The following is a 288,358-nucleotide window of genomic DNA, read 5'->3' as shown; positions in this document are numbered from 1 at the left end:
TTCTTCTTGATTCAATTTTGGTGGGCTATATGTTTCTAGAAACTTGTCCATTTCTTCTAGGTTGTCGAATTTGTTGGCAAATAATTAGTCATAGTATTCCCTTATGGTTTTTTGTATTTCTGCATATCAGTTGTTTTGTCTCCTTTTTCATTTCTTATTTTGTTTGTGTTCTCTCTCTTTTCTTCTTGGTGAGCTTGGCCACAGGTTTGTCAATCTTGTTTATCCTTTCGAACAAACAGCTCTTGGTTTTATTGACTTTTTCTATTGTTTTTTTAATCTCTATATTATTTATTTCCTTTCTGATCTTTATTATATCCTTCCTTCTACTGACTTTAGGTTTTGTTTATTCTTCTTTTTCTAATTAGGTTAGGTTGTTTGTTTGAGATTTTTCTTGTGTTTTTGAGGAAGGCCTAAGAGAGCCCCACTTTTATTTGGTTAAAACACATGTTTAAAAATAACTGCAAGGGGTCTGGGGTTGCTGCGTTCCAGCCAAGGTTATAAGTAGAGGTCTCTTCGTAGGACAGACTGAGTTGCCCTGCCTTTTGCCCTTCTTTTCTGCCTGAAATAAGATCAAATTCCCTGGAAGTGAAGCAGTGTCCAAAATTATATGCTAAGGACGGTAGATCAGGAAGCCAGGATGAGTGTTGGTCCTTGATGATTTCATTAAGCAGCTGCACTGACCTCAATTGCCTATTTCCTGACTTGTTACTTGAAAAGAAATAATTCCTTTTTGTTTTAGCCACTGTGAATAGGTCTGATACATAAACAAACAAAATCCTAAATGCTACCAGCACTAATGTAATATCAAAACAATAGAGGCAATCATTGCAAAGCACTGAGTTTGGTGAAAAATAAAGGAACATCATTTTATATCAACATATGTATGTGGAATAAGAGTAGATAATCTAATTTTACATATTTTCCTTTGGTGCACTTAATTATTCATAATTTAATCACTATTTATTTTATTTTCATTATCTCCTTTGTAGGACTTACGTTTTATAGTGCAAAAATGGTAAGTGTCTGATCATTTCTATTTGTCTATGAACATTTTCAATGACTTACAATAAAATGTAATTTTAATATTCTTGTCTAATATGATAATTTCCATTGGTATGATGTCATTCCAAACCACAGAAAGCAAATTATATTATTAAAAATAAAGAGAAGCTTACAAAGAAGGAAACCAACTTTCGGAAAAATTTAAAAGACTGTGTAAAAAAATAGTCATAAATTATGAAGCTGATAAAAGACTAATTGTAGCACAATGTGGCAGGAGAAAATGTCGCAGCTTCTGATATAATCTCTAGAATTATTAACAGCCTAGGTAATTTAATTTATTAAAGACTTCTGAATAAAATGCTATATAGAGAAGCTAAAAAATAATCAGTGTAGAACACTGGGTTGAAATCCAATAAACTTATTTTTCAGAATTTCTTCACAATGTTTTTTGTATTGAAAAGATATTCTCTTTAATTTTCCTGATACAATTTAAAGTGAACAGAGCTGCTGAGAGGGCTGCTGAAGGAACTTAAAAGAAAAAAAAAAAAAAAGGATAAATACCTCCAACATAGTGGGATGGACCCACCCAAAGCTCTAGGTAGGAAGAGATCTGTGCCAGCAAAAACACTACCTGGGGGCCTCAATCAAAAATTCAGAACCAAAAACCATAATTACAGGATAGGGAGTAGACTTAACCTTCTTTCTGGTGAGAGGAGATTTGGCAGATGTAAATACAAACCACCTAACTATACCCTGGAAGTTTGGAAGGACAGGAAATCCCCAGCCCAGTTCCCTCCGAGGCTGGCCCTCATTTATCTGCTTATACCCCACTTTCCCCTCTCTTGAGTTGAGGAAAAGTTATCAGTTTTTTTCAGATTTTATGCTTGAAAAGTAATGAAGAAAAGGGAAAAATCCTATTCTACTATCAGAATGAAACAACTATAAGATGAGCAATTCTCTTACTAATGCTAACCTCTTCTTTGGCATACTCTAGTGAATTATTAGGGCAGGGTAGCAAGATGTAGCCTCTTACTCATCAAAATCTTAACTGCCTTGGTCTGTTCTTAGCCCTAATGTGGAAGATGGCAAGCACCCTAAGCTGCCTGGCACAAGGCCCAGAAAGGGAGGAATCTTTGTTCTATTACAGAGAGGAGAGGGAGGAGCGGGAGAGAGAAAGCTTTTAAAAAAGGAACCTAGAGTGGGATTCCCTGGTGGCGCAGTGGTTGAGAGTCCGCCTGCCGATACAGAGGACACGGGTTCGTACCCCGGTCTGGGAAGATTCTACATGCCGCGGAGCGGCTGGGCCCATGAGCCATGGTCGCTGAGCCTGCGCATCTGGAGCCTGTGCTCCGCAACGGGAGAGGCCACAGCAGTGAGAGGCCCGTGTACCGCAAAAAAAAAAAAAAAAAAAGGAACCCAGAGAAATGAGCACTTTCTCATTATCTTTAGCAGTAACTCCTGGAAGAAGGGGTAGAGAGACTACAAACCTTAAGTGTTCTGTTAGGGGAGGTTACTTTATCCTCAATTCTCATGTTTCAATGTGGAGGGACTTCCCTGGAGTTGCACTCTTTGCCTTTCAATCCTACTCCGTGGAAGAAGAGTGATAATTTGATTGGAGAACCTGAAAGGAGCTGAGCCTGAGACCCTACACCCGATTTTTGGGTGAGCCTGCCTGGCCTGCTCTTTTCCCTTTGGCGGGGGGTGGGGGGGGTGGGGGGCTGTGTTTGAGTGAATAAACCTGGTTTCCCACCTCCATAGACGTCAGCTGAAATGACTTTATTTGCCTCTACTTTTAAGAGCCCCAACCTAGACACAAGGGAAAATATTGAGAATGTACAGTGGTTTTATAGGCACTCCTGCTGGATTCTTACTTTGCATTTGCACTAGAGTTTCTTATTAACTAATCCCTGTACATGAACTTGTTTTCCTGATAACTATTTTCATAGTCCTTATTGCCTAAGCCTATTTTTGACTGAGTTTTCTATCTCCTACCCAAGTCCATTCATTAGTTGGAATTCTTGAATCCTGAATTCAAAAATTTTCATAGCTAGGCAGTTAGCAATTGTGGAAGATAAACTTGATGGTTCCCATGGTCCATCAGAATGTTTGTGAATCACTTCTCCTACATTCCTGGATAGAAACCTTGAGTCTCAGACTCTGTTCACAAACTATAAATCATGCGTATATACCCTTTTTTCTTTTATTCATGGATTACATGTGTTATTTTGTGCCCTCCTTTAGGCTTATGCCTACTAATCTGGCCTTAAAATAACTGACCACTAGTTTCACAGTCAGATTCCTGAGCTAGTCATTGTTTTCCTTACCTTCCTCCCTCCCTCTCTCTCTCTCTCCCTTCCTTCTTTCCTTCCTTTCTCTTTCTTCTTTTTTAGCATTCTCCCAATGGATTTCATCCAATCCAGTCACTTCAAATAACTAGGTCTTACCAAACCTATTTCATCACCCTGTTGCTACACTTATATTTCCTACTACCTATTAATCATTACCACCTGACAGTAATGCAGGCACCTGAAGCTTATCAAGCCAAATCTACTCTCATTATTTGCACCTGCACATCTATTATTCCTCCTATGGGTGTTTCTCCCAAATCACCTACTTTTGCCCCTTCCCAGTCTCTAAACATAAGGGACTCAATTACCAAAGCTGAAAACTACAGTCATGCTTGACTCATCTTTCTGTTATTGCTAATTCCATGTTTGTGGCCCAGGGTCTTATCAAATATAAAAATCACATTAAAATCTATTTTTTCGTACAAATTTATAAGTATTTTGTTACTGAAGGAGGCTGTAGCAGATCTCAACCAGGTATCAATATTGGACCTAGATTTATATAAAAAAGAAATATAAGATGATGTCAAATCAGTTAATCTACTTTGAGAAACAGTACATGAAATAAAAAATACTTAAGGAATGTTAAGCATTATACAATAAAGGACATGGAGAGTAAAATAGTTAAACAGTAGAGAGTAGTTGGAGAGGAGTTAATAGTATGAACCTGTGAATAAAGTTAAACAGCTCTATTCAGAAGCCCATAAGTGAAATTTTCTGGACAAAGGATGCTTCCTCAAAGGAACTAGTACATTTTTTCTATGATAAAAATGGTTATAATGTACTATTATTTCTGGTATACAGAGTACTTACATTTTTTTTGGATAAAAGGATTATTTGCTTATTTTTGCCTCCTTTCTATAAATGTTGGGTATCAATTTGATTCACTCTATTAACTGAAAACTTCCCATAAATTTTAATTTTTAATGAATTTCTGCTATATGTGGTTTTTTTCATTTTTTACAAAACAGCCACTTTTCATTAAGGGTATGGTAATTAGGACACGAAGTATCTGATACATGTTAGTGTAGCTTTACAAAGCATTGTACTTTCAAAAAAATGTCCTCTTCCATATGGGCACAAAATGATGTTTTAATTTCATAATAATTTCCATCGATTTGGAAATGGGACTACAAAAATCATTAGAAATAACAATTTATCTGATCTGAAAAATAAAATGGTTAATATGAGAAAGGGATAACATTCTGGGTATTAAATTAATGTGACAGAGAACACAGGCAGGTGTAAAAGGGGTAGTTGGGCAACATGTTGAAACAAGGCAATAATAAAATGAGTGAGTGGTAATGACAGCAGAAATATAGGGTGGAGTGAAGTAACAGGGTATAAGGCATCCTTCAATTCTTTGAACAAGTGTGAGAGGCACATAGGTCATATTAGGATACAATTTTTATTTTGCCAATAGGACAAATTAAACAGAGACCACAGAATTTGCTTCATTTTGTCTGAAATAGCTTGTAAATTTAAGCATAAATCACAAAGTAAAAAACAAACTGAGAGTATAACAAGAGAATTTTAAACTTAAGAAAATAATACAAATAAGTGAAAGAGTAGGTAAAAACGAAAGTAATTCAGAATAAACAATTTGTTAGACTGTAATCAAATCAATTAAATTTCTATTATGAATGATTTGTATACACTAGGTTTTTTTTGTTTGTTTGTTTTTTGCGATACGCGGGCCTCTCACTGTTGTGGCCTCTCCTGTTGCGGAGAACAGGCTCCGGACACGCAGGCTCAGCGGCCATGGCTCACGGGCCCAGCCGCCCCACGGCATGTGGGATCTTCCCGGGCCGGGGCATGAACCTGTGTCCCCTGCATCGGCAGGCGGACTCTCAACCACTGCGCCAGCAGGGAAGCCCTCAAATACTATTCTTAATGAAGAAGGAAGGTTTACTATTTCTTAATGAAGTCTGTGAATGCAAGTCTATGATGATCAAAATTCCAATCTCTAGGCACAGAGGAAAGATGACTCTCTACTATTTCTCTCCTTGATTAGCCAAAACAGGGAAATCATCTAGTCACAGTTAGTGCATCTACAAATTCTACAAATACATGTAGCCTGAAAAATGTTATTTTACACATATGCAACATGCATGTTGTAAAAGTTCTACCAAGGCAAGGCCCATGTCTTCTTTCACCTTTGTATCATCGGCATGTAGCATAGTACCTAATGTTAAACATATAATTGTGGAAAGAATGAATAAGTTAAATGATTTACAAGATTCTCCCTCTTTTTTTTTAACATCTTTATTAGAATATAATTGCTTTACAGTGGTGTGTTAGTTTCTGCTTTATAACAAAGTGAATCAGTTATACATATACATATGTCCCCTTATCTCTTCCCTCTTGTGTCTCCCTCCCTGCCACCCTCCCTATCCCACCCCTCTAGGTGGTCACAAAGCACAGAGCTGATCTCCCTGTGCTATGCGGCTGCTTCCCACTAGCTATCTATTTGACGTTTGGTAGTGTATATATGTCCATTGCCACTCTCTCACTTCGTCCCAGCTTACCGTTCCCCCTCCCTGTGTCCTCAAGTCCATTCTCTATGTCTGCCTCTTTATTCCTGTCCTGCCCCTACGTTCTTCAGAACCTTTTTTTTTTTTTTTTAGATTCCATATATATGTATTAGCATACGGTATTTGTTTTTCTCTTTCTGACTTACTTAACTCTGTATGACAGACTCTAGGTCCATCCACCTCACTACAAATCTCAATTTCGTTTCTTTTTATGGCTGAGTAATATTCCATTGTATATATGTGCCACATCTTCTTTACCCATTCATCTGTCAATGGATACTTAGGTTGCTTCCATGTCCTGGCATTGTATATAGAGCTGCAATGAACATTGTGGTACATGACTCTTTTTGAATTATGGTTTTCTCAGGGTATATGCCCAGTAGTGGGATTGCTGGGTCATATGGTAGTTCTATTTTTAGTTTTTTAAGGAACCTCCATACTGTTCTCCATAGTGGCTGTATCAATTTACATTCCCACCAACAGTGCAAGAGGGTTCCCTTTTCTCCACATCCTCTCCAGCATTTATTGTTTGTAGATTTTTTGATGATGGCCATTCTGACCGGTTCCCTCTCTTCTTGTTTGCCCTTAACCTATGATTAACAAGTTTCCATGGGACTGCCCTGGTGGCCCAGTGGTTAAGAATCCGCCTTCCAATGCAGGGGACGTGGTTTTGATCCTGGTTGGGGAACTAAGATCCCACATGCTGCGGGGCAACTAAGCCCATGTGCCTTTCTCACCTCTCCTTCCTGTACCTCAACACCTATCAGCTGAAGGGTGATGTTAAAATATTTAAATTGACATGTGCCAATGTTGACCTAGAGAAAAAAAGGTGTTGGTACACAGTAACAGTATATATCTTCATAAACAAAAGTCCCACTTTTTCATGTTAATAATTTTGTGGTTCCATGTTAAAAAGACAAAAATAAATGGGAGGAATGTGGCAAATCTTACATGCTCCTTGATCATAAAGCGAAAGAAATGTAGTTCTGAAGAGATTTTCTTCTCTTAAGCTAGCAAGAAGAGACTTTTTAAAAATGTCTTTTTTTTTTGTATGTGGTAAGTAGAATGGAGGATATTAAGACATAAGGAAGAAAAATCTAGAAAAAATACAGAATATCAAAGTCAATTTGCTTATATGAATTGATTAATTAGAGAAAAGTTGATGCAAAAAAATCTTAAGATTCCAGAGGGTAAAAGCAATAATGCAATGTAGATTGCCTGGCATCAATCATTCTGCACAAGTATTTGATCATTAAATAGGCAACTATTTGCTTCTCTGTAGCTCTGGATAATTCTTTATGCACACAACTGGAAATGCAGGAGTTGAAATTGCTTGGCAGAATTTTGTTATACACTGTCGTCCTAATGAAACATAATACAACCGCACTAATTTTTAAGTCATTATCGGAATGAAAAGACAAAATTTAAAAATTCTTAAGAACTTGAAGCACCTGAGAGGAATCTTTAAAAAACTATTTTACATCCCAATTAAGGAACAAAACCAAAATTATTTAACCAGACACTGCATCAAAGAAGACAACTTTAAAAAATAACTGTATGAAAAAATGCTCAACATCATTAATCATCAGGAAAATGCAAATTAAAATAACAGTGAGATACTATTACACACTCATGAGAATAGCTAAACTGAAACACATGTACACAATTGACCATATTGTCAAGGATGCAAAGGAATTAAAACTCCCACACACTGCTGGTAGGATACAAAATGGAAAACGGTTTGACAGTTTCCTAAAAAAGTTAAACATTCGCCTGCCATGTGGTCCAGACTTTGCACTCCTAGGTATTTACGCAAAAGAGGTGAAAGCTTATGACTATACAAAAACTTGTGTATGAATGTTCATAGCAGCTTTATTTGTAAAGGCCCAGAATGAAGAACAATCTAAATGTTGATCAACAGGTGAATGGATAAATGATTGTATCTCTCTACAAAGAAGCAGTACTCAGCAATAAAAAGGAATGAACTACTGATACATACTATATAACTTAAGAGTATTACAATAATTATACTGAGTGAAAGAAGCCAGGCCAAAATATTGTTCCAAAATCAACAAGCAATCCTCTGATTCACCTGATAACAACTGAGTGTTTAACAATTCAATTCAATTCTAGCTCCGCTTAAGGGCTCAGTCCCACATATGGCTCCCCACTTCAGATGCTAGTCCAAAGTCCTGGCCCCCATACTTCTGACTGAAGTACTGTTTTAAATCCACTATAAGTCGGGGGTTCCCACAACTCCATCCTTAGGTTCAATAATTTGCTGGAGCAGCTCACAGAAATCAGAGGGGCACTTTACGACATTTCCTGATTTATTTTTAAAGGATACAGATAAACAGCCAGATGAAGAGGTACATAGGGCAGGGTCTGAAGGGTTCCCAGCACAGGAGCAAGCATGTGAAAATGTTCATCAATTTGGAAGCTCATCAAATGCTGTTATTCAAGAGCTTTTATAGAGCTTAATCTCCAGCCCCTTTTACCTCCTTTCCTGGAGGCTGGTGGGTGGAGCTGAAAGTTCCAGCCCTCAGATTACTTACTCTGGTGATCAGTGCCACCCCGAGGCTATCTAGGGACACCCCCTTAGTCACCTCATTAACATAAACTCAAGTGTGATCAAATGGGGTTCCTTAAGAATAACAAAAGACATTCCCATCACGCAGGGAATCTCAAGGTTTTTAGGAGTGCCTGTGTCAGGAACCAGTGATGAAGACCAAGTATATTTCATACTACAGCTATTAACGGTTATATTTTATTTGGTAATTTTATTAAATATTTATGGCTTGATTTGATTAAATAATTCAAGTGTAATAAACAGCATTTAAAATTTATTTATACAGTTATTCACTATAAAACCAGTAGTGTGATTGGAGATCAAATAAAGAAAGTATTCCCTGCAGTAATGAGAATCTTCCAGGTGGCAAGGTCTACTGGGTTCTCTTTTAATTATTTCAGATTTTATATACTACATCTGTGTTGTACTCAAATGCTACTTATATCCTGTGCTCTACTGCTTGGATTTCTTATTTATTTGCTTATAGTATGACCTTGAGTCGTGCTTTCACATAGTTTGCTTTGGTAGTAAATTGTGTATGCATATTTCAAAACATGCTTACTTTTGTTTTTCTTACATTTTATTGATCATTCAATTGTGTGTAAAATCTATGATCACTTGTTTTTTTCTTTAGAACTGTGACCTTATCTTTCAATTATATACAACTATCTAGTTATTAATATTTTTCTTAAAGGCAATCATTCTCATTCATTTATCCATTCACTCTGCAAACATCTATTGAGTTCCTACTGTGTTAGGAACTGTTCTAGATGCTGGGGATTCACCAGTGACCAAACTGTAAAAAATTTCTACCTGGGAAATTTATCAAAAATACTGACTTCTGGGTCCTGCAAAAACCAATAGACTCAGACTATCTGGAGAGGGCAAGCTAAGAATTAGTACTTTGTAAAGGCTCCGCATCTAATCCTAACAATGCCACCATGGTTTAGAACCACTGTGAAGGAGATGGAACCACATTGCTCTTTCATCTATCCCTCGTCAATAGCGCTTCTATTTTCATGGCAGTGAGAAGGAAGACAACAATTGTTCAGAATAGAGTTTAATGAACACTTTAATGATTGCTGTTTCTGCAGCTGGTACTAGTTGATACTGAACTTGGAGCTTACCCGGAACTCCACTGGGTGAAATCCCTCACTTACTCTTGGTGGCTTCAGCTGCAGGTTCCTCTGCTCTGATTTAAGAATTTATCCAATCTCATTAGCTGTTTTTTGGAATTTTTCAAAATTTTTGTTCTGTTGATGGTACCCTTTCTGTTCTCCAGTATTATAATGGCCTCAAATTTTGTTGAATAAAACTTTTCCATTGATTATTCTGCAGCTAGTTCACTATCATAACATATTCAATAAATATGTGATGAGTCAATTTAATTAGTAATCCTCCACCCAGAGTTAAAAGAAAACTTTGAAATGTATAGAAATAATTTTAATCAAAGCTCTTCAAAATAAATCTTCCATGCTATCCTTTTGACTCTTAAGAGATTCATATGAGGCAAACCTTCCCCGCAAAACAACTTACTTATACTCAGAGAATACCAGAGTATCTAACTCTTCTCGGGTCTTTATTTCTTTCTTTATTTTTTCGGTACGTGGGCCTCTCACTGCCGTGGCCCCTCCAGTCGCGGAGCACAGGCTCCGGACGCGCAGGCTCAGCGGCCATGGCCCATGAGCCCAGCCGCTCCGCGGCACGCGGGATCCTCCCGGATCGGGGCACGAACCTGCGTCCCCTGCATCAGCAGGCGGACTCCCAACCACTACGCCACCGGGGAAGACCGGGTCTTTATTTTTTAAAAATTTTCTGTGAGAATGATTAAGAACTGTTAAGTCGCCAAAATCCTTGCATATCCTGAGATTTAGCATGGGATGCAAAGAATAAAGTATCCTGCGTGCTTCATTGTCAGAGTAATGGTACATTGCATCTGAGTTAAATGCTTCCTTTTCCCCCTCTTATGAATAGGCATTTCTACTGTCAGATTTTCCACATTCACAGAAAACATTATGTTCATCCTTTTCATTTGACTTTAATATAATAGAGATTCAAATGGTCTGTCAGTGACTGATCTGCTGATTATTTCTACTAGCTGCCTTTCAATTTGTTATGCTCATTCAAAATTTTGAATCTGTTTTTCATCCATTTCAGTGTTAATATGCACCCCTGTGGCTCTTACTTTGAAGTCAATGGGAAAACCTTTGTGAGGAAGAGATGGCTTTGGGGCATAAAATAATTCAAGTCCTTTCTCAACTGAACAAAAAAATTGGGCACAGCCCAGAAATTTGTGATGTAGTCTGTCCTCTCTCCTCTTTCATAAGGAGAAAACAACTTCAAATACATCTTTTAACATTTTTAAAAGTCAGTGCTGTGAACATGGTGTGGATGTCTTGGTATTATACTTTAAAATGAAAATTAGCATTGTTTTGCTATACCAAATGCCAATTTGAAACCATTATCTATCTACTTTTTTTCCCCATTTCTTCCCTCAATTATCATCATTAGTATTTTGGTTAAGTAGTTAGACACATTTCAACAGGAAACATTAATAGGAGAAAGTAGACACTATTTTATTCTGCTGCAGGTTTAATTCACTACAATTATCAGAAATACTAAGCTATCACCACAGCAAGTTTAAGGTTAGTTTATTCAATGACTAATACAAATGAATGTAATAGTCATATCACTATAACAAAAATTGGAAATAAAAGATATAATAGATATATATGTAATTTATACATAATACTAATGTTAATTACCATTTACACTTACGCCATGTAGCATCATTCTTTTGAGGTTGATTTGGAATTACAATCACTTTTATATCTATCATTAATATTTAGTATATTATCATTTTCATACTGGCTCAGAATACTCCCTTTGCAAAGAGGCATTAAGTGAGAAAGAAATCTGGAATATTTAAAGCCAAAAGAATCCTAACTGAAAAGAAAATCTGTGCTTTCTGCTAAGTGCTTTCCCCTAAGCATTTTTAGTATGCCAAGCACACCATCTGTGCTCAATTACGTGTTATTTTCTAATGTCAACATCTGCTTGTAAGAAAATATATGCTTGCATATATTAAAGACTTGCTTTCCATACAAGAATGTGGAAGTTCTTTATGTCAGTCCACATGTAACTCATTCTTCTTTTTGTTCTCTCCTGAACAATGCAAGTTAAAATATTAGAACATCAGAAAAGCAGACACTTACAAATCTATGCAACACACATGAAGCAAGGATACAAGGAATTAAATTTATGTAGTTTTTATGCATTTCATTATATATAGATATAAATTTTATGTAAATAGTCTGGAAATGTCAGAGATAATTAAATACAGAATTATATTCACAACTCAGTTATATCCATAACTCAGTAAACTTATTTGAATGGTAGAGACCAGCTCACATGATATTTTCTATACTGAAAAACCTTTACTTCTCTTCTTCCATCAAGAAAACGCTGAATCTCAAAAGGTACCAAATCAAATATTACCTCAACTAAGAATAATTTCCCAACTTCAGCCACCTGTATTAATCCTGTTTCTACCACACACACACGCTGTGCAGTTACATATTTGTCCATTTTTTGGAAATTATTTTGTAATTGTGTCAATATTATAAATACACATAGTTGAGAAATCAAATAAAACTGAGACTTTTAATGAAAACGAAGAACACATTCTTCAGTTCTCACTCAACCCAGATCTTCTTCCCCTAAGAGAAATTTTCAAATGTTTCATTCATTTTTTTACAGACATTAAAAAAAAATATTTTTAAAAAGTAATGTTAAGGTTTTATTTCCTAGTCTATCATATTTTGACATCATTTACTAACTTCCTATTATACGATGGTTTTAGCCCTCTTATTTCAACACATTTCCCCAGCATCCAATAGCTCAGTATAGTTACATCATAAGCATGCATTAAATCAATCAAATAAGTCATTATTTAATTATGATATATAAATATGCCTTAGTATCAATCCAAGCATTGTATTACATTTATTTTTATCTTCTTATAAAATAGTGTTTTTTCCCTGGCATTAATAATTGCATTTTTTCATTTGCTTAGTTTCTGGGTATCTACTGCTTTTTTTTTCCTTCTCTAAATACAGTAAGCGATCTGTCAAAGTATGGGAATAATTTCCTCTGGAGATCCCATATATACATAATATATAATTGCACTTAATGTTTTTTTCACATTGCTCTTAATGATTGGTTTCCTGCTGTGACTGATGCTCGGCTATCATCTTGGAGCTTCTCTGCTCTCCTGCAGCAATGGAGCAATGGAGCTGGAAGAATTACCTATCCTCCAGAAACTTCATGTTATTTTTTTTCTTGGATCATTCTTTGTCTTGTTGAAGATTATCTTTCACTGGCTTCATAAATGCTTAAGAATTTAAAATTGAGAGTTTTCTTTCATGTCAGGAAAACATGTCACAGAATTGGAAAAGGACAAAAAGGTTACTGAATGTCCCTTCCGTGGAGTTCTGGGCATCCTCTAGCAAACTCTTCAGGAATTGCCTGACCTATACAAGTGTATTTCTTGGATAATCTTCCCATTGACTAAACTGTTTGATAATTGTGTAGGGGTGTAAGTCAAGGTGTAGAAAACTGATAGTCATTCAAATCATCTTTTTCGTAATAATCCAAATGAGTTTTGTCTAGCATATAGAGATAATTGATTTTGCCTTAAAGAAAAGATGATTTCAATCATTACCTCATATTGCTCTATACGAATTAATAATTTTTATAACTTCAAATTAATTTTAGCATTTCTAAATATATATTCAAATTCTCATTTGAATTGGTTTTAACATCAATTAATGGGTGAAATAAAATCATTGATTTATTTTATATATTCATAAAAGTCATTTTTATCTTTAAAAAAAATGAACACATTTGCAAATGTCTTTGTTATAGTCTCCTACTCAATTGATAGCTAGACTGGGTAGAGAATTTTAGGTTGCAAATCATTTTCTTTTGGTATTTAGAAGGCATCATTTCACTGATCTGGCAGATCAGAAACCTTATATCTTTCCCATTCATTCACCTTTGTATATTACCTTTTTTCATTCTGTTTCTCTCTCTTGAGTTTTTAGAGTCCTCTCTTTTTCCCCAGGATAAAATTTCAGAATCTACTGAGTATTCAGTAGTTCCTTTTAGTCTGGCAATTCAGGTTTTTCTGGACAATGTTCCTTTGTTTCCTCGATGCAACATGGAGTATCAGTTATCAGCGTAAGCATTAACATTAGACTGTTTCTTTTTATTTCTGTGAGTATATTATTAATTTACAAAAATGCGTTCCTTTAATCTGATTTTCTCTATTCATGGCATAGCCCTTTTATGATAGGAATAACTATCTACAATTATGACTAGGATGGTACTGGATACAAAAGAACAAGTAAAAGGACAGTGTCTAGAGAGTTTGTAATTGCAGGACATGTAAAAATGCTCATTTTGACTAGACTATCTGGAAGAGAAGTGGTAAGAAATAGGGATGAAGAGATAAGATGTGGCCAGATATTGAATGAGTTATCTTCTCTCTTATGTTATCTTCTCTCTATTTCCTATGGTTTCCCATTTGACTTATCCTATATAATGTTTTGTTTCTTTACACTAACTTACTCCTTGTCTATTTTTCCTTTCTTAAAATTTAATATGAAACATTTATTTTTTTGCTTCTTCTAACTCAGATTTATTCCTGGGATATTTATTCTATTTTTCCAAAAAATGTTTTCTATTTGATAAAAAACTTCACCCCTCCCTGCCTCAGGCTACCCCATTACTCTATCCTCTCACATTTAGTGAATACTCCAGGAACTTACACCAGTTTTGTGCACCACTAAGTAGTTTGCATTAGGCAAACTACTCTAACTTCCTGGATTCATTTTCAACAATTTTGAAGTAAGGATAGTAATTCCCACCTTACAAGACTGTAGGTAGTATTACATGTGATAATGGGCATTGCATTAACACATGATCAGAATCACCACGGATTCTACACACTGTACAGCAAAAGATGGGTATAATCAATCAGATTTCCATGTTACTTTAATGAAAATATTATAGAAAGAAGTTCCACTTTGAAACAGATTCAGAAAATTATGGTTTCATTAACATGGGATGCTCAAACTACATAAGTCATTTCTGTCCCTTAAAATACCTGTACACCAATGTCAGGAGCCCAACATTTAAGGACTGTCAAGCCCGTTAGAAATTATCCTGCCTAACTTCTCCTTTTATTACAATTACATTCTATACCATCCAATTTAGCAACTAATTATATATTGTTTGCATTTTTCTCTAGGTGTGATTACATGTTACTCTCAAGTTTTCGATACTTAAAAGACAGGACCCTAACTTTTATTTTTCTATCTCTCAAAGCTCTTGGCAGAATATTAGCTGAACACATTCAGGTAAAATAGTATTAATTAGTAGGTGATAAATACTTACTTGAAGTTAATAAAAAGCCACTATCTTTCTCTCTTTAAGGGCAGGTAAAAGTTTTTTCTGGATTCTATAGTATGAAGACTTGAATATTTTGGTTGGTAAAAGAAGACCAGCTTGATTTTAGAATGAGAAGCAGTTGTAAGTCATTCAGTTGAAATCAAGGTCTGGTTTTCTTCTTGGAACAGAAGAAAAAAGGTGATTATTGTCTCCTTGGAGACCAGAATGGTGGTAGCAGTGGCAGTCACCAGCTGCGTTTAGTTGTGTCCCACAGAGAGATGACTATATAAGCTTTATTTGCAATACCGTTAGCGGGAGGGTACCAAGGAGGCTTGGAGGAAGAAAGTGAGAGACCTGTTTTAAGCATTCCTCACCCTGAGAAACCCTCAGAAAATGTTGGACGTCATTTGGGGAGGATAGTAATTTTTTTTATTCATAAACATTCAATTCACTGAAGAATCATTTTGTCAAGTTTGCTTCATATTAAACTTAAAGTGTGATTTATGTAGAATTGACATCAGCTTTTAAATATTGTCTTCCTATCAAGAAATGGAATATATAACTTAATATATTTGTCTTGGTGCATATATATTAGTAATGTATGAAACTGCCTATTCTTTAGTGTGAAAGTTATTTTTGACTTATTTTCTAAATGTTTTCTGTGGTATACATGAAAATATTCAATTTGTGTATATTTATCTTATGTCCAAGATCCACTCAACATCATTATGAATTCAAACAGTTCTTTAGTTAATTGTTTTAACATTCTAACAGAATAATTTTTTTGCAAATATCAATATCCTTTCATTCCTAGATTTTAAGAGTTCCTTTTTGGCCTTTTCTTTGGTTTTGTTTTTATAATCAGGAATGGATCTTAAATTTGATCAAATAATTATTAGGTCTATTGAGATAGTCATTTTAAAATGTGGTCTATCAATCTTTTAGGATATTTCTGAATATAAAAGGAAGCATTCTTAATCGATCATTTTTATGGGTTGAAATATGCCCTCTGAAAAGGTATGTCAAAGTCCTAACCCCCAGTACTTCAGAATGTGACCTTATTTGAAAATAGGTTATTTGCAGATATAATTAGTTAAGATGAGGTCATAATGGAGTAGGCTGAGACCTTAATCAGATATTACTGGTGTCATTATAAGAAGATGATGATATAAAAAAAGAATGACATTTGACTACAGAGGCAGAGACTGGAGTGAGATGATTGCAAACCAAAGAATGCCAATGATTACTGGTGACACCAGAGCTAAGAGAAGGTATGGGACAGATTCTCCCCTATAGCCTTGAAAGAGTATGGGCATCTTGATTTTGGACATCTGGGCTCCAAAACTGTGAGACAATAAATTTCACTTGTTTAAAACCATTCAGTTTGTGACAGTTTGTTAAGGGAACCTTAGAAAACTAATATATCATGTTTAGATAACTTAAAAAATTTTGCATTATAAAAGATGTGATGTTATAGAATATTTCCTCCTGTGCTTCTAGAATATTGAAATAGCTTTCTGTAAAAAATGTGTTTAAATATTGATAAAACCCACCTGTAACATCATAAATATTGATAAAACCCACCTGTGATATTATACAGAATGATTTAATTGTTTATTACCTCATAGTCTAACGTAAGCATATATAATTGTGTAATTTCAAACATTTCACACATCATAGTATAGGCCTGCTATACATTTGATTCTTCACCAACTCTTTTTTTCTCATAATCTCTCTAATTATTCTACCACAAAGTAGAAGAGCTGAACCCCAGTTGAAACTCAGTGTCCCTCTGTTGGCAACATGGGGAAATAGAAAATAATAAGAATTATGAGTAGATATGAAACAGTGAAAGATACTGCTTTTGAGATACTCCACAGATAAACTTGATGAAAATTTAGTAACAAAACTTATATAAGCACACAAATGATATGTCTGTTTATGATAAGAACTACATGCCACAAATGCTACAAATTACTAGAGACTTTGAAACAGAAAGGTATAGTAATTGCTTCCGGGGAATAATCAAAGGAACCCTTATGAAAGGGATGGCATTTGATCTGTATCTTACCAAATGGGTGGAATTTTTCTAAATAGAGGTAGGGAAATAATATATTCCAGGTGAGTAAACATTGGGGAAAGGATGTTTTGAAGCATGTCAAAGAAAAGAGGAAAGCAGTTTGGGAGGAAACATGAGTGTGATGGTTAATTTAATGTGTCAACTTGACCACAGTGCCAGATATTTGCTCAAAAATTATTACAGATGTTTCTGTGAGAGCATATTTGGATAAAGCTAACCTTTATATTAGTAGACTTTGAGTAAAGCATATTCCCTCCATAATGTGGATGGGCTCATCCAACCCGTTGAAGACCTGAATAGACCAAAAGATTGGTTTCCACTGAGCAAGAAGGAATTCCATCAGCAGAAGCCTTCAGAGTTCAACTGCAACATCACCTCTTCCCAGGTTCTATGGACTGAAATGTATCCCTTCAAAATTTATATTTTGAATCCCTAAACCACAATGTGATTGTATTTGTAAATAGAGGTAACTAAGGTAATTTTAGGAGGTAATTAAAGTATTTGGAGATAGTGCTTTTAGGATGTAATAAAGTCATAAGGGTGGGGTGATAACTCGATAGGATTGGTGGCCTTATAGAAGAAGAAGGAGAGAGAGAGAAAGAAAGAGAAGGGAAGGGAAGGGAAGGGGAGAGGAGAGGAGAGGAGAGGAGAGGAGAGGAGAGGAGAGGAGAGGAGAGGAGAGGATATCTCCAGTTTATAAGGACATATTAAGAAGGTGGCCATCTGCCAGCAAAGAAGAGAACCCTCACTAGAAAATGATCACTGCCATACCTTGATCTTGGACTTTTCAGCCTCCAGAACTATGGGAAAATAAAGTTCTGTTGTTTAAGCTACTCAGTCTATGGTAATTTGTCATTGCAGCCAGGGTTGACTAATACACCAGGTCTACAGCTTTATGGCCTTCATACTTGAACTACAACACCAATTCTTCCATGGGTCTCCATCCTGCTGGCTGACCCTACAGATTTTAGATTTGTCACACTCCATAATGATGTGAGCCAATTCCTTAAAATCTCTCTCTATATATATACAAACACACACACACACACACAGACATATACATGCACATCTTATTGATTCTATTTCTCTGGAAAAACCCTGAGTAATACAATGGGTTATATAAAGAAGTAGAAAGAGATAACTAAAAGGTCACTGAAACCATCACAAATACCTTTGATTTCAACTTAAGAAGTTCAGCATTCACTCTAGAGTTTACTAGGAGCTCTGAAAATTGTCCCCAATGATTCAGATTTGCACATAATATTTCCTAGTGTAAGCAGGTCACTCATCATTCCCAAGATATATATTAACTTATATATAAGATATTTATGGTTGCGTGATTTTCTACAAGATTTTGGCTCTGTCTGGATTTTATTTTTCTTATTTCCTCTTCTTTTTTTTTTTTTATACTCAAACATCGAATCCCTTCAAATGGCAACTCCTTTCTGTGACTTTTGCTAAACTCTCTGGAACAAACTGTCCCTTCTTATTTTGCTTCATGGTACAGTCCTCTGTTCTGTATCTTTATCTATCTATCTATCTATCTATCTATCATCTATCAATCATCTATCTATCATTTATCTATCTATCATCTATGTCTATCTAGCTATCTCTCTTCAGGTTACATTAGAAAGATACAAACTTTTATTTTTCTTGTCTCTTTTACTTTAGGGAATGACTCAAACATCCATTCTTGAATTGGAATAGTGACAAGCTCTAATTCTAACTTTAAGACCAAATTCAGTTCATGTTTCTAACATAATTACAGTTATCTGAAATTGGTGTGTAGGATGAGTTGGAATCAGAAGAGACGAAATGCAGGGAGATCAGTTAAGAATTTAAGAGATAAATCCACATAAGATTTAATGATAGTTCAAGTGGTAGCAAAGGAAATGTAGAGAGTGAGAGGAATGTCCTGAAGTCAGAGTAGAAGACTCTGTGACAAACTGATTATGGGAGGAAAGGCAAGAGTAGGAGTTAGGTTAAGAATGTTTCATGCTCAAGTGACTTCATGTCTTCATAATTGCTATTCCTTCTGACAGGGAAGCTCTTTCTTTTCCCATACTCTTTTTGCTGACAAACTAACAAACTTCAAAACAAAATTCAGTGGTCCTCTTTTCTGAGATCATACAGGTTGAGATTAGAGGCATCTTCTGACCTTCAGTTTAGTTTTCAGTTAGACATTTATGTACGTCCTTTGTATGCTTTTCATACCCATAACTAGAGAATTTATCATTTAGTGTTACACATCTGGTTAATCGTCAAGTTCACCCCTTAAGACAAGGCTCAAAGTTCATTTGTTTTTTGTGTCTTCCATAATAGCTCAGCTCCAGGCATAAAATAATGGAATAAAATAAAACAAACTAACATGTGAAAAGGATTGAATTCATGAGAGAACACTAGTATCGTTAACATAAAAATGTAATTTAGTAGTAAGAGCCAAGTTGATAAAAAATGACTTTTGTGGGTTTTTTTTTGTGGAATTTGCCATGATGGCAAGATATACAGTGTAAATATTTGGTCACAAAATTGAGCTTAACAAAAATCCACATTCACATAGTAATTTTAAAAGGTCTGGAATTTCAGATGGATAGAATTAATGGAGACAAAATTTTAAGAACTATTTATATTGAAATGATGATTGAAACAGAGTAGAGAATATGATTGCTACAGATAAATAGGGAGAGAATAATGAATGGTCAAGGACACAGCCTTAATCAGTACCTACACTGAGAGTGTCAGGGATAGAAATGTGCTAGCTAGGAGAGGGGGATAAAGATGGCAGAGTAGGAGGACCCTGAGCTCACCTCCCCTACGAATACATCAAAAATACAAATACATAGAAAAACTCTCACTTAAAATGACATAAAGACTAGCAGAATGGCTCTTCTACAACTGAGGCTATAAAGAAAGAACCACAAAATGTCTGGTAGGAGGGCAGGAGGAGCAATCTAGTTGGGACCCACACTCCTTATGGGTGACCCAAAAAAACAGGAGGATATCACAGGCTTGGGGAACCTTCCCTAGGGAGTGAGAGGCACAAGCCCCATATTAGGCACCTAGCCTTGGGGTTCACCCCTGGGAAGACAAACCCCCTTAGCTGGTTTGAAAACAAGTGGGGCTTACCTGAGGGCAGTAAGAAACTGAGACTGCTCTTGAAGAGTGAATGCACAGGCTTGCTTGCTCTCAGTCCCAGGACAGAGGCAGAAGACTGAACTGCCTGGTACTCTGCTTGGCCTTCCAAGACTACCCCAGTGCATCCCAATGCCCACAGAGGACTCCTGCTCCAGTCTCTTCTGCTCCAGCACTGCTCCCTGATAAGGTGAAGACTGGCTTTGTGTGCACTGGGGAAAAGTGGAGCCAGCTCAGAAGTGGGGCTTCAGCTCCTTGGGCCCTGCCCCTGCCCCATGACAAGGCAGTGACTGCAACTGAGCCTGGGAAAACCCCTGGCTCACACCTGGCACTAACTCTAGCCCCTCCAACTCTGGAATTACCTCCTATCAAGGTGGCATGTGCCAGTGGACCCCAGGAGAAGACAGCCCATGCTTACTTCATATCTGGCTCTCTCACTGAGGCCACTGGCTACAATGGAGATGCTCCCACATAAGGACACATCTTCAGGACCAGATAGGTAACTGTTTTGCATAATTTCAGAGACAGCGAAAGTCAAACAAAATGAGAAGACAGAGGAATATGTTCCAAATGAGAGAATAAAATAAAGCTCCCCAAAAATTCAAGGGAAAGGAATGCTTCCAAACTCCTCCTATGAGATCAGCATTACTCTGATACCAAAACCAAAGACACTACAAAAAAGAGAAAGTTGACCAGAGGGCAGACAGCAGAAGCAAGAACTACAATCCTGCAGCCTGTGGAACAAAAACCACATTCACAGAAAGATAGACAAGATGAAAAGGCAGAGGGCTATGTACCAGATGAAGGAAAAAGACAAAACCCCAGAAAAACAACTAAATGAAGTGGAGATAGGAAACCTTCCAGAAAAAGAATTAAGAATAATGATAGTGAAGATGATCCAGGACCTTGGAAAAAGAATGGAGGCAAAGATCGAGAAGATGCAAGAAATGTTTAACAAAGACTTAGAATAATTAAAGAACAAACAAGCAGAGATGAACAATACAATAACGGAAATGAAAAATACACTAGAAGGAATCAATAGCAGAATAACTGAGTCAGAAGAAAGGATAAGTGACCTGGAAGACAGAATGGTGGAATTCACTGCCACGGAACAGAATAAAGAAAAAAGAATGAAAAGAAATGAAGACAGCCTAAGAGACATCTGGGACATTAAATGCAACAACATTCGCATTATAGGGGTCCCAGAAGGAGAAGAGAGAGAGAAAGGACCTGAGAAAATATTTGAAGAGATTAGAGTCAAAAACTTCCCACTTGGGTGGGAAAGGAAATAGCCACCCAAGTCAAGGAAGCACAGCGAGTCCCATACAGGATAAACCCAAGGAAAAACATGCTGAGACACACAGTAATCAAATTGGCAAAAATTAGAGACAAAGAAAAATTATTGAAAGCAACAAGGGAAAAACGACAAATAACACATAAGGGAACTCCCATAAGGTTAACAGCTGATTTCTCAGCAGAAACTCTACAAGCCAGAAGGGAGTGGCATGACATACTTAAAGTGATGAAAGGGAAGAACCTACAACCAAGATTACTCCACCTGGAAAGGATCTCATTCAGATTCGATGGAGAAATCAAAAGGTTTACAGACAAGCTAAGAGAATTCAGCACCACCAAACCAGCTCTACAACAAATGCTAAAGGAACTTCTCTAGGCAGGAAACATAAGAGAAGGAAAAGACCTACAATAACGAACCCAAAACAATTAAGAAAATGGGAATAGGAACATACATATCGATAATTACCTTAAACAAGAATGGATTAAATGCTCCAACCAAAAGACACAGGCTCGCTGAATGGATACAAAAACAAGACCCATCTATATGCTGTCTACAAGAGACCCACTTCAGACGTAGAGACACATACAGACTGAAAGTGAGGGGATGGAAAAAGATATTCCATGCAAATGGAAATCAAAAGAAGGCTGGAGTAGCAATACTCATGTCAGATAAAATAGACTTTAAAATAAAGACTATTACAAGAAACAAGGAAGGAAACTACATAATGATCAAGGGATCAATCCAAAAAGAAGCTATAACAATTATAAATATATATGCACCCAACATAGGAGCACCTCAATACATAAGGCAACTGCTAACAGCTCTAAAAGAGGATATCAACAGTAACACAATAATAGTGCAGGACTTTAACACCTCACTTACACCAATGGACAGATCATCCAAACAGAAAATTAATAAGGACACACAAGCTTTAAATGACACAAGAGATCAGATAGATTTAATTAATTTTTATAGGAGATTCCATCCAAAAACAGCAGATTACACTTTTTTCTCAAGTGTGCATGGAACATTCTCCAGGATAGATAACATCTTGGGTCACAAATCAAGCCTCAGTAAATTTAAGAAAATTGAAATCATATCAAGCATCTTTTCTGACCACAACGCTATAGGATTAGAAATGAATTACAGGGAAAAAAATGTAAAAAAAACAAACACGTGGAGGCCAAACAATACGTTACTAAATAACCAAGATATCACTGAAGAAATCAAAGAGGAAATCAAAAAATACCTAGAGACAAATGACAATGAAAACACGACGATACAAAACTTATGGGATGCAGCAAAAGCAGTTCTAAGAGGGAAGTTTATAGCTATACAAGTCTACCTCAAGAAACAAGAAGAACCTCAAATAAACAATCTAACCTTATACCTAAAGGAACTAGAGAAAGAAGAACAAACAAAACCCAGAGTTAGCAGAAGGAAAGAAATCATAAAGATCAGAGCAGAAATAAATGAAATAGAAACAAAGAAAACAATAGCAAAGATCAATAAAACTAAAAGCTGGTTCTTTGAGAAGATAAACAAAATTGATAAACCATTAGCCAGACTCATCAAGAAAAAGAGGGAGAGGACTCAAATCAATAAAATTGGAACTGAAAAAGGAGAAGTTAAAACAGACACTGCAGAAATGCAAAGCATCCTAAGAGACTACTACAAGCAACTCTATGCCAATAAAATGGACAACCTGGAAGAAATGGACAAATTCTTGGAAAGGTATAACCTTCCAAGACTGAACCAGAAAGAAATAGAAAATACGAACAAACCAATCACAGGTAATGAAATTGAAACTGTGATTAAAAATCTTCCAACAAACAAAAGTCCAGGACCAGATGGCTTCACAGGTGAATTCTATTAAACATTCAGAGAAGAGCTAACACCCATCCTTCTCAAACTCTTCCAAAAAATTGCAGAGGAAGGAACACACCCAAACTCATTCTATGAGGCCACCATCACCCTGATACCAAAACTGGACCAAGATACTACAAAAAAAGAAAATTACAGACCAAATATCACTGATGAATATAGATGCAAAAATCCTCAACAAAATACTGGCAAACAGAATCCACCAACACATTAAAAGGATCATACATCATGATCAAGTGGTATTTATCCCAGGGATGCAAGGATTCTTCAACATATGCAAACCAATCAATGTGATACACCATATTAACAAATTGAAGAAGAAAAACCATATGATCATTTCAATAGATGCAGAAAAAGCTTTTGACAAAATTCAACATCCATTTAGGATAAAAAGTCAACAGAAAGTGGGCATAGACGGAACCTACCTCAACATAATAAAGGCCACATATGACAAACCCACAGCAAACATCATTATAGACCTAACACTATAAAATTCTTATAGGAAAACATAGGAAGAACACTCTTTGACATAAATCACAGCAAGACCTTTTTTGATCCACCTCATAGAGTAATGGAAATAAAAACAAAAATAAACAAATGGGACCTAATGAAACTTAAAACTTTTGCACGGTAAAGGAAACCATAAACAAGACGAAAAGACAACCCTCAGAATGGGAGAAAATTATTTGCAAGCGAAGAAACTGACAAAGGATTAATCTCCTAAAATATATAAACCGCTCATGCAGCTCAATATCAAAAAAACAAACAACCCAATCCAAAAATAAGCAGAAGACCTAAATAGACATTTCTCCAAAGAAGACATACAGATGGCCAAGAAGCACATGAAAAGCTGCTCAACATCACTAATTATTAGAGAAATGCAAATCAAAACTACAGTGAGGTATCACCTCACACCAGTTAGAATGGGCATCACCAGAAAATCTACAAACAACAAATGCTGGAGATGGTGTGGAGAAAAGGGAACCCTCTTGCACTGTTGGTGGGAATGTAAATTGATACAGTCACTATGGAGAACAGTATGGAGGTTCCTTAAAAAACTAAAAATAGAACTACCATATGACCCAGCAATCCCACTACTGGGCATATACCCTGAGAAAACTATATTCAAAAAGAGTCATGTACCACAATGTTCATTGCAGCACTATTTACAATAGCCAGGTCATGGAAGCAACCTAAATGCCCATCAACAGATGAATGGATAAAAAAGATGTGGTACATATATAGAATGGAATATTACTCAGCCATAAAAAGGAACGAAATTGGGTCATTTCTAGAGACATGGATGGATCTAGAGACTGTCATACATAGTGAAGTAAGTCAGAAAGGGAAAAACAAATATCGTATATTAATGCAAATATGTGGAACCTAGAAAAATGGTACAGATGAACCGGTTTGCAGGGCAGAAATTGAGACACAGATGTAGAGAACAAACATAAGGGAACCAAGGGGGGGAAAGCAGAGGTGGGTGCGGGTGGTGGTGGGATGAATTGGGAGATTGGGATTGACATGTATACACTGATGTGTATAAAATGGATGACTAATAAGGACCTGCTGTATAACAAAGTAAAAATAAATAAGTAAAAGAGAAAATTACAGGCCAACATCCCTGATAAACATAGATACAAAAGTCCTCAACAAAAATATTAGCAAATATCAGACAAGAAAAATAAATAAAAGCCATACAAATTGGAAAGGAAGAAGGAAAATTATCACTGTTTGCAGATGGCATGATACTCTATATTGAAAACCCTAAAGACTCAGTCAAAAAACTATTAGAACCAGTAAGTGGCAGTCTATATTTTTTACTGTGTATATTTACTTTTAATGCATTTTTTTGAAAGCTATGACAAAAATCTTGACTATCCTTACAAATGTACTGTTGAATTTTCAACATTAACAGTTAATATTTTCTAAATCAATTTAAAGCACTTTTAGTTGCCTTCCTTATTAAAATTTAATAATGTTATTAACTGTTTTTACAAACAATGGAGTCATTACATTCATTATAACAGAGGCAATACTGTGTGTTTATTATTTTCTTCCTGGAAACATATTCATGTGACTAAGCTTTAGCTAATAGAACATGGTTAGAATTAATGTACAACATCTGTAGACATAACTCCTTAAATATTTCACACTATCTTTACCCTCTCTCTTCTCTCCTCTGCCAACCAGATACAGAGTATCTTAATGTAATCCAATGGAGGATTCGATAATTATATAAATGGTGGAATAATGAAAAGAAAGGAGCCTGTGTCCCTGAATACATATGTGAAGCAGAGCTCCAATAATCATGAGTAATTTATAAACTATTTTTATTAAGGCATTGGGAATTGCAATTGCTTTTATAGCAGGTAGGCTAAACTGCCTAGTAAGTTCACATTGGGAATTTTGGAAATATATATTACAGATGGATATAGAGATGATAGATTGATTACATATAATATATTATAGTCTAGTGGGTATACCTCTGGTTGATACCCTAGAATCATCGTTAATTTTCCCCATACTGTTATTTAAAATAGAATTTCCTAAACATAATGGAGTTGTCCATGTTAGAAATCATTTTACAAGAGAAAAAGTATTTTCTTTTTTTCTTTTTTAGAAAAAGTATTTTCTGAGAAAAACTTTGTTTATAATCTTGTCTTTTGCTGGATCAGTACAGGTTAGCCTTAGTGAAATTCACTGTGTCCACCATCTTTTCTATTGTTCTTTCTGCTTTGCCACCCTCATAAGAATGCCCTCATGCTGTAGGTTGTCAATTCCAAACTTTTAAGAGGGATATCCTACCTTATTATATTGACTGAGACATTACACCAACTTTGGAAGTTTCATGATTCTCTTGCTCAAATCTAGGCTCTTCTGCCCTGGATTGTAACCACTTTAACGAGTTTAACTATTTTTACCCATTGATCTTTCAATTATTGATGACTACTAAGCAAAATAAATCTAATGTAAGAACTTATGGGTAACAATTATTTTTCTATTATTATTTGCTGATAATTATGTTCACATTTTAACAGATGTTTTACTTCCTTAAACTAAAGGGATGACTAAATTACAATTATGACAGGAATTCAGATGTTTTCTTAAGTTCAGGAGGTAAGGTATTTTGAGGAACATTTCCTCAGATCCTGCATAGATAATTTTCTACATTATAAGTTACATGTCTTGCCTTGGTGTCAATGAGCCATTGTCTCAGTGTGTAACATGTAGAGAAGGATGTTGAACTAGAAATATTGGGTGATGCACTAAGTTATAAGACATCCCATATATCAGATTATAAGTCAGAACACAAAGCACATTTCTAAAGGGAAGGCAAAGATTTGCTTCACTAGTCTCGATCTTTCACCCACATCAAAGGTACAAATCACAGGCCAATGCAATGGAAACTGGGAGAGGATCTGTGATGGAAATTCTTTGGAGATATCTGTGCTTCTCCTTCTACTGAGAGATTGATAGCATAAGTGCTTACCTCTTTACATCAGGTCAAGGTAGCAGAGCTTCAATATTAGAGTGCTTGACCCATATCTCTTGCAATAGGAAGACACAGTGGACTTCTCTCTAGCTCATGTATGAAAAAATCCAAAGGCAGAAATGGGCTGAAGCAATTTGGTAGGGCTTACTCACAGAGTGGTGGGAGAAAAGAAAGCATGAGTGTTTTCTAAATATGAGCCATGTGAGAGAGCTGGCTCATAATCATTTTTAATTTGGCCCAAGACCATTTGGAGGAGTGAGTGATGGGATCCTGGCAGTAAGACTCTTTGTGATTTTCGTTTGTTTGTTTTAAGTTAAAAATTTTTTAATTTTATATTGGAGTGTAGTTGATTAACAATGATGTGTTAGTTGCAGGTGTACAGAAAAGTGATTCCGTTATACAAGTATCCATTCTTTTCAAATTCTTTTCCCATTTAGGTTATTACAGAATATTTAGCCAAGTTCCCTGTGCTATACAGTAGGTCCTTGTTGGTTACCTATTTTTTTTTACATCTTTATTGGAGTATAATTGCTTTACAATGTTCTGTTAGTTTCTGCTGTATAACAACGTGAATCAGCTGTATGTATAGATATATCCCCATATCCCCTCCCTCTTGAATCTCTCACCCACCCTCCCTATCCCACCCCTCTAGGTGGTCAAAAAGCACAGAGCTGATCTCCCTGTGCTATGCAGCTGCTTCCCATTAGCTATATATTTTACAGTTGGTAGTGTATATATATGTCAATGCTACTCTCTCACTTCGTCCAGCTTACACTTCCCCCTCGCTGTGTCCTCATGTCCATTCTCTATGTCTGTGTCTTTATTCCTGTCCTGCCCCTAGGTTCTTCAGAACGACTTTTTTTTTTTTTTAGATTCCATATAAATGTGTTAACATATGGCATTTGTTTTTCTCTTTCTGACTGACTTCACTCTGTATGACAAACTCTAGGTCCATCCACCTCACTACAAATAACTCAATTTCATTTCTTTTTATGGCTGAGTAAGAGTCCATTGTATATATGTGCCACATCTTCTTTATCCATTCATCTGTTGATGGACACTTAGGTTGCTTCCATGTCCTGGCTATTGTAAATAGTGCTGCAATGAACACCGTGGTACGTGACTTTTTTTTTTTTTTTGTGGTACGTGGGCCTCTCACTGTTGTGGACTCTCCCGCTGCGGAGCACAGGCTCCAGACGTGTAGGCCCAGTGGCCATTGCTCACGGGCCTAGCCGCTCCGCGGCATGTGGGATCTTCCTGGACTGGGGCACGAACCCATGTCCCCTGCATTGGCAGGCGGACTCTCAACCACTGCGCCACCAGGGAAGCCCATGACTCTTTTTGAACTATGGTTTACTCAGGGTATATGCCCAGTAGTGGGATTGCTCAGTCATATGGTAGTTCTATTTTTAGTTTATTAAGGAACCTCCATACTGTTCTCCATAGTGGCTGTATCAATTTACATTCCCACCAACATTGAAAGAGGGTTCCCTTTCTCCACCCCCTCTCCAGCATTTATTCTTTGTAGATTTTTTGATGATGGCTATTCTCACTGGTGTGAGGTGATATCTCATTGTAGTTTTGATTTGCATTTCTCTGATGATTAGTGACGTTAACCATCCTTTCATATGTTTGTTGGCAATCTGTATGTCTTCTTTGGAGAAATGTCTACTTAGGTCTTCTGCCCATTTTTGGATTGGGTTGTTTGTTTTTTGGATATTGAGCTGCATGAGCTGCTTGTATATTTTGGAGATTAATCCTTTGTCAGTTGCTTCGTTTACAAATATTTTCTCCCATTCTGAGGGTTGTCTTTTCATCCTGTTTATGGTTTCCTTTGCTGTGCAAAAGCTTTTAAGTTTCATTAGCTCCCATTTGTTTATTTTCGTTTGTATTTCCATTTCTCTAGGAGGTTGGTCAAAAAGGATCTTGCTGTGATTTACCTCATAGAGTGTTCTGCCTATGTTTTCCTCTCAGAGTTTTATAGTGTCTGGCCTTCCATTTAGGTTTTAAATCCATTTTGAGTTTATTTTTGTGTATGGTGTAAGGGAGTGTTCTAATTTCATTCTTTTACATATAGCTGTCCAGTTTTCCCAGCACCACTTATTGAAGAGGCTGTCTTTTCTCCATTGCATATTTTTGCCTCCTTTATCAAAGATAAGGTGACCATATGTGCATGGGTTTATCTCTGGGCTTTCTATCTTGTTCCATTGATCTATATTTCTGTTTTTGTGCCAGTACCATAGTGTCTTGATTACTATAGCTTTGTAGTATAGTGTGAAGTCAGGGAGCCTGATTCCTCCACCTCCGTTTTTCTCTCTCAACATTGCTTTGCCTATTCGGGATCTTTTGTGTTTCCATACAAATTGTGAAATTTTTTGTTCTAGTTCTGTGAAAAATGCCATTGGTACTTTGATAGGGATTGCATTGAAGCTGGAGATTGATGTAGGTCATATAGTCATTTTCACAATGTTGATTCTTCCAATCTAGGAACATGGTATATCTCTCCATCTGTTTGTATCATCTTTAATTTCTTTGATCAGTGTCTTATAGTTTTCTGCATACAGGTCTTTTGTCTCATTAAGTAGGTTTATTCCTAGGTATTTTATTCTTTTTGTTGCAGTGGTAAATGGGAGTGTTTCCTTAATTTCTCTTTCAGATTTTTCATTGTTAGTGTATAGGAATGCAAGAAATTTCTGTGCATTAATTTTGTATCCTGGTACTTTACCAAATTCATTTATTAGCTCTAGTAGTGTTCTAGTAGCATCTTTAGGATTCTCTATGTATAATATCATGTCATCTGCAAACAGTGACAGTTTTACTTCTTCTTTTCCAATTTGGATTTCCTTTATTTCTTTTTCTTCTCTGATTGCTGTGGCTAAAACTTCCAAAACTTTGTTGAATAACAGTGGTGAGAGTGGGCACCTTGTCTTGTTCCTGATCTTAGTGGAAATGGTTTCAGTTTTTCACCATTGAGAATGATGTTGGCTGTGGGTTTGTCCTATATGGCCTTCATTATGTTGAGGTAAGTTCCCTCTATGCCTACTTTTTTTTTGGAGGGATTTTATTATAAATGGGTGTTGAATTTTGTTGAAAGCTTTTTCTGCATCTATTGAAAAGATCATATGGTTTTTATCCTTCAGTTTGTTTATATGGTGTATCACATTGATTGATTTGCGTATATTGAAGAATCCTTGCATTCCTGGGATAAACCACACTTGATCATGGTGTATGATCCTTTTAATGTGCTTTTGGATTCTGTTTGCTAGTATTTTGTTGAGGATTTTTGCATCTATGTTCATCAGTGATATTGGCCTGTACTTTTCTTTCTTTGTGACATCTTTGTCTGGTTTTGGTATCAGGGTGATGGTGGCCTCGTAGAATAAGTTTGGGAGTGTTCCTCCCTCTGTTATGTTTTGGTACAGTTTGAGAAGGATAGGTGTTAGCTCTTCTCTAAATACTTGATAGAATTCGTCTGTGAAGCCTCTTTGTGATGTTTATATAGGGCATCCATTAGGAAGAAAATTCAGCACTACTCCACAGAAAACACTAATACATTTCCAGTGACAGGAACAACAAAGGTTTCAAGACAATTAATCATAACCCGGAACAATTGTTGAGTCACTCATACAAAGTACTTAGGGCTGATGAAGTAAAAGTTAAAATTTTTTGTTGTCTAATTTACACTTTTCTAAGTATGGGAAGAAGGATGAAAAAATAGGAGTGAATTTCAAGCACTTCTAAGTTAGTAAAAGATGAATGTGCTTGAACAAAAAGTAAGAGGTAGAAAAAGTACTAACGGTAAAGCAAGGAGTTATGCTTGGACTATCTATTAAGTAATATATGAAATTACATTCATTTGTTATTTTAAATAAAATAAAGAATAAGTGAGAGGGGAAAAGCCTTCTATGAAATCTATCAGTTTACAACATCTACCAGATGCAGAGAACATTATTAAGCTGTCTTACAAACACTTTAAGTGTTGTAAGAACTTTTACTTTCTTGCTTTTTAGCTGTCCTCTTGCTTTATTTCCAGAAAGTCAGAAATTGAAGTGTATCAGACAGAAGAGAAACGATGGAAAGTTAAACTAAGGAAAATATAAAAGAAGTACCTTGTCTTCCTTCTCCTGTTTCCATTAGCAGAAGCCCCCTTTAGGTGAGAGAGAAGTTTTAACTTTAAAGCAAATTCAACGTTTTCATTGTGATATGAGACTGGGCACTTTTAATTATGGAACTGAGGTCATATTAATGAGTTAAAATAACAGTAGGACTTTTTGTTATTTAAGATTAAACTGAATATTAGGGAAATGTCCTACTTTTTATCCAGGGAAAAAGCTCCCCGATAGGTAGACTCAAAGGGACTGTGAGATCTAAAAATAAACTGTTTTTTAAATAATTCATACATGAGTACTGGGAGTTTATTATATATGTGTGTGTGTCTGTCTATACTACAGCTACATACATTGATTTTATATTAGATTTTCCATAGTATTAATTCACAAACTGCACGATTACATTATGTAAAGTTCAGCTATAAATATGGAATTAGCAAATCTCCTTTAATTTAAAATAATGTTTCTTTGCTTCTGATTGAAAGCAAACTCATTATCCTACTGATATCTTCATTGTGTTAGATCACCAAATGTAGGTATTATTTTAAAACATGTGTCAGTTCTTTTCATAAACTCTTATCAAATTAGTGAAAGAGACCAATGGAAGAAAAAATATCTGAAGGATGTTGGATTAAATTGAACTTTTGTAGAAGAATTTGAAATTTCAACTAAACTATTAAAAGTAAATTTTGAGAGGTATGAAATAAGGAGCAGTAAGTTATGGTCATAAATTCAGATCTGATTGGTTATGTTAGTACAAAGGAAGTTAGAAATTAATGTGATAGAGGAAATACATGACAGCTCCTCCTACCAAAAAAACAGAATTGAGAGGATTGTATTTGTCAGTAGCAACTGTGTTATATAAAGTCTTACAGTTCAAAGACTGATTTTGAAGCACTTTTCCCCAACATTACAGTGCTTTGTTCTACTTCATAATTTCACTAAAATTATACAGCTGTCACAAAGCCATGGTCTGTGAACTGTAGTAATATATGTTGAGAATATTGTCATCTTCTTGCCATTTACAATCATATGATGGTTGGTATTTTTTCCACAAGTAACATTCATTTATTTAAGACCTTAAAAATTCCTAGGGCCATCTGAGAAGACTTACATGATACTAATAATTCCAGTGTCTGAGGATTTGATTTTTGCATATACACGTGTGTGTTTACGTATGTATAGAAGCTAAGGCATTAAGATGGACCATAAAAAAATAAATACATATACATACATTATATTGGATATATATACATATATATATAATTGGTTATATATGTGTGTATATATATGTGTGTGTGTGTATATATGTATGTGCATATATATATATATTTATATATATTTATATATATGTCCAAAGGTTTAGCTTTGGCTAAAAACTAAGTTCTAGATATTATGTAGGTCTAATCTAACTCTGTACTAGATATTTGAGCCTGGATTTTCCACTTAATTCTCAGACTTAGCTTGTTCCAAACTGAATACCTCATCATTTTCCACTATTCTTTACTCTTATAATTCCTTAATCAAATATGTTATAGATGTCCCACAAACCGTCAGTTACTTCAGATGCCACAATCTTGTCCATCAACAACATTCAATCAGATTTTATCTACATATTTCTTATAGCCATCTCTTCTTCATTGCAATCTCATTATTCTTATAGATTACTGAAATAGTCTCCTAATAGTTTTCCCTGCTTCCATTCTTTCCAGGCCACCTAGGTCAGACCATGCCACCAAAGGTTGGCTAATATTTAAGACTGGTGAGAATAAGAATTTGATAGGCTTAAGTTATATTGACCAATAAGAGTTAAGATACAACCAAATAGATACTACTCCCAGTATCTAACTAGTCCCCTATTAAAGCAGGAAGAAATGTTAGTGGCCAGTGCGTGAAGAGAAATATACCTGGTTGAAAGCAATGAGTAGTAGTTGGGATGGATAATAAAAGCATAAACTAACAGGCATAATTGAGTATAATTACGGTAGGTGTGAGGTTTGACTCAAGAATTCTACTTAATTACATGAGGAATTAAAACTAATAAGGTGGCCAAATGTTCTGTATCTCTACAAAGTATCAGGTCTAAAGAAGTGCATGAAAAGAACAACAGGTAGGAGAAAAAAATATGCTGATAATGACTTTATAAGATATACCAAATAATTTTCAAAATTATTATTAAATTCAGCTCAATAGCTAAAATAATAATAAATATATACTTTTTAATATGACCCCTCTTCCTTTTGTCTTTAAATGCTTTTAAATCTTCTTTATAGTAAAAGGTATAAATTGTCATTCTAAAACATATATTATCCATCTAATTCTAATAATTCTATAAGAAATGTATTATTTATATAAACATGAGGCCCAAGATCACACAAACTATAAGTAATGGATAAATTCAGGTTTTGAATCATAGTTCCACATGTGAACTTCATCAAGGCCTTAAGCATTGCAATAGATCAGCGATTCTCAGCCAGAGGGATTTTGCTCTCCAGAGAACACTTGGCAATGTTTGGAGATACTTTAGCTTGTCACAACTGGGAGAAGGGGAGTTTGCCACTGACATCTGGTGGGTAGAGGCCAGAGACGCTGCTAAATATCTTACAATGCAAAGGACAACCTCCCACAGCAGAGGATTATCTGACTCATAATGTCATTGGTGCTGAGGTCGAGAAGTCCTGGAAGAGTTATAATGTTGCCCAGTTACTACAATAAGAAATATAGAGTAATGGAGAATAATATAGGCCTTATAACTTGCAGGATGCATAGAAAGAAGTAGAAAAAGAAAATATATTACAGTAAATCCCCTACATAGGAACGAGTTCCATTCCAAGAGTGTGTTCGTTAAGTCCAATTTGTTAGTAAGTCCAACAAAGTTAGCCTAGGTACCCAACTAACACAATCAGCTATACAGTACTGTACTGTAATAGGTTTATAATACTTTTCACACAAATAATACATAAGAAACAGACACAAAAAATAAAGAAAATATTTTTAATCTTAAAGTACCGTACCTTGAAAAGCACAGTAGTACAGTACAACAGCTGGCATACAGGGGCTGGCATCGAGTGAACAGGCAAGAAGAGTTACTGACTGGAGGAGGGAGAGGAGGTGGTAGATGGTAGAGCTGAAGGATCATCACAATAGGAGACAGAAGGCAAACTGCAATTTCACTCACACCTGACATTGACGAACGCACATTCTCATCTTTGAAAGTTCGCAACTTGAAGGTTTTTAAGTAGGGGACTTACTGTACTGAATTAGTAATAATAAGATAAAGTAAAGATGAAGTTCAATAAAAGTTTACCCATGCCTTGTCTATGATAGAAGTTTTGCTACACAAATGAATAGATCACAAGAGTCATATGAAAAACGTCTGCCTTCTCAAGGTAGCAAATGTGATATCAATCATTTTAGAAAAAGCATTTACAAATAAAGTGTAATTTGGGCTGGGATTTTGCTTTGTGAAGTATAAGGACCATATTTCCTCAGTTCATAGACACTATTAATTGCAAGACACATCATCATCCATTTTCTGGAAGCTCGGTGAAAAGAATAAAGTATTACCTTAAATATAGACATTTAAAAAGACAACTACAGCACAGCATATGTTTCCATATAACTACAGACCATTTTAATCTGTAATATCATAAAATTTAAATGTCTTTGTTATTTAGTCTAAATGGTCTCCCGAATAATTGCTACAAGTACACACATCAGGTGACTCCTGCTTTGATAGTACATGCTCATGATCTTGAATTTATTTGCAGCTTGGAAAACAGTATATCAAAGAATTCTAGAATTTTATGTGTATTTCCTCTTTAGTAAACCCCACCCCATTCTTTTTTCTCAATGCTAGAAATTAAACAGTTTCTCTTGAAAAATCATTTGGAAGCTTTTGACGGATGCCTATTCAATGCTTGAGTGATTGCTTTTTGTGACACATCAATGAATCTTCAATCTTTCCAAGCTTTGTAAATTCTCTGACATCTGAAGGGACTCAGTTATTTCTACTTCCTAAACTGACTTGCTGGGTTTGTGACAGAGACTAATTGGTATACACAATAATTTGTGTTTTAAGAATGTACCATAGTATAATCTTTGAAACAAATTTTAAGGGACAATCAGGGATTCAAACATAATTTAAATTAAATTTTGCTGCCTTTTCAAATAATTCAGCTGAGGACAATTAGATAAATATATGTCTTCAGTACTGTTCTCTTCTAATTCATCTGTGCATAATCTCTCTCACACACACAAATTAAAAATTCTTTTTTTAAATTTGATATGTTATATTTTGAAAGTTTAAGGTATATAGCATGTTACTATGATTCCTTTATATATAGTAATATGATTGCCTTTGAAGCAGTATTTATCACATTATATCATCATAGTACAATATTATTGTCTATATTCATTATACTGTGCGTCAGATCTCCATGGCTTATTTACTACTTGTTATAAGTTTGCACCCTTAAACACCAACACTCTTATACCCCCACGCCCCATCCCCTGTTACCATCATTTTACTCTGTTTTCTTGCAGGTATAACTTTTTTAGATTCCACATATAAATGATATCATACAGTACTTGTCTTTCTCTGCCTGACTTATCTCACTTAGCATAATTGCTCAAGGTCGTACCTGATTTCAGTATCAAAAATATTTAAAAATTTAAAAAGTTTTAGTGGAACTAGAAATTGAATAAATGAGGTTCCTTATCTTTTCACTAAATGAAAACCATTTTAAAAGCAAAATTTTGTTAATTGAAATAATTTCTTATATGGTCTTCAAAATAAACTGTGTGGTTTAAATCAAATATATAATTAATATTCAGCATTAATTTACTTGTTTTATTCCAAAGTGACACGTATTTCTACTGTAAGAGAAGCACAAATCATTTAAAAAAATAAACCATCAAAAGTTATACAATTTTGCTTCAAATGATATAAGTAATGTAAATAATGCATCAACAACTACATTCAGATAAAAATTAAAACTATTAAAGTAATTCTGGCTGAAACAGTTTTCTCTAGGAAAAGTAAACTAGTCTTAGAACCATGTCAACAAATTGACACAAGACTTGAACATTTCCAAAGTGTTCTCTCTGCTATTTTTCATAATATTGTTAGAAGTAAACTGATAAAATTTTTTTCCAATTGTTTTCTTATGTCTTTTTATTGCTGAACCTCAAGATTGCTTTTCTTGGTTGCCACTAGTAACACTGACAGTTACCATAGCATCAACCTGAGAGTTAGATATTTTTAAGAAATACTGTCAAATGGAAGAGAGACTAATTATTTAAAGTTATTTAAATTATACCTTTATAAAGTTACTAATGTTTATGCCTTTGGTATATGTGTTAGTGACACAGTCAGCATATGGAAAGAGATGTAAAACTATCAAAGGAGTCATAAAATCTATATATACATGTTTTGAAGATAAATGTATACATACCTTTAATTCTAGACCAAATAAATTTAGAAAATTACATTCATATAAATATCTCAAAATGAAAAGCTTCTGGCTTATCTTTTTTATAAACACGATTATTTAAACTTTAAGTCAAATTATCACTACAAATTTTCTATTAGTCACAATTTACCATCTTGCCTTATTTTACTTTTTGTAGTTCTTTATGGGCAGAATATACAGAAGTCAGAATTATAATATTTGGGGACAGAAAACATAGTTAGAAAACACCTTCCACACTGTTAAAGAAGTGCTTCTGCACTAACCTTAGTGATCTGATGACTGACAATTTCAGTTTTCTTTAGCTCATCCATATGTTTTTAATGAATTAAGCACTCTTTATATCAGACCCACCCCAAAAATGTGAACTTGGAGAGAGATCGTCTATGTATTTGTGTGGAAGCAAATAAGAAGGCTATGTTAATGGGTTACCCCTATCTTCTTTCATCATTAATTATAGGGAAGAAGACCAAATTATTTGAACATTATTTCACTCTTAATTGATAAGGCTGATGGTAAATTGTGTGGTGATGCCTTTTCCTGAACTGTGACAAGGGTGAACTGGCCCCAGAGTATATCTGTATGTCAGGTGCCATCCAGATATGAGAGCTGTAATGCCAATTAAAGTAGTCTACATTTGTGTCCAAGACTCTGACTGGTTAGGGTAATTTTTAGAAATATATAATGTATTTCTGTCTGGTGATATTAAATCTTGTCCAAAATTATCCTCCCCCCTCCCTCCTACTTTCATGGACACAGCTATGAGACTTGCTACGTCCAGGAGAATTTTAGTAAAAGTGATACAAGCAGAGATTTGAAAAGTGCTTGTATCATTGATGTCCCTCTCTTGCAAATATACTATTACAATGAGGAGAATATGCCCAGCAAGTCAACTTGCAGAAGGAAGAAAGATAAACAGAGCAAGGCCCAAAGTACATCAGGCTATCTCTAGATGCATGAATTCAAACAGCTGGGATAACCACAGCTTCCAACCTGAGTCCAGTCAAATCTGCTTACCTTCAGTTGATCCCCAGACTGTGAGAAATTAAAACATTATTTAACCCACTGAGTTTTTGGATAGTTTGCTCAGTAGCATTTTGTGTATGTATGTATGTGGTGGGCATATATGTCTGTAAATGTGTGTGTGTGTGTGTGTGTGTGTGTGTGTGTGTGTGTGTGTGTGTGTGTGTGTGTGTGTGACTGACCATACTAACTGACATAGGGTTGGAAGTGATTTGATAGCTTATGGAACAAAAAACATGAGAGGGGAATATATTTATATGTTTAATAATTTATATGTAAATTACCATAAAATAATTAAATATATTTAACCTCAGATGCTGTCGGTAAGGGTCTATGGTAGGAAGGACAAGATATGCTTGAGAAGAGGAAGCAAGAATTGATCAATGAGAATAGAGTTCTGACTAATACAGGATAATCTTAGAGACAATATTTAATTTGAAAACTATTTATTTTTACATTTAAAAGCAACATATAATGTCACTTCAACATCAATGTAGAAAATTTTTGTAGCAGTCATGATTGCAAGGAAAATCTTTTTGGTTGGAGTGGTTATATGGTAAGATAGAAAGAATATGTATTTGGAAATAGAAAAATTCAAGTTAAAGCTGTCCAATTTTATTCCTGTGTAGCTTTCTGAGTATCAGTATTCTCATCTATAAAGTAAGAATAATAATTCCTTAATAGATTTGTTGCAAAGATTGAGATATACATGAAATTTTTCTCAATGAACAGTAGACATTGGTATTATTATTCCTGGGACTGTGGTTAGTCCATAGAGAATCTTCAATGAATAGTAGTGATGATGATGATTATTACTGTTACTATAGAAGAGACAATGTAGTATTTAGTGAATCTATGAAATAGAAATTAAGAAAAAATAGCTATAGCAATAGCAATCCTGCAGATATAAATTATGCATTTGAGTTTGAGAGACAAATGATGCAGAAGTCAAATTGAATGATAGCAAGATTTTTCTACAGTAGTATACTGATCTAATACCAAACTAAAATGGGCATGATAGAAAAAGAAGAAAAAAATTATGCTGCATTAAGAAACAATTCAGACTTATCACAGAGAAATGAAACAAGAGCAATGAAACAACAAGATAATGAACAAAATTATTCAGCCTCTCATTTTAAACAGCTCTGGATTATTTTCCCCAATAACACAGGGGAGTAGGAGTGATAGAATCATACTTTCTTAATGCTTACTTATTAATTGTGTTGTACACATTAACTTTTTTTTTTTTTTTTTTTTGCCGTACGTGGGCCTCTCACTGTTGTGGCCTCTCCCGTTGCGGAGCACAGGCTCCAGATGTGCAGGCTCAGCGGCCATGGCTCACGGGCCCAGCCGCTCCGCGGCATGTGGGATCTTCCCGGACCGGGACACGAACCCACATCCCCTGCATCGACAGGTGGACTCTCAACCACTGCGCCACCAGGGAAGCCCCACATTAACTACTGATCAAGTTGTATGTGGTTTATATTCACATGTGGACTAGACCTTATTTAAAATTATGTTATTATGAAAAGTGCAGAATTAGGAGAACTCCTGTTTATATGCACAGATATTTAATACAGACAATACACTTATCATAGCTGCCATTTATTTAGCATTCATTACAAGCTAGGAACCAAGCTAAGAGCTTTACATACATTATTTAGTTTATTTCTCATAAACTCTACATTTTACATAGGGAGAAAATGATGTTTCTAAATAGTAACTCTTTTAATGTCACAGGACTATTAAGAAGATGAAGTAGGAATTGAAATTAGATTTGTATCTTTCTAAAGTCTGTGCTCTAAAGTACCTGCATTTGTAATGTTTACCCAAGTGAAGAAATCTGAACATAAAAAGTGCCTATTCCATTCTTTATCCTCATACCTCCTGGATCTAGTTATTGTACAAATTCACTTAAAAACCTATAAATGAGAATAATGCATGTATGTCTAGAGAAAGTTGAATAGGTAAAGGATCTCACATAATAATGTGTCCTTGGACAATTGTGAACTCTAATTATGCCTAGCAGCAGTATCCTGACGCCATTTATCATCTGTCCTTTGTTGGAACACTTTGCCCTTTTTAAAATATACTTTTCTTTTTTAAAATTTCTTTCTGGGGGGTGGTAGTGTGATGAATTGGGAGATTGGGATTGACATATATACACTAATATGTATAAAATGGATAACTAATGAGAACCTGCTGTATAAAAAAATTAAATAAAAAAAATAAAGTTGAGCACTGAGTGATATGAAAAAAAATTCTTTCAATTAATGTATATTCTCTATTTCACTGGGGCCAATTTACTCTGATTACAGAGACATGTTTTTCTCTTTTGGACCTCTTCATAGGCCTTATACTTATTCTCTTTTTGTTCAAACATGTTAATGATAGTTTAATGTGTCTGAGATGGACCACGTCAAAACTTTTATAATTTGCTGCACAGTTCTTTCTGTTCAAAACAGAAGGAGATAAAAAACTGAATGTACTGTAATTTCTTTGAGTTAAGACGGGACTCAAAATTAGCCTATTCACTTAATGAAAGCACTGGCAAAAATCAGCTTTTGGGGAACTCTGGAAGTTAGCTGAAAGCTTGCAAGATTCTGGGAGCATTTATTCAAGATAAATGGCTAAATCTAAACAAGTGCAGTAAATTATGTGGTTGTTTTTTTTTTAACATCTTTATTGGAGTATAATTGCTTTACAGTGGTGTGTTAGTTTCTGCTTTATAACAAAGTGAATCAGTTATACATATACATATGTCCCCATATCTCTTCCCTCTTGCATCTCCCTCCCTCCCACCCTCCCTATCCCACCCGGCTAGGTGGTCATAAAGCACTGAGCTGTTTTTAACTTGCCCTATTCCCATTCTACTCTCCCCAGCTTTGTAGTAGCTGACATCAGATCTGTACAATCACAGTGAATACAGCAGCCTAGCATCAATTAGAGGGGACAGAATAGGACTGGAGTTCCACTAAAGCTCAATTTCCAAAGAATCGTCATTATTTGACCTGTTTCCAGTTTCCTAAAAAACTGCATTTATGGGCCCTATCTCTATTTAACTTGATTCAGACCTCACTCAGGGTGAACAGCCTTTCCCTTTGGGCATTCATGGAAAACAATTAGCAGCAACTGTTTAATGTTGCAGTTGCCTGTGGCAGCAATAACAGATGGGGCAAACAAGCTGACCAACAAACTTAAAAGGAAAATCTGATGGGTGAACTGTCCATAGGGGGTTTGAAAAGTGAAAATATATTTTTGGGAATCTAAAAGGCATATATATGCTTGGGGCTGTGTAGATGCCCATGAAGGATCTGAGAAGGCTCTAAGCTCTCATGTCCGGATGACTATGAGGCACCGGGAAAACAGGAAGTGAAGATTAAGTTACAGTTGTAAATTGTTTGAACATTGAACGCGTACCCCAACATACACTCAGCCCCTTGAGAAAGCCTAGGAGACATATTGGTAGAAGGCAATCAAGGAAATCTCTATCTAATCATTAGCTAGTAACTAAACTAACCAAGCAAAGACTTCCATGGCTACACATGACAATAAATACTGACTTTATGAAATCAGTTCAGAAAAGTCACTAAGCAAAAAAATAGTAGCAACGACAACAATAAGAAGAAATAGGAATAAAAATAAACTTTAGGAAAAGAAATCTGATTTCTAGAGTTGCAACACTATATTATTCAAAATGTTCAGTTTTCTACAAAATGTGTGACATGCAGAGAAACATGAAAGTTAGGCACATATACATGAACAGAAAAGCAATTAATAGAAACTGTCCCTAGGATCCTGAGAAAGCACATTTGTTGTACTCACTAGACAAGGACTTTAAATCGGCTATTTTAAATATAGTCAAAGAACTAAAAGAAATCATGTGCAAAGAACTAAAAGAAAGTTGGGGAACAATGTCTCACCAAATAGAGACTATCAATAAGGAGACAGATAGAAATTCAGGAGTTGAAAAGTACAACAACCAAATTAAAAGTGCACTATAGGGGCTCAATAGCAGATATGAGTTGGAAGAAGAAAATATCAGTGAAGTTGAAAATGGGTCAATTGAGTTTATCCAGCTTGAGGAACAGAAGAAAAAAAATGGAGAAAAATAAAGAGGCTTGGAGACCTGTGGATAGCAATGTATGCATATTGGGAGTCCCAGAAGGAAAGAAGAGAGAGAAAAGCGGAAAGAGCATATGAAGAATTAATGGCCCAAAACATCTCACATTTGGTTAAAAAAAAAAAAAATCCCAAGAAGCTTACATACCTGAGAAGTTTAAACAGCATTGAGGATAAACACAGAGATCAACATACAGACATATCAAAATCCAACTGTTGAAAGACAAAGAAAAAGAGAAGGTCTTGTAAGTAACAAGGGAAAAGTGACTCATCACATAAAAGAGATGCTCAGTAAGATTAATAGATGGTTTTTCAACATAAATCTGGAATGCAGGAGGCATTCAAAGGGCTGCAAGGAAGAAACTGTCAACCAATAATTCTACATCTAGCAAAATCACCCTCAAGAATGAAGGAGAAATTAAGACATTCCCAGGTTAAGAAATAACAGTTAATTTGTCACTAGTAGACCTGACCTGTAAGAAATGTTAAAAGATTTGTTCAGGCTGAAATGAAAGGAAACAATACAGTACTTCAAACTGACATGAAGAAATAAAGAGCATCAGTGAAGAAGTAGCTAGCTACATAGGAAAATGTAAAAGACAGAGTAAATGTGCTTTTTGTGTGTAATATTTTTTTCTCCTAAGTTTAAAAAACAACTGCATTAAGTAATAATTATAAGTCTATATTCATGGGCACATAATATATAAAGATGTCATTTGTATGACAATCAGATCACAAAGGAATGGGGAGGGAATGGTGTAAAGCTTTTGTATACTATTGAAATTAGTTAGTATTAATCCAAACTAGGTTGCTATAAATTGCAATTTTAATGGTAGTACCCAGGTCAACCACTAAGAAAATAACTCAAAAAAATCTAGTACAAGAAACACTAAGGGGGGCTTCCCTGGTGGCGCAGTGGTTGAGAATCTGCCTGCCGATGCAGGGGACATGGGTTCGAGCCCTGGTCTGGGAAGATCTCACATGCCGCGGAGCAACTAGGCCCGTGAGCCACAACTACTGAGCCTGCCCATCTGGAGCCTGTGCTCCACAACAAGAGAGGCCACAATAGTGAGAGGCCCGTGCACCGCAATGAAGAGTGGCCCCCGCTTGCTGCAACTGGAGAAAACCCTCGCACAGAAACAAAGACCCAACACAGCCAAAAATAAATAAATAAATAAATAATAATTAAAAAACACTAAGGGAATTAAAGTTGTATACTTGAAAATATTTCTTTAGCAAAAAAATTAAAAGCAGTAAGGAGAAATAGAGAACAACAATAAAAAGATGTAACACAAATGGAAAACAAACAGCAAAATGGAAGATGTAAATTCTATCTTATCAGTAACTACATTAAATAAGAAAGGATTAAACATTCCAACCAAAAAGCAGAGATTGACACAATGGATTATAAAAAATGATCCCACTTCAAAGACATATATCAGATTGAAAGTAAAAGGATGGAAAAGACATACCACATAAGCAGTAACCAAAAGAGCTGCAGAAACTATACTAATATCAGACAAAGTAGTATCAGAGAAAGTAGACTTTAAGACAAAAATTGTTACTAACAATTACTAACAAAGAGCCCCAAATATGTAAAGCAAAAACTTACAAAATTAAAAGGATAAATAGAAAATTTAAGAATAATAACTTGATATTTCAATACCCCAGTTTCAGTAGTAAATAGAACTATAAAGACGATCCACAAGGAAAAATAAGACTTGAACAACATTATAAACTAGTAGACTTAATAGACATCTATAGAATATTCCGTCCTACAAAGTAGAATGTGCATTCTTTATAATTGCATTTAAAACAGGTCTCAATAAATGTAAAAGGATTGAAATTATACGAAGTATGCTATATAACCATAAAATAATGATGTTAGAAATCAATAACAGAAGGAAATCTGGGAAAATCACAACTATGTGGAAAGTAGGTGACACACTTCTAAATAACTGATGAGTCAAAGAAAAAAATCACAAGGAAAATCAGAAACCATTTTAAGATGATTGAAAGTGAAAACAAAACATATCAAAACTTACGGGATGCAGCTAAAGCAGTGCTTAGAGGCAAAAAATTACAGCTGAAAAGCCTGTATTAAAAAAGAAGAAAATCAATGGCATTCTTAAGAAAAGTAAGACCATGGTGGCAGAGAGAAAAAATGGAAGAGTGAAAGAAGACATTAAGAGATGGGTGAGGTCACAGATTGTGGGATGTTGTAAGGAGTTTAAATGTTATTCTAATTGGGATAGAAGCCACTGGAGTATTTAAAGCAGGACTTGAGGTGGGAGAGGATATGACATATGATGTAGGATCAAATTTTGTGGGATATGAGTGCCTTACATAATTTAAAAGTTATTCTAGTGGCTGAGTGGACATAGGAGTGAGAGTGGAAAGAAAGATCAGTTGTGAAGTTACTGTTTTAGCCAAGGTGAGAAAGGATAATGTTTGGATAAGGTAAATGACAGAAATGATAAGTGGTTACAACTGGCATACTTGCCGATGTACTGGATTAGGGGTGTCAAGGAAGGGATAAAGGATGATTTCTAGCTTTGGGGTCTAATCACACTGTTGAATTGAATGGAAAAATCTTGGGGAGGAGAAGGTTTTGGAGAGAACATAAACTTTAATATGCCTAGAATTATTCCAGTGGAGATTAGGAGGTTATTTTAGTATTCTGTGCTATATGTGTTGATGGCTCAGTTCAGGGCTCGGATTGTTGCCAAAACTCTGGAAGCCACAGAATCAGAGGAAGAAAAAACTATTTTTATGCTGGCTGAATTCCTGGCGAAGGAAATCCCATTTTTATAATTTATATTCATAAAAGGGAAGTGGACAGGTTAATAGTTTCCCTGGATGGTTAAATCCTTGAGGGAAGGCACTGTGAGTTTTTCATTTTTGTGACTTTTGTGTCTAGTAGAGAACATATGAAATAGTAAGTTTCAATAAGATAATGTTGAATAATTTAAATGAACATAAGGGTATAAATCCATATTCTACCACAATTACCAAAAGAAGCTTTCTTTGCATAATTTTTTATATCGTTTCAGGTGCAATTCAATACAGGCAAAATGCTTTCTGATAACCTTCAAAATTTTTTTCTGCATTGAAATTTACTTTAATCTGGATTTGTAAAGAGAAAAAAAAACGTGCAGTCTGCAAGTAGAAGACCAGAATATCCATATTCAAAAGCCAGAAGCATCATAGCTGATACTTAAACATTTTGCTTCCTACTTGTTAGCGTCTAATAAGAGCAACTGACCCCATAAACTTTGAAATGTAATGATTATGTGAATATTTCCCTTACATGCTCTTTAGGAGATACAGTACACAAAAAATTCACATGATTGATTCATAGCTATAGAAATAACAGTAAAATAGTGTTTTCTGCTATAACGCCATGTCTAATCAATCCTAATAATAAAAACAATGTTTGAGTATATAAAATCTACTTTTAAAAGAGAAAAACTTAAAGAAATTAGAATATGTATTAAGAACAAGGAAGTTCACTTGAGGTTGTTGCTTCCTTTGGGGGCATAACAGTGTGCCTGAAAGATTCTTTTTAATTTGGTATTCAATACATTGTTTTGATTTGTAAATAAAATCTGAGAAGGAAACCTCAAGTCAAATCTGATATTCCCAGAATAATCAGATACCATTCATTGCCTGAAAAATAATACCCATGTAAAACATCCATAAAGCCAAAGCTGACGTAACCATTATTTTTGTTACCTTTTAAAGTGCATGCCAGGCAAATGTAGTATATTATCAAAACAGGACCCGTGAGTCCCTTAGAACCCCTGAGAAAGGAAAACTTGGAACAAATAGGTATTTCTTATCTCAAGATTTAGGTAATAGAGATCAACATTTTGATTTTTTTTAAAGGTACATAACACCGAGCTGAATATTGCCATTCTGAACTATGCAATCACACTGCAGCTGGATTCTTTTCACCCCTCAGATGGGTTAACAGCTCACATTTCTTACTTAGTATGTGCCAGGAAACCCTATACGTTGTTGCATTTAATCCACAAATATTTGATTGATGAGTCTTATCCCCATTTCACAGATAGAAAATGAGGCCAGAGAAATTAAATGTCCTGCATGTGGTTACACAGTAAGGTAAGGCCAGAATCCCTATGCAGGGATTGAAAAAAAAACGCTCTTTTCATTACTTAATGGTATCTTAAAATATTTTTAACTTTGATTGATGGCTTATCATGTTATCTGCAGCAGCTATTCTAGAATTCATCTACTTTTCTCAGAACCTCAACATCTCTCTTCACCTCACTCTAGGCTGAGAAGCAAGGCTCAAGCCCACTCTTGGCTCAGACCAGGATCTAATCCCCTCAACTTCCCTCTACATCAAATTACCTGGCATCTCCAAGCATTCTCTCATTCTCAGTTTTCTTCCATGCAATTTGTCTTCCACTCATCTGTGAGGGCTGTTCCTGAAGTCAGGAATGGCTTCTCTGTCCCTGAGACTAATATCCTTTACCATTTTTCATGTTCTGTTCTCACGTGGGTTCTTCCAGAAGATCTTGAGGTAGATTTGAGTTTGGGAACACATTCTTAAATGATTCTAGGAAACACTACCAGGGCAATGATAAAAGAGAAGACAGTCAATAAAGTTTTGTCACCAGGTGAGTTTCTCCTGAGAATAACTTAAAGTTAAGCATGTTGGGGAACTGGCGTAGCCAGTGTGGGAGATGTGCCTCAGAGGTATCCTCTCAAGGCTTAAGGGAGCTGGAGTGCTTATACACCAAGTCCCGTTAATTGGTTGAGGGCTGCTCGGGTTGGGAGGGAATTCTCTGACACTCTTAGCCTGTGGCGTGAGCACAGATGACAGGTGCTTGTGACCAGAGAAAGCTCGCAGACAGAGTAGTGCAGTTGCTGGGAGCGGCAATTCCAGCAGCCAGACACACACCTGGTTAGTGTGAGGGCCTATGGGCACGACACTGATGGTGTAGGTTATATGTTATTTAAAAATATTTACATTGTTTGCAACAGATGATTATTCTCTTTTTATAAAAACTCTTTGTTTCCCTTTTTACTTCTCTACACACTCCTTTATTTTCACATCTACAGTCTTGTCCTATTTTCACCACTTAAATGCAGACATTTTCCAAGCATCTGCCCATGATTCTTCTCATTTCACCTCATAACTTTGGCAATCTCATGGTTTCTGTTGTATCAATGCAGATGATTCCCACATGTATAACTCAATTTCAACCTTTTTTTCCTGTCCCAAGATGCAATCCCACAGTTTACACCATCACGTAGGACTTTCCCTCTCCATTTGGCGCTCCAGGATATCCAAAATTAACCTTATAATCTTCCTTAGAAAAATTTCATATTTGAAAAAGTACTCATATATTCAAGTTAAATTGTTGGAAAATTTCTAATCATCTTTAGCACACCTATTTTCTTTCCCCAACACTCAGTCAGTTACCCTGTCCTGCCAACCCTCTCTCTACAATATCTCTTCTCTATTTCTTCCTCTGTAATTTCCAGCCACTACTTGCATTCAGACACAGGGATTTCATTATCCTTGACTCGGTCTACTTCAATAGCCTCCAGAATGTCCTTTTCTAACAAAATTTTCCCATGTCAACTATTTTTAAAATGATTTTCTTACAGCCCAGTTCTGACCATGTCATTTTCCACTCAAAAGTCCAGGAGCCTCCCTACTGCTTATAGAATATCGCTGTAATAGAAAGAACATGAGCTTTAGGTCAAACAGAACCATCTAAATTTCTGCCTTACCACTTACGAACTAGGTGTTATTGATCAAACTATTACACTTTGTGGACTTGGATTTTTTATCTGTAAACCAAGCATAATGATACCATGTTAACAGTGGTGTAACATTTATGACCAGTCTGTAAACGAACCAGCACTGTGTCAGGCTTGCTATAGGCACTCAGTAAACTTTAGATTGGTTTACTGACAATATAACAATTCGGTTAGACTGTTTTCCCCTCTTTTTCCAAGATTCCTTAGCCTGCCATTAAAAGTCCTTCAGAATTTACAGATATAATATAAAAATTAATGCACAAATTAAAAACAGATTCAAGAAATATACAGATGGGTGTTTATTTTTCTAATTATGGGAAAGAGCTTTACTAGACACAAAAACAAATGAAGAAACAACAGCAACAAATAAATGGTTTGAAGTACACAATTATTTTTAGGAGAGCTCTGTATCAAAAATACCAAAACTGAAATGAATGGCTTTAAAAATATAGTAATAATATGTGTGCTACACATAGCAGGTAAAGGTAATGGCCTTCCTGTACAAAAGGCTCTTACAAGTTAAAAAGAAAATACAAATACCACAATAGTAAAATTTACAAAGAACATAAACTGGTAATTCACAACGTAAGATAATATATGATCAATAGATACTAAAAATGTGTAGCTTCAGTAACAACTGAAGCAAAAACGATTAAGATACTATGTTAGCAAGGCACTACTTAAATTATTCTACTCAGTTACAGTATTTCTTCCTGTAACTCCTACCAGTTCTCTCACAGAACATAGGTGGCTCCTGTGTGTTCTGCCCTCCTACTAGGCTCACTTTTATGAGCTTTTTTATTCTATTTTCCACCATCGGTCACAGTAGTTACGGTAAGTAGACTTCACTTAATGTGAGCCATTGACTTTTCATTTTTTCTAAGAGTCATATGAGGTATTGCAACAGCCAAGGACAATTCCTTGGATGTGTATCTCATCCCAGTTTGTCCTCAGTAAAATTTTTAGCAATTGCACCACTATAGCATGCTAGGAGCTGTCAGCTACCATCAGTGATGGAGTCTTTGCTTCCAGCTGGTGTCCCATCTACAAAATCCCATTTTTGTGCCTGCCTTTAGGAGCATTCCTGATACAACATCTCTTATATCAGGTTTCCCAGGAATCAGACCTACGATGGATATTTGTGTGCCAGGAAGTGTTATAAGCATTACAAACCTTTTATTAACATGGCTATAAACATTAACAGTATAATACAAATCTGACAACTCAAAAGGCCTGAGGTTTGGCACCAGTTAAATCTATGGTGATTCTAGCATTTATATCAATATAATCTTTGATCCATGATTAATTAGCTGTGCAAAAGTTATTTAACCATTCAGGCACTGTGGCAAAATCACCTTTTAAGATCAGAGAGATTTGATTTTGAAGAGAAGGTTGTTAATTTCTATATTTTTGCTTGAAAAATGATTGCCTCTGTTAAATTTTGTAATCGGTATCAATGTCATCTGGTTCCATTAACCTACCAATATTATAGACTAGGGACTAGATTATTGACATGTTGTAAGTAAAATTAATGATCTGTCATCTATAAAGGTGAACACACATTCCTTTGGTTCAAAGATTTGGTTCAAAGATTTATAATCCTCACTGTTGCATCACCTATGATAGAAATGCCCTTCAAATGGCCTCATTTCTGTGTGCTTCTGTGTCTTATAGACCATGAAGAACCATTCAAAGCAAGCTTTGTCCACTAGTTAACCCCACCACTAACAAAACAAAGCAAAACAAAAACTATATAAGCTAAAATATCAAAGCCAAAATTTTGCTCATTATTATTTACACATTAAAGATAATTTTTTTTACTCAACTGTGGTTTATATTATGGTCAGCAATTGAACATTTGATTAAAAACTTGCCTTCTTTGACTTTAGATTTTTTTTAACATCTTTATTGGAGTATAATTGCTTTACAATGTTGTGTTAGTTTCTGCTTTATAACAAAGTGAATCAGCTATACATATACATATGTTCCCATATCTCCTCCCTCTTGCATCTCCCTCCCACCCTCCCTATCCCACCCCACTAGGTGGTCACAAAGGACAGAGCTGATCTCCCTGTGCTATGTGGCTGCTTCCCACTAGCTATCTATTTTACATTTGGTAGTGTATATATGTGACTTTAGAACTGTTAGCTCCACTGCTAGCTAATTTGTAATAGCAAACCTATATTCAAGCTATAAACATTTTTTAAAATTAATTAATTAATTTTTGGCTGCGTTGGGTCTTCGTTGCCGCATGCGGGCTTCCTCTAGTTGCAGCAAGCGGGGTCTGCTCTTCGTTGTGGAGCACTGGCTTCTCATTGCGGTGGCTTCTCTTGTTGTGGAGCATGGGCTCTAGGCACATGGGTTTCAGTAGTTGTGGCTTGTGGGCTCTAGACCACAGGCTCAGTAGTTGTGGTGCACAGGCTTAGTTGCTCCACGGCATGTGGGATCTTCCCGGACCAGGGCTCAAACTCACGTCCCCTGCATTGGCAGGTGGATTCTTAACCACTGCGCCACCAGGGAAGCCCCTATAAACATTTCTTCTGCTTATTCCAATTTATAACTTGGAACTAATGGTAGTTATATTTGAGTATTTACATACTTTACATAGTTACTATGCAATAGGCCGTTTCAGTATATGGTATATGGTATATATGATATATGATATGATGTGGCATAGTATATACCATATTGTATATTAACTATATATAATAATAATCAGTAATAGATTATATATATTTATATATGATTATATATATTAAATTCACAAAGTTAGAGCTGGTTATCCCTGTTTTACAAAATTATAAGCTAGTTCTCAGAGAAGCTTTCTAAATTGCCTAAAAAAGTGACAGGACATAGATATGAATCAACGTGTCCAATTTGAAAGCTCTTTTTCCTTACGGTGTATGATTCACAAGTGAGATCTGCTTCCTTGGTATTTGAGTCCTGTCATCTTTTCTTGGATATTAATCTTTCTAGTAATCTACAGTGTGCTTAGGATTTCTGATGGATATGGTATAGTATTTATTATTAGGTAGAACTTTTGGGAAAACAGTTTGTTGGAGGAAAAAGAGAAGTCTGACAACTTTGATCCTCCCATCAAATGCTCTGGGGCAGTGGTCATATGTAAAACTCCATTTCATCCAAAAAGGATAGCTAGGGAAGGATGATAAATAGCAAAATTATATACACAGTGACAGATTCTTATGTATATATACAAAATTAAGAACGTATGTGATGTGAGATATCAAGAAATCTTTTCTGAAGCTAAGTAAAGTAAATGCTAGTAACTGGATAGAAGGTAAGTCGAATGATCACTGACTCCATCAGAATAAAATTTCCAAAGCATCCTCCCCGAAGTGTGAGCTATCAAGTTGATGATTATTTGACTGACAAGCATCCAGTTGAGTTTTGTGTGTACACCACCCCAGTTATTATCAAGAGAAATATAATGTATATTTCTGTTATTATAAACCCCATACAAAACAATTTCCACACTCAAGAAAATAATGCATTACTTGCCCAGGAAAAACAACCTGAGAATTTTAAAGCAAAAATGCAGTTTGCTTTCCATTTACTCTATCTCAATATTTTGGCTATAAACATTTATTAATATAGTGCTAACTTTCAAAGACGAAATCTCCCTACTGTTTATGAAGAGCGAATAAATATATTTGATGAGATAGAAAAAAATGAGTGAATATAAATATCCTCAGAACAGTTATATCAATATAAACATTCCATATAAAGTCATTTTACCCTTGGTAAAAATTCATAATACTATTTTTTTTTTTTTTTTTTTTTGCGGTACGTGGGCCTCTCACTGTTGTGGCCTCTCCCGTTGCAGAGCACAGGCTCCAGACGCGCAGGCTCAGCGGCCATGGCTCACAGGCCCAGCCGCTCCGCGGCATGTGGGATCTTCCCAGACTGGGGCACGAACCCGTGTCCCCTGCATCGGCAGGCGGACTCTCAACCACTGCGCCACCAGGGAAGCCCATAATACTTTTAATTAAGGACAGAATTGATATAATTTATAAGAAAGTTTGCTTCCCCATAATTCAATAAATGAAACAAACATGTCTTTAAAGATCCACCAAAATGAAATGTATTCATACATGTTTTTAAAGACCTTCCAAGTGACTTTTATTCACTCAATTAACAGTTATTGAGCATTATTACACACTTCATCATGGCTGTGAGAGTGGGCTCAACCTGAGCTTCACTGCTTATTAGCATTGGCAACTTGGCCAAATGACTCATTGTCTTGGAGTATTTTACATTTATTTTCATAAAATTTAGACAATATATTTAGCTTATGGCAATGTTGTGAGGGTTAAAGAGAACACATGGAAAGACCTTAGAACAGCAAAAGCTATTATTTACTAAAGTAAGGGTAAAGAGAAAATTTTTCAGAAATGTTAACTACCATATGCCAGCCATTGTACTAAATGCTAGGCTGCACACATGTGGGGCATAGAAAGGAATAATGTGCTGTTTTCCCCCAAGGAGTCTGTGGGATAGTAGAGTGTTCAGAAAATGAATAGAGTGACAAGTACTCTGACAGATGCCCAGAAAGTAGTTGAAAGGCTATATGACTCTGTACTGAGGAGAAATATCTGAGTTAGACACATAGATTCAAGAATTGTGCTAGTGTCATTTCTGAAATAGCACAGCATACTGGGAAGGAGTCAATCTTACCATTGTCACCAATTAAATGAGGATAAGTCATTTAAAGTTTCCAGATTTTTTAAACTTTGCCTCTACCCTAACATTTTCCATGAACTGAGAAATTCTGTTTTTGAAGTTCCAACGCTCTGTTCCTCTTTACACTCTGAGGGTTTGTGTTTAGGTAATGGCATTGCATCTGAAAATGTTTGCTATTTAATTGCATTTCTTCTTGAATATTTGATTGTTCAGTATGTTGGCGATATCAACCTAGTTATTACAGTTGTAAGCTTCTTATATTTATATTGCCTTACATTTATTCTGAGTTTCCAAAGCACTTTGCCTATTAGTTCTCAAAATGCGGTTCTCAGAACCCTGTGGGTTCCAGAGACATTTTCAGAGCATCCACAAAGTCAAAGCTATTTTTTAACACTATTAAGACACTGTTTGTCTTTTTCATTGTATTGACACTTGCACTGATATACAAAAGCAATGGTATGCTGGTACCTTAGCAGGAATCAAGGCAGTGTGGTAGCCACTGCCAGTGTCACTTAAAAATATCCTTGATTGAAGTATGATAATTATTAATTTCATTAAAGCTTTACCTTTGATGTCTTTTTAACATTCTGTGTGATGATTTTTAAAAATGTATAAAGTATACAATGTGTTCACTGTGGACAAGCCTTAAGGGGAAAACCAAAGCAGGAAAGGAGTACAGTGAGTGCCAGAAGGTGACAGAGGATGGGACTGTCTGGCTGGGTTCCAGAGGAGGTTCACTGAGAAGACAGCAGTTGAATACAGACCTGAAAGAGGCGAGAGAATGAGCCACACGGGTATAGTTGTTTCATTTGAGGAAAAAGCAGGTTTCTGCTGGGACAGAATGTCCAAAACGTTCAAGGAACAGCAAAGGGGAGGAGGAGAGGGAACCAGGTGCAGAGACACAGAAGAAAAGGTCAAAGTCAAGTTGGGCCCGTCCACCTTATAGGAACTTAGACTTTCACTCTTGAGTTGGGATGCCAATGGAAGAATTTCAGCAGAGGATCTAACTGTGTTTTTCAAAGATAACTCCCATTTCTGTGTGGAAAAACAGACTGGTGTGGTAAAGGCAGAAGTATGGACACAATTAGGAAACCTGCACAATGCAGGTGGTTGGGAGTGAAAGAAGGAGGGTCATGAAGAGTGGTGAATTTATGGCTATATTTTGAGGCAAACAAGATACTCTGTGGAATGTGTGATAAAGCCCATCACACAAGGAATGGAATGGGACAACTATGGGTAGAGCAGGTTGACAGTGGTGGGGGAGTGAGGATGGGGGGGGTGGAATGGAGGGGTAATGTTGTTGGGGGGATGGGAATGGGAACAGGTACAGGGAGAAAAAGACTAGGAACTAACTTTTAAACCTGTTAAGTTTGAAATGCAGTTGTAGGGTAAGCAATTGAATGCATATGTTTGTAGTTCAGAGGAGAGGTATGGGTTTGAAATAAAATTTAGGAATAATCTGTATAGATATTAGTAGGCTGTGAGACTAGATGAGAGCACATAGGGAGTAAATATGAATAGAAAAATAAAAATATAAGGAGAAGAGGTCCAAGAACTGAGTCCTGGGACATTCCACTGATTAAAGGTTGGAGGAGATGTGAAGGGACCAGAAAAATAGACTAAAACAAAGCTGCCTGAAAGTTAAGCGGGAAACCAAGTGAGGTTGGTGTCCTGAAAGAAAAAGTGAAAAAATAAAGTATTTTAAGTTTTAAAAACTGCTGATGAGTCAAAAAGTATGATGGCTAAGAATTAATTTCTGGATTGAACAATGATCAACGATGACACTGGCTTACTGCACTTTTGATATAGCACTGGGGGTAAATACCTGTAGTGGTCCAAGAAGAAATGGAAGAAGATAAATTGGTGATAATAAATATAGAAAAACGCCTTATAGGAGTTTTACTGTGAAGACCAGTAGGAAAATGGGGAAGTATTTCCAAAGAGAAATGGGAGTAATATAAATTTTGTTCTTTTTGAGAAGAGATATAATAACACATTTATAAGTTGATGTAAAAGATCAAGTAGGGAAGGAAAAACTGCTCTGCAAGGGATCGGTTACAATTCACCATGGAATTTAAGCCTACTACAAAGGAGATGAGAACATGAGAATGTGTGAAACTCTCGCCTCACCTCCGCATACAGTAGCAAGGCCAAGAGTGCAGGAGCCAGACCACCTGGTTTGGAATTCCACTCCTGCCACTTACCAGCACTGTGACTTAGGCAAGCTATTAACTTCTCTGTATCTCACTTTCCTCACCCTAAAATGGTGATAATAATTAAACCTTCCTCAGAAAGTTGGTATGAGAACTGAATTAGTTAATGCTTGTAAAGAGGTTACAAGAGCAAGTATAATATCCTGGCATATATATATATATATCACATATGCAAAAATAAATAAGTAAATTCCTAGTGATAGTCCTCTTACCTGAACTCATTTTTTTTCCCTTTTAGTCCAAATAACACTACTAACGATCTGCTCTCCTAAAGCAGTAACACTTCTGTAACAAGAATGTAAACTAGGCTTCTGAACTAGAAAGCAGCAGTTAGGACATGGCCCTGATACTGACCTGCTTCATGTTCAGTTTTATTGTAACTCAAACTCCTTAGCTATAAAACGAGAAGAATAAACCTATTTCCTAGTGGTTTTTGAATAATAAATGAATAAGGCGCATAAACCACTTTGTCCAGTACATGTAACCTGGTATACACTCAATTAAGAATGGCTATTAATATTGTTATGCTACTCTTACATTTTGGCAACTTGGCTGACATGGATACACTATGGGAAAGAGAGTGAAATCCACTGAGATTAAATTTCTTTCCTTTGCCAACCTCTCCCATTCTTCTTATCTATATTTCATGTAGAAAGATAAAACTTAAAAAGCGTGATATTCACCAGAGAATGAAAGCATTTGGATCACAATGAGAGCAACAGACTTCTTAGTCCAAAAACGATCATTATCAGTGATGGATGCTATAATATTTCTGGTTTGGGCAAGTGGATTGGCATGTAGTCAAAACGATTTTTTAAAAAAAATATTTATTTATTTATTTTTGGCTGCATTGGGTCTTTGTTGCTGCATGCGGGCTTTCTCTAGTTGTGGTGAGTAGGGGCTACCCTTCATTACGGTAGGCAGGCTTCTCATTGTCATGGCTTCTCTTGTTGCAGAGCACAGGCTCTAGGTGAGCAGGCTTCAGTAGTTGTGGCACATGGGCTCAGTAGTTGTGGCTCATGGGCTCTAGAGTTCAGGCTCAGTAGTTGTGGCACACGGGCTTAGTTGCTCCGCAGCATGTGGGATCTTCCCGGACCAGGGATCGAACCTGTGTCCCCTGTGTTGGCAGGCAGATTCTTAACTCCTGCACCACCAGAGAAGTCCCCAAAACATTTATTGATAACAAAAATGTATTAAATGTTTATTGATTTTTGCATGTTTGTTTGGTACAGTTTATATTTGTTGAAGCCAAACATCTATAAATGACCTAATAATAAATGCACAGATGTGGAGAAGATAAAATACAAAGGAAAATAAATGCAAAGGACTGAATCTTTATGTTGAATGTTCATATGTTGAAATCCTAATCCTAATGTGATGGTATTAGGGGAGTGGGTGGTGACTGGGTCATGAGGGTGAGCCCTCATGAATGATATTAGTGCCCTTTATAAAAGAGACCCCAGAGAACTCCCTTCCCCCTTCCACCATGTGAGGACACAGGAGAAGAAGACCATCTATGAACCAGGAAGCAGGCTATCACCAGACAATGAATCTGCCAGTCTTGATCTTGGTCTTCCTAGGCTCCAGAAATATGAGAAATAAATGCTGTTGTTTAAGCCACACAGTCTATGGTGTGTTTGTTATAGTAGCCTAAACAGAATAAGACAATAAGGTATTTACAGAGATTACCAAGTAGCCAAAAAATACATGGTCAACAAAGAGCCATTTAATAATGTTTATACGATAAATACTGCTAAACTGAGTCATCATAGCCCAAAATACATGGGCCAGTTGGACAGTGCCCTCAAGATACTTTAGTTGTACAGCCAGCAAGCTTCCATACTGGGACTTACTCAATTTGACAGATTTTGAGCTAGGTTGCTAGTTTCAAGGAGAAATCATGAGTTTGCAAGTTTATACAGAATTAGGATGTAAAAATGAACTCTCTACTCCAGTAAAGACATTAAAAAAAAAAAAAAAAAGAACTCTCAGGAAAGAGGAAACCTAGAATTGACATTTTTTCTTCAGATGTCATCTGAAAAGGATTTTTCAGAACTGAAATTCTTTCTTGTATACATGACACTGAAACAGCTTAGACTTGAGTGACAGTAGACGAATTTGGAATGAAAAAAATGGGCAATGTTCTTTGTTCATTGAATAGAGACATAAGTCAAAAACAATCCCGCAAAAATTCACTACTGTAAACACCATGTGGAAACATTCCCACAATGAAGAAATTATAGTTCAATATAATCAAAAACCATTTGCTCTAAGTAATAAACAAAATGAAAAGATAGCAACTTGGGTGAATTTGACCTGATAGAAGATAATGGACATCTGCATCAGACAAACTTGGTTTTTCATCTGTGTGGTGTTGGGCAAAATATGTAGTCTTAAAGCACCGCTTTGTGCATCAGTTAAATAATTCTAACAATATTTGCCTTAAAGTGTTGTTGTAAAGATCATAAACCACTGTAAATGGTCTAGCATAATTTTGGCACAGAAGGGACTCCATGGGTATTTGTTGTTTTTGTGGAGCAGTATTTTAACACAATTCATATATAACAGTGGGAACCAAGTGTCCCCAACAAGGAAAATTAAATTGGAGCAATATTCCTTTTACCTGGTAATTAGAGGCTGGTCGTGTGACCCAGGTATAACTAAGTGGATGCCCCTGTTCTATATTTGAATTTTGCAAGAGGGAAGCAAAGGTGTAAGTCAGAGATATTTGCAAAGCACAGTGGTTCTCAACTGGGGCCCTTTTTGTCTGGAGAAATTTTGACGTCAAGATTTGGGAAGGGCTACTGGCATCTAGTGGGCAGAAGCCAGAGACGCTGCTAAGCATCCTACAATTCACCAGAAAGCCCCACAAATCAAAGTCTGATCCAAAATGTCAATCATGCTGAGGTTGAGCAGCCCTGGAATAGCACCAGTGGCAGAGTGGACAATGCAGTATCATAGCAGTCAGTGTCAGGAGGCGATAAGGAATGTCTAGCTGTCTGGCCAAGATTCAGTGTCCTGAGCTGATGTCTTCTGTGACAACCTTTTGGCATCTTGACTATGCCGTGTCTCCTGGACTGCCTGCTTGATCTCAGCACCTTTGTTTCCTATATAATTTTGTAAGCTACATGACACACTCTTCCAATAAATTCCCTTAGTGCTTAAGTTAATTAAATTTCATGTTAGCCATCAAGAAAACCTGATGAGTAGAGACAGTCTGTCAACAGCATTTAGCATTATTATTATCATGAGTAATTTCATTATTAATAATAAAGTCATTAGAAGGAGGGAGGATCTAAGCTACTTTTTAACAGTACCAATAGCTACCATTAGTAAATACTTAAACTTGGCTAGGGAGTATACACATAATATTCAGTTTATTCCCTAAAGCCACTATAAGCATTAATGTCTCTCTTTAAAAAATGATGACACCGAGGCAACACAAAATCATCCAGCTAATAAGTATCAGACCCAAGTTACAAATTCACATCTTTTCAACTATAAAGCAGTTTTTCATTTCACAGTTCGACTTTTCACACACACACACACACACACACACACACACACATTATATAACATGCCATCACACTCTCTTCACAAATTACCAGTGGCTTTCCAGGTGTCAATACAGCCATTTTGACTACTTCCTCCTTCTGTTTGGTCTCCTCCTCTATCTACCTCTTCTCTGTCTAATTAGCAGCCCCTTCTATCCAATTCTTGAAATTCAGTGTTCAGGTGGTCTTCATCTTTGTCCCTTCTCCTCTCATGCCACGCACTCTCTGGATAATCTCATCTATGCTCTATGTCATGTCATGATGCTTTACAAGTTTAATTTATATTAGTATTCATTATTTAATCAAGAGTTATATAGAAATATTTTAACTATCACAATTAAATATAAAAACATTCAGATATCCATCTGGCTACTAATCAGGTAATTTAAAGAAGAATTCCACCAAATTTTAGAAACAAAATTATCTGAAAAAACACTTGCCTCTAGGGTTCTATCTTATCAATAGAAACTCTATCATTCATTTCCTCCAAGGTTGGGCTTAGAGTTTGTTATAAAATGTTCTATGCATCTCCAGCAATAGAAGAGCACAATAGGAGACCATTCAAATTAAGTCATCCCAGGCTCCAGTTTACAGGTGGAGAGAATGGTTTTATTTCCTGGCCGGCATTCTTTTTTCCTGCCATGAAACCAAAATTAGTTATTATTACTGAAGGATGGAAAACTAGAAAGCCTGCTCAAGTTGTCAGAGAATCCTGATCTCTTGTACTGTGATTATAGCTACACAGTGAGAACTAGCAAACCTGTAGAGAATTAGATATTCTTTTTATTTGCTGGTCTGCAGCAGTAGCAGTTTCTCAGAGAGTGGACAGCGGTAGGGTAGAAAAATTCTCTCTCCCTTCATACTATGATTAGCAATAGTCACTCCATGATAAAAGAAGAGCTAGGTTTCTAAAACAGCAGTTCTGTATCACATGGCTTTATAAGTTTAAGTTTACACATTGCCATTTTCCCGAAGGCAAGCTATAATAGTACCAGCAAGGCCAGGTCAGAAGCGGAATCTGGTCTCAACCACACAGCTCTAGAAATTGGTTTTGAGCCCAGATCACTAATCCATATTTTTTATCCTTTCAGTAAATTCCTCTTTTTGAGTACCTGCTGTCCACATTTGCAAGACGACCTCAGTCAGGCCTTCTCATTTCATCAAAGATATTTTAATAATGTTGAACTTCAAAAGGAAAGGGGCCAGGCTCTATACTGCTTTGCTTTGAATAAAAAGTATCTGTTCAAATTAATTCTGATATACCCCCTACCAGAAACTGAAATGGCTCACAATTTTTGAGTCAGTTTATCTCACTTGGCAATCAATCATAATACAAAACATCCGTTTACAGAAAATAGTTCTGTTGAGGGTTTAATAAATAATAGTGGATAGAATTATGATCCTTGATTGATATTTTCCATGAGCTTTGGTTATATGAAAGAGATAGGCCTGTGAATAATATACTCAAAAATAAACTCTATCTTCATAAATATTTAAATTCATTTTCACCGAGTTATTAAAAATAGGTTGAAATATGTTATTTTACATGGATTTCATCTGGATTCTGATACTATTTAGGGATAAAAAAAGAATGACATTTGTGTTTAATATCTAGGGTACCACATGATGTGAAAAGATGTCATGTTGTAACATTTATAATTTCATACTTTATCTGAATACAAATTGGATTTTTCAGATTCAGCTGGCATTGTGAGATATAGGGCCAGATATAATCACAATATGAACATTTCTTATATGCTCAGTACTATAATTATAAATGCACCATCTTTTTTCCATTTTTTATGGAATTACACAAAATACATTTAATCAGAATTCCTGTATTTGTAAGGCAAACATATAGCACTGCTACAAATGGTGAATTCATCTGTGTGAACTCACAATTTTTTATGTATTACAATTATATCTTAGTATATCTGATGTATAATATGCTTATAATTTCATACATCTTATTACTTTGACCTTGCCTTGATCACACTTCCCTTTTGATAGTTGACTTTGGAGTGGTCACAGGCACTATTTTGGATCTGGATAAAGGGAAATGAGTTGAATTGACAGTTAATTGAGTTTGGTAGGATATTATTATTTGATTTATAGTCATTTCTATGTATAATTAAGTTCTTGCCAGCCACAGTTAGAATGACCTTCAAAAAGACTTCCTTCACTTGCCACATTGACTTACCAGGTGCAAATCATGGACTTATAAAGGTGCCTGCCAGAGGCAATATTAGAGTATGACTATGTCCTTTACCTCCTAACACCAGATACATGTGGATGGTAAAGGAGAAACAAAATTTGAAATATACAGAACCAGAACCATAACTAGTTTGTGGAAAATTCTTCTAGTCATTATATGTGCAAATATTAAGCAGTAGATTTTAGTTGCTTCAATGCCTAGCAAAAACAGAAGTCCTCTTTTGTCAGGAGTACATTCACTCAAGCAGCAAATTATATGTGCACCTTCTTTTTTTTTTTTTTTTGCTGTACGCGGGCCTCTCACTGTTGTGGCCTCTCCCATTGCGGAGCACAGGCTCCCGACGCGCAGGCTCAGCGGCCATGGCTCACAGGCCTAGCTGCTCCACAGCATGTGGGATCTTCCCGGACTGGGGCACAAACCTGTGTCCCCTGCATCGGCAGGTGGACTCTCAACCACTGCGCCACCAGGGGAGCCCTGCACCCTCTTTTTTTAATGAGTATTGTACAAAATGGAAATTATCAGAGTTATTGTGTTTTTGGGGTGGGTGCAGACTGACAGCAGCACTATAAATCTTAAGTACATCTGGATGTGAACCTTTATGTTTTATGTATAGGGATCATGTCTTAACCTATCTAACACATTTTGTCTTGATAAAGTCTAGCAGTTTCAGATAAAATGATGTTGAAAACTGACACGAATGCAGCAAACAGCCTGAAGAAACAAGTGTTCCAGTGATGAGACTCCTACACATTTGTCAATAATTCAAAATATGTAGTATAAACAAATGTTTACAAAACTGAGTAGCTCAATACCACACAGAGACAATTAGACCATGCATTTGAAGTGTTCGTGGGTAGGCCTTAATTTCAGATTAATTTTTTACATTTTTTTCAGAATTATTAATCTTGCCAAAATTTAAGTATGACAGAAGCTATTCTAGTGAAAGCCAGACATGTACACTGAAAGAAAAAAAAAAAGGACCAGCAGAGTTTCAAAATGTCATAACTATTTTATTACATTATAATGCATCTTAAAACTCTGATGGTTAAAATTACAAAAAAATTTTTCTAAATTCTCTATCATGAAAAATGAAATTTGGTTAACTAACTAGGAGAAAGACTAAATTATCTTTATAATGACCCTATAGAAAAAGATGTTTCAAAATATGGCTATATGAAGAGATAATAAAAGTCTATGCTAGAAAAATAAAAAAAGTAGATACAGATAAATATTCCATAATATTATATAATAATACACAATATTAACAAAATATATTGCACTATTTTTGTATTTAAAACTTCTGTAATATTTTTGCATGTGCATAAATGAATGTAGTCTCCTGAGAATCTAATAATAATTATTACTAATAACATTTCTGTCCATAGCCTAAGCAACAAAGTCCAGATAAGTGATCTGTTTATTATGTCACAGTTAAAACAGGGAAAGTTCATTTAGTGTTATAAGTATCATATTCTCCATCCAGATCTCATTACTTTTCTTTGCCAATAATATTCTCCACAGATTCTCAGTAATACTATTTAATAGGTGTAGCTTAATAATTCCAGCACAGTTTTTAGAAATGCTTTGCTGGACTATTGCATTACAAAGGATATATATTTATCATGGGCTGAATGATGGCCTCCAGCTCCTGTCCTCCAATTGCTTAGTCCAAAATCCTTGGCAAAATTCTTTACCCATCTCTTATTCTCATGCCTTTATCTGGTCCATCTGCAAGTCCTACTACCTCTACCTTCAAAATATATTCAGAATCTAGCCATTTCTTACCACCTCACTGCTATCTTCCTGATCTAATCCACCATCATCCCTCATCTGGATTATTCTGTAGCTTCCTAATTGATGAGGCTTCTTCTACCTTTGTCCTCCTTTCCTCCCCTCAGTCTATTATCAATACAATAGCTAGAGTAATTCTGTTAAAAGTCAGATCATGCCATTCTTATGTTCAAATGATTCCAATGCTTTTCCCTCTTATTCTGAATAAAAACCTAAATCCTGACACAATTTACAAGGCCCTGTGTGATCTGATCCCTGCAAACCCTGTATTTCTCTCACCTCATCTTCTACTATTCTCACCTCCTTTCCTCTTCTCCAGTCATGCTGACATCTCAGAGAACACCACTTTCTTGCCTCAAAGATATTTCCTTTGCCAGAAATTCTCTTTGCCTTATACTTGCTTGGCTCTAGTTCCTTCAGGACTTTACTCTCGAATCCACTTTCTCAGTGAGCTCTTCTTGGGGAACATCTACATTTTCAGCTCTCAGATACTGTACCTCTAACCCCCCTCCTTGTTTTATTATTCCCTATAGTATTTATCAGTATCAAATGTAGTATACTTTGAACTTATTACTATCATTTGTTTTCTTCACATGCCCACCTAGAATGTGAGCCTCATAAAAGCAGGGATTTTTAGTGTTTTGTCTGTACTAAATCAGCAGTGTCCATAAAACTGCCCTGCATGAAGTCACTGAACAATAAATATTTAATTTCTTATTAACGTAAAGTCAACTTCTCTCAGTGATTTTTAGAAAGTGGTCTGCCTATGAGACTTTTGTTGTATCTTATCAATCCACTTTCAAACATGTATTACCACTGCTGCTGTTTCTGGTCTTGGCTTTCTCATCTCTCTGCAGAATTACTGCATGCAGCAGCCTGTAAGTTGTCTCCCTGTTTTTCACAATGTAGCCAGTGTGCTCTTTAGTGAAAGCAAATCTGGTCATGTCCATCCTACTAAATATTCTTCAGTGGTTCTAATCCTGTGTTCTCACTATAAGGTCACTAGTTTCCCTCCCATTCAAGGAGGAATATTGAAAAGATGTAAATAGGAATAATGTAATATGGTATGGGATGAACTTGGATCTACATAAAATTACTGAAAAAGGAATTACTTACAAACTTTATTACTGTAGTTCTTGTTAGTACAAAACGTTTATGACATATGTCATAATTCATGGCAAGTTACAAATGTGTAGAGAAAATAACATTGAGAACTGGGGTCTTAATAACTCAAAGGAAAGAACATGCTTTCTATTGCTTTTCTTTTTGTGGAGTTGAATGACTTGAATCATTTCTGTTTTCCATGCATGATGTTTTGACCAGCTGCAGGAGTTAGGGGTGTAACCTGTGGTCTTGGATCAACTTAAAAGTAATTAACTTTTTAAAATACCTGCAATCTTAATTTTATTTCATTTTGAAATACCTGCAAGCTAAGCAACACAGGTGATTCATATTTTTGACTGATTACGTGGTTTATACCTAATCCCTTCTAAATTTGTCAAACTGCAAACTTAATGTATGGGAATGCTATATAATTTTTTAATTTTATATAGTAAAGATCCCAGAGCTAGAACCTAAGCTGTGTCTATACTGAATATTTAGGTGATTCTGGGTAGATATAAGTAGCCCTGGGTAGTTTCATTGGCAGGGATTTTATTTGCCTGTGAACACTGTGAGATAGGTAAAAACTGGGATCATATGTCCCAATTTTGTCCAGTAACACTTAGCCACAGAATATTATGTTTGAATTGCTGGAAGAAGATAATTGTGTCCTCCTTAACGCTCCCCCACCCCCATCACACACATACACACAAAATGTATTTGTCTGGGAAGCTACTGTCTTTTCATTAAATCTTTGACAGAAGCCAACAAGAAAGAGAGCAGAATTAAGACGTTTTCTTACAGTGGGTCCTAGTAATATAATTTGGAACTCTGGTACTAGTATAACCATGGATATTTAACTTTTGTGAGCCAACAAATTCCCTTTTTTATTTATTTTTAAATTTGCTTAAACTTATATGTTGAAATAATTATAAATTCACATAAAATTGTACAGAGAGATTCCTTGTACCCATCACCCAGCTTCTCTCAATGGTGACATCTTACATAATTATAGTGCATTATCAAAACCAGGAAATTGATTGGTATAGTAGAATTAACCAAACTATAGACCTTGCTCAAATTTTACTGTATTTTGCATGCACTCATTATTTTATGCTGTTGTGTGTAAGTCTATGATATTTTTCCATATGTATAGATTTATATAACCATCATTATAATCAACATAAAGAACCATCATTACATCATTACATCCCTACAAAGCGAATCTCTCATGCTGCCTCCTTTCTAATCATGCTCTTAACCCATGGCAACCACTTGTGCATTCTCTTTCTCTATAATTTTATCATTCTGAGAACATTATATAAATGGAATCAGACAGTATGTAACTTTTTGAGATCGGTTCCCCTTTTATTAAAGCCTTTTGAGATCAGATCCCTTTTGCATTAAATATTTATTATTTATTTAGGTCTTGTGTCACTTCCATCTATGTTCCAGTTGCATTAATTCTCAAGGCAGAATTTCTTTTTTAAACCTCTATTGTGTTTGCTCATTCAGTGTAACTGAAATTCCTGCTCTGCTTCTTTAGTTAGCTTCAGTCTCCCCACCGGAAATAAAATCTTACCCCGAAATCCAGCTGTGTGTCTGAGATCTCAACTGGCTTGGCTCTTCCCCGCTCCTGTCTCCCCCTTAGGAACTGCAGCTCTCAAACATCCAACCAGTGTATGGAATCCTAGAAAGTCGTAGGCCAGTTGTCAGGTTAACACTGTCACTTTTCAAAGTTCAATTTTGGCAACTCTTAGTAAAGTATGATTTCTGAATTTTTGAATAGATTCTTTTCACAAGAAGAAATAGGAAAACTTAATTGAATAGCCCTATATCTGTTAATGAAAAATGAATTCAAACATAAAAGAAAATCCCAGGGTCATATCCCATCCCCAGTAAATATTATTAAACATATAAGAAAGAGATAGGAGGAGAGAACATTTTCCAACTTGTCTATAACATCAACACAAACTTGATAATGAATTTTAAAAATGACATGATAAAAAATATTACGGAGTCATATTCCTTGTGAATATAGATGCAAAAATATTTAACAAAATAGCAAATTGAATCCAGCAATATTTATATACATACACAAAAATATATCATGAACAGGTTGGATATGTTCCATCAATATAAAGTTGGTTTAATATTTGAAAATCAATCAAACAAACTCACTACGTTAATATAACAAAAAGTAAAATACATGAGCATCTTGATAGATACAGAAAAAGTATTGAAAAAACATTCAACTGCCTTTCATGATAAATGTACTCAGTATACAAGGAAGAGAAAGATTTTCAATCTCATAAGGGACATTTATGAAAAACCTATAGTTAACATACTTAATGGTAAAAAATGGAACATTTCCACTTCAAGATTGAGAAATGTGGTGAATATGTTTACTTTTGCTACCTCTATTCAACACTGAGCTGGAAATACTAGTGTGAGGTAAGGAAAAGAAATAAAAGACCATTCAGATTAAAACAAAAGAAGTAAAATTGTCATTATACACAGATGACATTATGTTTATGTAGAAAACCCTAAAGGAATCTTAAAAGAAAACCTACTAGAACAGTGAACTTAGCACAGAATACAAAGTTAATACACAAAAATTAATTGTATTTCTATGTATTAGCAACAGAAAACAAGGAAATCAAATTTAAAACACAGCATTCAAGGACAGGAAATACTTAACAAAACATATGCAAATCCTTCTACTACAAACTACAAAATATTGATGAGAAAAGAGGGAAGACCAGAATAAATGAAGAGATACATAATGTTTGTGCATGTTCGTGCATTATAAGACAAACTGTTAAGAAACCAATTCTTCAAAATGTCTGTATAGGTTCTATGTAATTCTCTTCAAAAGCCAATTAGTATTTTTTATATAAATCAGAGCCTGGCTTTAGAATTTATAGGAAATACAAATATTCTAGAATTGACAAAACAATCTTGAAGAAGAACAAAGTTGTTAGACCTTCACTTCCTGATTTCAAGACTTAAAATTATAGGAGTCAGGACAGTATGGTATTAAAATAAGGATAGACAAGGTGATCAATGAAACAGAATAGAAAGGCTAGAAATATAAAGATGTATTAACAGTCAGTTTTTGTTTTTTGTTTTTTTCCCCAGGAGAAACAGCTTTATTTGGACTGAGAGTTGGAGAGTGAGAGCAGGACCTGAGATAGCATACTGAGCTAAGGGGTAGATATCAGTTTCCAAAATGGCAGTCAGAGCTCATCAGCCAAATGGACTCCACTTCCCAGCAGCCCTGCAGTGAGTGCAATCAATAAAAGGCCTGCTGGGACATGTTTATTTGCCACTAAATCACCCAAGCATGCCACAATTACAAGAAAGGTACAGGTCGTTTCTTTCTTTCCATAATTAAATTTCCACAGCATCTCCCCAATCATGAGTATTACAAAAGAAAGTAAAAAAAAATCACATTTTACAGATCTTAGACTTGTCTTCAGCATTTAGCTCAAATCTCACCATCTTCAAAATATAGCTCTGAAAAATTCACCAGCTAAAAGTTTTATCTAAGCAGTGGGAAGACGGCCTTTGCTAGCCCATGGCAATTCTTCTCCCATTTTCCCTAGCCAGTTAGGGTTGGACAGCAGAGAAAGGCTTAGATTGCAGGGATGGCGGGGGGAGGGACACAAGGGCTAATTTCCCCCAGTACAAGATGGCATCTGAAACTTGATGGGAGAGCAGAACTGGAGAGACTTGAGGGAAGGGTTCAGGCCCTGTATTCAGTCAGAGTCACTGCTGGAAGAGGAAGAGCAGGAGGAGGAAAGCTTGCCATGTTTGTGGTGTTTCTGCTTCTTTTTATGAGCTTTTTAAATTTTCTTTTGCATCTTCTTGTCAATCACCATTCCTGCTCCTACCTTGCCAGGAGTCAATGGATTCACAGGACACATGTCAGGGGCAGGTGGTGGGTATTGAGGGGGGTAGGGACCTGAGGGTTGGCATCCTGATACCCTTGTTGTGGCACAGGATGACAGGGCCCACCAGGGGGAAAGGCTGGATTCCCCTGGGGTGCTCCTGGGGGAGTGGGAAAGGGGTTTGGAGGAAAGGTAGAGGTGGCAGGTGGTAGATGGGCAGGATTGCAACCTCCAGGGTACCCGACATTAGGGGAGTGTGGATATGGCCCTGGCTGCCCGGCATTGGGGTTCCATATGTTCAGGTATTTCCTCCAGCCCAGGAATGGAAAAAGAAGGAAACTGAGGAATCCAGGTGTCCCGTCACCTTAACACCACTGCTTCAACAGTCAGTTTTGAACAAAGGTAACAATATAATTCAATGGGGGAGAGAAAAGTTCCTGACCAAGTGGATATCCATATGGAAAAAACAAAAACAAACCCCAAAATTTTGATTCCCCTTGCACTTCACTCACATACATATTTTATTCAAGAAGGATCATAGACATAAATATAAAGCTAAAACTATATCTCTTATAGACAAAATACATGAGAAATTTTTCAAGAACTTTGGGTAGGCAAAGATTTCTCAGGTAAGACATAGAAGGCAAAAACCATACAAGAAAATATTTATAAATTATATTTCATCAACTTAAAAATTTTGTTATCAAAAGAAATAGTTAACATAAATGAAAAGGTAAGCCAAAAAATGGGAGAAAATATTATAGTATATATGTATCTAATAAAAGACATATCTAGTATATATAAAGAATATGGAAGGGTATAATATAAGAATATATATAACATATAAATAATATAGAAAGAACTCCTATAACTCAATACCAAACAGACAAACAACCCAATTAAAAAATGAGCAGAGCTTTAAACAACAAGACAAATATGCAAGTAGCCAATAAGCACAAGAAAAAGTGCTCAATTTTATTAGTTCTCAGGGAAATTCTAATTAAAACTGCCATGAGATACCGTTTCCCACCTTTAGAATGGCTAAGATTAAGTGTTTTTAGGGATGTAATGTACAGCATATTGACTATAATTAATAATGCTCTATTGCAGGGCTTCCCTGGTGGTGCAGTGGTTAAGAATCTGCCTGCTAATGCAGGGGACATGGGTTCGAGCCCTGGTCCGGGAAGATCCCACATGCCACGGAGCAACTAAGCCCTGTGCCCACATGCCACGGAGCAACTAAGCCTGCACTCTACAGCCCGTGACCCACAACTACTGAGCCCGCGTGCCACAACTACTGAAATCCGTGCACCTAGGGCCCGTGCTCCACAACAAGAGAAGCCACCACCGTAAGAAGCCCGCACACCACAACCAAGAGTAGCCCCTGCTCGCCACAACTAGAGAAACCCCGTGCGCAGCAACAAAGACCCAATTCAGGCAAAAATAAAAATAAATAAAATAAAATAAATTAAAAAAAAATACTCTATTGTATATTTGAATATTGCTAAGAATAGAACTTAAAAGTTCTCATCACAAGAAAAAAATATGTTAACTATGTTTGGTGATGGATGTTAACTAGACTTACTGTGATGCTCATTTCACAACATATACAGATATCAAATCATTATATTATATACCTGAAACCAATATAATGTTATACGTCAATTATATCTCAATTTTTAAAAAAGTGTTTGTAAGGGTATGGAACAATTAGAACCCTCAGAGATTGATAACTGGGAGTACAAAATGGTGCAACTGCTTTAGAAAAGAGTTGTCTAGTTTCTTGAAAAGCTAAAAAAAAATCCTAGCAATTCTACTTCTAGAAATAAATGAAAATTTGAAAAAGACTTGTATAGAATGCTCATAAGCACCTCTTTTGTAATAAATAAAAACTGAAAGCATCCCAAATATTCATCAGCTGGGAAATGGACAAATTGTGACATAGTCACAGAGTGGAACACAACTGAGCAATAAAGATAACTGAACTGCTGATACATGCAACAAAATGGGTAAATCACATGAACATGATTTTGAATGAAAATAAAACAGACTCAAAAGAGTATATACTCTGTAATTGTATGTAGATACTGTTCAAGGACAAGGAAGACCCTTCTGTGGTGAAAGAAACCATGGTAGGCTCAGTGCTAGGATTAGGAAGACCTGACTGGAAACCAGCAGGAGGGAACTCTTATCTTGATTGAGGCACTCAATACTTGGGTATATATGTATTCATCAAAATTCATTACACATAAGATATGTGGTATTACTGTCATTTAAATTACATATCAATAAAAAATTGAAACCTAAGAAAAAGTTTTCTCAAATACTGACAACTTCCTAAATCAGTACATATTCAATGTATATCTTTAGACACATTGTCATTTGAATTTTTGCCTGTCTATTTTGAATACCATTCTTCTTTATACCAACGTCAGTTCCCCAAGGTTTAGTACCTCCCAATTCCAACCTTTCTCCATTTCTAACTGGTCATCTGTTGAGGTCTCAGACTATTTCAACAATAATTCTGCCCAAGTAATAGAAATAAGGACTCATTAGCTATAACTAAGTGTATAGAAACTTACTTGCAAGTGTGATGAGTTCCCCATTACACTGGATATTCAATAAGGTCAGATAGTCATTTTATTCAGTAGATGTTTTGTAATACCTGTTATATGCCTGTTACTGTCCTAGGCATTTAGTTGTATAGCTTCAATAAATCAGGAGTTAATAACTTGCAGCTGTACTTTTAAAATTTAGTCTTTTTCTTGCATTTCTTAGCTGCAATGATGACTGTACTTACATATACAATGGGAATAAAACCATAGGGCAGGGTTTTCATCCTAGTCATTTTTATGATCAGCAGTTCCTTCAAAGTGACCAATTTACTGGTAATTTACATCATTTTTGGGAACAAGACAAATGAATCAATCTCATTATATTCTTTGTCACATACTGGCATGATCTATGATTGTGAAAAATTTTTGTATAAAATACTTCACTGAAACCAGAAAAAAAATCACTATCTGCAATGTAAACTCTTCACATTAGGTCATGTGTTATTCATTTGATAAAATGAATCAGTATATTTTCATTCATAAATGCAATATAGCTAAAATAAACATAAAGTTGTCAAAATCTACAATAAAATATGTAGGGTCTCCCCTCTATTTTGTTAATTCAGAACTATTTTATATTTCTTTGGATGTATACATACTATATTTATCTAATCTATTCTTGTCTTGAAATCAAAGATATAAAATATAGGCTTTTATTATTGCTACAACTATTAAATTAATCTACGAATAAGTTCTGTGATAAAATTCATTACGTAACATTCAAATAATCAGAGCTGTCAAAATTATCAACTTAGTAAGCAAAACCTTTGTTTGCCAACTTATTACTTAAATTAGATGAGATTAATATAAAATTTTAGTTATATTTTTCAACAGCTCTCAACACATGCATTTTCTTTCACCGAATTTTGTTTTTATAATGTTAATATGCTCTATATTATATCAAATGCCTTCTTATAAGACTTAAAGCAAATACTAGCTAAAGAATTCTGTGTTTGCCAAATTCTGAATAGGAAATTAGATTAGAGTTATTTAGAAGTATTTAATTTTATAAACTTCAAAGTAATTTATAGTCAATGGAAATAGTGTCAACTTTTTATCTATTGTGAAACTATCTAATTTCATAACAGGTTTGCTAGTACATTGTGATTCAACACAGTTTAAGAGAAAATTTGTAAATATATTTTTATAAATTCCCAGCTAATTATTAAAGATATAATGTCATAAAAACTATTTATAAATGTAAATTCATGTTTTATTCTGTTTGCCTAAATTATTCTCATGGGAAAAAATGTCTTCCATACCTTAAACAAAATATTTAAGCTTCCATTTTAAGATCTGCTTGTCAGTGGTGAAATTAAGCATGATTATTTTAGTTCCATTAAAAAGGCATTTTGACAAAAATGCTGAAGGGATCCATGGGATAACAGGCTGAACTCTAACAGCATCTGCTACAGAGCTTATCTAAACCCTCATGATTAAAACTGGGGCAACAGTTCCAAAATCGATAGAGCAAGCAGGATCAGAGAGTGAGACATGAGATGCACTGTGGCTTCATCCGGGCCACTCTGGATGTCTGTGGGAGGCAAGCCAAGCTGTACACTTCCCTGGGGCACTGTGACCTGGAGCTGAGAGAAACCCTTTGCCTTCAGCTGTGGAGTTGTGATAAGCAGTGTGGCTGACAGGGTCTTGGTGCTCCAGCCGGATGTCAGACCTGAGCCTCTGAGGTGGGAGAGCCAAGTTCAGGACATTGGTCCACCAGGGACCTCCTGGCCCCAAATAATATCAATTGGCGAGAGCTCTCCCAGAGATCTCTGTCTCAACGTTAAGATGCAGCTCCACTCAATGACCAGCAAGTGCCAGTATGGACACCCCATGCTAAACAAAGAGAAAGACAGGAACACAACCCCACCCATCAGCAGAGAGGCTGCCTAAAATCATAAAAAGTTCAAAGACACCCCAAAAAAACCCCACCGGACATGGTCCTGCCCACCAGAAAGACAAGATGCATCCTCTTCCACCAGAACACAGGCACCAGTCCCCTCCACCAGGAAGCCTACACAAACCACTGAACCAACCTTACTCACTGGGGGCAGACACCAAAAACAACGGGAACTACGAACCTGCAGCCTGTGAAAAGGAGACCCCAAACACAGTAAGTTAAGCAAAAGGAGAAGACAGAGAAATACACAGCAGATGAAGGAGCAAGGTAAAAACTCGCCAGATGAAACAAATGAAGAGGAAATAGGCAGTCAACCTGAAAAAGAATTCAGAGTAATGACAGTAAAGATGATCCAAAATCTTGAACCAGAATGGAGAAAACACAAGAAACGTTTAACAAGGAACTAGAACTAAACAGCAAACAAACAGTGATGAACAACACAATAAATGAAATTAAAAATTATCTAGAAGGAATCAGTAGCAGAATAACTGAGGCATAAGAACACGTAAGTGACCTGGAAGATAAAATAGTGGAAATAACTGCCACAGAGCAGAATAAAGAAAAAAAATTGAAGACAGTCTCAGAGACCTCAGGGATAACATTAAATGCACCAACATTTGAATTATAGGGGTCCTAGAAGAAGAAGAGAAAGAGAAAGGGACTGAGAAAATATTTGAAGAGCTTATAGTTGAAAATCTCCCTAATGTGGAAAAGGAAATAGTCAAACAAGTCCAGGAAGCACAGAGAGTCCCATACAGGATAAATCCAAGGAGAAACACACCAAGACACATGTTAAAAAAACTATCAAAATTAAATACAAAGAAAAAATATTAAAAGCATCAAGGGAAAAGCAACAAATAACACACAAGGGAATCCCCATAACATTAACAGCTGATCTTGCAGTAGAAACTCAGCAAGCCAGAAGGGAGTGGCAGGACATATTTAAGGTGATGAAAGGGAAAAACCTACAACCAAGATTACTCTACCCAGCAAGGATCTCATTCAGATTTGATGGAGAAATCAAAAGCTTTACAGACAAGCAAAAGCTAAGAGAATTCAGCACCACCAAACAAGCTTTACAACAAATGCTAAAGGAACTTCTCTAGGCAGGGAACACCAGAGAAGGAAAAGACCTACAAAAACAAATCCAAAACAATTAAGAAAATGGTAACAGAAACATACATATCAATAATTACCTTAAATGTAAATGGATTAAATGCTTCAACCTAAAGACATACACTGGCTGAATGGGTACAAAAACAAGACCCATCTATATGCTGTCTACAAGAGACCAACTTTAGACCTAGGGACACATAAAGACTGAAAGTGAGGGCATGGAAAAAGATATTCCATGCAAATGGAAATCAAAAGAAAGCTAGAGTAGCAATTCTCATACCAGACAAAATAGACTTTAAAATAAAGAATGTTACAAGAGACAAAGAAGGACACTACATAATGATCAAGGGAACAATCCAAGAAGAAGATATAACAATTGTAAATATTTATGCACCCAACGTAGGAGCACATCAATACATAAGGCAAATGCTAACAGCCATAAAACAGGAAATCGTCAGTAACACAATAGTAGAGGACTTTAACACCCCACTTTCACCAATTGACAGATCATCCAAAATTAAAATAAATAAGGAAACACAAGCTTTAAATGATACATTAAACAAGATGGACGTAATTGATATTTATAGGACATTCTATACAAAAAAAACAGAATACACTTTCTTCTCAAGTGCTCATGGAATATTCTCCAGGATAGATCATATATTGGTTCACAAATCAAGCCTTGGTAAATTTTAAAAAATTGAAATAATATCAAGTATCTTTTCCAACCACAGCACTCTGAGACCAGATATCAATTACAGAAAAAAAAAAAAACTGTAAAAAATACAAACACATGGAGGCTAAACAATACACTATGAAATAACCAAGAGAACAATGAAGAAATCAAAGAGGAAATCAAAAAATACCTAGAAACAAATGACAATGAAAATATGATGACCAAAAACCTATGGGATGCACCAAAAGCAGTTCTAAGAGGGAAGTTTATAGCAATACAGTCCTACCTCAAGAAACAAGAAAAATCTCAAATAAACAACCTAACCATACACCTAAAGCAATTAGAGAAAAAAGAACAAAAAAAACCCAAGGTTAGTAGAAAGAGAGAAATCAAAAAGATCAGATCAGAAATAAATGAAAAAGAAATGAAGGAAACGAGAGCAAAGATCAATAAAACTAAAAGCTGGTTCTTTGAGAAGATAAACAAAATTGATAAACCATTAGCCAGACTCATCAAGAAAAAAGGGAAAAGACTCAAATCAATAGAATTAGAAATGAAAAAGGAGAAGTAACAACTGACACTTCAGAAATACAAAGGATCATGAGAGACTACTACAAGCAACTATACGCCAAAAAAATGGACATCCTGGAAGAAATGGACAAATTCTTAGAAAAGCACAACCTTCCGAGACTGAACCAGGAAGAAACAGAAAATATAAAGAGACCAATCACAAGCACTGAAATTGAAACTGTGATTAAATATCTTCCAACAAACAAAAGCACAGGTCCAGATGGCTTCATAGGCGAATTCTATCAAACATTTAGAGAAAAGCTAACACCTATCACTCTCAAACTCTTCCAAAATATAGCAGAGGGAGGAACACTCCCAAACTCAATCTACGAGGCCACCATCACCCTGATACCAAAACCAGACAAAGATGTCACAAAGAAAGAAAATTACAGGCCAATATCACTGATGAACATAGATGCAAAAATCCTCAACAAAATACTAGCAAACAGAATCCAACAGCCATTAAATGGATCATACACCATGATCAAGTGGGGTTTATCCCAGGAATGCAAGGATTCTTCAATATACAAAAATCAATCAATGTGATTAACCATATTAACAAATTGAAGGAGAAGAACCATATGATCATCTCAATAGATGCAGAAAAAGCTTTCAACAAAATTCAACATCCATTTATGATAAAAACCCTCCAGAAAGTGGACATAGAGGGAACTTACCTCAACATAATAAAGGCCATATATGACAAACTCACAGCCAACATCGCTCTTGAATGGTGAAAAACAGAAACCATTTCCACTAAATTCAGGAACAAGACAAGGTTGCCCACTCTCACCACTCTTATTCAAAATAGCTTTGCAATTTTTAGCCACAGCAATCAGAGAAGAAAAAGAAGAGGAATTCAAATTGGAAAAGAAGAAGTAAAACTGTCACTGTTTGCAGATGACATGATACTATACATACAGAATCCTAAAGATGCTACCAGAACACTACTAGGCTAATCAATGAATTTGGTAAAGTAGCAGGATACAAAATTAATGCAGAGAAATCTCTTGCATTCCTATACATTAATGATGAAAAATCTGAAAGAGAAATTAAGGAAACACTCCCATTTACCATTGTAACAAAAACAATAAAATACCTAGGAATAAACCTACCTAATGAGACAAAAGACCTGTATGCAGAAAACTATAAGACACTGATGAAAAAATTAAAGATGATACAAACAGATGGAGAAATATACCATGTTCTTGGACTGGAAGAATCAACATTGTGATAATGACTCTACTACCCAAAGCAATCTACAGATTCAATGCAATCCCTATCAAACTACCAATGGCATTTTTCACAGAACTAGAACAAAAAATTTCACAATTTGTATGGAAATACAAAAGACCCTGAATAGGCAAAGCAATCTTGAGAAAGAAAAGCAGAGCTGGAGGAGTCAGGCTCCCTGACTTCAGACTATACGACAAAGCTACAGTAATCAAGACACTATGGTACTGGCACAAAAACAGAAATATAGATCAATGGAACAGCATAGAAAGCCCAGAGATAAACCCACACACATATAGTCACCTTATCTTTGATAAAGGAGGCAAGAATATACACTGGAGAAAAGACAGCTCCTTGAATAAGTGGTGCTCAGAAAACTGGACAGCTACATGGAAAAGAATGAAATTAGAACACTCCCTAACACCATTCACAAAAATACACTCAAAATGGATTAAAGACCTAAATGGAAGGCCAGACACTATCAAACTCTTAGAGGAAAACACAGGCAGAACACTCTATGACATAAATAACAGCAAGATCCTTTTTGACCCACCTCCTAGAGAAATGGAAATAAAAATAAACAAATGGGACCTAATGAAACTTAAAAGCTTTTGCACAGCAAAGGAAACCATAAACAAGACGAAAAGATAACCCTTAGTATGGGAGAAAATATTTGCAAATGAAGCAACTGACAAAGGATTAATCTCCAAAGTATACAAGCAGCTCATGCAGCTCAATATCAAAAAAACCAACAATCCTATCCAAAAATGGGCAGAAGACCTAAATAGATATTTCTCCAAAGAAGATATTCAGATAGCCAACAAACACATGAAAGGATGCTCAACATCACTGGTCATTAGAGAAATGGAAATGAAAACTACCATGAGATATCACCTCACACCAGTCAGAATGGCCATCATCAAACAATCTATGAAGAATAAAGGCTGGAGAGGGTGTGGAGAAAGGGAACCCTCTTGCACTGTTGGTGGGAATGTAAATTGATACAGTCACTATGGAGAATAGTATGGAGGTTCCTTAAAAAACTAAAAATAGAACTACCATATGACCTAGCAATCCCACTACTGGGCATAACCCTGAGAAAACCATAATTCAAAAAGAGTCATGTACCACAACTTTCATTGCAGCACTATTTACGATAGCCAGGACATGGAAGCAACCTAAGTGTCCATTGACAGATGAATGGATAAAGAAGATGTGGCACATATATACAATGGAATATTACTCAGCCATAAAAAGAATGAAATTGAGTTATTTGTAGTGAGGTGGATGGACCTAGAGAGTGTCATACAGAGTGAAGTAAGTCAGAATGAGAAAAACAAATACCATACGCTAACACATATATATGGAATCTAAAAAAAAAAAAAGTTTCTGAAGAACCTAGGGACAGGACAGGAATAAAGATGCAGATGTAGAGAATGGCCTCGAGGACATGGGGAGGGGGAAGGGGAAGCTGGGACGAAGTGAGAGAGTGACATGAACATGTATACAGTACCAAATGTAAAATAGATAGCTAGTGGGAAGTAGCTGCATAGCACAGGGAGATCAGCTCTGTGCATTGTGACCAGCTAGAGGGGTGTGACAGGGAGAGCTGGAGGGAGACACGAGAGGGAGGGGATATGGGGATATATGTATATGTAGAGCTGAGTCACTTTGTTATGCAGCAGAAACTAACACAGCATTGTAAAGAAATTACACTCCAATAAAGATGTTAAAAAAAAAAAAAACTCATGGGGGACTTGCCTGACAGCACAGTGGTTAAGAATCTATCTGCGTATGCAGGGGACACGGGTTCCAGCCTGGTCTGGGAAGATCCCACATGCCGCAGAGCAACTAAGTTTGTGTGCCAGAACTACCGAGCCTGTGCTCTAGAGCCCATGAGCCACAAGTACTGAAGCCCCTGAGCTTAGAGCCCGTGCTCTGCAACAAGAGAAGCCACCGCAATGAGAAGCCCGTGCACCGCAATGAAGAGTAGCCCGCCGCTCGCCACAACTAGAGAAAGTCCGTGCAGCAATGAAGACCCAATGCAGCCATAAATAAATAAATATTTCTTTTTAAAAAAAGGTGTTTTAATTTACTTCCTGCCATTAAATGCTAATTCGTTACATAAGGTCTTGATCCTAAGGGCATAAAATGTAGCCAAGCATTTACCTGTTCAGCTCGTTCAATTTTGTCAAGCAAAAGTACCCTCTGAAGTTTCTATCTAAACTGTGTAATGTGTCAAAGCTACAATTATGATAAATGTGCCAAAAAAGCATACAAAATTACTGGCTGAAATGATTTACAATCTGGGTAAAAGTTAAACTGAAAATAGACTTTATTGATTTTAATTTTAATAAAGAGCATTTTTTTTGTTGTATCCAAGATACTATTACAAAAGTGAATTAAAAATAAAGACATTCCATACAACCATTAAGCCACATCTCATTAAAATTCAGTCTTCTTTTTTATTATAAAAGAATACTAACTCAATATTTTTTGTATGTGGAGAGAAGACATAAATTAGACGTAAACAGTATTTCTTTTCATTACACTTTTCAAAGTTCCAACTATTAATAATGAGACTGCCAAGTGTCAGAATGTTCTCTTAAACTGGAAAGCCTGGCATCAAGCATTCTGTCTCTGGGAAACGAAGTAAGAAAATACTTGACTTATATATGCCAAGTTTTCTTTTTTGTCCTCCTAATTGAGTGAGGTATATTACAATCATGTTGTGGCATGATTCTTTCTATCTGGGCTTTGCCTTACATTATCATTTGGAAACTACAATTAGCAGAGCATTTCTCTTCAGCACAGTTCAGAGAGCCTTTCTCAGAAACGATTTTAATGTGGTTTAATAATCAGGCTATACTCAGATATGTAAATCATGAAATGATTTACTTCTAAAATTATTTGATTCATGATTGTGTTGTTTTTCTAATTTTATGCAGAAACATTAAGGTAATCTTGACATATGACCAATCATGTAGAAAGATATGCCAATGGATATGAACCAGTGATTACAACAAATGGACAAATCAGTTAGTACAAAGTGAACAGAGCATATTTTGAGGTACAGTCCTCTTGAGTGATGAAAAACTTTTTAATTTAAATATTAAAAATAAAATATGTAAATAATCCAAAGTCTAATGTAAAGTGTAAGGCATATATATATTTTTGTTAATAACTGGGTAAGAGTAAGAGTGAATTGATTTGCATACAATTTTTCTGACATGAAAAATATTTACCAGGTGATTCACTTTTGTTGAAATGATTTGGAATCATTACCAATAAACTTAATTAATTTGGCCTACTTCTCTGTATTTTATGATGACTCCCTCAAGAGATATCTTTCTCTTCGCACATTGGAAAGTGGGTTTCTTACTTAGCCTCTTCATTCAAGTATGAATATATCTTTACAAACCAATAAACACAGGCATTGAATAAAAATGTACATACACTTTGCAAGAAAATTATTCTCTTACAGAGATTACAGAGAATACTGGGATTTGGTTTTGTTTTTCAGCTCCAACTCTAAGTCCATGTTCTCTTCCCTGGATTTCAAATTCCTGAACTGTTCCTCACTGCAGGTAATGTGAAGATACTCTGGCTGTAACATCTGTCCTACACTGCTTGCCATTGCCTGTCTGATTGATGGGCAGACGGCCTCTTATTCCCCCATGAATACTCCCTTAGAAGATGACTTTCCCCTTCCCTATAGTGTCTTTTTTACTGAATGTACTCCTTTCCTCCTTCCCTTCCTCTTTTCCTACCTTCTGTATGTTTTTCTTTCCTTCTCTCATTCTTTTATCCTTTCTTTGATTTTGTACTTACTGAATGCCAGCTATGTGCTAAGTGGTAGATAAAGGAATGTGATCATGAAAAAGAGATTGTGGGGAGCCCAACAAGTAAGCACAAAATTCCCATATTGTGATAAAAGCAGGCAGAGTGTGCTCTGAGAGCAGCTCAAAGGAGTGGTACATAAACAAGTCTTTGTGAGTCGGAAAAGACATCACCAAAGTGTTTTATACCCTGAAACCAGAAGATGCGCAGGAGTTATTCCATCAACTGTTACAACATATTTCTTGTCCAAATGTCTTTCATAAATCAGCCCAGTCAAGACGATTTCTCTAATGCTGTCTTAAATACTGAGCTAGAAATCTCATTTCAATTAGGGACTGGGGAAACTAGAATTCCATTCCAAAAAACCACCTAAGTCTCCAATACCTCTTATGTTTATAAAATTGTGAGTTTTGTCTCTTTCTTCATAATATTTGATGTTCTAATCTTCTCTTAATGTCCTCTCAGTTCACCCTTGAGTTTCTTTATCAGTATCATGATCAACAGTATCATCCCTAATATTATTACTGTACTGGATTTACATCTCCAAATTTTGAAGGCTTTATTTAAATATATATTTCCCTAGGAAACTGTCTGGACATTAATTGATTGATAGATCAAATGCACATTTTTCTTTTCCTACCTGATGGTAATTTCTTATCTGGCAGGTACATTATATTGTTCAAGAGGGGAGGGAGAAGAAAATAAAGTTACAGAAAACATAACAGAGTTTGAAACACTTAGCTTATTTAGATGAAAACAATGATGAGACCTATTCAGCAGAGACTTTTTAATGTCAACTACATTCATCTCTTATTTGTTCAGCTCTCAAAATACTATCAGTATTTTAACTCAGCCATTTAGTGAGGACTACAATCATATTTTAATCCTCTGAAGGCCTGATTTTAAACTGTTTCTACCTTTTTATCTGTGTTATTAAGTTCGAGAGAATTTCAGAAACAAATTAGACAGCTAAACATGTTTAAATTAACATATTTTAGAGTCTTGTATCTTGTGTTTATTGCTGAACTTGCAGAAACAATTTTTCAACGATGAATTAACTATTTGATCACTAAAAATGGGGGGGGGCAGCTTGTAGTTTATGTAAATAGAACACAAATAGAAATTTCAACTCAGTGTGAATACTTTAAATACAAGCACTATTTTTCAGAGGCCAGGAAACATGAGGAGACAAGGAATGCTGGCTGACTGAAGAATTCATTGTACAATACCTTTTGGATGGCCTTCAATAGCTTTTTTGGAAGAGTAGAAGAAGTCAAACTGAGGTCTTTATTAGTTTTTATCAGTAAGTCTTTGTTAGCAATTGGCATAGCATTTCAAGTGATTCTACTAGAAATGGTATCAGTAGAGACTGAATAAATACCAGCTCCATACTAGCAGAATTCTATTATAATAATGACACACTCTTTTTCTTCCAAAAGTATTTCCTGACTCAAATATATTTAATATAAATAGTTGAAGTGATTGCTTTGGAGAAGTTAGGAAAACATATTTAAAATAAGATCTTAAGTGAAGAAAGCAAAATTTACATAAAACAGATATTAATATTTTATGACAATTAGGTTATTCAATTCATATTGTATATTCAGATACAATAACTAGAGTACAATAAAATTCCCTCTAGTTTTCATTTTAATTCCAATTAAAAGACTGCAGGGGCTTCCCTGGTGGCGCAGTGGTTGAGAGTCCACCTGCCGATGCAGGGGACACGGGTTCGTGTCCCGGTCCGGGAAAATCCCACATGCCGCAGAGCGGCTGGGCCTGTGAGCCATGGCCGCTGAGCCTGTGCGTCCGGAGCCTGTGCTCCGCCACGAGAGAGGCCACAACAGTTAGAGGCCCGCGTACCGCAAAAAAAAAAAAAAAAAAAAAAAGACTGCAAAACTTTTCAATAATCTGATTATTTTATTTGAGATAATTACTAGTCGACATAATTGAGCTCTGACCTGGATTATTCAATCAAAATTATTCAGTATTTCTACATAATCTAAAACCTACATATCTTGTCCTTTAATATGACTGCTGTTTAATATAATTATCATCTAGATCAAAGATATATAACACAATTACATGAACTCATATGAAATTTCTCTGAGAATAAAGACATTCACATTTAATGTACTGATACATGTAATGTCTTAAGGAGCACCTAAAATGGGGTGCCACTTTGTGTGAGACAGTCGTCATATCTGGATTTCCTACGAAAATGGATGTCACACTGAGTTATTTGGAATACATGCATATATCCCCTGTATTAATACAATCACTTTGCTTTACTGGATTTAAGTACCACAAACTGTTCAAAAATCAGTATATCATTCCATTTTTCATCTAATTCAAAAATGTTTGGTGGTAAATCATGAACTTAAGCTGCACTGTGTTTTACATTAAGATAAAAGTATAAACTGTCCTGAAAATACAATATCCAGGAGAACATTTATATCAGAAGCAAATACCTAAAACCCTAAAACACTTTGATTACCATCTCTCATGATAAATACATAGGAAATCACTTCCCAATGTTTTTGTGCAATACTCATGTATAAACAAAACATAAATGAATCTTTACAAAATAAAACTGTTAACACTTATTATGAACGGATTGTTCACTGGGGAAGGAAATGAGATAATTAGAGGGATATTTGGACGGAAGTTATGGGGAAGACAAATAAAAGTTTTATTCATCACTCAGAAGAATTCCTTGGTGTGAGAACTCAGCAAGTAGAAAGGATTTGGCAAGACTAGTAAACTGAAAATGTAATGACTTTAATTTAGACTGGTTTCTGTCATGAATTTCCCACCTTCAAGAGCAAAGGGACTGAAACAACACGATAACTTAACCCCCTTCTGAAACCATGTTGATAAGCTTCTTCCAAAGTACACTTCAGTGAAAGACCTGTCCAGGACACTGAGCAACTGATGTAACTGCCACAAGTTCAGCTGCACATAGCATTAGAGAAATACAAAAGAGAGTTTGCCTTTTTGTGAGGCTACCACAAAAGAAAGTGATATGCCTCAGAAACAAGTTTATCTGAAAGTGAATAGATAATATTCTTCAAATATTTGAATGGTGGTAATCTTAGTGAATTTATTTCAAAAGCATAAATTAACTTTGGATTTCAGTAACTATAGAAAGCATTTTAAACATCCATAACCTTGATTATTAATATCCTCATTTAAAAAAATATTTGCATTGATTATATGTGTAAATGTGTATTTTCAAAAGGATTGGCTCACTGCCAGTTGAGTAAAGATGCAGGGGAAAGAAAATGTGTAAGGCATCAAAACAGACAGTTTCCTATAAGAACATAAACACAGAGGTTAATATAGTTCAATTAAATCTTTCCATAATGAAAAGGAAAATGGAAGTACATTATTATCAATTTGACTTCACTACATATGCCCTCTGTATTTCTTGGGAGGTTATTGAAGCAAACAAATGAAATAACTTAAAAAGACTTTGTGGTACTTTTAAGTTACTAAAAGATAATCCCTATTGTTCAATAGATGTAGATAAACTTTAAGAGTAATATCTTTGATTAATATAGCCAATATTTATAACAATCACCTTTCCTTGTTATCTACATAGCATACAAGAACCCTCATTAAGGAAGATGTTCATTTTTGTACATATAACCAAGGATATAATTGAGATTATTGATTTTATTTGGATGTTTCTTAGATAATATGTTGCACTGGATTTTATATCTAAGTTAATATTTTATTTTAACAGTTAATGAAATCCATATTTTATTTCGCTTTGTTTTATTCTGTTTTGCAAGAAGGTGATTAGTAATTTTGGTGATTATATTATATATATAATATTGGTGATTATATATGATTCAAAGAAATTTTTAATCAAGTTCCCTTTGTAGTTATAATTCCCACTGACCTAATGATTTCTTTTCTTTCTCTGAGGGAAAAGGATATAAGAAATTGTGAAGGAGGGTCAACCAAGATGATGACATAGAGGTTCCTGAACTCCCCTCATCTTACGAACACATCAACTATACAGCTACGCAAGGAGCAATTGTTTCTGAAAGAAATTCTGAAACTAGCTGAGTGACTCCTACACATTGAGCAAATGAGAAAATACATTGGAAGGCATAGGAAACGCTGAGACACATTCTCACCATAAACCCCATAGCTCCACACAGTGCCATACAATCAGGAAGGAACTCCCGACTCTCAGCTTTTCCCTGAGGAGTGAGGGGCTTGCAGCCCACATTTAGTACCCCAACATTTAAGACTCCTACCCATGGTACAGGTCCTCAAAACATCTAGCTCTGAAAGCCATGAGAGCTATAAGACTATAGCAAATAACGCTGCAATTGTTAAAAGGTACAAAAGCACTTGCTACAACTATCCCCTCAGGGCTCAACACAGAGAGAACAGCCAAAAATACACATGTCCCAGTCTTTCCCTGAAAGAGGTCCAGCCACATACTTTAAAATCTGCTGCCTGAGGGTCAGGCTTCTAGTTTAGCACATATTTAGGGGCTGGCTATGCTCCTTCATAGAGACTGGGTAAACCAGTGGACATCTTACCCGCTGTCTCCCATTAGCCTGCTCCCAGTTACCAGTATATCCCTAAAAGGAGTTCATACACATGTTTGCATTCCAGTATATGAACTGCTGCCTGAGGGACAGATCCCAAGATCACATGGCTCTGATAGCCAGTGGTGCTTGCTTTCATGAGTCCCACATGACTGTAGCAAACAAAGAAGCAGTTCTTAATGGCTACAGGAGCATTCGTTTCACCCTTCCCCTCCAGCTATATACGCAGGCCCAGTACAGAGGGAACAAGCAGAAACCCTCATCTCCCAGTTTCTCCTTGGAAGGTGCCAGATGCTGCTTGAGGGTCCAGCTTCCAAGCAGCCTATATCTAGGTGCTGAATGTGATCCTCTGCTTTGGGACACTGATAGATCTTGGCACAAATTCATATACCATGATCAAGTGGGTTTATTCTAAAGATGCAAGGATGGTTCAATGTCCACAAATAAATAAATAAATGTGATACATCACATTAACAAAATGAAGAAATATCTCAATTGATTCAAAAAAAGAATTTGACAAAACTATGATAAAAATTCTGAACAGTATGGGTATAGAGTGAATGTACCTCAACATAATAAAGCCTGTATTTGAAAAGCCCTCAGCTAACATCATACTCAATGGTGAAAAGCTGACAGTTTTTCCTCTAAGATCAGAAATAAGACAAGGACGCCCACTCTCACCCCTTTTATTTAACATAGTACTGAAAGTCATAGCCAGAGCAATTAATCAAGAAAAAGAAATAAAACACATCCAAATCAGAAAAGAAGAAAAAATATTTTTTCCTATTTGCAGATATCATGATATTTATATGTAGAAAACCCTAAATACTCCACCAAAAATTTGTTGCAACTAAAAAACAAATTTAGTAAAGTTACAAAAGACCCCAAATAGCCAAACAATGTTGAGAAAGAAGACCAGAGCTAGAGGAATCATGCTCCCTGACTTTAGATTTTACTACAAAGCTACAATAATCAAAACAGTATGGTACTAGCACAAAAACAGACATATAGATCAATGGCACAGAACAGAGAGCCCAGAGATAAACCCACACATTTATGGTCAATTAATCTATGAAAAAGGAGGCAAGGGGCTTCCCTGGTGGCACAGTGGTTGAGAGTCCACCTGCCGATGCAGGGGACACGGGTTCGTGCCCTGGTCCAGGAAGATCCCACATGCTGCGGAGCGGCTGGGCCCATGAGCCATGGCCGCTGAGACTGCATGTCCGGAGCCTGTGCTCCACAACAGGAGAGGCCACAACAGTGAGAGGCCCATGTACCGCAAAAAAAAAAAAAAAAAGAAAAGAAAAGGAGGCAAGAATATACAGTGGAGAAAAGACAGTCTCTTCAATAAGTGGTGCTGGGAAAACAGGAGAGCTACATGTAAAAGAATGAAATTAGAACATTCCCTAACACCATATATAAAAATAAACTCAAAATGGATTAAAGATCTAAACGTAAGAGTGGAAAACCATAAAACTCCTGGAGGGAAACATAAGCAGAACACTTCTGACATAAATTATAGCAATTTTTTTTCTGTCTTGTAAAAAAAAGGAAATAAAAGTAACAATAAATATGCAGAACCTAAATTAAACTTAAAAGCTTTTGCACAGCAAAGAAAACCATAGACAAAACAAAAAGACAACCTACTGAATGGAAGAAAATATTTGTAAATGGTATGACTGGTAAGGGATTAATATCCAACATATGTAAACAGCTCATATAAGTCAACATCCAAAAAAAAAACCTGTTTAAAAAGTAGCCAGAAGAACTGAATAGACATTTTTCCAAAGGAGATACACAGATGGTCAACAGGAACATGACAAGATGCTCAGCATCCCTACATCAGTGAAATGCAAGTCAAACATCACAGTGAGATATCACCTCACACCTGTCAGAATGACTATCATCAAAAAGGACACAAATAACAAATGCTGGAGAGGATGTAGAGAAAAAAAGGAACCCTCATACACTATTGGTGGGAATGTAAATTGGTGCAGCCACTGTGGAAAACAGTATGGAGGTTTCTCAAAAAACTAAAAATAGAACTACCAGATGACCCAGCAAATTCATGCCTGGGTATATATCTGAAGAAAAACAAAAACACCGATTTGGAAAGATAAAATCACCCCAATGTTCGTTGCAGCATTATTACAACAGCCAAGATATGGAAGCAAACTAAGTGTCCATCAACAGGTGAATGGATAAAGAATATGTGGTATATATGTAATGGAGTACTACTCAGCCAAAAAAAGAATGAAATTTTACCATGTACAACAATATGGATAGACTTAGAGGGTATCATGTTAAGTGAAATAAATCAGACAGAGAAAGACAAACACTGTATGGTATCACTTATGTGGAATCTAAAAAATACAACAAACTAGTGAATATAACAATAAAGAAACAATCTCACAGATATAGAGAACAAACTAGTGGTTACAAGTGGAGAGAGGGAAGGGGAAAGGGGCAATATAAGGGTATGGAACTAAGAGGTACAAACTATTATGTATAAAATAAACTACAAGAATATATTGTACAACATAGAGAATATAGCTAATAGTTTATAATAATTATAAATGGAGTATAACCTTTAAAAATTGTGAACCACTATATTGTACACCTGTAACTTATGTAATACTGTACATCAACTGTACTTCAATAAAAAAAAATTCTGTAAAGTTGCAGGATACAAAAATCAATATTCAAAAACCAGTTGTATTTCTATACACTAATAGCAAACTATCAGAAAGATAAATTAAGAAAACAATCCCATTTATAATAGTATCAAAAAGAATAAAATATTTAGGAGTAAATTTAACGAAGGAAGTGAAAGATTTATTCACTAGAAACTGTAAGACGTTGATAAAGGAAATTGAAAGAGAGGCAAATAAATGAAAAGATATTCCATGCACATGGATTGGAAGAATTAATATTGTTGAAATGTCCATACTACCCAAAGCAATCTACAGATTCAGCATAATCTCTATCAAAATTTGAATGGAATTTTTCACAAAATAGAACAAAAAAATCCTAAAATTTGTGTGGGACCACAAAAGACCTTGAATAGCCAAAAAAATCTTGGGAAAAAAAAAGAAAGTTGGAGGCATCAAATTTCTTGTTTATAAACTATATTACAAAGCTATAGTAATCAAAATAATATGGAATTGACATAAAGACAGATATATAGATCAATGAAACAAAATAGAGTGTCCATATATAAACCCATATATAAATGGTCAATTAATTTTTGACAAAGATGCCAAGAATACACAATGGGGAAAGGATAGTCTAATAAATGGTGCTGGGAAAACTGGACAGCCACATGCAAATGAATGAAATTAGACCCCTATCTTAAACCACACACAAAAAATCAACTCAAAATGTATTTAAAAATTGAACATAGGATCTGAGACCATAAAACTCCTAGAAGAAAACACAGGGTTCAGCTCCTTGACATTGGTCTTGACAATGATTTTTTGAATATGATACCTTGCAAAGGCAACAAAAGCTAAAATAAGCAAGTGGGACTTCCTAACTAAAAAGCTTCTGTACAACAAAGGAAACTGTCAACAAGATGTAAAGGTAACCTATGGGATGGGAGAAAATATTTGCAAACCACATGTCCAGAAAGGGGTTAATATCTAAAATATAAAAGCACATCAAACAACTCAGTAGCAAAATACCAAATAACCCAATTAAAAAGTGGGCAAAGTACCTGAATAGACATTTTTTTTCCAAAAAAAGACATACAAATGACCAATAGGTACATGAAAAGTGAAGGGAAATGTAAATTAAAACCACAATGAGGTATCACCTCATGTTTGTTAGAATGGCTGTTATCAAAAAGCTAAGAAATAACAAATGTTAGCAAGGATGTGGAGAAAAGGGAACTCTTGCTCACTATTGGTGGTAATGTAGATTGGTATAGCCACTATGGAAATAGTATGAAGTCTCCTCAAGAAATTGAAAATAGAACTACCTTATGATCCAGCAATCCCACTTCTGGTATATAACCAAAGGAAATGAAATCATTATCTCAAAGAGATATCTTAGTCCTGTGTTCCTTGCAGCATTATTCACAACAGCCAAAGTATGGAAACAACATGTGTTCATCAATGGATGAATGGATCAAGGAAATGTGATATATATATAAAATGGAATATTATTTAGACTAAAAAAGGAAATCCTGCCATTTAGGAAAACATGGATGATACTCAGTGGAATAAGCCAGACAGAGAAGACAAATGCTGCACAGTATCACGTACAAGTGAGATCTAAAAAAAAAAAAAAAAGTCAAACTCATAGAAACAGAGAGTGGAAAAGTCGTTGCCATGGGCTGTGGGGTGGGAGAAATAGGGAGAGGATGGTAGAAGTATACAGACTTTCAAATATAAGATGCGTGAGGATGAAATGTATACCATGGTAACTGTAGTTGATAAGACTGTTGGGTATCTGAAATTTGCTAAGGCAGTAGAACTTAAGTGTTCTCATCTCCCACCCACCCCATCCCTGGCAACAAAGTTAATATGTGAAGTAATGGATGTGTCAATTAACCAAATGGGGAAAAATGCTTTCACAATATATATGTATATAAAATCACATTACTCACTTTAAATATCTTAAGATTTTATTTGTCAATTATACCTCAATAAAGCTAAAAAAAAAAATTTTGAGTCTTAAAAATTGTTCTTAATACATTTCAAGTAAGCGGTTTTTATTTTTATCTCCTGAAGATAAATATCACATTAGTACAAGTGGAATATGTAATAGAAAATTCCTGTGAGACAATTATGTACAAAAGTTGTGCCAACTTACCATTTAAAGTTGCTACTAATGAACAGAGGGTCCTGCTTTTTGAATCCTCATTAAGTGAAGTCATGGAATTATGATTAAACGCCTCTACATCCAGTCATTTCCACACTAAGAGAAGCTACAAAAGCAGCAGTCTCTTTGAAATTCATGTCCAACTACAAACAAAATTGCCTCTGAAAGAATGGGTGTGGGAGGAGTTACAGATGTACTTGGACTTATAAAAATAAGGTACTCTAGTAATCAATATACAATTAGACATTATTGCATTGGAGCTAGAGTCCAAGTGATACTTTCTAATGTTGTATGATATTTTAAATAAAAAATAAAGGGGCCTTCCTGACTGTTTTAGGTTCCTTGGGAACCTGAAATTTCTTCCTTTTGGCTTATCTTAAAAGAATCAAAATTATGCTGTTCCTAGGAAAGGGATCACTCCCAAGTCTGGTAAATGTCAAGAATAATAACGGAAGAAAATAATTATGAACTATTAGTTTTATATGGAACAAACCAAGGGTAATCATTTGGGTGCCTTTCTGACTAATTAAATATAAAGCTTAAAATTATTAGGGCTGTCAGGGCAACAGATACAACTTATGGGTTGCTCGTATAAATTTTAAAAGATGCACCCCTTTGAAAGAAGTAATTAGGAAAAGGCACCCTTCTCTGGAAGAGCAATTAGGAAAAGGTGACTCCTCTGAGCAGGAAAAAAATTCTGCTTTTCCCTCCCAGTTGCCTGAGCTCTGTGTGAGCACCAGAGTCTCCATAGGAGCGCATGGCATTATGAGCTGAACTTGGGCTGCCTTTAGCCACCATCCTCCCTTCAGCCAGGCACCTTTGCAAGGGACATAAACTGCACAACTATTCTCATGGCCCTGACTGGCATCTATTCTTTGACTCCTAAATCAAACAAATCTTTCAGCTCACTGGGGAGAAATACGGTACATTTACTTTTAATTTTGATAACAAATGAAAGTTTTATTTATTCCTTAAAAATAACTCCTGAAGAAAGAGCTAAATCCTTGGGATATACATCTCACCTCAGAGAAGCCTTCCTATGCTCCATTTCTCAGTTACTTTCTATTACTTTACACTGTTTCTTATATTCATAATTCTAATTAACGTCTCAAATGATCTGGCTTATTTGCTTTTTTCTGATTTCTCCTTCATCTTCAACATAAGCTCTATGAAGGCAGGGGTGTTCTCTGTCCTTTCATCACTTTATTTCCAATGCCCATTGCAGTGATCAGAAAATTGGGCTACGTAATGGAGAACTGAGCAACCATTAAGTGTCCATCAAATGTTATGGTTCTTGAACTCATATTTTAATTCATATGTTGTAGAAAGGAAGGAGGGAAGGAAGGAAGGAAAGAAGAAAAATGTTAATAAAACAAAGGGTTTATCTTCTCTATAGTCAGCAAGATAGTTAAGGAAACTGATGTTAACCATCCTGGTGGAAGGCCTAAGACAGAAAAACATAGCTGTTGTCTTGGGAGAAGTATGGGTGACACTTAAAGCCCTAAAAGCCCCCATTTTCAAACTGAGGTTGGTTAATTACATAGAGATTTCTGATAGAGATCATGCCTGAGATAAGATTCAAAGGACAAAGAGAAGTTAGTTGGAAAAGGTATTTAATGAATAAATTGCAAAAGGAGTTCTCTGACAGCTGTTACTATTCTAGTATTATTGTTATAATAATAACTATTATTATTAATATTAAATGCCTTTATAAAAACAGGCTTAACAATTATTAAATAAAAATATTCTAGCTAAAAGTCCTGAAAAACTGGTAAATAGACTAAAACACAATACCATTAAGTTGAGTTAAGGTAACAGTGCTGAAAAAAGTAATTATAGTCCAGCTTACTCACCCAGCTATTATGAATGATTTTATACAATATCAGGGTATATACACACAATTTATTGACATTAGTACACAAGAACAAGTCTCTCTAACTTCATCATGAAAGAATGACTTTGTATACAGATGGCAAGGGATAAGTATGAAATCTGTTAGTTCATGAAAATCAAATAATTGCTCTATTCTTCTTCCTATTACAGGGAAAATTCCCTGGGTAGAGAAAATATTCCCACTTAATTTTTATTCCCTTAATTTTTTTCCTGACCTGGTACATTCACAGGGCCAAGGGTTCTAAAAAATCACTTTGGCTCCATATCACCATTCTCTTTCAGGGAAGCAAGTAAGTGGTATATATAGTACTTGTCTAAGCCTACCAAAGGGTACTATGGAAAAAGATTTGGAATCAGCTACCAGAAAACCAGCTTCCCATTTGGGCAGCCACATCAGCGCTGAGGGTAAGTACATTAGACCCTGCCTGAGGATATGTAATTTTTCCATTCCACAAATCTTACTGAAAATTTCAATGTGGTCATCATTAACCTAAATAATATTTCTTACAAAAAAAAGCTAAAGCAAATTATAGTGTCAAAAATCTGGAAACTAAATGACATTCTGAAACTTTCATGATGGACTCATTGGTATGGAAGAGTAAGTAGTAATACAGCTCTAATCATTCAGATAAAAAAGTGAAGATGGGAGGCTGAAGGAGATTCAGTGACTAAGAAGGCAGCGATAAGTAGGAAGATGGTGGCAGCCAAAAAGCAAAGTCATCTATCAAACTTTGGCTTTGTAAGTAAGTAATCCACTTTTCTACACTGGGAAGGTAGTTGGCATTAGAGCAGTGGCAGAAGCTCTTCTTTAAAATGAGAAAAAATGAGAAAAATATTATCTGCACAGTATTGATTTACGAAGTAAATGAAATAACTTCTCTGAAGGGATTAGGAGCTTTTTTTTTCTTCCTTTTTGTTTGTGAGTTTTAAACTTATTTGTTATGGGTCAGTGATTTTAATCTTCTCTTAGGGTCCAGTTATTTAATATCCAATGAAATATTGTCTATTTATAGAAGTTTTAGACATTTTTAAACTTCTTAGAGAATCAATAGATTCTAAGCTATAGTATCTCTTCATTTTTCCCTCTGAACTATTCGTGTTCTTCCCTCTTCCATCTCCCCCAGGACTCCCTGAAGTAAAATTTTACTATCCTTACTCATTATCAGTTTCAAATTCTTTTTTAATTTAGAGGTAACAGGATATGTACAAATGTCAAACGGTATCATTTGCCTTGTGGGGACACATATCTTTTCACTGTAGTTACTATGGTTTAGGCATCCCTCACGATAGGTTTTTGGTGGTTTGCCTATATTCTACCTCATGGGAACCACACATGTAATAAAACAACCATATAATTTATTGTGGCAAATGTTACTTAACTAGATTACAACATGCTATACTGAGATTTTAAAACATAGTTAAATTAAGGTTGAGCATTATGTTACTTGCCTAAGGTCAAGAATTCTTGCCAGAATTCTAAGACACTTGTTTTGAATGAGTTTCTTTTCTTTAGACATGTGATTAGTTCACTGTTTCAACAGAGTAAAAATGGGCCTTTTTCTTCAGGATCATAGACTTCTGCTTATTCTCTGAACCCTTTTTCTAAAAATACCACACAAGTAAAGCCAACAGAGCAGTACTGTACCTATTACAACTTTTATTAAATTTTATTGTTAAATCTTAAAGTACTGAAATCCTAAGATAGAATTATTTTACTTTTTTGAATTCGCTATCATTGTTGGAATAAAATATTGAGAGGAAATAATTTGCTAAACTAAATGCCTTGATTTTTAATTATCAGTGATTATTTTGTTGCTTGTTCCAAATTAAATACTTATTTTTTAAGTATCAGTGATAATTTTGTTGCCTGTCCACAACTTTTAAAGCATTGTACTTTATATTAGAGTTAGGAATATGTAATCTTCATAAAAATATATTTTTACAACTTTAAAATAAACTTTAAAGTACCAACTAAATGGTTTATGATTTTCAAGAATGTAGACCCAAGTATACTGCTACGGTAGCAGTAAATTATCGTAATTTTAGAACAATTTCTATAACATACTTGTTTTGTTAATTATTTGTAATTATTACAACCTATCGAACGAAATCATTACGGTTGTTAGATACTAAACATAAGGTTTCCTATAAGTTGATTAGTTCCTATTTAGAAGAAACCATCTTCTTAACCTCAACATGCATAACTCATTTTAATTATGGTCCTTATTTATTATCTAACATATCAAACATTAAATGAATTATTGATAACAATATTGGGCAGGCAGATAATTTAACTATAAACTCAATTGGTTTTTCTGTGGGCCCTTCTGCTCCCATGGCTTTAGCACATAAACTTCATTTACCATTTCCCCATTGGACTTTTCCCTCTTTCTTCAGGTCATTTCCACATCTCATTCTTCTTACAGGGCATCTTGTCTCAAACTGGCTATTTGATTCTTCCATCTCTTTACTCTCTGAGCTGGAAATTTCATCATCATCTCCTCACAGCCTTTCCTTCAGTCAGACTCTGCTTTTATTTTCTTTTTAGTAAGCTTAGTCATCTTTATAATTTGATGCAGGAAAATATCAATAATGGTGTTTCTTACTGTAGAACTTGCATTAGACAGGAAGTTCATAGGTCTGATTTCTACATCTTCCATTAAACTCTGGCTGGAAGATTATATTCTTGTTCAGGGACTTAGCACTGTCTTTGTCAAATGAAGGATCCAAAATAGGTTATCTTTAAAATCTTTGCAACTTTAAATATGCTCAGTCTACAAATTCTAATAGGTTTCAATATATTCCTGCTTCCTCAAAGTCAATGTAATAGGATGAAAATAATTTATTCTGTGGATCATCTTGACTCTATCTTACATGAGTCCTTTAGGAAAATTCTCTAAATAGGGCTTGAGAACTGCTCCCCAGTGCCCACTGTGTACCTACATTTTCTTTCTACCAGGTGTAGATTTGGGTAATTTTTTTTTTTTTACTAAAGAAAACTAGTGTATTTTTTTCTTTTCTTTTTTTCCTGTCCTTTTTCAAATTCTTTTCCCATTTAGGTTACTACAGAGTATAGAGCAGAGTTCCCTGTGCTATACAGTAGGTCCTTGCTGGCTCTCTGTTTTAATTATAGCAGTGTGTACATGTCAATACCAAACTCCCCCCACCCTTCACCCTGTTAACTATATGTTCATTCTCTAAGTTTGTGAGTCTGCTTCTGTTTTGTAAATAAGTTCGTTTGTATCATTTTATTTTAGATTTTGTTTTAGATTTTTTTAGATACAAGCGATATCATGATATTTGTCTTTAATATTTTTGAATAATATTCTTTCCAAAGTGTGCCAATGTCACTGAGCCATAGGGGAAGACTACCGAAAATTGGCAAATCCATTGTGTAAAGTTCCTTTGTTTAGAATATGTATGTTCCCAAAGATACCTTAGGAAGAAATTTATCCTTTGTATCTCAGACTAAGCAAAAGGAAATGTACCTACATTTCATCAAGAGTCATAACTTCTACCACAGTGCAGTTAATCACAATCATCAAAATACTCAGTCTCTTTGCAGAAATAGTCAACTGGTATTTCTTACCCTGACTTTTTTTAATAAGTTGTGGTGAACCCTCTGACTTATGCCCCAAAGCTAAATAATGCCAGCTTTGCATTTAAAACTATTTAAATGATTATAGTAAGGAGTTTCTTCTTTTTGGGGGGAAGAGAACAACTATCAAAACAGGTAAAATCTAGATCTGACTATTTTATTTGATGGGGAGAATAAAGGCTGTTGGAATGCCTTGATTGTTCTCTGACCTTTGGTGTCCATTGTCTCAAGAAGAGAACAAGATTGAAAACTACAATCCATCTTAGGGAAGGAAAACATTCCTGATTACGGAATACCTACAACACTCTATGAAAATATCTAACAAACTGATTTTCCTCTATCTCACTGATGATAATAGAAAACAAAAAATAAAAAGACAACATAAAAAATATGCCTAGTGTTTAGTATTGTACCAAGGTACCAGGAAAGAATTTCCTGATAATATTCGAGGTTATTAAGAAAATTTATGGAATACTATGATGAATAATTAACATATGCCTCAATATTTTAATAAGAATTATGTAAGATAGGATATAAAAAATACCAGGCAGAATGGCTGACACATATAAGATCAATTTTTCTCCCTGAATTAATACTAGAATACACATATTTCTGTGTATTTCCATCTTATGAACAGCTTTTTCATGTGGGTATTTAGATTCATCTTACCAAAACTCTGTCTTTTTCCATGGTTTATTTAAATCTAGATGCTAAATTGTGTTTAAATGTTCTTTAAAAATACTTCTTCAATAAAGATACTGAGTTATTATCAAATAGAGTTACTGTCCTGACTGTCCTGGGAAATGTTAAACAAAACTCTTCAGATAATCATCTGATTTCATGAACTACAACTTCTTTCACAGCCTACCAAATAATATAAAAAATTGTTCCCCACTAAATTGTGAAAAATCACCTTTCCTCGTTTCAGTAATTTCCTGGAATTTCTTCTTTTACATAATGCTGCATTCAATGTAACATTCACTCTTCACTGAACTCAGACCTTTACATTTCTCAGTTTCAATGTATAAAACCTGTTCATTTCATATATAAAATATGTAACAGAAAAGTTTTAGCTTTTACTTATTCCTAACTGCCTTCTAAACGGATCAGAATAACTGGATGGATGTTACAAAGACGGACTTTTAAGTACTTTAGCATTAAAAAGTGAGTATAGTATGTGAGTTAGTTAAAGTCACAACCTGATGCAGTTAGCATTCTCATCAAATTTGCTCCCAGGGGTGACGGGTTAGCATTACGCCAGAAAGATCTTAATCCATACTAAATAATCCATATCTTGATGTAAACCAGATGCTTTGATAAGTAGCATAATAAATGATATTAATAGTTTGATCAATGAGCATGATGAATGTTAGAAATGGGTTCCCATGGGTAAAATTAAGGCCATTCAAGATCTGTGGTTTTGCTAAAATTCTTTAGAGATAGTTCTTCCCTTGGCATGAATAGTGTATAAGACTCCAGCCAGGTCTGTAGCCTTTATTTAGGAATGGAGCCCAAGATATGATTTCCCAAATTGTTCTATGTCCTGCCATCATTCGTATGACTTCTGGTTGCCTGATGACAACTAGGTTAAAAGATTTCTCCTTCTGGCATGATTTCAAGTGAGCTTTATGGAATGACGTGAAGTGAACATGCCCTGAAAGCCAGTAATATATCATGAATCTTGCCAAACGATCTGTATGAAAAGGTTTTAGGTCTACACATGAATGAATGATTGTTTAGTTAATGTCTATGTGTGTGGCAGATATGATCTGAGGATTTGTTTACTTTCATTATAAGCTGGTAGTGACCAGTTACATGGTAGAGTAAACTCTGACTACCACAAACTTTTTTTTTTTTTTTTTTGTGGTACACGGGCCTCTCACTGTTGTGGCCTCTCCCGTCGCGGAGCACAGGCTCCGGACGCGCAGGCTCAGCGGCCATGGTTCACAGGCCTAGCCGCTCCGCAGCATGTGGGATCCTCCCAGACCGGGGCACGAACCCACGTCCCCTGCATCGGCAGGCGGACTCTCAACCACTGCGCCACCAGGGAAGCCCTATCACAAACTTTTTAGAGGACTACTAATAAAAGATCTTTGAGTTGTTGATGACTTTTTTGGGTTAGGTCAGTTTGCAACAGAACTTCTGTTGGTGATCACCTTGGAAGTTGTGAATGCAAGTTTGGAAGCAGAAACAAGAAACATTAACTCTTAGGTAGCTAATGTCCTGTTTGGGTCTCTGTGTTTATATTTGATTATCCCTTGAGTATACTAAATAATTTCTCTTTCCACATGGATATAGGTTAATAATAAATGTGTTGTGTTGGATGAGACTGAGAGTGAGGAAACCTGAATTCTTCTCTTCATTCTCTTACAAACTATGTCAGAAACTTACTTCTTCTCTGAAGGCTTTTGTCTCAACATCTGCAGAAAATAAGATGTTTGAACTAGCTGATCCCTGAGTTTCTTCGGCTCTATCCACCACACTCCCATTATATGTCTATATCAATAAACAAAATTCAGTGGTTCAGGTAGTAGAAAGTTCTATATAAAAAAAAATCCAAAGTAAAAAAAAAAGTAGAATTTGTGACCCTGCATTGGAGGCGCATATAGTGCATGTAGAAAATAAAGCAGCAAATAACTCATTTTCTCAAGTTAAATAATATGTATACAAAACCACAATAAGATAATATGTTAAATATGGCAATTAAAATTTGACAAGATTAAGAAAGAGAAGCTTTCAAAAAAACCTATACATACGAGTGGATTTTCAACCTTGTTCATACATAAAGATATACAAATAAAACATGAGATTCTATGTTTTTTCCATCAGGTAGACAAATATGAAAAGTTGTATAATATCTAGTGTTGGTGAGAGAGTAAGGAAACTGTCACAAGTTTTCGGGGAGGATGTAAAAGGATGCAAGTGTTCTGAGGGGAATTTGGCCATCAAAATGCATAATGCATAATGCATGTTCTCTCTGCTCCAGTATTTCACATCTATTAATGTGATCTTGGATTGACTCACAAGAATGCATCAACACATATATTCAAAGTTATTCATTGCAATATTATAATTAAAACAAATTAGAAAGAATTAATGACCAATAAATAGGAAAGTGGTTAAATGATTTATAATGTCAATATAATGAAACATTATATAGCTTTTATGCAGATGAAAGATCACTATCTGTATTGTTGATATAGACAGAGATATCATATAAAAATTATAACTGAATCACTGCAAAGGTATCTGCATACATCTTTTAAAATATTAATTAAATTATTCTAGAAGAATACAGAAGAAACTTGATAGTGGTTAATTTTTGAGACAAGTTAGCATGGTGCCAGAGGGACAAAGTACTGTCTTTCCATTAATAAGAACCATTTGAATGATATATGTTACTTTTATTTTAAAATAGTAATGAACCTGGGGCTTTATAAGTGTATCAATAATAGATATTGTGAAGACGTTGGACATGAGAACACATTTGGTGAGTTTGAGAAATAACAGTATTATAGGTAAATGTTTTAGGAAATTTTAGAGCCTACTATGATACAGGCATTAGTTATCTGAGATGTCAGATTACTTATTATTTGAATATTATTCCTAATTTTTACAGTATTAAATATAAAAACTTATGAACTCTGGCCCTAAAGTATAAAAACTATCGTTATATGATGGTTTGGGTGATTGGAAGAGATTCTAAGACTCTGTAAGAATAAAATAAGTTCAAATACGATCATATTTATAAAACTGAAAATCTTCTTTATGGCTTTTATATTACACAAAACTAAAACATTGTTTATGATAAATATCCATGAGAGTTTTTTCTAGGTGCATATTAGGGATAATTCAGATTAAGTAGTATTTAGAAGAGTATCAGCAATTTTCTTTCATAGGGACTATTGGATTTCTGGGACAGAGAGGCCATTTTTAAATGTATGACTAATGAACACATCTGGATTGGGTTCTGTAATCTGATTTATCAGGAAGGAGAGAGATTCATAGATATATTTTAATCTGATTTGAATTGTAACAGGAATAATTATTATCACATATTTAGAAAATAAAAGACACAATAAATATTTGTGGAAGGAATTAATAAAATTTTTTTGGCATTATTTCCTTCTTTTTTACAGCTGAGTAATATTCCATTGTAGATATATACCACAGTTCCTTTGTTTTTAACATCTTTATTGAAGTATAATTGCTTTACAATGGTGTGTTAGCTTCTGCTTTATAAAAAAGTGAATGGACACATATACACTACCAAATGTAAAATAGATAGCTAGTGGGAAGCAGCCACATAGCACAGGGAGATCATCTCAGGGCTTTGAGATGCAAGAGGGAGGAGATATGGGAATTAATAAATTGGTGGATGAATAGATGATTCGTATTTAGTACAAAACAGCAACTTCAATTTTCTTATTATGAATTACAAAAATGATTTTATTCTAAATAAAATATTAGCACTTATCAGTCTCCAGGTAGGCATAACATGCCAAAAAAAGGGTAAGGAAAAACAGGTTCAGAAACTTTCATATCATTATTTAGAATAGAATTAACACATGCAAAGTGAGTTGATGGCCAAGTCTAGGATATACTAAAGGCCTAAAATATTTGATAATTAAGAAGTAAACAAACAATAAAATATAACTTATTGATCTAGGTATAGTCTGTCTCTATTTTAAAAATTAATTGAAGACTCAGCAATAATCATTGTTACATGGTCAATCTAGATAATAAAATTAAAAAAATAAAACCCATAGAGCCAACATTTTTTTCAATCTGAATGTTCCCATATTGATTTTTCTCATGGATCAGATAAACTAAATTATTGCTATATAACCAACCACGCTGTGTAGAAAAACCTACAAGTCATATATTTAGTGTTCTCAACCATACTTTTTATAAAGGTGGGCATATTTGGACAGAACTCATAATGCCTCATTATATATAAAGAGGACCAATGTGAATAAAATCACATATTTGTATTCAGAATTCTTATTTAATTCTACATATATTTATTTCTAGATTGAATTAGACATATGTAACTCGATGAGTGGGTTTGTTTGGGTTTTTTTTTGGTTTATATTTGTTTTTTGTTTTCATTCCCTAAAGGTGGTGTACCCTTATTAATATTTACTTTTGGAACATCCTGATCTCTGTTTAGAAAGCCATAAACTTCACACTGTAACAGGAGAAGAACCAGTGTCCAGCTGAATAAATGTTTTCAAGGATTAATGATATTTTTACAAGCATATGTTCTCTAACACAGGGAAGAAAACAAGTCTGAAGCAAACACCTCCTGCTTCCAAGTGGTAATAACCTGTAACCCAATTCAGCTTGTTAACTGGCTGCCCTGGAATAAAGATCTCCATAAAACACCTATATAATCTCAGAAGATAATAACACTGTCAGCCTGAATTAAAATGCCATCAGCAGATTCAGCGTGTTAAAAATAAGAAGAGAAAGTACATATAAGGATCAGGTCCAGCTGGTGGAATACTGAAATTTCACCGTCTGGGCCATTTCCTCATATTTGCTAGCCTTCTTAGTAGTAGGAAACAACTTTTAAATCTAAGGTGTATATGAGCATACACATTCAGGGTTACATTGTAGGGGAGCAAAATTTGCCACCCCCAATGTCTCTTTGGCATGTGGATTATTCAGAGCTAAAAACAATCAAGGCCCAAAAAACTCAGGAAGAAACTTTGACCTTCCCCCCTAATTGCCTAGAAAAAATTTAGGTGGAGGGCATGTCCTGAAATAGAGCTATCACCAGAGTTAGCTGCAAAGAATAGGAGCTACTTGTGGTAGGGAGCAGAAACAGGGTTCACTAGAGATCAGAGCTCACTCTGTGTCCCATTGTCTCTGCATAGCCCAGCAAATACTTATTTACCAAACATTTGCTTTTCTAACTCCATGTCCATTGCCTTCCTCTTCTTTAAGTCCCAAACCCCTACCCGCAACATCCTCTTTTGTCTTTAGCTGAAGATGATATTTTTTTAATTTTTAGGTTTTTTTTTTGTGGTACGAGGGCCTCACTGTTGTGGCCTCTCCCGTTGCGGAGCACAGGCTCCGGACGCACAGGCTCAGTGGCCATGGCTCACAGGCCCAGCCGCTCCGCGGCATGTGGGATCTTCCCAGACCGGGGCACGAACCCATGTCCCCTGCATTGGCAGGCGGACTCTCAACCACTGCGCCACCAGGGAAGCCCCTGAAGATGATATTTAAGTGAGGGTTTCAGCCATTTTGGCAAGTTATTCAGTTTTCCTGGGTCTCTCCCAAGATACATGTTATTAACCTTGTTTGATTTTCTTCTGTTAATCTGCCTCATGTTAATTTAATTCTTAGACCAGCCAGAAGAACTTAAAGGGGTAGAGAAAAAAAATTTTTGCCCTAACAGTGTCATGACCTTTTCTTAATCGAAATACTTTTCTGTTCAAGCTCAGTTCTTAAAAACTATAATTTAGGAATTCAATCATAACAATTTAGATTTCAGGTTACTTGTGTGTTTAGCACATATCTGGATTCAGGAAGAAACGTTTATTTGTGAAAATATTATATGTCCAATAAGATATAGTTGAAAATAGATTAACAAACCATTCTATTTTTACTTATAGTTATATTCCATTAAAAAAGTACTGTCAGCTCGTTCTAAAGTTTCCATAATTTAGTTAGTATATAACTACCTATAGGCATATAAAACAACATAATAAACTGTGAAACACAGTTGTTTATAATAAAATACAATTCAGTTATTTATTCAAATATCCAGGTTACAAATCTAATTTGTATCAGATTGTAATTAGACAATGATTATTGGCATCAAAAAGATTAAGTATGATAAAAGAGTGTAATAATGAAGGCTAAAAAAACAAATATACTATTGCTGGGCAAGAGAAATTGCATTTAAATATTTTAGGAAAAATCAGAATGGTAACATTTGAGTTTCGTGTTAAAGCAGTAAATTCTACTTAACTTTCAAAAACTGTTTTAAGCGTAATTGTCTAGAGAGGCTTGTACCATTTCAGATATGCTTATTATAGTCTTTATTATGAAAAGAAACTTTTAACATGACATGCCTATAAATAGCTAAACCTTTCAAGAGGGCACCATCTAGTTTCTTCTAAACAGCATCACCCCTAAAAAAAAAAATGATTCTCAAGATTCAACAACATATTCATGAAGCAGCATGTGTTTATTTCAAGGTCCGTCATTCCTGAGAGATACAGGCCCAAGCCGGCTTTGTTTGTGACAGCTAATAATACCCCAGAATTGAAAAGAACTATTATTTTTATATTAGTTATGCTCTGTCTCTGGTGACTTAAGGCTCAAGCTTTGAAAGCTTCATGCGCAAGCTCAACTTTTGGTCGGTCATCAAAGGCAATTTAGCTGCAGAGCAACGGAAGTAGCAGTGGCTGTGCGTAAATCTGTTGATGCCTGAGGAAAGGATGAGACAGTTTCTAATCTGAATGGGACATGGGTAGCGGGCACCCATGCTAGTGTAAAAGGATGGGGCTTAGCAGGGCTCTTGTGAAAATTTCATGTACACAACAGGAGCCTTAGAAAGAGATTTATTTGATAGGGTGGAGACTTAACATGAAGGAGGGCCCAAATCATCCTTGTAGTAGTAAGCCCATCTGCTGGTAGTAATTCTTCTTCATGAGAAAGGCATATAAGAGAACTGATTTTCAAGGAAAGTGCAGTTGGGCAAGCTTCCTGGGAACAGCGTTGGCGATGGTTGAAGTATGTAGGCAACCAGGTTGGGGAGCCCTGCCTGAATCAGTGAGATAGTTTCAATTGAATAGAAACACAAAGAAACTGATGATCTAGTCCCAGGTGGCTGCCTAGGCAATACCATTTGTTCAAAAGCTTTTTAAAGTTCATTGGCATTATAAAATACCAAAGGCAAATTCACTTAGTTCATCTTAAACTTGAAAAGGAAGATGGTTGGGGGGATAATTTGAGCACCTTCATGTCAATGGGGAGTTGTAAATCAGTCTGATGCTTAAACATGAAAGGAACTTATTTCACTGCAGCATGTCTCTTAAGTTTGTAGTTCTAAGGATGAAAGGCCTTTCATAGAAACCAAAAAGAATATTGTAATAGGGCCGCTAGCATCAAAACATATAAATTTAATTCTTTCATATGGCTTTTTTAATGTACTAACAAAATTGGGTAGTTTCGACTACCTCGTAAGCAGGAATTGCAGAGTAATTCAAAAGTTTCCAGCCTTCCCTGGTGGCTCAGTGGTTGAGAGTCCGCCTGCCGATGCAGGGGACACGGGTTCGTGCCCCGGTCCGGGAGGATCCCACATGCCGCAGAGTGGCTGGGCCCGTGAGCCGTGGCCGCTGGGCCTGCGCATCCGGAGCCTGTGCTCCACAACGGGAGAGGCCACAACAGTGAGAGGCCCGCGTACCGCAAAAAAAAAAAAAAAAGTTTTCATTATCCAGTCCTTATGATCCTTAAAGGTAAAAAAGGAGTAGGATATAGTGGGGAAAAAAAAAAATCTTATTAGACCAGGCTTGAAAATTACAATAAACATGATAGGACTGCATGGACGGCAAAGAATTCCTAGCAAGATGTAACAGGGTAGAATTAGTGTTGGAGCAATTATTTTAGCAGTCTGCTCATTTTCTTTATGTAATTTATGGCCTTAATCTCTTGTAGGCAGATTCAATCATGAGGCGATGCCCTCAATACTTAGACTTAGTAACACTGGCAGTGCATGGTGGATGAAAATTTTTCACACATGGTTTCTTCCTCCACAAAGGAAGTTTCCTATAGCTTTTTATTTGTTTTTGATTTTTTCAAATCAACAAAAGGATAGAGATCTGGCTTTTGAAAGTACGTGCTTGGAAGGAAGCCACAGACAATTGTCAACAAGCCTAGGCCTGCTTTCTCATCCACAAAGCAATTAATTTATTTTCTTTTCCTTTGTGAACAATATATGTGGAGAAACAGACCTTAGGTTCATGTGAAATAGAGACCAAACTGGATTGCTAATTAGTATTCTGAGTTATGCCCAGGAATGCTCTGACTGTATTATACTGAGCCCAAGTAGACAACTGCAACAAAAAAGTACATAAGATAACTGGTTGATGAATATATGTATGGGTGGCAGTTTCATGTCGGTGGGCCAATACTGGTCTGACGAAATGCTTCCTTGAAGTGTTTGCCTCAAAACAGAATGTTCTATGTAATGAGGAAAGTTTCAGACAAAACTCTATATAACTATTACTAATTTGAGAACACTATGACATTTTTTAGACTTAGGTTCCAGCTGGCACGTGCTTCAGGTCTTACCTATTCTCATTTTATTTACACCTGTTACCATGCAGTATCTATTTAAATATCTATTTCTGTCATTAGACTGTGAGCTCCTTAAGGATGAAAACTAAATTGTATTCACCTTTGGATTTCCAATATCTGCTCAGTGCTTGGTATATAAAATATTCAACAAAAAGTAACCTCAATAGAAATAGGACAGAGTAAGTCCTCTGTTGAATAAATGACTTTAATGAGTTTTGATGGACAGAAAGATATTTATCATCTTAGGCTATTTATAAGTCAGGCACTAGCTTCTATTATTTTCCAAGATCTTCCACAGTCTCTGCAGTCAGAAACAACTCTAGAAACCTTGTATTAAAATCTTTAGTTAAAATACTTGTCCAAAGAAAACTGACCAAAGATTTAGAGTTGTGAGAGGTGTCAAGGAGAATTGGGGGAATAGGGAAACAAGAGCAAGAACTTTCAAAGGATGGATTTAACAAAATAGTTTCATTACACCATAGAAATTCTAGGAAGTGCAAATTTATGGGATTTTTGGACTCAAGTAAAGAGACTGCATAGCACTAATTAAGCTGCCTGCAAAGTTTTTCATGGTACACTTATAGATAATACATAAATCTGGGAAAGATGATAACGGTTTATGGTTAAGTGGTTTTTAAGTGAACAAAGCACTACACATAATGGATGTCGACTTGAAAAGAGATCTTTAATATCATGCCACAGGCTGTATCTTTGACTATGCCTTATTTCACATTTATAATTAACATTGGTGATTCCAAGTTATCAAAACTTTCAAAACACAACATTGGGAAGGAAAATCAGTACATTGAAATCATAATGCCAAATAATAATTACAGTCTGATCAAATCTAAAATACATATATATCATATTGAAAAAGAAAAGTATTGGGCTCTATAGGGAGTTACTTTGGTCTAAGTCAATAGCACAATGTGTCAAGGGAGCTAACACAGCATTCCCCTGCACAGATACTCATATGTTCATTGGGGGGTATCTTAGCCCTCTTCTGTGTTTAGGTCAGAACATAACTATGTATGCTATTTCTGGGTACCACATTACGAACACTGAGAAAGCCAGAGCTTGCTCAAAAGAGGATCTGGGATAAAAGAGAAAATCACACTATATGACGATGGTTAGTGGTAAAAAGGGGAACATCTGAACACTGTTCATAAAGGCCAACACTATGCTCTAGACCCAAACTCCAACAACTCTCACCCCAAAAGCCTTAGCTTCCATGTGAGCCTCCCTTACTGATACACAAGGAAGCTGTGCCCAAGTTGACATTACAGTTCCAAACTTTATGACCGTATCATTGCAAAATGCTTTATAACCTTGGTCCTTACATCTTGACCATCATGCACTACGGAAACCTCTCTTTTATATATTATCTACCCAATCTCCTCTCACATAGAACTGTTCTTCTTACCCTCCTTCCCACACCTTTCAAATATGCCTAATGAATTACTAGTCTAATATTTTAAAAGATTCATAAAACAAAAAGCCAACTCTTTCTCAACAATATTCTTAATACTTGCTTTCTACCTGCCTTACTAGAAGAACACTTTTCTCTTAAATCTTTCCCCAAAAGTAAATATTTGTTTTCCCACATACCATAAGGCCTGTAAGGGTGATTATCACTACTGATTTCCAAACTTTTACTCTCTACTCTCACGCAATATTATCTTTGTATTTGAAGTTCATAACCTCTGAATACATCATTCTCTATTTTTCCTTTTTACAATAATCTAAAAATCTTTTAGTCATTATCTCATATTGATGAAAGGTTTTGGTATCTGAATCAGTATTTTTCCCTATCCCATGTTTTATAATTTATTGTGGTGATTTCAAAGTCCAGAAGAAGGACCTACCAATAGGCCTAATTTCACAGATTCTTATTGCTTTAAACCCAGTCAAATTCAGTTCAATTTCACGTCTTTAATAATAAACCTCAAATTTCCCATCTCCTAACATCCCTGTTATCTCATACCCTCACTCTTCCCCGGTATATTATTCTCATTTTGAACTTTCTTCTCTGATGTACCTAGATGTTTGGTTAATCACTGAGCCTCATTCTAACAAGTATTCTCAACCTCTTAATACACATATCTGCCACTACTGGAGAAAATCATGGAATTGCCTAGATTTAAGCCACTGTAAATGAATGGAATCCCATTTCAGTGGGACTACAGAAACACTCAACCATTCTTCTATTTTTCTTGGTCAGTTACTTTTTCCTCTCTTTTTAGTACCTTTCATACACTTATCTTTCTCTTCAAACTTTTACACAAAGCCTACCCTCAACATATTTAACAAGCTTACCTGCATTTTCTAAATAAGATTGAGGTCATCAGGCACAAACTAACTCAACTACTTGCCCACTCTGTATAAAATGATTTATATTTGCATAAGCTTTAAATTTTCTTCTTCCAGGAGTTTTTACCTACAAGTTTATCTTCTTTTCCTATATATTTAACTTTTCCCAATTTCTATTGGTTCTTTGCCTTCAGGACAGATAGATATATAGATATAGACATAGACATTATATATATAATGTCAATGTATGTATGTATATATGTATATATATGTTCAAGGCTCTCAACTCTAAACACTATTTCCAATGATCCAATTGACACCGACTTACCTCTCCACAGTTTCTCAATAACTCTTGACTCATCTTTCCTAGTTTCCTTTTTGGCTCTATATCAAGTATCATTCCCTTAACGATCAGTCTTTTCTTTCCATGCACACACCCTCTTTGGCAATACCATCACTCATGGTTTTAACTAAAGCCTATAAGCTCAACAGCCTCAAATGTATATTTCCAGGTTAGACTCTGAACCTACCTTCGAGAACAGTTAATAGTGTTTCAAACTCAACATGATCAAGGTCAAATTTTACATCATCTTTTGTTTCCTATACCTATTATTCAGGTACAAAACCTCAATTAATTAAAGCTCTGTCTAGAGAGATGTTGATGCCTAACATTGGTTATGGGAACAAGATGAAAACAACGCACATGCTGCTCAGTGACTTTCAGAAGTTTCTGGTCCTTGAAGTGCTACTGATGTGCCACAAATCTTACTCTGGTGAGATTGCTCCTTAGTTATGTCTCCTCCAAGGACCACGAAGCCATTATGGAAAGAGCAGCCCAGATGGCCATCAGAGTCTCCAACTCCAATGCCAGGATATACAGCAAAGAAAGTGAATAGACAGCTCATGTGCACATTGTATTTGTGTTAATAAAGCCATAAACCTCTGGAAGGAAAAACTTTCAGTTGACTTACACCCAACATTTTCCTTCACACTTAATTCACCAAATTCTGATCATTATGCTTTCGAACTGTCTCTCCTTTCCTATAGCAACTGCCCTAGTTTCAGGCTGTCATTAAATCTTACTTGAACCATTGAAATAGCCATTTAATTGGGCTCCTTGCCTTCATTCTTACCTGTCATTAATTCATCTTTGATAGCACTGCTAAGTAACAGAACATGAAAGTATATTTGATTTATACAAACAAAGTGTGATTTGACTATTTGAAAATAGTTTCAAGGAGCGACTAACCATGTTTCTATACTTGGCAAATGATCTGGCCATGTCATTCTTCAGGTCACCAAGTATAGAATATGATTAGTCTCTAAAATAATAAGTTTATCACCTGCATAGCTATACTCCCGCATGTTGATTCCTTGGAAATCTAGCTCTGTACAAATGCTCCCTCTGATTTGAAGTGGAAAGGTGCTTTCTGAAGTGTTTTTTTAAAGTGTTGTCGTTCTATTTGGTTAAGATGTGGTTCTAAAGGCATATATCGACCCCTCACCACCACCCCAACAAGTAGAACTACTCCTGTCTTTCATCAGGGAATAAGTGATCCATTGACATACACTGCTAGAGAAAATCTATTTGAACTCCCTTCCACTCCACTCTTAGCTCCATTTGACAGCAAGGATATTTACCCTGGGCTGAGAACAATAAGACTAAAAGAACTTCTGGATATGGAAGTTAAGAAAGAAATAGAATGAGTTTCTGATCTTGGGAACTGGAAAAAGCTTTTAATTTTAAATTTGGACCTGTAGTTTAAACCAGATCACAAACCCTTAGTAGCTAGAGAAGCAGAAAAAAATAAGGTAAAACATTAATTTAAAAGGACTCAGTTGAGAAAAGTCATAGAATGAGAAATTCCTGAGTCTCCTCCTAAATTGAATGATTCTGGTATCAAGCTAAATCCTGAACCAGTGTGTTGCCCATCAAAAGTTTATATCCCTTTAATCTCCAAAATTTACAAGCAGCTCATGCAGCTCAATATCAAAAAAACAAACAACCCAATCCAAAAATGGGCAGAAGACCTAAATAGACATTTCTCCAAAGAAGATATACAGATTTCCAGCAAACATATCAAAGGATGCTCAATATCACTAATCATTAGAGAAAAGCAAATCAAAACTACAATGAGATATCATCTCACACTGGTCAGAATGGCCATCATCAAAAAATCTACAAACAATAAATGCTGGAGAGGGTGTGGAGAAAAGGGAACCCTCTTGCATTGTTGTGGGAATGTAAATTCATACAGCCACTATGGAGAAGAGTATGGAGGTTCCTTAAAAAACTAAAAATAGAACTACCATATGACCCAGCAATCCTACTACTGGGCATTTACCCTGCGAAAACCATAATTCAAAAAGAGTCATGTACCACAATGTTCATTGCAACTCTATTTACAATAGCCAGGACATGGAAGCAACCTAAGTGTCCATCAATGGATGAATGGATAAAGAAGATGTGGCACATATATACAATGGAATATTACTCAGCCATAAAAAGAAACAAAATTGAGTTATTTGTAGTTAGGTGGATGGACCTAGAGTCTGTCATACAGAGTGAAGTAAGTCAGAAAGAGAAAAACAAATACTGTATGCTAACACATATATATGGAATCTAAAAAACAAACAAAAAAATGGTCATGAAGAACCTAGGGGCAAGACAGGAATAAAGACGCAGACCTACTAGAGAATGGACTTGAGGATACAGGGAGGGGGAAGGGTAAGCTGGGACAAAGTGAGAGAGTGGCATGGACATATATACACTACCAAACGTAAAATAAATAGCTAGTGGGAAGCAGCCGCATAGCACAGGGAGATCACCTCTGTGCTTTGTGACCACCTAGAGGGGTGGGATAGGGAGGGTGGGAGGGAGAGAGACGCAAGAGGGAAGAGATATGGGGATATATGTATATGTATAACTGATTCACTTTGTTATAAAGCAGAGACTAACGCACCATTGTAAAGCAATTATACTCCAATAAAGATGTTAAAAAAAAGTTTATATCCTTAAAAAATTAATCATACTGTTGAATAACATTAAAACAAACTGCAATAGGCTCCACTACTGAGAAAAAATCCCAGAAAAGATTAAATATCAAGATCACATTCCAAAATTAGATACCCTTTCATGAAAAACACACCCAAAGTGACAAAGGAGAGTATTAGATACACTTTTAGTATACCCTCTGGGTTTTAACTGATTTTATAAAGGTGTAGCTTTAACTGGTTTTCTGTTGATTAGGCCATTTTATATCTCTGTTAGAGCAGAAGATAACTTATAAAAAATGATAGTAGTGCAAATCAATATGGCCCAGCAAGGAAAGAAACTTGATTTTTGCCCCATGGAAAAGATAACATCAAATACGACCTAATATTGTGTGGAAGATTAAGGAGTTTTAAATCTACTAGCAAATTAATTTCAGCATTTCTGAAGGCCCAATTGCCAAATTCTCCTTTGAATCGATTATAACATCTTACGGGTTCCCTCATTAATTAATGAATTAAATAAAACTTTGGCCCATGTTTATTTTATATAATTTTACCTTTATGAAAATTATAATTTAGTAGCTTTACAGTCAGAAGGAGGCCCTAGGAAGACCAATCAATACATTTGTGAACCCTCTAATAGAAGGGTACAAACGTTTTGTCACAGAGCCAATGAATGGTGATTGACTGACTTATTTCACACATGTATCTAGACACCAAGAAGTTGAAGTGGGAAAATCTTGCCGAACAAAATGATTTTTCACTTTTGCTATCTAGACATGTAGTATTTCTAAATATAGAAAACTTTAGAGTTTGCCTAAAGGCAGCAGGTGCTTGATATGTTTTATCATTTGATTTCTACGTGAATGCCTCATTTCTTAACAGCAATGAGACTTGACATTTTTGATGAGAGAGGTGGAATTTTGGTAGTGGAATTTTTGTGATAAAGATTAATGTTGATTGCAGTACACATTTCTAAATTTAAATTGCTCGAACCTTTTGTTGAATGTTATAGTGTATAGTCACAAAACAACAAAATAAATAAACTTCCCCTCTCCTCAAAACAACTATCCAGTCATTAGATTTAATCAAATGCAATTTGATTCAACATTTTTAATGTACTTACTCTTATTAATAAGGAAAAGTATTTGGTTCTTCCAGTGCTAAATGAAATAGAGAAGGCAGGCATTTTATCTACAGGAGCTCCAAATCAAGTAGGAGAGAATGAAATGCATAACTATAAGTAGAATGCAAGGTAGAGTATAATAATCCTAATATACCTTCCTCTCATTTACGGATGATTCATTGATATGCTTTTTGAAATACTGCTTTTTGAAATACTGTAGTGATGATATTTCTTTCTTTCTTTAAAATGTGCATTCAGATTAATAAGAGAAATTCAGAAAATAAGAGAAATTCAGAAAATAGGAGACTCCCTCCTACCATTTCCTCCACCTAGTGAATTAAACATCAGTACTTTTCAGGAACTCATTCCAGTGCCCCTGTGAATGAAGAGAACAAGATAACTACTCAGAGCCAGAGGACAGGTACTTTCCTAAGTGGAACTGACCTTGTCAGATGACATTGTTTTGTTTGGTAATATAGTCTTTGAATTTAGAGTTATCCCAAGTGATCTTTTTCTTTTAATTTTTATTTTAAGTCAAAACTAAAAAATAATTAAAATACATGCATTTAAAAGGAAGACCTCTGATGATAACTGTTAGAAGGTTATCACCATGAAGGAAAAGTAGGGTTCGTCAGACACAAAGCAAACAAGAATGTATTGTGGCTATCAACTTGCTTCACCATACTGAAAATGCAATGAGAGTAATACATGACAATGCCAGTGCAAACTGAGAAAGAGCTAAATCTGCAAAATCTTTCAGCATGACAGATACTTGGATGCAAGAAATTCTATAATGGAGAAGCAGAATAATAAATTCATGATTACAGACTAGTCATCTGAAGTTTCACTTTTCTCTATAAATATTTATGTGTTATTCAGTTTCATGTGATATGGGAAAAATAATACAAATGTTTTCTCTCATTTTTCTACCATTTTTTGAGAAAATTCAACTTGATTTAATTTTAATCACCTTTCAATTTTCAAGAATGTCTTTCATATACAAATTAAGTGGCGATTATAAGAGATATACAAATTAAATATGATGGGAAGAAAAAGTAGGGTGTGCATAACGCTACATAGAATGACTTCATAGCCTTGCCTAAAATTCAAAGGGCAGGGATGAGGGTGAAGGACATTCTAGAAAGAACTTAGAGGATACACAATATGGGTTGTATCAGAAAATGCCAAGTCAATAGTTTTTGTTTTTATTTTTCCTTTGAAGGATATGCTGAGAGAAGTACACTAAATGGGGCTTGGGGCCTGATTGTAAAGACCGTTGAATGTCAGACTCATATTGTTGAAATTTTACTCTGAGGGCCACAGAGAATACTTTAAATTATTGAGTGGAGATGAGATATGATCAGGACTATGCTTTAGGTTAATTATATTGGCCAAATTTTCAAAGGAGTCATTCTGGTAGGTCAAGATTGAAGCTGGGAAGAATCATTAGGAGGCTATTCAACATATAAACAAAAGACAAGAAGATCTGCTCTATAATAAATACATTTTATGTAAATAATTAGACTTGTTTGTGAACTTATAAATGCTGGTATTTTTGCCTTTCAAAATGCAATATAATTGGTTAGCTTTTACCTATAGACATTATCCAGAGTGACCTAGTATTTTGGGATGTTATTTTTAACTTGAGTCTGGTTCAATTATAACACAACAAAACAGCTTGCATATCTCATTCTCAACAACTTTATTGATTTTTATTATGGCCTTTTGGAATTCCAACTGCCATGTGTTTTTATTAAGGAACTTGTCATATATGCATAATAATGATTCCCTCCTACCATTTCCTATATCTGAAAATTAATGTAAGAGTGAGTACCTGAAAAAAGGCTTTTGGTCTCATTAGAAGTCTAAAAATACTCTTAATTGAAATATTTATCTCGAATACTAACTTTCTCACTCTTCTGCCTATAAATTCTACTCATTTCTCAAGTATCACTCATGTATCAATGTATGGAAAGCCTAGTAAAAATCTCGGGGTCATTTTATAAGTCAGGCCTAAAGTCAAGCACTAAATCTAAAAAGGATTTAAACAATCTGCTTCTTGCTTCCTCTTTAATCTCATCCTCAGGGAATATTTTGCTTCCTTGTGATAGAGGTATTCACTTCAGTCATTCAGTAAATGTTTACTGAGCACTTATAAGCATTAGACCCTTGATTCCAAAAATGACCTGGTCTCAAGGACCTTATGGTCCAAAGAGCTGTCATTTATTAGGCTCAGTCTGTGCCTGCATTACTACAAAGCACTCTTCACATGTATCACTCATTTGATCCTTACAACTACCCTATGAAGGAGAAGTTGTACCCACTGACACATGAGGACACTGAGGTTTAAGATCAGACGTCACACAACTTGAAAGTTATAAAGCTGGATTCACACTAGGTCTATGTGACTGTGAAGCTTGTGCTCTGTGACTCTTGCCTATAGAATGTCATGGTTGGTGGAAAAGACAGTTGAATGGAAAAGTGGAACACTTCTTATGGTTATGGACACAGGATGGATTTCATCAAGAAAGTATACTTGGGCTGAACCTGATATTTAAAGATGAAGACATGTTCTTCCAAAAGGGGCAGAGATTTCAGTAGTTCCAGGAAGCAGCAGGAGCACACTAGGTGTAGAATAGTGGTACAGCAGTTTCTGGGAACTTTATGGAGCAACTCAGGAGACTTGGATATGAGGAACTGTGTATCAACTGTTGAGCCTAGAAGATGGAGAGCAGTCAGAAGTTTCATATCTTATTCAAAGAAGTTTTAGCTTTATTGCAAAGGCCCTGGAAGCGCTCTGAGCAGGGAGTTATATGATTAAACTGACAACATCCATACCCAGGCAGAGGGTGTTATGTAAGTGGGGAGGCATGCAACAAAGATGGAAAAATAATGAGTGTTAATATATCAACGACATATTAATAAGTATGATTTAGTGCTTCACATTGCGTACATCAGTGCTTGAGAGAATGCATAGAAAGGGTTGATGAAGGTCAGGCATGGTTGGCTTCCTAGAAAAGCTTTGCTTAGAGCCCAGGTTTGATATGAGACATGAATAGATAAAATAAGGACAGAGAGAAGCATCACAAGTGGAAGCAATAAAACCAAGAAGCAAGAAGGACCAAGTTGTATGTGAGAAGAGGAGTGGGGTTGTTAAAATATCAGTTAGAATATGAAAATTAGAGATGAAGTTATTTTCTGATATCTAATTTATTTGGGAATGATGGAGAAAACTTTGTTGTTGCTGTTATTATTTCAATAAAGAAACAGCAACGTTTTCAGAGAGATTTCAATCAATCTTATAATCATTACTATATTACTTAGTCCCTTGAGAAAATTCTCACTTAAGGTATATACGCAAGCATATTAACAAAACTTGTTAAGCAATTTCAGTTCCTTGTGAGATAAAATAATGAAAACAGATCTTGATTTTAAGAAGTGACTTAAGGAGATAAGCTTACCACACACATCGAAGTATATGACAACACAGGCTGATACAACTATATATTCACATTGATGTGTGCAAAATAAATAGAACGTGCAAATGAGCACAGAGAGAGTGGTATTGTTTCCTGGAGAAAAGATGTACAATAAGCACTAGTGATTTTCTCTTGAAGTATACAGAGTTAGTTATACAAACATTCCCCACAGCTAACTGGGAAGGGTGTTATCTTCCAAGAAATTCTTATCTGGGTTAAGGAGCAATCTGACAAAACCTATTAAAAAAAAAAAAAATCCCAAGCTGCTTCCCTCCCCTGCTGAGTCATGAGAAAATAAGTGATATCTCAGAAAGGAACATGAATTATATCTTTAGTTACTTTGAAGTCTTAGGTTGAAGTCTGAAATTTTGGGGGTAGGGGATTTGGATTGTACAGGTGGAGTTGTCAGCCCTTTATCTAATTGAACAATGCATTTTGGAGACAGACAAGTATTTGGAATTAAGTCCATGCAGATGATGCAAAAAATCTGATTGTGGGGTTTCTCTGGTGGCGCAGTGGTTGAGAGTCCGCCTGCCAATGCAGGGGACACGGGTTCATGCCCCAGTCCGGGAAGATCCCACATGCCGTGGAGCGGCTAGGCCCATGAGCCGTGGCCGCTGGGCCTGCGTGTCTGGAGCTTGTGCTCTGCAACGGGAGAGGCCACAACAGTGAGAGGCCCGCGTACCGCAAAAAAAAAAAAAAAAATCTGATTGTGTTTTCTGGGATACAGCTCCTCATTTCAGAATGATGGATGTCAGAGAAGGAAAAGAGAACATCTCAGGAGAAAATGAAAACATCTAAAGCACAGGCTTTTCCCATATGCTGCTTCCCACAGGAAGGCTCTCCATTCATTCCTGTGATCTTTACAATTTAGATTATTTTGTATTTGGATGAAAACAGAGAAAGCATACTTTTATATCTGAAAATATCACAAACATAAAGATAGGAGAGGTTGATAGACTATGAATTCAATAGTATTGTTATTTGAAAAGAAAAGCTTAATTAATAGGATGAAATGCAAGAAATAGTAATATAAATTCCTACACCTGGTTCAGAAATTAGCTGGACAAGTACAGGATGATTTTTTTTTAAAAAACTGGCTTAATTGCATTTTAGGTAAAAAAAAAACACTTGGGTGGATAAAGCTGGTTTTATAATTCTGTGATACGGGAGCCAAAAATATCTATTGAATCTTCAAACTGCATTAGCAAAATTATAGTGGTCAGGGAAAGCAAAGTAATAATTCTCTACCCCTTTGCTTTGCCTAGACCACATCTGGAGCTATGTGTTAATTTCTAGACCCCATTGACAGTTAATTATAGTACACCCCAGGAATATAATTGGTTGTTAAGGACTATGGAAACCATGGGATGACGAACAGTTGGAAAAAAAGTCATGGTTAACCTGTGAAAGAAGACATTAAAAGAAGTAGAAGCTGCCTTAAAGTCTTTGAATGACCTTCATATGGCAAAAAGTTTCTATTTACATTCTGCAGCTTTTGAATTGTGATTAATGCCAATTCAGAGGTAAATTTCAGGGAAAAAGATGTTCAGTCTATATAAGGGAGATCTTTTAAAACTTGAAGCCCATCAGGACATAAGCTTCTTCATGAAGTAGTTGCAGGTCACTAAAAATATTCTAAATAGAGAGAGTTGGATACCTGCAACATACTTGAGCGAGCTCCTATCACCTTATGAAAGCCAAATGTTAAATATTTAGGAATTTTGTCAGCTGGTTTGGTAACTTAAAATCAGTAAACTGTGGGAATACTTGCACTAGAGAAATTGGCAAACACTATAAATCAGGATTTTTTTTTTCTTTTGAGAGCCAATTTACCAGCATACCACTGGATTTTTATAGATGATGTCAGTGCAATAATAAAAAGTTTTTGTGCTTCCAAATCTAAAGCCCTATGGATATATTAATATGTAGGAGAATATAAACTGAGTTAGAAAAAAAAACAGAAAGAAGTACTATGGGTAGTAAAATCAGGGAAATTTGTGAAGGAAGTTAGAAGTCAAATGGTAAGAATAAAAGAAGAATAAGTACTAGGGGAGTGTATTATATTCTGTGGGAATAGGAAAAAGTAGAATTAGGGAGAATTATCTGAATATTTTGAATTTGTGAGATTTGCCTTTGCTGAGAGAAAAGCATAATATCTTAGGAAAGTCTTTCTCTTCCCTTTTAGAGATGCCTACGTTAAGGAGAAAATGAATAAAATTTATACCCAGAAATTGCCAAGTGGAATAACTACAAATTTTAAGTTTAAGAAATTAGACTATCTTTCAAAAATGCAAATATATTTTCACTGTGTTCTTCACAATTAAAAGTAAATATGCTACATGAGATTGCTGCTTCTGGAACATGAATTTATATTCTTCATTCTATAACTTAGGAATGGGCTAATTATTCCTACATAAACACAAATTACCTTAACTCCAGGGGTATTTAAGATTCTTCTATATGGGTGGCCCTTTTTACTTAATTAGTGCCTAACTTGGATGTTTTTGCCGAAACAGCCATATTGCAATGTTCAACAAAAACAAAGCTCTTGTAGTCTTTCATGTTATAAAAATTTAACCATCCCACATTTCAAAGTGCAACAGTTTTGATATTTAAAAAGAAAGATAAAGATAATGCTTTCAAAATGTCTTTCATTGCTGCAAGAAATTTTAATAAACTTTTATAGATATTTCATTTCAAAGAGGAAGGGAAGCTTTTCCAACTTGAAAAGTTTCCTTGCTGCTCTCCATCACAACAGCACAATAAGGAAATACAAACACAAAACTTCATATTTAGCCCTTCTTTCTTTGAGTGGCTATAACACTATGTATATGCTCCTGGCATGGTAATAATTACATTATGATTCACATGCTATAATTATTATAACATTACATAAACTCTCTACTTATTAGATCTCTAAGAGCAATACCCATGTCTCATTCACTTTTGTGCATAAAAAACTGTTTACAATAACATACATGCAGTATACATTAAAGAAACATTTTTGAGTGAGAGGTCAGTCATTTTTCTGTTAAATAAGACAAACAACATGCTGATTTTGTAGATATATCCATAAGTGACATAAGCCCATTCCTCTAATGGTTTTTCTCTATAGTCTGAGGTGCTCCAGTCTTCATTCAAAGTGTGGATTTAAATTTTATAGATACAAGTTAAGTCAATTTTTTTTGGAGAGTGGAATTTTGAAAAACAAATATGTTTAGGAAGATCCAAAGTAAATATATTTGCAGTCATTCCACCAGAAAAATAAATTTCTATACAAATAACATACACAGATACATATGTGTGTATACACAAATATGTGTGTGTAAAAAATATATATAGATATGTACATATACACACACGTACATGTAAAAATGTAGACCATTATCCAAATATATCTGTTATGCCAAGCACTCATTCATTCAACAAATATTTAAGGAGTGCCTACTGCATGCCAGGTACTGTTTTAAGTGTCTCTGATTCATCAGTGAACACAAAACAGAGAAAGATGCTTGCCCTAGTGGAGCTCACATTGTAATAGAGGATATAACCATTAAATAATTAAAAGTGGCTAATATTTTTTGTAAGAAAGTAATGTTCACTATAAGAGGAAAAAAGTGAAGGGACAAAGTAGAAACAGGAATACCAGTTTGTGAATATTTAAGATGATAGTTTGGACCAACAAAAAGGGTCAAATTCCATATATATTTTTTGAGGTTAAGTTAGCAGGATTCCTGACAGAATAAGTGTGATGTATGAGAAAAAGAAAAGTGTCATAGATGATGCCAAGGTTTTTGACTATAGAACAATAAGCTGATAGTGTTACTGTCAAACAAACTATGGAAAGCTGTGCATGTAGCAAGTTTGAGACGAAAATGCATCAAGAGAACAAATTAGGAAATTCCAAAATAGATGTGATTGAGGATAAGCCCATTACACAGGTGAAATGATTCATAGATTTCGGACCACAGGAAGAACGTGCGCAAGAGCTAACAGGTTTTTGTTCTAAGCATTAGAAAAGGATGGTGTTCTTCTCCTTAGTTACCACAAAATAGTAATTAACATATACTTTGTTAATTTACATAAATTATAGGATGTCTGACAACATTTCTCTTTCTTAACAATAATATTGCACATGTAATTAAGAAGTTATCCTTTTTATGGCACAAAATTCCAAGGGAAAGGTACTCTTCAAAAGGGTTAAATACTTTTATGGTGTTGGTGTTAAGGACACAGTGTGTCCAACCATTTAACTGTGCTCTTTCCAATTTCTGCTGGTTCGTCAGGTTTGTATGAGCTGTGAATCTTCCCCACTGGATAATAAGATACCATTATTTTTTATTTTAGTTGAGTAGAATATATGATTTTATTGACTGAAATTGGGATTAAACTGACCTTTACATTTCCAGTAAAAAAATGACTTGTTGAGCAAATTACTTCCATACAAAGAATATTTTTAATCTACTAAAGGAAACACGTTTCCCAAGTACATGATGGTACACAATTACATACAGGTGAAAAACTGTACCTTGTTCTAAGCAGTGCAGAAGTACAAAAAATCAACACACCATAGTTCCAACCCCCAAGTGCTCAGAGTCAGAGAACATTAGGTAGTCAAGAGAAAACCCAGGGAAGACTGTGCTAAGAGCTTTACAGGAAGAATAACCTTCACTGGGTGTCAAAGAGAGTGATTAATTTTAACAATGTGTTTGTAATAGCAGAGGCTGGCCCAGGTAAGGCTAGGCTTCACTGTGACCATTATGCTTCTTTACTAAAAGTATATCTTTACTAGGCATTCATTCTTGATTGACTTCTATTTTCCTTACAGAGCCAATTTATTGAACCAGTTAGACTAGGTTGGGCATAGGAAGAATGCAACTCTTTTTTTCACCTCTACCTTTTGGATTTTATCTGAAGACTTGTTGTTATTGTTGCTATTTCCTTTTCCTAGATGAAGTTCAGTAGATTCCATAGTTTTTAGAAAACTTTAAAATAACAACAATAACAAAATCTAGGCCTTTCACATAAAAATACAGACCATTATGCAATGTAAAACTTCTTTCCAACATGTGCTCAAACCTGCCACAGGTTGTCCTGGGGAAGAATGTCATAGTTGACTTCCCTTTTATTTTCTTGATACACTTCTTACCTCATGTTCTGTCACTTCTTACCTCACATTTCTGTTCTCTACAGTATCAGGCCAACAGACCTGAAACAAATAGACTGCCAGATATTTCTCCAGCAAATATGGGTTGATTCAGGATCAGGTGAGAATTGCAATTTGGGGTCTGCAACCATGGTGAGCCATGTACAAGTCCTCCGGCACAGCAAGAGAAGGGGCACGCTTTTATAGAGGGGAAAAGGAAGCTGGGAGGGCTTAGTAAATAAGGAGTCCATGGCTTTTCATTGGTTGACCCTACCAGGAAAGAAGAAGAAGAGTCTTTCTTCTCTGCTGGGCTCTGTTATTGTCACAGGGTGTAAGAGCTCCCTCTTCAGGTCTCTCAGTTTAATTGAGGTTTCTGTTTATTAAACATTTTCAGAGTGTAAGGGAATAGAGAAGTGGTAAAGGGGTAAAAAAGCTTTACGAGATGGGTTCAGTTGTAACTTAATGTTGGGTCTTTGTATTGGATGCTGGCTTCTTTTCTTCTTGGGGGATGCTTTTGTGGTTTCTTCTGATACCCTCCCCTGCTGAAACTTCAACTGTTAAAGGTAATGCTTGCTGTAGGAATGCAGCTTGCTCCTAGGGCCCATGAAAGCTGATAGCATCAATTCCCAATTCTGTGTTCAGTAACTTCATGGTGGTAACTTGAAATCCACCATGGTGGGAATATTTACATGATGGAAATTGGCAAGTCCTCCAAACCAGGGCTTTAAAAATATTTTTTTTTCCCCTGCTGGAGGGTCTGGCAATTGTTAAACATGTACTAGCACACCACTTCATATATTGCTTCCTCAGGCTTCTTCAGCTGGCCTTGTTTGAAAATGCTTTGCGGAAGTGATTTTATGTACCCATCATTATTCCCTTACGTTCAGGAACATAATGTAAGCCTTTAGAATTCTTCTCTTAAAGAGTCCCTTACTTTGGGGGAGTGGGAAGGGAAATAGAATACAAACATAATGGCAAATCTTTCCACAAAATTCCTTACAATCAGCATCCACTGTCATTTTCTTAGGTGTTTCTTATAAGAATAGAGTCCTATCTCCTGACATCCCTCTAGTGCCCCCACAGCACCTTGCCTGAAATTGCATAAGACTAGTCTGTAAATGGCTTATTTAAAAGCCAGATATTGGAAAATATAATAGCTGTTATTTGTTTTAGTTGCGATTAATAATACTGTTTCTGGGGGCAAATAATATTACAATAACAATGATTATTATTGTGGTATTATTATTATCACACTTAAATAGCTCCCATTAATGCTAGGACTGCTTTAAGGACTTTCTACACACTACAAATTTTCACTCAGTTAATCCTCACAAAACTCATTATTATAATAATGAGATAGTATTATTATCCTCACTTTACAGATAAGAAAACAGAGGCACAGAGAGACTAAGTTACTTGCTCCAGATCAGTCTAGAATATATATATTCTTAATCAGTCTGTTGAGTCCTCATAGGAAATAAAAATAATTAGTACTCTCTGAATACATCCTGCCTCTGTAGGCTGCGTATTATACATGTAAGATTCATTTAGATGATACAACAAATTCTGAGGTAGGTGTTACTATTCTGTTTCACAAACTGAAAGCGCTATATGTGGAATAACATCAGTAAGATCTCACTTTAGTAAAAGACGAGTCCAGTATTTGAACTAGTTCTGCATGACTTCAAAATGCACATTTTTACAATTCACCACAGTGCTTTGGTAGGAACTGACCATAAGTCTTTTTATCTTCTTCATAGAGTGTCATACATAATAGATTCTCAGTGCATATTCCATGAAAAATTATTACTTAATATTAAAAATTGAGAATGCTTGAGAAATTTATATATAAAACATAAAAATAATGTTAAAATAAAGGATCCTAATATTTGAGAAACAATACCTAACATGTATTGAGTGTTAAGGTATGCTGGGTACTGTCCTAAGCTCATCCTATTTCATATTTATAAAGTACTCTAATACAGAGTTTCAAGTATTATTCTTATACTGTTAGTTTCTGATTTATGCATCTTAGAGTTACCTATTTGCTTATTAACTGTTCAGATTTCTTACTCGTCCCTCCCCATCCCCTGTGTTTAGCTCCTCTCCATCATACACTATACAATGATAGCATCAACAATGGTTAGTTTTATGTGTCAACTTGACTGGGCCTTGGGGTGCCCAGATATCTGGTGAAACATTATTCTGGGTATTTCTACAAGGGTGTTTTGGGGTGAGAGTAACATTTAACTTGGTAGACTCAGTAAAGCAGATTGTTCTCCCTAATGTGGGTGAGCCTCGTCTAATCGGTTGAGGGCCTGTATAGAACAAAAAAGCTGAACTCCTCGAGTAGGATGAAATTCCTTCTCTTTGATGGCTTTCAAACTGGGACATTGGATTTCTCCTGCTTTCAGATTTGAACTGAAAAACTGACTCTCCCTGGGTCTTTAACCAGGCAGCTTTTGCACTAGAACTACACCACTGGCTTTCTTAGATCTCCAGCTTGACAACTCATTCTGCAAATCTTGAGTCTCCATAATTGTGTGAGCTCCTTGGATGAAGTGAAGCCAGTTTGCAACCAACCTGGGACCAGGATGTAGGGAGGAGGCTGCAGCCAGAGCTGAAGGGGGTCTGCCCCGGTTTAAACTCTGCTCCGGCCTAACAAAAAAAACCCAGCTGGTTTCGGGTCTCTGCCTCTGCCTTTAAGTCCTGATGTCCTTTTCCCCCACAAGGTTGCTAATTAAAGAATTAAAAAAAAAAAATCAGTCTCCATAATTGTGTGAGCTTATTTATTACAAAAACATCTCTTTATGGAAATATATAGATATAACCATCTATATTTATCTATCTATATCTACATCTACATCTGTATCTATAACTATATATAGATAGAAATCTAGCCTATCGATTCTGTTTCTCTAGAGAATCCTGACTAATACAGAATCCAATGTAGTTCTAGCACAACTGTGTTTAAATCAACATTCAGAATTTGCATTATTATGAGTATGTAACTATTATTTCCTGCTAAACACCCAGCTGCTATAATAGAACTTGGTGGAAGGAGGGGATATTGTGTACTATGTTTCCCCCACCCCCTTGCCATTTTTAGTTCAATTTCCGGGATTCTTTTCCTGGAATACCACATCATTCTTAAATGAAACATGGGGATAGGAAGCAAGAGAGACTGCAAATACTCCCTTATGCTTTTTCAACCCACCATGAATTTATGCATTCATTCAACAAACAATTATTGAGAGCTTATTCTATATCAGACGCTATGCTGCTAGTGTTGTGAGAGATACAAAGATGCTCTTAAAAAGGTGAGCCTACAACCCTGTCAGGAAATGACATTGCATGAATGCCAGTTCAATCAAAATATGTCCTTTCATAGATGCTGAGGTTTCTCTTTAAACAATACTCCGTATCAAAACATGACTATTTTTAAACTAGCAATTACCTGCAAAGTCCATAGATAATTATCATAGTTTAATGACAACCTGTTCTACTAGTTCTTAAATGTCAATCACTTTAAGAAATGGAGGGTCACAGACATTATTATGCTAATTATCTACTTCTTTTGCAAGGATTTTTTGGTAAGATTGTTAGAGTTTGGGGTGACGAAACAATGCTAAGGAAATGTCAAAAGAACGAACAAAAAATAAATAAATCCTCAAATATAGAGAAATGAATAGTTATTCCAAAGATACTGGTAAGATTTATGTAAAAGAATGAGCCATTAGAATTCTAAGTAAGCAAGAGTAGCTTCTGAAGAGCTAATAAATAGAAGTAAAACAAAGAACACTGATTTTCTTTTTTTTATTTAACAGTTCTTTTTATTTTCAGTGTACTTGAAATGTTAAAAATAACTTTAAAGAAGGGTAAACTGAGGCTCAGAGTTAAATGGTTTATCCAATAACGTATTCTCAGTGTTTAATAGAGTTGAGAACAAGAATCCACATCCTCAAAGTTCTTTTTTTTTTTTAACATCTTAATTGGAGTATAATTGCTTTACAGTGGTGTGTTAGTTTCTGCTTTATAACAAAGTGAATCAGTTATACGTGTACATATGTTACCATATCTCTTCCCTCTTGCGTCTCCCTCCCTCCCACCCTCCCTATCCCACCCCTCTAGGTGGTCACAAAGCACCGAGCTGATCTGATTTTTTAAGCAAGTCTTTTATACTATTTGCCCCAGTGTTTACCCTAATTCACTCATTGTCTGGAATAACCGCTTCTGTGGGCTTTATTTCCAAAGGGCCCTTCCCACCTCCACTTAGAGGTGAATCAAGGGAAATCTTTAGATTTCCAGAGTAACTTCCAGAGAGCAGTTCCAGGGCAATGGTGGGAGTAGACAAGGAAGGAGCACATAGAATGTGGTTACTTCGTGAAGTTCAATATGGACTAAAAAGGGAGAAATCTGAATATTCCTATACATAATGATATGAATCTAAGAGTTGTGTTTATTTATTTTAAAGAAAATGGAAAGCTGGTTGTCTGGAAAGCAACTGAAAAAATGAAACGGAAGAGACTGAAAACACTTGAAAGGAAGACAAAACTACCAGTTAATTACTGGGCAAGAGATGGAAGTAATCAAGTCAAAGAACAGGTGAGAAGCTCAGCTGAGTTAGCGCTTTCATAAGTGCTGAGACACAGAGGTAGGATAATGTGAGAATAAAAGTAGACAGCCATGGAGGGAAGTGGTCAAGGATGTGGACCCTGGAGCCAGATAGCATGAGTCTGAAGCTGAGCTCTGCCAGTTTTTAACCATGTTGCCCTAGGAACAATAGGTTTTCACTTCTCTGTGCCTCCATTTCCTTATATATAAAATAGGGATAGTATTAGTATCTTCATCATAGCACCACTGTGACCATTAAATGTGTTAATACATATAAAGCACTCAGAATAGTGCCTAGTACAAGATAAACACTAAATGTTAGCTCTAATTATTTGGAAAATCATCTGCTGTACTGGAGGAAAACTGGAATTCTTACAGAGAGAAAAGTCTGCAGTAACAGCTCAGCAGTGTTATCCACACACGCAAATCATATTAACATGATAACACTAAAAATACCACTGAGCAGCCAACAGAGTGCTTGCTCTTCTAGTGCTTTATGTTTACTCATTAAATCCTCACGGCAAACCTGTGAGACAGGTACTATAAGTCTCCCCTTTTGCAGATGAAGAAATACATAGGTTAAATAACAAAACGGGCCTCAGGTATCAAATGAGCTATAGAAGCTTTTCTGCACTGCCCTGAAATCCAAGGAACTCTACAGCCAATGTGTTCCAATGTGTTCCAAGTCTCATTCATATACCAGAATGTTCTGCTAAAGCTGTGAGCAAACTATAGCATTAACCATACACTACAGAGGTGATATATTTATTAGTAAGTTTGTATATTGATATAGATTAATGATGAAATGAGAAAAAAAACCCCACTAGGATCAACAGATAAGAAAGGAAAGCTAGGCTAGGAGTATGAGCTTGACTGTGTGTGCAGAGGGAGTCATGCAGTGTGAAGATATTCTTGGTGATGAACACATGATGAGTCTCTACCTGCCTCATTACAGAACTTTGTGTCTGTGCTGCACTCTTCCGATGGTGTACGAATTATGCAGCAATGAAATTATCAAATGCACCTGGTCTCTCCTCAGGGAAGAGTAACAGGCCCATGCCACCTGCCACATTAACCTTTCCCTTTTTATCTGTTAAAGTTTTTTCCTCCTGTTCACTTTTCCTTTCCTTATTGCTCATAAACATTCAATCTCCGTAGGCTTTGCTGAATTTTGCAACTTTTCCCAGAGCTGCAATCCCAGTTGGTGTATCACTTGCTTTTTTCCCTCCTTTTCTATGATATGCAAGTAACCATCTGCTGTTTGAAATTGCATTGTTGCCAGCATAAACTGTTAGAGGTATGCTAGAACGATTTAAATCTGTTATTACCCTACGGAGGAGAAAACCTGTTTTAAAAATTCCTAAAGGTGGCTTTATATCAAATGCTTGATTTATTTTCATTTGAGGAATTTTAAAAGGACTAGGATTGAAAAACACTGATAATAATACCTATAGGCATCCAGCCTAGAGATTTGTACCTCATTGGAAAATGTGTTGCTATTGTTTGTATAAGGCTCTCCTGTTATACAATAGAAGGAACTCTGTAAGTTTAGTTTTGTTATTTTTTTGTGTTCATAATTCTAATCAAAGCAGTTCTTGATTGTTTGATGTAACATCCTATTGTTAGGTTCATTACTGTTTCCACAGAGCAGCTTCCACTTATGTTCTTTGTTAATCACTAGAGACAACCAGTTGACCTAATAAGTGCTTTGAATCTGTAAAAAAGAGGATGCTCTTCAGACAAAGCTTGAGGTGTCTGGATAGAAGGGCTATTTTTGCCAACTTGACTACTGACTGCAATACAAGAGGATGCCTTTCTAAAGAACCTGGAACATATTAGATGACACTTCTGTCAGTGGAACTGCAGAGCATTTATCGCTTGAGGTTAGAGTATGAAAGTAGTCATTATAGTTTATTATTTATAGCATTATTTGAAATTTAGGACTCAAATTACTTGTCAGCAAAGATTAAATAGGTGATTTCCATTTTTTAAAATATATCTGGGAGAAAACTACCTTTTGAGAAGGAGAAAGGAAAAAAGTGCCCCTCTATCTTGCACCTTATAAATTCCTTGGCAAACTCAGTCTTCGATAAAGTAGGTAAGTATCTTCCTAGAGCAGTATCCCAGTGTCCAAAGCCAATTACCAAATCACTTCTTTTCTCTACACTAGCCACTGAAGGTTTTTTATACGCATTTTCGAGAAAAGGAATAAAATTTTAAAAGAGAAGCCAAAATCGTCAGGGAATCTTCTGGAGTCTATATGGTGAAGGCGCTTGAAAGTAGAAATGAAAAAGAAAAGTTACATAACATAAAACACTAAGTGTCTAGAAGCCATCTAGCATTTAAGTGTGCTGTCTTAGAGGCCAGGACAGTGATGAAGAGAAAGCCGATTGAAAGGAATCTGTGCATTGACGTTCCTTGCATATTTGAATCTGTGTAGAGACTCAGAGTGTGACTGTCGGAGCCACGCCCAGGGCAGTACAGCACAACTGAATGTACTCACTGGTCAAGATGTCCTTGGTCTGTTTTGGGGTGGCTGTGCATCCCATCTCCTCAGACAAACAGGAAATTGAGGTGCACAGGATTTGCTCAACTGCACAATTTTGCTGAAAGTAAACCAAGATCTATCCAGCTATGCTCCCCTTGGAGAGTTTAAAACTTTACTCCGAGGGCAGAAGGAAATAAAAATATCATTCTGAGGTTCTCCACTCATTACCTCTGAAGAGATGTGGCACATAATGTGCTCACAATTTTTGTTGAATGAATGATAAATATGCCAGATGGTGTAAAGAGCTGTTATAAAGGAGTGATGGGGATGAAGACCTGATTACAGTGAGTTAGAGGAAGAATACAAAGAATGGTAGGGGAGACAGCATGCGAGGCAACACTGCTGAGGAGTTTTGCTGTGAAAGGGGTAAGACAGATGGAATAGAAGCTCAAGAGAAAAGTAAGGTGAATTGGGATTTTATTCAAATATATTACTTATTTTTCAAGTGGATATACTATGGTGTGTTTGTGTTTTGATAGGAATGATTCATTAGAGGGAAGTAAAGTTGATTGTGGAAGAGAAAGAGAGGGAGAAAGTACTAGAGCAACACCCTAAAGTGGGTGAGAAGTGCTGGCCATGAAGAGAGAGGCTATCTTTAGGTAGGAGCACTAGCTCTTCCATGTCCATTGGTTCAGGGAACTAAAGAATATCTGGGATTTTTTTTTTTTTCATCAACACGTTCATCAAATTTTACATCTGAGTTGAAACAGGGTATGTTATAAAATCAATCACCTCTAATAATTTAAGATGGTCTGTTGTTTGTTTGGACTTCCCTGTTCCTCCCCCAAAGAGCTAAAATGTTAAATCTATTTAAAAGGATATAAAAGCTTTAGATATAGAAGCACCTGGTTCTCTGAATAAAGGAATGTATAGACATTTGGATGGAAACAAAGCACTAGAATGAGTTTCCTCTTATAGGTATTAAAAGTAGCACTTTTAGGAAACTGATTATTGTAAATGTTTGATTTTGCCTCATATATAGTTGGCATTGGAAGTTTAGCCTTTCCTTGAATGTATACTGTAGATTTTTAACAAAGCAAGTTATATATTTATTATGTTTAGTGTGATTTGAAATACCCTCTTTCATGTGTTTTACATAAAGTGAAATTTATGTAAAAAAAAAAAGAATGTCTGGAAGCAGATGGATGCAGGCTAGCAGATGCTGGAGCGTAAATTAGCTGTCTTCTGATCTCTTCCATGTTTCAAATGGAAAAGGAACGGGTATCATCTGCACAGAATAAGAGGCAAGAAGTATTTCAGGTTTAAGGAAAGAAAAAAGGGTATGAAATTGTCTAGGAGGGTGGGAGATTGAATGGACCACAGAAATATACTAAAATTGCCAGATGACTCTAACAAAATTATTGCAGTTTTCCTTAAAACATATTTTCTTATCTCCTCTACCCCCTGGATTTATTTAGAAATTGAAACCAGATTTACAAAGGAAAAATTTTATTCTCTGAGAAAAAATCGTATTTTCTCCGGTAGTGTTTAAAAGTTATACGTTCTTGCAAAACAATGTCACTATAGCTTTTCTCAATCACATTAATCTTTTATAAATATAACTGAATTGGTATATACAGTTAAACTTAATGTTAGTGTTCCTAACAAAGAGTGGCTTTATACCCTGACTTCAGGTTACATAAATCTGTGAAACAGTATGCACACTGAAATTCAATTCAATTGTATCACCTTTGAAGTAACATGGCACTACAATGTGTTATCAATTTGCAATTTTGGACACTTAGCATATTACAGCTTTTGATTTTAATATATTTTTGTGAATATGAAAGGTATTTATGTTATATTTCAAAAAATCACAGTAAGAAAAAAAGTCTGGAAACAGTGAATATTTGGGTGTCTTGGGCTTCTAGGGGTGAATGAACTACATTTCCTGCAGATGTTTTCTTCAAGGTCTTATTGGCCTGCTATTCTTATCACCTGAGAAGCCTGAATGGGAAGAAAAAAGTGGAGAATATTGCCAAAGAATGTTTATAGAGGTAAATTTTTCTGTCCAGTAAATTATTTTATGTATTGTTACATAAAATATCACCTATACAAATGTTCCTATCTGCTCAAAATTATTTTATGAAAATTTTGGGAACTATAAAAACCAATTTCAGAGATAAAGAGACTGACTGTTAAAAAAGAACGCATTTCAGCCCCGGAGTCCTGGCTTAATTGACGAATCATTCTTTAGACTGAAATTGCCTCCTACAGTTTTTGGCTATAGGAACTGAAATTCTCTTGGAGATTCTGTATGGTAGGAACCTTAATAGAGAATGTAATGATTATTTTCACTAGTGTGTGGAAAGCATACAGGACTTATAATAAACCTTCATATGTTCAAGGTCATTACCATCATTGGTTATATATGATATACTCTTTCAGGAACGTTAATACCTCATTTGAGGAAACTGAGGCATAAAACTTGTTCAGACAGTGAGTGGCTAAGAAAAAAGTGAGCAACAGCTTAGTCTTGCAATCTTGATCCCAGAGAAAAATAATTTATGGGAGTTATTTTTATCTCTCCTAATATTTTATCTTCTATTCGTGCTTTTTTCTACAGCATTGAGTTATTTTAGAATATAGTCTTGGGACACATGCTGAGATTGTCCTATAAACACCTCTGAGAATTCCAGCCTCAGTACAGCTTGACATATGTCAGTCAGGCAAATGATAGGCTGACATGTGCTGAGCATGAAATGAGTCAGAGTATATCTTAGCTCACAGTTTCAGGGAGAGAGACTGAACGTCTCTCTGTACAATGTACATTGTACAATGTACAATGTGGCATTGTACCCCAGCAGTTGCTAAATTTTCTCACTGGCAGAAATGGCAGTGGCCTAGTAAGGAATCGTCCACTTCTTACCCTCTTATATGTAGGAGGGTATTATCTCCCTTGAGGGGAAGAGTGGGAATCAGAGGGCAACAGGGAAACTCTGCAAAGAAAACTCTAAAAGGTAAGTTCAAAGGAATTGCATATTGCAAAAGAGAAGGTCATAAAGCTAAGAGGGTAGATAATGTCTTGCCTGCACACGAAGCAGAATAAGGCAAAAGCACAGGCAGTGGGGAATATGTATACAGTGCTTAAGTATTTGAGTGAGGAGGCATATTAGAAGAGGAAATTCTCTGTAGGGATATTTTATTTGATCAGGTTGATAATTTGTTATGCTGGGAAAACATAAAGGTAAGCATTTATAATTTAGTTCCATCAAATGACTTTGACATGTGGAATGGAGTGTGGTTTATAAGATATACCCGTTCAGGCATTTCAACTTGACATATGATTATTGATGACAACTTGATTATCTAATTCTGAAGTAAACATGCCTGGCATCATTAGAAGTTCAAGATATTTATTGCACGCTGTATACGTTAACAGTTGAGCATCATTCTCTCAGAGCTTTCACTTTATAAGAGAAGAATAAGGAGCAGAAAACATGGATTATAGGCTAAACTGTCTCCCTCCAAAATTCATACATTGAAGCCATAATCCCTAAAACCTCAGAATATGACTGTGTTTGGAGATAACGCCTTTAAGGAGGTAATTAAATTAAAATGGGGTTCTTAGGGTGGGCCCTAATTCAATATGACTGGAGTCCTTATAAGAAGCAGAAATTAGAACACAGACAGCACAGACAGAAGGACGACTGTGCAAGGACACAGTGAGAAGGTGGCCATCCACACACCAAGGAAAGAGGCCTCAGAAGAAACCAAACACGCTGACACTTTCATCTTGGACTTCTAGCCCCCAGAACCGAGAGAAAATACATTTCTGTTGTTTGAGTTATAGCAGCCCCAGCAAGCTAACATAATCTTCCAGTGTACATTTAAATGGATCCTTATATTGCTAAATAACTAAGCCTTTAGGAAAAAAACAGAGTCTGAGGAGAAGTAAGGGAAATAAATATCACTATCAAGGGAAATTACATTCTCTTGAGAGGAGAAGGAAAGGTAGAAAGGATAAAGGCTTCATGGGAGAAGTGGCATTTGCACTTTGGGGAGATTCTTCTATTTTTGCAAGGCAAAACTGCCAACTGCTGTTATGTAGGCATTACTGTATACTGAGACCCCGTCTATTAAAATCTAAACCTTCTTAGACACAAGTCCTCTTGTTCTGGACAAAAGGAGATTCAGATCACGGGACTCATCTCAAAATCCAGTAGCAAATATTGGTCAGAACCTACTGGGGAATAAACAAATCTCCAAGGATAATCAAGACCCTTGACAGAACTATTGATTTGGGCCAAATGTTTTCAATTAGTAAACGATAAGCTGCCATATGACACACTAATCACTGAAAAAGTTAAGTTTTAGACTAGGTTTATCATATTCAATTTTATTTATCTGTACTAGAACCGACTGACAGGCCAAACTTCTGTTTCAGCTAGGGTTCTCTCTGTTACAAGCAACAAAATACCGGTCCCAAATGGCTAAGGCGAAAGAGGGCAATTTCTTGACTCATATGACTAAGATCCAGGCAGGGGGTGAGAGGGGCACGATGCCTCTCCAAGTGCATCTTGAGTTCAATGTGAAATGAAGTCGCAGGAGTTCACCTCTTTCCTCTGCTCCCTCTGGGCTGCTCTCTTTTCAGGTTTAGAGACAACACTTGTAATGATTACATTTTTTAAGGACTTACTGAGGTTTCCTTCGCATACAATAAAATGTACTTATTAAAGGGTACCATTTGATGAGCTTTGACACATGTACATATGTATGTATATTTAAAACCATCATCAAAGTCAGAAGAACAAACATGTTTATCACCCAAAAAAGTACCCTCATGCCCCTTGGTAATTCATTCCTCACTTTACCCTGGTCCCTTTTTGTCACTGTGATAGTCAATCATTGATCCGCTTTTTGTCATTACAGATTACTTTGCAATTTCTAGAATTTTATGTAAATGGATAATAGAGTATGAGCCTTTGTATTGCCTGACTTTTTCACCAAACATCATCCTGACATTCATCCATATTTTGGGTGCACCAATAGTTTGTTTCTTTTTTATTGCTGAGAGGATTCCTTTGTGTGGATATATCTTACCACATGTTGTTTGTCTATTTACCTTTTGATAGAGATTTTGTGTTTTCTTTTCCTAGTTTGAGACTATTATAAATAAACCTGTATTTTTAAAAATTATTTTTTCATATTCACCATATTTTGATTTCTGCAATAGACATTACAGCTTGGTAGTTAAAATCTTGTCTCCATAAATTGATTTTTGTATACTTTGGGCAAGTTTCTTTTAAGTGCTTGTCATGTTCTTGTGTATATGTGTGTGTCTGTGTGTGTTGCTTTTTGTTTTGTTTCTGTCAACACCAGAGGAATAATTAATCAGCAATTAGAAGTGCACTGCTTCGGTGGAATGGATAGTTTTCAAGACATGTTGACTGTGTAGAAGTGTTATATAAGGTCACATGAATGTAGCATGTCTAAAAATCTATACCCATCAGAATGATGTCCCAGGTTCAGAAGACTTCTGATGGTACTAGGTTAAGATACTTACTGGAGGATTTTCTCATTTGGCTTCAAATAGGTTAGCCAATTTCTGCTACTCTGCCTGTAATAATGCTGCTTTTGCCTAGTATGAATCCTTCATGATATGTGCTGTCAGAGTACTTAAAATAATAGAGAACTGGAATTTCATCAACCCTACAGAACAGGTGGTATGGCTATTTTTGTACCTTCTTGCTGTTAAGTATGAGACAAATTCACTTGGAGACTTGAGTTCATTATAATTCATGCCACCTGCAGCAAAGTTGATTCTCCAATATCTAATGTAGCTACCTAAAACGATCCAATGATTGTGAACAATCAAATTGATTTAGTTTAGTTCACAACACTCGTTTACCTCCTATAAGAAGATGGAGTAATAATAGTACTAAACAGATAGAGGCTTTGTGAAAATTAAATGAAATTATATGTATATACTTAGAACAGTGCCTGCCATTTGGTAAGTGTAATATAGAATGACACTGGTATCTATGTTTCTTAGGGCTTTACCAGGCTGAAAATTTTATAACTGCCAGAAAGTTGATCATGATGAGAACTTTAAGCTAAAAAGATAAAACTATTTAGGAAATCTAATAAGAGCCATGCTAAGACTTTGGGCAATGTTGTTGAACTGTGTTCTCCGAAAAAGATACGTTGAAGTCTTAACTCCCTGTATCTGTAAATATGACCTTATTTGAAAATACGGTTTTTGCAGATGAATTCATACTGGATTAGGACAGGCCCTAATTCAATGACTGGTGTCCTTATAAGAGGGAATTGTGGACACAGAGACATATAGAGAAACAGGGAAGAGGGTCATGTACAGACAAAGGAAAAGACTGGGACTATGGTGACACAAGAAATGCCAAGGATTGCAGGCAACCACCAGAAGCTAGAAGAGGCAAGGAAATATTTTTCTATAGATCATTCAGAGGGAACAGGCCCTGTTCCCTAGCCTCCTAGCCTCCAGAACTGTAAGAAAACACATTTCTGTTATTTTAAGCCACCCAGCTTGTGGTACTTAATATTCATTTACTTCAAATATTTTTGTAAAAAAAAAAAAAAAAGTAAGTAAATAAAATGAATAAAATCTCTAGTCTTAGAAGTCTACAATTCTCAATTGAAATAGTCCAGAAATATACAAGCTGTCTCTTTAACTGACTAAATTATTGTATATGTTTCATTTTCTAGGTCATCTCCTCTCTTTGCTTAAGCATATTTAGATAACAAAAATGGAAGATCATGGTTTACTTAAATTTCAAACGTTTCACGTAATTTTTTAGGCCTGAGGGCTTACACCATCGAAATAATCAAATTTCTAAAAAGAAGGAAAATTTTATCACAGTATTTCCTAATTTGTGACAAAAAAGAAAGTAAGAAACTAAATTTTGAAAATATCACTTTTAATTTTTTTGTTTGCACTTCTATTTAAGCAGATTTAGTCCTACTTTCAAATTCCTTTCTTGGTCTTAAATATCAATATAAAACTCAAAGAAGTGTCTGATTATGATTGATGATTTTAGAAAATGACATTCAAGCAGGCATTTTGTTCTTCTCTCTCTCGTAAAACACCTAACACGGATTGAGCAGTTCATACAGCCTCAGAGCGACAGGATTACAAACCAAAAGCAAGATAAATGCAAATTTAATTACTGTAAGAAGAAAAGCAATGTCATTAATTAAAAAAAACCTCCCAGTTGATTGATGTTAAAAGTGTCACAGTGAATCACTATTATTCAGAGACTTAAAGACTGAATATACAAATGAATAATAGCCAGACTATACAAAAATAGAATTCTGACCCACAACCTGCAGCAAAAAGCCCGGGAAACCAAAACATTCTCTACAGTAACCAGCTCAGGAAGCTATCTGTAAGTCAAATTTCTAGGAAGTCAGACCACTATCTCTAGTAACAATCTAGGAAGCTAAACAATAACCCCTGTATCAATTGGTCATTTTAGGCCAGGACTTGATTAATAACTGACAGCTTCCCTAATTTTTATCTCCACTTCCAAGACCAACCAAAGAAAGCCAAATATGCACCCCTAACCAATCACATAATACCCTGTTTCTAGGTAGCCCGTCTGCAGCTTCCCCTGCCAAAGACTATTCCAATCGAAACATACCTGAAGCCTTCTCTTTTCTCTTCTACAAAACTTTCCCACTCTTCTCTCTGCCTTTGAGTCTCTGCCAGAACACCAATGATGGTGGCTGACTCTCTGCCCTGAATAAATAAACTTTGCTTGTTCTTACATAAACCTTTTGGGTAAAAGAGCCAAGTAGAGGATACATTCCTAAAAATCTAGTGACTATTTCTATGAGTTTACTCCCAATAGCTGGGTCTATGCAACAGTAAGTACTTAATATATGTAATCGTTGAATAATTTATCTACAATTCAAAACTTAAATAGCCTTTATTAATTTGTCTGTAGAGGTAATGTAGACAGCATAGGGCATATTCAATGATGAACAACAATTGAGGTGTGTGAACATGTTCATTTTGGCACAGATTGAAAACACACCAATGATTATTCTCTAAAGACAAAAAACAGCTGCAACATTTTATTCTAGTACATTCAAAGTATGGAGGTAATTGATGAGTAATTACAAGTGTGTCACATATGCATTCAATCCACAGAGACAAGTCAAACAGGCAAACTACATCCTTCCCTTACCTTGGTTCAGGAGATGGCAGTGGATTCACGAGTTTATCAGATAAAGCGTTTTAAATTGAGTTCTCTTACATATAATTTTTTTTGTGTGTGTGGTACGTGGGCCTCTCACTGTTGTGGCCTCTCCCGTTGCGCAGCACAGGCTCCAGACGCTCAGGCTCAGCAGCCATGGCTCACGGGCCTAGCCGCTCCGCGGCATGTGGGATCTTCCCAGACCAGGGCACGAACCCGTGTCCCCCGCATCGGCAGGCGGACTCTCAACCACTGCGCCACCAGGGAAGCCCTACGTATAATTTATATGATGCTTGGTTTGTTAGGTTCAAGACTAAAGTTTTAATTCCAAATTGTATTTTTCTCATTGTTACTAAAATAATTTATATTCTTTTTTTTCCATTTAATTTTTAAGTCTTTTACCCAGCAGAATTGATTTTTTGTTTACACTCATGAAACCATCACCATAATCTAAGCCAAAATCATATCCATCACCTCCAAAAGTTTCCTCCTGCCCTCTTTATTTGTTACTCTTATTTTTGTTGATAAAAACACTTAACATCACATCTACCCTCTTAGCATCACTAGAGTTCATACTGTATAAAGTACCATCAAATATTCATATAAAGAGTAGTTCAGTTGTTTAAAAACTGGATTATGTCTAAGGTAAATGGATTAAAATTGTATTAGCAGATTATTCTTTAATATTAATATTATATTAGACTCCTATTTGATACAATAGAAAACACAGGGGGCAGAGTCAAGATGGTGTACTAGGAGGACACAGAATTTGCACCTCTTCACAACTAGGGCACCTACCAGGCACTGGTCGAGGACCATGGACAACTAAGGGGAGGGGAGGAACCCCCAGCGACTGGGTAGGACGTGGGGTGTGGGGGGAGTGAAGAGGGAGGAGAAGTGGAGGCGGGATGGTACTGGCACCCCTGAGGGGTGGCTGGGGGAGGGGAAGGGATCCCACTCCCGAAGAGGGAAATTGAGGAACCATTGGGAGGGCAGAGAATCAAAAGGGAGTGTGGCCAGGTTTCCCCTGCCCACTTGGGCCCCCAGGAACCTGCTGAGATCCCGGGCCTGATCCTCTGCCCACTGAGGCCCCCTCCAGCCGTGCAGGTCCTGAGGGAGTGGGAGGGAGGGAAGGGGGAGCAAAAGTAAAGGCCAGACCTCCAGGACGGCACCCCTGAGGGGCGGCTGGGGTGGGGGGAAGAGTTCCTACACCCAGCGGGACCCACCCACGGTTAGGGGTCCAGCGGCAACGGAGGAGATAGTGGGGGATACAGGGGGAAAGGAACGCAGAGGAACAGAAGGGAACGTAGCTAGCGCTTTCCCTGTCCACTTAGGCACAGGGAAGCCTGTTGGGCTCCGGGCCTAAACCTCTGCCCTTGGAGCCTCCTTCCTGATAAGCAGTGCCCAAGCCCAGCCCCTTCACCCCCACCCAGGGCCCCACCTCTATACTCGGAGACCCCCTCCAACATGCTGGGCCCAAACCCCACCCACACACCCTCACCCAGGGCCCTACCTCCAAACTCCAAAACTCCACACTCCAGAGGCCCTGCTTTCCACATGCTGCATCTCCCCTTCCGTGAAGGTCCTAAGCAGAGGCCCCACCCCGCGTTTGAATGTCGCCGAAACTAGGCCCTGCCCCCCAAGACCTTTTCAGGCTGCAGTGGGCTCAGAGCCTAGGTCCTGCCCCATGCTCAAACACCACCCCCACACCTGCCTAGGTCCCACCCCACCCTAAACCCAGCCCCTGCCTAAGTTCCACCCCCACCTAAACTCCGCCCCCATAGCCAGGGATTTTTTTTTTTTTCCTTTTACATTGGGGTTCTGTTTTACCTTGTTGATTCATTTATATTTTTATTTTTCCTAATAAATCTTTTATTTTTCTAATTTTATTTTATTCTTTATACTTTGTTACTGTTCTCTCCTTTTGGCTTGTTCCCTCCCCATGTTTTTTTTTTCTTTTTTCTGTTGTGGTTTTATTTTACCTTGTTGCAGTTGTTTCAGTTACAGTTTTATTTTTCCTGATATACTTTTTATCTTTCTAATTTTATACTGCTTTTATTCTTTGATATTGAACTGCTCCTTGTTTTCTTTCTTTCTTCGTTTTTTTTTTTTTTTTTTTTTAACTGCACCACAAAGCTTGTGGGATCTTGGTTCCTAGGCTGGAAGTAGGGCCCAAGCTCCTGTGGTCAGAGCTCTGAGTCCAAACAGCTGGACTAACAGAAAACCTCAGACCTCAGGGAATATCATTTGGAGTGAGGCCTCCTGGAGGCCCTCATCTCAGCACCAAGACCCAGTTCTACCCAACTGCCTGCAAACTCCAGTGCTGGACGTCTCAGGCCAAACAACCAGTAAGACAGAAATACAGAACCATCCATAAAAAAAAAAAAAAAAAGGGCTTCCCTGGTGGCGCAGTGGTTGAGAGTCCACCTGCCGATGCAGGGGACACGGGTCCGTGCCCCGGTCCGGGAAGACCCCACATGCCATGGAACAACTAAGCCCGTGCACCACAACTACTGAGCCCACATGCCACAACTCTTGAGCCCGTGTGCCTAGAGCCCATATTCCGCAAAAACAAAAGCTACCGCAGTGAGAAGCCCGCGCACCACAACAAAGAGTAGCCCCCACTCGCAGCAACTAGAGAAAATCCCGCACACAGCAACAAAGACCCAATGCAGCCAAAAATAAAATAAATAAATAAATTTATTAAAAAGAAAAAAATCTTCAAACAAACAAAAGCCCAGGTCCAAATGGCCTCACAGGCAAACTCTATCAGACATTTAGAGAAGAGCTAACACCTATCCTTCTCAAACTCTTCCAAAATATAGCAAAGGGAGGAACACTCCCAAACTCATTCCACGAGGCCACCACCACCCTGATACCAAAACTAAAGATGTCACAAAAAAAGAAAACTACAGACCAATATCACGATGAACATAGATACAAAAATCCTCAACAAAATACTAGCAAACAGAATCCATCAGCACATTAAAAGGATCATACACCATGATCAAGTCGGGTTTATCCCAGGAATGCAAGAATTCTTCAACATATGCAAATCAATCAACGTGATACACCATATTAACAAACTGAAGTATAAAAACCATATGATCATCTCAATAGATGCAAAAAAGCTTTCGACAAAATTCAACACCCATTTATGATAAAAACTGTCCAGAAAGTAGGCATAGAGGGAACCTACCTCAACATAATAAAGGCCATATATGACAAACCCACAGCCAACATTGTTCTCAAAGGTGAAAAACTGAAACCATTTCCTCTAAGAACACGAACAAGACAAGGTTACCCACTCTCACCACTATTATTCAACATAGTTTTGGAAGTTTTAGCCATGACAATCAGAGAAGAAAAAGAAATAAAAGGAATCTAAATCGGAAAAGAAGTAAAACTGTGACTGTTTGCAGATGACATATATAGAGAATCCTAAAGATGCTACCAGAAGACTAATAGATCTAATCAATGAATTTGGTAGAGTAGTAGGATAAAAAATTAATGCACAGAAATCGCTTTCATTCCTATACACTAATGATGAAAAATCTGAAAGAGAAATTAAGGAAACACTCCCATTTATCACTGCAACAAAAAGAATAAAATACCTAGGAATAAACCTACCTAAGGAGACAAAAGACCTGTATGCAGAAAACTATAATACACTGAGGAAAGAAATTAAAGATGATACAAATGGATGGAGGGATATACTATGTTCTTGGATTGGAAGAATCAACACTGTGAAAATTACTACCCCAAGCAATCTACAGATTCAATGTAATCCCTATCAAAGTACCAATGGCATTCTTCACGGAACTACAACAAAAAATTTCACAATTTGTATGGAAACACAAAAGACCCCGAATAGCCAAATCTTCAGAAAGAAAAATGGAGCTGGAGGAATCAGGCTCCTGGACTTCACATTACACTACAAAGCTACAGTAATCAAGACAGTATGGTACTGGCACAAAAGCAGAAATATAGATCAACGGAACAAGATAGAAAGTCCAGAGATAAACCCATGCACATATGGTCACATTATCTTTGATAAAGGAAGCAAGAGTATACAATGGAGAAAAGACAGCCTTTTCAATAAGTTGTGCTGGGAAAACTGGACAGCTACATGTAAAAGAATGAAATTAAAATACTTCCTAACACCATACACAAAAATAAACTCAAAATGGATTAAAGACCTAAATGGAAGGCCAGACACTATAAAACTCTTAGAGGAAAACATAGGCAGAACACTCTGTGACACAAATCACAGCAAGATCCTTTTTGACCCACCTCCTAGAGAAATGGAAATAAAAACAAAAGTAAACAAATGGGACCTAATGAAACTTAAAAGCTTTTGCACAGCAAAGGAAACCATAAACAAGACGAAAAGACAACCCTCAGAATGGGAGAAAATATTTGCAAATGAAGCCACTGACAAAGGATTAATCTCCAAAATATACAAACAGCTCATGCAGCTCAATATCCAAAAAACAAACAACCCAATCCAAAAATGCGTGGAAGACCTAAATAGACATTTACCCAAAGAAGATATACAGATTGCGAACAGACACATGAAAAGATATTCAATATCACTAATCACTAGAGAAATGCAAATCAAAAGTACAATGAGGTATCACCTCACACTGGTCAGAATGGCCATCATCAAGAAAATCTACAAACAATAAATGCTGGAGAGGGTGTGGAGAAAAGGGAACCCTCTTGCACTATTGGTAGGAATGTAAATTCATACAGCCGCTATGGAGAACAGTATGGAGGTTTCTTAAAAAACTAAAAATAGAACTACCATATGACCCAGCAATCCCACTACTGGACATATACCCTGAGAAAACCATAATTCAAAAAGAGTCATGTACCACAATGTTCATTGCAGCACTATTTACAATAGGCAGGACATGGAAGCAACCTAAGTGCCCATCAACAGATGAATGGATAAAGAAGATGTGGCACATATATGAAATGGAATATTACTCAGCCATTAAAAAGAAACGAAATTGAGTTTTTGTAGTTAGGTAGATGGACCTAGAGTCTGTCATACAGAGTGAAGTAAGTCAGAAAAAGAAAAACAAATACCGTATGCTAACACATATATATGGAATGTAAAAAAAAAAAAAAGGTTCTGAAGAAACTAGGGGCAGGACAGGAATAAAGACGCAGGAGTAGAGAATGGTCTTGAGGACACAGGGAGGGGGAAGGGTAAGCTGGGACAAAGCGAGAGAGTGGCACTGACATATATACACTACCATATGTAAAATAGAGAGCTAGTGGGAAGCAGCCACATAGCACAGGGAGATAAGCTCCGTGCTTTGTGACCACCTAGAGGGGTGGGATAGGGAGGGTGGGAGGGAGACCCAAGAGGGAGGGGATATGGGGATATATGCATGCATATAGCTGATTCACTTTGTTAAACAGCAGAAACTAATACAACACTGTAAAGCAATTATACTCCAATAAAGATGTTACAAAAAAAAAAATAGAAAACACAGTATAACCTGGGTCTAGATTCTAGCTCTGCCTTTGTCTTAACTGGCTGAGACTAGGATAAATGTATAATATTTTTTGGACATGTTTCACTACCATAAAATGAATTGGATTAAATGATATCCAAGATTTCTCCGTGCTCTTGCACTAGCATTTTTTAAATGATTTGAAATTTTGCTTCAAACCATACTCTGTACTTACTATGAATATTATAACTGGAAAGGGCAATATTGAGCAAGTGGATCTTAACAGAGTCAGGACTGGATTACTCAGCATCTTATTACCTGGCTTTTAAATTTTATACACCCTGCTCTTTTCTCTATCTGCCTCTGGCATTTCATAATGTTTCTCTTTCTAAGGCTGCCTTTGTTACTTCAAATTTCTCAGTCTAGTGCTACAGTAAGCGGTATGGGAACCAGTAGCCACATGTGGCTATTCACCACTTGAAATGCAGCTAGTGCTACTGAAAACAGAAAGCTTATTTTAATTAATTTAAACTTAAATCCTTCAATTCAGTTATCGGAAAAACTGTTGGAACAACTTAGGTATGTGAATATACTTTTTCAACTGTAAATTGTATGACATCTAAATATCAAACATGTATTTCTGATAAAAATGTAATGTCTGAATTGAGATGGTAAGTGAAAGATAAATGCCAGATGCAAAGACTTAGTATTTTAAAAAAGTTAAATATCTCATTAACAAATTTATATTGATTATATAGAGAAATGATACTATTTGGGACATATTAAGCTAAATATCAAAATTGAGTTCTCTTGGGGGCTTCCCTGGTGGCGCAGTGGTTGAGAGTCCACCTGCCGATGCAGGGGTTGGTGTCCCGGTCCGGGAAGATCCCACGTGCCGCAGAGCGGCTGGGCCCGTGAGCCATGGCCGCTGAGCCTGCGCGTCCGGAGCCTGAACAAAATTGAGTTCTCTTGCTTCTTTTTACTTCTCTTAATGTAACTATTGAAATATTTAATATTTTTTAGTTGGTTTGAATTTTACTTCTATGAGACAGTGCTTGTCTAACATATTAAAGGCTCCTCCTCAACTCTGGATAATTGATTTGCCTTTTCTAGACTCAGCCTGCTGTCACTTTTCAAGTCCTTGAGCATTACCAGGAAACCTTCCAACTCCCAGCATTTCCCTCAGTCTCTCTCCTTCAGCCTTCATTAAAGGAAAGTCAAAATCCATGACTGTACGTATAAAATTCTCTATGCTATTCCTTTAATATTAGTTAAGGCTCTGAATATAAATTCCATAAGCCAACTTAAGCTATGATAAGTAGAAGAGACATGGCTATTACAAAGACACGAAAGTGTTTTGTAGAATAAAACTTCAATTTCTTCTGTCAAATGCATAAACGAATTAATGAAAACATATTAAGAGTAATTATTGGTGGAGCTTTTAATGTTTGAGTAAATAAAAGTAATTACTTGTCTTTTAAATTTCAGTTTTCCATGCTGCTTAGTTCTCATTTTAAAAAATAGCAAGGACAATCAAGGAGACTAAAAGATAAATCAGGTAATCATATGCTATTTATTATCCACTGAATTGTTATCTGATAATACCAGAAGGGCTCTGATAGTAATTATAGTGCCTATTTATCTCTTTTTAGAAATACGTCTGACTACAAAAAATTGACTTGAGTTATTTAAACTCAGTTCAAAGCTTAGGTGAACAAGGCCTTTCATACCTGCTTTTTATTATAGTGCTAATGTTTTAGAATTACTAACTCCCTTTTATCAAACAAACCTCTGAAAACAACAACTTTAATGACTGCTTTAAAAATTAGCAGCTCATTCAAAAAAAAAATGCTCACAATTGCCAGGAAATAAACCATTTAGGAGTTTTAGGCTAAGATTATTTAATTGTTTAATTAATTCAACAAATATTCACTGAATGCCACCTGTGTGAGGCAAAACTCTAAGAAGAGAAGATACACAAATAAAACACAATCCTTGATCTTGAAGGCTAAGAGTTTAGTGACGAGGATGGGTTACTGTGTACTTGGGGGAATTATAAAGACAAAAAAATATATTTTTTCTCCTGTGCTGTTTTTTGCCTTTCCACAAACTCAAAGAATCACCTTTCCCCATATTTATTAGCATTAAGTCCCTCAAAAGTCCAAATACTCCAAACACTAGCTAACTCCAAATCCTTACCCCGGTAAATAATAATCCTTTGCTATGGGCCCACTGCTGGAGGAGTAAAGCTGGATGCTCCCAGAAGGGCAGAAAAAGATGTTGGGCTTTGAGGCACAAGAGGGAAAGAATGGAGGAAGCAAAATATCATTTCAACGCTATGCTTCCTAACATGGCAGCATCTCTGAATAAGATTAGCTACTTCCACCCCACAACAATCATATAGATTCTAGAGAGAGAAGACTGGGGAAGTGGGTAGGAGAAGTATTGATATAAGTAGGGTAGGTAGAAGAAATGAAGGAATAGTGTAAGCACTTCTCTTCCCCACCACATAGGCAGAGACTGAAGTGAACTTCCTGCCTGGCCCAAGAGCTGGTAGGATTGAGCCTGATATTACTGATTTAGAGAAATGGAGCTATGTGATGGTGCTAACATCTGAGGCTGAGAGGAAAATTCATATTGTCACAGGCTGATAACCAAGGCTGATGGTCAGCTAGTAGGCATTGGTATGGGCTGTTAATAAATAGCTGAATAAACAGCTGCTGTGCAAAGCCCAACGAGTTTTCTACTGCTTCAGTTACCCTGGTTCAGGTTCCACTTCTCTAGAATCCTTGATCTTTTCTCAATCCAGCAACTAAAGAGGCAATACTTGGCACATCAGGAGCCCCAGGACCCCACTCCAACATTAAAGCAGTCATCCTTTGATTGGACTGTGCACGTCCATTCATGGTGTTAATATTGTGACATCTGCCCTGTTAAAACCCATCAAATTTGCCAAAAATTGGGTTACCAAAATTTTTTTAGACAATTTAAAAAAAAAGTAAGTCTACTACTTTATTATTTAAACATGAGAAACAGTATAGATTACTTCCCTCACTTTGAATACTGCCTGCTCAAAATTATTTCCATTTTTCCCCTTTGTGTTTAAATTACATTGAAGTTTATGGAAAAGCTATATACTTAAAAGAAATATAATAACTGAATGCTATCATTAGTGAGTTAATAGCATCAACTGATCCACCACATTGTTGCTACATTATGGGTTTTGTTTGTTTGTTTCTGTTTTGCTATTTTGTTTTCTAAGGTACACCATTATGTGTAGTGGGAGAATATTTTTGATATATTAACCAATTTATCCCTCTAATCTCTTTTATTATTACTATTTTTATTATTTTTTATCATGAGGCCCTCCCCCTACTAAAACTAACCGTTGAAAGTAGAAAACGTGGAGTTCCAATATGGTGTGCGCACAGAGAATATTCAAAATCTAGCTTGGGTGTCAAAATAGACTCTTAAAGCTTAAAGCAGAGACAATAATCTTGAAAGTTAATTTCTCATTTGTAAGAGCTGGGTATTTTGGAACTCACAAGGCTAAGTCTTGATGGGAGCAGAGCATGAATATCATGCCAAATACAACATTTTATGAGCAATAACAAAAGAATCACATCTCCCAAATCTGCAAGCTGGGCAAGGAGAGAAAAGAAGAGATTGGACCAAGGAGAGGGATTTGTGGTCAGAGGACCAGACCTGAAAATCCCGATAGTCAACAGTGAGAACTGTCAAGTCTACACATGAGATTTGCCAAGGAGCTCCTGTGGCAGCCTCAGAAGCCTCAGAAGCCCATCCCATCACCCTGCCAATGAGTACAGCACACCATCCCAGGTGAGAACGTAAGAATTCTTGTACTTCTAAGTGCCGTGTATCATCAGCTGATCAGCTGAACAGTAATGATGTCTGACCCTACCCTGTGGGAATCACCAATATCATCAATCTCCCTGTTAATCTCCCAGAAAATTATTGAATCTTCTCACTCCCACTCGTGCACCTCTTGCCAAACAGAGAGCCTGGATACCTAGAAGGCCAGTGATAGTACGAAAGAGGACTAGTGATGTGGAAAGGAAAACCTTCAGCACCCTTACTTTGTAGGGGACAGAAAGGAGTTAGTTCACAATTCTAACCTTCATTTGAATACAGACCAATTACATACAATTTTCTGCTTTAATACTGAATACTTAAAAATAACTGAACTTTCAGTGAAAATATCTTCCAATGCCTAAGTTTACCTTATAAATGAAAGGTTTCCTAATAAATAAAAAATAAAGAAGTCACCAGATACTGGGTTAGAATCTTACCTCTCCTCGCTATACCTTGGTAATGTTCTGGCCTTTAAATAAAATTCTATCTTTGGTTTCTTATTAATCTCTTTCTCATTAAAATATGGAGATAAAATTATTCAAAGATTTTTTTTTTCCAAAGATTTTTTTAGTGTGTTTTAAACATTGGGCAACATCCATCTCATTTTTTAAAATTACAGTCACCCTTTTGTTCAACAAGGTAATATGAAAAAAAAATAACCCTGCCTTTTAGGGTTTTATTTTATGATTTATTTATTTATTGTCAAAAGGCACATCCTCATCATCTCTCAGCAGGCCTGAAAGGGACCAGATGTTTCCTATCATGCGTTTCCTCTCAATTCTTCAGTTCATTTTTGACAGGCTGAAATTGGAGTATTTATCACTGTTGGTGTTGTGCTTAGTAATTGCTATTTGTCAAACTCACAGAAATATCTTTTAAAGAGAGCTAGCATCATCTAGACTAGGGCTATCTAATTTGACTCTCATGACACCTTGTAGTCAAAATCTCAATCAAATAGGTGTATTGAATAAACTTTCACTTTCCACGACATACGCATGTTCAAATTAGCTGTTCAGACTGATTTGAATTTTCAACATTTAAGATGTCTTAGAAAGGATTTAAGGCAGTTTCCAAGTATAATTGAAAACAATAATAAAGTATAAGTAAAGATAAAGGCATTTTTAAAGAGGTAAAATCCTTTAATCTGGAAAGTATGCAATACTATTGCTAATATCATTATAATGAAATGGTCATAGTTGTAACTCATATTTTAATGTATTTTATAATTTAATAAGAACTCATAAATTTAACCCTTATCCCATAATTCTCTCAGGACAATCTGATGAGTTAGACAGAATGGACATTATTAGTCATATTTTCTCAACGAAAAAAGAGAGGCAAAGAAAGATTAAGGGATCTAGCTAGGTTCACACTAAGAAAAGCTTCTTTAATTTTATTCTAATTGACATTTTTATTTATTAAAATGAGTGGTAGTCTCTGATTTGAAACAAATCATGTTATTCACATATATACCACAAGCCCAGAGAGATGGACACAGGAGTGGGACGCCTCATAGTGCTGAGAAATCAGATGATGTCACATTCCTGATATACTCTTATAGCACCTGCTTCCGTAAACACTCTGTAATTGAGGTCCTGGCATATTTTTATACAAGTTGTGTCTAAATTTCTCATTACCAGGATGGCACACCTCTATTTTTAGCAGGAAATATGATGGAGGGCTGATCGTGGACTGAATTTTTTTTTGCTCCAAATAGTAGTTTTTAAATCAAATCAATTATCCTGTTAGTGGTGTTTATTTTTAACCATCAGGTCCTATTCCTTCCAAGTCTGCCTAAAAAGGTAAATCTTAAAATGAACAGGAATCTTCCCTTGGTTTTTGATTGCAAGAATTCCTTGAGGTATAAGGACATGGCAAGATCAGGTAGGTCATGTCTTTGCATGTATTCCTAGATGAAAACACTAGGTTAACCTGGGCAGTTTAGATTCTCTCTGAGTTGATGAAAATCCAATGTTTGACCCATATTAATAAAGCTTTTTTTTTTTTTGCGGTACGCGGGCCTCTCACTGTTGTGGCCTCTCCCGTTGCGGAGCACAGGCTCCGGACGCGCAGGCTCAGCGGCCATGGCTCACGGGCCCAGCCGCACCGCGGCACGTGGGATCTTCCCGGACCGGGGCACAAACCCGTGTCCCCTGCATCGGCAGGCGGACTCTCAACCACTGCGCCACCTGGGGAGCCCTGATAAAGCTTTTAATTCTACAAAACATCCCCAATTCTCTTACCCAGGCTTTACCTTCTCATGTTCCATGAAGGCAGGGATCTTGTCAATCTTGTTTATTGTTTTATCCTCAGGACCTATAACAATTCCTGACATGTAGCAGGTGCTAAATGATATGTGTTGAATGAAAAACCCCTGAATTTGAGAAAATATGCCCTCCAACTAAATAATTCATCTGCCAAGTAGACTCAGTCATGTATCCTCATTAAAATGTTAGGCATTTTAACATCCTGGTTATTAGGAGAGCAATTATGACAGCAAAATTACATATTGTCAAAAAGAGCTAGTAAAGGAGTCTAATAGGTATAACCAGAGAAGAAAAAAAAAAGAGCCTTGGGTTGGGGTGGAAGGGGAGGAAGCATATGTATGCTTTGAATACAGGGTAAAAAAAATGAAGGAAGGAATTAACAACTGTGATGAGTGCTGATGAGAGGAGAGTGTCCATGGCCTTTGACAATATGGAGATCGAGTCAGAGACCAGATTGGAGGATTGAAGAGTGAATGGGAGATGAGGAAATAAATCTGTCATATGTAAACCCTTGTTTTTTAAAAAGCTTAGAAATTCAGGGTAGCAGAAAAATGGTACAGTAACTGCAAGAAGATGCAGGGTCAAGAGAAGCTTTATTAGTGAAAAATATTAGAGATCAGTTGAATGTTAATAGGAATAGTTGACTAAAGAAGGATAGATTGACAACTCAGGAGAAAGGGGTATAGTACTGAAAAGAGGTTCTTGAGAAGATGAGAGACAATGGGACAAAGGACACAAATGGGCTCATTAGCTTTTGCTACCAGCACTGACACTTAATAAGAGATGGGAACTTGGAGAAGACTGATTTAGTGCAAGCAAGTTTACAGATTTGCCGATGGGAAAAGAAGGAAATTCCTATTTGATGATGTCTATGCTTACAATGACAGATGACGAGTGTTATCAGCTGAAATGAGAGTGGTATAAAATTTAAGGGGCGCAGGAAAGTATGAAATAGTCGTTGAGGAGACATGCTCTTATTATTATTATTTTTTTATCTCTACATTTAGAGCTAACTGTAGGTGGAGACTTCCACAACAGATTTGGTAGCAGATCATATGACTTCCTTCTTTGAGGAAATATGACATTAGAGAAAATTCTCCTGTGAGATACATTTTTAGAGATAAAGATCTTATTTAAGTACATGTTTCCCAAGTCATTTTTTTTTCATAACAGATCTTGAGGAAATATTTCTACTTCTTTAATGAGCAGTTTCCAAATTCTCTTGTGCTTTAACACAGAACCTTACTATCTCAGAATCCATCAATATATATTATTAGACTGAGGAAATCAGGCCTGAGAGCACTAAAATGATCTGAGTAGGGTTCGAACTGTTGTATGCTATATTGTTACCTATTATTTCGTAAAGGATTATTTGTAACTCCAACTCAGGTACTTTAGATAATGTTTCCCTATTTTTCATGAACTATGATACTGTAGATAAGTTTAAGCATTTCTAAATCCTTTATATTCCAGCTACATGGGAACTAAGTATTGTCCCTCAATTATTCTTCCCTAAATTTTATCATTTCCCTCTCAGCTTTAATGTTCTTCATGATCTCTGCCTGTTCATGGTTAACCTGTCATAGTTCGATGCAAATATCACCTATAGTATAAAATAATCTTTGAATACACTGGTACACACTGGCTTCTCTAAATCATTGGTTTTATCTCTTTTATTGCCATTACTTCCTTCTGACATTTCATTATAGTTTACTATGGAGACTTCTCAGCAATCCTAGTAGATTATGGGTTTGTTGAAGATAAGAATATCACTTATCCCTCTGTCTGTTGTCTTTGTATCCTTCACAGCACAAGCAAAGTTAGTGACTTTTATACGTTAGTGACGTGTACCAAATATGCAAATGTTTTTTGAATGAGTGAATTAGCTTCCTGGTGATACAGATTTTAGGGACTCACTTGACTGAATTTACCTTTTACAACTAGTACTCTTGTGATACTTTAAACACATCAATACAGGAAATATAAAACCCACTTATTCTATTTATTGTTTACTATTTCTGAAAATGAAGTGTACTGATGTCTTCATGGTATTTGTATATGACTATAAAAATTGATTTCTCTCTCTGAAGAGGTGAATAAGTTGAATGAACAACTGTTTCTAAGGAACATCAATTCCAGGCCTCCTACTGACTATCTGAATAAACAAGGAAAATAGAATCTGTAAACCCAACAGCTTATAATTGGGCAGTATATCTGTATGTAGTAATCATTAATATGCTCTTTCAATATTTTAAGGCTAGAGGACACAATATCGTAAAAATAAATATGGATTAGTTTCCAAATCACTACCCATTTCCTTAAGTACTCATTACTGCATTCAGGCAGGGAGTGGAAGAGGTGATACCATGATGCATTGTATAGAGAGAAGTAAACATATTCTTAGATATGTATTAAGTAAAGTCAAAATTCTGATTTTTAAAAGCCATAATATTTTTCCAGTTTTATTTAGATATAATTGACATAAAACATTGTATAAGTTTAAGGTGTACAACATAATGATTAATATATGCATATACTGTGAAATGATTACCACTGTAAGTTTAGTGAACATCCATCACCTAACATAGTTACAGACTTTTTTCCCCCCTTGGGATGAAAACTTTTAAGATCTACTCTCTTAGCAACTTTCGAATATACACTACAGTCTTGTTAACTATTGTACATTATATCTTCAGAATTTATTTATCTTATAATTGAAGGCTGTACCTCTGACCACCTTCACCTAATGCCCCCATGCTGCACTCTCTGCCTCTGGAAACCACAGATCTGATCTCTGTTTCTATGAGTTTTCTATGAGTTTCTATGAGGTTTTTTTAGATTCCACATATAAGTAAAATCATACAGTATTTGTCTTTCTCTAATAAGTTACTTAGCATAAAGCTCTCCAGGTCCATCTGTGCTGTCACAAATGGCAAGATCGTATTTTTTATGGCTGAACAGTGTTCCATTGCATATGTATGGATATGTATGTAGGTGTATAGTTGTCATTGAATTCACAACATTTGGGGCCATTATTTCTTCAAATTTTTTTCTGTCCCCCCCTCTCCTATCCTACATGGACTCAAATTACATGTATATCAGACTACTGTAAGTTGTTCCACGGCTCACGGATGATATTTTCATCTTTTTAAGTATTTTTTTCTGTCTGTGTTTCATTTCACATAGTTTCAAATGCTAGTTTCCAAATTCACCAATCTTGTCTTTTAAAACATTTTAATTACCATTATTCCTATTCAGTGTATTTTTCATCTCAGACATTATAATTTTCATCTCTAGAGGTTTGATTTTAGTCTTTTTTATCTTTCATATTTCTATTTAACATTTCAAACTCTCCTCTAGTTTTCTGAACGTTTAAAATATAGTTACAATTGTTTTAATTTAATGTCTTTATCGGCCCATGATAACATTTGGTAGTTCTGTGTCCACTTTGATTTTTCTCATTATGTGTTGTATTTTCCAGCTTCTTTGCATGTCTGGTCATTTTTCATTGGCTGCCAAACGCAAATTTTACCTTGTTGGAAGCTAAATATTCTCATTACAATTCTTGACTTTGTTCTGGAATAAAGTTAAATTCGTCGGTAACAGTTTGTTATTTTTAGTTTTGCTTTTCAGAAGATATTAGACAGGAGCAGCCTTTTAGACTTAATATCCCCACTACTCAGGCAAAGCCTTCTGAGTACTCTTTGTAAAGTCCCATGAATTACGAGGCTTCCCAGTCTGGTTGATGAGAAAAGGCATTCATTCTCCATCCTGTGTGAGCCTCAGGTGATGCTTCCTGTAATCCTTTCAGGCAAATCATCCCCAGCTGTGCTATCCTCCCATTTAGGAGTGCTGATCAGTGCTCTGCAGTACTCAAGGAAGGCCTCTGCAGATGTCTGGGGTTCTCTCTATGCACAGCTCTCTTCTCTGTGGTGCTCTGCCCTGTGAATTCTGGCCCCCTTGTTCTCAAACTCTCAGCTCCATCTCATCTATTGGTATCACCTGATTTCCCCTTCCCTGCACCAGCCTGGAATCTCTTTGAAGCTGGGTAATTGTAGGGCTCATTTGCTTCCCATCTTCGCAGGGATCATTATCTTTATTGTCTGATGTCCAATATCTTGGAGGCTGTTTTTTCATTTGTTTCATCTGGATTTAGTTCTTTGAGGTTGGAGGGTAAATCTCGGTGAGAAGTTGAAGTCCTAAGAGTCCTCTCTTCTTGAGACACCCTCTTCATTTGTCTTCCTTAGAATTGATATATTCTGCTTTTACCTGTTTCCTCTGGCTGTTTCTTCTCCGTCTTTCAATTTTGGAGCCCCTAAAGCATTAGTGTAGCCTTTTATTGTTCCTTGCAATCTAATACAAGACACTATATACTGAATACTTACTTTTAGCTAGGCACTCTTCTAAGTGCTTTACATTTATAACTACAGTTAATCCTTGCAAAAATCCTAAAACCAGTGTATACTTATTAACCCCAAATTAACCTTGACTAATTTTATATAGCTTGTAAATGGTGGAGTCAAGATTTGAATCTAGATTTTCTGGTTTCAGTGGTCATGTTTTTAACAACTATACTCCATGGCTTTGTTTTGCATTATTCTTTCTTTCCAGGTGGTTTCACCCATGTGCATTATTTCAGTTACCATTTATATGCTAGTGGCTCTCAAAACCTGGACTTCTCAATCTGATCTGTCCTTCAACCTCTCAAGTTCTGTTTCTGACCAGTTCTGATACAAATGATCCATATTATTCAAAGATGTTCTTGCCTGAATGTAAGTAATTGAAACTTTCCACGATCCCCAGCTGGTTGAATCTGTGGAGGTGAAATTGATGATATGGAGGAACCACATACACAGAAGGCCGACTATAAATCTACTTGGATTTTTGACAATGTGGAGGGTCAGCACCCCAACCCTGGTGTTGTTCAAGGGTCAGCTATAATTTCCCTTAATAATATAAGATTTTTCTTTTTAAGGAAAATTTTCATCTATTACAGTAGATACTTAATAAATCTTAATTCTCTGTTCCTTACCACTTTGCCTCATCACTTTCATGAGGATATTGTCCAAATACTAAATGAGAGAAGACAGTCAAACATTGTACACGGATATTACTTAAAGGCAATTTGATAGAAAACACTTCTGAAGAACCAGAGATTCTTCAAATAAACTACATTTTTAATTAAAAAATGTTAACATCTTCAATATATGTATCTTATTTTATGATATTGCTATATCATAAAATACAAAGCTATATCATTTCTATATTTTCAAGTTTTAATTTTTTATCTCTTTGATTTAGTAGTTAAGTACGTATGTCTGTGCTAAATCTAACATGTGCTAACATGTGCTAACATTAGGGTTATAGTTCAAGTTTGTTATAAAATAAAATGCTATGTGTATTAGACTGCTAGGGTTGCCACAACACTAGACCACAGACTGAATGTCTTAAACAACAGAAATTAATTTTCTCACAGTTCTGGAGCTTAAAAGTCCAAGATCAAGGTTCTGGAAAAGCCAGTTTCTGGTGAGACCTTTCTTCCTGGCTTGCAAATGGCTGCATTCTTTCTCTGTCCTCACATGGCTTTTTCTCTGTGCATGTGTACATGGGAAGACAGAGAGAGATCTCTACTGTTTCTTCCTCTTCTTATCAGGACACCAGTTTTATGGGACTAAGGTCCCACCCTTATGACCTCATGTAATTTTAATTACCTCCTTAAAGACCCTATCTCCAAATACAGTCACATTGAGGTGTAAGGCGTCAGTATATAAATTTGGGGGGTACACAATTCAGTCCATAACAGTATATAGTTGACCCCTGAACAATGCAGGAGTTTGGGGCACCAACCCCTGGCAAAGTAAAAAATCCAAGTATAACTTTACAGTTGGCCCTTTGTCATTCCACATTCACAGATTCAACCAACCACAGATCGTGTGATACTATAGTACATATTTATGGAAAAAAATCCATGTATGAGTGGAACCTCACAGTTCAAACACATGTCGAACAAGGGTCAACTGTATATAATTTTCATATAAAGACAAGGGAGTCCTGAATATTAAGCATCTCGGCAAAAAAAAAACAAAATCAAAAACAAAATCAAAAAATAACCCTTGGAATTGTAAATACATTCAAAGTGCAAGAAATTTAATTAGTATATATATAATGTATATGTAAACAATATCTAATGACTACATTTAAGAGAAAGTGATGAGATTAATTTAGCTTACTATATGAAGTATTTGGTTTATAATTCTGTGTCTGAATTAAGATTATACACTTTAAACTTTAAAAGGCTGAGTTTGTTATAGCTTTTTAAAAAGCTGCACATTTGTAATATATTGAGTTATATATTCTGTGAAGATCTTACAAATCTTTAAACCACTTGATCCTTTAATAACTGGAATTTTGTCATTAATTTTGCACTTGAGAGAAGGGTAGAACTGATTTAATCAAGGCATAATTATAGTACTTTGAAATATAATTTTATTCTTTTACTGAAGGGATGGGTTCACATTTTTATTTTTTAAATTTGACATGAAGTCTCTTAATGACATGAAAGTTTCATGTTTTCTTTTTTTCTTATCTTCCTCTAATTTTAGAGTTTTTTCCCTTCTACTTCTCCATTGCCTCTATTCCACACTATTCTCTCCTCTTCTTTATTCATTGAACTTTCTTTTTATACATCCAACAAATTGTATTATATTTGAATATAATTTTGATTTTTAAGGGGTATGCTTTCGCTTCTGTAATGGATAGGATTGCTAGCATGTACCTTAGAGACTGATCTGCCTGGTATTTTTAATTGTCTTATTGAAAATATAATATTCATGATCTCCTGAGACTGTTGTAGTCATTGGCAACAATGTCTGCATGTTATCTACATTCTCTGCCTTATCAACTCTGAAACGGCTGTTTACCTGATTTTGATAGCTACTTTAAAAGACCATTCTCAGGAAATATTTCCTAACCATGGTAACCATAATGCACAAATACACACAGTTACTCTTGTATAAAAATGTGGTGTACAAAGATTGTTGGCAATGTTAAGACCACCCAGTTTGGGGTGGATTTGGAGAAAATGTCATGATTCACCCAGAATATAAAGGATTAATGGAAGCTATGATGAGTAAATTAGAAAGGAAATTTTTAATTTTATCCCAGAATATAACAGGAACCGTTCTGGATGGCTAGCATTCTCTTCTAGCTGCAAGTGGCCACTGTTACTTCTTATTCTGTGTGTCTGTCACTTTTCTATTAGCAACTTTGGAATTTTATATTGAGCAATACATTATATCCCCATCATTTCACTTCTGGACCCAAAAGGTAAAAATATCCCAGTTTCTCTAGGCAACCATCATAGCCTAAACTCTCCCTCTTCCATAAAACACACGGACCTGAGTGTTTTCATTAATTCATTCAACAAATGTTTACTGAGCCAGGCATTGCACAAAAGCTGCAAAAGCCAGTATGATCCCTGCCCTCTTCTAGTCTTCTCTACTGGAGGAAACAGATATTAATCGAGTAATCACACAAACTAATGGCTAATTTCAACTTCTACAATGTTGCAAAACAGGTACACAGTGCTAGAAAATCTTTAAAGTGAGGAACTGACCTCAAACGGAAGGTCAGTGAAGTCTTCCCTGTGGAAGGACCGCCTGAGCCGAGATCTAAAGGATGAGTGGCAAATAAGAGGTAAAAGATGGGGAGAAAAGCACTTTTGCTCAAGGTATCAGTTTGGTATCTTGATGCAGCAATGGCAAGTATAAAGGAATAAATCACTCATGTGGCTGCAGTATAGCACGAAGGACAGCAGGGTGTGAAATCAGACTGAAGAGGGAGCTGGAAGCCAGCTTTCACTTTATGAAGGGAAGATACAGAGTAAGAGTTGCTTTTTGAAAAGGTGACTCTGGGAGACTGTGGCATATTGTATAGTTGTTTTTTCTGGAACTGCATTTCTTTGGATGATTAGTCAAATGAAGAAAGGGAGGCTTCCTTTATTATCTCATGTTAGTACTTCATAATCACCCTAGTTTATCCCAGTGTGTATACTAAGATTCAATGCCTCAAAAAATGCGAAGAAGAAAATGGAAGCATATTGGAAACCTTTGTCCCACCATTAACTTCAACCCTTTGATAATTTCAGTTTGGAATGTTGGATATTTCTAGGCCTCTGTGAAGAGTTGGTCTGCCCAAAATGATTATATAGCAGAGTGTCATAGAATAAACCAAAGAGTTGCAGTCTGGTTTAAAAATGGTCAACAAACATACATCTAATCTGTAATATGAAAGACATGAAAAATCCAAGACTTAAAACCAAGCCAAATAGCCAGAAGGTGGAAAGCTTTTAAAATAAAAACATCTCACTTCATTTCCAATATAACTGATTAAAAACTCTAAAAGTGATATTTTCTAACAAATGGTTATTAAACATGAGGACAAAGTTAATGTATTTTTCTATGATAATGCTGTTATTTCAAATGCTCTGAATATCTGGAACATTAAGATTATTCAAAACTATAGTAAAATAGTTACTTATCACTCATTACATAAGTTACTCATTACTCATTACATAAGTTTACTAGTTTTGTGCTTAAACAGACTGTGGATAGTTGTTTCAAGGCAAGAATGTGAAATCTGTCAATGTCTAACTCAGCATAATTTTAATTGTACTTACAGATATAGGTGAGCACATTAATATTTCACAATCATTTTCACCCTCCGAGAAGCCATCATCACTGATTAAAGTCTTTTGAAATACTATTGAATCTTTCAAATTTTCTTGGAATTATAATAACTATAAATTTGTGCTTATAATTCACCAAGCAAATTTCCCTAGAGTTCTTTCCATCATAAATTTCTGATAATGTGAAAATTATTTGAAAATTATTACATTTCTCATAATGTGATCTGAATCTCTATCTGTATTTCCATAAGTAATAGTTTAAAATGTACATTAGCATAGTCTGATATAGCTTTATTTCACCACTAATGTTTTAACAACAGTTATAGTGAGGAAAGAGCTGCACAATACTTTGAAGAAATGTACTTTCAAAAATTGATCTATTTAATATAATTTGCATGTTTGCTTTCTAAATTATAATTTATCTTTGATAACAAAGATTTTTTGTATTTATGAATAACTGTGCAATTAATTTGTGTTTGTTTTATTTCATCTTATTTTGTTTAGATGACAGCTGAGGAAAGACTTGTAGAAATCACCTGAAGTAACGTTACTGTTGTCACGTTGCTAACAAAGAAGACTGGTAAATGACAATGAAGAATTTCCTATCAACGCTTTTTTCCTGTATTAAATAATTGTTGGAAAGGGAATTGTTGGAAATCATAATAAATTTAAAATGTGTTCTCTATAGAAAAGGGAGAAAGAAAGAAAATGAACATTTCTCATTATATCTTCCAACTTTCTGAATCTCAGATCATAATGGTAAATCCAAAAAAAGCATTTTCCTAAATGAGTGTATATTGAAGTAAGTTATCAGAAGAGGGTGAAAGAGAAAAAAAGCAAGTAAAAATACAACCCTAAGGAGTTATTTGGTATATTCTGCTTCTCACCAAGTTACATTTTTAACTCTGTGTAGTCAGAGAACATTAAAGTGAATTGCTAAAAAGATATTTACATTCAAGATGCGCTTGACTATTTGGATAGAATAAAAATTGATTATTTGGGTAGAACAGAAATGCTGACCAACCCAGATCTTTGTATACTGGAAGATGAAACTCTTCCTACACATGCCTGTGCAGATTTCAGGGTATAATGCTTACTAGATTGTGCAAAAAATTCCTCCTAAAATGTTCCAGATTAGCACATGTGCCACGATACAGTAACTCCACAATTCACTGTCCAAACCCTGACAATTTTAAAAGTGAAATGGAGAGCCCTTAATAATTAAAGTAATACAAGAATCACAAAGTGGGTCTGTCTCAGTCACAAATGAGTATTTACTCACTATGGCCTCAGCTATTTTGTAGATATATTTACCCAATCATGAAATTACCTCCTAGTTTCTTTAACTCCATGAGTTATTATTTATTTGTTAATACACTCTGTCATATGGACTCCATTTCATCTTTTTTGTGTGTTTCTTTTATGACATATTTTAGTCTGATTTATAATTACTTAAAAGCTATAATGCTCATAGTTAAAATATATCTAAGATTATTTATTTAATATATGCTAAGCATTGGTTCAAACTTATTTCACAGCAATATTGTGAAATAGGCATTATTCAAAGCAGAGGCTCTGAAAAAATTATGTTCATTACCTAAGGATACCCTGTCAATAAGAGGATCCATATTCTAATCTGGGTCTTTTTGACAAAAAGGACTAAACTTTTAGCCACTGGGCCACCTGTCTCATTCCTTCAACTCATCTGGAGTTGTAGATTTAGCTCTACTGAGTGATCTTCTATATCAATAACCTTAACTTCTCTGTGTTTCAGATTTATATTATCTGTTAAATAATCAGGATGGAAAACAAAACCACCTTGGAGATAGCAAATGCAAACTGTCCTGGAGAGCTGGCTGCGTTATCTGAAGGAAAGAACTACCTAGCCAAAATTATGACCATCTCATTCATTCATCCATTCAATTCATTCAAGCAACATTCCATAGCATAGAGATATATCAATTAACTCAAACTATTAAATACTAGGTAACAAGTTTACAAAGAAGAACAAAGCATACTCCCTGCCCTCAAGGAGTTCACCGTCTCTGTGGGGCTACAACTCACGATTATAAACTACGTGTTAAATGAAATAATAAAATATTACGGGAGGATAGAGAAGAGGTACAGTCTAAAGGCAGGAGTGAGTGTGAGCGGTGTGGCCAGTGGGAAAGAGAGGTCAGGTAATGATTTCTAAAGGAATCTCAGATGCAGTTGCTTTGGCTTTCATATGTGTGGAACTGGCAACTTTTCAATCTGATATATTAGTTAAGGGAATCCCCTGAGTTCACCTGAAAGCACAACCTTGTTTTCATCTCCCAAATATTCAGTTACATAGTCAACCACAAATAAAAAATAAAGCTACTATATGATCTGCATCTTTATTCCTGCCCTGCTACTAGGTTCATCAGTACCACTTTTTAAAATTCCATATATATGCATTAGCATACGGTATTTGTTTTTCTCTTTCTGACTTACTTCACTCTGTATGACAGACCCCAGGTCCATCCACCTCATTACAAGTAACTTAATTTCGTTCCTTCTTAGGGTTGAGTACTAGTCCATTGTATATATGTGTCACATCTTCTTATCCATTCATCTGCCAATGGACATTTAGGTTGCTTTCATGTCCTGACTATTGTAAATAGTGCTGCAATGAACACTGTGGTACATGACTCTTTTTGAATTATGGTTTTCTTAGGGTAAATGCCCAGTAGTGGGATTGCTGGGTCATATGGTAGTTCGATTTTAGTTTTTTAAGGAAACTCCATACTATTCTCCATAGTGGCTGTATCAATTTACATTCCCACCAACAGTGCAGGAGGGTTCCCTTTTCTCCACACCCTCTCTGGCATTTATTGTTTGTAGATTTTTTTGATGATGGCCATTCTGACCAGTGTGAGGTGATACCTCATTGTGGTTTTGATTTGTATTTCTATTATGATTAGTGATGTTGAGCATCTTTTCATGTGTTTGTTGGCCATCTGTATAACTTCTTTGGAGAAATGTCTATTTAGGTCTTCTGTCCATTTTTGGATTGGGTTGTTTGTTTTTTTGATATTGAGCTGCATGAGCTGCTTGTACATTTTGGAGATTAATCCTTTGTCAGTTGCTTCATTTGCAAATATTTTCTCCCATTCTGAGGGTTGTCTTTTCGTCTTCTTTATGGTTTTCTTTGCTGCAAAAGCTTTTAAGTTTTGTTAGGTGCCATTTATTTTCATTTTTATTTCCATTTCTCTAGGAGGTGGGTCAAAAAGGATCTTGCTGTGATTTATGTCATAGAGTGTTCTGCCTGTGTTTTCCTCTAAGAGTTTGATAGTGTCTGGCCTTCCATTTAGGTCTTTAATCCATTTTGAGTTTATTTTTGTGTATGGTGTTAGGAAGTGTTCTAATTTCATTCTTTTACATGTAGCTGTCCAGTTTTCCCAGCATCACTTATTGAAGAGACTGTCTTTTCCTCCATTGTATATTCTTGCCTCCTCTGTCATAGATTAGGTGACCATAGGTGTGTGGGTTTATCTCCGGGCTTTCTATCCTGTTCCATTGATCTATATTTCTGTTTTTGTGCTAGTACCATACTGATTACTGTAGCTTTGTAGTATAGGCTGAAGTCAGGGAGCCTGATTCCTCCAGCTCCTTTTTTCTTTCTTGAGATTGCTTTGGCTATTCGGGGTCTTTTGTGTCTCCATACAAATTGTAAAATTTTTGTTCTAGTTCTGTGAAAAATGCCATTGGTAATTTGATAGGGATTGCATTGAATCTGTAGATTGCTTTGGGTAGTACAGTCATTTTCACAATGTTGATTCTTCCAATCCAAGAACATGGTATATCTCTCCATCTGTTTGTATCATCTTTGATTCCTTTCATCAGTGTCTTATAGTTTTCTGCATACAGGTCTTTTGCCTCCTTAGGAAGGTTTATTCCTAGGTATTTTATTCTTTTTGTTGCAATGGTAAATGGGAGTGTTTCCTTAATTTTTCTTTCAGATTTTTCATTGTTAGTGTATAGGAATGCCAGAGATTTCTGTGCATTTTGTATCTTGCTACTTTACCAAATTCATTGATTAGCTCTAGTAGTTTTCTGGTGGCATCTTTAAGATTTTCATGTCATCTGCAATTAGCGATGTTGATCATCTTTTCATGTGCCTCTTCGCCATCTGTATGTCTTCTTTGGAGAAATGTCTATGTAGGTCTGCTGCCCATTTTTTTATTGGGTTGTTTGTTTTATTGATATTGAGTTGCATGAGCTGTTTGTATATTTTAGATATTAACCCTGTTGTCAGTCACATCATTTGCAAATATTTTCTCTCATTCCATAAGTTGTCTTTTAATTTGGTGATGGTTTTCTTTGTTCTGAAAAAGCTTTTAAGCTTGATTAAGTCCCATTTGTTTATTTTTTCTTTTATTCCTTTTGCCTTGGGAGACTAATCTAAGAAAATATTGCTACAATTTATGTCCCAGAATGTTTTGCCTGTGTTCTCTTCTAGGAGTTTTATGGTGTCTTTTCTTATATTTATGTCTTTAAACCATTTGGAGTTTATTTTTGTATATGGCATGAGGGAGTGTTCTAATTTCATTGATTAACATGTAGCTGTCCGGCTTTCCCAAAACCACTTGCTGAAGAGACTGTCTTTTCGCCATTGTATATCCTTGCCTCCTTTGTTGTAGATTTTTTTTTTTTAACACAGAACACTTCACAGATTTGCATGTCATCCTTATGCAGGGGCCATGCTAATCTTCCCTGTATAGTTCCTATTTTAGTATGTGTGCCACTGAAGCGAGCACTGTTGTAGATTAATTGACTGTACATGTGTGGGTTTATTTCTGGGCTCTCTATTCTGTTCCATTGATCTACATGTCTGTTTTTGTGCCAATACCATGCTGTTTGATTACTGTAGCTTTGTAGTATTGTCTGAAGTCTGGAAGGGTTATGCCCCCAGCTTTGTCCTTCTTCCTCAGATTTGCTGTGGCAATTCTGGGTCTTTTGTGGTTCCATGTAAATTTATTTTAAAGTGATAAATAAAGCATGTTCTTTGACCCCAGAAAAATTCTAATCAAAATAAGTACAAAAATGAGTCAGAGGGTAAGGATGTGATTTTGCCACTCTTGTCAAGCAAGCTATTCAAATCATTACAAGTATGTGAACTGAATGGGCCGCAAAAAAAAAAAAAAAAAAAAGATGGTTCAATGATCTTTGAAGTTTAATCTGGCACTATCGTTGGGGATTTATATCAATATTTCAGGCCAATACAAAAATTAGAAATGTTTTACACATATCTGACTTCTAGATTTGTTCACAGGTTATGGGGATGGTATATGTATTCTGGACTGATGTATTTGAAATAAACTACTGTGTCACAAAGGAATGGGAAAGAGAATAAAGAGCTCTATGAATTGTAAACTGTATCTTACATATTTTGTCTGCATAATGATAAAAAAGAGCCATATTCAGAAAAAATCCTATGTTTGCTTTCAAACAATTTTAAAAGATCAATTTAATGTGTAGGTAAAAGGTGTGGGGAGCGATAAGCATTACAGCTAATCACTTTGAGAAAAAGTCCAATGTACAGAGGAAATCAATACATTTCCATAGCAATGGACACTTTCCATTTAATTATACCCATGGTCCTAAATCACCTGACGGCAGGAAGTTTCTTCCTTTTTTATTGCTGTCATTACTACTTAAAAGGTTTTCCTGATACAAAGTCAGCACTCAATCAAGACTTGTTGAATGAACTAAATAAGAATAAGGTTACAGAGTCCCAGACTGGTTTTTTGTGTTTTTTAAGAAAAAGACTTGCAAATGAAAGATACCACTGACAAAGTATTTCTAAACTTCAGAATTTTGAATCCAGCCTAATGCAGTTTGTACCAATATCTCCCTAAATTGAGTATCAAAAGCCTTACAAGTGCATAGAGATTAGAATTTTAGTAAATGTTACTGTAAGAATATAAATCTTCTATATAAAACATTGTTATATTACCTTATTTTGCAAAAGAAAAAACTATATGTGAAACAATCAATCTGTTCAAATGTTTGTTTTAGGTTTGTTCAAATTTGTTCTAGGTTTTCTTTTTACTTAAGTTTTTTAATAAGTTAAAAATATTTTTTATTATAAACTGTAGAATTAAGTTAGTCCCTTTTGCAGGCATGTAAACAGAAATGTAATTACTAAAAGTACACAGGTGGAAGATATAATGTATACTAAGATGTATTTATGTCTAAAAACATTTTTGTAAAAACAAGCACTGCTATCCAGGTACATATTAAATATTCTGTCTTAAAAGGCATGATATTTAAAGATATAATTTGCCTTCTTTTTAAAAAATTAATACTATCTAATTTGGGAAAGCAGAGTGGGGGCTGTTTTCTTATCCCAAGGTAGACAGAATTTTGACAGGGGCAGGAAATGTGCTTGCACTCCCTATTGTGTAGAAATAATCCTCTTTTTAAGGGATAGTCTTGGCAGCAGTGTTCAGGTGGCTGTGTAGACTGATCTGTGCTTCCTTACCAAATCAGAACAAAAGAGAAGAAAACACATTTTAGCCATCATGCTGCAGATAACTGAAATGAAAAATTACAAGGCAAATTGTTTTTGGCAAAACAGTTTCCTCCCCAGAACTGAGTATCAAAATGTGGTTTCCATTTTTCCACTAACATGTCACAAGTTCCACTCTGGGTGACGTCTGAGATCCTGATTCAGGATGTGGACTAGGAGGGTCCAGGTCATGGTGACACTAACCAAGGTTGTTAGATTTATTAACGTATTAGTCATCTTGCTAAAAAAAGTTTATATAAAATGGGTATATAGCATTGTCTCAACTTCTGTTTCATTATTCTGATTTTAGTTCAATTACATAATCTAATTTGACTGAATCCAAGAAAATAAATTATAATTAAAGAGTAGTTATAATTTGCATTTAGGTAGATAAGGAAAAGAAAAAAATTAAAATAGATACCTGGAAGGTCAGCAGGAACTATGTTCTTGTAAAAATTCAACTTTCAATCTTGAATTTAAACAATCTTGAATTTAAATGGAACTTTAAACGTAGTTGTATGGACAAAAGAAATAACTATATGGTAATAAAGGCTGTCCTCTAGTTTCTAGCACTTCTGCTCCATGCAGCTCTTTGCATCAAAATTTATTCACATCCAAGCTTATTTATCTTTTAACTATCATTATATTTAAACAGATTAGTAAAAGAGACAGCTGGAGTCCAATGAGAGATTGTCTTAATCAGGAAACATTACACAAAAGCAACAACAAAAAAATTAAGGCTAACAGTCCCACATATCCAAGTTTATTTATCCTTAGACTATCAGTAGATTAAAATAGGTTAATAAAATAGACATCTGATGCCCAATGAGAGGTAACTTTAATCAGAAAACATTACATGAAAGGAAAATGGTAAAAGGAATAAGATGAACTGGTGCAAAAATAAATTTATTATATCAAGATATTTTTTAAAGCATTGCTTGTTTACAACAGCAGTCAATGCCCATTAACAACATAATAATCTTCATTTTTGATGACTGAACCCTAATTCTGCTACTGAAATTATGAGTTTAAAAAATGATTAAGATAAGTTTCCAGTAAATAGTTTTCATCGCAGTTTTTGTAGTGCCAAAGAACATTTCTTGGCTCAGTGTAAACATGTATATTATAGGAAAATGAATAAAGTTGACATCCTTTGGCACATTACACAGTAAAAATTTGGGTGAGATAAACATTTTATGGTACAGATATAAAACTTGCTCTAAGGCCTTGGCATGGATTTAGAAAGGTATAGAATATTGTAAGTCATTTTAAGGACTTCCTCTTTTACTGAGTAGAGCTATTACAAAGTTTTGAGCAGAGGAGATTCTGGTTAGATGTATGCTTTAACAGAATCATGCTAATTGCTGTGTTGAGACAAGCAGAGACACAAGCAATTCAGTAAGAACAGGGTGGCAAGCTTGTAGCTGTGAATGTCATGAGAAATGATCAGATTCTGTATTTATCTGTACTTTTAAAAATAAGAGTGAAGATTTCTTTACCAATCCTATATAGGGTGAGACAAAAAGAAAAAAGTCAAAGACCACAGCACTGTCTTGGGCTGAGCACTGGAACCGTGGGGTTGCCAACGACAAAGATAAGTAAGGCCATGGTGGAATGGATCTGGGGGGAAAGATGAAGAGTTCAGTTTTATACTCATGAAGGTGAGATGATTATTCAGCACTCAATGTATGCATTGCTTCCTAAAATCATGTAGCAGGTGTTCATTGTAGTTGCTGTTTACTGTTGTTGGTTTATTTCTTTGGTTCTTTTGCTTTTCTGCCACATTATCTGTTTCATTTGCCTGTTTTTTTGGGGGTTTTTTAATTGGAGTATAGTTGATTTACAATGTTGTGTTAGTTTCTGCTGTACAGCAAAGTGAATCAGTTATACATATATCCACTCTTTTTTACCTAGTTGTTCTTTATCGTCTGCTGGGTTCAATACACAAATACGTAAAGAGGATCTAAGGTCTAGGAAGATTTTTTTCCACTGGAGCAGATTTGCATTTGCTTATGCAGGTGGCTGGGGTCATCAGCAAACTAGAATGACCTTAATACTATCAGAGACTGAAATCAGAAATTGCACTTCTTCAATCCTTCAATCCTTGCAAGTACGTTTCACCCTTATTTAGGGGGGTTAGACCATAAGGATCTTAATCAGAAGCCTGTGTGATTTACCAATGCCCCTGGCAAGCCTTGAAAGCAATCTGAATTTTTCTTTCTGTAAACCTTTCAAAAACTTTTCTCATCTGTTTCTTGGCCTCTCAGTCACCTCTTCCAGAATTGGCAAATCCCTGTAAAGGAAAAATGGTGCTAAATACCAAGTTCACACGTCTAGGTTTTATTTCTTTTACTTTGGAATTTGGCCCTATAATTTCCTTGATTGCATCCCATTATGATATTATACACACACATGCACACACACATACACACATACCACACTTTCTTAATCCATCTCAGTACAAGGGTTGACCCAAGGTACCGTTGCCCCTACTGGAAGCAAGACTCCTTGGCCATTATATATTTAAAGTAAGTTTAAATCCAGATTTTATACCTATTAAAGATGGTGGAAAGATAAAAGTTTAACAAGTGCAGAAGCTGAGATGTTTCTTTTATTTAAAACTTTGTTTTCAATCCTATTCTCGGTGGTAGGATATAGCAAGGAACAGATAGCCAAGATGCCCACTCTCCTGGAACTTACATTCTAATACTAGAGGAGGACAGAAAAGACCAACATAACTCAGATATCACCAGTGCTATGACGGCTTTTAAGGAGGGTCCTGTAATACAGAGCAGGTAGCAGCTACTTTACATTGAATGGTCAGGGAAGAATTCTCTACGGAGAGGACACTTAAGGTAAGAATTTAAAGACAAGAACAAGTCATGTGGCAATATTCCTTGAACCGCTGAGCAGAGTTGTATGTGCTTGAGAAATAAGAAGGGGCAAGTGCATCTGTACTGTGTTAATTAAAACAATTGTAGAAGAAGTTGAGAGGTCAAGTAAGGGCAAAATCATATAGAGCCTTGCAGGTCAAGATAAGGAATGTAATAAATAACACATATGCCTGTCTAGGTTTATTTAAGACACCAAACTACCAACGAAATGATGAAGAGATACAAAAAAGGTAAACTCTTGCCTGCTGGAAACTCCTCAAAAACAATGAGAAAGGGTTTTTAATATATCTTTCAACTCAAATATTTCTTTTTCCTCTCATAATGACTTCTAAACTGATCTGATATTGGGTTAAACCAGTGGCCTGATGTTGCATAGTCATTTTTTTTTTCTCTTGGAACCAAAATAAAATGAGAGGAAATTAAAAGGCATAAACCTAGAAGGAACAAACCACCATTCTCCAATCTCCAGTGTAATAACTGATCCAGGCAAGATCATCAATGCATGCTAAAAGTAAAAAGTTGCTGCAAAGAGAAAAATGCACTTCCTCATTGGCCATATCTGGCAGCCATCCTCCCATGGCAATCTATGATAAAGCAAGAAATGAATTTTCCAGATCCAGCAAACACTACCATGCTTATGTTGTCAATGATAGCTTTCTGTTCCATTAGGATCCCTAAGGGTCATGAGAAATTACACTCAAACAGGCCTTATGCTCTCTTTTCTTGTGTGCCACTGTCCTTCAAAAAGTTTTTACTCGTTACAAATTAAACCAGGACATTTATCTCATCTTAAAGTGACATGTGTGCACATGTGTGTGAGTGTGTGTGAGTGCTGTGTGTTCACTTCTTCCCAAGCAGTCATACATACAGAACATCTCTCAAGTAATACCACTTTTGGAATATGTGGTTTTGGAAACAGACAGAAAAGAAGAAAAAAAAAAAGATATTTCAATGTCATAATGGCAGGTGGTGATTAAGGAAAAAAAATTAATATTAAATACAGGGTTGTAATATGACAAGGTAATGAAACGACTAGGGCCAGGCCGCATGTCTAGCAAGATGGGTGGTGCAGGAGTCCAGCTATGAAGCCTTGACCTGTCCAGGGTCCGGTTGAGATTTGATGCCATCTACTGGCAGTTTTCTGTTATAGCCTAAATATCAATGAAGATGATTCTGGGTCCTTGAGTGGAGGGCCCTGCTATCTCCTGCTTAGTGTGAAGCCTAGAGTCCTGGAGGGCTCTCCTCCTCGCCCGCCCAGCTCTGAGCAGGCCCCACGTTTATGACGTAGGAAGGGTCTCTGTGCTCCTGATGCTACCCCAGCAGGTGCCTGCTGGTGTTTATTATTTGGTGCAAACCTCATGGCGGGGGCAGGCAGGTTTCTCAGTTCTCTCGCTCTAGTCCCAGTCTTAGGTAAGCCCTGTGCAGTTCGTCTTGAGGGTGGGGTTTTCTCAGCTTTCCTTCCATCTCCCCTGGTGCGTAAGGATGGTGAGTCTTCGGCAAGAGTGAGTTTCCTGCCCCCCTCCCCCCCAGCAGCGTGGCTTTGCATCACTACAAAAGTACAAAATCTTGACCATTGAGCATTCTTCCTCTGCCACTGTGGAAGGAAGACTTTGCTTCCTATGAGAGAAGAGTATGGATTTCATGCTTCTCCTCCAGCAGCTGCTTCTTCAGGTCTCCTTTTCCTGATCCTACTCTTTCTCATATGCACCCAGCACGGACCTGTATTAAAAGGCTGGTGAGGAAGCTTAGGTGACCTTTGTGTCTTGCGTTTCCAGGGATTCTAAATTCTCTTGATGACCCACACAGAATCTTTGAAAATTTATTAAAATTTCAGTTGTTTCCTTTTTATACATATTTACGTCTACCACGTGTGCTCGCTCTTACACTGTACTGAAGGCCAAATAGTTCGCATGTCCAAGGTCTTTTTGGAGGGGCTTGTCACCCTTTGGAATTCAGTTTACCTAGTTACCTTACGACCTTGGCTCTGTCATGAGCCCAGGAAAGTTATGATTTCTTAGATTATCCTCCTTTTTCTTTTAATGTTAGAGTAGGAGCAACATTCTCCTGAGATCTTCTACAGATTAGTAGATTTGGAAATTACACTAATCATACTGAACTATAATTACATATCTGTCAGTTTCACCTCTATAAATTTCTTATAAACAGTGCATTTTAAAATTCTCAATGCCTAGTGGTTTTTATTTATTGTATTGTTGTAATAAGCTGTTCACATGCCTGTCTCTCTGACTAGACACCTTTGAGTAGGTGACTGAGTCTTATATGTCCTTATAACTAGTCCTTATAATAACATAAGGACTAATATCTATTGAGTGTTTGCTACGTAACAGACCCTGCTATAAATTCTTCATATACATTTTCTCATTTAATATCATTACCAACCCTATAAAGTAGGTATTATAATTCTAGTCTTTTAGTTTAATAAGCAAACACAGACAGAACAGGCATAGGCTCTTGCTCTCAGAAGAGCCCTGCACTTGGTTTAAAGCTCTGCTGTCTCCACCTTGAAATTCTTAATTTTATCTTGGAATGTGAAGTCCGTGAGACAAGGAAGCATGTCGGAGAGCAGTGAAGATAGGCCTGGGGATACAAGGTGCAAATTAGTTGGGGATCATGGGCCCGACAGGCACACAGGCATTGAGCAACTGGCCTTGTGGCCCAGCACACAGCACCCAGACTTAGAGCAGTCTGTGGTACACGGGATCTAATGAGGTGAGGCCCTTAAAACAGGTATTCCATGAAAGAAGAAACTCAAAACAGCAGAAATGCTGACGTGCTGGCCTTGAAGAAGCAACAAATACTTTCTGAGCCACGGATGGAGAGAATAGCATCTAGAAGCTGAGGGCCTCAGTCCTAAAAATACAAGGAATTGAATTTTGCCAGTAACTTGAATGAACTTAGAAGAGGACCCCAAGCTTCAGATGAGAAGGCATGCTGGCCAAAATCTTCATTGCAGCCTTGCAATCATCTGAGAAGTACAGACCCCTGACACATGTAAACCACAGGATAATAAATATGTGTTATTGTAAGCACTATTTGAGGTAATTTGTTATGTAGCAATAAAAAACTAATACTACAGTCATGAAACATGCTAAAACATAATAACAGTGAGGTCATTATAAAAACGTTAGCGCCCACAGCTTTTATATAGAACTTAAAATCTTAATGTTTAAATATTTATTTTCAGTTACTTATGATGCTTACACGAATATAAACACACACCTATATACATATATTCGTATACTTGAAAAGCCCTAAAGTGAAAAATTCATTGCATTCAAATAACAGCTGTTAAGTCACAAAATCCAACATAGCTTGGCTCCAGGTCAGGCCTATCCCAGAATTTCTAAGCATCACAACTCATAGGCACTTGCCCATTTTAAAACCATGGGTGTATCAGCATACCCCCTGTTCTATCTTAGGTCACGTGCATGAATTCAAGATGAGATGTAACACCACAATTCTGTGTAAATAGCAGGTGAGCTGTTGATAGAAGATTTTTGAAGTTTGGATAGATGAAAACTATAAAAACCAGGAATAATTTTATGTAGTTTGCATCAATAGAGAATAATTTATCAGGGAAGAAAGGCCATAATTAATTGCAGGAATTAAAAAAAAATCATAAACAGGAGGGATCAGAGATTTAAATCTGTCATTTTGGGTTCCTCATCTGCTCTGAACTGAGACAGAGGGGTCTGGCAGTCACTGACTCAACAGAGAAGCCAGTGCACCGGGGAGCCACAGTTTTCTCCAGATAGAATGGGTCCAGCCAGGAGTCCTATGAAAATCTGATACTCCTACCTTTATGACGTTGCAGGTATACTAATGGTGCTGCTACCACATGGGGACTTCATGAAGCATAAATACCACAGAAATACCTGCATATAATCACAAGGTATAACTGGAGAAAGGGTAATTTGGTTATATGGATGTCAAGCACAGAAGAAATAAAATTTATTTTAAAAGATTCAATAACAGTAATGCTAACAATAGCTAACATTTATTAACCATGTAGTCTGTACTAGGCACTGAACTTAGTTCATCTCAATTAGTTCTTACTGTAGCCCTATAAAATAGAGACTTATGGTATCTCCATTTTGCAGATGAGGATCTAAGAAAAGAGAGGTTAAATAAGTTGCCAAAATAAATCACAGAGCTAGGATTTGACCCCCCAAAGACACTCTCTGGTCTTTTGAGATCTTACTTACTTTTCAAGAATGTATCTGAATATGATCAGTGATATCCAGGGCAAGTAGGACAGCACCTAGCATAACCAATCGCATTTGCCTGACTTTCAAACACATGTAGTTAATTGACTTTTTTAAAAGATAAACTTTGAATTCTGTAATAATTTTAGATTTATAGAAAAGTTGCAAATATAGTACATGGAATTCACCTATGCTCTTTACCCATTTTCCCTAATATTAACATCTTGCTTTCTCTTGGTACATTTGTCAAAACTAGGAAATTATCATTGGAACATCATTATTAACTAAATTACAGGCTGTGTCAGATTTTTAAAAACACTTTATTTTTTAGAGAAGTTTTAGATTCACAGCTTGAGCAGAAGGTATAGAGGCTTCCCATATACCCCTGCACCTCAACAGGCAGCAGCCTCCCGACTATCAAGTGGTATATTTGTTACAATCGATGAACCTACATTGACACATCAGTATCATTCAAAGTCCATAGTTTACACTGGGGTCCACTCAAGGTATACATTCTATGGGTTTTGCAAATGGATGATGGCGTGTATCCACCATACAGAGTATCATACAGAGTTTCGCTGTCCTAAAAATCCTTTGTGCTCTACCTCCCCCCTCATCTCTCCCTCCCCCCTCCCCCTCGCAACCACAGATCCTTCCACTCTTTCCATAGTTTTGCCTTTTCCAGAATGTTATATAGTTGGAATCATACAGTGTAGAGTCTTTATAAATTGGCTTCTTTAGCTTAGTAATAGGTATTTAAGGTTTCTCTGTGTTTTTTCATGACTTCATAGCTCATTTCTTTTTACCACTAAGTAATATTCCATTATCTGGATGTGCCACAGTTAATTTTATTCATTCACCTACTGAAGGACATTTTGGTTGCTTCCAAGTTTTGGCAATTATGAATAAAGCTGCTATAAACATCCATGTGCAGGTTTTTGTGTGGACACATCTTTTCATATGCTTATTTGCCATCTGTATATCTTCTTTGGTGAAGTGTCTGTTCAGGTCTCTTGCCCTTTTTTTACCTGGATTATTTGTTCTCTTATTGTTGCGTTTTAAGAGTTCTTTGTATAGTTTGGATAACAGTCCTTTATCGGATATGTCTTTTTTAAATATTTTCTTCCTGTCTGTGGCTTGTCTTCTCATTCTGTTGACAGTGTCTTTCATAGAGCAAAAATGTTTCATTTTAATTCAGTCTGGCTTATTAATTCTTTCTTTTATATGTCATGCCTTTGGTGTTGTATCTAAAAAATCATTACCAAATCCAAGGTCATCTAGATTTTTTCCTGTTATCTTCTAAAAGTTTTACAGTTTTTCAGTTCACATTTAGGTCTATGATCCACTTTGACTTAATTCTTCTGAAGGCTGTAAGGTTTGTGTCTAAGTTCATTACTTTTGCATGTGGATGTCCAGTTGTTCCATCATCATTTGGTGAAAAGACAATCTTTTCTCCAGTGTATTGCCTTTGCTCCTTTATTAATTGACTATATTTACATGGGTCTATTTCTGGGCTCTCTATTAAAGAGGAAGGTGTATATATAAATATATATGTGTGTGTGTGTGTGTGTGTGTGTGTGTATGTGTGTGTGTGTGTGTGTGTGTGTGTGTGTATAATCCCTAATATATATACCATTGGGGATTCTTCTGTAAGGAAGATTTGTCCCTATCCCCATTCATTCATTTAATCAATATTTCATTTATATAAATGTATATTCATATCTCTTTTTTTGTACTTTGAATTATAATCTAATACTGCTTGGCTTATTTTGTTGCTAAAACTAATCCAGTTTTGGCCATTGAGAGCATTTTTAAATTGGCTCCTGTTGTTACTTTTATATACCCCATCTTTTTTTTTTTTTTTTAAGCTTATCTTCACTCTCCGGCAATACACGCATGATATGCCTTAGTGCTAGAATCAGCCATTTCATCAAGAAGCCCTGGTTTCGTTCACTGTAAAATGGTACCTATTGTCCTTTGAACACTGATACTTTATTTTTCAGAGGCCATTCAAACTCAACAACTCCAAAACCAATTTTACTCCCAAATCCTGCCCCTGTAACACTGTTATTAAATTCTGTTCCTTCCTATTCTATCACAGTAAATGATATACAGATCTTTCTGTTACCCAAATAAAAAAATTTTTTTTTCAGAGGAAAAAATACAGTAGTGATCTTACGGCCAGCCAGCAGAAAACAAGTTCCTGAGGACATGGGCTTGGGGCATAAGATTTCTGTATATGTGAGAATGTGTGAATGTGAGAGTGTGTGTATGTGTGTGTATAAAAGCTATCACAAAAATGAGAGGTTATTAGGAGTAGATTAAAGGGTTGGCCAACCCACCAGGCTTAAGATAGTTTATGTCAATAAATAACTGATGAATCTAGCATTTTATCATCAAGGGATCCACACAGAGCAACTAAAGGCCAGTATAAAATTGAGCATCTAAATATATATACATTATGCATCAAGTCACTCTTTGGGAAATAGAACTATGAACATATGTATCCTTTCCACAAATTACAATACAGTTTAGAAGGTAAGAAAAACAAACTGACAGCAAATAACACAGTATGCAATGAAATTAGGTGCAAACCTGATGACTCTAAAAGCTCTAAGAAGTGAGTGAAAAGATATTTCTAAGCTATTGCTCAAAAATTTTTATAGTGATCTTGCAACTTACATGTGTCTGGAAGATGTATATGGTCGGGGGGAAAGAGAAGATGTTTTATATGAAAACAAAAACATGCTGCAAGGTGGAAAGAGAAAGGTTTAAACACGGCAGGTTTAGAAAATCATGAAATTTATCTGAAACAGGCTTATTAAAGCTTGCTGAGACCAAAGTAACACCAACATTTGTACACGTATAAATTTCAAGGTCCTTTAAAGACACTGCGCACTTGCTTTGGATTCTAGCCTCAAACTCTCCTAATTAGTAACTCTAAATGATCAGTTAATCATTTAATATAGCTAAGCATGACATTTTACATCTGCAAAACTGCAGTAAATTTTTTCCTGCTAGTCTTGCAAGGTAACCTGTGAGAGTTATATAAGACTACATATAAAACTGTACTGTATGCCGTAATTATAACTTGAGTATATACTACTAAGGTAAGCTATTACTTATTAATTCTAACTTATTTTTTATATATACATATTCAATCTTTTGAATAGGGAAATCAATATAAGGTACAAAGGTACAATTAAAAAGTAATAGAACATTTTATGAAAGTGCAAGTGAGGTAGTACTCAGAGTTCCTGGGTTCATATTCCTTGCTCACGGGAGGTTGTGAATCTCTAATTCTAAACTGCATTCACTGCAGCCTACAAAAGTGCTTTTGCAAGTGGATTTTAGTAATAAAGATTAAATCATGTTCAGATAAAAACTTTTTAGTTGCTCCAAAACCACCATGGAAAAATTGGGGCACAGGTGAAAACATGTTTGAAATTAATATTCCTTTAATAAGTACTTCAACACAATTATGTCCTATATCCACTGCTGTGGATTTAAGGAACTGTATTTTAGTTCCTTGAAATGCAGAGATTTTCATTTGAGAATTGATATCAGAGATATCAGCTTTAATTTAATTTCAGTCTGCTAAAAATTATGACTATATCATTCCAACTGCTCTTTCTCTTTTGTCTCAAAAAACAATTTATCCAGAATTTGAATGTGTCTTACTGGTAAATAGTTTTTGCAGAGAGTTTTTATATTAATGAATTAAACTGTCTCTCATGTTAGCTAATTTCTCTTATCTTAGTGAAATTTTACTGCCGTTTACTCCAAGTATTCTAAACTGCTCAGCAAGACTGCATAATTTTCCTGTTTGATCCAGAGCAGAATAATCAATCTGTGCGATACAAAAATAGTCTATTCCATCATATGTGACTTAAATTTCCTCTGAAATGAACTCTGAGACAACTGTTTCTTGGAAGAAGTGCTTTTGAGAATTACTTTCTCCAACTTCCAATCATTTTTCTTTTTCCTTTGCACAGTAATTCTTTCAAACATTCATCTCTTTTATTTTTTGTTGTCCCCTAGTTTCTTGTACATATATCATCTAACCTTACCTACCTGAAGGTTAATTTTTACACAGAAAGAAAAAATTCTCAAAAGTAATTGTATTAAGTCAAATGCACATGTCAAATTTTATATGGCATAATTCCCAGTATCTTAACTGAGCCTGATAGAATTGGTATATCTTATATTCACTAATTCCATTCTATTTACCTACAAAATATGATATGTAAATATTCCATAGGTCCTTGACATCTAATTGGGTAATGATGCTAATAAATAAATGAGGCAAAACAATGTAAGTAAAAAAACAAAAGTAAATACATTATAGGTATTATCATGATTTAGGACATTTTATATTAAGTAATGGTTCTCAGCCAGGAACAATTTCATCACCCCAGGGACATTTGTCAATGTCTGGAGACATTTTTGATCGTCACAACTTAAGTGGTACTACCGGCATCTAGTCCAGAGAAGCTGCAACATTCTGCACTGCACTGGAGAATCCTCCATCACAAAGAATTACCTGGTCTAAAATATTAACAGTAATGTCAAAATTGAGAAACCCTGACGGAGAGGGAACTTATGATTCCCCAAATTTGTCAAATTGCTATTTTTCTCTTGATGGAGAGGGACTCCCACATTTGATTTTTAGTTCCAACAGCTCCTTTATACATTAGTGCAAATTGAGGTGTGCAGTTTTCCACTTAGTCACATCATCCAATCTGTGAAGCATATGTAACAAGAAAGCTGCCTAATACCTAATGGCATGGATCACTCTAAAAGTGTCTGCACAGAACAGAGGATGGGGAACATTTATGTGCATCACATCTCTAATAAATGATGGCTGTTACTGCTTTATAAATCACATTAGTGGACAGAAAGGGGAGATGAGAATATTCTGTACAATTTACACATTAATGTATTACTTAGCATGCAACACTTTCTGTTTCCACTGCAGTGACTAAAAGAAAAAGAGAGAGAGAGAGAGGGACGATTATTTTCCTCTTACTATATGTAAATAAACTTTCTTGCTCTGTGGGAAAATCTTGGTGTAAGCTGATCTGCCATAGAGAGCATGTTAAAGATACTACATCATTATGTCATATACTTACTACACTTTGTTAACTACTGACTTTGAATTAGACGTGCTCACAAATGGTAAAAATAACTATTTTCCATAATGATTTGGGTTGATAGTCTATTAGGTATATTAGCGAATTTGGGAAAATTCATGGACAATGTATGAAAGCACCCACAGCACATTAAGATTTCATCGAATCTAAATTGATAACCTTTTGGTAGGTTTACAGGGATTACATTTATAATTATTCTACACTTTGTTCCACTTACTAGAATTGTTTAAAAGACTTGATAAATTGCATCACTATGGGCAAAACTATTAGAAAAAACTGTTTTCCCGAAGTAAGAAGATCTTGCCTGACTTTTCTCCCCTGAATTATTTCCTTTAATGTGGAAGGAAACCATTTCTCATATTATGCTTGTTTGAATCAACATAGTGATTAAGAGTGTTACTTTTGGAAACTAACAAATCTGATGCTTAAATCACCATTTATTTTTAACTTCAATAATTTTGGCAAGTTACATTATATAATCTTTAGTTTCTCACTAATAATATAGCAACAACAACAACAGTAATAGTAATAATAATAACACCCTGTTGGGTTTGTGAAGATTAAAGAGCACGTCTATTATGCTTGATACATATCATGTGTTTGATAAATTTAATTATAATGAATTTCCAAAAGTCTGTGTCATGCAGCAAATTTTGTCCAGATTTCTTTTCTGGTATAGCCAATGAACTTTCTTATTATCTTTACCTGTAAGTCTAAAAGCAAACTAGACTCAGTATGTCAAATCAAACTCTTTCCCCTCCAAAACCTGCTTTTCTTCCTCCTGTGTTCCCTATGTAGTGAAGATGTCAACAGAATTTGTTCCAATCAGAAACCCTGGAGTCATCCTAGCCTCTACTTTCACAGTTACTTTCCATATACAGTGAACCACCAGGGACTTTCTAATCTACTTATTTAATAGCACTAGAGGTGGGTCCATTTCTCTCTATTTCAACTGTAACTCCTTTATTTTAGGTCATCATCATCTCTCTAAAGGAAAGCGATAGCAACAATCCCTTAAATCATATCCTTGACCCTCTTTGTCTCTTAATTTTCCCACTAATCTGTTTTTCCACATGGAAACCAGAGTGGTTTTCCAAAATTAAGATCACATCATGTGTTTTCCCTGCTTAAGGGCTTTCAATGGCTCCCCATTCTTCTTAAATAGAAATCCAAAACACTTAACCTAAGTTAGAAGTTGGTCTAAATTAAAATTTTAGAGGCACTAAAAATTTCTTACATTCTTTCCCATAAGAATCTAAAATAGACAGCATACAAAATGAAAACATAAAATGTTAGAAAATATAACAATACTCATTTTATCTTCATAATGACTAATTTTTAATAGCATTCTTTCAAAAGTAGTCTTTTCCTATCCCTTTGCTCTGCAGCCTCTCCTTGCTGGTGCAGTAAGCACATATTGAATATGCCTACGAGGTAACTAAGCACAGGCCATTCTTAAGACTCTAGGCTTTACTTTTCAGCTCCTCTTCCAACTACTTCCCTCACACTTTCCAGGACATTGGTCCAGCCATTAAGGCTGCAATTCTCTGCCTTACCTGTGGGCATTTATAATTGCTATTCCCTCTGATTTGATATCTTCCCTTTTGTTAGCTTATTCCTGCTCTACTCTTAAGGTACAGCTTAATGCAATTTCTCCAGAAAGGCTTCCCCAATCCTTTCTTCCTTGAAATACTGAGTTTGGGTCCTACCTCTACAACACCTGTAATTACTTCTAAGACAGCCCTCCTTACCCAACTTTTACTACCTAATTATGTTGCTTACAAGTGAACATCTTCTTTTCTATCTCAAGGATCAGCAAAATCTGGTCTACTGCCTATTTCTCTATGGCTCAAAAGCTAAAATGCTTTTTTAACTTTTTTTAATAGTTGGAAAAAATCAAAAGAAAATTACTACCTCAAGACCTATAAAAATGTTATGAAATACACATTTCAGTGTTCTTAAATAAGGTTTTTGTAACACATGCACTTCTATTTACTTACGTATTTCCTATTACTGGTTTGTACTACACCTGCAGAGTAGTTGCAACAGAGATAATACACCCCCAAAAGCCTAAAATATTTACTATCTGATGCTTTACAAAATGGTTTACCAGCTGCTGTTCTATCTTACCAGATGTCAAATTCCTTAAGGGATGAAGCATGTTTTCCCAATTGCATTTCAGAATCTGCTGCTCAACGTATATTTTATGAATGAGTGAATTAATGAAAGAATAGTGAATGGGTATTATAAATGAATGCAATGGAGATGAAAGTTATATTTCTCTAGCTGAAAGCAAAGTAAATTAACTCTGGCTAAACTGAGCAAGAAGGAAATTTATTGGAAGGAAATAGGTTATGTCACAAAATAAAGTTGAAGAACTAGGCCTTGGAGAGGATAGGAATTAGAATGGCTCTTGAGATCCTGGTAGCAGGAACTACTGGATAATCTCACTGAAATAAAATGATTGATCCTGAATTTACATTTGGCCCAAAGACCATATTTCCGGGAGAGATAATATGACCACACCTTGGCTAGAGAAAGTGATCTCTATTTGGTAGTGCCATTCAGATACATAAGTCTTGGAAAACATGTTCCATCAATACTGCATGTAAAGGAAAATCCGTGTTCTGTTACTAGAATCAGGAACAGTGCTAATACTAGGTAAAAACCAAAATGACAGGATATACCTTACAATAGAAAAAGAAAATGGGAGTCAGAAGATCATTTTAAATGGAAATACCTGAAAATTAGACTACAGCTGCCTACAGAACATCTTCTTTCTATCATATTGAAAAACAATTTAGTCATGAGTGTCTTACTCAACTCTCATGAATTAACTAGCTTGGTTTCAACATTATTATTGAACATAAAAGTATAAATGGCATCATTCCTAGAGTATACTGAGTATAATATGCCCATCTGTCAGTTTAATAAGAAGAGATAAAACCATTATTCTATTTATCAGAGCTTTCACAAAAACTAAAAAAGACAAGGGCTGGATTGTCACTTTGTGTGTAATGATAAACATACTAGCTAGATCTGAAATGTGAAATTATCCAAATCCCAAACATTTCTGTGATAAAGAGGCTAACATGGCACATTAACAACATGATGATGGATGAGCTGTCTCTAATGGTGAGAAAAATACAAAGGAAAAACACAAAGAAATGGGCATTAATAATCCCAGTATTACTCATCTTCTAGTATTTCTCTCTTCATTCACTCATTGAGTACTACTTGTTCTCCAAGCTAACTATGACACATCTCACATTAAGTGACTGTCCTATAAGCTGTTAAGCTTGAACTTTCTGAAAAATCCATATTCCTCTCTGAATGAGGGTATGCTGACAGCATTCTGAGATCTTTTAGGCCGTCGCCACGATAACCCTCTTGCTAATTGGGTATTACATATTTTCATCTTTGTGTTTTCAGTTCATGTGTGCTAAGTTCCTGAAGCATACACTTTGAAAAATTCCTAAAGAACTCACATGTAGCTTCAACTGGGGTTTTCATTATTACTGACCTTTCCCGTATAAATTACCTTAAACTTTTTACTTTCTTCTCACAATGACTTCACAAGAATGTCTCTTGTGCAAAAGTTTCTCTCCTTAGAGAAAAAGATATCCATTTAAAATATTTATGTAAGAATCAAGAATTTTATAGTCTTTCCAGTCACTGGAAGCATATCTACTAAAAAAGAAAAAACACCTAACTTAGTACTGAATGATGTTTGGTTTCTGAGAATGAAAAAAAATTCTGCTTAACTTTATATATCCATTTAGCTTCGGTTGTAAAGAAAATTAACTTATCTTTACAAGGCATAACACTTTAGCACATGTAGACTGTAGACAAAGTATATTTAGCCAATAAAAGATAAGGCACTGGTCATTTCACTTTTACTGTGACTACTTTCTACACGATAGATTCATTGTCTACTTCCACAGCTTATACTTAAGCTTCCTTACTTCCAATTAATTCATAGTTTAAATTAGGTAAGTCACTGAACAATTACTGAACATTTAAAGCAAACTAGCATCCTCACTAGCCAAAAATATTATAATAATTTTCTACATAGATTATGATATACTTCAAACCACACAACATAAAATCACACTGTGTCTCCTAATTTCTTTGCTGTCTATGTTGACTTTTCTAGTCATATATTTTTACTAGCATCCACCAATAAAAGTTATAATGCAACCCATTCCATTTTTAGATTTTTACCAAGAAAAACAATATTTTCATCCCAATTATACGTATCATATAGTTCTAAAAGTATTCTTGGAGGCTGTTTTATTTTCCCCTTGACTTTAGTATAATTATAGTTTTATTCAATAATTTCGGTTAATTTAAGTGTTATGGTGCAGCAATATCTCATTTTGATGAGTGATCTTTCCTAAGTATTACATTTGGGTAATCCTTTTATAACCCTTTGATTTTTATGTACCAGGTGGAATTTTCACATTTACTTCTGATTTGTTATGAATCTTTCCTTGATATTTTTATATGACTCCAATATTAGTTATGTATCCTACAAAGCCAAAAGTGAAAGACTTTTGACCTTTCTTTAGATACTTTCCAGAATGCCTAAGTACAGACATAGGAGATATATTATTATGGAACTTTGTTTATTTGGAGTCTTTCCTCAAAAGAAGTTTTACATTCCATAAAAACAGAACATATAAAAATTTTTTTCTTATAAAATTATTTTAATTAGTGACATAACTGTTTTATTTTCACAAGCAAAAAGGGATTTTTAAAAATTAAAGAAAAACCACAATGTTTTAAAATACCAATTAAATAATGTGTTTATTTGTACTCACTAACAGGAATCATTTTCTTTCCGGTTATATATGTCATATGAGAAAGTATTTATAATAGATACTGTTTCGTGGTATATAAGAACAGGGTTTACTACAACACAGCAGTACCTGCTTTGAGATATTCTAAGTTTAACTTCTCTGAACTCTTCCCAAGACTGTCAGGAAAACTTGATTAATCCAAATTGTTTTCATCTTATTCCAAAGCATGCTTTAAGTTTTTAACTCTCAGAGAAGATTATACAATTATATATTTCATCATGGAAAATGTATTCATGATTTCTTCTCTAGTATTGGAGTAGAAAAGTCAACCAGGTATAAATGTAAAGAGACATCTATCAGTCAAGTCTTTCATTTGCAATGGAAAGAATCTAATCTATTTAGAACTCAGTTTCCTTATTTCAACATATCAGGGAATTAAACTAGGTAACTCTGGTCACTTTCAGTTTTTAAACTATATAGTTTTTAAACCATACCCCGTAAAAATAAGGAAAAGGGAACAGGCAATGTGTCTTAAAACTTTTTGGTATGGAATACATCTGGTATATTTTTAAATGATAGCATACTCTCTCATATAATAGAGTTCTTTGTAAGAACAAAGATAAGTTATTATAAGGAATCTTAATTATTTTGCCAAGTTATGCCTTGCCATGGGTCAAGACTGAAGAATCAGTAAAGGCTACAAGTTAAAGAAAAGACATATTAAAAGAACAGCCAGTTGCCAACAGAAGTTTATAAGTGATATTCATTTTATCATTCACATAATGAAGTGTTTAAAAAAAACTTGTAATAAAGATGTTTCTAAAAAATTTAAAAAGAAATTAAAAAATAAATGAACTACATTGTCTCAAATATTTCATGTTATAGATACTTGACTGCTTAACTCATTTAAACACTTTTATGACTTTCAATATTTATTGATAATGCAATAAAGTATATATCCTCAAGTCTTTAAAGTAATAAAGTTAGGCTGCTAAAAGATGGTATAATATTGTAGGGATCAATAATATGAAATATAGAAGATACTGAAAGAAAAATCATGTAAGTATGTTTACCTACCTTTTGCAAGCCTGATTTACTATTTTGTATTAAAAAATAAAATACACTGACTATGAAGTTGAACGTCTGTGTCATTATGATGTTAGGAATGGTGATAACTGTATACATCTACCGTCAACCAAGTACTCCCACGCCAGTTCCCAAAGATGGGCTTTGGTGCAACCACTTCAAAAGCTGAGTATTGCTGGTTGCATCTTTTTTGTTGTTGTTGTGGATACTAGTTGTATTTGGCTTGGTAAACACTGTGTTTCAACACCATTGTCCTTTATTTCGTAAAAGTGAATAGAGAAAAAACATGCAGAGAAATTCACAAGACTTAATTTACTGTCCCTGCGCTCGCTCTCACACACTCTCTCTCTCTCCCCCCTCCCGTTTCTTTCTCCCCTCCTACCTTCTCCCTTTCTTTTCCTTCCCTTCCTTCCTTCCTTCTTTCCCCCCTTCCTTCCCTCCTTCCTTCCTTACTTCCTCCCTTCCAATGCATATAATGTGGGAGAGATAGTAAACTCTAATGGTTAAAAGCATAGCTCTGAAGTTGAACTGCCCAGATTTAAATACCAGCTGTACTGTTTTCTCTATGATTGTGAACAAGTTACTTAACTTGTTCTTTGTAACAATTTTCTCATCTGTAAAATTGGAATAATAGCAATAATAATAATAATAGATATTTGTAAAGGTTTCAGTGAAGATGATTTAATATATGGGAAATACTTTAAACAGCAATTGGTACATTAACTATGACTGAATAATTAGTTTTTATAACATGTACCCATGGGGAAGCTGAAGAAGCCATGGGAGAAACTATCAGATGCCCCATTCCTGCAAATCCTGACTTAAGACCTAAGCGCTAAGGAAAAAGCATCCATGATGCCAAATTAAGAGTCAGTCTGTGAGCGTAAACTCAGCAACACAGGCCATTCTACCTGATAGATTACACAATTCCCCTTGATACCCCAAGTATAAGAGGACATATCTATTTGATAAACTCTTATATGTAGAACAGGAAATTTTGTTAAAGACAATACAATTTTAATGATTCTTTCATTTAAAAAATTAAGTAGGTAATAGTTTAGTGTTCCCACTTGATAAGAAATGTTATATGCCAGCTGTTGATTACGTATTTTATGATGGAGAAAGGAAAATAATATTATTAATTATGCTTCCTAGAAACCTATGTTGGAATAAAGGCAAGAAGTATTTAGCTATATAGTAATTACTTATCCTTTAAATCCCTCTATTGCTAATCTATAAAGTTTACATCCAAACTTGGAGAAGCAGGAAACTGAAGGAAGGCATGAAAGCCAATGGAAAATGAATATGTAGAGTTCAATAGCCTGCTTAACACCAGGACCCATAATCTCAACATTAGTTTTATCCATACTAGTTGTTTGTATTAAATGTGAATTTACTTATTTAACAAATGTATATTTGGTAATTACTACATGACAGACACTATTTTAAGTACTTTACAGATATTAAGCCATTTAATTCTCAAATCAACTCTATATGGGAGATGTTATCGTTATCCTTCTTTTACATATGAAGAAACTGAGGCATGAGAAGGCTGTGTAGCATGCCGAGAGTCATATAGCCTAAGTGGCAGAACCAAGGATAAAACCCTGGGAGTTTGGTCCCCATGTCCATGCTCTTTACCTCCACATTATTCTGCTTTATATGAGGATTTGCTTCTCATTATCTATCCACAATTATTTAAATTGTTTTTTTAATATAGAAAATTAAGCAATTGGTCAAGTGAAAGTCTGTAATTAAATGTGTCTTTAATTTGATCCAGATATCCAATTACAATTCAATTTCAGCATTCAAGCCATCATCATCACCCTTATCATCATTTTTCATAACATCTTAACTGTATTTCACTTGGTCACATAAAAGTAAGTTTCCAAGTGTTGACTAGCTCTTAGGCACCATGGAAATTACTTTGACATATATCATCACCAGTTTGGACTTTTTCTAAAATCACAGAGGAAAATTAAATAGGGAAACAGCTCTGCAATCTATCCAAAAGAGCTGATCGTTCCAAAGTAATTTATATTAGATGCTGAACTGCATCAGGTATATGCACTAAATATAAAACTACATTTGCTTTTTCTGGTGCTCTATTTTGATAGGCTTAAAATATAAATTACACCACCAACAACGTCAACAGTAGCTAATAAGAAGAGACAGTTGTTTTCCATAATGTGGAAATTGGCTTAACATAGAAAAGTTGATATAGATAAGAAGCCTCGGTGACAATAATGCAGAGTATAAACCAATTACTCAAGAATTATCCCTTTGTTTGATTTCATTATTTATTAATTTTTGGTGATGTTTAAATCACTGAATTCTGATAACTGATTATGTAATATTTATCAAACTTAATATAATTAGTAATATGTAAAAACCATTCATAAATATAAATAATGAGACTAATTAGGAAGGCTAATAGCAGAAACACCTGAAAATTACAATTTTTAATATATTCATTGAATGAAATGTTTCATTTTTTCCAAGAGATGCTTACATGTCTTGCTTATTTCATCAGTTTTCAGAATATTAATAATATAACCCACAAATTAAGAATGAATTAATTTCACAAGTGAGGATATTTTTTGACAATGTTGGCCCGACATGCCAATACATTGAGCAAAATTATTGAATGTTTAATGGTAATATTTTATTTATTATCTGCAAATAATTTTACAGAATCAAGTGAGATTGAGTTTCTCCCTGAACCCCACCACTTTGCCTCCGTCTCCCTTAAGATATTAAGCACTGCCAGTTTTATCAGGTAAACAAATACAATTTCTTTTTTTTTTTTTTTTTTTTTTGCGGTACGCGGGCCTCTCACCGCTGTGGCCTCTCCCGCTGCAGAGCACAGGCTCCGGACGCGTAGGCCCAGCGGCCATGGCCCACGGGCCCAGCTGCTCCGCGGCACGTGGGATCCCCCCGGACCAGGGCACAAACCCGCGTCCCCTGCATCGGCAGGCGGACTCTCAACCACTGCGCCACCAGGGAAGCCCCACAAATACATTTCAATTGAATGGGGCTAATTATTAATAATAAGGTCAATGAATTTTAAGTTTATATATGTTGTTGAAAAAATACTCTACTGACGATTAACTTCAAGTGAAGTTCTGAGCAAAGCATTGTTTAGAAAGGTTAGAAATAGCAGGAAATCCAGCGGCAATAAAGGAAATCTGAGTAACCTCTCAACAGGTATCTTTATTGCCTTTTTTCCTATCACTCCCACTCAATCCATTTTATATAACAAGTTCAACTTACTATTTTCAAAGCACCACTTTTATTATGGCATTGTCAGTTTTGGAATTATAAACTAACTCTTACAAATATAGATGATAGTATTTTATTTATTTATTTTTTACAAATTTATCTATTTATTTTTGGTTGTGTTGGGTCTTCGTTGCTGCCTGCAGGCTTTCTCTAGTTGCAATGAGCAGGGGCTACTCTTTGTTGCGGTGAGTGGGTTTCTCATTCCGGTGGTTTCTCTTGTTGCGGAGCACGGGCTCTAGGAGCATGGACTTCAGAAGCTGTGGCTCATGGGCTTTAGAGTGCAGGCTCAGTAGTTGTGGCGCACAGGCTTTGTTGCTCCACGGCACGTGGGATCTTCCCGGACCAGGGCTCGAACCCGTGTCCCCTGCGTTGGCAGGCGGATTCTTAACCACTGCACCATCAGGGAAGCCCTAGATGATAGTATTTTTAAAAACATATCTACTACCTAGCTGAAGAAAAAATAGTTGCTGACAAAATTTAAGCCCCTATATATACTTGTCTCCAATTTCATTCCCCTTCAACCGCAGAGATAATCACTCTTCTGAATTTGGCGCATGCCATTCCTTGTTGGTTTATATACTGACTATACGTGTATACATTCATGATTAATATACAGAATTTATATATTTACATGATATAAGAAGTCATTATATTGTATGTGTCCTTTAATATTTTGTTTTCGAGGTTTATTCATGCTAATGTAAATATCATATACACACACACACACACACACACACATATATTTGAACCCAGTTCTAGGGAAAACGAAAGGGGACTAAAACATTGGTCCTGTATTTGAATTGCTTATAGAATTTATCCTTTAGAGAAAGTCCTTGAAATTTCTATTTTACAATGATCATTTTTTATTGTATAAGTATTTTGGAATACTTACGGTAAATCTAATGAATTTTGTGTACTACCTTAATACATAACACAGTATTTTAGTTGTTTCATGTAAGTCAAGCCTACTTCTCTCAAATAGCTTGTAAACTATCTAAAGGCAAAATCTGTGCTTCCACTTAATCTAACCTCTCCCACAAGGCTTTGCACAGGACTGGGTCCAACAGTTGCTTCATAAGTTTGCCTTGATTTTTCTGAGCTACACCCTCATTGTGAAGGAAGACAGATGGAATTACATTAAAATTCCCTTTGATACAACTGAAGATACATTTCTTTCCATTTATTTGATAAATCTAGGCTGCTTTATACAGGATTGAAAATAAAGCAACAATGTAATTTTGTAACCATTATCTGCCATTATAAACAATAATTTGACTCACACAAACTGTTTTTTGTATCTTCTTAAGATTGAAACAAGAAAAAATAATGTTGTTCGTTGGGTTTTTTTACATCAGATTTTTTTTGCAGAATCTCTACTACAAGAGAGATACAATTTTCTGCAAATTTCATACTTTTATAGTTCCTACATCAGTACATGCTTATTGTCTATGATTACAAATGGTAAGATTATCTATACTGCTTTTTGACTACTTAGCTCGCTCTGAACTCCCACCTTAGGTTGTAATAGCGACATCTGAAAAAAGTCAAATGTCTTATGATTAAGTGCTTTTCACTTTGGATCAGTATTTTGTTTTATCTATTGTTATACCCATTAATCTGATCCACAGAGTGAACTGGTCCTTGATAAATGTTTGCTGAGTGGCTCATTGGATAGATAGATGAAATAATTTCATTTATTCCTCATACTAACCCAATTTGTGTCTTATTTTACAGAGAAGAGCACTGAAGCTTTGAAAAGTTAGGAAGCTTAGACAGAAAGCAGCTGACCAAGCTATTTCTGTTCTTGGTCTTCTGATTCTAAATATCCTGATTGTACTACCGATGCCTTATTATCTGCTGTGTAGCTTGAGGTAAAAGATGAGATAGTAGTGAGTTAAAAGAAACAATATCTGTAGTATTCTTTTGAAAGCTGAGATTTGATTTCTGGTCTGTGTTTAAATGTGATACAGTTTCATTCAATGCATGGGAATGATACTTGGTTCACCTGTGAATGGTCAGGAATATCAGGAGATACACAATGAGAAGAAAACAAAGCAGAAATGCTGGATTGCAGTACAGCCTTCTAAATGGGATTCTGAAAATGATTTGTAGCAAGAAAATGGAACAGAGGAAGATAAACTCTTAACTCTGCAGCATCTAGGAGGAGCAGTTATGTTCATTTAGACATGTGGCAGGGTTGTTACACCTGCCGGCCTCACAACAGATTGTGGGAAATGTGACACCCCATGTTGCCAAGCTGGGACTGCAAATTTGAATTTTCTCCATTAAAGAAATGAACCCCTGCTGCTTTTCAAACATTAAAAGCTTCACTGTTTCTTTGCAACAGCATGTTCGAAGCCTGGAAAACATTCAATGAGCTGCTTACAAGTCAGGAAGTGAACTTTAAAAGTCTTGATCTGTAGTCGCAAAGGCTTGTTTGAAACAGTGGGAGGGAAATGCCGAGTAAGTGCAATATAGCATATTTCAGCAGAAGTGGAGTCAGCATGGTACCTGTTTTCCAGATGATATAATGTGCTTTCAAGGTAATAAAACAACCCTTGAACCAAAGTAGTCAAAAGGAAAGGAAACAATGAAAGATCTGAGTTGAGATGGAAGCAATGGGAGAGCAAAACAGTTCCGGGTATGAGTGCTCTTTTAAAAGGGCTGCTGTTAAAGTTTCTATAGTGTGTGAAATGTGATGCCAGACTAGAGTAGAACCAGACCCTCCTATTAAATCAAGTACAGGGAAGGGAAAGATTTATGAGAGAAGTCTTACGTGCTTACTCTTTCATGTGCCAAGAACTCCCCATAGAATTTTATCCTGTAAAATCATCACCATCATTCCACAGGACCCCATAGAAAAACACTGTAATCATTACAAGATTTTTACTACCAGATCTGTTTTTCTTTTTTTTAATGTAGTTTAAATCATGATTAAATGACAAGGATAATAGTTGTCAGGATAACTACATGCAATATACACCCTAGTTAATTGTGAGATGATTTATTTTATTCATGTAACTGGTGCTCAGAGTCATCTGTTGCTACAGATAATAGAGAAGCTTTAAGAAGGATACAAAAAATTTATTTGACACACGCTTTGTTCTCTGTGTTGTCTTGAGTTTAGTTCTCTGTCATAGGTTTGGAAGGGACCTCTAGACATTTGATCATCACTTCTAATTGAGGCAGGACAGACTTTCACTGTGCCAGACGGGAAGGTATCCATCAGCAATTTCCTGGAGAGGAGATTTACAAGTCCCTTGGAAACCTGTTATAGTGCCAGTGCCTCTAATCCCACATCAGTATGTTTTCCAACATCTTTTATCCACCAATCCATACTCCAGGAATGTTCCATCAATATTAGCAATGATCATGAGCACCCTAAATCCCATCAGCTAAAATTTAAGCTCATTTCATCATTGCCAGATGGCTGGCAATTTACCAGCATCCTTGGTACAATAACCCCTCATATACTTAAGACTTTTAATTGTCCTTGGCAAAGATCGTCATAGAATGTAATGCACAACTCTGCATACAAAGATGACGCAGATTGTCTAACAGCAATATGAATATATTAGAGTTGGTTTTCCTCTAATGATTGTGGATATGCTCTCATCCATTCATAATCGCTCACTCCATCTGTGTTGTGACCAACAGCATAGAGTTTAGAGATAGCTAGTTGGGGTTAAAGTACAGTTTTTCTCTTTGGAAGTAACTTTATCTTAATTAGTGTGGTGATCATTCAAGCTACGTAAGGTAAATAGACATACAGATTTAGGAGCAAAGGGTCTCAACATTTTATTTTAGCAGATGTTGTTAATTGGGATGGGAATTTAGACAGAAAGATGTGCAAGAAAAAGAACTAAACCAATGGTTTGAAGCTCTGTGGCTTCTGCTCCTGACTAGCTATATGACAATGTTAGCACATTTGTGGTATATCAGAGAGAGTTAAGCTGCGTAGGAATGGTACTGTGTAAGATGGGATACTTACCTAAGTCAAGCACCAGAACTTCATCTCTAATAATCAAGATGTGTTCACCCGGTCCGTCCATGTGTCTATATATTTTGATATCTAGAGACTTTTTTTTAACTTGGGTACTTATGAATGTGACTAAAGTGTTTTTTGAGAGTGACTGGACTGAATTTTTAAAATTCAAGTATAAATATATATATATATATATGTGTGTGTGTGTGTGTGTATGAATGACAGACTATAAAGGATAAATGATACACAGAAGGATTATAATGTTAATCTTGCTTCCATCAGATGAATAAAATGTTGATATTTTTGTGTGTGTGAACTTCGCTTTTTTTCTTATTATTGAACATAAAAAGATTCTTTTCAGAGGGTCCCACATTACCTTGCTCCAAACTACCATGGTTAGGAGAGCTATTTATTATTTCAGGATTCTTCTGGTTAACTGCAGAGTTTTTATGCATTATCTCAAGCAGAGCCTTTGTTTCTGAATTTGTATCAGCTGATCTCTACTGAAGGTTTTGCCTTCCTCTAACTTGCTGTTCAAAATATCAGTCTTGCTGGTTAATAGAAATGGTTAAGTTTTGTGATAGCCTCATTGTCTCTCTTTTTAAAGTGAGCTTGAGCTTTCTGTAAAGTATCTGTATTTTACTTTCCATTGGATTGTACTGCACTGTGGCAACGATTAGGGATCTTTGTTGAAAGGGTCATGTTCCCTTGGAGTACAAGCTGAAAATAGCTCCCTCAATTGTATAAATATTAACATGTAATCTGTACCCATTAAGAGTCTTTCATCACAGCAGGGGTAAATTTTATGTCCTAGTAAGTGTTAAATAAATGCTAATTTATTTCCTTTGGTAAATGTAGCTAATCTCTCAAAAGCTAGATTTTTTATCTGCTTCTGATACCAATCTTATTAGATTTATTATAATTTGAGAGAGTAAGGTACTCAAAATTGATGTCAAATGAGTCCAAGAACTCTTACTAGAATAATTCACGTTTCCTGAAATTGGTAACCAAAATCTTGCACATTGTGGTGGAATGATACTAACCAGTAAGTTAAATTATACCTCTTCTTGCCATATGACTATCCTCACTTATACAACATTATGCCCACAGAAGGTAGAGTCTGGGAATATCCATTGACAAGAAAATTACCAAATAAAGTACAATATATAAACCCAACTGAACATTATACAACAATAAAAAGGAATAAAGTAGAGCAACAAAGAACACTATCGATGAATTTTAGACACAAATTTTTTTTCAAGTATCCAAAGACTAGGTCCAGTATGATATAATTTTCACCCATTGGAAAGACAGGAGCATAGAATAGGGGAGAACACATAGATAGACTCAATATTGAAAACGTTCTAGTACATGCACTGGGAAGGGGGTTCTAGAAATCCATTATACTGTTATTTATATACCTTACATGTATATTAAATATTCTTTTTAGGACTTCCCTGGTGGAACAGTGGTTAAGAATCCACCTGCCAATGCAGGGAACACAGGTTCGAGCCTTGGTCCAGGAAGATCCCACATGCCACGGAGCAACTAAGCCCGTGTGCCGCAACTGCTGAGCCTGTGCTCTAGAGCCTGCGAGCCACAACTACTGAAGCCCATGCGCCTAGAGCCCATGCTCCGCAACAAGAGGAGCCACTGCAATGAGAAGCCCGCACACCGCAACAAAGAGTAGCCCCTGCTCGCTGCAACTAGAGAAAGCCCGCAAGCAGTAACGAAGACCCAACGCAACCAAAAATAAATAAATATTCTTTTTAAATGTTATATAAAGAAAAGAAAATAAAGTATACAAGTAGAAAAAAGACTAAAAAGGTTTCTCCAATAATTCATGCAAGACAAGTCTCTATCAGGGCACTGATTTTATAATATTCAGTATCCCATCTTCTGAATTAAAGTTAGTATTTAAGAGTGGACACCAGGATAGTACTAGATAATGACCACAGAATCAGTTGGGCTCTCTCAGTTTCAGACAGTTCTATCTTTTGATTTATCTGAAGTACTATTTTAATAACTCAGAATTTTTAAAGGGTAATAATGGAATGAGCACCGTGCATGCTACATTGGTCAGCTGCGCAGAATTGCTGTGTAACAAACCACTGCAAAATTCAGCGGCTTAAAAAAGCAACAATTTATTCTCACATTTACAGATCAACTGGAAAAGCTCCGTTTCAGGCTACAAGTCTGTGGATTGGTTGTAGGACTCTGCTCCATAGGTCATTTTTTGAGAGGGTGGCAGAGGACCCAAGCTAAAGGGTTACTGGAGTATAGTTTCCTGGCAACAGCAAAAGTACAAGAGGGCAAGCCATACTGTGCAAGAAGGTTTAAGCCTGTTTGTACCACAGCTGCTAACATTAGCCAAAGTAAATTACATGGCCAAGCTCAAAGTGAAGAAGTGGAAAGGTGAGCTTGAAAGTGGATTTATAAGACTAATATGGGACCAGTGATTCAGTCTATCACACAAATTTACTAAGGAGTCAAAAAAGGTCCATATTTTACTAGGTGTTTCCTCTACTCAGATCCATTATTCAGCTTCTCTGATATGTTCCATGCCCCAAGATGCTGAGTTCTAAGGATGACCTATTTACACTAGGCTTATCCACTGACCAGCTTGAGGAAGGAACTGACCTAGAGGAGATACTGACAGGAAACTAGAGCACAGAAAATATATAACTTGGTATATTTCTTCCCTCTTTGACATTACATCTCTGGCAGTAGCTTTGTCCCTCCTTGACTGTGGTTCTCTTCAAGTGACGGCGCCTGCATTGTTTTAGTTGCCTCTGGTTATGGTAGCAGCTGCCCATTGTTGTCAGTCTCTGGGTATCTCATCATTCTTTGTTTATTTTCTTAGGCAACAATTCACACCGATTTACACAGTCCTCTTCTGAAGTATTCTCATTTTAACCACCTGAAGTTAATTCTGTTTCCTTCTAGGATTCTGACTGATACACACATATAATTAATTTCAGTATGTATAGCAAAGATACGTCCTTAATAATCACAAATCCCTTTTCAAGATGATTTGGTAATTTTTGCTAAAGATAAAGAATCAGGCATGCTTAAATTTTATTATTATTATTATGCTACATGCTGACCCTTTTATAATTGTTTGGATACAGCATAGGTTTTAGCTATTTGGCTAGAACTTTCAGATTCAATACCACTTACTCAATATAATACGTGACATACTTTTTTAAGTGTAGGAAGTTCTTTACTTTGGTTACATTGCATTCTATGCCTTTACTCTCAGTTCACTTTCCTAAACTCACTTTTTTGGGAGGCCATCCCCTTTCTGTTTTCTTGAGGCTGAATTTGGCTACCTGCCCTTGTCTTTGCAAATTCGAATCTTTCACTTAAGGAAGGGAATTACCACATATCTCAATATTTTTAGCCACAACTGGTGGCAACTCCAATTTGCCCCAAGACCAATGACAACCCAGGGTTACTTCTCAGTGTCTTCTCTGGCTTGGTATAGACGTTACTCACCCACTGACACATACAGCCTAGTGCCCAGTACCCACCCCACAGTGACAGCTTTATCTTTCATACGTCCTATCATAATTTTTATTTTATTTTATTATTATTATTTTTTTGTGGTATGCGGGTCTCTCACTGTTGTGGCCTCTCCCATTGGGGAGCACAGGCTCCGGACACGCAGGCCCAGCTGCCATGGCTCACGGGCCTACCCGCTCCGCGGCATGTGGGATCTTCCCGGACCGGGGCACGAACCCGTGTCCCCTGCATCGGCAGGCGGACTCTCAACCACTGCGTCACCAGGGAAGCCCCATATCATAATTTTTTTTAACTAAAAACATTAAATCCTGCTATGAGGAATGCCTTACGTAATTTTTATTGCCATGTTTCTGTTAGAAAGAGAAGTTTTCTGAAAGCATACTTAAAACAACCTTCCTCTAGGAAAAAAAGAAAACAAAAACTGATTTCCCCTTTCAAACATTCATCTTTGCCACTATCATAATTAGAAGGTGTAGGCTGAAGAGGTGAGTCTACCAAGGTTAGTGATAATTTTGGGTAGGTTGAGGAAAGCATAATGGAAATGAGAAATCAAATTTTAAAGAGATAATTAAGCTAAGGCATAAATCATATGGGAAAGAAGGAGATAAAGAAGGTACCAAAGCAAGAATATAAAATCATTCAGTTATTAAACAGAGCACTATAAGCCCAGGACAAAAAAAAAAAATGTACCCTATGCAAAACATGTCTGTGATCAGAAGTCAGGGGCATATGGCTAAACTGGATTTGCATGGTTTCAAGATGATATACAGCAAGCGAAAGCCAGAAATGGGTTCCAAGGCTTGGAGACAAAACAACCCTATTTCTGTAGTAACCAAGAGAATTAAGAAAAATATATCAGCCTTAAACATGTTTGGAAAAGTAAGGAGAACTACAAAGAAGGCTGACTTAAACTATATTACAAGATGATCTTCATTTTTACTGAAAGGTTAAAAATGACGTGGAAAAGAACAGTACTTATGCTAATAGGGGCCATTTGAGTGCTATTATTCACACATAATCTAATCTGTATATAATTTAGATTCCAATTTGCATTCAGAATATTGTTTTCTCTAAAATAGCTGCAAGTATTGTGATGCAGTAGTTATCACTGGTATCACAAAATTATCAGACAAGTCCCCATTATCGATCTCTTACCAACAACGATTACTAAAGAAAGTGCCCCAGGAGTTCTGAGTTCATGGTCACTGAAAAAGAAATATTTCTTGATCTTTTAGTTAATAGTAGCAAAAATTTACCTTCAGATATGTGTTTTCAACATCGGTATTGAGAGAAAAGTTGTTTTCAGTCTGGCCTGACAGGACCCATTGAAGCACAGCTTATTACAATTTCCATTGAACAATAAACAGTCTCTAGATATTATTTGGAATTTAGAACACTTACAATTGCTTCCATCTGGTTGCTATAACTGTTTATTCAAGCACAACTTCTGATTCTTTCACATTCAATCCAATCCCCAGGGTTATAGTCAAAATTCTATTTTGTCAATTTATTGAATCCCAGTCTATCTCCTGATTCTATTCTTCTTTAAAATCTTGTCTATTTTCAAACTACTTGGTTTCACAATTCTTTTTTATTCTTTTTTGCTTTCACACATTAATGATTTTTGCCATGCTGAGGTTCTTTCTTCTTCACAGAGTTTGGGAGGTGAAAAATCCTGTAAAAATAACTTTTCTCTTTCCTGTTGTTTTCACTGGCTTTTCTTTAAACCATTATTATTTACATCTCAGGCTTATTTCTAAGTTTATAAGGTTATGTATCTATTTGTTTTAAATGGAATTTTTCTAGCTTGGAAATTTGAACAATTTTCTACTGATCTCAGAGTTTCCCAATAGCAGGGATAGTACTTCTGTTTATGGAACAGAGACTTTTCCAGGAATTTTTCCCACCATACATTGATAGGAGTTCTTGAACTTTGCTTTACCTCTTTTTTTAGCATGACTTAGAAGACTAAATACTGAGTTAAGTAATTTGTCCTTAAAATGCATACATGAGGTTTATGGAACCCAAAGTCTAGAAGCAGCCCATCAAGGCAGATCACTATACTGCAGCAATTAGATTTTCCAAGACTTATCTAGTTATGCTTTAAGAAACAAATCAATGGATTTGGAATTTATGTGATTAAAGGAATCTTTTTTTCTTTGAGAGGTGGAGGGGGAACAGTTTTTTTTTTTTTTCTCACTTTCACAGAAAATTTCTGATATTTAATTCTACCTCTTATCTTCAGATCAAGGTAGAAAAACGGTGGGGGAGACCCATATCCAAAGAGGGAGTTAAGCGTCATGGTGTCTAAGTACTCCAGGCATAATAGAGAACATACTACCAGTGGAGAAGGAGAGGTGAGTGGGTTGTTTAAAAAAGGCTGTGGGTTGAAAAACATTCTCTATTGCCAGCATTTTTATTGCCTGCTGGAGTGATCACCATGAGGGCCTATATATTTGTGAGGTTAGTTCTCAGAGTGACCATGAATTCAGGTGTCGGGTTGCTCTGGCACAAAATAACCCATCCATCACACTTCTACATTTCAAATACAGCACTAATGCCTAGAACTAAACCCTACTACATTATCCAGCTTTAAGTTTAAAGTCTATAGGTTTCAACTAATTTAGAGTATTTTGTCTGGCAGTCAAAGAAAATCCTGTTAGAGAGTGGTATTTGCTAGGCTGATGATGAAGGTAGTCCCAAACCCTAGCAGTTCCCAGAATGCTCTTAAGTCATCTTACTTAAGACCTTGAAGCAACAGGAATATGTAAAGCAGCGTGTTTGAGGGTTATATTCTCCGTTTATCCTTGTAAAAAGGTAATCTTGTTTCCACCCTCTGCAGTGATTCCCAAAAGAACTGGAGGAAGAAGAGTAGGTAGAAACAAGCTTCCTTAAGAAGAAATATGAGAATGACTTGAATTAATTTTAAACTACACATGACTCACTTCCCAGATATTTATACACTACTCTATAAAGTTATACCACCATTTATGGTAATTGTATTACTTTCCTATTCCTTCTGTAACAAATCACCACAAACTTAGTAGCTTAAAACAACACAAAGTTATTATTTTACAGTTCTGAAGGTCGAAAGTCCAAAATCAGCCTCATTTGACTAAAGTCAATGTGTTGGCAGGTTTGTTTATTTCTGGAGTCCTCAGGAGGGGATCCATTCCTTGCCTTTTCCAGCTTGCCTTTTCTATTCCTCGTATAAGCCACCCATATTCCTTAGTTCGTGGCTCCCTCCAGCAATGGTATCATGGTGACACCTATTTCCATATGATGCCTTTCAAATGTCTACCAGGAAGGATAGAATTAGTATCCCCTTTATACTCCAACAAAATTCTCTTTAAGCACTCATTACACTAGCTAAGCACTCATTACATTGTCAATATGTATGATAGGTCTTTCTTCTGAAATAAATTATTCAACATCAGAGACCATGTTTTATTTCTTTCTGAACCACTGGTGCCTAGAAAAAGATCTAAGATACAGTAGGTTCTTACTTAATAAATGTTTACTGATGATCTCGAAAAACTGAAATTGGGACAACTTGGAAAGGGAAAACTTCTCCTGGGGTCAGTGGCCAGTGAACTTTGGCTTCCCAAGCAGAATTCTATGCATTATTCATGTTGACATTCTAAAGCAACCCAAGTTTTGATGGTTGGAATTGGAAGGGGTATAAGAAAGCAGCTACTGTGATGGAATTTAGAGCTGGAACATCTGCAACCCAGCAGATGGCAAGGAAGACCACACTGCAAATGGAGAGTGGCAAAGATGGCAGAGTAGGACGACCCTGAGCTCACCTTCTCCCACCAGCACACCAAACTTACAGCTATTCACAGAGCACATATTGATGAGAACAACACAAAGACTAGCAGAAAAGATCTTCTACAACTAAAGATATAAAGGAGGACGGGCTTCCCTGGTGGCGCAGTGGTTGAGAGTCCACCTGCCGATGCAGGGGACACGGGTTCATGCCCCGGTCCAGGAAGATCCCACGTGCCATGGAGCGGCTGGCCCCGTGAGCCATGGCCGCTGAGCCTGTGCGTCTGGAGCCTGTGCTCTGCAACGGGAGAGGCCACAACAGTGAGAGGCCCGTGTATCGCAAAAAAAAAAAAAAGATAAAGGAGGAACCACAAGATAGGTGAGAGGGATAGGTAAGAGGTGGGATAGTCAAGACCCACACCCCTGGGTAGGTGACCCACAACCAAGAGGATAATCACAATTGCAGTACCTGAGCCCTACACCAGGCACCCCAGTTTGGGGGTCCTGCATCAGGAAGATGAGCCCCAGATCATTTGACTTTGAAGGCCAGTGGAGCCTGCTTTCAGGAAAGCTGAAGGACTGCTGGAAATAGAGATTTCACTCTTAAAGGGCTCAAACAAAATCCCATAAATTCCAAGACCCAAGGCATAAGCAGTAATTTGAAAAGAGCCTAGGTCAGACCAACGTGCTAATCACAGACAGACTCACAGAGAGCAGGAGGCCAAGAGGACTCACCATGGGGATACAGACACGGGCAGCAGCCATTCTGGGGAGCTCGCTCTGCCACGGGGACAGCAGTGCTGGCAAGTGGCATTTTGGAGTCCTCCTTCTAGTTTATTAGTGCCGAAACCCAGCTCCACCCAACAGGAGGTTGGCAACAGTTCTAGGACCCCCCCCAGGTCAAAAAGCTAGTCATGTTGGGAGGAAGCCCCTCCCACCAGAAGGCCAATAGTAGCTGTAGGCTCTTCTGAGCTCCCAGTCACCCTGGGACCCAGCTCTACCCAACAAAGGTCCCAGGACCTGAATCCACCCACCAGTGGGCCAGCACCAGCCCCAGGACCCTTCAGGCCACAGCCCGGCCCACCAGCAGGCCAACACCTACTCTGAGACCCCTGGGCCCAGCAGCCAGCACCCCTGGGACCCAGCTCTGACCACCAGTGGGCTGGTACTAGCCTCAGGACCCCCAGGAGCCCCACAGCCAGCCAAATGGGGACCTGGCACCACCCACCAGCTGTCGGTAGCCTCTGAACTTGGCAGTGCCTGGCAACCAGTTGAACTAGGAGTCAGCCATGCCTACCTGTGCACTCACAGTAGTTGATCCTGTCACAACAGAAGGGCCCACACAGCCTACACAGAGGGTACCCCTAGAGCATACAGCTCTGGCGAACAGCGGTGAGTGTGCTGCTGGGCCCCATGAGCAATCTTCTACATAAGGCCACTTCTTCAAGACTGGGAAATATAACCAACCTACCTAATACATAGAAAGAACAGCAGAATCAGGCACAGTGAGGTGACAGCAGAATATTTCCAAAACAAAGGAACAAGATAAAACCCAAGAAAAGCTAAATGAAGGGAGACAAGCAATCTACCCAACAAAGAGTTCAAGGTAATGAACATAGAGATGCTCAACTAATTCAAGAGAAGAATGGATGAACAAAGTGAGAATGTCAACAAGGAGTTAGAAAATATAAAGAAGAACCAAAAGAAGCTGAAGAATATAATAACAAAAAGAAGTATATTAGAAGGAATCAAAGTAGATTAGATGAAACAGAAGAATGAAACAGTTAACTGGAAGACAGAGTAGTAGAAATTGCTCAATCTGAACAGAAAAAAGACAAAAGAATTTTTAAAAATGAGAACAGTTTAAGAAACCTCTGGAATGGTATCAAGCTTACCAATATTTGCATTATAAGGGTCCCAGAAGGAGAAGAGAGAGAGACAGGGGCAGAGAACATACTGAAAAATACAACAGCTGAAAACTTTCTTAACCTGGGAGAGGAAACAGACAACCAGATCCATGAAGTACACAGAGTGTCAAACAACATCAACCCAAAGAGGTCCACACCAAGACACCTTGTAAATAAAATGGCAAAATTTAAAGATAAAGAAAGAATATAAAAAGCAGCAAGGGAGGGACTTCCCTAGTGGTCCAGTGTTTAAGACTCTGTGCTCCCAATGCAGGGGGCCCAGGTTCGATCCTTGGTCAGGTAGCTAGATCCCACCTGCCGCAACTAAGAGCCTGCATGCCGCAATTAAAAGAGCCCATGTGCTGCAACTAAAGATCCTGCATGCTGCAACTAAGACCTGGTGTGGCTAAATAAATAAATGAATAATTTTTAAAAAACAGCAAGGGAAAAGAAACTGTGTACAAGGGAACTCCTATAAGGCTGTGAGCTGACTTCTCAGCAGGAACTTTGCAGGCCAGAAGGGCATGCCACAATATATTTAAAGTGATTTAAAAACAACAACAACAACCAAAAACCCTACAACCAAGAATACCCTACCCATAAGGCTATCATTCAGATTTAAAGGGGGCATAAAGTGTTTTACAAAAAGACAAAAGCTAAGTTCAGCACTCCTAACCTGACTTTATAAGAAATTTTAAGGAGACTTCTCTAAGCAGAAAAGACTACAACTACAAATAGGAATAATATGACAGGAAAAGTTCCATCAGTAAAGGCAAATATACAGCAAAGGTAGTAGCTAAACTAGTTATAAAGCAAGAGAAAGGTTAAAAGGCAAAAGTAGTATAATCATCTATATCCACAACGAGTAGTTAAAGCCAACACTAAACAAAAGATATAAATTGTGATTTCTAAAACATTAACCTGGGAAAGGAGCAACAGTGCATTTGAACTTAAGAGATCATAAACTTAAAATAATCATATATATATGTTGTTATATATAAACCTCATGGTAACCACAAACCATAACATATATTAACAAAGAAAAAGAGAAAGAAATCCAAATATAACACTAAAGATACTCATCAAATCACAAAGCAAGAAAGCAAAAGAAGAAAAGGAACAAAAACAACTACAAAACAACCTGAAAACAATTAACAAAATGGCAATAAGTACACACAATCAATAATTACTTTAAATGTAAGTGGCTTAAAAGCATCAAACGAAAGACATAGACTGGCTAAATAGATTTTTTTTTTTTTTAAAAAAAAAGGACCTTTGGGACTACCCTGGCAGTCCAGTGGTTAAGATTCTGTGCTCCACTGTAGGGGGTGCAGGTCTGATCCCTCATGCAGGGAACTAAGATCCTGCATGCCGTGCATTGCGGCCAAAAAAAAAAAAGGACCCATCTCTATGCTGCCTGCTGCCTACGAGAGACTCACTTCAGATCTAAAGACACAAAGACTGAAAGTGAGGGGATGAAAAAAGGTATTGCGTGTAAGAAGAAACAACAGAAAAGCTAGGGTAGCAATAATTATATCAAACAAAATAGACTTTAAAACAAAAAGACTGCAACAAGAGACAAAGAAGCACATTACATAAGGATAAAGGGATCTACCCAACAAGAAAATATAACAATTGTAAATATATATGTGCCCGACATATGAACATCTATACATAAAGCAAATATTAACAAACAAAAAGAGAAATTGACAGTAACACAATAATAGTACGGTACATAATACCCCACTTACATCAATGGACAGGTCATCCAGTCAGAAAATCAATTAAAAAATACTGGTCTTAAACAGCATATTAGATCAGATAGACTTAATAAATATATGTAGATTATCACTCCAAAAGCAGCAGAATACACATTCTTTACAACTGCACATGGAATTTTCTACAAGATAGATCATATGCTAGGCCACAAATCAATTCTCCGTAAATTATTTTTTCCACATCTTTATTGGAGTATAAATGCTTTACAACGTTCTGTTAGTTTCTGCTGTACAACAAAGTGAATCAGCTATATGTATACATATATCCACATATCCCCTCCTTCTTAAGCCTCCCTCCAACCCTCCCTATCCCATCCCTCTAGATCGTCACAAAGCACCAAGCTGATCTCCCTGTGCTATTCAGCAGCTTCCCACTAGCCATCCATTTTACATTTGGTAGTGTATATATGTCAATGCTGCTCTCTCACTTCATCCCAGCTTCCCCTTTCCCCCTACCGTGCCCTCAAGTCTGTTCTCTACATCTGCGTCTTTATTCCTGCCCTGCCACTAGGTTCATCAGTACCGCTTTTTAAAATTCCATATATATGCGTTGGCATACAGTATTTGTTTTTCTCTTTCTGACTTACTTCACTCTGTGTGACAGATTCTAGGTCCATCCACCTCACTACAAATAACTCAGTTTCGTTCCTTTCTATGGCTGAGTAATATTCCATTGTATATATATGCCACATCTTCTTTATCCATTCACATGTCAATGGACATTTAGGTTGCTTCCATGTCCTGGCTATTGTAAATAGAGCTGCAATGAACATTGGGGTACATGACTCTTTTTGAATTATGGTTTTCTCAGGGTATATGCCCAGTAGTAGGATAGATGGGTCATATGGAAGTTCTATTTTTAGTTTTTTAAGGAAACTCCATTCTGTTCTCCATAGTGGCTGTATCAATTTACATTCACACCAACAGTGCAAGAGGGTGCCCTTTTCTCCACACCCTCTCCAGCATTTATTCTTTGTAGATTTTTTGATCAGGGCCATTCTGACTGGTGTGAGGTGATACCTCATTGTAGTTTTGATTTGCATTTCTCTGATGATTAGTGATGTTGAGCATCCTTTCATGTGTTTGTTGGCAATCTGTATATTTTCTTTGGAGAAATGTCTATTTAGGTCTTCTGCCCATTTTTGGATTGGGTTGTTTGTTTTTTTGATATTGAGCTGCATGAGCTGCTTGTATATTTTGGAGATTAATCCTTTGTCAGTTGCTTCGCTTGCAAATATTTTCTCCCATTCTGAGGGTTGTCTTTTTGTCTTGTTTATGGTTTCCTTTGCTGTGCAAAAGCTTTTACGTTTCATTAGGTCCCATTTGTTTATTTTTATTTCCATTTCTCTAGAAGGTGGGTCAAAAAGGATCGTGCTGTGATTTATGTCATAGAGTGTTCTGCTTATTTTTTCCTCTAAGAGTTTTATAATGTCTGGACTTACATTTAGGTCTTTAATCCATTTTGAGTTTATTTTTGTGTATGGTGTTAGGGAGTGTTCTAATTTCGTTCTTTTACATGTAGCTGTTCAGTTTTCCCAGCACCACCTATTGAAGTGGTTGTCTTTTCTCCATTGTATATTCATGTCTCCTTTATCAAAGATAAGGTGGGGGCGTGACATTTGAGAGTGGGGCGGGGCCTACGCTCAGGACTGGAAAAGGCCTTGGTGGTGGGGCCCAGGTGGGGTGACGTTCAAGCGTGGGGCGGGGCCTCTCCTTAGGACCTGCATGGAAGGGGAGAGGCAGCATGTCCAAGGAGGGTTTCTGGAGTTTGGAGTTTGGAGGTAGGGCCCTGGGTGAGTGTGTGTGTGTGTGGGGTTTAGGCCCAGCATGTTGGAGGGGGTCTCTGAGTGTGAGGTAGGGCCCTGGGTGGGGGGGTAGGGTCAGGGATTGGGCTCTGCACAGCAGGAGGGAGGCTCTGAGGGCAGAGGATTAGGCCCATAAGCCCAACAGCCTCCCCGGTGCCTAAGTGGGCAGAGGAAGGGTTGGCCATGTTACTGTCCATTCCTCCACACTCCCCTCCCAGGGTCTCCCCCATCCCTGCTGGACCCCTAACCATGGGTGAGTCCCGCTGGGTGCAGGAACTCCTCCCCTCCCTCAGCCACACCTCAGGGGTGCCGGTCCCCAAGGTCTGGCCTTTACTTTTGCTCCCCCTTCCCTCCCTCCCACTCCCTCAGGACCTGCACAGCTGGAGGGGGCATTGGTGGGCATAGAATCAGGCCCAGGATCTCAGCAGGCTCCCGGGGGCCCAAGTGGGCAGGGGAAACTTGGCCGTGCTCCCTTTTGATCCTCTGCCCTCCCAATGGTTCCCCAGTTTCCCCCTTCCGGCATGAGATCCCTTCCCCTCCCCCAGCCACCTCTCAGGGGCGCCAGTCCCATCCCACCTCCACTCCTCCTCCTCCTTCACTCCCCCCACGCCCCATGTCCTACCCAGTCGCTGGAGGTTCCTCCATCCCCTTAGGTGTCCATAGTCCCCCACCAGTGCCTGGTAGGTGCCCTAGTTGTGCAGAGACGCAAACCCACATCCTCCTAGTCTGCCATCTTGACTCCGCCCCTCAGTAAATTTAAGAAAACTGAAATCATATCAAGCATCTTTTCCAACCACAATGCTATGAGACTACAAGTCAACCACAAGAAGAAAAAAACTGCAAAAAACACAAACATATGGAGGCTAAACACTACGCCACTAAACAACAATGTGTCATTGAAGAAATTAAAAAGGGAAATGAAAAATACCTCGAGACAAATGAAAATGAAAACACAACAATCCAAAATCTATGGGATACAGAAAAAGTAGTTCTAAGAGTAAAGCTCATAGTGATACAAGACTCTCTCAGGAAACAAGAAAATGTCAAAAAAAAAAAACTAACCTTGCACCTAAAGGAACTAGAAAAATAAGAATGAACAAAACCCAAAGTAAGTAGAAGAAATAATAAAGATCAGAGCAGAAATAAATGAAATAGAGACTAAAAAATATATGAAATAGAAAAAAGTCAATGAAACTAAGAGCTGGTTCTTTGAAAAGATAAAGTTGATAAACCTTTAGCCAGGCTCATTAGGAAGAAAAAAGAGAGAGGGCAAAAATCAGTAAAATGGAAATGAAAAAGGAAAACTTACAACCAAAACCACAGAAATATGAAGGATCATAAGAGATTACTACAAACAATTATACGCCAATAAAATGGAAAACCTAGAAATGGACAAATTTCTAGAAATGTACAATCTGCCAAGACTGAATCAGGAAGAAATACAAAATATAAACAGACTAATACCAGTAATGAAATTAAATCAGTTATTTAAAAAAATTCCCAATGAGGAAAATTCTGGGGCCAGATAACTTTACAGGTGAATTCTAACAAACACTTGGAGAAGAGTTAACAACTATCCTTCACAAACTATTCCAAAAAAATTAAAGAGAAAGGAACACTTCCAAATTCATTTTATAAGGCCAGCATCACCCTGATACCAAAACTGACAAAGACATCACAAGAAAAGAAACTTATAGGCCAATACCACTGGTGAACATAGATGCAAAAGTTCTCAACAAAATATTAGCAAACCAAATTCAACAACACATTAAAGGGGTCAAAAACAATGATCAAGTGAGATTTGTCCCAGGGATGCAAGGATTTTTCAATATCCATGAATCATTCAATGTGATATACTGAACTGAAGAATAAAAATCATATAATCATCTCAATAGATGCAAAAAACGTTTTGACAAAATTCAACATCCATTTAGGATAAAAACTCTCCACAAAGTGGGTACAGAGGAAACATACCTCAACATAATAAAGGCAACATATGGTAAGCACACAGCTAACATCATACTCAATGGTGAAAAAGCTGAAAGCATTTTCTCTAAGATCAGGAACAAGACAAGGATGCCTACCCTCATCATTTTTATTCAACATAGTATTAGAAGTCCTAGCCACAGCAATCAGACTAGAAAAAGAGATAAAAGAAATCAAATTTGGAAAGGGAGAAGTAAAACTGTCACTGTTTGCAGATGACATGATACTATATATAGAAAATCCTAAAGACTCCACCTAGACACAAATAGAATTCTGCAATGAATTTGCTAAAGGCGCAGGATAAAAAATTAATATACAAAAATTTGTTGCAGTTCTGTACACTAACAATGAATTCTCAGAAAGAGAAATTAAGAAAATAATCCCATTTACAATTGCATCCAAAAGAATAAAATACTTAGGAATTATCCTAACTAAGGAGGCAAGACCTGTACTTGTAAAACTACAAGACACTGATGAAAGGAATTGAAGACAACCCCAAAAAATATGCTCATGGATTGGAAGAATTAATATTGTTAAAATGACCATACTACCTAAGGCAATCTACAGATTCAATGCAATCCCTATCAAAATACCAATGGCCTTTTTCACAGATCCAGAACAAATAATTCTAAAATTTGTATGGAAACACAAAAGACCCCAAATAGCCAAAACAATCTTGAGAAAGAAGAATAAGAGGAGGTATCATGCTCCCTGATTTCAAGTTATACTATAAAGCTACAGTAATCAAAACAGTACGGTACCAGCACAAAAACAGAGAAACAGATCAATGGTACAGAATAGACAACCCAGAAATAAGCCCACACTTATACGGTCAATCAATCTACAACAAAGAAGGCAAAAATATAGAATGGGGAAAAGACAGCCTCTTCAATAAATGGTGTTGGGAAAACTGAACAGCTACATGCAAAAGAATCAAACTAAACTACTTTCACACCATATACAAAAATAAACACAAAATGGATTAAAGACTTAAATGTAAGACTGACATAACTTCTAGAGGAACACAGTCAGTATGTTCCTTGACATCAGTTTTAGCAATACTTTTTGGAGATTTCTCCTTGGGCAAGGGGGAAAAAAGCAAAATTAAACAAATGGGACTAAATCAAACTAAAAAGATTTTGCATAGCAAAGGAAACTATCAACAAAATGAAAAGGCCATGGGCTTCCCTGGTGGCGCAGTGGTTGAGAGTCTGCCTGCCGATACAGGGGACGCGGGTTCGTGCCCCGATCCGGGAAGATCCCACATGCTGCGGAGCGGCTGGGCCCGTGAGCCATGGCCGCTGAGCCTGCGCGTCCGGAGCCTGTGCTCCGCAACGGGAGAGGCCACAACGGTGAGAGGCCCGCGTACCGAAAAAAAAAAAAAAAAAAAAAAAAAATGAAAAGGCCACCTGCTGAATAGAAGAAGATATTTACAAATGATATATTCAAAATATACAAAGAATCATACAACTCAACAACAACAACAAAAATTTAAAAATGAGCAAAGGACCTGAATAGACATTTTTCCAAAGAAGATATACAGATGGACAACAGGCACATGAAAAGATGTTCAACAGCACTGTCACAGAAATGCAAATCAAAACCACAATGAGATATCACCTCATACCTGTTAGAATGGCTATCATCAAATAGATAACAAATAACACATATTAGTGAAGATGTGGAGAAAAGGGAACCCTCATGCACTGTTGATGGGAATATAAACTGGTGCAGCCTCTATGGAAAACAGTATGGAGGTTCTCAAAAAAATTAAAAATAGAATTACCATAATATCCAGCAATTTCACTCCTGGGTATTTATCAAAGAAAACAAAAACACTAATTCAAAAAGATACATGCACCCTTATGTTCACTGCAGCATTACAATAGCCAAGATATGGAACCAACCTAATTGCCCATCAATAGATGAATTGATAAAAGATGTGGTGTGTGTTTGTGTGTGTATATATAATGTAATATTACTCAGCCACAAAAAAGAATGAAATCTTGCCATTTGCAACAACATGGATGGGCCTATAGGGTATTATGCTAAGTGAAATAAGTCAGACAGAGAAAAACAAATACTGTATGATTTCATTTATCTGTGGAATCTAAAAAATAAAACAAAGAACAAACATAACAAAGCAGAAACAGTGTCATAGATACAGAGAATAAACAGGTGGTCACCAGAGGGGAGGAACAAGTGGAGATGAGAGAAATAGGTGAGGGATATTAAAAGATACAAAATTTCAGCTACAATATTAATGTCACAGGTGTGTATAGCATGGGGAATAGAGTAAATAATAATGTGATAACTAGAACAAACAAACAAATTCACACTAAAATTGTGTGCATCTGCCAGTAGATAGCTTATAGCTCTCTGTGAAGGAAAGGTAAATGCCATGAAGGATCAGTTCAAATTTTCTAGGGAGGAAGGTGTCATCTATTTTAAGTTACATGGATTTTCATGCTTCAAGATAAATGAAATTATTCTTCCATAATCCAACCTATCGAAGAATAAATGAAATACAACAGGCATCTAACTAGCCATCTACCTTTGTCTCACTTATAATTCAGTCCATTAACCAAAAATAATTGCAATAAAAGTATTTCTCTATTTAATTCTTAACAAGTAGACCAAATACAGGACATTTTATTTGATTAGATGTAAAGTCAGTGCATGACAGTGAAATATGATTTTTATATATAGCTAGAGAGTTGTATATTAATCTTTAGGTTGTTTTATCCTAGCATCCTTCTAAAAGAAAGAAGCAACAAAGAAGTATCACATACATGAACACCATTGAGCATCTGTCATAAAAATGTAACTTTCAATGATAGTTCAAGGAATGATATCTGTCTGCATAATAAGTCCTGGAATCTCCAGAGAATTAAAGCAACACAGATAATAGGTTCTAGCAGTCATTTTGGAACTATCTCTATGATGTAATTGCCTCTTAATTTATAACTGGATTATAGCATTTTTCTTTAGTTTGGAAAATGCTTCATTGGATCGTTCATGCAAGAAAAAATTAAGTGACAAGCTGCATTTTGACATTTATTGAGAATTCTCAGCTCAGATTTATGGGATGTGGGAGTTAGTAAAAGAAAAGAGCTTGTCAAACTCTACTGCACTTCGATGAAGTCAGGAGAAAGTGGAAATTTATCTGTCTCTTTGATCTTTTTTCCCTATCCAAGTCAAAATACCACATCTGTTAAACTAAGGAAACCTTGTCATTTCTTTAGTAATTCATTCAATTTGAAACTTAACAGAAAATCTTGACATAACATACTTTAGTTTTATTTCTACAATTCTCTCCTGGGAACAATTTTATTCAATCAAAATTAATCCATAAGTTGGCCTCAGAATTAGAAAGATTGATTGCCAATTGGTAACACATAGAAAATGTTAAGTCTGCTTTTTTTATGAGTTAACCTTGATGTGGGGCAGCAATATAGAGTAGTCAGGAAGAATATAATTTAAAAAAAAAGACAAGTATACCGTTATCTTGGACAATGAAAAATCTGTTTACACTGTGCTTGTTTTTCCCACCTGAAAATAGAGAAGGTGATTGTATAAGCTCATAAGTTCTTCCCCCACCTCTTATTTAGGATGCTAAGGGTTTCCTGCACCATAATAGTTCCAAAACAAAGCCAAGCCCACAAGCATCACTAATGTTGACTTCTATTTGTTTTTCCTCTTCAAGCAAGATGCAATTTTATTCCATTAAGCAAAATGTCATTAATCACTTATTCTGTCTTTAAACTTGTGCTTTATTTATTTCAGAATTTACAAAACAGTAGATTCTTAGTTCATAGAACATAATTCTGCTTTGGGCAATGACATCAATTACCGTTTGCAGGTGAATGTGAAAGTTTCTCTCTATGGAAACATAATAGCCTACATATAATTGCCTGGAAAATAAAAATATTAAAATTAGTTTAATTGGCTAAATATATTTACAGGAGATAGGTGTCTATTTATTCTGTAAGGAATATATAACACAGAGAAAATGACCAAAAATAAAAATATTGAAGAAGAAAGAAAAATTATGGTCAGCACTAAATAAGGAAGAAATTACTTCTCCTTCTTAAATCCATAAGGGCCTAGCAAATCCCAAGTAGCAGAAGTCTTTCCAGGGTACAGTTCATTTACAGTTAGAGTAATCTGTTGTCTCAGCATTGTATGAAACTGTCCAAGAGCAATTAAGAATAGAAACAAGGGTCCAACAAGAAATAAAGTAGCGAAAAACTTGGAGGAATATTGCTAGAAAGACTGAGGAAGTTTCCATTATTGCTGGAGTAAGTGACCAGTGGGCCACATATTAATTCATAACAAATACTTTTGATTTTCTACAATTTTCCCAGTCACTATATTAATTGCTGTACTTGTAACAGTGAACAGAAATTTATGTAGTTCTGTGAATAGATGGACTATGTGAGTTTTAAAAAGTTAAAGACTTTGGATTAACAGATACACACTACTATATATATAAAACAGATAAACAACAGGACCTACGGTGTAGCACAGGGAACTATATTCAATATCTTATAATAACCGATAATGGAAAAGAATCTGAAAAAGAATATATATTGATATATATGTATAACGGAATCACTTTGCTGTACACCTGAAACTAACACAACTTTGTAAATCAACTATACTTCAATTCTTTAAAAAAACTCAAAAAAAAGAAATAAGAGCAAAAATAAGTAATAAAAAAACACTAAAAAGTTAAAGTGGACAAGAGCACCAAGAGTGAAGTACATGGTGGTATAAGACAGTGCTATGGTTTCACTATACACAGCCTCCTAGATCATATAAGGAGGAGTTGTTCTGTACCCTAAGAGCAACTGGAAGTAATCAGTGTGTTTTAACCAAGAGTATGAAACACAATCACATTTGCAGTTTGAAAATATCACTCAAGCTCTGATGAGAGAGCTCAGAGTAGATGTGGGGAACACCGTTAAGAAGCTACTGCACTGTTGCAGAAAAGACCAGAGCTTAAAGGCAACCATGGAGAAAAAGACAAGCCTATATATTCAAGGGATACTTAAGAGATCAAAATTGATAGTGCTTAGTGAGAAATGGGACAAAGAGGATGAGGGAGAGGAAAGTGTCTAGGATGATTAGATAAATGGATCCATACCATTAACTGATATAAGACACAGTGGAAGAAGATGGAGACTGTGAATTCATGATTGGATATCTTTCACTTGAGATACATTCGAGACATCCAGATGGAGATGTCAAGTAGAGAGTTAGATCAAAACAACACCTGCACACGTTATCAAATCAAGTAATACAGAAGAACTCATGGTGGAAAGTAATCGTTTTCAATTTTATTCTTTCACTCTCCTCAAATAATCTCTTCTAACGATTTCAGGTTGCTGTTGTTGTTAATTAATTTTGGTATTTAATCCATAACTCCAGAAAATTAGCTCATATTTCTTTTCCTTGATGTATTAATTTCAGTTACTATCTACTTGCAACTGAGGTAAGAGAAAACACTTTTCTCATCTCAAAGATGATATTTATATTTTTATTTTCCCAAACTCTTACTAGAGACATATTGGTGATTAAAGATGACAATTTTGTGATTTAACTATTTGTATTTATACCTTTGCCCAAATTGTTGCTGAGTTTAATCTATTATAATTAATTCTGTGTTATGAGTTTAGTTTTCCTAAGTTACTCTTCTTACTACCTTCTACAATTCCTATATGAAAAGAACTATTTCAGGGCTTCCCTGGTGGCGCGGTGGTTGAGAGTCCGCCTGCCGATGCAGGGGACGCGGGTTCGTGCCCCGGTGGGAAGATCCCACATGCCGTGGAGTGGCTGGGCCCGTGAGCCATGGCCGCTGAGCCTGCGCGTCCGGAGCCTGTGCTCCGCAACGGGAGAGGCCGCGGCAGCGAGAGGCCCGCGTACCGCAAAAAAAAAAAAAAAAAAAGAAAAGAATTTGGGGATGTGATCATATAGCTAGATAAAAATCTGAGGAATATGCACAATCAAGGAAGAGATATTTTTAATATCTACAGAAGGTACAGCCCTGCTACAGAGAAAAAAAATTAAATACAGAATTCTGCTAACAAAAACACACATATAAAGTTGAAAGTGATGATAAAACAATAACATTTTGGTATGAATTGTCAAATTCATTCATTCATTCAACAAATTTATATAAACCAGAGGTTATTCCAGATGCTAGAGTTATGATTTTAATGAATTGTTGAGAGAGTAAACAAATGTATGTATTGCCTTTTCGATAATTCTGCTTTCTATATTCTCTTAAGTATCACTATCTTTACATATAATACTCTCTCAAAACATTGAAGCTTTCTCCCTATAAACTATAATTTTATAATAATTATATTAACCATTATTGGGAAAGATTCAGCACGAATGATGAAAGAAAATAAATCATTCTCCCTTATTACATTTAGTATCAGGGAATATACTCAATTCTCAGTACTTAGGTTTTATGTGTTCTACCTAGTTACAGTGTTTACATTTTACTTGATCTATGTTGATCATATATGAAACTTTTATATTAATATTACTAATAATACCTGTACTGAAAACTATGGTCTACATTTTGTATTATGTATTATCTCATACTTTGACTAGATTATACTGCATTAATTAGTAATCCCCAAATCTTAGTGGTTTAAACCAACAAAAAATTATTTCTTGCTCTTTGTATTGATACATGTATGCTATTGTTTGGTTAGGGGCTCTGTTGACATTATCCTGACACTTAAAACCAGACTGATGGAGGAGACACTACCTGGAACATTGAGTGTGGCAGTTTACACACAGGCTCTTAAAGCTTTCACATGGAAGTGTCAAACATCACTTCTACTTATTGACCAAAGCAAGACATAACTCTCAGCTAAATTCCAGGGGACTGGGAAGTACAATCCCATCATGTGTCATGGAAGAGAATTGGAATTATTTGGTTGTCAGCATTACTAAGAATTCCAAATTGGATCTTTACTATTCCCATTTTGCAGATTAAAAAGTATGTTTGAGAAAGTTTGTAAATTTTTCAGGGTCACATAATATTCATAAAATAGTGAACTATGTTATAGCAAGAGTATTTCAGCTAAAAAGCTGCTACCTTGTAGTAAAATAGTATGGATAAAACTCAGCTTTTAAGGGAAATTATTATGAAATCATTGTTATTTTCACATGTAAGTATTCTGTTGTCTGCATTTTTTTTGTTTTTTGCATTTCTGTCTGTTTTTTTTGGTTTTTTTTGTAATTACTACAAGATATTTTAACCTTGGAGCAATATTTTAACCTTGGAGCAACCCTGTCATTCTACCATCATGTCCACAAGATAATAGCCATTAAATTAATTTTGGCTCCTTTGAGTAATGTATAAGAATTTCCATTGGAATAGGAATAAATTTTAATGTATTTTGATTAGATATAAAGAATTATAAAATACTGTGCTTTATATATATATATTTATATACATACATATAAATATGTTTACATATAATATCTGTTAGTGTGTAACTATTTGGAGTGTCTTAGATAAAATCCATTTGAATGCAAAGGAAAATGTAAAACTGTTGAGGTCCATTTTTAGCATTATGATTCTATGAAAACATTTACCTTTCAACTATTTTTAGCATTTAAAACAGAAATAAACCAAATAAGTGTAATTTGATGAAACTGAACAACATGCAATATATACTATCTAACTTTTAAATGTAAATAACAGAAATCGTCACCAATAATCATGCAATTGTCTATCTGTTCTGGTGATTTATCTGCCCATTGCTCCATCAGAGAGCATTCATCATTCTGTCAGAAGACAAATCATTACTATAAAGAAAGAAATATATAAGTCTAATAGGTAATCAGAGTAAGTAATAATGTAAATAATAATATGGACATGTTACAATAAAATTTTTCTTTAAATGCTTCACCATTTGATTATAAGTGCAGAGAAAGAGAGAGATTATGGGTGCACAAAAACATGTATAAGAAAAATAAGAAATGGATTTTGTCTTCAAGAAGCTAAAATTCCGTAAGTAGCAAAATGCAATTCATTCACAAGAATGAACTAGATAACACTGAATTGATAAAATGTGTGGTAGTGCTTTCAAAAGTCAGAAAGAGCGGTTCAGAGAATGAGGGAAGATCCATATCATTATAATAGCTGCTTCTCTGTCTTGGAGCTTAGTGACTATTAGCTTTTGGGATAAGTGGCTGACTCAGCACTTAGACTCTAAGAACAGATTTTCATGTCTTCATTTCAATAGAAAATAGAAAATCTTCACATTTCTTATTGAAGTGTTTGTTATTTTAAAAATCATTTCAATTATGAAAAATCTGGAAATAAATGTTTAAAAAGGTAAAATTCTACATTTTAGTAGTGAAAACTGTAAATGGAATGTATGACCAGCAACGTGACTTCATTCACCTTTCTTAAGAGAATATGAACTGAACTTGAAAGTATCACCTAATCCCCAGACACCTGACATCCCTACAACTCAGGTAACTCACAAAGAAAAGCTGAACTTTCGCAATGATATGGCTGATTACTCTGATCCAAGACAGCAATGATTGAAATGGTAATTTCTGGTCATTACCCACTGACACAAGTTTTGAATACATAATGTATTAGATAGAGATACTTGAGGATAATTATCTATCTACTAAGCCATAAAATCCCATCAAGCTTAATTTAGAGCGTGTGATTTTGAATCAGTGATAAGCTATTATATTTAATCATTCTATTAATCAATTTTAGCAATTTTTGCAACAATTTATATGATTAGTCAAAATGGCATTATTTATATTCTAATTACATGGAATTTGTTACCTTTAAAATACAAAAAAACAAACAAAAAAAACCCAAAGAACTTTTTAAAAACACAGTTGATTAGAATGCTCTACTGTGTATTCCTTCCAAGATAAGCATATCTTCTCTTTCTTTCATTATTATATGGAATTCCAATAAAAATAAAATTAAATGCACTAGGGAGATATCAAAAAAGTATTCACTGTAAAAAGCCATCAGTCCTTTGTTTCTAGTGATGTTCTCCACAACCTGTATGTCATGAATTGATTCAATCTCGAATTGAGTCACAGAATCTTAAATATTTCAGCATTAAGTTTAGCAGAGAATGGCATTCTTCAACTCCACAACTAGGATGCCCTCAAGGAAAACAGAACAGTAGACTTTTGTAAAGGTTGTGTATGTATATTTTGCACATGGCAGTAATGTTAAGACTACAGATGTGAAAGAAGAAATATAAACTGTATACTTTCTTATTTGTTATAAACCAAAGTGAGGACTTCCCTAACTTGATTTATGAATTTGGCTCAATTTTGATTAATCATGAATTTTTATGATGTATCGTTTTAACTCAAAGCTCAAACAAGGACATGCTTTAATTTGGTAACATTTAAACTTTGTATCAAACCTCTTTAGTCAACCACATTTCACAAATATTTAATCATTTAGTATAAGATATAAATCAAGCTTATAGTTTTGAGACTATTATGTGGAAAAAAGTTCAGTGTTTGAGTTAGATCTAAGTCAGTAGTAGAAATATGATTTGGTAGAGGAAATTTTAACTTAATGAAATCCTTTTGGTTGATTTGTGTTCCTTATTCCCTATCACCTATTCTTAATTTCCTATTCTCTCACATTCAGACCCTCAAGTTTATGTTAAGTGGGGCTTATGGCTAAAAGTGGGGAAAATAATAAGAAATGCTTAGTGTGGGAATTAGAGATTAATTCATTCAGTATATACTTACCATCTATTATGTGTTAGGTGTTATCCTAAGGGCTCAGAAGTAAACAGAAACATATAACATTCTCTTGGACCTTATGTTCTAGTAAAAGTAACACATTTGAGTAAAGACCTGAAGCAAGTGAGGGGATGATGCATACTTCTTGGCATGATTCTACAGTGTCATGGAAAATAGAAAATGTACCTAAGAAAATGGGTCTTAAAGTAATGGATCTAGCTAAAGGGATTATTGGCAGATTGTCAACAGTGACAAATGGTTTCTTTGAATTATAAACTGTAGACTGAATTGTGTCTTCCCAAAATTTATAGGTTGAAGCCTTAACCGCCAATGTGATTATGTTTGAAGATAGGGCCTTTAGGAGGTAATTTATTAGATGAGTCTGCAAGAGTGGGACTATAATACTTACAGGGTTGGTGGCCTTACAAGAAAATCTCTCACTCTCTCAACCTCTCTCTCTCCTTCTCTCCCTCCCTCTCCCCTTCCCCCTGTCCCTCTCCACTTCCTCCTCTGCATGCACTCAGAGGAAAGGAGATATGAGAACAAAGCTGCTATCTACAAACCAGGAAAAGGGTACCCACCAGAAAGTAAACCTTGCCAGACCTTGATCTGGGACTTCCAGCCTCCAAAACTGTGAGAAAATAAATTTCTGTTGTTTAAACTAAGCAGTCTATGGTATTTTGTTATGGCAGCCCAAGCAGACTCAGACCCTGTATTATAAGGTATGGATATAGAGAGGTAGACTAAACGATGAATTATTCAATTTTTTTTCAAACAGAATTTAAAGAAAATGTAAAAGAACCAGGAGTTTGGGGGTTCAAAATAAAGATATTTCTCATACACTAATCTCTGGGTGAAGATACAACCAAGGATATGACTCTGTAGCCTTTGTTAAGACTTTAGGATGGTTTCACGCAGAACTTCATAAATTCATTCAGGCAGACAGAAGGCCTTTTAAGAATACTGAGGATGTGCCTCACAGAGTCTCTATGTTAAGCAATGAAACTTCTAAGAATTATACTGAGTATAGTGTAGCACAGCTGCACAAGAAATCCAAGGTAGAGAAGGACTCATCTCAAGGAGATTTGTGGGAATGGCTTTTGTCTGATGTGGTGGATTACAAAGTGATGAATACTAAAGCTCACAATGTCTATAAAGGAATTACATACTAGCTTGGATTGAAAAGTTTAGGAGCAGTACAAAATGAAAAGAGGCATTTGGACTCCTCAACTTCTATATGTAGGAGCTGATTAAGAAAACTACACAGCTAAAATCAAAGGGCAAGGAGAAATGACTTAGAAGAAAGAAGATTCCAGGAGATTCAGTCAAGACCTGCAGGGAATCAGTCCTAGAGAACATCATTGGGCTATAATTAAGGAAATGACACAGGTACCTCACTGCATTTCAGAAATGCTGTGGATCCATGTTTGCTGAGTGCTGCTCTTTTCCCTTCCCTTCCCTTCCCTTCCCTTCCCTTCCCTTGAATGGAAGTCTCTATTACAACTATAATGTGCCTATTCAACCACATTTATTGGGTGTTTTGGGGGTAGCTAATAGGTCTTCAGACTGACCAAAAAAAAAATAATAATGTGCCAAGGAATTGACCCTGAGGTGTTTTGTCTACTCCTCGATCTAGTTTAATTGATAAGATTCTGGATCTCAAGGCTGAGCCTGATGCTAAAATAAAATGAAGTTTTGGGTGAGTCTTTGGAGACAATGAATGTATTTTGCACTTAAGAAGAATATACATACTTTGCAGGCAGGGTTCACATTGTGGAACTTTAAAAAAAAAAAGGGTGCAAATTAGTTGATATTCCTACCTTTAAGAGGTTCTGTCTCTATCCCTTCCCCTTGAATACAGGCAGGTTTGTACTGCCCAATAAACTACTTCCAAGGCTAAGTCACAAAAGACCATGCAGCTTCTTCCTGGATCATTTGGTGTACTCACTCTCCAGATACTTCTTTTTGAGACACCCCCTCTTGGAAACCAGCCACCACACTGCCGGGAGCCCAAGCCATATGGAGAGCCCACATGGAGGGGCTCTGGTTGACAATCCAAGCTGAACCCTGCTTTTAAGTCACCCTATCCTAGGCACTAGAAATGTGGTTTCAAATGCTTCTAAATGAGTCCAGAAATCTTCAGTGGCCCCAGCTATTCAATCCTCCTGGCTAAGATTCAAGACACTGAAAAACAGAAAGAAGTCACCTCAATTTTGCCTGACAGAATTTCTGACCCAGAGAACATGTAGTTTTTATTGTTTTACATCTCCAAACTGTGGATTACTGAATATATCAAATATGTTGAACAACACTATATGATCTTGCTTAATATTTTTAGACATATAAATTTATTTATTGAAAATCACCTGGGTGCTATCAGTGGTATATTATATATCTTGCCAATGCTATAAACAGTACGTATTTTAAAAATATAAATCTATATTCCATAGCTTAGTATTGGGCCAAACTGGAACACAAAAGGATTGAGTATAGCTGTTAAAGAATAATAAGAACTTAATTTTGAACATTAGATCAGGTCACTGAATTATATAGCACCCAACCCATTAATCTATATCCTACTTCTTTGAAAAAAAGGTGTCTATGCAGATATATCCATAGTAATCCCTTATGGAAATCAGAGGATTTGGTGAAGATGTGCCCACCAGAGGTGGCAGCAGGGCTGACCAGGAGGGAGGAGGGCTGGGGGAGTCAAGGGAGGCAGCATCACCAGGCAGCTGTCCAGCTAGCTATGAGACAGGTGGATAGACCCAAGCGGTCCTGACTTTGGTCTCTTACCATATGCTGTACGGTTTTTGGAGACTCCTAAGTTTTGTACTACCAGTGGTACTGCAGGTAACTTTGGTAGAAATAGGCTGTGGAGCTGTGTAGGCCCCCATAGGTATAAAAGGATAGGCCTTGGATCACAACATGGAACACACATGGGTTGCTGTGAGTAAGGTTGGTATGGGGCTGTGCAAATGGGTAGAGTAGAGGGGTTTTGTGCGTTCACCGAGGACAGCAAACCATTCCTCTCCTCTCCATGGACAGTAAAATAAAAGGATCATGTTTTTAGCAAGTGAATAAAATATTAGAAATGATTATTGAGCAAGGAACTCAATATATCTTAGACAAAAAACTTAAGGCATTAGATTGTCAGTTGATCTTTCTTCAAAGGTAATGACATGAGAAATAAGGAGATAATGTGAGGGCAAGCTAGCTGTAATGAAATATCAAACTCTAAAATACTAGACAGTGAATGATTTGGTATACTTTTACTACTTTTAATGAAGTCTTAGAAGAGAGAAGTAATTTAACAAAGTGTTTTTTCACTTAAAGGAAACTTCCAACTCCAGCAATCAATTCCCCATATGAAAGGCTAAGTAAAATACAATTTGTTTTTCTTAGTCCTGGAAACTGAACGATGCTTCTGTTTAATCTCAATTTTCAGAGTTTAACAGTATTGGATTGTTTTTCCTTCTCTATTGTGCACTAAACCAGGATTGAATATTACAGTGGTCACACATGGATGGACAATGAACACAACCATACAGTAGACAGAAGCCCAATGCTTCTTACATATTTGACAATTATGTATCAATTTCCTTTCTCAACTATATTTGCTTCTTCAGAAACAATCTTCAAAGAAGACCTTTCATTATTCAGCCTTCATTACACCCAAAATCTTCCATGCTTATTCGTAATACTATTATCAAATATTTATAGAGCCTTTACTACATTCCAGAAGAAGACTAACTGAATTACAAGCAATATTTTATTTGTGTCTGCCTAATAATTCTCTTAAATGAGTAATATTATTGTTTTTATTTTTTATTTATTTATTTATTTTGCAGTACGCGGGCCTCTCACTGTTGTGGCCTCTCCCGTTGCGGAGCACAGGCTCCAGACGCGCAGGCTCAGCGGCCATGGCTCACGGGCCCAGCCGGTCCGCGGCATGTGGGATCTTCCCGGACCGGGGCACGAACCCGTGTCCCCTGCATCGGCAGGCGGACTCTCAACCACTGCGCCACCAGGGAAGCCCTATTGTCTTTATTTTAATAGATGAGGAGAGTGAGCACAGAGAGGTTAAACAATTTTCCCAAGTATTTAAAGCAGAAAATTCATCTCCAGTGCATACCCTCTTAACTACTACCCTACAGAGTTCACAGTTACCTCTGCTTGTGTATGCATCTTTCTATAGATTCACACAACATCGATCATATGTGCATGAAGTGTGACAACTTACATGCCACTGAAAGTTTTTATTTATTCAAATCATTCAGCCAGAATAAAGACCTAAGTCCAGTGTTACATACCTAATCCAAATTATTAGAACCATGAATGAATCGTTTCAATGATGGTAGAGAAATTTTAGGAAAAAGGACAAGAGTATATTTCTATTATGTCTATTTCATATTAGAATTTGTTCTCTTCTGTGTTAGCTGCAAACTTTGCTCTCATAAAAGAACATTTCCTGGAGAAGGAGAGTGGATTCCACGTATGTGTCTGAAATAAATTTTGAAGGGATTACAAAATAAATAGAAAACGGCAGAAGAACATGTACAATGGTTTCCATACTATGCCACTCAGAGCACCTGGGCTCCTTGAATGTGAGGCCAGGGCTGCAACAAGGGAGCTAGCAGGGCTCTGGGTAGGCTGAGAAGGACTCTGAGTTGCCCCTACACTTTCAACCACCATACTTCTCTTTCACCTACTTTATAGTTTCAGGGGATGTGGCCAGGGAAGAAAGAGTTATGAGTATGAAGGTATAAGTCCACTACCTACTCTGAAAGCAGAATAGCTAGCAGGTCCAGGATTGCAATTTATAAAAGTATAGAGCATCCCTTAATCTGCAAAGATACTCTCAACACACAGACTCATTTAGGAGATTCTGAGAAGGGATAGATAGATAATAACCAGGATACAATTTGACAAGAGATCAGGGACTCTGGGAACGTGTGCCTACTCTTAATTGGGGGCTCTCTAGGGAAAAGCTCCCAGTGCCCTCTAGGGAAAAGCTCCCAGTACCAACCAGACCCCTCATTCTGGAAAGGAATAAAAGTGATTAAATGGTCCCTGGTCTCACCCTTCACTGAAAAACTTAGTTTTTAGCATCTGACAATTTCTCAGGGTCCAAGTCTGCAACTGAATTATCTTTCAGAAAGCTAAGCAACGAAAGGCTTGTACCTTTTTCAGAAATTATTTTTAAAAATATAATTGTAGAAGCAGTGTCTCCCTGAACAGCAAAGTTAGAGAAGTAAAAAAAAGAATAAATTAAAAAAAAATTGTAGTCCTGGTGACAGAAAAAAAAAGAAAAATACTTCCTCTTTCTTATCAGTAGTGAGGTCAAATTGTCAACAAAATGATTTTATTATACCCACTGCCAGTCTTACACTGTTTTCTCAGTTCACTCAGATGAAAATGCACAATTAAGGTCTTTTCCAAAGTCATTTAAAGGAAAACCTGAAGGGTAATGTTAAACTAATTTGTCATATTTGAAGATGAGCAGTTTAATGATGCTCCTAAATGCTTTCGATTCTTTTTTGAGAGGTAAGTGGGTGTTAAATTATACATAGAGATTGCTTCTCATAAAAGGAATATTTTATAAAAATCTTTTAAAAAGTTGGATACATTCTCATAATCAAATTTCATAAAAGAAAAATCTGACAAAGAATGATTTCAAATTTCTAGTTGTTGGAAAGAAAAATATTTTATCAATTAATTTTTACCAGGCACAAAATCCAAAGAAAATACTTGAGATAACCTGGGGGAAAGTAATTTCATTCATTTGAGAGAAAAGCAATTTTTATATTTTATAAAATGATTACATAGAAATGCCAGTTATAAAGAAAGTTGGGTATTTTTTACACAAATTTTCAGGTAGCTAAAGGGAAAAATGAAATTTTAAGGCTAATCATCCTTGGGATTGACAGGATTTGGGAAGAAAACTGGACATATTTTCAAGCCAAATATTGTTCACAAGGATTATGGTGAAAATCCTAAATGTCTCAGAATTTGAAACTCAGTTTTCTCCTTTAATCACATTTATTTCTAAACGTCTAAGCTGAAAAAAATCTAAATTAATAAGCACTAAATTTACAAGGGCTATTTTCTGAAATAATTTTAATAAAGTGAGGTCGCTTCTCCAGGTTTTGCTTGGAGGTTGGGATTTTAATGGGGCAGTAAATTACTGGAATTAATGAAACAATAAATATGTGCTTTATGAAGTGCAAGAGTAGGCATCAGCTCTTTATCCTATTTTACCTGTTTGGTACAAATTCATTTCTACTTAATAGATAATTATTTTGTGCCACAACGAGGTTTAAGAGACAAATAAGGTAGAATGCCTTTTAATAAGTGGTTTGCATTATCAATGGGGTAAATTGATTAAAGAAAAAAAGGCTCGTCCCTCTGTTATTATTAAAATAGGGATTTGAGGAGAAAAATATTCTGTAATGTATTCAAAGGAGGGTGCTAGGTGCTTTATTTCTGTTATTGCTAACTGCACAAAAATTCTGACTAGATTATATGAGTAGATGAGATTAGATTAGATTTTGTAATTGAGAAAAGTGATTATTTTAGAGAGATTAAGTAACTTGCTTAAAATCACACAGTTTTGATGGAAAAAACTCTGACTTGAATCAAGGTAGATCCCATCCCACTCATGCTGCCATGCTGTGATCAAATCCCTGTGAACCTGGCTTCAGAAGCAGATAAGCCTGAACCCCTCAGGGGATTTAGGCGCAGGGCCTTCCAACTGTCAGACTTGAGGGTTGGCTGCAATTTGTAATACTATACCTGGCTTAAGTTTAAATTAAAAAAAAAAAAAAAAGAAAAAAAGAAATGTGGGAATAAGATAACCACAGAGCTTTATTGTCTCAATAGTCTGATGAATGCTGAAGAAATATGAGTTTGATTTTTTGTACATGTGTGGCAAAAACAAAAATTTCATAAGAACATATGTAGGGATGCTTTTTAATGCAGACTGCTTTAAGGAGGAATGAGCTTTGGTTCTCTGAGTTGATCTGAACATCACACCTTCATATTGGCATGACTGACTTAATAAAAGAATGACATAAAGCTTATTTTTAACATTGTCTTTATAAATTAAAAATCAGTACAAATTTAGGTTGTCATAATGTATCATAACTAAGAGCTTAGGCTTTGGAGTCAGACAAACCAGAGTTCAAATCTCAGTTCTTAAGTGATTAGTAATCATTAGCAATTAACTTCCTTGTACCTGTTTTCTCATTTGTATAATTGGGGAATTATTAGCCATTCTATAGTGGGGCTTTTTGTGCAGATTTAATGATATATAAAGATCTTAGTCCATGCCTGAAAGATGTATTAATAAATTATTGCTATTTTCTTACTATTACCGCTGGGTTTTTTTTTAGTTACTATTATTGTTGTTGTCATAAATATTCTAATACATGTAGTATTGTTGTATAGATCAGTCTTAATTATGAACCTGGGTAAAATAAAAAGACAGTTTATTCTGAAAACCTATAAAAGAGCATAGGAGTTAAATGGGGTTGAAAATCCACTTAAACACAAGGCTAAAAAGTCAGAAAAATAAATAAATAAAAGGACTGAGGTACTAGGGTTGGGAATGAGAAACTAAAGGCCATACTACGTGAAACCATAGTATATGAGTGAAGAGGTAAGATGACCGGATTGAAGATTCTAGTCAAACTTTTGAGTTTAAGATCCTGGAAGAAGCTCCAATTTATGTGTAAAGCAGAGCCTGTAAACAAAGTCACAGGGATAATGGAAATGGAGATCTGTGGATTCAGGTACATGGAACAACTTTGGAATCATAGTTGATCAATACTAATCTGGACATTCTGTTGTTAATGACAGAAAATGAGGATGAAAGAAAGATAATGGGTAAGTTCCCAAGACATTGACAAAGATGGAAGTGTCTTGGATACTGGTATATGGTTACAATGAGAAGGAAGAGTGTCAAAAGTGCCAGACAGAGTTATCAAAAAAGCCATTTAGTTAACAAAACAAAATATGATAATCTATAAGTAATAGTTTGAATCAAAGAGATATATGGCCACCTCATTTGCCTCATTAATGGAAGGAATGAGAAAGGTAAATTTCCTTCATGGGAGCTGCTGGACAACTGGGAAGTTCAGTCGGTTGTACGGTGTGCAAAAATTCATGTCTGTCAAGAACCTCAGAATGTGACTTTATTTGGAAACAAGATCTTTAAAGACGTAATTAGTTAAATTAAAATGAAGTCATCCTGGATTAGAGTAGGCCCCAAATCCGAGGATTGGTGTCCTCATAAGAAATAGAAGGGACACACAGAAACACAGAGAAGAGAGCACCATGTGAAAACAGAGGCAGAGATAGGAGTGATGCTTCTACAAGCCTAGGAACAACAAAGATTGTTGGCAACCACCAGAAAGTGGCATGGAACAAATTCTCCTGCAGAGCCGCAGAAGAACCCTGTTAACATCTTGATTTCGGACCTCTGGGCCTGTGAGAGAATAAAGTTCTGTTCATTTAAGCCATTCAGTTCATAATAATTTGTTGTGGCAACCCTCAGAGACTAGTACAGAGAGAAACTAGATTTCCAGCTATTTCAAGAAAAGATGAATTCATGGAAAAGTTAAGGATAGGCATCATAGCTAACACAGACACGGACAGTGACAGACTTGGCCTTAAAAGGGAGGAACTGATTTCTCCAAGTGTCACGACAAGAGGAGGTAATGTTGGACTTCCCTGGTGGCTCAGTGGTTAAGAATCCGTCTGCCAATGCAGGGAACATGGGTTCGAGCCCTGGTCCGGGAAGATCCCACATGCCGCGCAGCAACTAAGCCCATGCGCCACAACTACTGAAGCCCGCGCACCTAGAGACTGTGCTCCGCAACAAGAGAAGCCACCGCAATGAGAAGCCCGGGCACTGCAACGAAGAGTAGCCCCCGCTTGCCGCAACTAGAGAAAGCCCGTGCGCAGCAACGAAGACCCAACACAGCCATAAATAAATAAAATAAATAAATTAAAAAAAAAAAAAAGAGGAGGTAATGTTAAGGAAGATTCCTTGACCCAGATCAGCAATTGTCCATAATAGGGAATTCAGTTTTAAGAGTCATAAGGAGCATGCAAAATAGACAGCAATGGAAAAGCTAACATAACCAATTAACCCCCACTGGAATATTTTAAATACTTTGTTTAACCTCCTTCTGAGGATCTGCAGGATCTAGCAGAACTCAGTGTTAGATGTGGATTACAATCTTTGTTTTTCTGCAAATGAGTTGTGTGTATTTGCAAGTTCTTTACCATGCTTGAACCTCATTTTCCTTATTTATAAAATAAGAATAATATTAACCCTTTTATAGAGTCATGAAGATTTATATAATGTGGCATGTGTTGAGCCCCTCATATATTGCACTCCACATAATGAAGGTAGAGAAATTACCCTATAGGTTTGCTGTGATGTTGAATATATATAAAATACATAGTAAGCACTCCATATATGACAGCTGTTATTTAATATTAGCTTTTCTTCTCCCCCTCTCAGGTCAGATGATTAATTACAAGCTCCAGGAGAGAAGGGTGGGCAGCTGTTCAGCCATAGCAGATGTGCCTATCCAGGAAGTCCATTTGAGTTTTGTGAACCCCCATTTGTAAAACACTGGTTTAATGTGTTGTCACAGAAAACACTGAATGCAGAGTGTTAGAACACATTATAACATCCACCCTTTTTGAGGTGTGGACAGTTCAGTGAAATTGTGCTGACATAAGAGTATATTATTAATAACATTCTTTTTTTATATAAATGTATTTATTTATTTTTGGCTGTGTTGGGTCTTTGTTGCTGTGTGCGGGCTTTCTCTAGTTGCAGTGAGTGGGGGCTACGCTTCCTTGCGGTGCACAGGCTTCTCATTGTCATGGCTTCTCTTGTTGTGGAGCAGGGGCTCTAGGCACGCGGGCTTCAGTAGTTGTGGCACACGGGCTTAGTTGCTCCGCGGCATGTGGGATCCTCCTGGACCAGGGATCGAACCCGTGTCCCCTGCATTGGCAGGTGGATTCTTAACCACTGCGCCACCAGGGAAGCCCAATAACATATTCTTGGAACATTACTGTAGTTTGAATCACATTTTGGCATTGCAAAAGTGTGTATATACAAGTAATAACAGATCACTCATCATGGGAAACACTCAAAGCATTAACACTCATGCACTGTCTCTGATTTATATTGCTCTCAGATGTTCCTACATGGTAAGTTAAAGAATGACTTTGACTAAAATAAATAATCTTGGATAAATGACTGATATCAGATTTGTCATTGCTTAACTATATTCTCTATTGATAAACATTATCTCTAGATTAGATAGAACAGTTAGTATCTACACTCTATTTTCTAATTTTTCTCTATATTTGGACCAAAGAATGATGTTACGGCACTTTTACTGGAGCAAATATTCACAAATATGTTGGACACTGAACAGTATCAAATTTATTTTTCCCATTTCTAGGATTTCTAATGCCTTTCATTTGCTTGTTCAAGAAACAATTGTGGGCAAGTACCATATTCCCCACAATGGTCTAGATGCAGGGGCTACAACTGCAAACCAGCAAATGACATCCCCATTCTCATGGAGATGACACTGGGTGGGGTGAGGGTAGGGAGTGCTGGCTGCGGAGACAGACCAAAACCAAAGAAACAAATAAATGTACACATGATGGGAATACAATAGATGATTACTAAAAGGTGCTGCTTAGGGGATGCCTCACTAAGGAGGTAATACGGGAGGTAAGATTTGAATTGTTCTAAAAAATCTTATAGGAGGAGGAGAGCTGGAGGAAAGGTTTTTAGGCTGAAGATCTGAAAGCACGGAGACCTAGGGAAAAAGTTTGGTTTGTGGGAAGAGCGAAAAGAAGGCCGATGAGGCAAGAGTGAGCAGCACAGCAGAGAGGTGGGCCAGTCAGGCTGCAGCAATATCATGTAGGTTCTCTAAGGCAAAAGTCTGGAGTGTAGATTTTATCCTAAAAGTTTGGCAGGGAAAAAATAGAGGATCTTATGTAGGGGAATGCATGATTGATTTATGGCTTAAAAGATTAATCTGGCTCTGTAGAGAAGAAATTGTAAGGGAACAAGCAGGACCAGCTACACAATTTGCAATGTACAATGCGAAATGAAAATCAGGATCCCTCGCTCAAAAACAAGTAAGAATTTCAAGCAAGTGACAGAAGAGCATTAAACCAAGGGTGAGGCCCTTCTGTGTTGGGGGTCCTGTGTGATGAAACAGATTCCAATTTCATGAAGCCAGCTCTAGGTTCTCTCTCTCTCATTTTTTTTTTTTTTCTTTTTCTTTCTCTATGTCTCCCATACCTTCTCTGATGGCTGGTCTACCCTACTTACTCATAGTTTCTACTTCCCATAATTAGGTTTGCCATGAGTGCAAATTCAAGTCTGATTTTATATTAAGTTTCAACTTGAGAAGTCACAAGCATCAACTTACAGTATAACCTCATTTTTCTTCTGAAATTCCCAAAGGGACAATACAGTACACTCCTCATCCTCTAACAGATAGTTCTATCATGCACTGATCCTCCCCTGTCAAGGGTAAGTAGGAGTATCATGCAAGACAAAAATGACCACCTAGACCTGCCTTTTGGCAAGAAGTTCCTTCTCTGGGGGAAGTTTTTGCCGCTCACTGTTGTGGCCTCTCCTGTTGCAGAGCACAGGCTCCGGACACACAGGCTCAGCGGCCATGGCTCACGGGCCCAGCCGCTCCGCGGCATGTAGGATCCTCCCGGACCGGGGCACGAACCTGTGACCCCTGCATCGGCAGGCGGACTCTCAACTACTGTGCCACCAGGGAAGCCCAAACACAATTTTGCCTTTTTAAATTTTTTTTTTGCGGTACGCGGGTCTCTCACTCTTGTGGCCTCTCCCATTGGGGAGCACAGGCTCCGGACATGCACGCCCAGCGGCCATGGCTCACAGGCCTACCCGCTCCGCGGCATGTGGGATCTTCCCGGACCGGGGCACGAACCCGTGTCCCCTGCATCGGCAGGCGGACTCTCAACCACTGCGCCACCAGGGAAGCCCTGGGGGAGGTTTTTATTTAAGATGTAGCTGCAATAGGAGTTCCAAAATATATCTTGACCCACTTCTGTTTTCCAGAGAAAAGTACACATTTTAATGCAGTAAACCTAAGGGTTTGACTTCCTCTTTGAACAGTTCATTGTCATTTCTAATCTGAAGTAAATAATTATTCTGGAAATATTTTTATTTCCATGATATATGGTCCAAAAAGAAGATTAAATATTTGCAAGAAAGAATAAGATAATTTTTGTTTCTGTGATATTTATCATTGTTGAGTGATATTGATGCATTTACTTTAAAATTGCTTGTATGCAATTGATGACACAAAGCAATCAATAATTGCTAGCCGCCATATACTGAGAAAATTGACATCTAAAGCGAATTGCTATCCAACAGTAAACTGTCTCTGTATATCACACAGTAGGACTATTACATCTTATTTTTGAACTGGAATGTGAATCGTGAACTGTAAATGTGCAAATGAGATGTCTGCGGACACCCTTCCTTCTTCACCCTGTGCACCCTGACATCACTTGCTCACCCCTGCTCACCCCTTAATTGAGGGACAGTTAAGAGACTTGTGTCACTTCGCATACCTCAAATATGAACCAAGGGCAAGGAATTTCATTTCAGCATATTCTGATTCCCCGAAGGCCAAGTTGATAATGAGGATCCTATATAAATTTGAGAAAGGAGTTCACCACGTTAGCCACATGTATAAAACGGCATGGCAGCTATTCCAAATGGAAGAGTGCAGTCATAAGTTTTTGATTGGATAGAGCTCTAGCAGATTTTAAAATGCAGTTTTCGCATGGGAAACAAGTTAGATATTTTTGAACATGACAAAATGATACATTTTTAAAAGCTATTTTTATTGTCCAATTTTGTGTTTGATTTTATATGCTAATTTATAATTTCTATACTTATTCTAAATATTTAGTTAAAATATCCCAATCCATGAAAATTAGAATTTCTATGCCAATGCATTGAGATTTCATATAAATCATTAAAAGTTCTGTTCACATCACAGGACATTTTTTTTTTTTTTGTCTGTGACCTTAAGTCACATTCTGAGCCCATTATAGGTCACACAAATTAAGTCTCTAAAACTTAAAAAAATGAAGTCTGTGTCCTAGTGCAAGCCACATTGTTACCTAATTCTTTTAGTTTTTACTCAGAGAAGTCTGAACTCCTGCTAAGGTTTTTGCTATTTCCTTTGCCCGCTTCATTTGCATTTCTTCCATTCTCTTAAAACATTTGTGCCTTTCCTTATGTCTGTCAAGATTTACTAGTGTCATTTGGTAGTTTTTTTCATGCCATTCTTTTGAAATTTCTTGATTCCATCGCCTCATTTGAGGGCACACAATTCTACAATTTGTTGTTGGTTTTTGCTTTTGGTTGAGTTTTGTTGTTGTTGTTTTGTTTTTCTATTTCTACCACATTCTACCTACATAGTAGGGCCACAACTCATATAGCTATTAAAATGAAATCAGGCTGAAATATTTTTACTTCACATGGTTTTGTCTGTTCCCGTTGTCATAATATTCATCATGCTATTCATTGTCTTTCTCTGGCTGACCTTCTCTGTCCTGATGCCTCCAGCCAAAACTGGATTCTTCACAGACTTCGCTATCTCAGTAAATGCCAGCTTCTTCCTTCCATGTGCCTAAGTCCAAAAGCTTAGAGGTTTGGCTTAACTCTTTCTCTCATGTTTCCTCTCACATAGCCAATCTATTAGTAAGTTTCTTTAGATTATGCTTTCAACATACCTCCAGAATCTATTTCTTATCACCTCCACTACTAACCATCTCGTCGAAGCTACTGAATTTTCTTTCTGGGAGGCTCTGCTGCTGCTTTACGCCTCCATCATCACCACCACCTGATAATCCGGAATAGAAATGTTCTAAAAGCACCAAACATGGAACAGATCACATCACTTCTTTGACAAAACCTTCCACTGGTTTCCCATCTCACTCAGACTTAAAGTGCTTACAATGGCTTCCAAAGTTCATGCCGATCTGGCTATCAGCTGCCTCTCTGATTCTCTCTTTCTATTTGCCCTTTGGTTCATTCCACTCCAGCCATAAGTCCTTCTTGCTATTTCTCCAGCTTGTCAAGCTCATGTCTGCATTAATCCTTTGCCATTTCTGTTCCCTCTGTCTGAGCAGGTCTCTCTCTAGATACCTTCATAGCTCAACTTCCCACTTATTTCAGACACAGTTGAAGTCTCTTATTAGAGAGGATTTCCATAATCACCTGAGTAATATAACTCTGCTCTGCCTTCCCCTTTATTAATCTCTTCACTTGGTTACCCAGCTTTATTTTTCTCTATAAAATGTATTTACTTTCTGAGAAATTCTATATGTACTTTAAAAAAAAAAGTTTAAGGTTTGTTTCCTCCACATGAAGATGTTAGGTCCATGAGGGTAGGGGCATTTTATTTACTGCTGCTTCCCCTACACCTCAAAAACTGTCTGGTACATAGTTGACAGTCATATTCATTGAATGAATGAATGACTTCTTAAAGATGATGTTCCAACCAACTAAATGATTCAAAAATTTCTGTGCAGTTTCATATAGCTGATGCCAATTAAATAGTTATACTGACTTATCCCCTAGAACACTGAGCTCCCTAGCACTGCAACTTGTCCACCTCCCCAGCTACTTGAGCAGTTCCTCAGGAATGTTGTTATGTTTAGTAAGTGCAGTATATTTTAGGAGTAGAGCACTGTTACTCTTCCAGAGTCAGATTCATCTTTAAAATGAGCACAGCTGTATCTGTCTCCCTAGGTTGTTGTGTGTTTCAAATGAGATGACACAGGCAAACCTCAAATTCCATAAAAATCAAAGTCATAATTTTTTTGTACAGTAATTTTTTATAAAGCAATACAAAACAATAACAAATTGAATGCAATGATAGGCATTTTATTATACACAATGACATTCAGTATCTAACAGAGGAATTTTCTTAACCATTCACCTATCTTCTTTATTTCTCATAAACTGAAAATAATACCCAAAGACTTGATTGGACTCAAATTAAATATTTTTTGACAATAATACCCTACATTATGTTGTGTACCATATTTTGTACCACAAGAGGAAGTGTGTAATGCCTGCCTGTGTTACCACTGGCAATGCTAAGATTTATTACAGAAAATCTGTTGACAGCCAGATCTTCCCATTGTTCTCTGGTAAAAGAACAATGGTTAGAAAAAGGTGAAAAGAGTTTTCTTCCTTGCATTTTTTTTGACTTTTAACTGATTGAACAATTATCACAATTTGCTTTTGATCCACTGCTGAGCCACAACAAGGGGAAAAAAAGAAAAGAACATTTATGATTCTCTCAAGTATAATCATTATGCAAATAGCTACTTATATTAACTTAAAAGCCTTTGCAAATATTAAAAGATTTACATTTATTTATTTATTAGATTTATTGAATTTTTGATAAAACATTTTCTTAATAAAATAGATGCAGGAAATTATGTAAGACAGTCATATATTTCAAAATGTTAAAAATTGTATTTCTAAAGGCAATGGTTTTTCAACAAAAGTTAAGATTGTGTGTATAATTTAATGCACATTGTTTTGTCTCCTTCAATCACATAATAAATTCAAATTATGTACACAAAGTCATACATACATTTTTACTTATTTTTAATATATAACTGATAATTCAAAGTAGATATCCTTAGTTTTGCTTCTTTGTCTCACTCATCAACATATAAATATAATAACCTCTGAAAATGTAAGTCAAATTTTTACAAAGATCTGGTGGATTAATAATTTGACTGAGGAAAAGAAAATTTTAACATTAAGTACTATCTGCCTAATAATAAACATAAGCAGAATATCTCAAGAAAATATAATTGCATCACCTAATATACACCTACACTTCAATGATTTTATTTCCAATTTCCTTCTTAATAAAGCATTAATTAAAAAATCAGGATTCAGACAATGAGCACAGAGAAATAATCTTTTGGCTTAGTAATGATTCAATGAGTATTCTGTTTGAATATATTTATCATTGACTGCCAATTACTTTACAGAAGGGGTCAAATATTTTTATTCCTGCAAATACAAAATAATCTTAGCTACATCTGCTATTATCTCCCGTTAAGGATTTGATTGAATAGTCAACATTCAATTTGGAATTAGTCTTATCATGAAGTTGTATCAAAGAAATGATATATCTGTTACTAATTTGAACAGAGTCTGAGTGCCTTTTCCTTCCACACTCCACATCCCATCTCCATACTCTTAAGTATACAAATATTAAACAAACGTTAGAAAAAAGTATCTATCCTTCTAAGAAATAAAAACATTACAAATTACTCAAAATTTGAGGTACCATTTAAACCTACTAAATTAACAATTTAAAAGAATTCTTGTGAAGTTGCACTAAGACAAAAACTCCTATGCTGCTACTAGTATTATAAATTATGTACAGGTATTTGGCCAAAGATTTTGAAGAATACATAGTTCTTCTTATGTTTGATCTAGTTATTTCAATCAAAAGAATTTTTATTAAAGAAATACAAAAATGTATATGTTAAAGTTATTGATTGCAGTGACATTTACACAGCACACAAGTGGAAATTAAATTTCCAGTACTAGGCATATGGTCAGAAAATATTTTGTTATTCCAGACCAACTATGAAATGAATGATTTTGAAAACTTTCTATATACATAAAAACTATTTTATATTATATACTGAAAAAAGAACAAAAATGACAACATACCTTGATTAAATTCTTGTAAATTGTATATATGCATTTGATATGGACAAAAGATAATACATGAATTGAAAGAGATATAGAGTAAATTTTTGGATTTTGTTCCCATAATAAATAGTTTTTTAAAAGGAAGGAAAAACTATTTGCCAAAGCAAAGTTCTTTTACTTCTTTGATGGTCCAAATTACTTCTCCACTATATTTGTTTTGTGAACACACACATCACCATCTTGTAAAATATTCCTGTATCTCCCAGAGTTGCAATAGCTGGATCAGAAAGCCAAAATTGAGTACACTTATGAAAATGAATCCATAGGAAAGCTGTAAGACATAAAACTTACCAAAATCTATATTTTCACAGCACTTTAATACTCTCTAATAGGCTTATAAAAATACAAAATAAAATAAATTATAAAAATTTATTCACTGGGTAATAAGTAGGCTTTGACACTATACAATGCTATCCCCTATTCAGAGAAAGGGAGACACTGGCATGACCATGAAACTGTGGTCTCCTTCCTTTTCTAAGTATGGTTCCGTGAGGATCTAATGTATCATGTCTAAAAATTCCACAAAGATTGTTTTAAGAACATCATTTTAAAAACATGTTTACTTTCTATCTTTGTGAAAAATGTCTATTTTATGGTAATATTTTTTAGGTATTTTCAATTAAAATATCATAGAATTATATAACATGCTGACAATTTCATTTCCAAAATGGAGCCTTTATTTTTTAGTACACTTACTACCCCAATTGCTCTCTCTTTCACACATCTGGAATATCAGCGCTCTCTTCATACCGCTTACCTAACTTTGTGTTAACAACCATAAGTATAAGCTAATAGAAAAAGGCTTGAGTTAAAACTTTATATTCTATTTTTTATTCTGTCACTGAATCAGTAAGTGTTCCAATTCTGGTAAAGAAATGTTTGCAAATTAATGTTGCTGTTCAAACAATGGGCTTTACTTGGCTGACAGCCATTATCAACACAGTTTTCTCCACTTGTCATTTAGCCAGATTTCCAACAAAGAATATTTTAGTCATTGGTGATATGGGGCTAGCCAAATGGAATTAGACCTAAAAAACTTAGTGTGTGGCAATACAGTCTAATGATTTTATGGCTACACCCTTCATGTAAGTAGATCCAGTTCTATTTACTACTTTTTTTTGTTCTTCTGTTCTCCTCCCTGCCCCTTTCACAGCCCCAGTCTGGTCTTTCAACTGTGAACATGTTGATTTTAGGTGACAAGAAATGTTTAACCTGTGCCTTATAACTGACATATAAAGTATGGTCCAAACCAAGATGCTTTTGAAAGTGAAAGGCAGAGTTATTAATAATTACCTGAGGACAACTGGTCTGAACTGGACTGGACTGGCCCAGACAAATTGAGATACATATGGTTGCCCTGCTTTTGTGGTTCCTCTGCCACATGGGCTTCAAATTCTCCAGTGCAGCCCCTGATAATGTTTCAACACCAAAAAACAAAACAAAGCCAAATAACAACAAAACACCTGCAACACTTTGAAGTACTCTGAGTCTCCAAAGTTAGATATCAATCCCACAAAAGAATGCCCAGGCTAGAATTATTGCTTATGTTGACTTTAACAGAAAAAAAGACACAAGTTGTGTTTCTTAGCTTTTCTAGTTAATTAGGTGATATAAATATTTATAATTCAATAGGTGCTGTGCTTCACCCCAGATGGTACCAAAATGCCATTAGAAACTCAATGTTGTTTTTCATCTAGTTATTCATTAAAAGAAGATAGTCATTTTATTTAAATGACTCTTTTTAAGAGAACAACATCTGAGGTATTTGCTAGCACAGGCTTCTTGCTAAGCTTTACTTTATTCCATACAAGACGATGAAAGGGCTTGCTAGTATTCTATAATTTAATAACATCATTTGGATCTTTTTTTTTCCTCATTCGATTTCAGAACTTAGGGAAACCAGTGGAGGAATGTGGCTAATTATAAAAGACCAACAGTATGTGGCCTTGTGTCGAAATTGGTAAGACTGTGCCTTAGGGGAGATAGAGTCTTCTCTTGTCTAAGAGATAAGTGTTTAACTCTCAATAACCTGGGAAGAGTATAAGTTGACATGACCTAGAAAGTCACTGGCATTTCAATGACTTTATGGAGTACCTTGGCAGGAAAGTCTCCCAATTGCTCTGCTATAATAGTTCTATAGAAGAATCAGAAAGCAACTTTAATTTTACAAAAAAAGTGATGGAATAAAAGACTTAAAAAGACTGGGAAAATGGAGATCCCAAAAGAAAGAAAGGTGCATTCCTAGCTCCTAAGCAAAATCTTCCAGTATTTTCTCTATGTCTGGAAGTTTTAGAGTGAGTCAAGTATTATGAGTTAAAACTTACGATGGACAAAGAAAACTAAGCAGTATGCAAAGTCTGGAAGGGGAGGACATAGAACAGAACCTTATGACCCCAGATGCTTCATTGTGAGAAGGAGGAGGCATCCTGTCCCAGGAAGTAGTATTCTGGGAAAACATTCGCCTTAAGCTTAGCCACTATAAATAATATGATTTACAAAAACAAAACTTGACAAATTGGAAACTGGAGGTTTTAAGAGAAAGAGGGTTGTCTGCCCGTTTCATATCACACCACTTAATGCTACCAAATACGTCTTTGATAATCATTAAATTTCCTAAGAGGTCATGAATAAGTGTACTTGCAAAATACAGTGGAATATGGGAAAAGATCGTTCACTGTTGATATTCCCAGGTTTAACACATATATGAAACAAAATGAGAATACTGATAAAAATTTTAATTTGGGGTTGTTTACAAAAGCAACAGTCGGCACAAAAATGAGTCTCTGTATGCCACTACCTTTGTTTAGGGGCCTAACAAAAAATGGGACAGATAGAATGGGTGTAAGGGCTTCCTCTTTAGCACAATTGGTGAATTGACCAAAATCAGCACTGGGATCATAGTTCAGAGCTAGTTTAAGATCTTATCCACATCTAAGCCCTGGAGACTCCTAACTTTGCATCCTGAAATATGCCTTTCTTTCAAGTCCCAGAGCCATTATTCAATTTCAGCAATGCCTGATACCTCTCCTGACCAATTTCAGACACTTACTACCTACTCTCCTGCCTCACATTACATTTTCATTCTGTCAGATCAGCTAGTCCTGCTTATACTAATCATACTAAAGCAGAGTTCTTACAATTTCACTCCCATAATTAGAAACATGGAATGTTTCTGTTTCCTAATAAATTAAATATAATTTCTCAACCTGGAATGGAACACTTGGTACAGCAACACCCAAACCTTTCTTCTAACCTTACTTGCCACACAATTCCAACCAAACTCAATTCTCCAACGCATGCAATAGCTTCCAGTATCTCTTGCCTTCTTTCATGTTCCACTTCCTCATTTTTACTTATAGATTACTGACACATCCTAAGATAGTTTCAAAATCATTTAGTTACTTCTTTAAAGGTAACTTCCCCTGCTTAAAAACAAGACAACAGGCCCCAAATGGAGCTACTTATGCTAAGCCCCACATCACCAAACCAAGACTTAATTATAGTTTCACCTCTCCCAGAGGAATCTTACACCAGTCAATTAGGAATCTCCTGATTAGAAGCAGTGAGGAAATCTGCCCGATAGACCCTGCCAACCGCTGAAGGAAAGTTACCTTGCGATAACCAACCAACATTTGCCTCGTAGAACTTTCTTGCTCCTGTTACTATCGCCTATAAAAGTCTTTGATTTTGTGCAGCTTGTCAGAGCTCCTTTCTATCCACCAGATTGGATGCTGCTTGATTCAAATTAATTTCTGCTCAAATAAACTTGAAAAATTTTTTAATATGCACCAGTTTATCTTTTAACGTCCTAAAAGCAGTTCATAGCTTCCTGGTTTGAATATGTATTCTGCTGATTCCTAACTCCTTACAGTCTTCTTTGATTTATAAAAAAGCTGTGCTTTTATTTTAGGAATATATTCTTGAAGCAAAAGGTCTGTGTCTTATCCTAAGCCCATGCTGAGCATAATTTTAGAAATTGTTTTGTTTTTTAATTAAATTACCAAATTTTCATTTAACTAAAAAATTATTAGAATATGGACACATGATACTCACAGGTAGATTGAAAATTTGACTTAGTATGTTCATAGTTTAGTCAGTATATTTATTGTTTATTATTAATAGAATGTTCCTACACTTTTTTGAAGAAAGCTATTAGATGTTGTGATTAAGGACAGCTTTAAAATCTAGCATTCTATGGCAGAAGATGTCAAATGACTATTTATTAAAAGTCTATGATTTGACAAGTGCTATTCTATGCAATGATGATATAGCATGCAACAAGACAGAAGTTTCCTTTGCTTACAGATGCTGCGTTCCAGTGAGGAAGACAGACAAAAAGTCAATAAGCAAACAAGATAGTTTCAGAGTGTAACAAGAGCTGTAAAGGAAATAAAGCAGAAATTAGAAAAACAGATACTATGAAATGAATTGAAAAGGAAAAAATATATACCTGCCTTGAGGTAGTCTGTTTTAATTAACAGTGTTTACTTTTTTCAGAATAATTATGATATGCTAGTTGAGAGACACAGCTAAAAAGATAGTTGTGCTTACATGTTGATGAAAATTAACTAGCTAAACTGGAATAGCACATAGTGAAATTTAGTATGTTATTAAGTGGAGATTGCAAAATTTTAAAAAATATCTTCATGCAATTATGGGATATGAGTTTGGAGTACCCAGTGAAACATCACACTAAAGGTCATTCGTATAATAATCTGGAAACCCGTACAACTCATTACATTTCATGTATCATTATTGAAAAATTAGCAATATGTTGTAAGCTTTCTAAGATAGAGGAATAAAAATTATGGAGGAGTAGATGATTCAAAAGATCATTAGTGAACACCTCCAAGCTGAGTCAACTCCAGTTCTCTGGGGAACAAATATTATTACAAGACAACAACTGTTTGGAAGTAATATAGTGAAGTGTTCTTGATTCAGTAGCTAATAAAACCGCAATTTCTATTTTGAAACCAACTCTGAAACTTGCCCGTGCTTTGTTTAAAAACCCTAAGAGATAAACACCCTCCAAAAAACAATATATATTAAAAGGGTGTAGAGATTATAAACAGTGGTTTTTCCTTCTAGTATATTCAAAGGTATTATTGTATAAAGCAACAATAATAGCAACTTCTCCCAAAATATTTTAGTGGATTTACATTTACAGATTAGGGATGAATGTCACTCAATAAAACCAGTGAAGGTGCCTGGAGCTGATTTCCAATCCAGTAACTATTTCACTGCAAGAATATTGCGTTCTCAAGGGAAATGCTGGTTTTAAATTATTTATAAAATGTACAAAATAATTTTCATTTGAATCATTTGTCAAAGGAAAATGCAAAAAAAAAAAAAGTAACTTAAATTCAGGGCCCCTGTATTCATTTATTATTTTCACAAGTCATGTAACTTTCTTCCATGAACAAACACTGAAAATACTTAGCACACTGAGAGAGACACAGACCCGGCTTTAGACAGTTATGTATACAGATCTAACTATTGTTTGGTATTTTTCTAAATATATTATAAACATAGACATTTATATATATATAATATATAATCTTTAAACTCTTCTCCCCTCTCGCCTACCACTGCCTTCCAAAAACAGTTGACAGAAATAACTTTCATCGGCTGGTGCTAATCAATATGAAAGCTATGTGTTCTTACTTTATTTTAGATGCAGTGATATACTAGTAAAATTTTACACCTTACTGTCCTTATTTCTATTCTGTAGTTTCCTGCCCTCCTCGTTTATTAAATTGGCTCTTTATACAATATAAGATGAGCAGACACTGAACCAAGCAGTAATTTTCAAGAGACATTTTCATTGGTGAGCAGGACCTTTAAAAGTCAAGTGCAGTTAAGAAATCCTCTACCCTACACCTTACATGTAGCAAACACCTTTGAGGCACCCAAGGCTGTGTTCACTGTTTCAAGATATTCAAGATTTCCTTGGCTTTTTGGCCCTGGTCCACTGTTGCCACTTAAGTCCTGGATGTGACTCATCATAACAAATGACAGGAGGATAACAGAGCTTTATGATGATTGACTGACACAGCACACAGCAAGGATTGGAGAAGGGAGCAATTCCTCAGTGGGAGTTAGGGGAGAATTATGAAGAGAACTTTTCCTATTGTACACAGAGTTTGGTGACGACAACCGACATTCTAAACAAAATGTGGAGGGGGGATAGCAAATCTGAGAGACATTTAAAATGGGCTAGTAATAGGCTCTGGAGACTGATCAGATATACACGGTAAATAATTACCCAATTTGTTCTACGTCCTATCAATCATACTGTGACTCACAATATGAATCTGTCGTTCCAGGAGGGTTTACAGCCTCACTACCTCTCCCCGCTCACCTTACCAATTATCACCCCCGTAATGATGCATATTTACTTCTAATGTGCCTTCCTTTCTCTACTCCACTTATTTTAGTTTTGGTTTTTCTGCACTATACAAATCATTCTTCCGCCACAACCATGCCCAACAGCTACACTGACCTCTCCCTTTTCTTTCTTTTCTTTCCTTTTTTTTTTTTTTTTTTTGCGGTACGTGGGCCTCTCACTGTTGTGGCCTCTCCCGTTGTGGAGCACAGGCTCCGGAGGCGCAGGCTCCGGACGCGCAGGCTCCGGACGCGCAGGCTCAGCGGCCACAGCTCACGGGCACAGCCGCTCCACGGCATGTGGGATCTTCCCGGACCAGGGCCGAACCCGTGTCCCCTGCAACGGCAGGCAGACTCTCAACCACTGCGCTACCAGGGAAGCCCGACCTCTCCCTTTTCTTAAATCAAAGATCAAATAGAGTTTGAATCAGAACATGTACTGCCTTGTCAGTGATACTGCCATTCTCCTTGATATAACACTCTCTCCTTGCCCTTATTCCCTCTCTCTCACAAACTTCTGCCATTTCCTCCCCAAAACTGCATCTCCATTTATTCTTTTCACTTCTATCACTGCTCTCTCCCTGTCTGGGGTCTAGTTACTTCTAGGTGACTATAAAAGCTGCCTAGTAGAGCTCCCTGGCACCAAAATAAAGAGCTACCACTTGCTGAAAGTCACTATGCGTCAGACTGTAAGGAGCACCCCTTTAAATCCTCATAACAAGCCCACTATCCCATCTTAGGGATGAATAAAACGGCTGAACTCTTCCCATTACAGTATGAAAGAAGCACTGTTTAAATCAAAAGTCCAAACCATAAGTCTATGCTCTTTATACTAAAGAACCATCACGCTTTCAAAGTATGTTGCACATCACTTCACAGTAAATTTGCAAGAATTCTTTTATTATATTATAAGGGGGAATAAAAAACAGAACAAAACAAAAGCAAACCCAGTATAGTGATACATGCCCTCTAGGAGAGTGATGTAATTCAACTTTTGAGTTGATGGATCTATTGTTTGAATAAAATAAAAGAGATACTGTATATCACAGATAGACAAGGGTGAAACAAAAGGGGCATGCCTTTGCTCTGAATAATAGAAAGGTCAAACATGTTGGTTTCAGTAAACCAAGGAGCAGAATTTGTGAGAAAGTAATGGGCCTAATTCAGGGCCTATAAAAGGAAATTACCTATATGAAACTTCATGTGATGAGTAATAGCTCATGAATTCCCATAAAATGGCAGGTCTGGCATTAATTCTGAAATTACTTCTTGTTGCTTTATAATTCTATTGTTTTCCCCAAATTTTTCCATAAGAAAAACAATTATATATGGCAATGTTGAGTTGGTGGTGATTTGCAGAAATCATCATAGATCTCAAATGCTGTTAAGTGAGAAGAGCCTCGAATTCAGAGTGGTGGCAGGAGACAACAGAGCCTGGCACCTGGTGAACTGACTGCTTCTTTTCCTCTAAATATCATTAGAAGAAAGTGGCCCTTGGAGAAGTGTGTGTATGGTTAGGCCTTCTTATTACAGAGGAATGTGAATATTAAAGAGAAAGAGCATCCCAAGAGTTGCAGGAACTGGGTTTATCCAATTAAATTATTATTATACAAAAATATTTTTCATGCTCAAAATCCACAAAAACTCCCTTCCTCTCATATTGGATCCAATTTATTGGGCTCATTTTTTAACCTCTATATAATCTATTTAACATTCTATTTGTTCATACGTTCATTCATTCATTCTCATTTCAATCAATAATCAATTGTTTTTTATACAGATATTCACTTATTGCCTATATATGTACCTGCCCATATAGAACGAACTAGACATCTTCATATGTTTCCACACTCCAAGTGTTCATTCTACCCCAGAAGTTCAGTTCTACAAACTGTCTTCTCATGATGCACCTGACCTTTCCTGTGCTTGCTTATGCATTTTTCAAGTTTCTTCCAAATGATTTTTTGGCACTAGGTTTAAACAGACTAAATGTACCAATTAAAAGGAAGAACGTCAGATTCAATTAAAAAAGCATTCACCCTACAGCCATGAATAAAGATGAAATCTTGCCATTTGTGACAATAGGGATGGACATGGAGAGGATTATGCTTAGTGAATAAGTCAGACAGAAAAAGATAAATACTTTATGGTATCACTTATATGTGGAATCTAAAAAATAAAACACACTAGTAAGTATAACAAAAAAGAAACAGACTCACAGATATACAGAACAAACCAGTGGTTACCAGTAGGGAGAGGGAAGAAGGAGGGGAAAGATAGGGCTAGGGGATTAAGAGGCAAAACTACAATGTATAAAATAAATAACCTACAGGATATAATGTACAGCACAGATAATATAGCTAATATTTTAGATTAACTATAAATGGAATATAATCTAACAAATTTTGAATCACTATGTTGTACACCTGAAACTAATATAATATTATAAATCAACTATACTTCAATAAAAAAAAATTCAAATACAAAACCCAAAAGTTTTCTCAGGCTAATTGCAGAAGTGGAAGTGAGAGATTTGAAACAGGTGAAGGATTTGATACACCATTGTTAGCTTGAAGATGGACGTGGTCATGTGGAAAGGACCTGTGAATGACCTCTAGAAACTCCTTAAAAGCAAAAAGTTCATGACCTCAGTATTGAAACCGCAAGGAGCTAGATTCGATTCCGCCAACTCTATGGATGTGCTTCTAAGCAGATTCTTCCTCAGCTCCTCCTAATGAGAAATCAGCCCTGAAGACATCTTGATTTCAGCCTTGTGACTGAGCGGAAAACCTAGCCACATCTTGTTGGACTTTTGACATAGAAAATTAGGAGCTAATAAGTGAGTGTTGTTTTAAACTTCGAAATTTGTGGAAATTTATTATCTAGCATTAGAAAATACATACAAGGACTATTTAAGAAGCTACAATAGTACATTCATGCTTCTATAGGTTAAAATTTAATTCCAAGATTACAAAAATGAGTAATGTTCTTATATGTTCAACATCTTTTAACCTTTGGTCTTAATGGTTTTTAAATATTCATTAAAATATCTTATTATTCTACAGTAGGATACCTTTGAAAGCAATTAAATTTCCATATCATGTGTTATTAGTGTAGGAAAAGTGATTAATGTGCAATTACAACTCACCAAGGAACCACTCTCTAAATTACTCATAACCACTAGGAAACAACTTTGCCAACAATAAATCAGTGATCATTGCTGTTCAATAGGGGTCCATGTGCATAGAAAAGATGTAATCACAAAATAGATATACAATATATGGGAAAGGAGTGTTAATGAACATTCAATGTTAATGGATGTGTAACTGTAAATAGAAAAAACCACTTTTCAACCAACTGGGCTGAACACCAAAGTTCCTTTGAAATAGTTCCTTTAAAATGGGGACACTCGTGCAATAATTAGGAAACAACCATATTGGAAAAAGAAATTTTGAACAATGTGGAAAATCTGTACGGAAGATTTCTTTCCCCCTCTTTAGAACTGCAAATATCTACAAAACCCACTAGACTAATTATTGCAGAAGTCATATTTACATTTGAAAAAAGACCACATTTCCTGCAATTCCTAACCTAAACAAATTTGTGCAATAGTAATTAGGAACAGAAATTGAAAAGACAATTGTAATGCAGGTGCTAAAATCTAGGTAGTTGTAACCAAGATCTTATTCTTTAAGGAGCAGTTTCAGGGAAAAAGCATACACAATAATGCAAGAAGAGCAATTTTCAGAGAGCATATTAACTTTGCATCAGTAAAAGAAAGTCAAACACACAATTCAGGTTGGAGATGCTGAACCAGCATAAAGGGAAATGACCAGAATGGGATAATGGTTTCACCAGAAAAGAAAGATGAACAATGATCACCAAACTACCTAAAACTATTCACAATCTTCCTAATTTGCCATTTTAGTAGATTACATATGGCTGATTTCATAGTCTAGGTTTTTAATCTCAGTTCACCTTTAAGAGCAGCATCCAACCCAGCCATAAAAAAGAATGAAATAATGCCATTTGCAGCAACATGGAGGGACCTAGGGATTATCATACTAAGTGAAGTAAGTCAGAAAGAGAAAGACATATATCATATGATATCACTTATATGTGGAATCTAAAATATGACACAAATGAACTTATCTACATGACAGAAACAGACTCACAGACATAGAGAACAGACTTGTGGTTGCCAAGGGGGAGGGGAGGTGGGAGGGATGGACTGGGAGTTTGAGTTTAGCAGATATAAACTACTGTATACAGGATGGATATATAAGATATACAGGTCCTACTGTATAACACAGGGAAATATATTCAATATCCTGTGATAAACCATAATGGAAAAGAATATGAAAAAGAATGTATATATGTGTATAACAGAATCACTTTGCTGTACAGCAGAAATTAACACAACATTGTAAATCAACTATATGTCAATAAAATAAATTTTAAAAATAAATTTTTAAAAAGAGCAGCATTTAAGATAGATAATTAGGTTTTCTGGGCAGAGCTAGGGGAGGGTGTCTTTCAGCCAAAATTGCAGACAATCAAAATCCGGGTCAAGAGCCAAATGGGAGACATAAAGGAAACCAAATCCAAAGCAGAGAGGAGAGACAAAATAGATCCTAAAGAGCACATTTTAAAAAGATCAGGAAGTCAAAACAGAGCCAAGGGAAGATGGCGGAAGAGTAAGACGTGGAGATCACCTTCCTCCCCACAGATACACCAGAAATACATCTACACGTGGGACAACTCCTACAGAACACCTACTGGACGCTGGCAGAAGACCTCAGACCTCCCAAAAGGCAAGAAACCCCCCACGTACCTGGGTAGGGCAAAAGAAAAAAAGAAAAAACAGAGACAAAAGAATAGGGACGGGACCTGCACCAGTGGGAGAGAGCTGTGAAGGAGGAAAGCTTTCCACACACTAGGAAGCCCCTTCCCGGGCGGAGACTGCGGGTGGCGGAGGGGGAAAGCTTCGGAGCCACGGGGGAGAGCACAGCCACAGGGGTGCGGAGGGCAAAGCGGAGAGATTCCCGCACAGAGCATCAGTGGCCGACCGGCACTCATCAACCCGAGAGGCTTGTCTGCTCACCCGCCGGGGCTGGCAGGGCCTGGAATTGAGGCTCGGGCTTCGGTCGCAGCGCAGGGAGAGGACTGGGGTTGGCGGCGTGAACACAGCCTGCAGGGGGTTAGTGCGCCACGGCTAGCCGGGAGGGAGCCAGGGGGAAAAGTCTGGACCTGCCGAAGAGGCAAGAGACTTTTTCTTACCTCTTTGTTTCCTGGTGCGCGAGGAGAAGGGATTAAGAGCGCTGCTTAAAGGAGCTCTAGAGACGGGCGCGAGCCGTGGCTACAAGCGCAGACCCCAGAGACGGGCATGAGATGCTAAGGCTGCTGCTGCCGCCACCAAGAAGCCTGTCTGCGAGCACAGGTTACCATCCACACCCCGCTTCCGGGGAGCCTGTCCAGCCTGCCACTGCCAGGGTCCCAGGATCCAGGGACAACTTCCCCAGGAGAACGCACTGCGCGCCTCAGGCTGATGCAACGTCACACCGGCCTCTGCCGCTGCAGGCTCGCCCCGCACTCCGTACCCCTCCCTTCCGCCCCCCCCCCCCCCCCCCCCCCCCGGCCTGAGTGATATTTAACCCCGTCCTGTCTGAGCGAAGAACAGACGCCCTGCGGCGACCTACCCGCAGAGGCGGGGCCAAATCCAAAGCTGAGCCCCTGGGAGCTGTGAAAACATAGAAGAGAAAGGGAAATCTCTCCCAGCAGCCTCAGAAGCAGTGGATTAAAGCTCCACAATCAACTTGATGTCTGTGGAATACATGAATAGACAACGAATTATCCCAAATTGAGGAGGTGGACTTTGAGAGCAAGATTTATGCTGGATAGCTTTGCTTCCACCATTTGTCCTAGGGTTCTATATATCCGGTTTTTTTGTTTGTTTTTTAAATCTTTTTTCTTAATAATTATTTTTTTATTTTAATAACTTTATTATATTTTATTTTATCTTCTTTCTTCTTTTCCTTCCTCCCTCCCTCCCTCCTTTCTTTCTTTCTTTCTACTTCTACTAATTCTTTCTTTCTAATTTTTCTCCCTTTTATTCTGAGCCGTGTGGATGAAAGGCTCTTGGTGCTGCACCCAGGAGTCAGTGCTGTGCCTCTGAGGTGGGAGAGCCAACTTCAGGACACTGGCCCACAAGAGACCTCTCAGCTCCACATAATATCAAACGGTGAAAATTTCCCAGAGATCTCCATCTCAAGACCAGCACCCAGCTTCACTCAACAACCAGCAAGCTACAGTTCTGGACATACTATGCCAAACAACTAGCAAGACAGGAACACAACCCCACCCATTAGCAGAGAGGCTGCCTAAAATCATAATAAGTCTGCAGACACCCCAAAACACACCAACAGACATGGACCTGCCCACCAGAAAGACAAGATCCAGCCTCATCCACCAGAACACAGGCACTAGTCCCCTCCACCAAGAAGCCTACACAACCCACTGAACCAACCTTAGCCACTGGGGACAGACACCAAAAACAACGGGAACTACGAACCTGCAGCCTGCAAAAAGGAGACCCCAAACACAGTTAGATAAGCAAAATGAGAAGACAGAAAAACACACAGCAGATGAAGGAGCAAGATAAAAACCCACCAGACCTAACAAATGAAGAGGAAATAGGCAGTCTACCTGAAAAATAATTCAGAATAATGATAGTAAATATGATCCAAAATCTTGGAAATAGAATGGACAAAATGCAAGAAACATTTAACAAGGACCTAGAAGAACTAAAGATGAAACAAACAACGATGAACAACACAGTAAATGAAATTTAAAATACTCTAGATGGGATCAATAGCAGAATAACTGAGGCAGAAGAACAGATAAGTGACCTGGAAGATAAAATAGTGGAAATAACTACTGCAGAGCAGAATAAAGAAAAAAGAATGAAAAGAACTGAGGACAGTCTCAGAGACCTCTGAGACAACGTTAAACGCACCAACATTCAAATTATAGGGGTTCCAGAAAAAGAAGAGAAAAAGAAAGGGACTGAGAAGATATTTAAAGAGATTATAGTTGAAAACTTCCCTAATATGGGAAAGGAAATAGTTAATCAAGTCCAGGAAGCACAGAGAGTCCCATACAGGATAAATCCAAGAAGAAATATGCCAAGACACATATTAATCAAACTGTCAAATATTAAATACAAAGACAACATATTAAAACCAGCAAGGGAAAAGCAACAAATAACACACAAGGGAATCCCCATAAGGTTAACAGCTGATCTTTCAGCAGAAACTCTGCAAGCCAGAAGGGACTGGCAGGACATATTTAAAGCAATGAAGGAGAAAAACCTGCAACCAAGATTACTCTACCCAGCAAGGATCTCATTCAGACTTGATGGAGAAATTAAAACCTTTACAGACAAGCAAAAGCTGAGAGAGTTCAGCACCACCAAACCAGCTTTACAACAACTGCTAAAGGAACTTCTCTAGGCAAGAAGCACAAGAGAAGGAAAAGACCTACAATAACGAACCCGAAACAATTAAGAAAATGGGAATAGGAATATACATATCGATAATTACCTTAAATGTAAATGGACTAAATGCTCCCACCAAAAGACACAGATTGGCTGAATGGATACGAAAACAAGACCCATATATATGCTGTCTACAAGAGACCCACTTCAGACCTAGAGACACATACAGACTGAAAGTAAGGGGATGGAACAAGATAGATAACTAGCCATATAGCCTTGGCCAAATTGCTTTACCTATCTTTGCCTCTGTTTCCTCACCTGTAAAACATTACCTAGTTTGCAGTGAGAGAAGCTAGCTCACAGAACGTAGTGAAGGTTTAATGAACTAATATTTGTGAAACATGTAGAAGAGCATCTGGCACAGCATAAGCACTGCATAAATGTATGCTACAATATTTCATACACTGGGAAAAAAGTTGATTAAAGTACGAATGCACTAACAAATGCATTAACAAATATTTTGATTGCCTGTTAGCTGGTAGACACCGTATCAGATGCTGTGAATGAAACAGTGCCAGATAGAGTCTATGTCCTCAAAACGCTTACAGTCTAGAATGGATTAGATTGATGAATAACAAAGAAATGGTAATATCATGTGAGAAATGCTCACAGGAAATTGTAAAACAGGAAACATAATAACTATTTCTAGGGTTGCCATGAAGTTTCTATGTGATAATTCCTGAAAATATTTTAGTACAATACTTACCATACAGTAATGACTTAATAAAAGTTAGCTCTTATCCTTGTGTTACAGTCTTTTTTTTTTGTTTCATTCCATGCTCGTTTTACCACTGGAGCATGAGTTCTTCCGGGGAGTGGGGGAACCTCATCCTCAATCAACATTCAATATTTTTAAGACAAAATATGCCTGAAACTCTACTAAGTATTAAAGATATAAATATTAATAACACAGGGTTCTTGCTCTAGAGAGAAAGACAGACTTGTATATGTTTTAATTACAACATAGTGTGGCAAATACAAATGCAGTGACATAATCAATAAACTGTGGATGGGGCAATATTCCCTGAGGAAGAGAGAGGTTTCAAAGGATGTATTACCACATCTGGATCTTAAAATAAAGGTAGGACTTTTCCAGCTGCCAAGTGGAATGAAATGAACCATATAATGAAAAGATCTGATCAGGACCACCTAGAGGGGTGGGATAGGGAGGGTGGGAGGGAGACGCAAGAGAGAAGGGATATGGGGATATATGTATACATATAGCTGATTCACTTTTTTATATAGCAGAAGCTAACACACCATTGTGAAGCAATTATACTCCAATAAAGATGTAAAAAAAAAAAAAAGATCTGAACAGTTTAGGGGTTTTAGGGAAGACTCTTGGGTAATTGAGGCACCAGGTTCTGGAGTAACTTGTCCTTGAAGGTAAAAAATTTAGATTGTGTGGAGAGTGGTATGGAGCAATGGCTCCATGTCCCTGACTTTGCAAGTTGGAATTCCCTTTGTGCTTAAATGTCCATGGATTGTGACCTTCATAAAGTAAGCTTTGCTTTAAGGAAGAGAACTTTCTTTTTTTCTTTATTTTTTATTTTTTTAATGGAACTTTATTTATTTATTTATGGCTGCGTTGGGTCTTCATTACTACACGGGCTTTCTTTAGTTGCAGGGAGTGGGGGCTACCCTTCATTGCAGTGCCTGGGTTTCTCATTGTGGTGGATTCTCTTGTTGCGGAGCATGGGCTCTAGGCACGCAGGCTTCAGTAGTTGTGGCACATGGGCTCAGTAGTGTTTTTTGCGGGCTCTAGAGCGCAGGCTCAGTAGTTGTGGCACACAGGTTTAGTTGTTCCAGGGCATGTGGGATCTTCCTGGATGAGGACTCGAACCCGTGTCCCCTGCATTGGCAGGCAGATTCTTAACCACTGCACCACCAGGGAAGCCCAAGGAAAATAACTTTCACTGAAAGATCATAGGTTGGTGGGTCTCTAGGTTTGTGACTGGACCTGATTTTAATCTCCAGTACTGTGCTTAAGAAACACTATGGGCTCTAAAAACATTTGTGGAATTAAATTGAAAGTATGAGCTTACCTCAAAACTGTTTCTTACTGAAATCACAATAAAAAATTATATTTGCTAAAACAGTACATACTCGAATATATTTAAACCTGCATTCTAACACAAGAGTCTTCTTATCCCACAACTTGGTTGTTCTAACTAGGAAGGTGACTCTTAAACCATTTACTGTCTTGAGAAGAATTGAGATGGGATCTTGAAAATATGGGAGCAGATTTTCCCCCATGGCAGATAAGCACTTCCCACCATAAACTGTCCTTATTTAAAGTATTGAGGGGTAAAATATTTTGCTCCATTTCTATTTATTTTTATGTCATAGCAGAGGGCAATTAGACATGTAATTATTAAACCTGTGGGAGTCAGGATGTGTTGCCATGAGTTTCTATTTGTATTCTGAAAGCCAATTTTGCAGTTGGTTTTGAAATGATTGACCATCGAACTAGAAAAATGAGTCTGGAAAATAAAGAATCTAAATCTGAATAAATGGATTTCTTCTCTTCATCAGAACTAGCTTAAGAATCTTTCCTAAAATATTTTCTCAAGTAGCTCATAAATGAATTTATTATCCAGTCTTATATGACAATACTGTATTTGTAATCTATTATTTGGCCAATATGGTCTGAATTCTGTAATGGGTATGTCTCAGTATATAGCAGTTAAATTATGATTAACTCAATTTAGATGAATATCTCCTAGTGTTTAGGTTTAACTTGAAGGCAATTATAGTTGCAGTACTTGTCAGGCACACCAAATTGCCTAATGAGGTATCTTTATTAATAAATGAACACAAAAAACTATAATTTAGTAAAATTCAATTCTAGCAAAATATGTAAGTCAAGTCATGATATCTCCAAATGAAGACCATTACTTTGCACCATATATATATATATATATATATATATATATAAGGGATTTTTTTCCCAAAAAGTTATGTGCTTCAGGTACCATGGTGTATTTCTTCTACTTTCTATGACCTTAATTACCATAGACTAAATTCTAATTCCCTGTGCCCTGAGCTTGTTTGTGCCCATGGGTGACGTGGGGCAGGGGAGAAGCAAAGGTCTATTTCTTAACACCTTCCATTGAATTAGTTGATTTTAAGTAGAGGGTATCTCGGGGTCTATTTTCTAGTTTTTTATATTGTATCCATTGTCCATAGAGTCCAGAGGAGCTTTTGTTGTTCATATTCATACTCAACTGGGGATTTTTATAACTGTCCTTTACTCAGGACAGTTATAAACCACTCAGCCATCACAACCTAAACATATTCTTAAATGATAGTTATTATATATCTATGTATTTACAATTTATCATTTTTTAAATACATTAGCATTTAGAAATGGAAATCCCCTAATAATAAAATATGCTTTTCATCAGTTTTATCCTCTGACTTGTCAATGTAATATGTGTCTGATCATGTCCATTTACAGTTGGGGACTTCATTACATATAATTCTCACCAACCTGGAGTAAAATGGCATAAAGGCAGCTATAGTCTCTTTTTTTTCCCCTTCTGTTGGCCAACAAAAAATCTGTTTCATACTGTGATTTATAGTTCATGTCTTCTAATGGCCAGTTCTATAAACTAAACAATATAAAGAATATACTAAGGCTTATAAGAGAATAAACTGTGAAGGGAGCTGGGACAAAGAATCATTTTTTAAACTCTAAAAAAATAAAATAAAGTTTGATCTTATGTCATATTCTCCAAATGAAAGTAGACTCATGTCCAATAATTTGTCTCCTCGGGGTTGCTTTGAAGACTTTTGTAGGAAAAATAAATACATGTTTCTCTGGGTTTAAAGCATTTTATAAAATTTATGTTCAGATAGTACCTTTATAGCCATACCAAACTGCACTGTGTGAATAGAGCTCTTCAGCAGGTCTTCAGTCATTTGTATTTTGGTTCATACAAGTGAGAAATGGAAGAGTTTTTGTTTAAAATAATTCTTTACATGGTAGCAGCCTGACTTGTAGTCCAGGCTCTCCAAAATGATAAGACCAATAATTCATGTAAACTTCAAAAGAAGAAAATTAATTTCCTTACACTGATGATCACATAAAGAGTGTTTGGGGTTTTTATTCTAAACAAAACAATGCTGTAAATAAGATGAACACTTCCTTAGGAATTGAAGTTTTTCCAACAGAACCTCTTATTTCATTAATTTGGACAAGTGCATAGTGTTGTTTGCATAGTATACTTTGAGATGCTGCATTTATTAGCCTTGATTTTAAATATCTCAACCATGAAACACTGACAGGGAAGCAACAAGAAAAAAAATAAAAGATGCTCTATATTGTATTTACAGATTCTACTTTTCTTCTTTGAGCTCAAAACCAAGGATGACAATGGAGGAGACACAAGGTGCATAGAAATACACTCTCGTTTTTATCATCCTCGAAAGTTATCTCACAGAAGTAGGACAGATTGCAAAATATGATCAATGGCTCAGAAATTACTGGCAAAACAACTTTGCCCTGAGTTTCAACAAGGATCCGGCCCTAAGAGAAATTATTATAGGTTACATTACCAAGGAAACATATGCCCCAGGTATTCTAATTCCCCTCAGGTCCCATATAAGGAGAAAGGAGAGGGATTCCAAGGCCAAACAGGGATACAGAAGCAGAGCTGATGGACAAAAAATAGCCCACTTTTCCCTCATGACAGGACAATTACTCTTTCCACTCTGGTTTCTTAGTCTCTTGGCGTCTATAACATGTTTTTACTGTTCCTTATGCTACAGTGACCTTTATCTTTTAAAATCTCCACTTTTTAAAATATGTTGTACAGTTTTAAGAAATAATGCATAGTTACATTTATACAGTATGCCAACATTACCTATTAATGTTTTCTCACATGCCTCATTCATTTCCTTCAATGCTGGGAAAAATCCCCAAAAGAAAATGTCAGCCTCCTATAATGTTTCCTCTTTAGTAATTTTTCCAATACTGAGAATGTCAATAACCTGATAAAGAATTTTCTTCAAAGTACAGCTCAATATTAGGAAGACTCAGTCAAAATTAACTGTTTTCTAGAGGGTTCTATTCCTATTTTGCAATTGCCTTTCAAAAGTAATCACTGGGGGCTTCCCTGGTGGCGCAGTGGTTGAGAATCTGCCTGCCAATGCAGGGGACACGGGTTTGAGCCCTGGTCTGGGAAGATCCCACATGCCGCGGAGCAACTGGGCCCGTGAGCCACAATTACTGAGCCTGCGCGTCTGGAGCCTGTGCTCCGCAACAACAGAGGCCGCGATAGTGAGAGGCCTGCGCACCACAATGAAGAGTGACCCCCGCTTGCCACAACTAGAGAAAGCCCTTGCACAGAAACGAAGAGCCAACACGGCCATAAATAAATACATTTTAAAAAAAAAAAGTAATCACTGGATTTACAGTTAGGTTTTGTGACAATGACTGCAGTTTCCCAACCCAAAATTTGCCAGAAATATTCCCCTCAAAGGAGAAAGAAGAGGAGGTGGTACGGGAGGAGAAGTTATTTTAGACTTTTATACAGATTAGGAAAAGCTGAGATGTTTTTAATCTACTAGTCTCACCCTTCATAGATTTTACACACAACATGCACAGAATTGAAGGAAAAGAATTAAAAGTTTCAGAGAGTAAAAGAGGGATACAAGTTAACTGTCCCTAAGAATTCTATTAAGATCACAATAAGAGAAGCATTTATATTTCTTTGAGCTTTCAGAATTCTTCTGGACCAACAACCGTGTAACTTTTTGGAGAGAAATGGAAAGATAGGAGGTATCCTCATTCTTCCTAAAATGCTGGCTTTTCAGGAAGGAAGGTGAAGGAATGAGTTGGTTACACACACCCTATTCCCCTGTCATTTCAATTTTCTCAGGGAGGAAATGGCTTGAGTGGCATCAAGTATCTCAGACAACTAGAGGATGTTCAACTCTTTAGTTATCTCTGTTTCTGGCATATAGTCAAGAAAGTATCCCTACAGGGTGGAGGGACGGGATATATATGCTGATTGGAACCCTCAGATGTTTTTGAGATTCTCTCTTGGGTCTAATGAAGGCATTCAGTTGAAGTAGCAAGACATTGACTCTTCTGGGCTTTCTTATCACTGTGGATTTTTTCCCTGACTTTGGACTTTGATGTGATTCTTATCCATACTTGAAACTTTCTTGTTGCACCTCTCCTCAAAGCAACTCTTATGTCATTTGAAAACAGTTCTTCATATCAGAGACCAAAAATCACCCCATTGAGATGGTGGCAGTGGGTGCCAGAGGAAAAATGTACCTACTGTCTGCATCAGTGGCATTGAAATCAACATTTCCCTAGCTTGTCTCATCTCTCGTAACACTTGTTTTCTTCCCTTCTCCTGAGGGTATCTTCAAGCTGTTGACTTCCGGGATTTTCAGATTTCACAACGTGGTACTACTTTTTTGTCTGTGGGTTATTTCTTCAGAGAAAGAGACAATAACTTCCTAAAATCCATACAAATGTGAAGAAGAGCAATATGTTACTGGTTGTTGCTATTGTTTTATATAATGCAAAATAAAGAGAGTAGAGAAAAAAAATAGAGAAACATCTCCTCTGAGGCCTCAGTAGGAATGAATGGATTATTCTAGGAAAGCTTGTGTAAACTAATGCTCTTTTAAGAGTCTTTGTGTGGGATTTTAGATCCGTGGGCCTCTACAGTTCCTCTTAATTTACACTTACCTTTTGAGTAGTACCTACATGTATCTTCTGGGAGATTGGGATTGACATATACACACTAATATGTATAAAATGGATAACTAATAAGAACCTGCCGTATAAATAAGTAAATAAAATTCTAAAATTCAAAAAAAAGATACTCTTTGAAGGCTGGGAGGTGCCAGGGTAACGTTCAGAGTATACATAGTAAAGAGTTATCTGCTTGGGTTGCACTCTCTCAGGCACTTTTAATGTAAAGTTTTTTAATGTAAAAAAACTCTGAAGCTTTGGGGGTTAAGCAATAAGACTTCTCTCTTCTATGCCAGAGTTTAGAACCAACAAAGAGATACAAGAGTTAGAGATAAAATTGGAGGTTTATTACAGATAAAACCTAGGCTGGAGTACGTTGTTTAAGTGTGGGGCCACATGGACTTGCTAACACCCTCCCTACACAAACAGTCCAGACCTTGCAACAGCACCCGCCTCCAATCTAGAGAGAAAACATATGCTTCCCTGTGGAGAGGAATGACTAAGAGGCAGAGCAAGGAGGAGGAGTATATTCTAATGGCGATTGCTTCCCAGGGAACAAGAGGATGGAAATATTAGTTAGTGTTCCTCAAGAACAAAGAGGTATCTTTGAGTTCTCCTTATTGCCCAACTCGTACCAATAGGGAAGGAAAGTTGCATGAACTCTGGCATAGACATACTACAAAGGAAGAGAGAGTGTGCACTCTACTTATATTTTAACTTTGTTGTGTTTCTTAGAAAGTGGTACAAAAAATTAGAGAAGCAATTGATATAAATTAGAGAAGCAATTGATATAAATTTGGACTTGTTTTCCATTAAATTCTGAATGCATTCATGCTTTCTAGTGAGCCCTAATACCATCACATATTCCATGAAAGAAAAAGACATTATGATATTCTACAGTAGAGTTTAATGTTGTTTAATTTATCATTTCCCAAACGTCTCTGAGCATGGGATATTTTGTTGTCTATGCAGTTGTTGATGTTTCTCAGATATACTCATTCAAGTGTATATGCATAGCTGCTTGTTTCATAGAACACTCCATAGAAAATGCTGCGTTTGTGAACTACCCAAATACACTTGGCCCTTGTATCACCCTTGTGAGAGAGACACACTGTAATTCACATTTTTTTTTCACATTTAAAAGGAACATTTCCCCTGAAATTGCAACATGCTTTAAAAATCTGAGCTTGTCGTAGCTCAACTGGCAGCACTTTCTCTTTCCTAGTTGTGCGTACAATGATTACCATGGCCTACACCAATGGTTGTTTTATTCAATGAAATAACAATAGAAAAATGGGACATGGAAAAGTCTATGTGTTCTTCTTCCTGTATATCCAGCACAGTATTCCAAGTCAAAGGTTTTCCTATCATCTAGCTTAGTGCCTGATACACAATAAATACTCAAGTTTTTGGTAAAATTAAAGTAAGGAATGAAGACAGGCATGTGACCTCTCTTACACTTTACAAAGAATTAGATCTCAAAGGGTTCCTGACTGGAATGGAAACACATCCTTTGGTATTGGGTAAGGTTCCCATGGCAAATTATTTCTCTCTGGCCTTTGTAAAGAAAGTATTTGGCATCTCTTTTGTTGACATTAAACAATGTCAATTCCCAATTTCTATGCAGCAGAAGTTCACCTTTGCCAGTTTAGAATAGCTTTGCCTAATAAATGCTTTTCTGGTTCCTGTTCACTTCCCCTGTATATTTTATTCTCTACTGAACACATTTGTGTAATGTGTTTTAATTCTGAGGTTCCATCGAATTTTGATGGCTTCAAATTATATTGAAAAAGCAAGAGGGCTTCCCTGGTGGCGCAGTGGTTGAGAGTCCGCCTGCCGATGCAGGGGACACAGGTTCGTGCCCAGGTCCGGGAAGATCCCACATGCCTCAGAGCAGCTGGGCCTGTGAGCCATGGCCGCTGAGCCTGCATGTCCGGAGCCTGTGCTCCACAGCAGGAGAGGCCACAACAGTGAGAGGCCCACAAACCGCAAAAAAAAAGAAAAAAAAAAAAGCAAGAAAATAACATTGCAATTTTCATTTTTCTTTTTAGCTGGATGGCTGATTGGTTCAGTATTAATTTAATATTTAGCCATATAGAGTCAGTATCAATAAACACTTTCTGTTGTCAAACAGCTGTTATAGTGATGAGTTCCCAAATAATGGCAGATTTTCTACTATCAAATACAAACCAGTTTTACTCTGTACCATAAAAAGTTCTTGTCCGTAATCAAATTATCTTAGATCCCTGGCTGGAGATTCTGATATTTCAGATAAGTAGACGATCTTAATTAGAAGGGATGCCAAAGAGTAATTTCATTAGTTTAGAAAAGATAATGAATTATATAAGCAATATGAAAGGTATTTGCTAACTTTCTGTCTATGGAGACAAGCATTTGTAAGATCCCCAAAACAGTGAGTCAATATTCTTAGATTTAACCCATAAATCCCAGTGGTTAGCCCACCTCACCTTTCTTTTCCTTATTATTATTTACTTTCCACACTGGAGATTCTCAACTCTTCAGATTCTTGATAGAATGAAAATTCAGTTATCTTATTACAGGCTGACCAGCTTACCTCATAGTATAGGAAATAAATCTCTTATGTCATTTCCCATATTTATATTATATTGTCATAGAGGAGAGATTAGGAAGAGGAAGGAAAGAGTGATTCGTCTGAACAACCATCACTGCAAAATTGTATTTCTTTTTCTCCTCTGTTAAAAAAAATGATGGTTATAAGTGGTTGAAAATATGTTTTCATATGCTTTTCTAAAATATTCATTACAAGATCATCTCCTTTGTTGTACAATATTGCAGTTCAAAGTGTGGTTACACAGATGATTTATCAAGATGCCAGAAATGAGTGACTTCCACTTAAGAATACTTATGTTTGATGGATTAACACAAGGCAAAGGGATAATTGGAGAGTTTCTGTTTTTTCCTCCTGGGACAGCACATAGATGGCTAATTTTCAGAAATACTCCAAGCCAAGGGAATCATGTCCAGACTAGATTTCTTAAGAAGTCTACTACAGTGCCTCAATGAACGCTGAATAATGGATGAATGAAGATTGGGCCCTAGAACCTATTTAGGACGATGTGACTAATAGTTGGAGGGCATCCATGGGATAAAGGAAGAGAGTCTGAGTTTTGTTCTGTATCATTTATGTTGCAGTCTGAAGTGCTAACATAACCAGTTCCTCTGTCAACATGAAATATGTCTTTATTCTCTCCTTTCCTTCCTATAGTTGCAATTATTTCTCTCTCTCACTTAGTGTAATAATGAAAAGAGCATTGGTTTTAGAGCCAGAAGGACCAAATATTTTATTAGACTTTAGTACTGGACTCTAAGCAAAGCATGAAGATAGACAAAATCAAGCTCTGTTTTACTATCAGTTCCCTTCTTATTGCTTTCTACATCCCTCTCCCAAATCTCCATCCTACCTAGACTTTCCCTCATCATCCAGGAATTGAGAAGCCCAATCTCTGCCAAAAGCCACCTCTAAATGCACTAAAGAGCACAATATTTTCCTAGGACGCTTGAGGAGCTCCGGGTTCAGCTCATAGCTGCCAACAGACTTCTAACACCAGTATTTTTCCCACCATTAATAGACAAAAAACAAAGACATTTCGAATAGAATGACTTTTTTACTGAATCATCACAATGATCTATACTACAAGATATTAACTGAACTGTCCTTGTCCCTATTACTCTCTGTTCTGGCTTCCCAGAGCCAAAAACAAAAACAATGCCTGCTTTCCTGGTGACTACCTTCCCATACTCTTCAATTCTTCCCATATAGAGACAAGCTATGATGGGCATACCTGGTCATGAAGTGGTGGTCCCAAAGAATTTTCCAAATATTTATTTCTTAATGATTTATCTTCCAGTCTTATCATTGAACATATCATGAGAGTCTGTAAGAATAAAAGACTCAGGGCTTCCCTGGTGGCACAGTGGTTAAGAGTCTGCCTGCTGATGCAGGGGACACAGGTTCATGCTCGGTCCGGGAAGATCCCACATGCCGCAGAGTGGCTGGGCCCGTGAGCCATGGCCGCTGAGCCTGCGCGTCCGGAGCCTGTGCTCCGCAACAGGAGAGGCCACGACAGTGAGAGGCCTGCGTACCGCAAAAAAAAAAAAAAAAAAAAAAAAAAAGAATAAAAGACTCAGACATCTGTAGTTTTCTGAGAAAAGCATCTCAGATTTAGGGGCTAGAGCCTCAAACACTCATGAAGAACATATTCTAGGTTAAAGAGAGATAAGCAGGAGTGCTCCCATCCTAGAACTCTCACCATCAAGTCTTCCACATAGTTACATCCAGGCTAGGATTTCAATAGAGATGACATGATAACTAAGTCACACATTTTATTTTCATAACTCACTTTATTAAATCTCACTTATCTTTATACCTGTATGCAATTCAATGCAACCCAATTATTTTTCTTCTTTTTTTCAGTATCTTTATCGCTAATCTCTCTAAATATGCTTCCAGAGCCTGTTCAAGTATCCCCTTCTTGACAAAGCATTTTACTACCAATCTGGGCACCTTTTGTCAATCCCTTCTCTACTTCATCAGGATCTATTCATACCTCTAGTGTAGAATTTATAAGGAATAGTGCTTGTCATTTTCATGAAATAGCATAGTGCCTTCCAAACTATAGGCCCTCAGTGATACCACTGCTGGGATGGATGAATAGATAAATAAATGGTTAGCCGGACAAGACTTTTTTCTGCTGGGCTGTAAACTTGTTATGGGCTTGGAATCACTCCTTGACTGAGCAGGTGAAGGTAACTCTGTGATCATGGGCATTTTCTGAATTAGGGCATCTTGACCACAAAGTCCACTTTCACTCATCACCTCTTTCTATTAAGTTATATTTTTTATGATATCTCTTGGTCATATGATAATTGCAGTAAGTATGCAAAGTCCTAGGAACAAAGATCAATGTGCTTCTCTCCACCAGACTGCTCAGTTCTTGAGAACATGGTGCCCTATTGTTCATAATTGTGCTGATTACTTGCTTATGCTTTTAACAGGAGTCTCCATAAACCATCCTCATCCATCTCCTTACAGTCTGTCATTGCAATTTGTAATTTTTTAGAGTATTATTTTTATAAGAATGGAACGTATACACTCTGGATACCCATGACAGTAGTATCTATGAATTGGTAAGAGACACATGTTCTGTGGGACCAAAAATTTTCAGACTATTTTTCTGAGGGTTGATCCAGAGGGTTGATCACTAAAGGGCAATTGGAAATTTTCTGAAATTTGTTAGTGTTCAAATATTCATGTGTAATCTCACTCCCAGGTAGGTTAGTCAGCTTTAAGAAAATTTTATTAAACACTTAGTTTACATTTTAAAGTTTAATTTTTTCATATTTCTAAAGAAATATATAATGAAAAACAATACATATTTATTTTTTCCTCAAGTAGTTCCTTTGGTGAGAGATAGGTGAGTTTCTAGCAAGGAGCTCCATCTAGTGGTACAACTAGAAATGTATCAAAGGCATGCATTTTCTATAAGAAAAAAATATATTACTACAAATTACTCTCCCTTTTCTGTCTTTTATATTTGAAATATCTTTGTTTGTGTGTATTTGTGTCTGTGTGTGTCCATTAAGGCATATAGTTAGGAAGTAAAATTCAACTTCCCATATGATAATAATATTTTTGCAAAAAGGGTTGCACCAAATATTTCAACATTAGTTACTAAACTTGAGACTTCTTATTTACTTACTTAGTTGATTTTTAACTTATTTCTTATGAATACCTGTATGTAGTGTACATATCGATACCAAAGATAAGGGAGCAAAATTAATGATTAGTTTTTTCAATCCCAAGAGACATCACATTTTCTTTTTAAGTTGAATCAGTTGAAAAAATTCTTAACAATGAGTTTTGACCTTCTAGATAAGGTCCAGATAAGTGTTCTAAATCCTGTGGCCCTCCTTTCCTTCTTGCCTTTCTGTTCTTACAAAAGAGAATTCAAGTCCGTAACACAGAACATCAAAAGAAAGGTAAATTGGACCATGGAATATAAGAAAAATAAACATCTGCCACTTCTCAAAGTTTGTCACAGCAAAGCTAAAAGATATATTTTTGGCTTAAAATGTCTTATGAGTCAAATCGCACATTGGCATATAAACCTTGCCTTTTCAGAGCAAAGAAAGACTGTGTCTTTGTAGCTCATGTATGATCCACATAGAGAGGGAAGTCTGTGTTTAATGTTGGTTTCAAGGGACAGATCTGTCCCCCTCATGAAATCCAGATAGACTGTGACCAAATTGAAAATAAGGGCCATATCACAGGTATTTTGGGGACTCCAGCACCTAACACTCTGCCTTATATAGTGAAACTTCAATAACACTTTGTCAAGTTGAGTAACTATATCCAATAGAAACCTGATAATATATTTTAAGGACATGTAATAAGAGGTCACTTTATAGAGACTCTTTGGAAGGAAACAGGGATTTATGAACAATAACTTTTCTAGAAACAAGTATATACGGTGACTATTTTCATTTGAATTTAAGCAACACTATTTATATCAATCCCAATTTTATCTCTTGGATACTTCCTGAAACGCTGGTTTTTGCTGAAATTAAAGAATGAAACAAATATCTAATAAGTCCATTGAGAACAAAGCTATGATTTCTAGTATATTTCCAATTAAGTTCCCCATGTGTTATTCAATGTGAAATTCTTTCAGAATTCAAGTGAACAGTAAAACTAAATTTGTCATTTAAAAACTAGTCAGCTGAAAATTTCCAACCTCTCAGGAACCTTGTCACATCTAAATCACTGCTCTGGCTTGGGAGTGAGGGTGCGAGAGACTGTGACTGTGAGTTTTGAGGTGAGAAATACCATCATACTTCGTTTTTATTTGAAGGCCTTAAATTTCTAGCAATACCCACTGGAGTGAGTCATTAGTTCCAAGCATCAGAATAAAATTCAACTAAAATACTCCAGGGTTTATTCATTATAAGTCATCACAGTGCGATGTTCTAACACTTAAAAGCAGGGATTGCCATGAAGGATGTTTGACAGTCTAAAATTTCCTGATAACCTTAATAGGAATTATTTTGTACTGTGATCCATACGAAATTTGTAGACTGCTGTGCCAAAGTCACCTTGAAGATTACTGCACATGACAAATTACCTGACAATTTTACTTTCTAGTTCTGAAAAAAAAACAAAAAAGCTTTACATAAACCACCTCAACTTATTTTCATTTCTGTGAGTTGCTTATTTCTCCTTTTTAATGTATTTTTGTAACTAAAGGAATTTTATGCTTGGTCTTCACATGAATGGTACATAACACAAAAAGCAAAACTGAAAAAGCAGTAGAAGGTATGCCTATGTGGGTAAACTAGATGTAAAAATCCATACATTTTTGTTTCTAAAGAGTGTACTTAGCATTGGATGTTATCTCCTTGTAGGCAGGTATTATAACCTTATTCATCACTGGATTCCCAGCACTTAGCACAAAACCTAACCTAAAGTAGAAATTTAAAAAAAAATTTTAATAAATGAATCAATGAGGGTTCCCTTCCTAGTAAGCCCAAACTCTATTTGGGAGCAAGATTAATTATTATTCTTAGGGCAGAATTAATTCTTGACTTACACAATTTTTTTCTCACTACAAGTCTAAATTTCAATGTTTGTTTATTTATTTATTTATTTTTGGCTGTGTTGGGTCTTCGTTGCTGTGCGCGGGCTTTCTCTAGTTGCAGCGAGCAGGGGCTACTCTACATTGCAGTGCATGGGCTTCTCATTGCAGTGGCTTCTCTTGTTGCAGAGCATGGGCTCTAGGCGCGGGCTCAGTAGTTGTGGCTCGCAGGCTCTAGAGCTCAGGCTCAGTAGCTGTGGCGCATGGGCTTAGTTGCTCTGCGGCATCTTCCTGGACCAGAGCTCAAACCCATGTCCCCTGCATTGGCAGGCGGATTCTTAACCACTGTGCTACCAGGGAAGTCCCCCAATGTTTATTTTTATAATATCATGAGATTTTATTCTTCTCTTTCTAGAAAATAATTTTTTTTACTGTCAATGTCAATTTTAAATTGTGAAATTTAAGCAGATTAGCCACATATTGTAAGATGTTCCAAAAACCACAGTGATGTTAGTCTAACAAAAAGTATTCCCAGGTATCATTATTCCTTTTAAGCCCATTATTTAAGAAGGTGGGTGGGGATACACATCAAATCTAAATAGTAAGTGATGAGAACAATGATCTCCCTCTTATCTCCTTCATATAATCAAGAGCTCTAGTTACTTCTTGCCTGGACAAATAAAAGAACAAAATCTTAATTTTGAGAGTGGAATTAGGTCTTAAATTTATCATGTCTTTTTCAGTTTGATACTCTTCTTTCTTCTCTCCCAGGAAAATTTACTTTTCCTTCTGACTTCTGTTTCCTATCCTCACATCTTCTTTGAGTTTTCTATTTCTATTCCTGGGGTATTTCATAAGAGAACAGAATGAATGAAGCAGGTTAGAGTCCACTAGTTAAGCTTTGTTTAATCCTTATGGCAGCCTCATGAAGCACATATAGAAAACTTCAGAGTGATTTAGTAATGTATTGAACATTCAGTCATCTGCAAAGTTAAGATCTGAAAACAGATTTGTCTGACTCTAAGCTACTATACCAATCCAGCTCTCTATTGCTGGTTAGATATGTTTGGGGCTAGCAACAACCTCCATTCCATTCTCTAAGGAATTGTTAATTGAGGTAGGCTACTGATATTGGAAAAGTGATGTACTGCTACTTACATATTGTATATACAGGTCTGAGGAAGTACAAATAATGTTCACGAATGACTGACTTGACCTAAGTACCAGAATTGCTTTGGACCAGGAGCTGCTGAAGGGGTCAACCTGTGTTACCATGTGGGAGAAAGTTGGGACTTGAGAGCCATGAAAAGAAAACCTGGAGCTGGGCTCCTCTTTAGCTGTCTTCACTTTCATGTCTATTGTACTCCCTTCTCCCCAGTACTACAAAGTGTCTGATTGGAGTTAAGAGAAAAATCTCCAACTCAGAAAGCTGATTTTTCCCTCTGTGAGAAACCTTGTGTCTTCTGCTGAGATCACCATCAATAGGGATGTCACCTACATGAATCCAACTCTACTTTGCAAATTAAAACTAATATTTTAATCTGTTTTAATACACATTGCTTTCTCCAGAAGGCAAGTACTGTATAATAAAGAAAAATTGTACTTTTTATATTTTCTAAAGCTTTATTAAGACTTGTTCACCATCTTAGAAAATGATGACATTGATCAACATCATTCACGGTATTATGGTATTTTTGTTGCCAAAACAAAACCTCTGGATTAGTTTACTTTGTCTAGCTGCTGAGTATGATGATTTTGTGTTTAAGTGCAGACATCTATCTACTTCATTAAGTTTTCTATTGCACTTGTACCTGGAGTATACTTACACATGGAAATGTAGATCATTCTGTCATCTATTTATTTTTTATTGTATTTTATATTATAAATGAGCATTATATAGATTTATAAATTATGTTTGTAGATGAGATATATTGCCTATGAATTATTTTTAGGATACTTGTTATGAAAAGGGATCAGATCTGAAAGGGTTGAGAATTTCTCTTATCTCATGGTCTCCTTAATGTGAAAGCTTTCTTCTGAAAATCTGAGCTGAAGAGACAAATACTTAGAAGATGGCCAACGGTTTAACTTGGCTACTACTCAAGAACTCAGGAATATCTACAGTGCTCCTAGACAGTTGTTTCTTCCACAATGATACTAGGGGTATAGAGAAGATGATCCTTTCAATCAATCTCTTTGTCTAAGAGCATTCCCTGTATAACCCATGGTATATTTTATCTTCCCTGAATTTATTTACAGATGGATTTGAAGTAGCCATTGCTTGGAGAACATGTTCCTTAGGTATGATGAGGCTTCTTCATGGACTATTCCATGTAGACTATAAAAAAGATCTCATTAGGAGATTTATACAAATCAACAGCATCTACGTGTTTATGGTTTAATCGTTTATGATTCATCTATGAAACACTCTTGTGAATCATTTCACATAAAGAGTCCTCATGGTGAAGTGCTTGCTACTGTGTAAGATAAGTAAGCTGATTGTTAAATGACATGTCCAACCCTAATCAAGGCTCTCTTTCTACACTCATACACCAAGAGATGAGAGAGAAGGAAGAGGTGAAAACAGCAGAGGTCAATGTGTTCCTTCTTTTCCCTCCCTCTCTTTCTCCCTCTTTCCTTTCATTCTTATCTTCTTTTTTATTTTTTCATGCTTTTCATCTCCTTCCTTCCTCTACTTCTAAGCAGATGGCTATGAAAAATAAAATAAGGACAACAAACGTTGCCTTGAAGTCCAAAGTGATAGATCTAGACATAAAGTCCTAAAAGTTTTAGATTAAAAATAAAGATTCAATCAGCCTTATTAAATTTAGCATTTAATTCAGGCTTGAAATGAAAAATAGAGGCACATTAGCAGACATTGGTAAAGTGAATATGGAGAAAGATATCAAATGCATTTTATTGTTTGTATTTCTTTAAAATTTTTATTTACACTGTGGCTTACATTTAAATGTGGTGCTCATTAATATTTATACCTAGATTGATTTTTATGTTACCTCTAAAATTGAAAAAAATTAGAGAATTCTCTACACTATTAATCATTCCTGTAGGTAGTCCAGCCTTTAAGAGCCAGGCTATATGGAATGTGCAGTTACTGGTAGTTATCAGCAAAGTTTCCAGGAGAAAAGAAACATTGATACTAATTTTGCACTCAGCAAAAATTACGGCCTTCTCTTGGATTAATGAAATGCTAAGGTTCTTTCTGTCTTTATTAAGTATGCTCTTTCATTTGCTTTAAACCTGAAATTTTAAAGGTTTAAGCCATACCAGTCATACATTTCTAATATTCTTTCATAGTTCTGCAAAACCTCATTCAAAGAAAAGTTTAGGGTTTTTTTTTTTTCTTCTTGCACTTTCTCCAATTCTGCTGACTTCCGGCCTCTAGAAAATTTAAACAGATTAGAACTCTGAATATGTCTAGTTTCAGTGCTCTCATCTTGACTCCAGTAAATAATTTTTAAAGTTTACTTAGCAAATTAATGAACTAGATAAAAAGAATTTTGCTTCCATAAATTGTCATTAATGCCACTGTCAACTTGCAGAACATATTCATGGAAGTGAGTCCTCAACCCTATATCTTAGAGAGTTATCTTTTCCTGATCTGAATTACTGAGTACAAACTACTGAAGGTACAAGTATCAAGTTGCCTGGTTTTACGGGTGGTGGGAATTCAGAATGCCATCGTAAGACATAAAAATGTTCAGAAATAAAGAAAGGGAAACAAGTTCACATTATTGCAACATCTGTGCTATTCATGTGTCCACTCTTCATAGCATTACTTCAGTTTATTTGGGATACTCTACCAACAGCCTCTTTTGAAGTGATACATAAATCTACCTACCAACCAACTAAAGCTTCACTAGGACAAAGAAAAAAAAAATTTCAGCAAACCATTTTTCCAAGTATACTTGGTCATTCCTGGCACTTTAAAACTAAAAGAAAAACAGTCTGTTAGAGGGAATATTAAGAAAATATTTGATTCATATTTTTTCTTTGACAACATGACTCCTTATATGACAGAAACCTATGAAGCTGCTTCCAAATATGCATGTACATTCAAAAGCCTGGAATAAAGTAGAGAAACTTATCCAAATTTTAAAAGAAGACTAGAAGAAGAGACTGTCTAGTTTAGTACCTTTGAGATTGATGGTTAATGTTCAAGGACTTCCTCAGTGTGAAACAGACTTAAGACATTCAGTCACTTAACTTGAAAATCTAGAATGGCCTCTATAATTTATACATTTTAATTTTTATTTTCAAAATTTAAATGAAGAATTTTCATAAATTTAATACATGACAAAGGAGAAAGTGAGTTGAAGACTAAGCCCATACTTTTATTATATTAAATCAGTTTTTCAATTGTTTTTCCACAAGCTGAAGACCCACTAATACCCACTAATTTGTATTTGTGGTTTCTGAACCACCTCTTTTTCTTATTAATCCTTATCATTATCATTTTGAGGTATTAAAACCTCATCCAGTTATTCCTCCACCCCAGCTCTGCCATCCTTTTTTCTCTCTACAAATGTGAAAATTAGAGAGCTCTTTCCCAGATAAACTATATGCAGAAAATTAGAGGTTCCTTGCTAACTGTATTAAGGCATAAAAGCAAGGTGATCCAGCATATATTTGTTTATTAAAAACTATTTAAAGCCCAGGACCAGATGGCTTCACAGGCAAATTCTATCAAACATTTAGAGAAGAGCTAACACCTATCCTTCTCAAACTCTTCCAAAATATAGCAGAGGGAGGAACACTCCCAAACTCATTCTACGAGGCCACCATCACCCTGATATCAAAACCAGACAAGGATGTCACAAAGAAAGAAAACTACAGGCCAATATCACTGATGAACATAGATGCAAAAATCCTCAACAAAATACTAGCAAACAGAATCCAACAGCACATTAAAAGGATCATACACCATGATCAAGTGGGGTTTATTCCAGGAATGCAAGGATTCTTCAATATACGCAAATCAATCAACGTGATACACCATGTTAACAAATTGAAGGAGAAAAACCATATGATCGTCTCAATAGATGCAGAGAAAGCTTTCGACAAAATTCAACACCCATTTATGATAAAAACCCTGTAGAAAGTAGGCATAGAGGGAACTTTCCTCAACATAATAAAAGCCATATATGACAAACCCACAGCCAACATCATCCTCAATGGTGAAAAACTGAAAGCATTTCCACTAAGATCAGGAGCAAGACAAGGTTGCCCACTCTCACCACTCTTATTCAACATAGTTTTGGAAGTTTTAGCCACAGCCATCAGAGAATAAAAGGAAATAAAAGGAATCCAAATCGGAAAAGAAGAAGTAAAACTGTCACTGTTTGCAGATGACATGATACTATACATAGAGAATCCTAAAGATGCTACCAGAAAACTACTAGAGCTAATCAATGAATTTGGTAAAGTAGCAGGATACAAAATTAATGCACTGAAATCTCTGGGATTCCTATACACTAATGGTGAAAAATCTGAAAGTGAAATCAAGAAAACACTCCCATTTACCATTGCAACAAACAGAATAAAATATCTAGGAATAAACCTACCTAAGGAGACAAAAAACCTGTATGCAGAAAATTATAAGACACTGATGAGAGAAATTAAAGATGATACAAATAGATGGAGAGATATACCATGTTCTTGGATTGGAAAAATTAATATTGTGAAAATGATTATATTACCCAAAGCAATCTACAGATTCAATGCAATCCCTATGAAACTACCACTGGCATTTTTCACAGAACTAGAACAAAAAATTTCACAATTTGTATGGAAACACAAAAGACCCCGAATAGCCAAAGCAATCTTGAGAACGAAAAATCAGGCTTCCTGACTTCAGACTATACTACAAAGCTACAGTAATCAAGACAGTATGGTACTGGCACAAAAACAGAAATATAGCTCAATGGAACAGGATAGAAAGCCCAGAGATAAACCCATGCACATATGGTCACCTTATCTTTGATAAAGGAGGCAGGAGTCTACAGTGGCGAAAGGACAGCCTCTTCAATAAGTCATGCTGGGAAAACTGGACAGGTACATGTAAAAGTATGAGATTAGAACACTCCCTAACACCATCCACAAAAATAAGCTCATAATGGATTAAAGACCTAAATGTAAGGCCAGAAACTATCAAACTCTTAGAGGAAAACATAGGCAGAACACTCTATGACATAAATCGCAGCAAGATCCTTTTTGACCCACCTCCTAGAGAAATGGAAATAAAAACAAAAATAAACAAATGGGACCTAATGAAACTTCAAAGCTTTTGCACAGCAAAGGAAACCATAAAGAAGACCAAAAGACAACCCTCAGAATGGGAGAAAATATTTGCAAATGAAGCAACTGACAAAGGATTAATCTCCAAAATTTACAAGCAGCTCATGCAGCTAAATAACAAAAAACAAACAACCCAATCCAAAAATGGGCAGAAGACCTAAACAGACATTTCTCCAAAGAAGATATACAGATTGCCAAGAAACACATGAAAGAATGCTCAACATCATTAATCATTAGAGAAATGCAAATCAAAACTACAATGAGATATCATCTCACACCGGTCAGATTGGCCATCAGCAAATAGTCTAGAAACAATAAATGCTGGAGAGGGTGTGGAGAAAAGGGAACACTCTTGCACTGCTGGTGGGAATGTGAATTGGTACAGCCACTATGGAGAATAGTATGGAGGTTCCTTAAAAAACTACAAATAGACCTACCATATGACCCAGCAATCCCACTACTGGGCATATACCCTGAGAAAACCATAATTCAAAAAGAGTCATGTACCAAAATGTTCATTTCAGCTCTATTTACAACAGCCAGGAGATGGAAACGACCTAAGTGTCCAACATCGGATGAATGGATAAAGAAGATGTGGCACATATATACAATGGAATATTGCTCAGCCATAAAAAAAAATGAAATTGAGTTATTTGTAGTGAGGTGGATGGACCTAGAGTCTGTCATACAGAGTGAAGTAAGTCAGAAAGAGAAAGACAAATACCGTATGCTAACACATATATATGGAATCGAAGGGAAAAAAAGGTCATGAAGAACCTAGGGGTAAGACGGGAATAAAGACATAGACCTACTAGAGAATGGACTTTAGGATATGGGGAGGGGGAAGGGTAAGCTGTGACAAAGTGAGAGGGTAGCATGGACATATATACACTACCAAACATAAAATAGATAGCTAGTGGGAAGCAGCCGCATGGCACAGGGAGATCAGCTCAGTGCTTTGTGACCACGTAGAGGGGTGGGATAGGTAGGGTGGGAGGGAGGGAGACACAAGAGGGAAGATATATGGGAATATATGTATATGTATAACTGATTCACTTTGTTATAAAGCAGAAACTAACACACCATTGTAAAGTAATTATACTCCAATAAAGATGTAAAAACTATTTAAAGAGGACTAATTGTAAAAATATTAATGCTTCCCAGTAATTGAGATCCTACTATACTAATAAAGACATTATATTCTGATAATCTATTACATGCTTTACAAACATTGTATAATTGAAACCTCACCAATGCCTTGCAAGAAGACTGAATGTTGTGATCACAATTTTACAGATGAGAAAAATGAGGCTTACAGAGGTTAAGCAATTTGCTTAAGAGAAACAAGTAGACAGTTCCAGGGAACATTTATGGTACTATTCAAAAGAAGGGACAAATGAAATGTGAAAAGGGGCTCCTTCCTTCCAGCATTTACCATAATATAAACAACACTGCTTGGACCCTAGATAAAGTGACACTATCACTAAAGTGTCACTTTAGTTAGGTTCAATAACCTTACTGACTTTTCCTTTTCTTCTGGATAGCCCTTGTACCATTATTATTATTCTCTCACTACAGTCTAATCAGAACTAAGTAAAATTGGGGATTTGCCTCAACATCCTTCAAAGTTACAATTCTATTTACACATTTTCATATATTCTCACCACTTTCTTAATAGGGGCACCCAGCTTAAGACCATTTATCTTTTTATACCTTGAATTCTACTTATGTATGGTTATTACTCACGCTGTTTTAGGGTACCATTTCTCCTCCCTGTATGTTCTGGTACTTGCTAAATGTTATTTTACTAATTTGGGCAGAGTATTTGAAATTAAAAATTATCTTCCTCCAAAATCCTGGCCATATCTTCTTCGGAAAGTATGTTTTCTCTTTAAGTAGTCATGAACTGGAGTAATAAATATGAAGTATAACCAGAGCTTTTGTATAAGTAGAGAGGGTCAAGAAAGAAGACTAGATCTAGTGAAAAGGTGCAGGACAGTGGTTGTGCTGTTTAATTAGGAGTCAGAAGAGAAGAGAGACTATGGGTGGAGATGGAGTTGTCCCAGTGAGAGATACAGTAGGGTCCAAGCTCCATCTCGGTGAAAAGAGGCACTCTTCGCTTTCTGACTCTTTGGTCTGCAGCAACAAAGAGCTGGGGAGCCCAATGGAGGCATTTGCCTGCTTATGACTGTTTGCCTACATTATGAGGTGCCCCCCAATATATCACTGTCTAATTATCTCAGATTCAGCAGTACAACGCACAGCTCAATTTCCAAGACAACGTAAACTATCTTAGTGCTTGTAATCAGCCAAGTAAATCATGAAACGTAAATCATGGCTCTCTGTTCTTGCTTCAGGGTAAAAATCAATCCACCCCCTTGTAGGAAACTGAATACAAAACTAACCTAGGAATGCCATCTAGTGGAGAAATCTAGAAACGACCACAACAGGTTACTATCTTTCCACAGGCTTTACTTAAAACAAAGAAAATAATTTGGGGAGAGCCTACTGTCCAGCAGAGGAAATTCTTAGCTGATATCTGGCAACTGAGGAGAGAAACTGAAACCTAGAGACCAAGGTAATGGTTAGCATTGCCCCCTCTCTCCCCTCGTCGAAAACCTACCCCCCAGCTTAGAGGCAGTGAAAGAGCAGGAGGAAGAGGTCTGCTGTGTGTCTCAAAAGAGTTGTATAATACATACTTGTGCTCAGATTCTGCCGGGAGGGGGGGGTCTCACTGGGGTCACTACTGCGAGACAGAAGAAATGACAAAGAAAATAACCAGGAGTTGAAGAAAAATGCAACTCTCTCAAGAGAATTTGACAGTGGTGAAGATATGACTGCAGTAAAGTGAATTTTAATTCTGGCTGTTAGAGACTGTGCAAGAGAAAGCCTAGCTTGATAGGAGCTTGGAAGTCTGATGATTGCCCTGAGGATGGGAGGTGAGGGAACACTGAGACAAAGATCATTGGAATCCCAGTTACACCCCTAAGATTCCTGCAAGCGGAAGGAGTTTGGCAAACCCCTTGTGTGTAACTATAACTAGGGTCTTTATTTGCATAAGTACCTGTATTTCCTAAATAAAGTTGAGTGCATTGAAAAAGAAGTGTGAGGCTTTTGCCAAATGCTGTATTTACCTAAACTTGATCCAGACAGGTAGAAAAAGGGGCTGTCTCTTGCCATTCTATAGATGGACTCCATAATGAAATAGAGCCCAAATCTTAGTACATCTTAATCTTATGGATACTTATTAGAAATGGGAAATTCCAGGCCTCATCTGCTGAGATTTGGGGGTTTATCTGGAGTAGGACCGTGGGATGTACATTTTAAAAACCACCCCCATTCTCATGCAGGTAGTGTGGGACCACAGTTTAAGAGCTACTTCCCACTGAGCCAAGGCCAAGTGAGTTGAGACTTCCTGCCTCAGAGGAAGCAAAAGTAACGGCGAGGGACAGTGAAGTATAGTTTGTGCTGCTGCTGTTACCTGGCTGCTCTAGAGGACCATCGGATTATAAGAGGACCAACTCCTCCCGGTTTTGCCAGGGATTTCCCAGTTTTAGCCCGGAAATTCCCACACCCCAGGAGAACCCTCAGTCCCAAGCAACTCGGGACAGCTAGTCACCCCACCAAAGAAACCATCTTAAAAGAGTTGTACACAGGTGTAGCTACCAGAAGCAAGCTTAGCAAAGAACAAGAGGGCCTCTTGAGGTCATCCGCACTAAGAACCTTAGCTGCTGGGGAATCACGGTGAGGAATTATATGAATAGGAGGAGTGAAAATCCCAACTAGAGCAACTACCTTTGCTAACAACAGGCAAGAGGTCCTATTCAGAAGTGCTCATTGATTGGAGTCATCACAGGAGCAGTAGATGATCTGTCCTGCTAAAAGCAACTTTTTTTTTTAAGCTTTAGTATTCCCTTTTTTTTTGCAAATCAGTAAAATCAACTGGCAATAAAAGGTAGAAGAGGAAATGAATGTGGCATAAGTTGCTATCAGGAAAGCCATTTTGATTCGAATAATGTAAGACTGAACTTAGTGTGAAGTCTTCTGAAGCCTCCAATTCCAGTAACATGTCATTCCTTTGCATTCGTTTGTAACTCTTCATCCCATTTTTCCAGTATAACTCTTTTCAAATGAAAGAGAATAAAAATCTCATTAGGAAATCTGGCAAGTTTTGAGACCCAAAGCTCAAGTCAGTTCTACAGACCTTGAACTTTTTACCTACACCTAAAATTGTCAATAAAGAATATGATAGAAGACAGGCTTACACAAGGATAGAGGGGCTTGACTTTTTCCAAACACAAAAAGTACAGTTACAAATTTTGTAAAATCTCTCTTGCAAACTATATGTATTTGAAGATACATGTGTTTGATATCAATAGCCCCAATTTCATTGAGAGAATTCAGCTCTACCTTCTTGAATTAAAAACCAGGAAATGGCCTAACTGGATCTCCCTTTGGAAGACCAAAACTTTCTTAGGATCTGAGGGTAAGATATTCCTTTCTTATGCCAGTGGAAATTGAATGAGCCTTAATGGGTGCGGCGGAAACAGCCAGGTGCTCACCCAAATCCACGAGCATCTCTTCTTCCTGGACACAGAGTGAGACCATGTTTCCCTGCCTCTCTTGACCTTAAGTTTGGCCATGTGACTGAGTTTTAGCCAACAGAAGGGAAACAGAAATGATATGCACTACTACCAAGGTTGGTCTATGAAAATTTACCACACAATCTCATCAATGTACATTTCCCTTCAAGCTGACAGGGATGGCGGTCCATCGGGTATCCTCGGAAACATTTATTGAAGATGAATGACCCTTATTCACCTAGGAGCCTGAATGACTGCTCAGAAAGACATCCTACCCAATTGCTCACCTGGCAGGTAATCTATGTGAGAAAAAAAAAGGAAAAAAAAAAAAAACTATTGTGCGAGAACCATTATATGCTTCGGGGAGTATTATTAGCAAAATTAGCCTACTTTCACTAATGTAAACAATTCCCTGGGACAGGCTGCATCACAGAGCTACTGTTGTTTTTTTTTTTTTTTTTGCAGTATACAGGCCTCTCACTGTTGTGGCCTCTCCCATTGCGGAGCACAGGCTCCGGACGCGCAGGCTCAGCGGCCATGGCTCATGGGCCCAGCCGCTCTGCGGCATGCGGGATCTTCCCGGACCGGGGCACAAACCCGTGTCCCTTGCAACGGCAGGCGGACTCTCAACCACTGCGCCACCAGGGAAGCCCCAGAGCTACTGTTTTTAGGGTTTGCTGTAAAAGGAGATATCCAAGGGATGAGCATGCACGAGGACAGGTGGCATCTTCTGCTATGGGCTCAGGTCATCTCAGTGAAAAAGTACTTCTAAGGCAGTACATTGCCCAGCAAAAAGTGTTCTTAAGAGTGAAGGGATATTGCAGCAGGCAGGCAAGATTTCTCTTTAATTTACTTTTGCTAAAGTTAATAAACATTATGGTCTCATAATAAAGAAAGAATTAAATTACAGATGAAAAGGAATGTCATGCTGCTACTTAACATTTATTTCCCCAAGTTTTAATTCATAAGTCATTTGTGAGGCTTCTGGATGTCGTCTCCATATTTAAAGAAGTACATATGTCTCCCAAGGCCCTATAAATTGGAGAGTGGGTCAAATGTGCCAACAGCTTAAGAAAAGGAAACCCCTTAAGTGAGGGAAGTGTTGCTAATAAGTGGAAAGGTTACATTTTATTGAGTATACACATTTATGGTCAGTCACAGTTTTAAGTTTCGTGCAAGCAGCATTGCCAAGATTCAAGTTTATAATTAAATCCCTATTTTACAAAGATGTCAGTTAGTTCATTCAGCGGTTTTATGATTTAATTAATGACTAAGACAACTTATTTTAAGCCTGTGTAGTTTTAATAGTAAAATATAGTTTAGATTACTAACTTGATGTTCCAGAGGGACTGCTCCCTTGTGAAAGAGCAATTCACTGTAAGACTTCCTTATGTTCCAACCTCTTCTCTCTTCATGTAGTGCATTTTATGACTCAGTCACGTGGTTTCCACACAACTATCTTAATAGCAGCTACTTCCCAATCTACCCCCCCACCACACACACACGTGTTCTGTCTTATAGACTTAGTTCTGAATTTGTGGTGAGACTGTTAGAAGACAGACAAAACTACACCTGGATCTATAAAGATATACCTTGTCTAATGCACACAGTGAGTACCGCTTGTCACAATTTCACACACATACACACACACACACACACACACACACACACACACAAACCCTAAACTAATAAGAAGTATGTAATGGACCAGGAGAAAAAGGAGGTAGATCCTAAAAACATGCAAAAAGTTTTGTTACACTGAACTCTGGCCTTTGTGGCCTCTCAAAGAAATTTATTTTGGTGGAGGAGAAGTGAGAACTTGTCCCATAAAGATGACTGCCTTTCCTACCACCAAGGAAAGCAAAAGGAAGAAAGCATGGGTCTGATTAATAACAATTCAGGTGGCAGAGGAGAGTCAGAGAATCATTCAATATGTCATTATGATCTAATTTTTAGTCAAAACTAAACAATTATAAAGGATCAAAAAATTCCTTAGTAGAACTTATATTTGGTATACAAAGCTCTTAAAAAGAGACATCTCATCAAGAGTGAACCCTAGTGTTTTAATGTAAACTATGGACTTCGGGAAATTATAACATGGCAATGTAAGTGCACCAGTTGTAACATGTGTACTGCTGTGGTGGGAGTCTTGCTAATGCGGGAGGCCATGCACGTGGGGGGGTAGGAGGTAAATGGGAAAGCTCTACCTCCTTTTTTAAATTGAAGTATAGTTGATTTACAATGTTATGTTTGTTTCTGGTGTACAGCAAAATGATTTAGTTATACATATATTCTTTTTCATATTCTTTTCCATTATGGTTTATTACAGGATATTGAATATAGTTCCCTGTGCTGTAGAGTAGGACCTTGCTGTTTATCTATTTTATGTGCAGTCGTTTGTATCTGCCAATCCCAAACTCCTAATTTATCCTTCCCCCACCCCCTTTCCCCTTTGGTAACCATAAGTTTGTTTTCTATGTCTGTGCGTCTGTTTCTGTTTCATAAATAAGTTCATTTGTGTCATATTTTAGATTCCACACATAAGTGATATCATATGGTATTTGTCTTTCTCTTTCTGACTTACTTCACTCAGTATCTACCTCCTTCTTAAATTTGGCTGTGAATCTAAAACTACTCTTAAAAATGAAATCTTTAATAAAAAAGTAAACAACAGACACCTACTAAGTCTATAATTGGAACTAGGGTACCATACACACAGAGATCAAGAGAGCGAACAGAGAAAGAAAAGGGGCGGGGGGGAGTCAAGATGATGCAGAGTGAGAACGCAGAAACAATAGCTCCATGGCTCAGATCACGTTACGCATTTGGAGGATATACAAGTATAAGCCTAATTTTCAAGAAGCTTCTACCAAACTGGAAAGCAAGATTCATGCAATGAGATAATAAAATAATACCAAAAAGTAGTATGTGATTAAATGTCAAAACAAAACGGCATGCTACTGAGAAAGAGGAATATCGTGTGTCATAAAATCTGGAGACGTAAATTCTAATCACAGCTCTGCAGGAGTTAGCTGACACTGACAAGCTCACTTAAACTCTTCAGACCTCACCAAAAAGTTGAATTACATGATCTCTTAAAGTTCTTTCACCTCTAAACGCTAAGACTTTAATTTTAAAGATAATCAGACTAGGATGAGAACAAATGTGTTTTTAGAGGATATTTAGAGAAAACAGAACTTGAAATGGGCCTTAAAGCAAAAGTAGTTTTCAGAAAGTGTCCAAAAAGGACAAGGAAGGTATCCAAACATGGAAAAAAATAAATAAATAACACAAAATTAAAATGGAATACAGTGAACGGTGTGGCATGTCCATTTAACCAAGAGATTTAAGCTGAGTGGATAGAGATCCATGTCAGAGACAGAAACCAGATCATGAGGAGTTTTGAAAATCAGGGTGAGAATTTTGACAAGCAACTTACAAGATGGTAGGAGAGACACAATTAGAGGGTAACAGAAAGAACCAAGTGTTAAGGAAGTTAGTTGTGGAAAGGCAATGAACAGAAGTATATAGGGAATCAAAATGATACCTTAATGAACCAGGGCTATGGCCGAAAGGACTAGTTGGTCAAAGGGTATGTTTTGAAAAAATATATAGTTGCGTAAACTGAAGTTGAGACGTACTGGTTCTAAGCTGCTCCCAAGGCAAAAGAAATTGAAATTTAAGACTGTTCTGTGTTTGCTTATTTCATAAATAAAGAGTAGACTCTGCACTTCTGGTCCCCATATACTGTGTTCATACACAAAAGCAGGCACTGGTATTGCCAATATTATGGGAAAGAATAAAATAGAATAATTATTTGCATTTTCTTAATGTTTACAATTAATACACATTTTTGCAACAAAAAATAAAAGTAACTTTAAAAAGTGAGCGTTTAGGACTTTCCTGGTGGCACAGTTGTTAAGAATCCGCGTGCCAATGTGGGGACATGGGTTGGAGCCCTGGTCCAGGAAGATACCACATGCCGTGGAGCAACTAAGCCCGCGTGCCACAACTACTGAGCCTGCGCGTCTAGAGCCCATGCTCCACAACAAGAGAAACCAGCGCAATGAGAAGCCCACACACCGCAGCAAAGAGTACCCCGCTTGCTGCAACTAGAGAAAGCCCGCATGCAGCAACGAAGACCCAATGCAGCCAAAAATAAGTTAATTAATTAATGACTTGTTTAAAAAAAGTGAGTGTTTAACATAAGCACCAATTAAAACGTTGAAGTATATGAGGCCATTGGTAGCCATACCATTGTAGGTAAAATGTTTTATCCCGTAAACTATAGTTTAATTTTTAATATCTTCAAATTGCCTATAGCTTCAAGTATAAAAGGATCACTTTGTGTATATTTGAAAAAGGAAGAGGGAGAGGTTCTCCCCACTATGCCACAGAAACTAATAAAGTTTGGCCCACTCAGAGACAGTTCAGTGAAAAATGTCATGTTCATGTACAGTTTATGGAAACGAAAAGAAGCCTACAGAAACAAAATTAATCTTACGCAGAGGCGCTAAGAGAAAATTTAAGAATTTAGCACTTACTCTTTGTGAAAAATTACTGAGCCAAAATTGGTTAGTAGCAGTTGGGTTATGTAGACAGGAAGCAACAATGCACCTAAACTGCAGCATGCTATTAAGTTAAATGTAAGGAAGGGTTCATTTACTCTATGGGTTGTTTCCAAATACAGGAAAGAAATACAAAACATGGCAAAGTTAAGCAATGAGTTTTCATAGTTGTATTTGGAGATGGCAAAGTAAGTCATCTCTGAGATGTGTACCTATCAAAATGTAAAACAAGCGATAATAGTGCTCAGAGATTTGATGAGAAATATTATATCAGTAGCCTGTCTAAGAAAGAGTGACAAATTGTGAAGAATTAAATGAATATTGAATACACTGTTATAATTAAAATGCTGCCCTCTAAGAAATTATGATAAACAGTTTGCTTTGATTCTTATATCCTCATTATAAAAAATCTAAACAATGCAGAAAAGAACAGTTTAAATTTAATAAAACTTTAAACCATAAACAAATCACATAGACTACCACTATCCAGAAATAACCATTTTCATCAATAAGTGATCATTATAAATATATTATAAATATGTTTTTACTTATTTAATAGACAATTTTTTAAGCTTTATTGAAGTACAATCAATACACAATAAACTGATCTTATTTAAAATATACAATGTGAAGAGTCTGCTATATGAAGACACCCAAGAAACTGTCACCACAATCAAGATAATGATATACAAAGAAAATTTTGACGATAATGTATATGTTAATTATTTTGATTGTGCACTTAATAGAAAATTTTTTAATAAACATTAACTCATTTAGTCATCCTTAAAATCCTAAAAGGTTGGTATTATTTTTAACCGTCATTTAAAAATAAGAAAATTAAGATGTAAATGGGTTAAGTAAATTCCCAAGGTCATACAACTAGTAAGTGTCGATCTGAATTTCAATCTAGGCATTCTGGAACATAAATTATACATTTAAGTATAGTATCTGTATGTATATACTGATAGAAGTGGTAGACAGATAAAATTTCTTTTGCAAAAATTTAAACCACATTAAGATCATATTTTAAAAGTAGTCAATTTTATTTTACTTGGATTTAAAAATATATAAACAGAAGTAGACATGAAGGAATCATTGAACTTTAAATAAATTTTCCTTCACCACTAAAGATATTATTTCTGCAAGATCCCTTGAGTTTATAAAAATAAATTATTATAAACACTAGCAGAAATAAAGTGAAATTGTGTCTCTAATTTGGTTTATTTAGCATCCCTTAAGAGCTTAAGATGAAGATATTACTTAACTTTAATGGAAAGACCATATTGGTTGGATATATGGCTGTCACCTTCTGGGAAGCTCTCCTTCTTTGGAAGTGAGTTTAGCTGTGAGACAGTAATGAGAGACAAAAGAAGAAACAGAGAGAGAATGTGACATAGAACACACAGGAAGAAATTCTTAAGTGTAAGTCAACGGTTGAAACAACAGATAATTTTGTGCCCCAGGGAACATTTAACAATGTATGCAGAATTTTTTGTTGTCACAACTTGAGTATTTCTGGCATCCAGTGGGCAGAGGGCAGAGATGCTGCTGAACATCCTACAATGCACAAGACCAGCCTCCTTCTAACAACAAAGAATTATTTGGTCCCCAAAGCCAATGCTACCGCAGCTGAGCGTGTCCTGAGGGAGGAGAAGTCATAAGTGAGTCAAAGCCATGGACAGAACAAAAGACAGCAGGGGCTCTTGGGTGGCAGAAGCAGTAACTGTAAAAGCCAAAACAGAGGGAAGCTAAGCAATTGCCCACAGAGGCAGAGATCCTATAGGGAACAACAGAAACCTACTTCTGAGAAGACGACAGGGGTTGACGGGGAAGAACCAAGTCTCCAGAATTATCCTGGACCTTGACTCACATTTGACTTTCTCCTAAGACCTGCTGAGACATGTTTCCTGCTCTACTTATAGATGAACCTGAGAAATAAACTTCTCTCTCCTGCTATGCATTAAGCATTCCTTTTTATTTTTTGAAAACTGCAAGAGCCCTAAAAGAATCTCCAAGTTTGATGAATTATATATTACAGTCCTATGATCTGTAGTACTCAGATACATATAATTTCTAATCAGAGATTTCCCCCACATCATTTATTCATTTCACCAAACTGTGTTCAAGTTGTTTTTCACAGGTAATGTTGTTTTCCTGTACATGGTAAAATCAAACTTAGGATACTGAAAAGGTCTGATCTTTAAACAGGATCTTAAATAACTATTGAGTTAAGATAATTGATTATTTAACATTAAAACAAAGAAAGATTACCATCTCCTACTATTATTTTAATATTATTAAAGAATGAAGGAGTCATATAATAAAACTCTTCACAATTCCAAACCAAAAATTATTACTATTGTTTTGATATAAAATACGTTATAATTTCTAATATAAATTTATAACAAAAATCCATACTTTTGGGCTTCCCTGGTGGTGCAATGGTTGAGAGTCCGCCTGCCGATGCAGGGGACACGGGTTCGTGCCCCGGTCCGGGAAGATCCCACATGCCGCGGAGCGGCTGGGCCCGTGAGCCATGGCCGCTGAGCCTGCGCGTCCGGAGCCTGTGCTCCGCAACAGGAGAGGCCACAACAGTGAGAGGCCCGTGTACCGCAAAAAACAAACAAACAAAAAAAAAACCATACTTTTAATATGGCATCACTTTTCTGATATTTTTTAAAGCCTGCAATGAAATTTCACAACTTTGGTAAATTAAATGCTTGAACAATCTCAGTTCTCCTTTTGAGATAGGTCTGCTTAATTCTTCATATTTGTTTATGATCATCTACTATGATATAATTATTTCAAATACATCTGAAATTACAATTTAGCATTATTGTAAATGTTATTTTATGAATAAATAAAACAAATTCCACGGAATGGGACATAATCTCAGTTACAACCTACCACTTATTAAATGAATGAACAAGAGAAAATTATATAATCTCTATAAATGTCAAGATTTTCTATAAAATGGGAATCATAGGGCCTACGTCATAGTTGTTAAAATAACTGAAATAATGCACATAAAGTATGTATCACAGTTACTGATAAATGTTAAGTGCTCATAAATGTCAATTATTATTGTTGTTGGTACTTGTATTATCATGACACCAGAAAAATAATTTTTATTAACTCTAAAGTTCATTCAATGCAATGAAAATAGCCACAAAACTGATTACTTGGGACTACAACTAATTTACTGCAGTTTTCTAAATCTACAGCTTATTTTAAATTTGACTCATCCATTGGGTAGGGAAAAAAAACTTCCAAAATTGAAAATAAGTGACCTAGTTTTAAATATCATTCCATTTACCTACTGGGAGCTTGGGAAGTGAAGGACCAAACAAGAATCAATTCTGACAACCCTACTTTTTAGTCTAACAGCAGAGAAGAACTTGAGCCACAAGAGTGCAGTTCTTTTTTTTTTTTTTTGCGTTACACGGGCCTCTCACTGTTGTGGAGGACAGGCTCCGGACGCGCAGGCTCAGCGGCCATGGCTCACGGACCCAGCCGCTCCACGGCATGTGGGATCTTCCCGGACCGGGGAACGAACCCGTGTCCCCTGCCTCAGCAGGTGGACTCTCAACCACTGAGCCACCAGGGAAGCCCCAAGAGTGCAGTTCTTAATGATGGTGGAAGTCAAATTCCATTTCCATATGACAGATAAAGGTGAAAAAGTGGTTGTCTCTAAAATTTAAATTTTCATGATAAGGTGTTTGTGAAGGTAAATTTGCTCCAAAATTTGCTCCAAACACTGTGACAAATTAAGGCACTGCCACTGATTACTATATGGGGACAGAGAATAAGCAACAATTACTACCAAGAGAAGACTTGAAAAACATTCAAGTTAATTGCCAAAGCAATGCCAACCCACAGGCTGAGCTGGACTTCCAATTTTAGAAAACAAGTATAAATTTGAGTAATACTAGGATGTCAGTGGGGACCATAGATATATCTCTAAAAATTTCCAACAGAAATACTGGGGATCAGGGGTTGTGAGTTTAAGCCTAATTTAAGAGTTAAAAAATAAAGTTATGAGAGAAGTCTTTTCATTTCTTTATGATTCCATTCCTTTAGGACCCATTTTTGTGATCTACAGAACCATAAACAGAATTAAGATTTTTCAGTTATTTTAGCCAGAGGAAAATTGTGGCTTATTCAGATTATTTGGCAAGTCAGAGAAAAAGAAAGGAATTCTGGCCATTATGTTTCCGGACTCTTATTCCAGTATGTTACAGGTCAGTGACGTTTCTTTTTTCAAGTACTTGGTTTCTTCTCAGTGGAAGAAAATTGTTCAGTGTGTTCAAAGTAATTGTCAGGCAATTATGTTATTTAAAATCTTTCAGAAGGTGCTTTCCTGAACAACTTAACAATTTAGGAGAAAAGCTTAATTTCAAACTCCAGATTAAATTGTTACAGTTCTAAAAAATCTCAGTCAGATCCAGAAAGATAGTAGAGTTCTTCTTTATTGGCAATAGAGATCTTTTAAGGAAGGTAGATTTTGTACACTGATCTCCCTATGTCCTGAAGAATGAATTAACTTGACAGGTCAAGTCAGGGACAAGCCCAGCTGTCCAGGGCCCCTTTGTATTTCTGTGTTTAAAGATATAATATGATAAGTATATGTGCTATAAATGTGATTTTTGACTATCCAGAGAGAAAGAAAGTAGTTTTAATATTTCAAAGAAGGAAAAAAAATTTTAGAAGGAAAATTATTTTAATTTTTCTTTATGTGTAGTACTTGTTTTTAATTTATAGTCCATTCAATAATCAATTTAATCATTCAAGTACTTTTGAGCCCCTAGTACATGACCCATCACCTCTAATATTTTACATTCTTATCGTCCATGGAAAAAACACATAATATAACAAACATCTTTAAACAATATGTTGAAATACTTATTTACAAAGTGCAAAAGCATCTCGAAGATGGAGCCATTAGGTATTTCTAGTAAAAGAAATGGTGTTTTAAGGAAAATGAATTTGAATTTGGCCTGATTAGAAAAATGAGTCATTTGGACATATAAGAGGGGAGAACACTCTCAGCTTATTGAAATGAACTTAATTCATTGCCTTCATTCCAAATATGTTTAAGCACTCACCACAAGACAAGCCCTGTTCTTGGTGCAGGGATAAAATACAAAATAAAGTCCCTGTCCTTTAGGAGCTTAAATTCTAGTAGTGGAAAAGAAACAAACTAATAAACAAAACATAACATGTTAGTTGGTGAGGAGGCCCTGAAGTACCAGAAATAAAAGAAAATAGTAAGGGAATAAAGAGTATCCTAGGGAGGATTGCTATTTTAGACAGTGTGGCCAAGAAAGGTCTCACTAATAAGACAACATTTGAGAAGATGCCTGAAGTGAAAGCATCTATGTGCAGACAGTGTGGGTGGGAGAAATGCACTCAAAAAGAGAGAAGGGTAAGTGCAAAGACCCAGAGGTGGGAACACGTTTAGGCATGTTTGAAGAACAGATTGCACAAAATAATGAAAAGGATTGTGTAAGTTTAGTCTGGCTGAAGAGTGGTCAAGATAGACTGGAGGGAAGGCTGGTAAAATAAATTTCAGGCAGATACAGTAGCATCTCTTTTAAGTCCAGTTAGGAAAGGAATATGATCTTTGTCTTCGGAAGAAAACTGGTGGTAATGTAGACAACCAATCCACTTGAAGTGGAGAGACCAAATACAAGCCTAGTAAAATGGTCTGGGTAAGAAAAGATGAGAGTCTGAAGTCAGACAGTGGTCATGGGATGAAGAGAGATTTAGGAGGCAGAATTAGAAGGATGGTCATGACCTGGACTTGCAGAATGAGGGAGAAGGAAGATCCAAAGAGGTTCTAAAACTTTTAGTTTCCACAACTAGGTGAATGATACTATTTACAAAAGTGGGAATTATTAAAGGAGGGGCATGTGTGAACAGAAAACAACAAATTGTGTTGCACATAGCGTCCTAAAGGACATCCAGAGAGAGCTATTCAGTAGGCAACAGGATGCCTATAATTAAAAAGAATAAAACAGTAAATGCTTATTTTTTAAAAATCAGGACAAAAAATATAAACACATATAAAGGAATACAAATGACCAATAAACAAACAAAACTTTCCTACTATTCATGCACTTTCAGCCCAAGTTGTCCCTGGTCTGGGTGGGGTTGTGGGGTTGAAGGGCTGGGATGTGGCTGCTAGGTTCTCTCACTACACATTCTCAATTCACATGAATCTAGACCTTTCCTCTCTCTCCCACTGGAATTTCCATCTCTCCAGGAGCCACATGTTGATAAAGAGCTATCCAGCATTTCTCCAGTATCTTATTATTATTGCCAGTCCACCCATCACTCAGTACAACAAAGGAAGAGATACCAGCATCCACACTCAGAGAGCAGAGGAGATCGGGATTATAAACCCTTATGCGTTAATAATTTTGCCCCTTCCAGAAAGCCATATCCGAAGATGGTATAAAGACAGTATCTTTGAAGGAAGCAGAGAAGACAAATGAGCTACGTTTTAAGTACTGCTTTTAGATTCATCTTGTATCTTTCAGGAGTTCTTATTTTTCTCTAGACTCTTTGCCATTAAGTATGCAACTAAACTGCTTGAACCTCTCTTTTTAATTACATTCTTGGAAACTGAATAAATGCAAATAGTAACTTATAATCACAGCGCTTTTATTTTGGATCTTTGTTGAGTTTTACTCTGAAACCCCTTGAGGACACTTATCTGACAGTTTTTAATTTAATCCCTTCGATTGGAAAGTCAGAAGAGGTCAGAGAAACAGAAGAGAGTCACTTTGTCTAGCAATTAAGCACTTTAAAATAGCATGAAAGGCCTTTGTGTAAATGAAAAAAAGAGGGCAACAATCATGTGTTCTTTCCAGAAATGACTTATGATCAAATCTATTTGCCTAATTTTGCTTAATATACTTGCTGTATCACAGTGTTAAATAGGGCATAATTGTGCCACCAGGATTATTAAAAATCTACTTGAATCATTTTTCTGAAAGGTCCTCCTATGTCAAGGTTTCTGCCATTTTCTGTGCATTATTTATCTTGCTATTTATCTGCTATTTCTTTAAAAAATTATTTTGACTGCTTTAGGAAAGGAAACAGTAAGTAGGCTAAAGTGGCAGTGGCTTTATTATCAGCAATACTGTTTAACTTCACATTTTCTGTATTTGAAGTAAGATAAAAGGTCACATCTGAGAATTCTGAGAGCAAAACTGCCGTCAAGAAAAGTCTGAAATTCATTTCTAAGTATATGATTAAAATACCCATAATTATGGATTCCCATGAAACACCTGAAAATAACAGAACTCTGTTGAAAAAGGGTGCATAATAACCAGAATATCTCAATTCCTTTTTTGCTCCAACATGAGGGAAACGGCTCACTTTCAGAGACAGTATTTTTCTTGAAGTAGCTTCAAGAGGGAGAACTCTGGTAGCCAATAGAGGGATGAAGAGACTCAAAATCTGCAGAGTAGGGGAGGGTGAGACCCCAATATGTGCAGCTCGATAAAATCTCTCTTTCCCACTTGGTTGTATTAATAGGGTCATTTCATTTATTTTATATCAATTTGTCCAGGGCAGTGCTTGGTACATAGCTAATGCTGTATAAATGTCAAGTGAACATATTAAATTATATTAAATATATTTAGCATCCTGATATAATAGAGGATATTCTGTTAAGTATATTGACAGTAAGTATAATATATAGATATATCTCTAACATAGATATGAATCCTATCTAATAAATAGACATATATAATTTTAGTTACTTGCTAGTACCAGCCAACAACTTTCTTATTTTCTGAATGTTGTCTTCATCAAATTTTTTTGACCTAGATTTTTACATACTGAAAAAATTTTGCATTGGAATTTGTCCAACATAGACCCGTAAATCATATTGTCTTTACAGAGTCCATAAAATTTCCCTCACCCAAATTAGATTGATCTCAATTTATTATATCAAAACATTTGTGCCCATATGTTATTGCATTTGCTGAGTGTTTTTCGTTGTTTATACCTTTCCCCTCTTTCTACCATTCCTCAATGCTTTCTTCTGTTAAAGCAAGGTGGAATGTAAGGCAGGTTTGCTAAATTTAATTAATGCAAAGGAAATCGTTATCCTAGCAAGAAAAACAAAGTAAACACTTTCAGAATTTTCTCTACTGGTGAATGAAACTTTCATTGCCAAGTGTAGATAGAGATTAGGAGTCACATAGGAGGAAAGAAAGCCATTCACAGATAAATTGCTTGAAAATAATTTTTAAATTACTGAATTATTTAAACAAAAATTTTTAAATCTACTTGTAATTCCAACGATGGTATTCATCCATTTTCAATATTCCAATTTTAAAAAGTATAGCCAAAGTAAAAATTTCTGGAGTAATCAGGGATTTGTATACAGTGAATAAGTGAGTATATATGAATGGGCATATTCAAATAATCAGAATATAACATCATATATACTATTAAATCTTAGTGAACTTAAGTTTACATGTTGTTAATTCAGAAATCATTTTATGGTCTTTCAGGTGGAAAAATCATATATACAAATTATATCATATCTTATTTTTCTGTACTTGAGATGAAGACTATTTAAAATCCATGAAAACCTAAAATCTTAGAAGTAGTTGGAGGCTAAACTTTCATTTCATTCAAATATCTTTTTTTATAGACTAAATAGTGCCCTGAGAATTGATAAAGTCAAAAAGTCAGTTAAAGTCAGAACTTAAAGTCAGAAGAGAGTTGCGATTAGGAGATTAAGGAAATGGAGTTAGTCTTCCCTAAACTGGTTGGAAGATTGGGATGAAGAACCGCTGTGAAAGCAACATCATAATGTGGCAAGGGCAAAGCACCGACAGTCAAGTCTGGATTCGCATCTCATCTCCATCAGATTTTAACTTTGGGAGCTCAAGTAAATCACATCACACTTTTTGAATATTGGCTGCAATTCTCAGGGTATTTTTATAGACTATTTTAAAAAGATGAGATAAGTGAGAGCATTTTTACCCTAATTTCTTTAGTTTGAAAAACATCCAGTCTATTAAAAGGTTGAGAGAACTCTCACATGCCTTTACTCTAAATTCACCAATTAGATAGAAATTTGCTTCATGCATAGATATAAATGTAGATAAAAGTATAGATATAGGCATAGACATACATACCGATTTGTCTTTTTATCCAGAAAAATCAGAGAGTAAACTGCAGATACAATGAGACTCTATCCCTAATTATTTAAGCATCATTTTATCCATTACCTCCTAAAAACAAAGACAGTGTCCTATATAACCACGATAACATTATCATACCCAAGAAATTGAACCCTAATGCAATAACAACCATCTTACATTAGAAATATCCCCACGTAGTTCAACAATGTAGTTTATAGTGGTTTTTCCCCCTCTGATCAAAGATCAACTATGTCTATTTCTTTAGTATTTGTTTAAATGTGGAAAATATTTGCATAGTTCAAAATCAAAACTTTATAAAAAGGTATAATCGTAGAAGTCTCATCCCCTTTCTCTTTCCCTTCCACTCTTCTCTTAGCAAATAACTTCATTCATTTATGGTTTATCCCGCCTGGATTTCTTTTTTCCAGTAATAAGAGCCAGGAATAGCTGTATGATGCTTGGTAAGTTAATGCTGTTTGTTTGATTGTTTTATTTTTTTTAAATATCCATCTTATCAGGAAAATTACATTAGGTATATGTAGTGAACTAAATATTCTCTAAACAAAGCAAATATGAGTATAACAATAAAAGTAAAGTGAAAAGATGAGAACAAATTGTTGTAAAATTTGTATCCTAGTACAGTATTTTAAACAATATGTCTTATCTGTTCGTTTACACAACAAAAGCAAAATTTTCTACACACTTTCCCATCTTTTGATAAAATGTTGAGGAATGACTAAAGCAACTCCAGTTAATTAACTCAATTTGAAAACCACTAGTTTAAACAAATATGTTGACTCATAAATAGCTACTGTGTACTTATTATTCTATTACTATGATTTACAAATTTTAATGTCCCTTAAATTTTAATAGGTAGTAAGTTCATTTAGGTAATAAGTTTCTTCAGGACAAAGATATTGATTTATATAATTTCTTTGGTTTCTCACTGAGCCTGGTATAATAATGCATATACAGAAAATGTTTTTAAAAGCTGTTTGAAGAATGAATAAATGAATGAATTATAGAGAGAAGCCTGTCGACTGCAGAATTCACATTTTTTCATAAATTAAACATATATGCATGTATAATTACTTCATCTCCTACTTTAAAAGTTACTATTTACATTATAATTTACATAATTATTCAGATTCCTTAGAAGATTGGAATAATTTATTCAATTGATATTTATTTGAATTATTCAGTTGCCTGACTGACTTACTGGTTTTGTCAGTTATTCTGGAACTCATAGACATAGCCTTATCCAAATACACCCATAACATTTGTGTGCTTTCAAAGTATTAGTGAATTATTTCAGAATTAAATTCCTTTAGAATGCAGAAAAATGTACGTGTTCACATAGATTTTCTCAAGCTATGTGTATATTATTACCCACAAGATGGTGCTATTTTCCCACCCGTGAGCCTATAAACAGTCATGTGGGATATATATACAGCTATAAAATATAGTTTGTAGGACAGAAGGGAAAATAGTTTCTTATTTTAACTGAAATCACATAAATGCCTCTAAAACAGTTCTTAATGTCCTGCCTCCTCCAAATAGTCTTTTATTAAAATAAGTCTTTAGCTTCCTATATCCAACTAACTACCCAGTGTTCCACACAAATGCGTAAGTCATCTCAAAGTCAACAAGTGCAAAACTAAACCCTCAATCCTCATCATCACCCCCACCCAAAGCTCTTTTACCAAACAGCTGCATCTTTCCTGTTGCATGGGCCAAAACCCTTGGAATCATACTCAGTCCTCTGTTTTTTGGTTTCTCTCTCTATCCCCTCTCTCTTCCCTCCTCTCTATCCTCTACCCTCTCTCTCCTCCCTCTCTTCTTCCCATCCCCTGTTGTCTCCATTCAATCTGTTAACAAATCCTATTGACTCTATTTTCAAAGTACGTTCAGAATCTAACTACTTCTCATCACCCAGACAGCTCTCATCCTGTTCTTAGTCACCATCACCACACAACTGATCTCCCTCCTTCAGTCATGCTTCCCTACTGTTTATTCTTGACCTTGCAGCTAGTGAATGTTTTAATCACCACTCAGATCATGTCAATGTCCTACTCAGAGCCTGTAAACTCTCCCCATTTCACTCAGAGTGAAAGTCAGTCTTGGTTCCCTGTTCTCCCCCTTGGACCTCAGCTCTTACCATTCCCTCCTTCTCTTCCTGGGCTCAAGCCATACAGGCCTCCTTGCTTTCCTGCAAATGCAGGAGACACACACACCAGTCATGGACCTCTGCTCTCTTCCTCCCTTTACTTGGAATGATGTTCTGCAAATTATTATGTAGCTACTGCCACAACATTTTCAAGCTGCTGCTCAGATGGCACCTTCCCAAAGAGATCTAACCTGTTCCATCCACATTTCAGTACTTTCATGCCACTTATTTTCTAGCACACTACATAGACTCCTTAATTATAATTGTTAACATCTGTTCCCTCCCCTTTTATGAGGGCAGAAATCTTGTTTAATTGATTTAAACCAAAGTTCTAGAGTAGTGGCATTAGTAGGTGTTCAATAACACTTGAATGAATGAATAATACTCTAGACACTAATAACTAGTATTCAATAAAAACAAATTTGCTTTGCCATTCACAAAGTTTTCAACATAGAAATAAGAAGAAAACTAAATAAGTAAGTTGTCAAATTGGTATTAAATTGGTATTAATCTTAATTCAAAAGATATTTATTTACAGCCTATAATATAGGACGTGTTTTCAATAAACTAAACATAAAGCAAAATAGGCATTGCTAAAGCTCCCTTGACATTGCATGCTGTAATTTGATGTAAAGCTTCCTTCTATAGAACAGAAATTAGGATGATGCAGTGAGCCAGACTAGGTTTCCCAGAATGTGTATTTCTATAACATAAATGTATTTGTCACAAAAATGCATAAACACTTTTATATTGATTTCAGTTGCTGGTTATTATGTGAGAACATTTTAATATGGCTTTTATGCCTAGTTTGTACATCTGTAATTGTGGTGGAATCAGATGTGGCTTAAAAAGTCAGTTTGTCTGATTCAGTAAGACATCCCTCTGAGAAGCTGATCCAGAATATGTAGATTTCTAACATTTATACCAAAATGGGGTCAGGGATTCCAAACCAAAACAGCTTTTGGTCACACTCATTTCTGTCACTGTCACAGATACGATTTGAAGCTAAAACTCTATATTCCACCAGTTTGACTATTTTTCTTAGTTTTACTAACTACTTTGGCTAAGCACACTTGTTATTAATATTTGACTAAATTGAAAAATAAGTAGTTTGTAAGCTCAAAAATTAGTTAGAATGTCAAAACTGATTATGTAGACTCAGTGCAAGTCTCTTTATAAAAATGTATGTTCCCATTTCCATGTGTAACTTTGCTTTGTAACACTTTCCCCCGTTTTCATAATCCTAGTCACAGCCTTTGCTATGATAATTACCATGCTCTTTCAAGTATTTTCAAAAGGAGGGTGACTGAATGATTTTATCAAGTATTGTCATTTCATAATTTTTGTATACATTTGCCACTTATGTTTTTAACCTGTGAAAGTTACTTAAAGAAGTATAAAATCCTCAAAAAAAAAAAAAACTAGAATTGGTTTTATTCTTTTTCTTAAATGACCTATGCTGCTATGAATAAATTTCAAGGTTCAAATTTATTGTTTAAAAGAGAGAAAAAGAGAAGAAGGAAGGGAGGAAGGAAGGAAGGAAGGAAGGAAGGGAGGGAAGGAGGGAGGGAGGGAAGGTCTTAAATAATTTGGCAATGTTTCTGGAAGGTGATGGTTGGGACTCAGCTGACAAAGTTAATTAAGGCACTTTGCCTTTTAGATGATATTTTCCAATCCAGTCCTGTTGCTTTATAGGAATGAGCTACCTAGTTACCTATTTATTATCACATAATAAATTCTAATTCTTCATTCTAACACCTGAAATAAATACTACCTAGTATAAAAATTTTACTTAACAATAAAATTTTTTAGTTCTCCCCACAACTACTTTGCCTCTCTTTCAGTTACATAAAAGACAACTTTCAAGTCCCCTGTAGGGCCATGGGGCAAGCATTGGCCAAATGGCTGTGAGTAGAAGTGGCTCTTGTCATTTCCAGCCCAGACCTTTTAACAGTGGCTGTGAGTTCCCCATGCCCTCTCTCTTTCCCTGTTGCAGTGACTCTGGAAACCACGCTTTGAGATGGTATGTCCCAACACAGTGGGATCAGTCAGCTGGGGTCCCTGAGTAACTTTCTAGAGCAATTATCCCAGTGACCTCACTAGATATGGTTTAACATTTGGGAGACAGATTTTTAGTGCAGCATAATCTAGCCAATACTGAATAATTAAACCAGTAAAGTATAATTGTAAAGTTATGTTTTATTTCTAATAAATTCAAGGTAAAATTTGCTACTTCATCACTATTCATCCCATGGCTCTTAATATCTTTTACATTTTATCTTATTCTGAAAATTTTTAGTACAATAGGCCCACCTGAAGCAGGTGCCTGAGTGTTAATTATTCAATGAACAAATGCAGAGTAACTCCTATTTGCCAAGTAGTGTTATAGGATTGGGAGAACAAACAAGCACCGTCTCTGCTCCAAATGAGTTTAGAATCTGTGGGGGAGACAGCTGATAAACAAAAAAATGTATCAGGTTTCCCTGGTGGCGCAGTGGTTGAGAGTCCCCCTGCCGATGCAGGGGATACGGGTTCGTGCCTCGGTCCGGGAAGATCCCACATGCCGCTGCGGAGCGGCTGGGCCAGTGGGCCATGACCGCTGAGCCTGCGCGTCCAGAGCCTGTGCTCCGCAGCAGAAGAGGCCACAACAGTGAGAGGCCCGCATACCGCAAAAAAAAAAAAAAAAAAAAAAAATCAACCTAATCATGACAAATGTCCAGGAGGAAGAGCAGAGGGCAGTAAAAGGGTGTGACCTAATCTGGGAATTTAGGGAGGCTGGGAAAGGGAGATCTGAGTAAGAGCTGATACTTGATGTTTGAAGCTGGGATCAAGAGCAATTATGGAGGACTCGACCTTTGCGAAGATGGCCATCTTCCTAAGGAAGTATATCTAAAATTGCATCACTGTCTGGATAATAAAAACATAGATAAATTTGTAAGCAAAATTTTAATTGCCAACAACTTGATCCAGGGAATGAGTACTTCAAATTAACATTTTAGGGGGGAAAAAAGCTTATTTTCTTGCCTGTAAATAGAAGTCTAAAGTTGGAAACAAGCAGGAGCACAGAAAATTCTCTCTCTCACCAACTGAAAAAAGTCAAGAAACTGCACATTTGGCAGGAAAATCCTAAACAGGCTACAAGTGCCAATATCAGAAGAACAATCTTTACACTATGTAGAAAATTGCTAGTTAACCTATCTCCAAAAATTTAATTTTATAAAATGAAAGCAAGTTCTATGTCTTAGCTATAGTAAACGAGTATATAGTTCTCTCAGCTTGCTGGAAAATGTGAGAGAGATTTCAAACAAATTATTTCAAACAGATTTAAAGAACAATCTTCCTAACATACTACTTAACCTCTTCCATTTATAGAGTGATTTAGGCTTTCCAAAGTACTTTTATATACCTTATCTCATTTGATTCTAATAGATGAAATATATATAATTGTATATAAAAATGTAAAACTATGACAACTCTACACCTTCAAAATTAAACATGAATTGAAAATAGACCCAATCTGTCTGGGGCCAGAGTAAGTAAAATGAAATCAAATTTCAGATATTAAACGACAAAAGACAATGTACAAAGAAAATAAGAATTGGAAAGAGCCTTTACAGATCAAATTCAAACTCCTCAATTATAATAATGATCATGATAACTTCATATAGTTTATAAGGCATTTTTTAAAATATGCATGAGACTTTTAGATTACAGGTCATAAGTGGTACACTGACATTCCTTTTTCTGGGCTTGCATCCTACAAGCAAATGACACTTTATAACAAGGTTTTCTCCCTTTTGTCCATAAAATGTCATCTAAATGCATTGAAACCCATAAGCCCTTAATTAAAAACAGGATGATACAATGGTATTTTAGATTTAGGACCAGATGTTACCCCACCATCAAGTCTTGCTGAGGTTTCATTGCAATATTTCTCCTAAAACTGATCACTGTGTTTTTAGCCTTGATCCCTTCATTCTATTTTCAACACAGCAGTTAGTGATCCTGCTGAAACATTATTTAAGGTCATTCAAGGTCATACAAGGTGTGTTGCCTCACTATATCCCTGACATCTACCACTCCGCCTCTTGCTTACTCCTCCCTGATGATGGGCACCTCATTACTATTCCTCTACAGTGCCTTACGGACAGGACTGGCAAAATAAGAATGCAGGACTCCTTGCTCAAGTTTTATTAAGAATTTCAAGATGGTGTGGGTCTTGTGCAAAGGGTCTTGTGCAACCGCAAAGATCACCATCCAATGAAGCCAGCCCTGGTGAAAGGATTTGAGTTTACTGTGCCTTCTGTCAGGACACTCTTCCCCTGATACCTGTATGCTTAATTACTTTCTATGCCCCTTTTTTCTCTCACCCCCATTCCCTAACCCTTCAGTCTTTCCTTTAAATGTCACACTCTCTACCCACCTTATGTAAACTTGTAATCCTCATCAGATGCACTTAACCCCATCCTCTACATTATTTTGTCCATAGCTCACTTTGCTATCTAGCACGTGATATATTTTACTTATTCACACAGTTTAATTTCTGCCTTCGCTCATTAGAATACAAGGTTCAGCAGACAAGCTTGTTATTTTTAATTTTCATTGCTGTATCCCCTGCATTTAGAACAGTGACAGGTTCTCAATAAATTCACTGAATGAATAAATGAGTGAATGAATGAATAAGACTATGATTGCCTTTCAGCAGTAAAATGCTAAAGAACTGTACATGGATAACCCATGGACTGAACCTCAGTCCCTTTCACACAGAAAGAGTCCCAGGAATTGCTTCGGAGCCACCTGAGTTAGCAGGACATGTACTCCAGTATGTTATTGACTGAAATCTTTTGGTAGAATTGTGGCCCTAAAGAGCTGAATCAGAAATTCTCACAGAAACACGGTTGCTAGGACACCAGCACTCTGTCCTCCAACCCTCTACTAGCAGAATGACCTCCTCCCCTGGCCCACACCCATCTCCACCGGCCTGGCATGGTAAGATCTGAAACCCTTAACATTTCCCTGCCTAAGAATCTCATCTTTCATTCCTTCAGGTAAGTTTGGCTTGTAAGCAGCATTAAGTAAATTAACTGCTTCTCTTTTATTCATTTTCGGAGAGTCTGTTTTCTCTCTCTAAACGTCCACTTATTTAAAAGATAAAGAAACTGCTCTCTATACGACCTTTAGAATTAGAAATGTGGGTGTAACCAGACTATTGCAAGTGTCATATGTAGTTTCAAACCCGAGTAAAACGACACAAGTCTGGTTCTTTTTCATACACAAGAGTGCAGAAACATAGTGCCTAGCTTCTCCCTCCCAGTACTTCACTAAAAACTCACAATCATCTGGGCACAACTTTTTCACGTGGTAAGCAAAATTTAGTTTCTGTGTAACTTTTATTAACCCCAGACCAACCCTCTGGACCATCCATTAGATGGAGCTACAAAATCTCGGGAGACAGTTGTCTTCCTAGAGTCTGATTAATCTTGTTTTATTTTGCAATTAAATATGAGTTAAGATCACCACCTGAGAGTTAGAAGTTTGTGCAGAGAGGAAATTATGCCACAATGCTCTGAGAGAATGAGTATGAGTAGGAAACAAAATATACTAAGAGTACAATGGAATGGTTTGTCAGAGTTAAGTGCACACACGATGTGCTTTTGAAGGCCTCCCATCTCTTCTCAGCCATCTTCTCTTTCAGAGCCTCAGGCCATTTGTTTCAAACTTATTGTATCTGAACTTTCTGGAAATCCTATTGTCTAAAATCGGGTATTCATTTCTTGCTGAGACTTCTTTGGCTAGAGTCAACTCATAGGATACGGTAATTTTCCCTTTTAAGATTCTGCTAAATTGTACTTCACCAACTGGTTTCTATTGTTCAAAATGAAGTTCAGAGGCAGACTGGCATAGGAAAAGTTTATGAGCTTGGATGCTCGGCAAATTTGTATTTCTATCCCAGGTTTGCCTTTAGACAACAGAATGATTTTCTTTTTTATCTAGTCTACTAGAGTGGGAAGATATTCATTCAAGAACTATTTGTTGAGTGTCGTACTATACGTCTGTCACTATTCTTGATACTAGGGAGAGAGCGTAAAGAAAATAGGCAAAACCATATAGGGCCACACAATTTGCTTATAATTAATTTCTTAATTTGTATTTTGCCTTAACCTAATCTACTGAGGACATTTGCATTTCTTCCTATAACAGGAAAAAGTGGGTCAAATGCAGATAAGAGAAATAAAAAACACATCATCAGTGAATCGTTATCAGGAAACCAGCTGGAAGGCAGCTTACA

General features: G+C 36.2%; 1 non-coding gene and 1 pseudogene across 1 annotated transcript; both read right to left on the bottom strand.

Annotated features, from left to right (window-relative positions):
- Positions 1-66,655: 66,655 nt before the first annotated feature.
- On the bottom strand, positions 66,656-232,999 carry LOC132434206 (proline-rich protein 13 pseudogene; annotated as a pseudogene).
- LOC132434693 (U6 spliceosomal RNA) lies at positions 158,307-158,413 on the bottom strand. Its single transcript, XR_009521406.1, has one exon. It is a non-coding gene; the product is annotated as a U6 spliceosomal RNA (small nuclear RNA).
- Positions 233,000-288,358: the final 55,359 nt, after the last annotated feature.

This window comes from Delphinus delphis, chromosome 11, assembly GCF_949987515.2.
Source record: "Delphinus delphis chromosome 11, mDelDel1.2, whole genome shotgun sequence".
NCBI lineage: Eukaryota > Metazoa > Chordata > Mammalia > Artiodactyla > Delphinidae > Delphinus > Delphinus delphis.
Note: the sequence above shows the minus strand (reverse complement) of the source record. Positions and strands in the feature narration are given on the sequence as shown.